The sequence below is a fragment of the Tachypleus tridentatus genome, chromosome 13, assembly GCF_004210375.1.
Source record: "Tachypleus tridentatus isolate NWPU-2018 chromosome 13, ASM421037v1, whole genome shotgun sequence".
NCBI classification, from domain to species: Eukaryota; Metazoa; Arthropoda; class Merostomata; order Xiphosura; family Limulidae; genus Tachypleus; species Tachypleus tridentatus.
Window position 1 is genome coordinate 30,913,614 of NC_134837.1, and position 278,924 is coordinate 31,192,537.

The 278,924-nt window shown below is 33.4% G+C and overlaps 3 protein-coding genes and 1 long non-coding RNA gene across 11 annotated transcripts; 2 read left to right on the top strand and 2 right to left on the bottom strand.

Annotated features, from left to right (window-relative positions):
* The first annotated feature begins 21,352 nt into the window (after positions 1 to 21,352).
* Positions 21,353 to 146,140, top strand: LOC143238345 (semaphorin-1A-like). The gene is given in 22 exon segments (XM_076478497.1): positions 21,353 to 21,769; positions 41,381 to 41,570; positions 85,902 to 85,998; positions 87,181 to 87,226; positions 90,698 to 90,760; positions 91,201 to 91,308; positions 93,054 to 93,141; positions 96,011 to 96,031; positions 103,778 to 103,882; positions 104,693 to 104,781; positions 106,978 to 107,119; positions 107,875 to 107,939; positions 107,941 to 107,954; positions 108,319 to 108,466; positions 111,070 to 111,191; positions 113,914 to 113,996; positions 114,466 to 114,688; positions 115,251 to 115,325; positions 115,574 to 115,638; positions 118,648 to 118,767; positions 126,911 to 127,030; positions 140,964 to 146,140. Coding segments are annotated over 21 exon segments (2,289 nt in total). The 5' UTR covers positions 21,353 to 21,769; positions 41,381 to 41,452; the 3' UTR covers positions 141,341 to 146,140.
* Positions 146,141 to 150,605: 4,465 nt separating this feature from the next.
* On the bottom strand, positions 150,606 to 191,594 carry LOC143238636 (epithelial sodium channel subunit alpha-like). Of its 2 annotated transcripts, XM_076479040.1 has the most exons (12): positions 191,239 to 191,594; positions 180,659 to 180,776; positions 177,898 to 178,082; positions 174,579 to 174,685; positions 173,476 to 173,636; positions 165,586 to 165,696; positions 160,155 to 160,269; positions 159,308 to 159,380; positions 158,811 to 158,877; positions 158,050 to 158,156; positions 157,147 to 157,222; positions 150,606 to 151,975 (listed from the first exon to the last, which is right to left on the bottom strand). In XM_076479040.1, the coding sequence occupies exons 1-12, from the start codon at positions 191,577 to 191,579 to the stop codon at positions 151,838 to 151,840; spliced, it is 1,599 nt and encodes a 532-aa protein (XP_076335155.1). In that variant the 5' UTR covers positions 191,580 to 191,594; the 3' UTR covers positions 150,606 to 151,837. The 2 variants fall into 2 exon arrangements, with proteins under 2 accessions (XP_076335155.1, XP_076335156.1); XM_076479041.1 differs by lacking the exon at positions 165,586 to 165,696.
* A 21,424-nt stretch (positions 191,595 to 213,018) lies between these two features.
* Positions 213,019 to 234,592, top strand: LOC143240689 (DET1- and DDB1-associated protein 1-like). 7 transcript variants are annotated; one of them, XM_076483543.1, is made up of 6 exons: positions 213,019 to 213,192; positions 218,086 to 218,303; positions 228,695 to 228,781; positions 230,785 to 230,836; positions 232,014 to 232,075; positions 232,556 to 234,592. In XM_076483543.1, the coding sequence occupies exons 2-6, from the start codon at positions 218,301 to 218,303 to the stop codon at positions 232,661 to 232,663; spliced, it is 312 nt and encodes a 103-aa protein (XP_076339658.1). In that variant the 5' UTR covers positions 213,019 to 213,192; positions 218,086 to 218,300; the 3' UTR covers positions 232,664 to 234,592. The 7 variants fall into 7 exon arrangements, with proteins under 7 accessions (XP_076339658.1, XP_076339655.1, XP_076339656.1 ...); XM_076483540.1 differs by lacking the exon at positions 213,019 to 213,192 and adding an exon at positions 213,551 to 213,708; XM_076483541.1 differs by lacking the exon at positions 213,019 to 213,192 and adding an exon at positions 213,611 to 213,740.
* A 34,480-nt stretch (positions 234,593 to 269,072) lies between these two features.
* Positions 269,073 to 274,155, bottom strand: LOC143238549 (uncharacterized). Its single transcript, XR_013020636.1, has 3 exons — positions 273,392 to 274,155; positions 272,282 to 272,429; positions 269,073 to 271,201 (listed from the first exon to the last, which is right to left on the bottom strand). It is a non-coding gene; the product is annotated as an uncharacterized LOC143238549 (long non-coding RNA).
* Between the last annotated feature and the right edge of the window lie 4,769 nt (positions 274,156 to 278,924).

Genomic DNA, 278,924 nt, shown 5'->3' on the forward strand with positions numbered 1-278,924 from the left:
TTTGTTTATTCATTCATTTAAAAAATTTGAACTCCTTAGATAAATATTTCTTTTTGCAGACCTTTATACGGTTTGACAAAAATCAAACAAATAGGAAATATAGCAATATCTCTCGCCTCACTTCTCACTCTCTTTTCAAAACAGTATACACTACTTCTGTGTGTTGCTTAATGCGACTTTCTCCAGCATCCAGTAAAAAAGGATTTTCTTCTTGCATTGTCCACGCTACTGTCTGGCTCTCGGTTTCGTCTCGTGTCTCGAGATCTTTCGCTATTGATTTGCTTTTCTTTTTTTCTTTTTTTTAAAGTGAGTATTTGTTGGCTTTGTTTATTTTAGACAGATAAAAGTATCGTTTGAATAGAAGGCATTCATAAAGTTTTCTTGGGTTCAAAATACAACCCGCTGATATGTTTGTGAAATAAAATTTGACCTTTATGAAAGAAAGAAAGAGTTCAATTATTACACAACTTGGTACAAAATTCCTTGTATTTGGTACAATTATAGCTTTTGTTAGAGTTCTTTTTATATCATTTACGGTAAACTGTTTGAAAACTTTGTGTTTAAAATCCACAGCCTTTTAACGAGCGTTTTCCTGGCATAAGTAAAAAGTTGCCATTTGAAATTCACGCCAGTGCAGTCTTTATGAATTACTTGAACCTATTCTGCTACATTTTAGGTGTTTTAAGAATTTTATGAAAATATACTTTTTGCACAACGTTCATAACCTTAAGAGAAGTCTAAGTAATAATTACAGATACATATCACCACTGTGCAAGTTGAATATGGGTACAATATTCGCTAACAGAAACAATTATTAGTGAGAGATTTATTTAAAATCTGTATCTAGCTCAGTAACAAGCTAATCTTAATTTACAAAACTTCTCTCGCAACAAGGATTACAGACATGTTTTAATCTAGCACTTCAAAGGATTACATAGCAAAAAATTCTTAATTTAAACACACGCAAACAAAATATTCCTTGGTTTACATCTTATACTGGCCTGGCATGGACCTGTAGTTAGGGCGTTTTACAAGCAACGCAGGGTCATGGATTCGAATCCCTGTCGCACAAAACATTCTTGTCCTTTCGACTGTGGAGGACATTATAATATGACATTGGTAAAAGAGTAGCCCACGAGTGCGGTGTGTGGAGTTAACTGCTTCTTTACCCCGTGTCTTATCACTTCCAAACGAAGAATGGCTAGCGCAGATAGTCCTCAAGTAACACTGCACGAAACAAAAAGAAATGGAGAAACTCGATTTTCTTTCTTCAAAGACGACCTAATGATTGCACGTGTCAGATTCTACTGAATCGCTTGATCTTGCCCGTTCTTTGCTTTACTAACAATACTACATTTGTCTGCTTGGGTATTAGCTTTACGATATTCTTATACTGTTAGGGTAGAGCGATGGTGGAAATATTTCCAGATGTTACTCGATTATTTTTTTTACAAGCCACCTGTTGGATGAATCTGTAAGCTCCTTACACAGCAAACGTACTTGCACGTGTAAAAGAAAAAAACAGACGTTAGCTCATGAATAATGCAACTTTACCTCAAAATTAAATTAATTTATTATTTTAAAAACCGATTTAATGTAATTAATTATAAGAGTCAATATTTTATATTCTTGGTCTGACAGGACACTGGCGCATTCTAACTTTGACCCTGCATGGCCGGGTGAGTTAAGGCGTTCGACTCGTAATCTGAGGGTCACGGGTTCCCGTTGCATAATGTAACAGTCAATCCCACTATTCGGTGGTAAAAGAGTAGTCCAAGAGTAGGCGGTTGGTGGCGATGACTAGCTGCCTTCCCTTTAGTTTTACACTACTAAATTAGGGACGGCTAGCGCAGATAGCCCTCGAGTAACTTTGCGCGAAATTCAAAACAAACCAAACCCATCAGAAGATATAAATAATAAAACCGTAAAGTAGCTTTCTTGAAAAAAACAACAACAACAAACAACTTGTAATTGTAAAAAAGGAAGTAAAAAATTAAACATTGGTTAAAACAAATGTCTTCCAGTAGTGGTAAGTTTGAATGAAAATTTATAACTCGTAAAATAAATACTTCGATATCTATGACTGGAACAGCACAGATAGCCACTGTGTAATTAATCATTTCGGAAAGGTATTGTTAAAATAACAAAATAGAATTTGGTGATTTTAAGTAGTTTGAGAATTATTAACGACATATTCATTAAACTTGGTATACGTACAAAGCTAAGAAAATCACTAAACATTAATATCAAAGTACGGTGGTCCTTGCATAGATAGCGTATTGTGTAGTTTGCGCTTAACAACAAAATATTTCCTAACGATAAATCAACAAACTAAATAAGACTACCAGGATACCTGTTTTTATATCTCGAGATCTATCTTCTAGTGTACTCCTTTAAAAATACAAAACCGTGACACACTACATACACTAGTGCATTCACTACATGTCTTTAGGACCGAATGTCTGGTGTATTTTTATAAAACCCGATAAACCATAGTGAGGGTAAAAAAGTTTAATGAAGCTTTAATCAAGGGTGCAAAGAAATGAGTTTAATGTCTGGTTACACGTCATCAGAATGCTTTAACATTCATACTCGAAACGTGAAAGGCTTCGAATCGTTTTGAAGCAACGCTGAGGAAAACGCATAAAATAACATATCAAAGAAATGTAGACGTAGTTGTCGTTTATGCAGCATTTTTTAAGTTCGGGATTTTTTCGTTTTAACCAAAACTGAAAAAGCGTTATATTACACAGTAGCTATCACCAGCAATGAACACAAAGGGTTTATTATTGAAACTTTTTTTTTCCACAACTATATGACACTGCGTCAACAAGTGACTTCTATCATATTTTATACAGCGAGAGATGTAACATTATTCAATTTCTTAATGGGCCCGGCATGGCCAAGCGTGTTAAGGCGTGCGACTCGTAATCTGAGGATCGCGGGTTCGCATCCCGGTTGCGCCAAACATGCTCGCCCTTCCAGCCGTAGGGGCGTTATAATGTGATGGTCAATCCCACTATTCGTTGGTAAAAGAGTAGCTCAAGAGTTGGCGGTGGGTGGTGATGACTAGCTGCTTTCCCTCTAGTCTTACACTGCTAAATTAGGGACGGCTAGCACAGATAGCCCTCGAGTAGCTTTGTGCGAAATTCCAAAACAAACAAACAAACAATTTCTTAATACGTGCATTTTCCTTCAGAGTTTATGCATTGAAGCTTCTATGTGGGTTTAAATTACAGTTATTTTTTCCAAGTAACATATTCCGTTTGATTAATTGTATGAAGTTATTTTGTAAAAATTAAAGTCACAACAAAACCGACTCAAATTTATAAGTTAGTAGATTTACTTTCGTACTGTTGTTTTACCTATCTGTTTTGTTTTTAACGATTTTAAACCTGTTTTGAACAAGGTAATATTGTGTTGTTTTTAATTTCGTTAACACTCTATTATTCGTATATACGTTTTTGTGATAACTTGTGTTGTAATTTGAACGATGGTTGGATAATTTTTATAATTATACAAAACAAATCGTGCTACATGGGTTTCTTTTTTGAACAAAGTCACAGAGGACTAATAGCTGTATTTACCGCGGGGAATCGAACCCCTAACTTTAGTATTGTAAAATCCGTAAACTTACAGTTGTCTCACCGGGGTACATTATTGAGGATTGGTATCAAAATCATATTGTCCTGTCAGTTTGTTTGTTTCTGAATTTCGTGCAAACTACACGAGGGCTATCTGCGCTAGCCGTCCCTAATTTAGCAGTGTAAAACTTGAGAAAAGGATGACTATGGCTAAAACGGGTCCGAATTCGAATCGAGAATTACATATTTTCCTACATTTGTGTCACACCACGTGCCGAGAACTACAGAGACTGTAGCCAGCAAAAAAGATATATTTTTTGATAAAATAATTAATATGTAAAAGCTTTCAATCCTAGCTGCCAATAGAATGAAAAACAAAATGTTGAGTAAACTAACGAATATTATTACTGGAAGAAACTTGGTGCCACAAAGGCGAAGTATGTTATAGTCGCGTCCCCAACTTCTGATGATCATATAGCGATGGTAACACAGGACTGGGCGACAAAAGAAGCTTTTCATAAGCTCTTGAAAGATATACTTATACGTTATAGTATCCTTAACGTCTTTCAAACAACTCTAAAAAGGTCGAAATAGTAGCAATTAGCAATCCACTTGGCCTAGATTGTCAGAAACCTACACTGTACTCGAATGCATAAAATAAGTGACAGTATGCAATTCTTCTCCATTTTTCAAACCTTAATGTTTAGTTTGGGACTCTATTTTCTGCACTAATGGAAAGTTCCACAAAATGTGCCTCTCCATCAACCTTAGAGGCACCTTCGCTCCCTACAATTATAAAACAATTACCGGATCTTAGAAATATCTTATTAAATGACTATAAGAGATTAAGGAACAGTTACTGTTGTTGTTATTATATTTTATATCCACATTTCTACTTTGAGAGGGAAGCAAAATCATATTTTAATTATATTTATGTTTGTGTTGCAAAGGGTAAAAAACCATATTTTTTCAGAAACATTTATTCAAAACTGTTGAACGGTCTTTGATCTCACACCAACCAATAGATTATTTCAGATGTGACCGTTTCGGGCTGTTAATTTTAGTTATTGTAAATACTTAGAAAAACTTCATGCTACCCGCTAGTGGTACAGCGGTATGTCTGCGGACTCACGTCACTAAAAACCGGATTTCGATACCACTGTGGGCAGACTAAAATCAACCCCATGCCTTCAGTTTACTGAAATATATCCCCCTCCAGTGGTGGGGTGGGCAGAGTACAGATAGCATATTGTGTTTACCGACATTCAAAACAAACCGTTACTAAATTTTAAAAAGTATCCGAAAGTTTCTTTCTTCTTACTTGATACAAATAGAAGATACTCTTTTTATTACTTGGTACTAATGGAAGATATTATGTTTATTACGTGGTACTTATGGAAGATATTCTTTTATTACTTGGTACTAATGGAAGATATTCTTTTATTACTTGATACTAATTGAAGATATTATTTTTATTACTTGATACTAATAGGAGATAATACTGCAATAAACATGATAATACTTCTGGTCTTACCAGTAACTTTTGCTATTGTCTGTAATAGAACGTATGAACAAAAATATAGTGTAAGAAACGTTAAAAAAGGGTAAAAGTATACTGCCAAATAATTAATCTTACTCATATAAAAGTTAGTGGGGTGCTACCCCTCAGTGGATCAGCGGAAATTTTACACATTTACAAAACTAGCATCTGGGATTCGAATCCTCATGGTGGACAGAGTACAGATAGTCCATTTGTGAAATAACAAACTCTGTTTTTATTTAGTTATGGTTTTTGCTTATCGTTTGGTTTAGTTACATTTAAAACGCTAACTCTCCTTCTGTATAATCATTTGTTTTTTTTAATATTTTGCATAAATTATGAGACCATAATACCTGACACATGTGCTACCATATTCAACTCACATTATTTACTGGCGAAATATTCACCATTGGATAGAATTCAATCAAACAAGTAATAAAAATTCAGCATACTTTCATGAAACGTCGTTTCGGTCTGGTCGTGCTTTATTTTAACACGGTCATTTCTACACAGGCGACACTTTTAGACTATGACACATGGTTTGACTAGTCCTTGCTACCCCCCAAAGGGCTTAAACAGTAAGTACGAGGGATTGTTATGCTAAAGTTCGAGTTTTATTATCCGTTGTGGGCAAAGAACAGATAGCCCATTGTGTAACTTTGCGCTGAATAAACAGAAAACAACCATTTCTTTGATCGAACTAGTCGCTTACTCAAGCAAGAAATCATAGTTCAATATGAAGCATGTCACAGAATCGCCCAGAGAAACAGACACAATCAACTGAGTTCTCATCACTTGAAGCATTGTTTACAAACAACCACATCTCTCGAAGCACAATACGTGTCTATAAATTTATTTTATAATGAAAATATTCCGAGGGCACGTGCAGCTTTGTAGTTCACGACTGAGACAATATAACTACGACACACCAGAGAAAGAAGAAAAAATGTCGGATGTTTAACAGAATCTGTTGATTTAATGAGTACGACTTATACATTTTAGCAATTCGGTGCAGCTAGCAGCTAACTGATTAGAGAAAACGTGTTTGTTCAGTTTTTCTAAACGTAATGTCTAAAGAAACCAGACTAAAACTGTAAAAACTTGATAACGATATTATATAATTATATGTGGAGGTGTGTGTTGAAATAGCAGCTGGTGTTGAAACATTTACATGAGCATGAAACTATGTACTTTTACCATGTATTCAGGACACTTACATATCGCTGCTTATTTTGACTTAAACAGTTGGTTTAATATAGTGCCTTGATTCAAGGATAATTTGTTTTTACCCCGTTTCATCCTCGCTGTGAATCTGGTATCTTCAGAATAAAGTATTTCAGAAATCAGTCACGTTTCGCTAGATGATCTCATTAGCATTACGATGCATATCACTGGTTCTCAGTAACCTGCAAAATCATGTTTCATGTACGATATCACTGTTGTTGAAGTCATATCCACGTGTAACGTGTAACTGGGCCCGGCATGGCCAGGTGGGTTAAGGCGTGCGACTCATAATCTGAGGGTCGCGGGTTCGCATCCCCGTCGCGGAAAAACATGCTCGCCCTTTCAGTCGTGGGGGCGTTATAATGTGACGGTCAATCCCACTATTCGTTGATAAAAGACTAGCCCAAGAGTTGGCGGTGGGTGGTGATGACTAGCTGCCTTCCCTCTAGTCTTACACTGCAAAATTAGGGATGGCTAGCGCAGATAGCCCTCGAGTAGCTTTGCGCGAATTTCAAAAAAAAACAACAAACAAACAAACAAAACAAACTTCTTAATACTTAATATGAAAGGTATCGAATATACTGCTATATTATATATTTTACCAAAAACTTTTTTTATTTGATTTAATAAATATGCACTGAGGGAAAATAAAGATGTCAAATTTACGAATATTTAACCAGTCAGTTTGTCAATAGGCAACTGGATTCAAATAAATGTGTTTTTCTCCTGAGACGTATTTTCGTAACTAACATATATGATTAATTCAAAATTATGTATTCATTAAAATTGTTGTATATTTATCAGTATTATCTCAGCAAGTAATTACCCTAACATTATCATGAAGAACAAGTCCAGACCGGTTTCATTAGAAGTACTGATAACAGAATATTACTGTTACATTTATTTCCACAAATTAAAGTCCTTTGTCTTCGGCCAAGTGTGTTAAGGCGTTCGACTCGTAATCCAAGGGTCGCAGGATCGAATCCCGGTCGCACCAAACATGCTTGCCCTTTCAGCCGTGAGGGTGTTATAATGTGGCTGTCAATCCCACTATTCGTTGATAAAAGAGTTGGCGGTGGGTGGTGATGACTACCTGCCTTCCCTCTAGTCTTACACTGCTAAATTAAAGATGGCTAGCGCAGATAGCCCTCGAGTATCTTTGCGCAAAATTCAAAAACAAACAAACAAATCTTTTTCTTCTTGGGTTACAAGTAACATAAACATAAATTCTAAAGCAGCTGTCATGTCTATAATTGGAATGACTAAAGAAAAAAGAAAGTTTAATATAGAGGGCGTGATTTCGGGTTTTTGACAAAACCCGAAAGGTTGATATAATTCAATACATATTTTTAAAGTTTCATTTATTTTTTTTGCAAATGAATAATTACTTCACTTGTGCAATGTTTCAGCTCCATTCTGGGGAATTTGATAGAGCTTACGACTGGTATTCACTAACGTCATGTCCGTCAATGGCTCTAGGCACGAGTCTGACGCTTTTAGGAATAAAACATAATGTCTGAAGACAAGTTCCAGAGCTTTCTTAACGGTAGAATATTCCCACAACATGAGACTTGAATCGTATTTTTACATCGTGAAGATTAAATTATTGAAGCCTGCTTCGCGCGCGCACACGTCTCATACAGCCCCCTTTTCCCTCACTGTGCAGCCTAGCCGAGCTGCATCATGGTTAACATAATAACATAAAAGCAGACGTGCCGTGCGTACTTTAACAACAGATGGGCGTGGTAAACTTACCTCTGTCTTTCAGTGCTATAGTTGCTATAGCAATCATACAAGCAGATGGATAGAAATATACACAGAATTTCTTTGTAGAACACTGGTACACACACACACACTAATGTGGGCCTAATAAAACGTCTCGTCCTTGTTGTCTATACAGGAATTGATGACTCTCTCTCTTTTTTCCCCTTCTTCATTGTATAATGATTTGGAATCAATAATCACGGCCACAAACTGAATAGGACAACACAAGTCTTAGAAGATCTAGAAAAGGTAAATATGTTCAAGTGAAATTTTGTTATTACGAAGATATTATTCATATATAGTTTTGCTAGCAACATTTACGTAACTGGCTTATCATTTCTCTAACAACAAAGGCTGCTAAGTAAGTAGAACGTTAAGTGAATTCCTTGACAAAGTTGAACAGTGCTGATGAGCGCTGATCTGTATTATTTGTTTAGAATTAAGCACAAAGCTACACAAAGGGCTATCTATACTCTGCCCACCAGAGGTATTGAAACCCAGTTTCTAACGTTGTAAGTCTAAAGAGATCTATATTACCATTCTTGCTGACGGTTAACTAAACTTTGCTGGATCATATTAGTGGTGAATTTATGTAATCTTATGAAAGCATTTTGGTGTCAGGCTTGAAATAGCCTTGTGGTTCGGGGCAGTCGACTCGCAACTTCGAATACTGTCACCGAACGTTGTGGCTTTTTTAGCTGTGAGGGCGTTATATGCTATAGTCAGTCCTACCCTTCGTTGGTAAAAGAGTATATCAGAAGGAAGATAGCTTCAAAATTATGGATGGCTAACACAAATGACCTTTATATAGATATGTGCGAAATTCAACAAACAAACAAACCCTTTGGTGTTTCAGTACATGAAAAAATTGCACTTTTTTGAAAGAAATATACCTGATTTATACACATTTAAAAGGTAAGATTTTTTTTAAATGAAGTAAAATGAACATTTGAAAATAAATAGCATAAAACTATACAATTGGCGCTCTGTTCACCTTGGGGAATCGAACTCCATGTTTTAGAGTTAGATTTTTTTTAAACTTATCGCTAGAAGGTAGAAATAACTAAGTAGTAGTTAATGCTATGACCAAACGAATGTATTAAAACTTCTATCCGTAACAGTCAGAAACAAAAATAGGAGAGGATGTAGACAAAATTTGTGATACAGATTTACCAGTCTGAGAACGAGGCCTATAAAAATATTTTGTTATTATGTATGAACAATATCGCTTATTTGTGCTGTAAAAACGTGTTGTTGTTTTCGTTTGTTTGTTGTATAGCAAAGCCACATTAAGTTATCTGCTGGGTCTATCACAGTAATCGATTTGTTTTGTTTTTGAATTTCGCGCAAAGCTACACGAGGGCTATCTGCACTAGCCGTCCCAAATTTAGAAGTGTAAGACTAGAGGGAAGGCAGCTAGCCATCACCACCCACCGCCAACTCTTGGGTTATTCTTTTACCAACAAAAAGTGGGATTAACCGTAACATTATAACGCCCTCAAGCTGAAAGGGCGAGCATATTTGTTGCGACGAGGACTCGAACTCGCGACCCTCGGATTACGAGTCGAACGCCTTAACCCACCTGGCCATACCGGGCCCGCAGTAATCGAACCCTGTATTTTAGCGTAATAAATCTTCAAACTTACTGCTGAGTTTTAGTTCGAGAAAACACGTTAAAAATAATGTTTTCGTCATATTACTACTTGAGATCCTTTTTATAAATTTTATTTAAAAATAATAAAAAACATGTATTTTTATTTAAAGAACAACTTTAACTTTGGATAATCTTCAAGAAACAATATATATATATTGTTTCTTTGTTTCTTAAGGATGGGATATTAAAGCTATTTCATTCAGGACGGCTTCTACCATAGGACATTAGCCACAACATTCAGTCATTCAGCTCTATAACATCATTCTGATGTTTCCAATGTTAACGTATGTGTACAGAATATGCCAGACAAGTGGTAGATACATACTGACATAGGAATATTAGAGCGACGCTAGTGACGCGAATGCTGTGGACTTAGGAAGCGTAGAACCACGCCTTGCACTTTCAAATAATACCTAGTTTGACCTTTTGTATTTTGACCTCAAATGTAGTTTATTTCCCAGTGCTGCAGCTTTAGTAAATTTACGAGTTACAGGTAATAAAAGCCTGCCTTGGCCAGGTGGTTAGGGTGCTTGACTTGTAAGCTGAGGATCGCGGGTTCGAATCCCCCTGCCACCAAAGACGCCCGCCCTTTCAGCCATGGAGGCATGGCAAAGTGACGGTCAATCCCACTATTCGTTGGTAAAAGAGTAGCACATGAGTTGGCGATGGGTGGTGATCGCTAGCTATCTGCCTTTCTTCTAGTCTTTCACTGCTAAATAGGTCTTGCATAGCTAGGTGGTTAAGGCATTCGACTCGTAATCTGAGGGTAGCGGGTTCGAATCCCTGTCACACCAAACATGCTCGTCCTTTCAGCCGTGGGGGCGTTATCCTGTGACGGTTAGTCTCATTATTCGTTGGTAAAAGAGTAGCCCAAGAGTTGGCGTGGGTGGTGATGACTAGCAGCCTTCCCTCTAGTCTTACACTGCTACATTAGGGACGGCTAGCGCAGATAGTCCTCGTGTAGCTTTTCGTGATATTCAAAAACAACCAACCAAATGACAAAATGTATGCAAGGCTGAGTAAAATAAATTAGTGCACTAAATAACAGGATTGTTTCTGTTATTGAGTATTTACTTTTTTAAGTAAAAAGTGACCAGGAACAAATATCTCTAAACATTATGGCTATGTGACCAGGAAAATATATCTTTAAACATTATAATGATGTGATGCCTAAACTGTCTTCCTTTTGTAAGAGTAAATACATTAATTGGTATTACTAGTTCATTCCAATAATCTAACTAAACTTAATATTGGTCATCATCTTGAACATTCTTTGAGACCATGTTCTCTAGGAACCACACATACAACAAACAAATAAGCCCTCGTTCAATATTGCTTATACCTTACCCTGCAACCGTCGGTTTGCTAATACGTTTTCTATTTGGTTAAACGCAGTCTTGAAGATGAGAAAACGTATTGAACGACATGAGCCGAAACGACATGCTCGAAAGAGTTCCAGATATGCTCGATTCGATTAATATTTGAATACAAAGTGGTCATCCAATATGGACACTAGTCTCTTTCTGAAATAACTCCTTTTTCACAAGATGACCGTCTGGGAAACATTGCTTTCTGTAAATGCAAAGTTAACTACAGAGGCACTAGTATACAATATCACATAAATGGATAAGATTTAATCCCTGTACTGTGAAGCTATCAAATATCGAATACAATGTATATAATATCCAGTCTTGCCATTGAAGCTGATATCGTACTAGATCATGATGGACTCACAGTCTGTACTATCGTGTTCACTTATGTCATCATTGTGGTAGTGCTTCCATGATGGTTTGTGAAGTAAAGACGAATCTTGGACCCATCCATGACAAGGAATGGATGGCGTTCAGTCTTGGACAGTCTAAACCAAGTGATGTTGATACTAATCTTTGACACCAAATCAATAGGTCCCTAAACCAATCTTTGTAGCTATACTGACCGTTTGTGTCCACACAAGAGCTTCGGGTCCATCTTGAAAGTCACAATGCAGCATCTGTGTTCTCTAAAATAAAGACGAGTCCATATGATCAGGAAACGCTCTTGTCTTGGATCTGTTTCTTCACATCTGTCTCAGCTCTATAGGGTGGATTTCAATAGATTCTGAACTAATTGCCAGCGTAAGAAACAACACTTTAGCTCACGACCGAGACAGCAATAGCAACCATTTAATTTATTATTATTGTTTTAGCACACGAAGCAGATATTACAACTCCCGTACTTTTCCACATGATGGTAGAAATTCGAACATAAAAACTACGAGCATATAGCAGTTCATTTAACAAAATATCTCCGTACTGGAAGAATCCGTAAGCGATAAAAAATGGTTACTTCTCGCTTCAAACTAAAACATACTGGTTACCGTACACTTCATAGGTTTGGGGAATAAATCAGTATTGGGTATTTGCTAGTACTGCGACGTAGTGATCACTAGTAACATTTGGAGTAGTGTATTTTACAAACAGTTTCTTCAAGGGGAACTAAATTTCATCAGGGGTACACTAAGATTTATAAGTTTAATTCGGCACGGCATATGAGGAAGGTAAAATGCGTTTCAAAATTTGTCACAGAGGATGTTCGTTATGCTTTCTATCACTCTCCATCAGTACACAAACTCTATCTCAAAATGAAGCTATTCCAACCATCATCTGTTCTGGACAATGTTCACCGATTTTCGTAGTGCTTTCTGCAGACTGTCACGCACTTTATTCAAACCTCTAGTCTCGCATTCTTGGAAAAGAGAGAGAAAGAGAAGGAAGAGAAATTAAATAAAAGTAAGAAAAGTGATTTAGATATCAAAATTCCAAACTTTCTGAAATAAAACTTCAGGTGTGTCTAGGGAAGGCTTGTTTCTCTAATACAAGTATTTTTAAAGATATGTACATATATATAAGCATAGGGTCTTTCAACTTCTTCATGGTAATTTGTAAAAATTAGGCTTCACTATAGAGACAGATATAATAGCGATTGATAAATTTTATTTCTGATAAGTCCATGAGAGATTTCAATTTAAAAAGTCCATGCATTTGCCACAAACCAATGAACAGGAGGCATTTTGCTTTATATGAGAAAGCGTCAGCTGGTCTGGACTTCGGTTGAAAAGTTTATCCGATTATGTCATTTGAATGCGCTGTACAGTGTAAAATAATAACGGTAATAACATTGTTGTCGTAAACACTTCGAGTTAACAAAGCGACAAACTAAAAAACTAAATCTCACATGTCGTTTTTACACTGTCACTCCTGATTTGAAATTATTAATAAAGAGCAACGTTGATGTGTGTGTATTTATTCAGTCTTTATTTTGATTTTACAGAAATATTATTAATTCGTGGTTCTTCTGGAAAGTTTGTTTTTTTTTTAATTCCGTGCAAAGCTACACGCGAGCTATCTTCGATAGCCGTCCCTAATTTAGCAGTGTAAGACTAGAGGGAAGGCAGCTAATCATCACCACCCACCGCCAACTCTTGAGCTACTCCTTTACCAACGAATACTTGGATTGACCGTCACATTATAACACTTTTACGCCTGAAAGGGCGAGCATATCTGGTGTTACGGGGACTCGAACCCGTGACCCTCGCATTACGAGTCGAGTGTATTATTCACTTGACAATGCCGGTCCTTTTTCTGGAACGAATGTTACACAAATTTACAAAGAAGAAGAATCTGTGTTGGCTACAAAAATACAGAAATAATTCGTGCATCAGATTTGACGGTGATCAGTTTTTAAAAAATGATGTTATTCGTAACTTAAGCGAAATTATTCTTTGTTTTATTTCACTTTTTGAGGATGAAAGTTTTCACTATTTTAATTCGTGGTCATTCTAATGTGAAATATTTGTTACGTGCAAAAATGTGCTATTTCTGCAAGTTGAACTATAGGAAGTAACTGTTTTATTTAAGCGCAAAGCTCTACAATGGGACACGTGCTTTGTGTCCACCGCAGAAATCGTTGTAAGTCCGTAACCTTACTGCTGAGCCCACCGGAGGAGAAATGAATGAATTGTCGCCTCCAATAAATCGAATTTATTTACCAACAAGTCTGTTCAACTGTGACTATCAAATTAGGTTGTGTATGTGTGTGCGCGTTCAGTTGTGAATCCCAAATTGTGTCGTGTGTGTGTATATACATATATATATATACGTTTATTCAAATGTGAATCCCAAACTGAGTCGAGTCTATGTCTAATCAGTGATGACGAGAAACCCACTTGTTGAGAAAATTTTTATATGCAAAAACGGCTCGTTTGGGCTGAGAAAACACTTTTACATAGAAGAGCGAACAACGTTTCGACCTTCTATGTAAAAGTGTTTTCTCAGCCCAAACGAGCCGTTTTTGCATATAAATTTTCTCGAGTCTATGTCTGTATATTTTTTTATGTCCATGTTAATGTTTAGAACCTTACTCAGTTAAATAAAAATATATGTATAATATTTTTTTTGATCTAACAACGGCAGAAACGTGAACAACTTTAGTTATCTCTTGCTTCCATAAAATCGTTACCTGTTAAGCCTAAGTCTGCATTGATATCACACCAATTATGCTTTTACATGTTAATTTACTTTTTCTTTGATTTCAGGAAGTTTAAAAAACAAACATGTAACAAAAAAGCGAATATACAATAGCATTAGTAATATCTCAGAAACTCTGAGTTTGTTTCGCTGAACTAAAAAAAAATGTAATAAGACTATGGATATAATTTTAAATATTATATACACATATACGTTTTTTCACTTTTGTTAACTCGGAATATGTACGGTTTGTGGCTTAACTTAAATGCTTTTTTTTTCTGGAGCAGCGAGAACCATTTTTAATTTAAATTTATAGCGGCCTCCTAAACCTAGCGATGTTTTGTGTCTTAAAGAAAACGTTTTCGGGAATATGAAAAGTTGTATTCCAAAATATAACGTTTTAATCCATACAAATTTTGTTTTATGAAAAATAATTTTATTCAATTTTGGACATGATTTGCTAACTAGTTTGAGAAGCGCTAATATAGAATTATTGTTGTTTTTTTTTTTAATTTCGCGCAAAGCTACACGAGGGCTATCTTCGCTAGCCGTCCCCAATTTAGCAGTGTAAGACTAGAGGGAAGGAAGCTAGTCATCACCACCCACCGCCAACTCTTGGACTTCTCTTTTACCAACGAATAGTGAGATTGACCGTCACATTATAACGCCTCCACGGCTGAAAGGACGAGCATGTTTGGTGAGAGGGGGATTCGAACTCGCGAACCCCATATTACGAGTCGAACGCATTAACCCACCTAACCATGCCGTGCCCTAATTTAGAGAAAAGTTATTTTCATCCCTAAACTGTTGGATATTTTACGAAGGAAGTGAGCACTTTGTATGTTAAACCTAAATGAAGTGACAAGAATATCGACGCATGATACCATATCTTTGGTATGATGACACTAAACATTGCCTAACTCGAAGTAACTTATCTATATGTTTATTTTTTCGAGGTATCTGTATATCTATAATCTTCGAATCATGGTCCTCAAAACTATATCATCAGCAGTTGTTGAATTTTTTCGTTCTTTCTTTTTTTATCGCATCCGCCATTGTAAGCTCTGTTTTAACATCTGGAGTAACATATTAGCCAAACGATACGTTACGTCATAAGTGACATCACAACCCCCCTTAGTAACGTATACACTGTCTTGGAGTATAAAAATAACAAACTGTATAGGCCCAACCATAACGTGATGTATTATACGACAAAAATAATTTTCTAAACTTGAGTATACCATAAAATATATTATAATAATTATTATTATTTCATTAAAGACGACAGGTACGTTTAATACCTAATAAAATTAAAACACAGTTACATTCTATGCCTGCAGATATAAGGTAGGGTTATTAAGTCTTCCGCAAGCACAGCGGTAAGTGTGGGGATTTACAACACTAAAATCAGGGGTTCGATTCCCCTCGGTAAACACGACAGAGAGCCCGAAGTGGCTTTGCTATAAGAAAAAAACACACACACACCGTCATTAATACAGATTTAATAATTATATGAGAAAACAGAGAAAAATAGAGAGAAACCATTAGAACTTACCATGTTACAACGTTTATGATACAGCTTTGACTCTCTTAGCTGTTCTAAGGTTAGTAAGGGTGAATTATGCTTTGCATTTTATAAAAATAAAATGAAAAAGAATAACAACTGTAGCTTTGACAGAACCATTGATTTTTTATTCCACAGGAACTTTGAATGGTGTTCTTTTTTATTTTTATTTTTTTGTCCCGCGATGTGATAGCCACAAGTCTACGGGTTCACAGTACTAAAATTCGTGGACTTAGCAGATAACTCGAGGCTTGGCATGGCCAAGCGTGTTAAGGCGTGCGACTCGTAATCTGAGGGTCGCGGGTTCGCATCCCCGTTGCGCCAAACATGCTCGCCCTTTCAGCTGTGGGGGCGTTATAATATGACGGTCAATCCAACTATTCGTTGGTAAAAGAGTAGCCCAAGAGTTGGCGGTGGGTAGTGAAGACTAGCTGTCTTCCCTCTAGTCTTACACTGCTAAATTAGGGACGGCTAGCGCAGATAGCCCTCGTGTAGCTTTGCGCGAAATTCAAAACAAACCAAACCAGAATAAAACGTAAACTGTCAACAAATCAAAGTCAGTTGTTGTATCGGCATTTTGTGTTAATGGTAAGACTATCATTTCTGAACTACCAACCAGAAGGAAGGTAGCTAGCTATGTCACACCCTGCCACCCACCATTGAGTTAAAGAATTGACTGCCACTCTTAAAACGCACCCACGAGCTAACGTGCGTGGAATATTTTACGGTAGTAAAAGAACACAATACGGTCCGTGGCAGTTAGTGAATGAAGCAAATTGTTGGAAGTCTTAATATTAGAGGAACTAATATCGGCATATTCGTTCGTCTTCTGCGACTATCACTCCGTTATCACACGATGTGATTAAAAACATATTTATAAATATTGAAGTATTTTGATTGGGGATTGTTTTGATTATTTTCGACACTATTTTAATTCGGTTCTGTTCTAAATACAACTTATTTCATTTTAAATGCTTCCCCCACCAGGGGCACAAAGGAATGTCTGCAGACTTAAACTGCTAGAATCCAGGTTTTGATAGTCCTTAGAGGCAGAGCACAGATAGCCCGCTTTATGCTTGTCTTGAAACAATTAATCAACCTTTTTGAATAACATTTCCATTTTCGTTCAAACTTTGTGTATTTCCTCCCGGAACTACAAAGAAAAAAAAGCGATTTTATTTAACTGCCTGATAACAGTTACTATACAGGGTAAGGTATGTAACAAAACATTCATACACTCAGATGCATTAAGGTCGATGATTCGGAAGACTTAATAACATTGGAAAAGGACGAATATGGATAAACCTGAGACACCAGAACCATCCAAAAATAGATCTGTAAAAAGTTTTATCTTAGGTATGTTATGTAAAGTGGGACGTTTTGTAACAGGTGAGAATCTACGAAGTCATTGCTCAGCAGCAGAAATCATTAGCATGCCATTAGCAACTACGCAACGTAATCAAGTCACGTGTACATATATTACTTCACAACATATTTGTTAACTGTCGCATGTCTCAAACAGTTTAATGCTGAAGCAAATATTCGTCCTCTTCTCTGCGAAGATATAACAGTTAACTTCGGAGATAGCGTTTAGGGATTTCTATAAAATTGAACTATTGAAATGGACGCTGAGAAATCATCGCTCATTTAATTCTAGATGGATTATTAAAATAAGGAAGGAGTAGTGTGCTTTTGACAGGAAAAACCTTTCAGCAGATTATTTCAAATTGAAAACTGCGTTGGAGGGTTATTGCCAAGGACACGGTCGTCACGTAGAATACGGCCGGACGTGGACTGTAACGAGATGATGAAACTCCAAAATCGTTTTAATATAAAGTTCTGAATTATCTATATGTATGTATATGTATATTTAGATAAAACGAATAATGCAGAGCTTTATTTTTATTAATTAATTGATTTGATGTATTTCCGTTTTTGTTTTGATAACTGCCATGTTTGATTATTATATTACGATGTTTCAGTGATATATTAGTCCTTCTATTCTACCATGCTGCATAACACTACAGCATCTTAAATGATCTTTAACACATACACTTGCACTGTAGGAAGCAATCTTTGAATGGTCATGCCATTTCCACAGCTAAGCAATATAACATACGATGTATGCTAAGCATGCCATTTCTAGAGGGGTCTGGGGGCATGATCCCCACAGTAATTATTCGAAACTTTAGTGCTATGAGGTTGAATCTCAAGCCCTATTAACTACAAAATTCTGCATACACACAATATAAAGTATTGAATTAAAATATGGAAATTTTAATACGTAAGGTGTACCTAAAGATACCCGATTGGCTTTACTGCTTTCTACGGTCTGACTCATCCATTTTAGAATATAGTGCACCTTAACTGACGGAGCATCACTTTCAGTAGTGGTAAGTGGGTGACATCTATTCATGCCACTAATAAATATAACATTTATTTCGGCATTGTTTCTTTAGAAAAAATATCATACTTTTTCAAAAAAACCTTGCAATACAAGAGAACCAAATAAATATCTTGTACAATGTGTCTGAAGTTTGACAGTTAACAGTTCTTGAACTGATTCAACCAGAACAAGAACAAAATCTAAACATTTAAGATGTAGAGCTGGTAAATAATTAACGGGCTACTCAAAACTTTGGTAGCTGTTTAACAATGTGATTGGTTATCAAAAGGACATCACTGCTCTGACTTTTCAGTTTTGTTCTTTATTAAGAGCAAATTTACATAATGCACAATCTGTGCTGTGCAAATAATAGGGAATCGAAAAATATTTTAATATAAGAGCCCACTGACTTACCGGTTAGCCTTTGGGGGTGACATTTTAAATAATTAAAAATCTGTATTATACAAATTTTGGACACATTACGGTGTTCCAAATGTTATCTACTGACATATCTTAACAAAAATGCATTATAATTAGTTTACTATTTTATCATCGTAGTATCTTTCTGTTACTATAGCATTGCTGGTGAAAAATCATTTTATTTTCATTTTATTCAGAATATTTTCTGAGGATTTCAAAAAGCATTAACATCGAACATTGTGAATGTAAAAAAACATTAGTCTAATATATATCTAGCTTCTACAAATACTTCGTTTTGTTCGTTCGTTGCTGAGCAAAGCCTCATCGGGCGTTATGATTTGTCCAACGAGGGGAATCAAAGTCTATATTTTAGCATTGTGATTGAGTAGACTTACCGCTGTCCGATCTTGAAACATTCATAGTTTTATTGACACATAGCATGAATAATAACGTAAGCATATTGTGTAAAATGTGAGCGCTGTTAAGACTCCAAGAACAAAATCATACACTCTGGATTAATAATGACTGCCTATTATTATTATTCGTAATTTACTCACAATTGGCTCGGCATGGCCAAGTGGGTTAAGGTGTTCGACTCGTAATCTAAGGGTCGTGGGTTCGAATCTCCATCGCACCAAACATGCTCGCCCTTTCAGCCGTGGGGGCGTTATAATGTTACGGTCAATCCCACTATTCGTTGGTAAAAGAGTAGCTTAAGAGTTGGCGGTGGGTAGTTATGACTAGGTGCCTTCCCCTAGTCTTACACTGTTAAATTAGGGACGGCTAGCGCAGATAGCCTTCGTGTAGCTTTGCGAGAAATTCAAAACAAGACAAAATACAATTTTCAGAAAATATCGAAACGTAACTAAGAACAATAGCACGTAATACCGTTAGTTATATGTTAAACAAAAGTTTGCATTCTTCCAATTAAAAATCTCTGTCATTTGGCATTCGATACCTCAGGAAAACAAAAGATTCGTTATGAATTTTAAAATGGTCCGGTGTGGCCTTGTTGTTGGTGTGCTGGACTGCAAGTCTAGATATCAAAATAATCTGATGTGCTCTTGATTTTACACATTCCGCATTTCAGATGTGTGCTCATTATAAAAGTTATGGCTATATTTGATACTGAGTTAAGAATAACCGTATGGGTAAGGTGTCGCTTATTGTTCCCCTCACATACACGTACACGAGGCTATGCCTGAATGTTTGAGCCTCTGAACCGGGCATTTCGCCTATGTTTTTATGGTGTTGCTAACGTTAAAAATACCAAAACGATTAAGAACTAGAAAGGTTGTTTTTAGAAGGTTATTACTTTCCAAACATAAGTGGTTGTAGGAATTTTCTAGGAAGAATGACAAATTAGTGTGAAATTGTGAATCAAACAAGGAATTCACTCACATGCATAAGCTGAATTAATAAAGAAAGAATCATGTTTCTCATTTTCCAGTATGTCCCTTGGTGGGATAGTATTAATTCTACGGACGACGCTAAACCTGCGTTCAACTCTTTTTTGTTTTTGTTTTTTTGTTTTTAAATTTCGCACAAAACTACTCGAGGGCTATCTGTGCTAGCCGTCCCTAATTTAGCAGTGTAAGATTAGAGGGAAGGCAGCTAGTCATCACCACCCACCGCCAACTCTTTTACCAACGAATAGTGGGATTGACCGTCACATTATAACATCCCCACGGCTAAAAGGGCGAGCATGTTTGGTGCGACCGGGATGCAAACCCGCGACCCTCAGATTACGAGTCGCACGCCTTAACACGCTTGGTCATGTCGGGCGCGTTCAACTCTCCGCAGTGTACACACCCGATAACTCAATGTGGTTTTGTCTTAAAACAAACAAACAAGCTCAGAAGTAATCTAAATTCTATTTAAAAGTTAATTGTTATGTGTCTATTGAGTATTTAGGGTTTATTTTGTACTAATAAGGTATTATTATCAGTAAGATCAAACACTATTTTATGCCCTCTTTAAGTTTCGTTATTGAAATACCAGTTTAATCAAGTTAAACTAATTGCATTACAGTGTTTCAAATCAAACGAACCAATACTCGTATGAAGTTTCAATGCTGTATTATGGTCACCTTGCAATAAATACGATCTTTTCAGATTGTGTTTGTACCAATGCCATTTAGTCTTGCTGTGCGAAATACTTTATTTAAAGACCCTGGTGATACAGTGGTAACTCTCACGGTTTATAATGCTACGCATCAAGTTTCGATACATGTAGTAGGCAGAGCACAGATAACTTATTGTGTAGTTATGTGTTCAACAACAAACAACTAAAACGTCATTTAATCCATTCAGCGATAGTTGCTGTTTTATAAGGGCATGAAAAATATTAAAATTATATGTCACGATATTTCCACGTAAGACGCATATGTATATTTAAATACTTAGAAATCTTGGTGATGCATTTATCATTGGTTTAGATATTTTTAAAAACAAGTTACAAGAGTATGTAATTTCATATGCTGGCTTGGAAATTAAATATTTTTCTCAAATGTTTAGTTAACTGAAAACAAAAAAGCAACTTCAAGTTAAAACGCAGTTTAGTATAAACGTTCATAGTTCGCTGAAAACGAGACAAAAATAACGCCTATTTTCACCTCAGATATAGAGGGCTCTGTTTTCTGAAAAATCTATTATTTTTGCACTGCGTCAGTCACGTGACAACACCTTTAGCCAATCAACTGACGAACGCATCAAGGAATCAAACTAGGCGTCTGGCAAGTTCAATTTCAAGGAATACAGTGAATTGCAACATGTAGGGAAGTTTGAAATGTCATGTAGGAATATTCTTTTTAGCTTAGCTCTATTCTTGTTGTAAGAAACATTAGCAACATGTACAATTTTGAACTGATATCAAAACAGTATACAAAATACAACTGATTATCTGCTTGGTTCTGGGTAACGTCAACAAAGTGACGCGCTAGTCGCGCGGCATTAGGGGGAGCTTCTGATTTCTGTTCGGGTGCATTATATGAACTTGTACTACGACTAGTAGTAGTGATGGCTACCGCTGTTCTATTTCTGGAAAACTGAAGTTCGCCAGAACAGCTTGTAGGCGAGTGAGGGCTTTCTGGCTAATCAACGGTATCAAAGCCCAAGGCAATTTCAGAGGTGACAACTGAGCTTAGAAATTATAAACATTACGATTTGTTTTATTATAGATGCAGATGAAAAAATTCTAAACATAAATGTTTTGTTGCTGTTACTTAGTGTTATTGTTAGAATTGTAGAGTATAAGGCTGTTTTTAACATAAAGTTAAAAGGGTTGATGTAACTTAAGTTGAAAAATTAAAATTAAGAAAGCGAAACAGCTGTTTTCCAATCATTGATCATTTGTTTGTAAATGGCAGTGTTTTGTAGACAGTGTTCCTAATAATAGGAACTTAAACTTTTAAAAGTAGTAGTGCAACTACTTAATTATTTTGATGAGAAGTTGAGTAGTAATAAAATGCTGTAATAATAATATATTTGATTCTAAACGTCGGGTTTAAGAGTGTTGTCAACAGGCTACTAGTAATTTAGTTTTGAATATTTATTCCCTGGCAATAAATACAATCAGTGGATAAGACAAGCGTTTACAGTCTGTTAGATATGATGGGATAAATCGGTGGTTTTTTAAAAACAATTCTGGAATGATATAAACTTTTAACTTTTAAGGAAGCTAACAGTGAAAATGATGAATTTGTAGAGCTTGCAGGTTGGGGACTATCCTAATTAAACTTGGATTAATTCTGATTAAAAGTTAACAAACGGGATTACATACAAAAGTTGTAATAGTTTTCAAACGAGATCCAAGCTCTTTTCAGTGTTCACTGTTCTTTCTTCCGATGAATAGTAGGGAAGGGTAAGTCAAGAAAACTAATTGATACAAGAGGTTGATAAAGTCATTTAAAGAAAAGTTTTAACTTAATTGTGTCAGGAATACTGCAAAGAATTAATGGTGGGAATAAAATTTAAGTAGGTCACTAGGGCTGAATGCTAGGCTTAATTTAATTTGTAAGGATAAGCAGATTGGCTGGTTGGACTGGTGGGATCAGTTCAGTGGGAGAAAGGAGTTTTTTTTTTTTGAATGGATAGTTTACATTTAAATAGGGTAGGGGCTGACTTGTTTGCAAGGGCAATCAACACAGCTGTAAGGGAAGTTTTAAACTGATGAGGGCCAGGAAAAACTAAATGCAAAACAAACAAGATGTAGAGAAATGTTTAGCATAGGAAATGAGAATGAAGTATTTCTAAGGATAAGTTTAATAGTTGCAATATATCTATTTAATAGTATTGTTGTATGCATGTAACTATTCTGCAGGGTGTGGATGGATCTTCATCAAAATTGGAATGGAGATTCATTAGGTCAGTGTAGGATGTAATACAAATTTTCAGTTTTATGTTCTTTTTACCACTATTTTCCCCCATTTAGATGATTATTCACCAAATTGATATGAAGGTTTGTTGGATTTTCAGGGAGATGCATACAGATTTTCATTTTTGCCCTTTTTTTTTACCTCTATTTTGCTCCCTGTAGATGGATCTTCACCAAATTTGATATGGAAATTTATTGGGTCAATACAGCTTTCATGGGTGTTTTTGTGTTTTATTACATATAAAATGGAAGCAAATTTTCTCTTGAAAAAAGAACTAGATAGAATTTGATTGAGGTGTTCAAGATTGTAAAGGGACGTGATAATGTTGATGCATCATCTTTTCCTATACTTAGTGATGAGACCAGGAACACGAGTATGAAACTTAGAAAGGCAGTAATGTATTTTATGTCAGTGAAAACTACACTTCTATGAACTTGACTGTCTTTTAAAAGTAAAAGATAAGTTTTGGGAATTGTGTATCTGAATATAGTTTTGAGGAATAAATGAGCTTTTTTTTTTGTATTAGACTTGTTAAGTCATTTATGCTACTGTATTCAGTTTTATTGAGGTAACATTATTAATTTCTATTAGGAAGAATTTAAAATATGCATACAAAGCTCTATACCTGAAGAAGGTGGGAAACTTGCAAAGGAAGTGTTTTTATATATAACCAACAATAAAAAGTCTTAAACTGTTTTTAAAGAAAAAGTTATATTTCTTAAGAATTATACATGCACTGATTTGTTTCTTCATAGTATAACAGAAATTACCCTTCTGAATCTGTGTAAAGTGCCATCTCCTATTACTGACAATGGCAACTCAGTCCATAAGTCAGTTTACCTGTTAAGAGAATATATCTGCCTTAACTAAGAACCTAGCCAGCTTTTTTCAAAAATTTAGAAGGAGAATCAGTGATGTTGTGAAAAGTAAAGAGAAAGTTTAAATTCCCTTTCAAGGACATGTGTTTGTGTGATAAGGCAACTTTGAAGGACAATATATTCTTGTACAGTCCCAATGTTATAACAAACCTTTATTTTTTTTTATTGATATTGTAATGGCTAAAGAACTAAGGCTTATAAAAAGTTGGTGATAAGTGATTGTACACAAAATTAAAGTATACCTGGCATATTGAATGATGAAATATGAAGAATATGGATTATAAAAGGGAACAGATTCAAGCATTATGATAAAATACCAAAAATACCAAAAAATGTTTAAAATTTTGTTTTAAATTAGATATAGATAAGCCTATCTAGACCAGTTCCCAAACATGTAACAAAACAAAATTTGTTTAACTTCATCAATTTTTATATGTATGTGCACCAAACAAAAGATATTGGTCATGAGGTCCAGATTACAACTGTTGTATCATATTTCAGTTAACTGAAACAAAAAAAATTATGGATGCAAAGAATTGACTCAAAAAACCCACAAAAACAGTATTATAGTGGGCAGTATAATAGCACAGGTGAACTGTTAAGAATCAATATTATCAAGTAAGAAATCTCATTAAAAAATGTGATAATATACAATTTAGTTAACTAATCATGAATATTACTTTTAAACCAGTATTGTTTTCAAACCCTTGAATATATGCTATCACTCTCCTTTTGGCATGCTTCATTGTAGGAAAAGCTTCAGTTAAACAAAACTCGTGTGTATGAACATATATATACACTACTGGCCATAATTATAAGGCCAATGAACATAAAGAGAAAATATGCATTTTGCATTCTTAGGCTCAACCACTAAACACTTATTTGAGTAGCACTTCGAAAGATGAAAATAAGAACAGGGAAAATAAAAATAAAAAACTAGCTGGTCAAAAGTTTAAGACCATACTAAAACAAGTTCTAAACAGGGTAGGAAATGCCCAACAAGAGGTCTCAGTAGTGAGTTGCACAGCTGTCACTACAAATAACTGCAAACATTTGCTTTGGCATGGTTGATATCAGCATTTGCAGAAGGCTGGCTGTAATGTTATTTCAAGTGGTAAAGATGACTTCATGAAGATCATGCACTGTTTGGAATTGACGTCCATTTCCATAGACTTCCCTTGCCATCCACCCCCAAACACTTTCAATGGAGTTCAGTTTGGGCAAACACGCTGGATGGTCCAAAAGAATCACGTTATTCGTCAGGAAAAAGTCCTTTGTCCTGCAGGCATTGTGGATTGCAGCATTGTCCTGCTGAAAAATCCAGCCATTTCCACACAGGCGAGGGCCTTCAGTCAATAAGTATGCTCTCTCCAACATGCCAATGTAGCCAGCTGCTGTTTGATTCCCCTGTATACCCTGAAGCTTCATTGTTCCATGGCAGGAGAAAGCACCCCTGATCATGATGGAACCTCCTCCACTGTGTCTTGTAGAAAATATCTCAGGTGAGATATCCGTATTGTGCCAGTATTTTTGGAACCTATCTGGACCATCAAGATTAAATTGAATTTCTCATTCTGTATCCCTCAGAGTCTTTGAAGAAATTTGCAACAGTAGTTTTACTTTGCCCAGTCTCACCAGCGATGGCACGTTGAGAGAGACCTTGCTTTTGCAGCTTGAGAATTCTGCCACGTTCAAACTCTGTCAACTTTTTAGCCTTTGCCATGTTTTTACCCAATGTAACACAGATGTTGACAATGCTGATGCTTGAACACAAATGACTAAATTTCGTTATGTGTTTACCGATTAACGATTTATTTCAGTATGGTCTTAAAACTTTTGACCAGATAGATATGATTTAAAACCTCAGCTGCAATTTCCAATTTGTAATAGGTGAATTGAATAGTTCTATTTAAATTTTGTGTTATTTCCATAGTAACAGTTACAGTTATTTAGATCTAAACACACTCATTTAAAATGGTTGAGTAGAGAAGATTTTATGTATGAAATAGGTGGGTTTAGGGACTAAAAACAAATATTAGGTGGTCAAGAATTTACTGGTGTAAAAAATAATTTAGAGAGAATGTTTTGCTTGGAGGAATATTCTTAGTGGTTTTAGTTTTTGTTTATTCATGTGTGTGTGTGTGTGTGATTAAAACTAAAGATATGGAACACAAGTAAAATTACAATTTATTCACAAGCTGATTTAAAAAAATCAGTTATTTATATGAACAGTTTTTTGTAGGACACAAATCAATGTTATTGTAAATGTATCATTTCTTATTTATTGTTATAAGCCCAGTGTGATGATACTAAGAAAGAAAATATAACATTTGGAAGGAGATGAATCACAGATACAAAAGTATTGGTGGATAGGGCTACATTTAGTCTTGGTTTTGTTTTGTGGCTGGTTAATAAAATGTTGATAGCTGGCAGAGTGGCTTTGACAGTCTTGGTGGGTTTCTGTTACATTGTGTCTTAGGTTCATATATTTTAAGAAATATTCTTTCAGGAAGGTAAAGAAAATATTCATGATGTAAAAATGTGTAATACTTGTTATGGGATTAGGGAAATATAGATTAGGCTTAATTCTCATAAGAATGCAATCATCAGTATTGTTAGATTATTTACACTGACTATAATGTTATTTTAAATTTCCTGTGCATTGCTAAGATACCTCGTGTTTTTTACCTTATGATATTATTAATCTGTTTTGAAGAGTTTGTGTTTTAAAAAGTTAGTTTAGACTGAAGTACAAAAAATTTGGTTATACAATAGTTATGGAAACAACCTTTGTTTTAAAAGAAATATTTCTAATCACATGAGTAATCTTAATCAAAAAAGAAAAACAAGGAAACTGGTATGAGTTATTTAAGATTAAGGCCATCATTCATATACTTTAATTGTTGAGTAGCAATTTAAGTATTTGAATTTCATTACACTATTGTGTAATATAAACTCATCACCTCTATTGAGTTATGATGAATATTATTTTATATTGTAAGTGCAAGAAAACGTAAATGATTTTCCATTTCTGATATTACTTAAAAAGGACCAAAATGTAACTATGACCATGGAAAAATTGTACATTTTTGCTGTATGAATATTTGAGTGATTTTAAGGTAGCTTTATAACACATGGACTTTATATCAGTGATGGCAAAATTGATCAGTATCTCATGTTATGTCAAAAATTAGCTTCATCATGAAAACCATGTTAGTATGAATGTAACTTTTGTTTCTTTAATTAGATTATATTTGAAATCCACCATGTTTTTAGTCTTTTAAAATACCTTATGTTGATAAATTACCTTCCTAAAATTGCAAGGAAATATAAAATAGACTAGTAATAAAAATAATTGTTAAAAGCATCATTAAGCTACATTCATACTTCTAACAATATAAACCACAGTGAAAAATATTGTTAACAGTGGTTATACTTATCTGATGAAACTGCATTATAATTTTTTTATAAGAACATGAAGTATATATGATTATCTATACTCATTTCCATATTTATTTTTAGTTTCACATTTAAATAAGTAGTTTGCTGTGATTAGATTAGTTTTTATTTATTTATATTTTAACTTGAATTAAATAACAGACTTGTGTTAGAGCAATATTGCCTCCAAATTCAATTGTTTAAATTTACCTGATAAGTGGAAACTATAAAGAACTAGCGTATAGCTTGTAAAAAATGACAGGGCAAGTACTATCACTCTTCACTCCATAGTATACCCTAACCTCATGTTTTCTAGGTAACTGAAACAAATACTTTTTTCTAAAATCAAGCTTGACCAACAAAGAGACATAAAAGTGCAGTCGAGGCAGTCAAACATTGGTAAATTCCTTTGTGAGCCAACCAACATAATGATCATTCATGCAATGAATTTATGATGTATTCGTAGAATAATTATTGGTAATCATCAGTTATATTAACAGCTTTTAATATATAAAAAGTTAGTGTAATACACTCAAACAACAGCTTTTGTCGTATTGTCATATACCCTAACCTCATGTTTTCTAGGTAACTGAAACAAATACATTTTTCTAAAATCAAGCTTGGCCAACAAAGAGACATAAAAGTGCAGTCGAGGCAGTCAAACATTGGTAAATTCCTTTGTGAGCCAACCAACATAATGATCATTCATGCAATGAATTTATGATGTATTCGTATAATAATTATTGGTAATCATCAGTTATATTAACAGCTTTTAATATATAAAAAGTTAGTGTAATACACTCAAACAACAGCTTTTGTCATATTGCTCAGCAACAAAAGTAGTATCTAATATTATTAGTCTTGGTACTGAAAGTATAAAATAAAATGTATTAACAACATATCTGGAAAAAATATTTATTGAATTTTTAATTTAGAGTCTCCATTGATAAATTTTATGCACATGGCTCAAGGCTAGGTGGTTTTACACTGCACCTTTACTTTAGGCTTATTATATCAACATTCACTACACTTATAAGGTTTCACAGCCTCCTTACACCCTTGTCACCAAAATTATAATGGGCAGACAGTAATCAAACTATTCTCTCTGGATAAGTGCACTTTGTCTTTTACAACTTCTATTTTCTAATATAATAAAGCTAGATCTGTCATTACAAAATTTTACTTTTCTGTATTTTACAAGAGTAGAATAGTACTTGTCATTACCGTTTTCCCTAAAATTTGAAGTACATTTTCATATTTCTAGTGTCAGAAATGATATCTACCTTTCAAAAATCCTTCTTAATAAGTAAATTGTGTTAGATTTGTCATTACAGAATTCTTTATGCCCCTTTACATTAGTTGGTTTTATTAAAGAATGTAAAACAAAGAATGAGGAAGCTGGAAATTGAGAATCTAATCTTTCTCCACCTAACAGATAAAATAATAAAATGAATACAATTCTAGTGAGATTCTTATCTATCGAACTACCAGATGAGATAGTAAAAAACTGAATACAATATTAGTGAGATTCTTATCTCATCACCTACCATATGAAATAATAAAAAACTGATTAGAACTCTAATGAGCTTCTGATCTCTATCCACCTACTGGATAAAATAGCAAACAACAGAATACAACTCTAGTGAAATTCTAATTTCTTTTCTCCTACCAGATAAAATAGCAGAAAACAGAATACAACTCTAATGAAATTCTAATCTCTCCTACCAGGTAAAATAGCAAAATGAATACAATGCTTTAATTCTTTACGCCTACAACACGTTAGATTTATAGATTAAAAAAAAAGAGAAAAGCTATTGTTTTAATTAGAGAATACCCCTGAATTTGTGCTTTGAAGGTTTTACCTTGTAGCCTGTAATTCTGAAAATTACATTTCCATCCTTCCCGTTACATCACACAAACAGATGAGCTATATATACATGATTCATATACTGAATTTTAAATCCTTAAAACATGTTTTCCACAGAAACGATTCAAATTCTTTAACCCTTTGAAAGACTTGTGTATGTATGAACAAATTTTGTCCCGAGTCATAATTTATATTACTTAACGGTGTATGTTATTAATATGAGCTAAGGCACAAGCAATTTTTCCTTTTATTTGTTCTTTGTATGTTTCTTGGATATTATTAGAATGATGTGCAGTTGTTTAGTATATTTAAAGTTTGAGAGCCAGCCCATAAACAATATAAAAAAACAACTTAAATATTGATAGAACAATTTTTTCTCTTTCAGTGTAACCCTTTTTTAGTGTTTGTGCTTTCATCTGAAAATCACAAGAATAATCTTTCTTAATGGTTTCATTGTCTTGAAATGTAAAGTTATCAAATGTTTATATGACACCTTTATTTTTACTTCTATAATTTTGGCAGTTTTTTGTTATTTGTATTCTATGATTTTGGAAATGTTTGTTCTGGGGATCAAGTGATATAGGTCTAAACCAAATTGATTACAATAGTTGATATAACAGAAAGAAGCAGCAATTCTACAGTGGTTACCAAAACCAACTTATGGATTTATCTATACACTTGTAAATTGATCAATATGCTTTGTAAGTTGTGAGCTAGTTATCAAACAGGGATGTTTTTATAAGGTGTTCTTGAACTTGGATATTTGTACTGATACTGTTAAAATTTACTTGTTAGTTAGTGGTCTATTTGTGCAATAACATAAAGGTTAACTACACGTGTACATGCTCCTGTGCAGACTTAGTGTATTAATTATATATTAAAAAAATTACAAGGTTGCAGGACAAGCTGCAATGCAATTCAGACTCTAATATCAAAAATGACCTTGAAATTCTTGTTTTACACTAGTGTTCCAAGATCAACTGGTATCTTAACCAGCTCAGCTGCCAGGCTCAAATCCCGAGTAGATAACTCTTGTCTGTTTTTTACAGGTTAAAGTAATAGCTATGTAAAAAATGTTTATATCAAAGTTTAATTCACATATATAGATAATTTTATGACTGATCACAACTGATCTATATTATAAACCAAGGTAGTGATAGGAATCACCCAGTAATTTCTTAAACATTCTAATAAAACATACTGGATAAAAATAGTCTTATAAAGCAGATTTTTGTCTTGAAACAACACTTAAGAACTTTTACCTTAATGGCTAAAGCTGTTAAAATATTGATAATATCAAAGTTGTTTTTCTTATTGTTAGACATAATTCATCCATTTGTTGTTTTTGTTTTGTAAGCCAACAGAACAAATGAAGAACATTTTATTCGACTGGAGGCAAACCTACTAAGAAAACTCTTGAACAAGATGTACTGCTACTTATATGTTGGTTATTGAAAAAGGAGAGATTTTATCTTTTTTGTAGTAGAACCACAGATTAAAGTTCTGGTCATGTTCATTGTGAATATTTATTGTCTTGATTGTTGTAATACTAGTCCAGTAATTGGCTCTCAGTGTTAGATATTTCAGAATGTGTGAGACAAGATAAAAGTGAAGTTATATCACAAAGAAATACTAAATTGCAGTATTCATAATTTGGTGGTGTGTGTTTGACAGTGTCATGGCTTGCACTGCAATATGTGCAGTTGTGTTTTACTGTGAATAGTTGTCTAGTAGCAGCTGTGTATTGATAACACATGCACAGTTTTTGGTAACTTAAAGGTCATGATCTATTATACACGGAAATGAACCATTGGCTTTAGTTGTACATATGTACTATGCTGCAAAGTGTTATGTGAACACTACACAAGGTGAGTGTAATAGTGCTTTTCCCATTGCCTCATTGTTTGCAGTATACTAGTCAGAAAGGAAGTTAATATATCAAGCTATCCCATAAGTAATGTCCAAAAATTTAATAGAGAAAGTGCATCATCATTTCTGTCTTTGTAGAAGGCTTTAATGACTAAAATATGTAGTAGGATGTGTATAAAAATGTTCAGACAAATAAAAGAAACTAACCCAACTCCACTTTTTCAGATCATTAGTCAAATAAATCCTTATTGAGATGGATGTGTCTGAGGAGCACATGAGGCATATAATGCTTTGAGTTTAAAAAAGGCAACAGTGCAGCAGAAAATACATTAAACATTCAAAGTGTCGAAGGTGGTTTCAGAAGTTCAGATCAGATGACTACAGCTTAAGTGATGCACCATGTTCTGGTCGTCCTGTTGAGTTTAATGATGACTAGATGTTGGCTGATCTTGATGAAGATTGTGCTGTAACAGTTGAAGAACTAGCATAAAAACTTAACCCATTCCACAGTTCACCATCTGCAACAGCTTGGAAAGATGTCAAAACTTGTAAAATGGGTCCCCCATGATTAGAGAAAAGCCACCCTTAGATCAAAAGGGGACATTTGCACTTCTTTGCACTCTCGTGAATGTAACTCACCTTTTTTTAGACAGATTAGTGATTGGAGATGAAAAAGGGACATTATAAAAATGTTAAGTGCTGCAGACAATGGCTCAGTGCAGGTAAACTGGCTAAAGCACAGCCCAAAATGGACCTCCACCCTAGGAAAGTCTTGTTAAGCGTTTGAAGGGATATTGTTGTTATGATCCACTTTGAGTTGCTGCCACTCAATGTAACGATTACATCAGACTTCTATTGTCAACAGTTAGAGTGCTTGAATGTTGCACTGAAAGAAAAGAGCCCTGCTTTGATCAGTTCTAAAGGTATTGTGTTACACCAGGATAATGCGCTGCTACATACAGAAATGATCACATCTGCAAAGATTGAAGAGCTAGACTGGGAAAAACCTCCACATTTTCCTTATTCTCCAGACCTTGCCCAATCTGATTATCATCTGTTCTGAAGTTTGCAGAAGTGCCTTGTTGGAAAAGAGCTTGGAACACACGAAGATGCCAAAACTATCCTCTTTACATTATTTTCCTCCAAACCTCAAGAATTTTATAGAAGTATCATTGAGAAGCTTGTGAAATATTAGCAGAAAGTAATTAATAGTAATGGAATATACGTTATTGATTAAATAACATTTAAAAGCGTTTGAAATCCTTTATCTTTTCATGAACCTAAAATCGGACATTACTTAAGGGATGACCTGATACATTATGTACATTTGCTGCTTTTTTTGTTCAACAGTTTATGCAGCGAGTTGTATATGCCTTCAAAACTGAACTTAAAGCATTGAAAAAGTTCGTAAATTATTTGCTTCACACATTAAATAAATCCAGTAATACAAGTTTAAACGTGAAGTTTTCTGTGTCTTGAAAAGGAAGTCAAAATTAGTAACACTTAAGCAGTATTTATATATTTTATTACTGCAGGTCTTATTTTAAGAAAGAGAGAAATTTTCTAAACATTTCCTGAGTATATTTGCCGTAAAGAAAATGTTGTTTTTTTTCATTTATATATATATATATAAATATATATATATATATAATAAAATGTACGTAAATTGTGTCTTATTTTGGTAAATGCGTAATGAGATAAAGTTAAAATATTTACATGTGTTTTTCAAAACCTGCACTATCATTAAGGTTTACTAGGAGTAAATGACTAATAAAGTTATCGATAAAGGTCAAGTTCTTCCATGGAGTTATTGTATCTCCAGTTATTTCAGTAATTTATTTTTACAGTTCCCTGATGAGGACATAACCTTTCCTGAGTTTTTACATGGTATAGAATCACAGACTGTCTGTTGACGCTTGGTCTTGTTCAGTTTTTTGTTGAATTTTTTTACATAGTTTATGTGGTGTTAAACTAGAAGCTAGACAGCTATATATTTCACAGTGTAAAAATACATTATGCAGTTTTGTGAGAAAAAACGGTTTCACATTTGTGACATGGTTCAAGGTTGAGGTGTTTTTATAAAAGAAAACAGATATGTTCTAAAGAATAATAGTTTAAGAATATTCAGTATTGTCTCTTAAAAATTTCTCGTTCAACTTGGACATATTTGTGCTATGAAAAACGAACACCGACACTTATTACCGAAATAATGTTTTAAATATGTTGACATATACAATGAGTATAACGTGACTGTTCTTATTTGAAGATGTATAGTATAAATTAAGCGTTCACCTTTCTTGTGCTGGCAGATTAACCACGCAGTGCTTCATTCTAGAACTTCCGGTGGTATCCCAACAGGAAACACCTGGACAGTCAGTTTTCTGTCCGTGGTGTGAAGTCTGCCTCCCACCCAACCAAAACCTTGATAATAAAGTGAAAGATGAATGCGATGTGTGCCGTTGTACGAGAGTGTACAACTTAGAAAAACGCACATTTTGTATTTGAATACGTTCTTTAACTTTGCTGATAGCAACGTTCATATTTTGTGATGAGCGAGCACGCACGCATCGAAATATATTTTTCACAAAAAGTACACAATTTTGTTGAGGAAAAAGCTCCTGTTTGTAAAATTTTTGAATATAACGAACTTTTTTTAGTCATTGGCAAACTTTTAAAAATTAACATATTTTAGCGTTCGTTATGTTTTGTTCAATAGTAATTAATTTACACGAGTTTCTGAAAATGGCGACCAAAGTAATGGAAGCAATAAGACGCGAATGTCAGTAAATAAAGGCTGTGAATAAAACTGATCGAGGATTTTTCGTTATTAAAAAATAATTACGTGAACCATCTTTTACATTTGTAGGTCATTATTTGTAATAGTCAAGTCTATGATGTAGGTATTTTGATTCGTTGTACACAAAGAATTGTGCGTAATTTTTAACGAGTTTGCAACTGGTATTTTTACCTAATGGCTGGATATTTCGTATTTATGTATTCTGATTTGTAATTATTTGAACACATTTTATACATGCATGATGTAGCATTTTCGTTATTGTGTGATTCATACCACGCATGATTCATGAGTGATACGAACATTATTATACGTCACACAAAGCACCCATAATCACAGTGCTTTATTTCGTAATCGTTCGAATGGACGATGATGTATTTGGTGGGAAATTATAATAATCATTAGTTGAATATTAGCGTGGCGTTTCTCATAACCTCATTTTACCAGACATACGTAGTTATGCCACTGAACTCGCAATATACAGGTTCGAATCCCCGTTCCATCAGACATGCTTGCCCTTTCAGTCAGGGAGACGTTATAAATAAGTGACGATCAATCTTACTGTTCGTTGGTAGAGTAGAGCAAGAGTTGGCGGTGAGTGGTGATGACTAGTTGCCTTCCCTCTAGTTTTTCGCTGCTAAATTAGCGACAGATAGCCATTGTTTAATGTTTTGCCAATTTTGAAACAAACCAAATCATAACTCTCCTTTTGGATTCCGCTTAGCCGGAGTTGCATTAAAACGAATTAATATATTTTGTAACTTGTAAAGGTTTGGGGAGTTTTGTTTTATTTTACATTGGGTTCAAATAAACCGTACCCAGACAGGTTTTTTCTTAAGGCTTCTATGTATAAAAGTTTCAGCTTTATTCGTAAAAATTGTTTGGAAATTTGAGAAAACGAACACATTTTATTCTGTTATTTTGTATTAAAATTCACGATGACAAGGAAGCCGCTTGAAGTGTGTATATAATCAGAGGTTGGGATTTGCTGTTTTTAACGCAGTCCTTCTTCATGATTTTGTTTATTCATTTAGCTTCATTTGGATGTAGTTATTTAAATAAAATTTATTCAGTGTATGTGAATGGTCGCTGATTATGTCGCACCTTCCATTGCATTGTTGAAACTATATAAAGTTAAATATAATAGCCTTAACTCGATGTCACATTAAATTGAAACTATAATTCAGCCCAGCAAGCTGGTTATAGTAATTATATTGCTGCTAACGAAGTAAAATGTAATAGCAGAAAATAAACATCATATTTTGTTTCGTGTTCGTGTATTTTATTTATGGCTTAAATTTATGGTCGTACATATATATAGGCTGGTTATGACCTACTGTGTATATATTTTAAACTTCCAAATAAATAACATGCTAAGCATGAACTTTGACTTGCATAGGAAATAACTCCTGACCATGGGCTAAATGAACAAAGGCTGGTTGTTATTGGAAAGTGTGCGGAGAAATCGACCAATCACTTTGTTAGTTGACCATGCTACTAACCGACATATAGGTTGAGAGAAGTCGTAAGGTGTTTGTAATTTCCTAGCCCACTGACGTCTTCCTGATTTCCCCCTCTTCATTTCCCTAAAGGTCGACAACGTAAAACTTTTCAAACAACATTAAAGTTGTTAAGTACAACAGATGCTAGGTTACTTTTATATTGATAGTTTAAGTGGATAATTTGACCAGCGTTAGAGATTCTAGAAATCTTCATCAATTTATAGGTAATTCATGTTATGTCGTTATGTTAAACATTTCTAATGTTTGAGTAATTGTACTATTGTATCAGTTTAAATATGCTTTTTGTAGTTTTCTCGAATTTTGTGTCGACCAGTAAGAATTATTAGTGTTGTGGAGGGTGAAAAAAAAATAGTCTGAGAAAGTTACTGTACAGTGTGTGTCTATAAAGTATAAATTTGATATTTATCCTAATTTGTTTTGCAGATAATTTAGTTTTTATATTACTTTGACGGCTGCATACAAGTCAGTTTTATATTTTAAAAATCGTTAGTGGTAAACACGTGTTTTGCAGACATGCGCTTGAACACAGTGTTATGTCTGTTGTGAACCTTCAAATAATAAACCTCAATATAAAATGTTCACTACGTGGTTCTATATTCTTCTTGGAAGAATTTGATGAATAACTTGAAGTTTAATTCCCACGAAGTAATGTTTAGTTTTCTGAATAACATGGAATATATTCCTCACGAATTGATGTTTACAGAAGATGTAACACATGTAACTGATTAAATTTGAAATAAGGAGCAACATTTGAAAAGTATATTTAAATACTGAGGGTCAGGTTTTGCATTAAGTACGTATCTTTCATCGAAAGTTAGTTATTGTTATGTAACATACACTCATAAAGTAAACGATTTCCAAAAACATAACCTTGCAATACTTACAATCATTTGCTTCGTAAGAACAATAAGGAAGTTATATTTCAGGTGTAAAGTTTATACCATGTGTATCTTAGTGTTAACCTGAAGATGACCTATGAAAGTCGAAACATTGTTCTCTGGTTATCAATAAAAGTGTTAATACCCATACCAGCCGTTTTGAGATACAATTTTATTTTAAGTGGGTTTCTCGTCATCAAGAATTACTTACACCATATGCTTAAACTGATGAAATCAGAAGATTGGGTGAATGGATCAAAAAGATCAAGTTCTGACCACTAATTCCTCATTTAATTATCGTAATTCTCGAGGTGTCTTCGTTTAATCCTCAGAATTATCTGTGCTTTTATTTTAAGTTTTGAACTACTTGTAATATCCGCACATTTTTACTGGTAGCATACAGCTGGAGGGAAATGTTTTATTGAGTTTATGTATGTGTATATGTTATTTTTCGTACCAGTAGAGAACCAGTGATAAAATTGCTGGATTGTGCACCCGAGAGTCCACTGGTCGCCCCTCATTAATGCAATAAAAAAAGTTCATTTTCCTCGTTTTGAGGCAGTGGCTTATTAGAATGACAGTCAAATCCCAGTATTCAGTTATGTTTGGCGGTGAATTCTATTTTAAGATTTTTCATGTACACCATTCGATCTATCACTATGAAAATCCAGTTTGTATTGTTACATGTTTAGTAGAGAAATACATGACAATTGTTATGTTTCACGACTGGAATTTTGATTGAATAAGGATATTTGTGATAAATGTTCCATATATCAAAAAATATATAAGTTTTTCGGAACTAAGAATGCTGTTGAGCAACGTAACGCTGCTTGTCTCATTTTGCTTCGGTTTTTGTGCATTAAATTCTTTAAAGTATTTCGAGTTAAAATTATATATTAATCAAATTAAGATTTGTATAGAAATGGAAATTGAAATCCAGTAATTGTCTTCCTTTGTAAATTAATGATGCTTGTATGAAACTTGAATGTAAGTTATGAATAACATGAAGGCTCATGGAAAATCGGCCACGGTAGATTTCGACAAATTTCTGATCTAGAAACCAGCCGACAAACTTGGATCCAGATCCAGTATAGAAAAGTTACAGAATATATTCAATTTGTGCAATTATTAAGATAGTACACTAACTACATCTCGGGTGGATTATTGCAATTAATGAAAGTAAAATAAAATAACTGGTATCGTTAGGCCCAGCAGGTTGCTTCAGAATAGGCTTAATTTACTCATCACTACAATGATAAGCAGAAGCCTCACTGCTTTACTGTTTGTACCAGAAAATGGAGCTATAATTATTTACTTTCACAGCAAAAAGTGCATGCAAACGATTACATGATATCAGCAACCGTTTGATAGTATTGCCTGAACTACCTTTGATCCTGTAAGAGTTTTAAACACGCGCTCTGATTAGTTGAATTGAGAGGAAGAACAACAACAAAATGGCGCGAAATTATTAACGTATTGTTGCAGCTGCAGCGTCTCGTTTCTGGAAAAGGAAAATGGACAGAAATAAACAATATTAAGTGCTGAATTCACTATTAAAATGCTGGAAACAAAGTTCGATTCTGGACTTCTAGAACGCTCGAAAACAGTTTCGTACTTTCAACAGTCCAAAACTGTTCTAGATTCAAGTTTTATTTAGCACATTTCTACTTGCAAATAAAATGGGTAAAAAATACTGGACACCATGATGAACATTTAATCACCATTGCAACCTGGCGCCCGGAATTTAAGGCCTGGTTTTTATTAAGAAAAAGTTACTTAACTAATTGAAAAGTAAGAACAAAAATCCAACTGAAAGTTACTTTTTTGTTCAATATATTTGTTTTGCAATTTAAAAGTTTCCAAACGATAAAACGATTAGAAAGGAGAAAAATCTGTAATTTAGAAATTGATACAGCATCATAAGCACACTTTATTTGTCGGTGGAATAAATTTTCAAGGAATATGTTTTTAATACTTTAATTGCCTGCTTGAAAAAGCCTTTTGTCTATGATATTTTTTTATTCGAATGAGAATAAATGTTGCCTTCGTACAGAATGAAAGGCTCGGAAACTTATTGGATTTTTCGTTCACCGCTGCCTTTCAGATCGATCTGCGGTGCAGCCGGAGTTCTCGACCAACGTACTATTTTACTTGTGATCGTGTTGGTTGGGGCTTGTAAGAAGACTGCAGTTTACCCTCGAGCCGTCCGTAGAGGACAACCTGCTTGCTTTTTATACGGGTGTAGCATGGATGGTGTAATTACTACGAGTGAATGCTTTATCCACATGGCGAGAGCGTGTTGGTGCTGCGGAGAAGGGGGGGAGCTACGCTAGGGGAATAGGGGGTTTCTTTAGTGTGCTTCCAGTCGTCCGATCAAAGCACAAGGCGTCAGCAAACGAATGAGAGAAAAGGTGAATAAGTGGCGCGTGTTAACACGAGGTTGTTGATCTACAGAGTATCTTACGAATTTGACGTGACATTTATCTACTGTTTGGGTGTTTTTCGTACTCTTTCAGCAAATTAACATATAGGTGACTATCATGCAGGGCAGGCCATGACCCCCATCCCCAACCTTTCTTTCTAAAGGAAATTAAATGTCTTTGTGCAGGATTTACAATACAAATTGTTGAAAATCTAGACGTTGAATTGAAATATCTGTGGTAGTAATATTTTTGTTTGTGTAACTATGTCCGTTATTTCGTTATCGATGTAGTTTTATATATCGAGTGACTCTTGATGGAACTTAAGCATGATATAATGTGAACGTTGTGCAGGTATTTACTTTCAGTGATTCCCCCCCCCCCCCAAGTTTGCGAAAAAATGATAAGAAATATTAGGATGTTTGAAGCCTATAGAAACTGTCATATGTAACAAGAAAAAGGCAGTTAGTAACTTTATGCTATATATTGAACATGTAATACGTAAATTTTACTTTGTCTTGTAGGTTTCATACAAAACAATAAAAATAATCTCACTTGTTCTATATATTTCGTATATAACAAGAAAATAATTGTTTTATTCCTTGTTTATAAAATATTGTTACAATTAGAACGTTTTTTCTATTTAGGTCTTTATGATTCTAGATCATTAGAAGATATGCAGTTCTAACTTTTGTAAATAAGTGTTAAATTGGTATTGTACCCTCAACATTAAAGTACATTAAACACTGACATTTCACGAGATGTCCAATTATTATGGAAATAAGTGTCCACAGTGTCTTGTTAAAAGTAAGAAGCATAGAACATGGTATAAAAATCACAAGTCTTTACTGAACATGTTAAGAAACAAGATCCTGTAAAGTTGATAATGACTGCTCTTTCTTCATTCAAACCATGTGGTTTTAATTATTTCAAGATAAATTGTAAGTGTCCAAAAGGCTAGGGTGTTCGAATATTAATCTGAGGGTTGCGGGTTCGAATCCCAGTCACACCAAGCATACTCGCCCTTTCAGCCGTGGGGCCGTTAGAATGTGATGGTCATTTCCACTATTTGTTGATAAAAGTGTAACCCGAGAGTTGGCGGTGAGTGGTGACAATAATCTACCTTCCCTCTAGTATTACACTGCTAAATTAGGGATGGTTAACGCAGATAGCCCTGGTGTAGCTTTGCGCGAAATTAAAAGAAAACAAACGTACAAGGAAGTTTTCAGAATTAAACATGTATACAAAAACGCAAAATCTTTTGACCCAAGTACTTTTGAAAAGTGGACCTTTCTTCATCAGGAGCAAGTAAAGTCCATCTTTTAGAAGTATTCCACTTGTAGAGTCTTGTGTTTTTTGTCTTAAGTTGAATTTTTTAAACCTACATGTTTTCCTATCAACGTAAAGTGCTATATGTAGAGATAGATATAAAGGTATTAAGGAAAATAATATAATCAAAGATAAGTTACTTAATTGATAGGTCGAGATATTTAATGAAGAGAAAATGTGAAAGTTACATGAACATTTTGTTTCATATCCGTAGCTGTGTTCTTTTAATTGTATTTATGTATACTTGATGATAAAGGCTACTTTACAAAATTTACTACAAGTATTTTGTAAAAGTACAAACTTTTCACTACATTTTTAAAGTCAGGATTTCACTACTAAGAAAAGGAATTCCTAGGTTCCTTTATAGGATATCTCTATAGAAGATCTGTTTCAGGGTTTCACTACTAAGAGACAAGGAATTCCTAGGTTCCTTTATAGGATATCTCTATAGAAGATCTGTTTCAGGGTTTCACTACTAAGAGACAAGGAATTCCTAGGTTCCTTTATTGGATATTTCTATAGAAGATCTGTTTCAGGGTTTCACTACTAAGAGACAAGGAATTCCTAGGTTCCTTTATTGGATATTTCTATAGAAGATCTGTTTCAGGGTTTCACTACTAAGAGACAAGGAATTCCTAGGTTTCTTTATAGGATATCTCTATAGAAGATCTGTTTCAGGGTTTCACTACTAAGAGACAAGGAATTCCTAGGTTCCTTTATAGGATATCTCTATAGAAGATCTGTTTCAGGGTTTCACTACTAAGAGACAAGGAATTCCTAGGTTCCTTTATAGGATATCTCTATAGAAGATCTGTTTCAGGGTTTCACTACTAAGGGACAAGGAATTCCTAGGTTCCTTTATAGGATATCTCTATAGAAGATCTGTTTCAGGGTTTCACCACTAAGAGACAAGTAATTTCTAGGCTCCTTTATAGGATATCTCTATAGAAGATCTGTTTCAGGGTTTCACTACTAAGAGACAAGGAATTCCTAGGTTCCTTTATAGGATATCTCTATAGAAGATCTGTTTCAGGGTTTCACCACTAAGAGACAAGTAATTTCTAGGCTCCTTTATAGGATATCTCTATAGAAGATCTGTTTCAGGGTTTCACTACTAAGAGACTAGGAATTCCTAGGTTCCTCTATAGGATATCTCTATAGAAGATCTGTTTCAGAGACGATATTAAAAAATGTGAAATCAGACAAGAAATACCATTGTAAGTGTATAAGTAGTTTAATAGCTTTTAACGCATTTAAAATATAGTTCTACTGTGCAAGATGCAACAACAGTTTCATATCACTGACTGATAACGTGACATATGCGCACGTTATGTTGACTGACTTTTATTGATTAGTTTTCTTTTGCAGGTACTAAACAAATACATTGCAGTGACTGATGTAATGAAGGGTTCTGGTTGAAAGTACTGAACCACCTGAATCATGGTGAACATTCTTGGGCTGTGCACTAGACATCAGCTGTTGCTTTTTTTCCTTTATTTTATTGAATCACGAGGAGCATGGCAAGATGGTGTCAAGCCCAAAGTCATTCCAAAACTCCGTAAGTTTTTCATTTCTGTTCTAGTTTCGATTAAATGCAGTTGCTTTTCATTTGAGTTTCCGTGTTTAGTATGAAGTTGAAATCAATAGCTGTTCTATTCATAGTGACAAATAGAGCGCAGTATTAGTTGACAAAATATAAGTATTTGTTTGTTGTGTATTAAATATATAAATAACAATTACACATTTTTGTGAAGTGAGTTTGTTATTTAAAAAGTGAATTATTTCAAACCATAAGGTTGGAAAATTTTGACAAGGGATAAACCATTAACCTTACATGTGATCCTTGTCTATAATTATATAAAACAACTATTATAAAAGCAAAAACTAAGCTGAGTAATATAATTCCATTGCAAGATTTGTTATTTGAAATTTTTGGATTTCAAAATTTGGAATATTTGCTACATAAAATATCATTGTCACAACTGTTATTGCATAAAACAAGTTTGACATCCATCCATCCATCCTGTTTTGTTGTGTGACTGAGTTAAAGTAGAAATGTTACGGTTATAGTATTAACGAATATGTTTGAGGTATGAACTGGCATTTATTTATTGCTTAGAAGGAAATACTGCTTTTGTTTTGCATGTTTAGTGTTATCTTATGGTTGTTACTTACCTTTTCTTTTAAATTACCTCTGTGCATTTGATAGTTATATTTATTACGGGATTCATGCAAAAGCAACAAGTTAGAACGTTGTTGGAACTAGCAGTTTCTGTAAACTTTCATAATACATTGACACAAACTTAAGATACAAAACAAATATAGTTTGAAGCTTCCCCCACAAAAACGCTTTAAAAGAACAGTACCATGTGAGCCATATTTCTTATATTCTTAGTTCTCGGTATCAACTGATTTATCATTAGCATTGCTGGCCGTGGATTAAAAAAAAAAAAATTATCATAGCTTGTAAAGTATCAGTACATTGTTGATTGTTTTGTGGAACACAATAATTATTGTAGTGAATTAGTAGTAAAATAAATTTATCAAGTTTTACTTTTTCTCAAATTACTATTACTGTTGCTATAGTTTTTTTTTTTTTACTGCCAAGCTACACAATGGGCTATCTACATTTTGTCTAGTGCGGAAAATCAAACTCCGGATTTCAGCGTTGTATAAATCCCAGAAATTACCACTGACCCACAATGGGACTCAGATTGTAATTTTTAAAATGTTTTCTCAGAGAATATGATCTGTGGAAACAAACTTGGCAATCCGACTTCTGCAGACCTCTGTTTCTATGTATCCATAAGGCCACGTATCACTAGCACATCAAGAAATGGCAGTTAGTAGCTATTGTTAAATTCTTAAATGAATGAAATACCTGGATTCACACTGTTCAAGTATGAGAGAAAAGGTTCGACTGAATTTATACTGTTCCGAAACGGTAGAAATATCTACATATGCTGTTACTCAATAAGGGCTTTTTATTATACAGGAGTTTTACCAAAGTTTATACAGTTCAAACCGACGCTACATGTTTTGCGCTTAAGTGCCGTTAACTTGTATATTACAGAATATCGCGCCATCTACTTGCATTTTACCCATTTAACCCTTGTCCCACGGCTTAGCGGTAAGGGAACTCGACTCACAATTTGTCTTTGCAGGATCGAAACCCATCGTCGAACATGCTTACCCTTTTAGCGATTGGCGAGTTGTAATATGACGGTCAACAATTAGCAGTGGACAGTGTTGATTACCACACTTCCATTAAGTGTATCTTAAATTAGGGACGCGCTAACGCAGGTGCCTTTCGATAGGCTTTGGGTGAAATTCAATTAACAGTCTTTTGTCCTCCTTTTTCAATTACGTTTTCATTATTTTTCTTAAGTTAATTATCTCCAGTGATGATTTTGGTACTGCCATTCTGAGATATTGCTTGTATAATTTATGTAGTACCAGTTTTGGATGTTGGAAATATAAGGATCGATTTATCAGGTTATGTGGAATTCAACTAATTTTTATGCATCCATTGAGTTAAGACAATATGAATACGAATTACACGATTTCTCGCTGCGTCATTCATTTCTTTGGAGCCAGTCCCAAATCTGAGGGACTAATAATTGCGTTGTGTTTATTTTTAATATATTGTATCAGTTTGAGTATGATGTGGAGAAGTCAGTCTCAGAGGTGCACTTCTAAAGATTAACAAAGTAACTTGCTGTGAGTTCAAACAAGAAATATCACGACAGAAAAGCTTCCAAACCGGTAGGGTAGACGCCAGGTGCAAGTTGGAAAAGCTAGCTTGATGCGTGCTCTGACTCATCAACCGTGGAGGTAAATGGGCCCAAGGGGAGGAGCTATCAAACCAGGAGGGTCAAGGTGTTATTCTAGCCGGCAATCTTTGTTTTTTTTGTCTCTGCTTCGTTTGTAACAACTATGGTTAGCTTTTTGTACATTTACATGAAACACACGTATGTTCTCAGTTTTCAAACACAATTAAAACAGGACTCGAGCTTCCCAATAAACCTTGGCCAAATGGAACAATTTCACCCACAAGTAATGGTCGAAGTATCACTTTTGTGAAGGGCCTAACAATTGTGGAACAGGCTTTTCTGGAACTTTAAAACGAAAAACAACCGTATAGATTACACAGATATCAAAATAAACTATTTTCCTGCTAAAAATAAAGCTTATGATTCTACAAAAATAAAAGTGAAACACTTTAATTTTCTTTGTATAACATTGAAACGGAGAGAAATATCCCACGTTCAAATAGCTATTTGTTCTAAAATAAAATAGTGGTCAAACAAAGCTCAATTACCGTATTCGTGCTAGAAAACTGAAATAGAATGTTTACGACGTTATTAAACTGGCTGACCGTAAGTTTTTAACTTAATTGAGAAAAAGTGTGTATATATAAAATATAAAACAATTTCATGCCTCTAAACTGTCCTTCCCCCGTGGCACAACGGCATGTTTGCGGACTCACACCGCTAAAAACTGGGTTTCGATACCTGTTGTGGGCAGAGCAGAGATAGCCCAGTTTGTAGCTTTGTGCATAATTCCAAACAATTCATCAATCAACCCCATACTGTTGATGAATGAGCCTTTCGATGTTAGACAAAATGGACCAAAAAATGTCATATCTCATCCTTTCAACCATTTTTATAAAGTGTGGAATATGTTCTAACTTTGTTGACCCAAATGAAGTAAATTACAAACAGAATGATCTTGGTAAATAGTTTCAACACTTTTAAGGTACAAACTCCACAACCTTTCGGACAAAACTTCGCAACATTATTAAAAAAATTACATTCTGTCAGTTGTTCCATCCACTGTTCTCAGAGTTTCTTAAGGTGTAAAATGTTACGTTGTAATTGTGGATATTTCCCACACTTTATAACATCATTAACTTGTAGCTTAAAATTATAAACGCTTCATTGAAAGTTGAATATTGTAGCGGTAAATAGTATAAAATATAAAGATCTTTATCTTCATAAATTCTGAAAATCCGAACAGTGTGCAATAAATTAAAAGACGTGTGCAAGGCTGAGAAAGGTATTGCTCACTTGAGGCATCGTGGGATATGTCTAGAAGTGATTCCTTGCAATTTTTAAGTGTGTGGAGGTGGAGTATCGGATACATTAAGTTTAATTATTGGAGAAATGGGGTTGTTGATTAAGCTTTTAAGTGTTTTATAATTTTAGTAGGCTTGCGCATGTGGCCTAAATCCCGAAGCAATGTATGTGTATGAATGAGATAAAAAGCAAAATAAAAAAAAATTCAACAAGGAGCAATTTAATTAGTTAATATTTTTATTTAACTGACTAACGCCCCTCGGTGTGGATTCCTGTACGTGGTGAGGGGACCTCCCAGGGAAGGTTCTGTTCTATCTGGTTACCTTCTCTGGGATCTAAACATCCACCCACGTGTTTGCCGTGCGTGGCGACCCGTGAAGGGGAGGAGAGGATCCTGGTGGTTGAGGGGTCCAACCCTAACACACCACTTCGGCCTCGAATTCCTGTAGACGGGCAGCCTTTGGGTGGCCCCCCTTGGGTCAATCGGCTGGTCCACTTGGGCTACAGTCAACCAAGTACCACTGTTGGAAGTTCTCAACGGGTGTTGTGGACATTGTGCCTGATGCTGGTGTTTGGGTATAGTGCTCACGAAACCCTGGCGTTGCTGCATTGTCCTTGCGTGATTTTGTAATGCGTCCCCTTGTAGGGCTCCATGGTGGGTAGGGTCAGTGGGTACCGAAATTTTTTCCTTTTTCCTATGGATCCTCTAAAAAATTTAAATAAAATTGTAAAAAACAGTCAATGGGTAAGCGACCACGTCTTGAATACTCAGAACAGCAATCTTCAACATCAGTAACACACGTACCTCATTTTCTTATATTACATTCTCTTTCGGAAAAACCTTTAGGGCGAATGTCTCCTTTTTTTATTCAAAAGGGACTAGAGGGACTTGCTGGCTCTCCAAAATCAGTAAAGAAACTTCGATCTGGTGACATATTGGTTGAAACATCCACATCCCAACACAGTGAACTTCTCTTGAATTCAAAGGCAATTGGGGATATACCTATTGAGGTTACACCCCATGCTACCTTGAATTCTTCACGAGGAGTTATTGTTGAAAGGGATTTGAAGAACGTTCCCGAGTCAGAGATTCTCGCTGGTCTCTCCACTCAAGGAGTTTCTGCAGTGAGGCGCATTTCCACTCACAAAGATGGAGTTACACTGCTAACAAATACCCTCGTTTTAACATTTACTTCACCACGTGCACCTCCCACCATCAAGGCAGGTTATCTCATTTGCAGGGTTCGGCCATACATACCAAACCCTCTTCGATGTTTTCAATGTCAGAGATTTGGCCACTCAAAGACATCTTGTCGTGGTTCCCTGACATGTGCTCGTTGTGGGGGCAACGGACATATGCTGCTGCACTTCATTCCACAACTACAGTGGGAGTGCAGACAGATCTCTCTGTGCCTCCAAGAGAATCGTTTTCAAAACAAATGAAAAGCCTTTTGACCTCCGCGGTTAAAAAGGTTGAATCGACTTCCACACCCATCTCTGTTCCTCCCATACCTTCCAACAAACCTCAAGATCCACGTCCTTCAGTTTCAAATACAGGCATTTCTTCTGATACATCTTTTTCTCCCACCACAAGAGACAAAACAATTATTCGTTCACGTCCTCAGTCACTGGATTCCCCTTCCAATAACAAAAACCGTCCCACCCGACCCAGAGCAGGATCCATGAAGGTTGATAGACCTCCTCCGACTAAAGACAGTAAAGAAAAAAGACGTGGTCGTAAACCGAAGGGTTCTCCAGCCACTTCACCTACCCGTTCTTAAAAATGGCCACCTTGATACAATGGAACTGTCGAGGTTTACGTTCTAATCTGGATGATATCAAAACGCTGATTGCTTCCTACCATCCTGTTTGTCTTTCTTTACAAGAAACATTTCTCAAAACTGCTGATACTGTCTCCATTCGGCAGTTTTCTCTGTACAGAAATGACAGGTTGTGTGATGGTCGAGTACATGGAGGGGTGGCACTGTTGGTTGATCAACACGTGCTCACCCTGTCTTTGTCACTCAACACACCCTTGGAGGCTGTAGCCATCCGTGTTTCCTTGGGTCATACCATCACTGTTTGTTCTCTGTACCTGTCCCCTGGAGAGACATATGATCAATTAGATCTTGATGCTCTCGTTGAACAATTGCCATCTCCATTTCTAATCCTAGGGGATTTTAATGGACATCATCCCCTCTGGGGAAGTGCTATTATTGATGGGAGGGGCCGATCTGTAGAGCGGATGCTCTCTGATCACAATCTTTCTCTTTTCAATACTGGTTCTTCCACTTACTTTCATGCACCTAGTCAGTCCTTTACCGATATTGATCTCTCAGTTTGCTCCCCTTCATTATTCTCCCATTTTTCATGGAGGGTTGACAGTAATCCACTAGGCAGTGATCATTTTCCAATCCTTTTGAGAGAGACTGGCCGTGGTCGATGCCACCCTACCCGCGTACCCCGGTGGAAGCTGGATCAGGCAGACTGGTCCACTTTCACTGCTCTCGCAGAACTTGATCCTGCCATCGTAAATCAGTCATCAATAGACGACTGTGTAGCAGCGGTAACTGACTGTATTACACATGCAGCTGCTCAGTGTATTCCTAAAACCTCGACAGGTTTTCCACGATATCCTCGTCCGTGGTGGAATCCTGCTTGCCACTTAGCACGGAAGGCTCAAAAGCGGGCCTGGGATACTTTTCAACGGGCCCGTGCACATGCTAGGTGGGTAAGACGTCAAAGTCAGAAGGAATCTTGGATTAAGTTCACAACCAGCATATCTTCTACCACCAGTTCCAAGATCATATGGGACAGGATTCGAAAGGTTAATGGACACTACAATTCTATTCCCCTCTCGATCTTACTCTCTGGTGGTCAGGAGGTGACTGATGTTCGGAACATCGCTAACACTCTAGGTGAAAGCTTTTGCCGGGTATCTAGCACTTCTGCTCGTTCCTCCACCTTCCTGGCCATCAAGACTCGGGCAGAGCGATCACCTCTTTCCTTTCGAACTGACTGTTTCTTTGAGTATAATTGTCCCTTTACCCTGGTGGAACTAAAAATGGCCCTTCATCGGTCTGCCAGTACGTCTGTTGGACCTGATGATATTCATTATGACATGCTGCATCATCTATCTCCTGCTTCTCTTGATGTCCTTCTGATTGTTTTCAACCGGATCTGGCAGGAGAATGTTTTTCCTGATGCCTGGCGCCAGGCTATTATTTTACCTTTCTCTAAGCCAGGGAAAGATCCCAAGATTCCTTCAAACTACCGTCCAATTGCTTTGACGAGCTGTCCCTGTAAGACATTAGAAAGGATGGTTAATGCTTGTCTTGTTTGGTTCCTTGACTCAAACAACCTCCTCTCGCCCACCCAGTGTGGGTTCCGTCGACAGCACTCCACCACAGACCACATAATTCGTCTTGAAACATCTATCGGAGAAGGCTTTCTCAACCGCCAACATCTTGTATCAATATTCTTTGACATAGAGAAGGCTTACGACACAACATGGAGGTATGGCGTTTTGCGAGACCTCCATACATATAAGTTACGTGGCCATCTACCCATGTTTATTAAAAAAATTTTAATGGACAGGAGATTCCAAGTTCGTGTGGGTTCGACACTTTCCCGTTCTTTTGTACAGGAACTTAGAGTCCCTCAAGGCTGTGTATTAAGTGTTACACTCTTCAGTATAAAGATAAATGCCATCACTGAACAACTCCCTCTCACTGTTGCGAATGGGCTGTATGTCGACGACTTTCACATCTCATGTCAGTCGTAAAACATGAGATATATTGAGCGGCAACTACAAACCGCCCTCAATTGTGTACGGAAGTGAACTCTGGCAAATGGCTTTAATTTCTCTCTCTCCAAAACTGTATGCATGCACTTTTGCCGTCGACGGGGTATTCACCCTGATCCTGAACTTAATATCGGTGAAGTTTTACTGCCAGTGGTCCCGGAGGCCAAGTTCTTGGGGCTTATCTTTGATCGTAAACTGACCTTTATACCACACTTAAAGCAGCTTCGGGTCAAATGCACAAGAGCACTGAACATCCTCCTTGTTCTCTCTTCTACCAGTTGGGGGGGCAGATCGCTGTTCAATGTTAAAGGTATATCGTGCTCTTATTAGATTGAAACTCGATTATGGATCAATGGTCTATGGCTCTGCCAGATCCTCGGCCTTAAAGATGCTGAACCCCATTCATCACCAAGGACTTCGACTCTGCACTGGGGCTTTCCATACCTCTCCAGTTCAAAGTATATACATTGAATCTCATGAACCTTCTCTACACCTTCGCCGTTTGCAACTATCTTTACAATATACTTCGAAACTCCATTCCTTACCAAAGCATCCCACCTGGAAATGTGTTTTCCTTCCTCGGTGGGCAGTACTTTTTCAGAACAGATGATCTGTCATTGCTCCGTTTGGCCTTCGCATCCGGGCGCAATTGGATGAATTGGGACTGTCCTTGGATAACATTGCAGATTCCACAGGTTGGCCCATCCCACCATGGCTTATTAAAGCCCCCAAATGTGACCTTTCTTTCAGTCACCTAAAAAAGGCAGATACTCCAGATTGGAAGGTACCGTCTTTTATTCAATGAATATCTTTCAAACAATCATTCAGTTCCCATTTATACAGATGGTTCCAAATCAGGTAATTCAGTGGGCTCTGCTATAGTTTGCTATGGGTCAGTAGTTGCGTGCAGAATCCCTTCTACAGCTTCTGTGTTCACTACTGAACTGTATGCCATATCTCTTGCCCTGGATCATATTGCAGCTGAGCAGTACTCCAACTGCACTATTTATACTGATTCGCTTAGTTCTATACTTGCCTTGGAATCGCTACACGTTAGCTCACATCCTATTCTCGCTGATATTCGAAACCGACTGGCCCATTTCTCATTAGCAGCTACTTCAATCCAGTTTTTCTGGATACCAGGCCATGTTGGTATTCGCGGGAACGAACTATGCAGACATGGCAGCTAAATATGTCTGCTTCAGCACCATCACTCCTATGCCTATTCCGTACATGGACTATGGTGTTATCTTCAAGGTTCGGCTCCGTGCCAGCTGGCAGTCCACTTGGAGTGAGCAATGTGACAACAAACTTTTTCAAATCAAACCCAAAATTGGACTTTGGCCATCTAGCTTCCGTAAAGTTCGGAAGGAGGAAGTTGTTCTCACTAGGCTACGCATTGGTCACAGTTTTTTAACTCATTTTCTTTTATCTGGAACTGATGCACCAATGTGTAGTTTGTGTAACACTCAAATCACTATCAGCCACGTTTTACTTTCTTGCCATCGTTACAATTCTCAACGACGGCAATATTTTAAACATATTTTTTCCCAGGGTCAGTCTGTAACATTGGACAGAGTTATTGGTGATGGTGACTCTGTCCACCTTGATAATGTTTTTAATTTTTTAATGGCCATTAATCTTTTTAATCTCATTTAAGTGTTGCATATTTATTCATTACACCTTTTTAATTGTGGTTCCTTTTTTACAGTTTTAATCTCTCTCCTTCAATATGACATTGGACAATGGCCAGAACATTAAATAACTCAACACCAGGACTGGAAAGGCCAACTTCAGGTGACTGACGCTCCTGTTTGAACTATCCGTTTGAATTACTCGTTAGTCGTCCTGGCGAGTTGTTATTATACTTTTGCTGCATATCATTTCACACTTTTACTATTTAACTTTTTAGTACTGGCCATATTGACTCATAACCCGGAACCAGGACTGGAAAGACCAACTTCAGGTGACTGACGGTGGTTTTTTATACTTACCTGTTAGTCTTCCTGGCGGGTTATGATCATTACCATTCTGCTACAGGTAGTTTTTTACAACTTTGTTGACTGGATGTCAACATTGGTTTTTACACCATTTTCTGTTTTAATTGCTGTTTTGTTTTTACCTTCATTTACTTTTACAAATTTTACTCCATTTACTTTATCTTTTTACTGGACATTTGGCTGCTCATTGTTACAATTTTGCTATGTATCTTATAAAACTTCTGTTCTTTTACATTTTGATACTGGTTGCTATGACACATAACCCGGAACCAGGACTGGAAAGACCAACTTTAGGTGACTGACTGTGTTAGTCTTCCTGGCGGGTTATGATCATTACCTTTTTGCTAGAGTAAATACCTTACAACTTATACTCTGCCTTCTATTTTAACATTGTAGACTAGGTGTCAACATTGGTTTTATACTTTTTTGTTTTACCTTCATTTCCATTTATGTCTATTACTACATTTATTTTTTGTTTATTTTTTTTTACATTTTTACCGAATGTCTGGCGCAGATAGCCTCGCTGCTTTGTGCCATAAAACACTAAATCAATCAATCAATCTGAATAACGCTGGGAATATGAATATTTTTCGTGAAATCTGCATTGGCACTTTCGGAAACAGACTCGACTTTCACACTCCAGAAAAATATCGTTCGTACTCTAATCAAACCACTACTGAAGTAGATGTATCTAAACATCTGGATTTGTAACACTGTGAACAGTACGTCTGTCATATCTTTTGGTGTGTCACACTTTATGATTTAAACTTTTTTTTTCTCATGACTTAAAACATACGAATGTATCATAAATCATAAAATATGTCTTATTATATCCATATATTTAAAAAAAAAGTAGTAATCCTGGAAACTAAATATACCACCTTTTTATTTATGTTGAACGAAATTCGAGTTGTATACAAGTAAGCCTTGTATTTGATTTAAACTTGTTACCGTAATTACGATGGAAATGTACATTTCTTGTTTCCTGAAAAACAAATGTTCTATTATTTGAGCTGAATGAAACCTGTGTTTAAAAGGTTACGATGAAGTTACTGTTTGTGGTGCCATTAAAATAAATACATAAACTGTACTGTTTACAATAGTCTAGCGATAAGCGTCAAAAGTTGTTCCAGTACTTGATTGTATTGGGTATTTGAATCTAGTTATAGAAACTGGTTGAGATTGTTAATATATTTGAAATTGAAATTTATTAACCATGTTTCAATTTAGCATGCAATAGACCAATTAATATCCAAGTTATCAAGGATGCAGATGTTCATGTGGTTTATCCAGAGTTATAGATTTAATAACAAAGAAAATGTAAACGATGGACACCCTGCCTCAGGCTTGTCACCTCTTTTTTATATTTAAATGAAGAAAAAAGCTGATAGAGAGTATGATTCGCTTATGTAACGGTGTTTTTGTAATAGTTTGAAACAGAAAAAATGTTTATTAAATTGTAATGTTACATTATTGAAGTGGGTGATGTGTGAGAAAAATATGCCAATGAAAGAGCAGTTGTGAAAATACAATATCAGTATTAGAAAATGTTGGTAAACATATTCTGCTCAAAAATTTTATATTGATAAATACCAAGCTAGTCTACGTGATACTCTGAAGCAAAGTTTTTCAATCTGTGGCCCCCTCACCACTGACAAGTCTACGTGATACTCTATAGCAAAGTTTTTCAATCTGTGGTCTCCTTTCCACTGGTGGTCCGAGAGCTCTCTTCAGGTGGTCCATGGGAAGGTTGTGTAATTATGGAAATCGGCAGCATAGTGTATAGGTCTCACGTGGTTCACTGAGGTAAAAAACAAAAACAATAATTTAGGTTGGTGCGAACATAAAAGTTTGAGACCAACTGTATTGAACGAATTATGGCAGTACTAAATAGATGCCAAGTAGTTAAGATTGCCGGAGGTGTACAACTAAAAAAGTGGTATGGAATAAGTGGTGTCTCTTTTAATGTGCGATCAAGTAAGTACCTGTAAGATTTAGTTGTGACAGAAAGTGGACCACGGAAAAAGCGCATTTCAGTGAGATGTTTTAACACACACAGTCACGTTTCTTAGTTTACCGAGTTCTTGTAGTTGGGGTCTACTAACTCGTTATTAGTTATTAATATGGATTCATTAGTGAAATGATTTATCTCCAGTTAGAGCAACACAATAATAGAATGTGGTTATTTCAAGTATTTAAGCCTAAAAAGCAGCTTTTGCAAGCCTTTTCTTTTACAAAATTTTGTTCGGTAAATTCAACCCAAAGTTTTTATTTGTATTTCAGTTTGTGTTTGATATTTTGCTGTATATCATAAGAAGCAACACAAGTTCATGGTTTAAGGGTGTGACATGAGACAAAGATACTCTACCTCTCCTGCGTTTAGTAGTATCAGTTTTCCAGACAAGAAACTGGATTGTTTAGTAATTTTTAGGTTTTAACCTTTTTTAAATTTTCATATCTGAATCTATATATATATGTGTGTGTGTGTGTGTGTGTGTGAACAATGCTGTCCACAGGACAGGTGAATCATGTTTTTCTATGGAGTTTTAACTTTCCGTTGATTCATACCACAATACAATAAAACGAAAATAATTAGATTTTTATAACTAAAACGTAAAAAAGTCGGGTTTCCAAATCTGCGGTGAACATAGTTACGATAACCCATTATGTAACACTACTCAAACATAATTAAACGTTACAAAATAATGTTAAAGTCCAACTTATTTAACTCCTGTCACTGAATTGTGCTGGTTTCGGAGAAGGTCATTCCTCGTCAGCAACCCTGGACGAGTGTAAACTAAAAGAATGGATGGGTTTGGCGATTTATGGCGAAAAGCAACTAGGCTATCTGCGCCAACTAGGTATGATATAGTGGTGGAGTGTACATTCTATACCTGGTGTTTTGACGTTTGTTTATCTCGCACAGTAATCCTATGCTTATATGCATTCATTTCAACAATATGCAGCATTAGTACTACAAATTATTGTGTTATTCAGCTGGACGAGTTGTTTAAAATACTAAAAAATATACTGGTTTCTGGGAATTGTACCCCCTCATCAGTAACCCTGGATATGGACGAATCGAAATAATAAGACTAGGGTTTGTATAGTGGAGGAGTGTATGTGTAACATTACGCTGTTATAGAGCAAAAATGTGTTATTAATGTTATATTCAGATATTTACTGATATCACACCACGGAGATGAATGTATGACGTACGATGTTTAAGATTATTTTTTGAATTGCCATTGAATCTTTAGGTTACAATTTGAATAAATTCAAACTTATAATATTATGCACTTTCGGAAAATTGATTATTTTTTCCTATTAACGTTATATTACATTTTTGTAACTACTTTGAAAGGTGATTTTAAGTCCGGTATGGTCAAATGGTTAGGGCGCTCGTCTCGCAGTTTGAGGGCCGTGAGTCTGAATTGCCGTTCCACCAAACGTGCTCGCCCTTTCAGCCGTATGGACGTTATAATGTAACAATAAATCCCGCTGTTCGTTGGTAGAAGGGGTAGCCCAAAAGTTAGCGGTGGTGACTAGCTGAGTTCCCTCTAGTCTTACACCGCTAAATTAGGGACGGCTAAAGCAGGTAGCCCTTGTGTATCTTTATGCGAAATTAAAATTAAACCAAGCCTATTGTTTAGACTTGCGTTGAAAAATTACGTCTGAGTGTAGAATTGTATAACAGAATTCATAGCGTACTTATTACAATGTATGTATACGTAAAAACATGTTGCTTGTTTGAAACTGATTATTCCCATTTCTCATTGAAATGTCACCTTTTTTTTTTCCACTTTAAATACCTGTGCAAAGTTAATTTAGTATGTGCTGTATAATAAACAAACTATAGCAGTTTGTGCTTGATAAATAACACTGGTGTTTCGTAGAGGAAGCAACATTGCGATAATAAAAATTTAATACTTTTAGCAGTGACAAAACTAAATGATTTTTCAAAAGTTCTTATCAGCTGGTAAACAGTAATCCCGCAATATCAGTGCACTAAACAGATCACAACAAACTTTTTTGTTCTTAGATTATTTTTAAACTACTGACGTATTTCGTGATAAAAAATAAACATTTACTAATGCTATATTACGTGTTGAGCGCCCATTCGTAAACTCTGGAAATAGATGCCATATGTAATACTTCACTGATAGTTAAACAATGGTTGTAGTCAAATGTATCGATAAAAACGTAAATTACGGGGCTATTTTTGGGCCGAAGATGATATATTTCTTGTTTGTTTTTTTTAATTCGTAACTAGGAATTACATTGAAAATTAAATAATACATATAAACTTGTTATATTGGTTCAGTAAACATGCATTTAATGTATTTCATGACCAAAATACATCAGTGCGTTAGTCATTGACGTACATTAAGTTACAACGAATTTTTGTGCTTAACGGTCGAGATGTTGCAAATGGCATACAGCCGTAAATAATCATAAACATCTGAATTTAAAATTGTGGCCTCCGGGATTATTAGGTATCACAAGATGTGCTTAATTGTACGATGCGTTATTTCCTTGTATTTGCCAGTTCATTCACTATTGAACACATACAAAACATTGTTATATGGTAAGGGTCAAGGAAAAACAACTGTAATATATGACAAACAAGTGTATAGTGAACATTATAATGCATTAGATTTTTCATTTTTTGTGTGTTATTTCAATATGTGATTCTAAATTGGCCAATAGGCAACGTTATTTCTGAAGAGAAAATGTGGTACTAGGCCCAATGTTATCTAAAAAAAAAAGTTGAGGGACTGTATGGAGATAAAAACTTTATTAAGAAGAAAATTACCATGGTTGCTTGAAGAGTAGAGAATTTTTTAGAAGTATTTAGTATTGTAAGTTAAGACTGTCTATTAAGTAATTAATTTGTAACATTAAGCAGTTTTTAGGGTTTCTGAATTAGGCTGTTTCAGTGTTCAGTCTAGTTTCTAAAGAGATTTTCCACGTAAACAAGTTAAAATCAATATTGATGATATTAAAAACGAACCGGAAAGAATTTTGGTTAAAACTCCAGGCTAAGTTTGAAAATAAACCATACTTTCACATAGACAACCTAAAAATTGATACGCTATCTTAAGTCGGAGAAATGAACTAAATAAGTTTGAGAAGGTACTTTTCCTTGTAATAAATCGTTATATTTGTGGGAAATGTTATATTACATGTACTAAATATATTACAGGCCCTACTAAGGAGAAAATGCTTTTTTACTAACTGATTCAGTTGTAATTCACAATGTTATTTACGTGTTATCTTGAATTTGTTCTAAGCAATTATACGTTGGAGAAACAGAACATTTACGTTTGAAAATAGATATACACAAATTTTACATCACAAATACATATAATAGTCTAGTACGCATTTAACGAACCCATGTATTATGGGAAAATATCAAACTTTAGAAGAATCCTTTCTTTCCAAATATTTTTATTTTGGCATTCATGTGAAAAGATTTGTTAATAAAATAACTTTCATAATACAGTTTAAAACATATAGAACTTTACGGTCAAAAAGCGCGGGAAATTTTATATTAAGTAGGTATTGTTTGAGAGGTTCAAGGAATATCGTGAATGATACGAAACATTTATTGTCAGCTTTTATATATTTATGTTTCTATCAGTTTCTTTTAAATTAACAACAGTAAAGACTTTAAATATTGTTAAATTAATTTTTGTTTCATAATAAATATATAAACACTCGTAAACACTTTTGGTTGCCATACATTTAACAAGTTATTTAATACAACTTTGGACTGTTTTTCACTGTAGGAACTTTGTAGAGCAGGTTCTAACAATCATTTTTATTGATGTGACTTTTATTCTAATGAATTTTTGGATACATCTGTTTCTTTTGAGTTAGCAGTGCTTGTAAATTACTCATGAAATGAAATATAAAGTAGGAAGTACATAAATCTCTACCATTTTCAAAGCACATTCGGACGTTCCAGTGTTTGGAAATTTCCGATTTGTTTTGTATTATGTATAGCCTAAAATGTAATTTTTGCTATTTTTACAACAAGAAGGAATCTTGAATAACCGCAGCAGTTGAAATTGTTTTAGGCAGGATATTAGAGCAAATTAAACTTTTTTTTTTAATAGCATAGCAATACCAAATGCGGGGTGCGCTATATCAAATTCGATTTTATTACTCATCAGAATATCTATGAACCTACCCTCAGAATGAAATTCTTTTAGGCAGGATTCAAGTCAGTCTGTGTGTCTGTACGTGGTAAAATACATTAATTAAAAGTGTTTGACTTCCTGAGTTCAAAAGTGTAATTAGATTTCAAACCGGCCAATAGATGACGGAGCTATGGGCTAAAGCTTCATAAAACTTGGAGCCTTTCTGTGAAAAGCTACTTCGCGGCTAAACATAGTCAAATCATGAATGCACTATGAATTGAAAATAACTACAGTAACCAAATTTACTTAATTCACCATTTCAGTTTCACATTAAAAATCGTACAGTTTAGGCGTGTGTGTATGTATGGGGTTTTCCTTGTGTAAAAATTTATTTTACCCTCAAGATTTAACTCGTTTTCGAAGAAATACAACCTTTAATTTAAGGCTGCGCCTAAGTACTCTCTACACCAACTGTTGGTTAAGTTTATTTTATTTAGTAAAAGGATAATAAATACGTCATGAAACTTGCTATCATTTCTTTAGTTCTAAGCTTACAAAATTAAATGCAGTTTGAAAACAGGAAATATGCATCATTAGTAGAAGGGTAGTAGTAGTTCGAGGTGGATATCTGTAGTGCTTTAATATTACACATTCTTCGTAATAAATAATTCGAGTGGGTAGGGTGAATCTCTCTAGTGCATAAATATTATACATTCTACGTCGTGGGTAGGGTAGTAATAGTTCGAGAGGGGTAGGGTGAATCTCTAGTGCATAATTATACATTCTACGTCGTGGGTAAGGTAGTAATAGTTCGAGGAGGGGTGAATCTCTAGTGCATAATTATACATTCTACGTCGTGGGTAAGGTAGTAATAGTTCGAGGAGGGGTGAATCACTCTAGTGCATAAATATTATACATTCTACGTCGTGGGTAAGGTAGTAATAGTTCGAGGAGGGGTGAATCTCTCTGGTGCATTAATATTACATTCCACTTTATTAAGCCGTAGGATTTCAAAATTTGTGTTTGCTTTGTTGTTGCTGTTTGAACTATAAAAATATCCACATACGTAAAGGCCTGTGGTTTCTGACGTGAACCTGTGATTTGCCAGCTTGATCACGTTGTAATAAACCTAGCTAATTTTATTTAATTGTAATTCTGTGTTTGTTGTAGTTCGAATTTCCTCGCACACTAATGAACGTTTCGAACACCTCTTGGTAATGACCATCCTCCCCATTTAATTTTGAACTGTTAAACTTTGAATAACATAGTGAAACGTAGATGAAGGTTTCAGTATATTATAATTATTCGTTCTCTGTGTAAAAATATTCTTACAAAAACCGAGTAGTATGTTATCACACATTCGTTATCAAGTGCTTTGGTAGCATTACAAGACAACACTACTTGTAATGGCACAGGACACGATAGATTAAAATGTGGATGTAAGTGTTAAAGGCCAATATACATTAGAATTGTGTTTCTTCTCGTGATGAAATCGTGTTTATGTGTACGCTTTTGTCTGTATAAACGAGTCACATAAAAATAATAATTGTACGTAGTAAGTTACAGATGGTACGTGACAGTTGTGGCATGTTCGTGAAATTTTGTTTTGAAAGGTTTACGGGATTTTACAGTTAAACATGTTTGGACATAATGTATAATTACGTTGAAATTTCAGTGAATAGTGCAAAAACTCCAAATGAAACGTTCATTTACTTCATATACAATTTTTATGGGTATATAATTACACGATATGAGGTTTTGTTAGCTTAGTATTAAGTTACAGCAGGAAACATTACTTTACACAAGTTTCAGCGAGCAGCACTATGTTTGTTACGCCCGTTGAAAAGAGTGCTTGAAAGCTGCGTAAGCATTCAGACTTTCGGGCCATCTGTCATTGGCACAGCTTCTGCCTAACAGCCAGGATGATGTAGTCGATTATTTTTCTCGTTGCACTGTGTCGAGTGTACTAGTAAGTTCAGCTAGTCTCAGATGTAAGAGACTGACTGTCGCCACCTATGGCGAACGTAGACGAGGATTCATCACACATGGGTCGCCACACGCTACACAAGTATCAGAAAATGCTTTATCATTAAACAGACAAACCTTTCATTAGGATGGATTTATTTCAATAATATTTAACGGTATCGATTCGCTTAACTCTGTAAAAGACGAATCGCTGTGTAACAAACTGTTACTAACCCAAATTATATCACTGCAGGAAGTTATCGGAGTAACTAGAAAACTTTAGTGTGGATAAACAAGTTCAGACAGATTGTTTGGAATCACTAAAATATAAGTAATTATAATAAAATTTGCATTTTAGTAACTAATTTTAAAAATGTTTAAACTGTTATTCAGTTTTTTAATGTATTAATAAATTAATAAGAGTTCTCACTTATCGTTTCAAGAATATTTCAATGAATTTTCAGACTGTATCTTTCAACGATTCCTGATCTTTTATATTTGTGTGCTTTGGTGGTTATTTCTAGAAGCTTTTTTACGGAGCAAAACTTAGAGATATGTATGGTTTGATTAAGATAGCCTAAAAGGCTTGTAAAACGCTGAACAGTAAGCTGATTGCGTATTAAAATGTTTGAAGCTATACACGACTTGTGTAAAATGAAAAAAATGGTTTTAATATTTTAATTTTTAAAAAAACTTTCCATTGTAGAAGAGTGTATAAATTTCTCTCGTCGTTGTACAGTACAGTTTTGCAGAAGGTTAGGTACAAATACAGGTAAAATATTATTTTCTAGCTTTATGTTCGCCTTTTCCACTGTTAACCTAAAGTATTATTTTGACATTATCTTCTTGCTTGTTTATCTTTTCGTATCCATCATTATGTGTCAAAGTAAAACTTGATTGTGGAATGTAAGAATTTTGCTGAAACCAAAATAATTACTTCTGAATAGAAGCAGTTTATAAAATTTTAATATTGTAAGTTGCTTTAATAACACGAGTGTTTTGTCAAAATTGTTTTAAAATCCAGTATTTTAGCAACTATGAACCGTAGCTTTTTAGCATAGCGCGTAAATTTATGTTCTAACTTTGGATACTTAAGTTGAATATAAAGTTATTGTCTAAACCAGTTTTGGATATTTAGATTTGATATAAAGTCATTCTCTAAACCAACTTTGTAACATTATATCAAATCTAAATATCCACACAAAGCCAACTTTGGATATTTAGGTTGAATATTGCTACGTATTAATTTATGTTGTACGGGCCTCCGATGTTTTTACATATGAGTTCAAACAGCTGGAAATTTTAATTTATAAGTTAATAAATGTTAATATGTATTAAATTTATGGTATTTGCCAACAATATTAATACACACAATTTTCTTTCTTAACACATTCATTTTAATATACAAACAACAATACAATTTATAATAACGGTTATTACAAATAATTATTTATATACAAAACCTTTAGAAACTCATAAACAATATTCAGTCTTCTATCTGGTCTGGAACTGAATATTTTATTGACGGTCCAGGTCCACGACGGGTTCATCATACACAAATACCCTTTACTTAACGGTAATGCTAGCTAGCTCTATTCTTGTTTGGCCTAACGGGGTTTACAAACTCGCCTTTTATCGAGGAATATATCTAATTGTCCTCGTAAAAATACCAGTGTCCAAAGTTAATTCTTTGAAGTTTGCAATCTTCGAAATCTGCAAACCTTCACGTTAAAATATCTGTAGTTGTTTTCCAGTTAATAAGCGTTTGTCACTATAAAAGAATCTCGAGTGTAAGAATCAACACTGTACGTTTTACGAAAACACTAGGGTATCTATGAATTTTGTTGAACTTCAGAAAAACTCGCCTAATGAGAATAAAAGTTAGCCATCGTAAGACTCCAAGAAACCCTAACAGAATATTGTTTGGTCGCTACAGTCAGTACACTAGAAGCTTCGGAATCTATAGTACTTGCGCAGTACTCATTTTACAATGCTAAGTTACATTCTAAGCCAACTTGCGATATTTTGGTTGGATATAAAATTACACACTAAGCCAGCAAGAGAAAGTAAGCTCTACAGAATTAAGAGTAATTCATTATCTTATCACAAAAAATAGAATATTGTACAATATTATTTCATGACAATTAGCTACAGTAAGAAAATTGGAGAATAGTTTGTTTTTTCTCTAAAATTGTCAAATAACATTAGTTCCTTTACGCATAATGCAGTTCTTAGTAATTTACTACTAAATTCAATTGTATATTAAATATTTTTAAACTGACGCATTAGTAGTTTATCAAAATCAATGTACTATGAGATACTTTATGCATTGAATTTCCAGTTAATGAAATTAACTGTTAATAAAAGAAAGTGAATGAACTAGCCATTCTAATAAGACCATATCAGACTGCGTTCTAAATGGATTTTTGTGTAACACTCTTTGGATGACAAAAAAGTAGTCATGTTTCTAACTTGGAATTAAGGAGTTAACGAGAGTAATCATTACTGAGGTTTAAAAAGGATTAAGGAGGTAAGCGACTTACAGAAGTGAAAAGGCAAAAGCTCCAATTAAACAAAGGGTGAGATTACAAAATAAAAACGAAGATATACTAACCCGGATATTAAAATAATTTCAGATATCGTTAGTGTCAGATAACGGAAGACGAGAACAAAGATAAGAGTGAAAATAGGTTCTAAACAAGGAATTGTTCCCTCATATACAGCCCTCACGTGATAAGTTTATACACATTAGTTTTATGTTTATGAGGGATATGAAGAGTGAATTTGAAAATTAACATGTGCTATCTCGGTAGGTAAAAATAGCGATACGTTAAAACAGTGAGGCTAATATAGGTGCTCGTATTAAGACTTAATATATTTGACAGAAGAACCAGTTACGAAAATTACAAAGTGATGAAAGAACATAGGGCTAGAGATTTAGCTTGAAAATAAAAACTTGGTTGAATCTGTTGTAAACTATATATAGTTGTATACAGTCGGATGCTGTAAACCACATAAAGTTGTATCTGCGACATACAATTATTTAGACGTACTCATTTTCGTTGCTTCACTTCTCAATCTTAAGTTACATGTTTTTCCCCAGAGACTTTTAGAAAGTTCATTAGAACCAGGTTCTTATTGCTCGATCACGATCCTATAATATTTCAGGAGGTTCATCGAACTTTTTGTCCTTGTATTGGAAAGTAATTAAACAGTCTGTGTTATGTCTTATGTCATCAAAATTTGCCCCCAGAGGTAACTATAAAATAAGTGTTATTCATTCCTCTCACCCAGTTTATTATTTATTATGAACTTTATATTTGTCTTCCTTGTGATAGTGTTAACTGGAAGAAAATTATTGTTGTAACTGAAGATAGAATAATCTAGTTATGACATGTTTTTACAATTTATTATGATTTTTCAAAATTATCTTTGTAGATAAATAATGTTTTTAGTGTGGCCTGTTAATCTTAACCAACGTATCAAGAAAACATGTTAATATATATAAACTTTCGAGAGAGGATTATAGTCTTTGTAACTGTAGCTCATTTTTACCTAACTGTCTTGATATTAACACAAATAGTGGGCCAAGTTTGTAGGAAACTTAGTTCTCTTGATTTAAAAATTGACTTTATAATTATCTTCTTTTTTCTTTTTCTTTTACGCGTGACCCAGTATGGCCAGGTGATTAGGGCGGTCGATTTGTAAACTGAGTCGTGAATTCGACTCCCTATCCTACCAAACACGCTCGTGAGGGCGTTAAAATGATGGTCAGCCCCACTATAGGTTCGTAAAAGAGTAATTCAAGAGTTGGCGATGGCTGATGAGGATGGGCTGTCTTCCATCTAATCTCTCACTGCTAAATAGGAACAGCCAGCTCAGATTGCCCTCTTGTAGCTTTGTGCGAAATTCATAAAATGTTTTACGTGGTATATATACCAAATGTAAATAGTATCGGGTTCACTGTTGAACAGCTTGAATAATGCGATATAACGAATATCGTGGTTGATTCTGAACTTTGTAGAATATTTCAGTCATGTTTCGTTTTTTAAGAGGCACATTTGATAATAGCGTAAAATATGGTTAGGTTTTATTTCCTAAGTTAAATGTTAAAGAACTGCCTTGTATTTTCTAGTCCCCACTTAAGGTATTTTCCCTAATCCGTAACAAAAAATAAAATCTTCGTGGCAAAGCAAGTGTTACATTTTGTGAAGCTAATGAAAGCGAAATATGAGGCAAAGGTAATAACACAAATATGTAGAACACGGCATTGTATATAAATTTATATTTATATAAGATATTCATTTAACACGCGTAACTGTTATAAAATATGCTGTTTGAATAGTTAACCAAGAAATCGTTAACTAATCGTACAGAAATTGCTGTGTTTTGATGGCAGCTTTTGACAAGACAAGTATCCGTATCCTTTTCTTAGGTCGAGTTAGTTACATTACTCCGAAAATTGTTTTGGTGTGATGAAAAATCTCTCCAGATCAAGGCAGATTTAGTTGAGTGCCATTCTTTTCATGCTTTAACTTTAAATTTTTTAAAGAGTAATATCCAACATTTTTATGGTGTTTAGAACTGCGCAGAAATGTTCTTCAACTGTTGGTTGAGGTTTGATCAGTTGTATCTAAGTTTGCCATTGAATGACCTAAGCCTTGAGGTAATGAAAGTTGTTGCAGTAAGAACAAAATATTATTTTTACTATTCCTTCAGCATTCTTGTCTTCATTTTATTGTATTATATATTTGAAGTATTAATATTTCAGTAGGAACCTCATCACGACTGCTTCAGCAATGTTTGCATTTCATGCTAACACATCTTGCAAATCTGACCTAGTACTAGCAGCTGAAACAAAGTTGAATGTGATTTTTGAACATGCATTCTCCCAGTGTGAAGTATATTAACTGGTTTTGTACCATGTGCATCTGTAAAATCTAATCAGTTAAAAGTGTGCATGTGCCGAAATTGTGACCAGAGTAAATTGTGGAGATAAGTTTCCGTGGTTTGCATGCAATTAATGCACAAAAATCGCTCTCCCCATTTTGGAGTCGTAGATGCGTTATAAGAATGATGGTCAAATCTCACTATCCTGCATGAAAAGAGTATCCTGAGAGGTGGCGGTGTGTAGTGTTCACTAGTTGCCTTCATTGAAGGCTATCACTTGAAAATTAGGGACGGCTTGCACTGATTTTCCTTGTGCAACTTTGCACGAAATCTAGTGTACAAAATTAACAGCGACATCTTTTGAATTATTTTCGTAGTAAAATATGTAAATATGTGGGATACATTTTTGAATATTATATTTTGTAGTTTAAAAGCTATATCATGTTATTAAACACAATTGCACTATACACGGAAATAGCCTTTATTCATTTTATTGTAGGTAGAAAAGAACGGTTTGATTTGCTAATTTTTGCCCGAATTAAGAGTTCTCTATACAGTGGGCCTGGCATGTCCAGTTGGGTTAAGGCGTGCGACTCCTTATCTAAAGGTCGCGGGTTTGCTTCTTCGTCGTACCAAATATGCTTGCCTTTTCAACTGTGGGGCGGTTATAATGTGACGGTCAATCCCACTATTTGTTGGTAAAAGAGGTAGCCCAAGAGTCGGCGGTGGGTGGTGATGACTAGTTGCCTTTCCTCTAGTTTTACATTGCTAAATTAGGGACGGCTAGCGCAGATAGCCCTCGAGTAGTCTTGCGCGAAATTCAAAAAACAAACAATTTTAAATGAAGTGAACCATTTTAGTGAGCTTGTTTTTAAACCTTTATTTATTAGTTGTCAACAATAATACGTTTGTCGTTATCATTACTTGTATATATACATATGTACAACACAGCCGCACACTGTGCCCAAAATTATCTTTTCTACTTTAAAATTTAATAATTAAATGACTAAAAATACAACCATACAGTTTTCAGCATTCTGTAATCAAACTCAAACAGTTTTTTGTTTTGTATTGTTTTCGTTTTTTCGCTCCTCTGAGTAGTGTCACCCTAAAAAGTGGCAACCTTGCAGGAAGAGGGTCACTGCCTTCATTTGGCCTACAGAGACCAAGTCAATGACTGTGGTACAGCGTAATTAGACTCCAATACATGAAAGAATTATGGGGGGTATGTTAAAGATACCTTGTATCGCACACCTGTGGCAAAAATAGCTAAACTAGAGATTAGGATAATAGACGCTACCACAACTAACTGGATATGTTGCAGCGAACGTGAACCGAAAAAGAATATCGGTTAGGTGTGCTGAGAGCCACTAATGGTATAGTCAGCCTTTTGACATGTTAATAAAATGTTTCATTTGGGCCACAAAATGTTGCAAACTACATGGCTGTATTCCTTAAGTTATTTAATTATTAAATTTTAAAATGGGAACGATAGTTTTGGGTCATCCTGTATATATTTTTCATGGTGTATATTATTATGTATGTTAGTGCTGTCATACTTTGCACAAACTTGTGATTTGGCGTGATAAACTACAGAGGGTTGGGTACTTTGGATATTAAAAGATTTTGAATGTTAAAAGTCAGCAAGTCACGCGATAATCACAGCCGTTATCAAAGTCGTAGTGGAACAGGATCTATAAGAACTAAATATGTACATTGTTTTTTTTTTGTTTTTTTTTTTTGGGGGGGGTAGTGTGATGCCATTGAAAATTGATCGCTTTTGTGAAGGGTATGTAACAGGTCTTTCTGACGCAAAATATTCGTACACTCAGATCATAAAGTGTGTTCAGATCGAGAATTTAAAATATCCAAGACGGGTATACCCTTGTATTTAAAGGAGTATGGGTCAACTTTGGATTTCAGGACTGCTCAAAAAGAGATTTGCAGCAAGTTATATTATAGCTATGGTTATTAGAATGCACGAAAACAAAGGACAAACTCGTGTAGCTTTGCGCGAAATTTAAAAAAAAAATCTTTCCATATGGCTTAGGAGGAAGAGGTCGAGTGTACCTGACCCTCCTGGATATACACATAAATATACCCAAACACCCGAGACTAGACTAGACTAGACAGACTAGCTCAGGCAACAGTATGCAATATAATTTAGAATGATGTCTAGAAGAGCAACATAAACAAGTTACGTGTACACAAGGAGTTTTCCACGATATACGTGTTCAAGGGTTTCATGATATGAAAAATGAAAGTGGTATTCAAGCTGAGACATGCCCATCACGTTGCCAGACACAGCGACTGGATTTTTTATACGATGAAACTGTTGAAACGGGCACTGGAAAAACTGCCCTCGTACAATAGATCGATTATGAAAAGCCAGCAGTGAGCATTGGTGTTCTTTTTTACACGATAACCGTACAACTGATCTTTTTGCATTTGAAACCACGTAGCAAAGGCTGTTGTCACGATGCACGGTTGCCAGATAGACCATGACCAGACGTTACGACTGTAACCACGTAATGAGATTCAAATCGTTTTGATAAAACTTACCCATACCCCGTATTACCAGTCACGTAACAGTTAATCATTGTAGTTCTGTGTGCATAGGATCGGTCTTCTTGTAACCAGCCTCTTTCATTTTGAATTTCCCCTTATGTTATCTAGGGTATTTCTCATTCAACTATACGTTTTTTAACAGGCTTGATTAATTTTTTGTAATCGATTGTTGCCTCCACCCGAATGAATTTTGTGAATTGCTAAAGTTAGCGATCCTAAATCTGCAATTTGAAATATAAAAAAAACAACCTGTATCATGTTTATTATGAAGTAATTTTCTGGGTTCAAGTTAAGTAATACACGAAGTAGTTTTTCTTAAAAAAATTTAGATCATATCAGTCGTGTAGGATTTAAAAGAAATATTTACAAACGTTATGTGCCAATGTTTAACTGCCTCAGATGTTAAGTAAATAAAATTCGGTTGTTTTACTTTTGGGCGAATAGAACTTAAATGTTACTTACAGAGATCGGAAGAATAGCTCCTCAATCAGTCGTTATTATAAAATTAAAAACTTATCTATAGTTTGTTACTAACTGCTCATACACTCGTAACTGGTCATAAGTGTATTTCTATAAATAACTCTAGTTGACTGCATAAAGTATTTTTCACTCATGGTATATTGTAAGTTTTGGGCGTGGTTCTTCTCTTCCTTCCTACACGGAAGTACAAACTCACGCATACAGAGACTAATTGGTGCATTTGGAAATAATTATTCACAATCTTATTGTAAAAATACAACTAATTTTCGCAGCAGGAAACAAAGTGCGCCAAACAACTACCAAAAACTGAAATTTTATTTTACTTGAAAAAAAGCAAGGATAACAACCCACCTATCATACTAGGTATTTGATTTAACTCTTATTAAAACTACATTAAACTCTGAATTATTATGTACCTTTTGAGAATTAGATTCAGAAGTTTGTTCGTGATCTAGGGCGTTGCCGTTAGCAACCCGAACGATCTGTTAGAGCAGAGCCTAAAGGCAAGCGGAACATGGTAAATTTGGTTTGCACGCAACGTAAAGGTGTCCATATATGTGATTGAAATCCTTTAGAAATAAAGAAAAAATTCTTTCGGTGGTAATAAATTATTAATAGCATCCAACTTTGGCAGCATTACTCCAAAACTTCCATCACTACTAATTGGAAAAGCATTTTTTCGATTATAATATTGAAGTTAACTATTTATTGTTTCGAAGACCCTTGTGTAACTATTTACATTAATTGTAGGAAACGCAGTGTAAATTGTTTTTCAACTACTGTGAAGAGTCCACAAATTGTATTTGGACTGTTTACATCACTGTTACTACCTACATGTGGTTAAAATATTCTATAATTTTGAAAACTAAAACCGGGTATTACGTAATAAATATAGGTAAAAATTCAAGAACGTTTATATTGATGACTAACTCCTAAGACGGTCCAGTAGGCTAGCTTATCAAGTTGCAGGTCGAAATTTCCACCTTTCAGTTCCCAATACTACTAAGCTTGTTCAGTTTAGGTTGTGTTATAAGAGTAACTTGGTTCAAAGACGTCCAGATTCCTTTTTGGTGATGGGTACTGCTAATTGTCTACCTTATACCCGTATAAGTTCAAAATAAGGAATGGCTACCCCCGAACTCGAAGGGTTTCTAACCTGACTGTTTAGCCCATGTGCCACATAGGACACTTTTCAATTAAAAGTACCAATATCAATTCTTAGAAAATAATACATTTTTATTTGGTGCAGTAAGTGCTTATTTATTTATTTGCATGCAATAGAGTGAATTATTTATGAACACTTCACAAAACAGATTTTTACAAAGGAAGCTGTTTATGCAGAATCTGTTACCTGAATTTTTTTTTGTACGTGGATGTGACAGAGATGGAAGTCGGCGTAGGTGACCATTTTCAGTTTGCTTACATACAAACTGGAAGACTAATTCATATACTTTACTTTTCGTAGCTGTTTGGACATTTTCCACTTTCTTTGTCAATATTTGGACCTTCTATTTTCCAAAAACAGTAACAAAAAATCACCTTTAGTGATTTTAGTACACGTACTTTTGGCATTAGGCGTCTTTAAAAATATCACTTCTGGCTGATGATACGTTATTTGTAACAGACGTTCCTATTTATGTTGGCAATTTCCTTCAAACATATAACTGTTGGTAGGTGTAAACAAAGGGAAGGCTGTACGAATGCGCCAATAAAGAACTGGTAGTCAGTTTATCAGGTACAACGTACTTCAACGTAACATGAGTAAGTGGATAGTGCGCTCCACTTGCAATCTAAGGGTCGCGGATTCGAATCTCCGTCCCACGAACATGTTCGCTCTTTAAGCCATGGGGGCGTTATAATGTGTGAGTGAATCCTACTATTCTTTAGTAAAAGAGTAGCTCAAGAGCTGGTGGTGGGTGGTGGTGATTAACTGCCTTCTATCTAGCCTAACACTGCTAAATTAGGGACGGCTAGCACAGATAGCCCTCTGCAGCTTCACGCGAAATTCGAATGAAATCAAGCCCTTTGTTTAGATTTGCGTTAAAACATTACATCCCGAAAAACAATAACTTGAGTATAGAATTATGCAACTAGATTTACTGCTTTATACGAAATTCACAAAACAAACGCATGTGGTGCAGAAGTGTGCTTATCCCAGAGGGATGAGTGATTTTCTTTTCTTGTTGACTCCTTACATTACAATTTCAATTTTATAGTTTTGTAATATTATCTTATACAACGTTTCAGGAATTTCACTTTATTCTCCATGAACAATCTTGTGATGAAGCTGTGGAAGTCTTAGTGAGAATTTGATCACCATCATTCCATCAGAAGTTAGTGGTTTTGTAATAGGAAAATGACAGTTTGATGCGTTTAATGGTCTTAGTCAGCGTGCTCGAACTGTCATTTCGAGGATTCGTGGCTCACGTCCCGTTGCCTCTAAAACACTTTCGCATTTTGATATCGTAGTTGCTTTAAGAACAATCATCAAATCCTGTTCTTTGGCGAAACAAGAGTAGCCTAACCAAACAGTTGGCGATGGGCGTTGTTGTCGTCTTTCTAAAATTAAGAACGGCTGCGAGAAGATAGCCTTTTGTGTAGTTTTGCGCTGACGACTCGTAAATGTATCTGATTTCCTTCCAGATTTCAACGTTATTGGAATGTACCTTTTGTGTTGGACGCGTATATTCAAAAGGAAAATACAGCTTATTTTGTTCAAATTATCCACGAACAGTGGAGTTGTTCTTAAACCTTAGTGAGGTGAGTGTTGTGGCTATGACATTTCCTCTTTCATCGTATTGTTCTCCACTGAATTAAACTTTCCAGAAATGACTTAGAAGGTCAAGGTTTAAGGAGATCAACGTTAATGTTTGCTTCGTTGTTGTAACGTTTACATATTTGATTTTGTAAGTATTGCTATTTTATTATGGTAGCTGGTTATAAGTAAAGGTTAAAACACATTGTAGCACAGGGATAAATGTCATGTGGAGTTCATATACATTTTTGTAAGTTACGAAATGTTACCACTATTTGTGTTTAGAGACTCAAATGACCTTAAAATCAATGGTTATTAGCAGTTTCATATACTTTTCTTGGCACTATGGTTTTTTTTAAAGGTCAGTCGTTTTTTACTTATTGAATTTGTTCAGGTTAGGTTACGTTACGTTACAGATTTTACATACACATGTGAAACTAAAGCATGTTTCCGTTTCAGTTTTTTTGTCAAACAAAGCAATTCCCTCGTGGAAGGGAGATAAACTTGCCACTCTGTTATCCGTAAAGAGATGTCAATTTTATTTGTGTTATTTTTACTGACGCACATTTGTTAAGATGCTATTGGATAAAAATATACGAAGTAGAGTGATAAATAGTAATTCAGTGTTTTGCCTGTTATGTATTTATCCGTCGTATTTTGTGAAGTATTGTGTTGAAAATGATTGTTTTAACACTTGAAATAAGCGACTTTAGCACCAACATTTTTTTCTTCAATTTCTTTAATAAATCCTTGAACAATTTGTATATAGCTTTGTATTGTCAGTTAAGGTTTGTGTTTTAGTGGAACACCTTATAAAGTTATAAGAAGTTATAAAGCGAAATTGTTGGGAATCCAGTTAGTAAAATAAAGTTGACATTATAAGGTCGTGTATTTCTTCTATTAAAATGACTTTATACACCAATATTCTTAACAAAAACTATTATTCATGTTTGTATTAATAACATCTATATAGTTACTTCTTTGGCCAGGAACCTCATACCAATGTCCCAGTATAGTAAACCATGATATATTGGTATTTTATTACTTTTCATTTCTATCCTGTAATAAAAGCAAATTAATAATAGTTAATAAAAACCGGTTTTTCGTCAGTCTTCTGTTATTTGTTGGAAACAGAATTAAGAATTGCACTTTCCGTTCTCTTATGTATTATTCGTGTTTAAAATTTTATATCCATCACAAAATTAAAATATTACTATTACCCTCAAATTTTGCTATTCTGTACACCAGAGTTTCTGATAATTTCCAAAGTAAAAACTAAATTTGAAACTTTGTTGAATGGACGGCAACTGCCTGTTGTGGAGACACAAGTGTAGGGGACGACGTTTCGAAAGTCTTCCTCCTTTCGTCCATTGCCGTCCATTCTACGAAGTTTCATCATGAATACTCTGCCTAAACAATCTATCAAAGGATTAATTGTATTTGAGTTACGAGTATCCATGGTTACGGAAGGAATCATTCTATTATATTTTTATTTATACACTATAAGGAACAGGCTAAGAAAAAAAACTTTATACCAGTGTCATAGATCAAGTGGTGTTATCAGATATATTGGTGGCACCCCCCCCCCGTTGATATTTTCGACAGTTGTAGTTTTTAAATATTTTCTATAAACGTTTGTACTACTATCTGAAATATTGTAATTGTTACGTTATATGTGGAATTTTTTCTGAAATGCTGCGCTATGAAAGTGGATTAATCTTGTATCTGGAAAATAAGCCAATAATTAATGGTAAATAATTCATAGAAGTAAACATGTTTGCTCACTACAAATGAGCAAACCAAGGATCAGGTTACAACTGTAGAGATCATCGATCAGTATTTCTTAAGGTTGCATGCCAATCAAATATACTTTAAAATCTTTAACACAAAAGTAAACAAAGTACAAATGTCGAGGTCCTTTGACTGAGAATAAAAGTAACCGTAAATCGTTGTAATGTCAAGTATACATTTATAACAAGAAGAGCCATCGCATCAAAAGTTAACACTGGTATTTATGACACTGTAAGCTGTGTTTACGTGTGTTTACTCAAAATTTTCTTATTTTAAAATTACTAAATAGAGTAATTTTACTCTACAACAATATAATTGTTGTATTATTTAAAATAAATTTTCTTATTTTAAAATTTTGTTATTGTTCTATCTGGGCATATGATTGAGTCTTGTGGGAGCAGTAATTCAATATTTTGTTATTGTTCTGCCTTTGGATTTCATTGAGTCTTGTGGGAGAAGTATTTCAATATTTTGTTGTTATTCTATCTGGGCATGTGATTGTGTCTTGTGGGAGTAGTAATTCAGTATTTTGTTATTGTTCTGCCTTTGGATGTCATTGTGTCTTGTGGGAGTAGTAATTCAGTATTTTGTTATTGTTCTGCCTTTGGATGTCATTGTGTCTTGTGGGAGCAGTATTTTAATATTTTGTTATTGTTCTGCCTTTGGATGCCATTGAGTCTTGTAGGAGAAGTAATTCAATATTTTGTTATTGTTCTGCCTTTGGATCTCATTGAGTCTCGTGGGAACAGTATTTCAGTATTTTGTTATTCTGTCTATAGATATGATTGAGTCTCAGGGGAGCAGTATTTCAATACTTTACTATTGTTCTATCTGTAGATGTGAGCTAGTCCTCGATTTTCGTCATTAATTTTTTCTGCACATTTCCTATTTTGCTGTAATGGTTATTGAAAGAAAGGCTTCATCAGATCAAATATTCTGTTGGAGGCAATAGGTATGTGATGATAATGACTTTGTTGACATAAAACTAAATAATGAGAACTCGTAATTTAAGTAATGTTACCAGTCAACGTACATTTTTCACATTATGTTGTGAAAATGTATTGCTTTCGTACAAAAGACCTATTCAATGCTCTATAGTTGTTTAAAAACGTCGGTGAAGTATATACTTGACATTCAGTTAAGCTGGTGTATTTCGTTTTTATCTAAGTCAAATGTGGAGCTGTATACAGTTCTACACAGTTAGGTCTTTATTTTCTAAGAAAGAGGCACAAGTCATATATACGTCATTTCAAGTTGGAATAATTAGAATCGTTGAGTGGTGCAAAAGCTCTGATGAAACGTGGCACTTAAAGAACAAAGTCGCCACATAAGATTACTGCTTTGTTTCGGTTTGTTGTTGAAGATACTAATAGAATTATTGAAGAAAGAAAGTAATGTATATTTTTTGCACACGCAGAAATAATTTTGAATAAGTAAATACGTTTCATTGGAAAGAAATACTGTAAAAATGTTGTATAGCATTTTGTCAATTTCTAATTACAGTGATAATGGTAGAAACACAAAAATGTAATTGATGAACACAGAATTTTATAAAAACTGGTTTGTGTAATGTTAAGAGTGAATTAACACTATGAAATGCGTATGTGAATGAACGTATTGTCGCTTTTGCGTAACTAACACGATCGTGTTGCTCCACTAAAGCAATGATTTACTGGCTAATTTGAGCCACGTATCCTGGTTTCTTGAATCGGTTGGACTACGTGACCTTCCTGCCCTAGTAGTTTTTTTCAAGGTTCACTGTCCCTCACTTCATTAGTTTACTTAGGAGAGACTTGATACATTCTGATCACGTAACGTGGAGTGGATTTTATTGGTCAAGTTGTACTATTTGGTGACCGAGCAAGTTTCTTATAGTACCCTATTTTCTTCTCTTGTAAAAAATAAAAAAAAATGTTTTATATGGAAATACGATTATATAAGACAGAAATTGATATAGAACACCAGTTAATTAATGACCATTTTTTCCCCGTAGGTTTTTCTTATTCTCGAGAAGTCATTGACAAATACTCTTACGCCTTGTTTCCTTGTGGTAGAAAATATAAACAAACCCTTTTGCAGATCAAACTTCTATAGTGGCGTAGCCAGCTTTACCATTCGGGGGTGCAGAAAATTGTAGGAAGGACAGCATATTAAAAGGCTGGAATTAATCTACATTTTTATTAAACGGTCATTAAAACAAGACAGATGTAATAGTGTTTCTAGAAGTTTTATTTTTGTAAATTTAATTATATAAAACGAGTTTATTACATATAAAAGCTGAACATTATGTGATCATTGTCTAGATTATATCAGGGGAGGCTGCTACGCCTCTGAACTGTTACTGTATTACTGGGCTATGCTTTTTTTTTTTTTAAAGTTTAAGGAAAGATTAAGAATATTACAAAATGAAGGAAAGGTACCGAAGAAGAGTTACGAAATGTTCTTATGTTTTGTTTTTTGTTCTTACGTGTGTGATACTTTTAAAATCCAAGCACATTCCTTATTATGCAGTGGACAGTTACTGAACTACCTGTTATATGGTCGTTGCGTTTCGCTGGTGTTTTCTAGTGAATTGTTGAGTTTATTCAAGAGTGAATCACTTAAAAATCATGCTTTGAGAGACCAAACAGTGACACGTTAAATCATCTTGAAATGTAATCTTAACTTCAATAAGTTTATTGTGTGTTAGCTCAAGACCTATCTGTCAGTCGCTGCAGAATTACCATCCATTTCTTTCATGTTCATCAGTAGTTACACACAATTAAGTCTATTTCGTAGTAGAAAGAAATACAAACTTTATTCGTTCGTTTTAACACCTTTTTGATTGAACATTTAATAAGTCTTAATATCATCATAGTATACATATTTTGAACATTAAATTTCCTCTTACACACGAGCAGTTCACGTTCACATTGCCCAACTAATCATGGCCGATTCATTTGACCTAAAGGTTGCAGGTTTCATAAAACTTTCTCACAGGTGAAACCCTTCGTGACGCAAGTGTGGAAATTAATATGACAGGCCTTTTCCCTAGTACCTCTGAAATCAAAGGTTTGGCAGTTACTACTATGATAAATTGTCACATCCTTGGTTGCCATATTTCCAAGTCCCAATTCTGTTCAAACACGAAAACTTGGATATCCCAAAGTTTTTAAAATTTTTCTATAGTACATTTAACTTGTTATAGATCTTATTAAACAGTGTTGTGCATCAGTTTAAATATATTTTTAATTGAGTATGTAAAGGTAAATAAATTGCAGCTCACTACGTAATGTATAATTTTCTCAAAGTACAATAATACGTGCGTTGTGTACTGTTGTTGCTGTACGTATATGTAATTTTTATTCAATAACATATTAAAGTATATTCAGTTATGTAATAATGTAGTTGCTGATCTAACAGAAATCAGTACGCATGAAGTTGGCGAAATACCATCGCCATTAAATCATTGGTGTAACTTGTAACCGCAACGTAAAACAGAATAATAAACAACTAAAACGTGATACCTTTGGACTGAAAAAAAATTGAAAGATGTGAAGTTACAGGTTTGTGCGAATGTAAAACCCAGTCAGAAATGTATATTACTCTCTGCCAGAAGCCTTCAGTTTACACATTAAAATCTCCCCGACAGGCGAGTGAAACTTAAAAAAAAAAAAGGGGGGGGACGATTACTGGTCGTCACATGCGTCATTCTGAAACGCCCGCCTTTATCGACAGTTATTTCTAAAGGCACGAAACTGTTAACTGGAAAGTCTGCTTTTGAGGTGTATATTTATTGCACTTTCACAAGGGCCCCAGAAGTGTTCTGTTTCAAGTGTAAATAAACCCAAAATTAAGAGTTATAAATAACTCTCTTTCTTGCTTTTGAAGTTCATATGTCATGCTATATTGTAGCTTAGTATGCATAATTCTCGTGATTCATGGCATGCGCACGTTTTACTGACGTTACGACAGTACAAATTGTAACTATTGTTATCCTTGTGACGTCATTTTAGTATATACTGACTGACAGCACACTACTATATTGTAATATGAGTGGTTAAACACAGGTGACTCTTTTCGGGGGGATCAAGTTATTCTGTATCGACGCTTAAAATCTAAAATGAAATATAAACAAATATACATATGATCCTGTGAAATTGCCAATATAACGTTGAGTTAAATAAAACTTAATTTCAGTTTATTTGCTTTATTTCATTCACGCCCAAATAGTCGTTTATAAAAGGCATGTCTATGTAGCTCCCAGAACATTGTGTTTGCAGCCCAGCAGGCTTGATGAGTCGTGGTATTGGCGTCACTGTAATTAGCAAATATATTGTGGATTACATAACATTTTTTTCCTTTTCGTACACTCATGGACTCGTAGAATTTCGTAAACAAAACAGTTAAAATGTGCATTTTATTTAAGGGCACGAGACTCGTAATCCGAGGGTCGCTGGTTCGAATCCCCGTCACACCAAGCATGTTCGCCCTTTCAGGTGTATGGGCGTTAAAAGGTGACGGGTAATTCCACTATTCGTAGGAAAAAGAGTAGCCCAAGAGTTGGCGGTGATGACTAACTGCCTTTCCTCTTTGTCTTACACTGCTAAATTAGGGACAGCTAGCTTGATTTGGGTGCCACCTACATGCTGTCTCCTAACCTTGATCTGCCTCTGTTTTGTAGATAATAAAGGGTGTTACTTAGCAACATCAAAACTGAATTACGACATAAAATGGTCTTGGATTAAATAACCTTAACCTTACCCAGCTCTTAATTCCACTAGCTATTCTACAAATTAGAAGAACACTACTTACCAGATGGCAATACGTTTTGAGACATTTTACAAATTTTTGAAAATAATTTCTGGATTACATTACCTATACTGTCAAATTAAATCATATATTGGAGAAGAAATTTATATTGTGGTGAATGTTTAGGATGTATAATTCCTTTACTGAACAAGTGTATTCAGGTTGGATTTTTCATAATGGCAGGTTTCTTAGTTTCATTGCCAGTTTATAATGTTAATAACTATGCGTGAGGTACCAGTTTTATTTGCAATAAGTAACAAATAGTTGAAGCTGACTTGAGATTACTAGAGCTAACTAAAGTTTAAAAAAGTTAAAAAAATACTTCAGGACCCCGGACAAACGAGTGAAGTCGTTCGACTCGTAATCTGAGGGTCGCGGGTTTGAATCCCCTTCGCACCAAACATGCTCGCCCTTTCAGCCATGAGGGCGTTATAAGAGTAGCCCAAGAGTTGGCGGTGGGTAGTGATGAATAGCTGCCTTCCCTTTAGTCTTACACTCCTAAATCAGAGACGGCTAGCACAGATATCCCTCGTGTAACTTTGCGCGAAATTCAAAACAAAACAAACCTTTATTGGTAAGCTACTGGCGGATGTACAGTACTTCTGTATCTTGTACTGTTTGTTGTATTTTATGTATTATTACAACGAAGAGTAATGTGTGGTTGGGACCAAACGTCAGAGAGCGGATAGGCGTATTCTGTTTATGTAATCTTGACTTTTTAAAAATTTGTATGTAAATATATGTTAATCCTTACATTTTAAATACATTTTAGAATTGAATAACTTTCCTGATTCACATCTCACCAAAATAATCAGGTAGTTTTATGAGAATTACACTCAAATGAGGGAGGGTAATTACTGTTTTAGAGCATGTTTAGCAAAATCTAATGTATTGGTTTAGTTTATTTCGAATATTCACGCAAACCATCCCTAATTTTGGGCTGCTAAACTAGAGGAAAGGGAAAGTAACGAATTGAGAAACACGTGAAGACGGCATGAGGTGTTTTACTACCATCTTGGCAATTTCGTATAAAAGTCATTATGATGAAATGTACACGTTAAACGTATGTAGGAGCGTTGAGTATTTTAACGTAGTTTACGATTTCCATCGAGACGTTTCGTCGCGCCATCTGTGTTAAATCTTTGACAAAAAATGTAAGGGTTAGACTGAAGAAGAGATTAATCCCATCAGGGTAATGCTGTTGTATTGGCGTTATATTGGATCAAAGATCTGATCCATCAACATGTGAAAAAATGCCTTCTGTTTCCAACATCTTTTCTGTTACGTAATTGGCAAAGCCAGAGACGTGTAGTACGAATAAGAAACGTATTTTGATAAAGATATATCTTTTCATACGTTACCTAGGGTTATGTTATTATAACAATTTCAGCAGAATTAGTTGCACGATCGCCCGTGTAATTGGTATTATGCTAATATATGTTTGTTAAAAATACGCAGGTCGATGTGTTGATTGTTGAAACTACTGTTTATGTAAACTCCGCCAAACATCTTATTATATAAAGCACAAAATGTCTGTTGTCTGATTACCACTAGATCGCTGGGCCAATCTCAACCGAACTTTGTAGGATGATAGATTGGAACAAGAGGCATGTTATTGGGCTTCATCACCTTCTGCAACTTCATTGTTGCTGTTATTGAGCGTTTTTTAGTTTGATGCAAGTTTACTGCATTCTGTAATACAACGTACATTGTGGCAGAGGACACACAAACGTCTTGTATACCTCATCGAGTGCGCTAGCACTCTCTATGGGGGAATTCAGTGAAAAAAATGGACGCCATTATTGCAATAATACATAAACTCAGCTGAAAGTTTCTGCTCCAACAGCCACCATAAAACTTATACGAAGAGCTGTTTCTTGAGCTATACTCCCTTCCCACTTTGACCCATGACGTTTCAACTTTGGCTTATAAGAAACTTCTGCGACCAATGACTGTCAATTAATTTTTAGGTGAAACACCATGGAATGACATTAAAAACTAGGTATTGAAAGCGGGTAACAGAAAACACCCCTACCACTGTTACTTTGGCAAGTACTTCTTCCTGCAAAGTCATCTTGACAATTGTTCAGTGTATATCATGCTTAAATTATATACATATGGAGTTCTTAAAGCCTATACAAAATTGTTGGTGAGCAGTTATGAATACCGTAATGTTATAAATAAATTGTGTGAATGTTAGGATTTGTGCGTTATTTATCACGCTATCCATTCCCACTTTTTAAAGTTTGAAACGTGGATAAAGGACGCGTACCCTCAGCTTGCAATATAAATAGATACCTTGTATCACACAAAACTTGTGCTAAAATTATTTGAAACTCACAGTTTCAAGTAACATCAGGCGACCTCTTTCGATACTAAAAACTACCACCCATTGGAGCTAAATATGTTTATATAATAGTAGGATGGGAGAATTGATCATCTAATTATTTTGAATTTATAAGCTATTTTCCCAGGAAAGGATTTCGAAGACTGTCAAGGTTTACAGTTAACTTGAGCACTTAATGTCAACTATCCTACGTCGGGTCGCGGGTGGCATGATGGTCAGCATGCTTGGGTGTATATCTGAAAATACAAGGTTCGAACCGCTGCTTGTCAATATAATTGTTCCGAACCTTCAGCTCTGGAGACGTTATGACGGCATATCCCATTACTCCATTCAAGAGCGGCTTCTTACTGGCCTCCCTCAGTTTTAATTAGGGGTGGCTCTGTACGAGTCCCAAGTGACCGTTTAGCCCACGTGTCGCATAAATTGTCGTTGAAAAAATCCTCCACCTTCATATGTAATTTTAATTACAGACAACGGGTTTTCCTATTCTTTATACAGAGAAATTCAAGAATAAAAACAAATTGAGATTTGATTTTCATGTAAAACGTCTCCAAATATAAGTTGATGTACAAGAAACTTGCATTGTAGTTGTTTAATTTATGGTATTCTAAGATGCACTGAGTAATCAGGTACATTTCGCAGAATAACCAGAAGGTCGACATAAAATGTTTTCAGGAGTAAATCTGTATTCTCTGATTTTGAATATAATTGTGAAAGAAAGTGGCTGGATGCTGTGTAACAAATGTGGCTATTTAGTTTTTCATCGAACAGTCGAAAACAACGAGTTTTACAGAAGACTGTGCTTTTACTGAGAGTTTGAAAGCTCTTAGAATTATCTGCCGGAAGTGTGTAGAACTGCTCAGAACTGATAACAGTGATTCATTATTTACTCGGAATATGTAATAGTAATCTTTCCCAGAGCTTGTGCACTACCACGTCATTGTTGGTCATTCCCATTGAAAAAGAATGGAGGTCGTATCATCAAGAAACACGTGACTCAGTGGCAAAAATTAGTGTATACTTTCACATTGTATTGTCTTTCGAGCACATGGTATACCTAGGTGAATCACCCTCTTCATTGGGTAACTGGTATGAGAGGAAATTAGAATACTTCGTCTAACGGTCTGTATTAAAATCACATAACATATGTACGAAAAAGTTTGAAAATATTCAAGTTAAAGGAATGGATAAAAACTTTGTTACAAAGTAATTTTGTAATTTTTTTGCTTTAAAGTTGTCGACAGTCGATTTTTAATGGACATTGTAAATGGTTGAATTTTCTCTATGGTAAAAATTTTAATAAATGTTATTCACGTTGAATACGCCAGAAATCTGTTACGTAACAGAGCAGGGTGACTTTTTATTTGGGTTGCGTGAGTGCTGGTTATAACTGGGAGCTTGCACTTTACCAAGTCCTCACATTACGGGGTTTGGAGATAAATAGATTAGGAATTTCAAGTCATTGCCGTATAACTCCACTTCCTCTTTTTTTGATGGTCTGCTAAATAGTATTTGCTTCAACTAATACTTTGTTATCTGACATGACAGGCTTACGTCTTTCAGGCTAAACATTGGTATTCGTCATGAAACTTAAGACGAGTTTGTAATGACAATGAACAGTAAAGTTCTGTGATTTTATGGTTTCAACGTGATAAACTTATCAGATAAAATTAATTTATTTTCGTGACAGTAACACTTGTTTTAAAATAAACTGTTTAAACTTAGAATTGGATAATTTTTATACTGTCAACGAGTTCTCGACGAACAGAAAACTTAGTTCGAGTGAGATCTGAACGTATTATTTCAGTAACTGAATCAGGTCTGAGGTCCAAAAACAATTATACTAGTGTCACGTATTTCTCGCCTTGGTAAATCCTAGATAGTACGCAGTAAAATTTTTGGTCTTCAAAATTGGTTTATTTTGCACACTGATGTCGAAGGTGCTCCGCATGTGATTGTATAAAGTTCTCTTGTAAGGATGAGGGTGTGTGCACGTTTTGTGCTTCTTATTTGTATGTGTAAAAACGAATTAGCTTCGATAAGTTATATCAAATGGTAATCATGATATGCCTTTTCGTTAGGTCAAAACATCGGTTGTTAATTGTACTTCGATATACTGAATGTGCTGAAACATTTTAGACGAAACAGCATAAAATTGTTTATCCGCTCTTTACAACCTAGATTCGTTAGAAATAACTAACCCTAGCAGGTTGGTTTGAATCTCTCGTGGTAATTTTTTTTCGCTTTGATTAAGCTGTTGAACCTCTAAGTTTTAAGTATTGATCAAATTCGCTCCTTGATGTTAGTTTTTATAATTTATTTTTGGTACATAATAATGCTAAAATAATTCAGACGGGAGCCTGAAATATTAGGGCTAACATATCTGAACTAGCAGGAGTAAAGTACTGAATCGAGTTATATAACTTTTTCTCATTTCCATAGTTTATAATTTGAGTACTACACGTGAACTTTGGCCTTTGGAAAAATAGATGCAAAATAATGAGTCAAATATGTATTTTAAGAATCTCAAAATCAATGAAAGTATACGGTTCAGGGGATCGCAGAATTTTCCATTATAAAAACTCCGACCTTTGTTTATATTCACTGTTAAATTGTATTTTTCATTTTCTTATATGGTGGAAAGGAATTTAGATTAACTTACAGTTTCTGGGATTATTTTAGAAACTTTAGTGCGTGATTGCTAGATTACTTAATAAACAAAATGTGAATACGCGTATGAAAACAAACTGATCGACGCTGAGAGGTAGTGCAATTTGCTTTTAAGTGATTTGATAGTAAAGTTGCTTTGAAAGCAGAGAAAACTTTAGCTCTAAATGTTGCTACATATTACACAGTAGTAAATAATTTAAAATGGTGCACCAACTATGTTTGAATGTATAACAACTATTTAAGAAAACGCTATGTATTATATTTCCAAAGCTATCTCGGAAGTTAAACAAAGATAGTTGGTGCCCTAAGGGCATCCTGCTTCTTGTTCGTCTCCCCCATACGTTTTACAATAAATGTGTGGAAGTATCGATTATTCAGTTGGCGCCAGAGAATTTCTGCCCTCAGCCGTCTGACTGATAAACATTTATTACACTACACACAAATCTGAAGTAACATTTTTCATAATCAAACAGTCCTACTTTTCCTAAGTAGATATTTATTCGCCTTACTTGAGAACAGTTGTAGATGTGTTTATGTATCATTGATGTAAAGAGCAATAAAAGAAAAAAAAATTACAATCAGAACTCTCAACTTGTGTTTTTTTTTTTTTTTGAAGAGCAGTGTTTTGTGATTGGTCTTCTCTTGAAGTGGGCGTGGTTTCAATAATCACACATGTGAGGCTACTTTTTGGTTATTGTACGTTGATATGAATGTCAAGAAGTCGAAACAGCTACTTGGCTTAATATGGTTGGACTCATTATTCAATAGGGAAATCCTTAAAACTATAATCACAGTATTTAAAATTTATTGATTTTTGATTTCACACAAAATAGAAATATGAAGGTAAAAGTTAAGCACTCACTAAAATAAAACAGCAGTGGATATAACATTATAACACTTGATTATTAAATGTGAAAGCATAACCAAAAGACGTGTGTGTGTGTGCATACTTACAGTTTGTGGTTAATACCTTTCGAATTTATTTGTTTCAAAATGTTCTTAAATTTTCAGTATGTTTTCAATATGATAGTATTGGTTAAAATTCAAAAACTATTTTGATCTACAGGCTGTATTGCATTTTCAGATTAACTGATATTCTTCGTCAATCCACGTGATTATTTTAACGTTTATTCTCTAAATATCACTGAACAAGGTTGGTAAACAGTTTCTGAAAATATGGTAAACCAATCCGACGAGTTTTAGTCCATCTGTTATATTGAACGTTTACCAAATTAATTTAATTTTCATTAGACGTGAAATACGAAACAATGAAATACTTTTTCACCCTAAAGGAATTATTTTATCTACGAATTTTAAGTTTTTTTTTTTTCTCTGAATGATTAAAAACAAAGTGCTATCAGTAATTTGTAAGTAAAAAAAAAAAGGAAAATAAGAACTTGTGTGCAATTATTAGAAACACGTAAGACTGGCCTGTTTAATTAAATGTTTCATTTTATATTCAGGAGCTTATCTTAGTTTTAGTTTTTCTTGCTAATCAAGTGAAAAGGTATACAAGGAAATATTGTTTTGTAATTAAGCAAATTGCAAGAGCGATTTGTCTGCTGTATTACTTGCTTGATTAAGTGCAGTACACTGGTATTCGTTTGTTTTTAGTTCCTTATGAGCTTTTAAGTATATTCTAGTTTGCATATAAATAGGAACAAGTGTTAGTGTCTGATGTTTTAATCAACGTAGACATGCAAATTGGCATCTTAAGCTCGGGATACTTTCCATTGTTACTTAATTGTGAAATGCGTAGCAAGAAGTAAAAAAACAAGTTTGGAAGGTTGAGTTTTTTTATACGTTACCCGATAGTTTAATTTCGGTGTCAGTTGAGGGTTGTATGCTCCTGATACGTCCACGTTTTGCTTTTTAAGTATATAATTTTTTTTCAATTGATGAAACTGCTTGAATAGGGCCACTTGATTTTGCCTTTAATAAAAGTCGAAACCTGTATTTCCTCGTGTTTTATATAAATGTCCTCAGTTCGAACGTTATTCGTGGTATTTAGCTTGCTTCCACTTCAATAGAGCACAATTAAACACACTCATTGCATGGGCACTGCCACGTGAACTTGGAATTGTTTTGTTCCACCACGGAAGTTTTCCAACATAATATATCAGATAAGTAATATTAATACACGTCTTTTGTTTTTTTATTGAGTATTTGGAAATAACTTAGCAGCATGAGAACTATATTTGTCAGTCGGGTTACCGAAATAATTAACATCTCTCAAATGTGAAGTGACGTATTTTTTATTGAAGTTTGCTCCAAAGTTATATTCATGATAAAACATTCTTGAATCACCACACATTAAAATGTTCAGCGCTTTATAATGCCTGACGATGAATTTTGTCAGGTATCGTGAGGACTGTAGATATAGCTCTGTGTAGTGTGTGAGTGAGGACTGTAGATACAGCTCTGAATAGTGTGGAAGGGAACAAAATGGCGTGGGAAAGTTTATTTATTTACTCGATGTCAGAAAAGCAAAATTAAAAATCATTATTTTATATGTTGTAATTTGAGGACGTTTTATACAGATGCGTATGTTTACAAAGAGAATATATGCATGCTTCTGCCGTTATTTCATAGGGTGAACGACGGAACATTTCAGAGGTGGTTTGCGACTTGTTTTTTAACTTGCTGCCAATTTGCGCCCTAGATGATAGTTGCAGCTTGTGTTTGCTGTTCATCTTCTACAATTATAAACTTGCTGATTGCAGACAGATCACATTCATTAAGCTCTTAACCTTATAATTCTGCGTGGTAAACATTAATTCTAAGATTGAATGTCGTTATATCTTGTTTGTTTTATATCAGAAACGACTTTAAGATAATTTTTTTTATTTAAATAAACAATTTAAGTACTCAAAGTGCGAACTCACCTCCTTTTAAGAACACGCACTTTTTAATGGTTCCTTTTCTTACATCTGCTTGACTGTACGATTAATTATTTTCGTTAAAAATGTTATTTACTGTATATGTGTAAAACTGAAAAGCTAACAAAGATCCTTGTTATTAGCTGTCTTCGTACTGGAATTATGTTAGCATGAACTCTCTTCAAGCGAAAGTGAATAGGGATGATACATTGAAACTAGACTAATAGATTTGCATATGTATTGAAAACTGTGTAATCGCCTAAGGCTGCGTCATGTGATTTTCTTCTTTCAGTAACACAATCCCTTTGATTTCTCGTCATCGTGGTGACGAACCTCAACTCGTTAATCTTGCAGATGGAGATTTTCTCCAGGCATGTTTTTAGATTTTTTTTTTTCCCCAAAGTATTGATTTATGAGTACAAATGAAGTGAAATCATGTCGTATTTTGTATCTAGCTTTATTACAGCTATATATGGCTGTGTTATTGAGTATATGTGTAAAATGCCTGAGAAACAGGTATTTTTAGTTTAAGTGTTAATAAAAAACAAAACAAAAAAAAACACACACTTCCAAATCTAGGATAGTGATAGCTATGTGAAAGATACCCACTGTAATTACTAACAAATTTCTCAGTGTCATTCATAAGTGTATTAATTTTTATATTCTAGTATATTAACACAAATCAAATGTGGTGGTACAGTTGAGAATTAACTAGACATTTTGATGAAGTAAGGTCATGCAGTATGACAGTTGTGAAAATTGTCCCTTGGGGGGGAGGGGAGTAATGATGGAGGAATGTAACACCTAAAGTGTCATATGCCAGTTTTATGTATTTTTAAATGAAATAAAATATTTATAACTTAGTTATTTTGGTTGGTGTATTTTTAACAGTGTAAACAGTCAAAATCACTAGGGATATATTTCAGTTCAATATGCAAACTTGGTAGACAATCTAAAAGTAGTCTACATAAAAGTGTATATTTGAAATTCAGAATGTCATTGTTAATATATCAATGCATGCAAAATATATGTAAATGAAAAGAGACCAGGTTCTTATTCAGAGTTGTTTTTGTGTGTACATTTTGAGATCATATATTTAATACCATATATAAAAACAGGATGAACAATAGAATGAATGTTAATAATTTTGATAAACTAACTCAAACAAGTGCTCAGTTAGTATCCAAGGTAGCATATAATTGTAAATTACTTTTACAGTTCAGATTACTCACTGTTATTGCTAGTACATCTGTATACTAAAACATTATAATTGAGTGTATTCATTCAGTTCAGTGTAAGGTTTGAAAAGTAGATTTTTAAAGGAAAAACACATTCATATACTAATATAGGCCAGGCATATTTATACTTGTGGGTTGTAAAACACAGTAAGTTATTCTTAGCTGTGTCATGGTACCAGTACATCCTTATACATTATCTGATTTTGGATTTATACACATAAAAAAATCATGAGTGTGTCTGCTTTGTTTCAGTTTTATTAATGGGATGAACTAACTGTATAAAATTAACATCTTACAATCAAAACATTTGTCAGTAACTGTCTGAATTTTAAGATATATTTCTTACAACCAAAAATCATTATAATGAATTAAAATTATTTGTGATGAGTTAAATATGTTTTGAGATCATAAAATATGCAATTTAGAATATTAATACCACCATGCAAAATCTTCCTGGCTAAAGAAAAAAAAAATTATTTATTTCAGAGGAGCATAAAGTTGACAGATTTCCAGGGAATCAAACGCACAGTGACCATTTCAAGTTGTTGGAGAGGGATGGTAACTATCTTCTGGTGGGAGCAAAGTAAGTTCAATGTAACATTTTATGACATCAAACAGTATTTGTTGGGAAATGAGAAATTTGTTTACAAAATAAATCAGTATGAGAATGTTAAGAAGTAAAAGTAGTTGAGACAAATTTAAAGAATTTGTGAAAAATAAATTTATTTATTGTATCACATGGGCTTGCAAGATTTACAAATGAAAGAAAATTTTAAAAGACTAAATTATTCTTTTAAAAGGGATTTCCAAAGTCAGTTAAGTTTTCTGTTTAGATATGGTGGGTGCAAAGCAGCCTTTCTGAAACCGTAGTGTAATTTGATATGAAAGTATAAGCTTCAGTTTCCCAGCAAAAAGAAATAAATATATCACTTTAATGCTGTTCTAAGTACTTTTAATTTAAGTCTAATATGGTCATACCAAAGTATTTGTTTCCACAAGGGATTCAAAGATGTTTTAAACATGTAAGATTCTCATGTTTTTAAGTTTTATAGGTCTATTCTTCTATCTCAAGTATTGCTGTTGGTTTCAAGAAATAAAATTATCAATTGTTTACTGTACATTACCTGTACTTTTATCATTATTGATGAAAACCAAAAAACTTTATTTAAAATTTTGTGAAACAAAATATGGTTTGTATCAGTGTCATTAATTTTTCATGGGATTCATATGTGACACAACTTTTCATCAAACCTCATATGTGACACAACTTTTCATCAAACCTCATATGTGACACAACTTTTCATCAAACCTCACATTTTAAAAAAAATTTTTGATTAAATATAGCTCTAATTTTGTATTGTAGTTACATATACTGAATTTCTTGCTTTACATTGCTGACCTGTATTTTTGGTTGTTTTCAACTTTCTTGCTTTTTCCTCTTGTTTATTGATAGTCATTTAATAAAGTATGTTTACAGTATGCAGTTAAACCAATTGGTTATCTTGAATTTATATTATACATTTAATTTTATTCATCATCAGAAACTTCTTTGTTCTCAGATGAGTAATATAAGGACAGAAACCATAATGCCCTTCATTGATTAATGGCATTTTCCTACATTATTATTTCCTCTTTACAACAAAGGGGACATTTAGGCATAGATGATGCAATATTACAAAGTTCCTTAATCATTTGCTAGAACTTGAAGTCAATCAAAGTTACTATGATAGATTGTTTCATAATAAATGTTTGTCTCTGTCTTTAGAAACATCGTATATAACATCAGCTTAGCAACCTTACAAGAAAAAAAGGTAAGACACATTTTAAGATTCCTTTCACAAAAAAAGTTAAATGTAGGACTGCAGTTAACTAACTAGATTAGCAGTAAGACGTGTAGAAATTAGTTCTGAAGTTTGGTAGTTATGCCGAAATGTATTAGAAAATGTGAAAAATTAATCATCTTTTCATTAGCATAAGATTCTAGTGTATTACAATTAAGTTAGTTGAACATAGACATAGTTAATCTTTTTTAGGAAGTTCTTAAAAATATTAATGAAACTGTAGAGTGCCTTTAACATGGTGTGATTATCACACTATCTTCGTATATCGTTTCCAAGAAAATAAAGTTCTTAAACTGGGCTATAAATATTTAAACTATAAATATGTTTAATAAACTATTCTTGGTTGGATATCATGTTTAGTGACATTTTTCAGGAACCATATGTTTATAAAAAGTTTAAATATGGCAAAAACTGTGTTCAAATATCAACAAATGTTCCTAAGTATTAAGAATATACTTATTATAATTGAATTAAATGACATACTTTAACAGCATAAAAAAAAGTTATAGCATTTTATGTAATGGCTCAAAGCATTCAGTACTTCCATACAGTAGGTGATGGCTTTCCTCATAAAAATAATTAAAGTGAGTTTTATATAATGCTGTAGGCATAAAAATATTAAATCTTTTGGGGATAACAAATGGGGGTTTCAGTTACAGTAATTTTGCGTGATTTGTAAAGAAAGCACTTATGTTTATTGGCTGAAAGGTTTATGATTGTTTAATGACTTTTTGTTCAGAATTTGTGAATCATGAATTCTTGTGAAATTATTTCAATTGCTATCATCTTTTATAGGCCACATCATTTCAAAATAACAAAAAAATCAAGTGTAATATAGATATACAGATACATTGAATTATTAACTTTATTCATAGAATGGGTATTGCATCTGTTGGAGCTAGTCTTAAAATATTTTAAAAGTTTGAATCTGATGGATTTTGTGAAATATTAAATTTGTGATCTACGTTTCTTTACGGGATTAACTAGGAGCACATTAATGTATATGTTGGTCTTACTAAACAGAAATAAAATAACACTTTTCTGTATTTGTGTTTTATTCACTTATCTTTTAATGGAATGACAAGAGCACAGTTGAAATCTACATCTCTTTAGTAGTATAGCTCAAATGAGCTTGTGTTGAAATCCAGCATGTGGATAGACACTCTTGGATTTAAATACAGGTGCTATCTGGTGGTCATAAATAACTATTTTTTACAGCTGTTAAATTTTATCTTTGAAATTATTTTGCACTTACTCTACTTATGAGAAGTATTGTGTAATGGGTTTCAGGAAATCATTCATTCATTCGCTTTTTTGTGTGATTTGTTATGAATTGTAATCCTAATTCCATAACAATGCTGTGTGCAATGCATTGCAGTTCCATACATGTTCATATATTGTACTTATCCAAGAGAGCAGTACTTTATCCACTGGGCAGCTATGAGACAGAGTAATAATAACAAGGGTAGTGCATTGACCTACACTGAAAAAATCATGCTTTTGTTAGTTAGCACAATTTAGTATAGCATAAGCTAGTTGAACAGCAACATTAATTTGTAATATTTTAAATAGTATATTTAATTTTGTGCAGTTGATGTTTGTACGGCACTGTGTATATGTGGGCATATGTGCATTTAATGAATGAGTTTGTATTCTTCTCAATTCTTGCTCATATTTGGCATTTGCATCTAAAAGAACAAATACCATCAGTATTGAAACGTTTGAATCGTATATGACAGTTGGGGCACTATAGTTTGCATAATCCTTTAATTTATCCCACAGCTGTTTCTGGAAATGTGTGTGTTAATAAACATTCTTTTTCAGATTCAATTTTACCTGTACATAAATAAGTTTTGTATAATTTACATGGCACCTTCCCACTCTGAGTTATTTCATAATTAGCTAGATAATAGAATCCTTGTTTGAATATATTTAATAACTGAAAGAAATTATCTTAATTGATGTTGTTGCTTCCATGCCACTTTCATACTGATAAAACAGTAAACTTACAATTCCATTAATATTATTTTATCAGACTGTGTTCAGTGGTAATGGTTTTCAAAACCATTACTAACAAATGAAATAAGCTAGAGCTAATTTTCAGTGTTATCAGTTTAATGAGTTTCCTTTTATAAATTCCTACAAATAATGTAATGGATAGGAAAAATTATTAGAAGTTTGTATAGAGTAAAAAATACTTATATTAAGTGTAGTGATAGATATCTCAAACATTCTTGTGCTCACTTGAGTTTAAGGAATTTGAATGCTAGTTATGAATTTTAAAAATTTTTGGGTTATAAGTGTAAATCTTGGGTATTTAAGTTAAATATTAAATGTTGGGATTATTTATTATTAAAAGTAGTTGTATCATATGTTTTATACACATATCTGAAATCTATGATTATGATCTGAAAGCAGATGGCCAATACAGAAATAGAAGAAATGGATTCCATTTTATAGTCTATGGACAGAACAGACTTATCAGTGCTGCAAAAATTAATTTTTAAAAAGGTTTTGCTGACCTTCCATTCTGTTTATTCAAATAAAATCTAACTGATTTTTCCAATGAAATGTAATTTTTTAAAGAAAAGTTTACTAAAAACATCTTAATTTCTTAAAGGTCATTAGCCTAGAATTGTTGCCTCATTTATAATGTACTACATGGTAGAAACAAAAACAAGGGATAATTTTTATTGCAATATTGATGTGGTATGTTTGTTTTCTTTAATTAAAGCAAGTTTATATTAAATGAAGTACACAGTTTTAGAAAATGAAAACATCAACTTCTGATAAAAACAAGCCATGTAAATAGGTGAGAACTAAAATCAACCTCGTAATGAAAGTATATAAATATATGCACTCTTCTTACTTCTAGAATTTGCTAAGAATGCATTGTTTCAACATTTGAATTCCCTAACTATTAGCAGTATTATTGGCCATATTTCCAAAAAATGTATCGTGAAGCTTAGCTAACTTATAAGGTTCAGGTTAATTCTAAATTCATATAATAAGCTAACAATGCAATCTAATCTTTATTATAAACATCAAGTGATAAAAAGAAACTCCAAAGTATTACAAAATAGATATATTAAACATTCTAAACAATACACTTAATGAAAATTAACATTAAAGATAGAATGGAGCACTTAATGTTTTTTCTTATGGAAGATTAGCTGTTAGAATTATAGTATTTTTTTACCCAACTTTATTTTTGTAAATTTTTGTTGTTTGCTCCCCTTAGTAATTTTGAAGTGTATTCTGACATAACTCATATATGGTATGTCAGTATTCTGAGGTTTAAATTAGGCACAAAAACTTTTCCATACAAAGAGTGTATGTTTTTTACAAGGCACTTTGTTTCTTAGTTTGAATGCAGTGTGCTATCAAAAGTAGTTGCACTTTGTGACAAATGTGTTCATTTTCGTTCCTTCTGTGTTTTAGCGGCTTGAGTGGTACTCATCTGATGAGGATATCCATACGTGCAGAGTGAAAGGAAAGTCAGAGGTACAAATCAAGTTTTAATGTCAATTTTAAAGAAAGCCTCAAAGATGGAAAAAAGTAAAATTCTTATCTTAGCAAAGTAATAAAGAGAAGTCTCTGGCAGGAAAGAACTTGAAAGATTATTTTAATATAACTATAAAGGAAATTGGATGTAATAACCATACAAATGGAACATTATTTTTACAGAAAAGTAAAATAAGATCATCCTGAGATATATAATGGATACAATTTGTAGGCTAGTTTTAACATCAGGAATTCTCAATACTGATTTTAAACCAATGTTTCTTTTAGCCTTTAATATAGTACTTATATTTTAGGAATTGTAGTTTAGTGCTTACTAAATAAAGCAAATTTGTGTTTCAATCTTCATTTTTCTTTTTCTTTACTGCATTTCATATAGGGTTGTAGCTATATTACAATAAATCTCAATTATACAATTCCAGGAGGAATGTCAAAATTACATTAGAGTTCTTGCCTTGAAGTCCAATAATGTGCTTTTTGTATGTGGGACAAATGCATACAAACCAGTTTGTCGAGATTACAATCAAACAGTAAGTGTTTTTTTTAATTTTTTAATAGAAAGATATTTTTCCAAAAGCAGTGTCATATTGTTTTGGGATTTGATTTTGAAAAATTCACTGCTTAAGGTATTAGTAACAGTGACAAAAAATGTAGCCTATCAAGAAACAATTATAATAATAATTTTTCTGGATGGACATTTGAAAATAACTTTAATGCATCAGCTGAGTCTTGCAATAATATACTACACTATTATCACTGCCATGTTCAGGCTAAATGATATTTTCTGTCATCAAACAAAATTTTGGTACACTGTTTATTTGTACACTTATTCATTTTTTACCTCTGAGAAAAAAGTAAAACTTGTTCCATTTTTTAAGTTTTCAAGACACTAAAGGCATTATGTGAAACCACTATTTCACAATTTTACATTTTCATTTTGTAAAAGTTTTTTTTTTTAATATTATATCTTGGCAAATTGCTGAGGAATGCATGTACTGTTGATGTTTTCATGATGCCATTAGTAGTACTCTAATAATGTAGTAGGTATGGTGTCTCTCGTTAACCAAAGAAAAACAACTTCAAGTAAACTGTAGAATGTTGTTTTTAATACTTTTTGTTTTGAAAGAAGTGGTTTTGTGAAAATCTTTTTTAAAGTTAGGTGCATACTTCTAATCTAGTGAACTTGCCTCTTTTTTTGCCTAGTGTTATAATTGCCACTAGCTACTAAAATATGTTAAGGTCAAGATACTGAGTTATTCCACACTGTTTAGTAGATGACAAATCATTAATATCTTTTTCTAAACTTCTTGAAAACCTACAATGTATATAATGAAAGTTTTATCTTCTGAGATTTGTAAGGAATTTTTGTTTTAACTTGAAGCAAATAATTATTGAAATAAAAAAGGTACAAAGTTCCCAACTGAGTGGTTAAACTTTTAATTGTTCAATATAAATGTTGAATGATGACCAGCATATAAAGGTAAGGTTTGTCGTAGCACAAGATCACCAGTACTAATTATTATCATGTTTTGTAACCTTTGTAACCATGCATTATAATAGCCAATTAGGTTTTATCATATGTGTTGGCATTTGTTTTGATGTTGTCATTAGGATAGTCTTGAGAGGACTATGTGATAAGAGAGCCAGGATTTGAAGTGGGCATTTTTTCAGAAATGCGAATGTACTATCCATTCATCTTGGGGCAAAAAGACCTAATTAGAAATAAGTAACAAAAAACTTATTCTTTAGATTGTAGTATAAAACATAACTGGCACTAGTGTTCGTATGCTAACCATGACATCGAGTGATATTCAATCGCAAAGAACCTTGCCAGAAATATATTAACAATTACTTTTTCCATTGGATCATTTTAACAACTTAGCAACAAGTTTGGAAAGATAGAGAGAATAAAAGTATTAGTTTTCATATTGTAAAGAAAGAAAAAACCAAAAATGAATTTTGGTTAAGAAAAAATTAAAGTATTTTTGTAATTAAGCATTTCTTTCTTGAAAGTATAGTTCTTGTTTGTATATTAAACAAAATTAAACATTTTCATTTGTCCCTTTTTGGAATATAGTTACAGGTAGCAGATATAGTGAGTGCTAAACATAATTGCTAGTTCTTGTTAAACATTTGATGGGTTGAAGCTAAATGTATTGTTAAACCTTTAATTTAGCTTGAGAACAGGTCTGGATTTTGTTTTCAAATTTAAAGTACCTATGTATTACAGTTTATGACTATAGAATATTAAAACAGTTTTTAAAATATTCTTAAGGAGAATGAGTACAAATATGGAGAGGACCAGACAGGAGAGGGACTATGCCCATATGACCCAAACCACAACAGTACAGCAGTTTTTGCAGGTATAATAATTTTTTTGTTGCTAATTTTGTTTTAATTATATTCATTATTTTTAGTCACTGAAAAGGTGATTAAACAAATAAGAGGTTTCTTTTGTTTCAGGCTTTTATTGTAATTTCGTACATATCTAATTTGTGGGTTTCAGTTTTGTCATCATTCAGTTTGGTAATCAAAAAAAGTCAAAAACTACCATTATGAAAGGAGTAACTGGTCATATTCAGACTAGAAAAGACTTAATATAGGTTTTTCAAAGTGTTTTTGGCAAATATGCAATTATGGAGTATTGATATTTTTGCTGTTTTTGAAATATATTTATCATTTTATGAACTTAAGAAATTGTTAGCTCAGCTAAACACAGGCCTACTGCTAATATGTATGACTGGATGGCTAAATGAAATGTTACACATTTAACATGTTGTGTTATTTAAATGGTGATTTTTAGTATTATTTATGCTAAACCAGTGCTAATAAAGCAATGGTTTCATTTGTTGGAGTACAAGAAAAATTCTTTTGTGGATATTTATTGCAGAAAGAACTCAAAATTAGCTTCAAAAATTGGATTAAGTTCTCATTAAAAACAACAGTTTACTTACGTTTTCTAAAGTTTGTGTGTAATGTAAAAGTGTTATGTAATGATATAAAAAACCAAACACTTAAAGTAGTTTTCAAGTATTCATTATGGACATTTAAAAAAAAATTGTTTTTGCCATTTTATTTTGGTGAAAAGTAAACTTATAACTAAATGTTCTAGTTCAATTATTTATTTTAGGGATTAGAGCTGGGGAGTTTGTGGAATTTGCTTCTCAAATAATCAGTGTCGTTAACTTGTGTTAAACTAATCAGTTATTACTTCTGCTACTGAAGGTTAGAGATTGTTTTAACATTGTGTGTGCATGTAGTTTTGTGTGAGTGTTTATCAGCAGGATTTCTTAAATGCTTGAATGGATCTAGAAAAAGTTGGTATGCATTTGGATTATGACCAAACTTGGAAGGGATTAGTTTCTTTAGAGGATCAAAGTCACGAAGAAAAACAAACCTGTATGTTAGCATAGGGACTAATTTTTCACACTAGTTTTACTTTATAACTCCACCAAAAGTGATCAGATTTTGATGAAATCGGTGGATGTATGTAGAATATTATTCCTCATTACCTGGTGATTGTTGATAATGAACATTCAGACATATTTTTCATATTTTTGAATGGCTGAATGTTATTAACATTGTATGTTGGAGGTATGTGCTTTACTGAATGCCCCTACAGTTTTTATATGAGAATTGAGTAGCTGGAACAGTTGAGAGTAATAATAATTAGAAACACTAATTTCAATTAGTTGATTATTTTAATGACGTTAATCTACTTAATTTTAATTTTGATAAATTGATTATTGTACGTGACATTAATTGATGTACGCAATGATCATGGATAATTAATTACCTTGAATAATTAGGTTAAGCACACAACTCTATTAGAGATTTCATTATATTTTTTATGGAGTGAATTGTATAGTTTTAATGGAAGTCAGTTGCCGTACTTGAGTATAAGAAAATTGTTGCAACATAGATGTGTTATTGAGATGAATAGTGTGTTTTAGAGAATGTATGATGAAAGGTTATTTTCTATACTAGTATTCAAAGAAATGCTAGTAGGGCTAGCATTATGAACCATACGTTATTATTTTGAAAATATTTGCTAGAAAACAATTGGAAAAATTACAGGTTTTTGCCAGTCTTTGTTTTTAATATATGAAAATATAAAAGTAAGAGAATGATATGACCAACAACTTTTCATTTCTGTGTTAGAATTTGGAAGTTAACTAATAACTTGCTTTGTAAGAAAATATTTCAAAGCCTCTGTTACCTTTTGTAAGTTTATATAGCTTAATATAATATTGTCTTACATTATAGATATATTTTTTATTTTTACACATTTAGATTTGTTTGCTATAACTTTTCTCAAGGGCCATGTTCAAAGCTTTAAGCTTGTAAAATTCAGACATGTAATTTAGTTTTATATCAGAATTGAAAATAAATTAAAAAATATATTTAAACTGGCAAAATATTTTGAGAAAACCTGTACTTTACCAACCCTGTTTTTGCTTCCTGTGTTAGTAAAAGAAATTGATTGCTGTATCGTTTTTGTTTTTTTATATTCATACACTTTTTGGTGTTATAAAATTTTACAAATATTTACTATGCCTGGTTGTAAGGTTAAATATGAATTATATTTGTGGCATTGTATACAAGCTTGCATGGTTACTAGCAAGTTACAGATGCTTAAGCTGACATAAATGTTGAAAAAGTAAAATGAAATTGTTAAAGTGGTGTGAACAATCGTGATTGTGAAAATAACTGAGGAATACAAATTGAAACCCACAAGTTATATACATATTTTCTGTTAGACTGTATACAATGTAGTGTGAATATTTTGTTTGTGTCAATCAAGTCTTTTTCTAAAATGCAAAAGAATTTTTAAAGATCGTGCTTCTGTGTGCTATACATATAATAACTTTTGTTTCAAATTATATTTTTGAGGAAAAACAGAATATAGTGTTCATGTGTGGTATTTTTTAAATGAAAATTAAATATATAATTTCATTGTTTAATTGTAAATTTATGTATCTTCCAGCTGTAATATTCTGTTGATATATGTGTATATTTTTAATATATATATTTATAGGTATGGGTTAAATAATTTTTACTGTTGTATTTTTATGAACTAAATTCTTTTTTGCATAACATAATTTCTGTCATGCGATTTGTTTTAAATTTAAACAATTTTTAAGAAAATCTTTAAAGCTTTGAACATGGCCATATTTACAATAGATTTTTAGTGACTGGTTGCTTTATTTTGTTACTGCTTCTGGGAACAAGGACCTGTTAACCACAGGACAGGTAGTGTCAGACATTGTCAGCTTGTTACACAGTTAAAGGCACCTCTATGTTGAGTTGAAGTTGTAGCTCAACATCTGCATGTTGTGTTTTGGGAAATCACTTGGAGCATGGTTGTAGACTTGGACAGAAGTGTTTTATTGGTCTGTGTGGTAGCATGCTTCCATGGAGACTGTTTTCTACTGTGGTTTGTTTGTTTTGTCATGTTTCTTGGGCACACTTCTGCTGCACCATTGCACTCTTCTAACCATGCACACACACACACACACTTTCTCTCTCTCTCGTGTTCTACTTGTGATGATGACTTTTGCCTGTGGTTTGTGCTTGTCTTCGTCTGAGTGGTGATCTACTGAATAAATTGAAAGATATTGTATGCACTAACAAGTCTGTTTTTAAGAAATGAGACTGTTAATGTAGAATTCTCACACATAAGAAAATAAATCATTTATTTCTTCTTACATTGAAGTAGTTTTATTTCTTGAACAAATTTCTTTCATACTGACATAGTTGACAGTGTGAAAAATGAAGATATAGTCATATAATTTTAACTTGTATGACTAAGGTCTACAAACACAAGAATTAAGTGGTGTGAACATTTTTGACAGTAATTTCAGTAAAGTTGTTGTTTGACAAAATTATTTGGAGAATTTTAAATCTAACAGCTTGTGCTGCTGTGGAAGTTTCTAGGCTTAATTTTTACTGATACATATTACGATGTCTGTTCAAAAAATATGTGGACTGTTTGAATTGCGAGGCTCCAGTTGGTTTCAGGGGAATCCACTTGGTGTCGCTAGGTTCGCACAGATCAGCTGATTACGACGCCATTTCCCGATTGCAGATATCTTCATTTGTGTATTAGCTACGCGGTTTTAAGTGAAGTGCGATTTTTTCGTTTGGCGGATTTCAGAATGAATGACCTGAAGGAGCAACGACTTGCTGTGAAATTTTGTGTTAAACTTGGAAAATCTGCAACTGAAACTTTTGCTATGCTTAACACGGCTTACGGTGATGTTGCTATGAAGCGTACGGCATGTTTCAAGTTGCATGAACATTTTAAGGATGGTCGACAGTCCATTGAAGATGATGAGCGTCCTGGACGTCCTTCCACGTCAACTGATGACCCACACGTCGACAAAATCAACACCCTGGTGCGGGCAAATCGACTTCTGACTGTCAGGGAGCTTGCTGAAGAGTGTGGGATATCAGTTGGATCTTGTTACAAGATTTTGACCGAAAAATTGAAGATGCCCCGCGTTACTACGAAATTTGTGCCACGTCTGATGACGGATGAACAAACAGCCCATCGTGTCCAGGTTTGTCAGGAACTGCTTGATCGTTCAGAAGAAGATGAAAACTTCTTGTCAAGGATCATAACAGGTGATGAATCATGGGTTTATGGTTATGACATTGAAACGAAGGTCCAATCGTCCCAGTGGATGGGTGAAACATCCCCTAGACCCAAAAAAGCTCGCCAAGTTCGATCCAAGGTCAAGGTGATGCTGACAGTTTTCTTCAATGCTAAGGGTGTTGTTCATCACGAGTACCTCCCCGAAAGCTCCACAGTGAACCAGACTTATTACATTGAAGTTCTGAAACGTCTGAGGGACGCCATCCGTCACAAAAGGCCAGAAATGTGGAGGAGTGGTGACTGGTTTTTCCATCACGACAACGCTCCAGCCCATTCAGCCCTCAGAACTCGTGAGTTTTTGGCCAAACATTCAATCACTGTTCTTCCCCACCCCCCCTACTCACCTGGCCTTGCTTTTTGCGATTTTTTCTTGTTCCTCAAACTAAAAAGACCCTTGAAAGGAAGAAGATTTGAGATGATTCCCGAGATTAAGGCAAATGCGATGAAGGAGCTGGAGGACATTACAAAAGAAGCGTACCAGGGCTGTTTCAACAAGTGGAAACATCATTGGGATAAGTGTGTGCGTTGGGGAGGAGAGTACTTTGAAGGGATCCCAGACCTGTAACTTCTAAATAAAGTACATTTTGTTTTATGACGTCAGTCCGCATATTTTTTGAACAGACCTCGTATCTTGAATTTTGATAGAAATTAAAATATTAGTGTTGGAAAGAAAAATATCTTATTGTTATGTTCAGCACTTGCTTTTTGCTACTGATATTATAAAAAGTAGTGTATTGATCAAATGGGAGTAATGCCTTTGGTATATGTATTGTACAAATTACTCATCCAGTACAAGAAAACTATTATTAATATACTTAGTATGCAACATGCAACGCTACTTGCATAAATTTAAAGCCTTAAGCTTGGCTTACCGTTTATGAATTTACTGACTCTTCCATGTATCTGGAACAAAAATTTGTTGAATTTGATAAATCACTTGCAAGAATGCTTATACAAGTATTAGACCAAAAGTAGAATGATTGGAGAGTTTGGTAAGCCATATGTAGCATTGCTTACTCATATTGTGATACCTAAAGTAATGTAACTGAATGGCAAGTAGTTAGTAAGAATTCTCACTCAGATATAAAGCTAAGAGTAGTAGTGTAGGTTTAAGGGTAAAAAAAAGGCCTGTGTTGTATGATTTTTGAGAAAAGTGAAGATATGAAGGGATTTTACAACAAGCTACATACTCATTAGACATGTCTGATGTACAGAAAGATATGTTTATTGTTCCTTATATATTTTATTCATGTACATGAAGTTAAAAACTTAATACTTTATCCAATTGATAATTCATGGGAGAAAGCACATAATACAAAATACCTCATTCATAAAAGGTATGTGTGTAATACCCAGAATTGTGCTGGCTTATCTTCATCACTGACCAAAAGCAATGTACCTTATTAGTTCATTTAAATACTTCCAACAATTTGTACTCCAGTTTTGAATCAAGATTAATATCATTGATGGGTTGAGTAAATAACATGCAACATCTCTCACCCAAATGTTAAACCAAAAATAACTTGCAACAGTGCTCAATGTTATATTAAGTTAAAAATAAAGTTCATGTGTTGTACATTGTTTATGGCAAAAGGAGCAGTTATTAAATTAATATTTCTCAGTCAGAGAATTGTAAACACTTATGAATGTTTGTTTACAAAATATACCATGAACCACAATAGCAGTTCATAATAAGGATGGCAAGGAATTACATAAAATCCAAATAGAATGTTTAAGGGAAAAACAAAACCAAACCCTATCCCTTTTGCTACAGGTTTGCGTATGGTCTTGGGGTCAAAGGGCATGCTGTTTTGTTTGCTTAATAACATAAAATTTTAAATGTCAATAAGTGTCAAGTTGTAGATTATAATTCAGATATTAATATTATCCACTCCATAGTTTCTTAACTTAAAAGTAAGGTTTTAGAAAAATTCCTACACACTGATTTTTCTGTGTCAGAGAAATATGTTGTATGTCATATTGGTTCAAGTTAGATTGTTGTGATGTCCAAATACAAAGTGTAGTTTCTTATGAATATGATACACAAATTACCAATAATAACAAGATAGAATATACATAGTGGAAAACGATATAGAAAAGAAGTGATTCTTTATATTACTAATAGAATCACAGGCAGGCACACACAGAACATAAATCTGTGCACATGCATGTCTGTGTGTGATCACCATAGCTCCAGGAAAAAAGAACCTAGAAACTTGTGAATTTGCACTCATAGTTAGTGGACCCAGAGGGTGTGCAACTGGGTATTACTTATTCTCATGCATGCTCATCTTTTTAATAAAGCAAATTAGCAGAAATTCACATTGAAAAGAAGTGGTTTTTATATAACAATTTCTGACACATAAAAAAGCTAGTGCATTGTAGTAACAACATACTCCAACAATGGCTTTTAAGTTGAGTTTATGGGTTATACTTTTATGCTAAAATGGGTTTAGAGAATACTCATGCTGATGTAGTCTTCTAGAATATATCAATCTTGCAACTTAAGCAAAGTCAGATACTTTAGCCAGCATAAAATAAGAACATCCTCTCTCTCTTTCTCAATGATAAATTAATATATTTATTGAATCAGTTGAGATTGTCCTGCCCACCTTAATTAAAAAAAAAAAAAAATTCTCATGTTCATTTCACCCAGCAATGTGTGCTTAATCAGTCAAAAGCTCAGAATGTCTTCCTAGTGGATTTCTCAGCCTCTGAAAAGTATTTTCATAGAAAACTTTCTTTTCATGGTAGATTTGAAATGGTAATAGAAGATATTAGTGAGGTTGAAAGTTATTTTTAGACCAAAATACACCTTAGTTACTAAGCTTGATAAATTATAGTAGAATTCTCTGGTATTGATACTTGTATGGTTTTTAGTTATTTGAAAGTGTGTATATAAAACCTAAAAAAGTTTCATTTCAAATTCTTTGTGTGAAAAATTTGATGAGGCTTAGCAAGCTATGGCAAGCAGCAAATGAGTACAAAGTTTTATCCAGAAGGGATAATTGTTTGCTGTACTTTTTATTTATTGTTCTGTGCTTTAAGATAAGTATGTTTAAGAACTTGTTGCATATAGTAATGCATATACATATACAATGTATTATAACTGAAATATGACTATTTTACAAAATACTAGTCTATTAAAATACAGCCGAGATGGGGTTTTTGTAAAGAATGAAGGTCAGTTTTATATTATTGGATAAGGTAACATGAGTGCACCCGCAATGCATCATTGTAACTTTTGTGAAGTTAGCTAGGTGTAGGCTGAAAGGTCAATATAATAAAAATAATAAATATATATAAACGTATAATTTTATGAGATTTAAGCTATTTAGTCTAAACATTTATGTTCTCGTGATAATTTGTAGTTGTCCTAGAAGAAATAGATGTAGTTTGTATTTTTTAATTTTTCATGGTGGTTTACAAGATCAGTGAATCTGACTGAACTGTTAGAAATTTGTTTGTGAAAATAACAGATAATATATAGTTTTTTCTTAAGAAATGTTTGATAACTATCTGATCATTATAATGTTTTTCCCATGTGAAATATGAACATTTTCTGATGCATTAAAGTATTTTTAATCTTAAAAATGAAACTTACTTTGCATATTATCTATTCAATGTGTGAAAAGAAAAAGGCATGAGAAAAACATTGCTTAACCAATCTTAAGATTTGAGAAAAAAAATGGTTTGATGTTTTACATATGAAAGCCTTGTAATATTCACTGATATTCTACCAAATGTCATGAACATACACTTACTAATTTAAATGAAAATTATAAAAAGTGCAAAGTTGCTATGAGTTTGATACCAAAGAGTAGGTTTTTGCTGAAAAAGTTAACATCTTACATCTTGAGAACTAGTCAGATCAGTTAGTCAGCAGCTACAGTAAATCATGAAGAACTGCATCAGTTAGCTACTAATTATTTTTATAATTATTTCAACACATACAAGTACTACCATATTAAGTAATCCTTTGCCCATAGTTGAGCATAAAAAAGCCAGAGAAGGGCATTTAAAAACCTGCAAGTAGGAATCATAAAAAATCAAGCAAGCTCTGAAGATATTGTTTAATCTAAGTACAAATCCCTATTTTGACTCAATCAAAAGTAATTCTAGCCAAATAAGGTTTTGTAGTTTAATTACTGTCTACAGTATCTTCAGCAATGTTTGCTTGACTTTTTTTTTCATCCATATTTACCTATTTTTAAGTTCTCAATTTTTTGTTTCTGATGTATTTATTTTGCATGTTAAATTTCCTGAAATGTTTATTTTTGTGAGGATCAAAAATACAAAATGCCTGTTAAATTGCATTCCAGTTATACTTTAAATATAATAGAGGTATAATGTGATGCATAACAACTTTGTTCTTTTATAATTGATAGAAACCAAATAGTATTTTCATACCAAGTGCAGCTACATATGCTGCATTAGTTATATGAAGAAAAAGTGGTTTTGTTTGTGTAGTTGAGGGTAAAGTAACTCTATTAACTAATTTTATACTCAATTTAGCTGTTCTTTAGATAAAAGTTATGCAAGTTCATGATTAATGAAAAGTTATCTTGGGATATGAAAGCTGTCTCCCTTATATATGTAATTGTAAAAAAATACAAAAATGCTCTTAAAAACTGCTAAATGCAAAATCTAAAACTGAAAATTTGTATGTACTCCTCCTGCATGGATCTAATGAAACCCCATACCAAAATTGGTGAAAATCCGTTCACACCATGCAAAGTAGTTACAGACAGTACTGTTATATTTATGTACATACCAGTAGTGACAAAGCATGCATTTGCCAACTTGGAAATTATCAGGTACTGAAATGAAATATTAAATAGACAAACAATTGTTAGTCTGTTATGATGAGCAAGCACTGTTTTCAGAATTTATTTATTATCCTGAACTTGTACCAGTTTTGAACCTTGATTATAGCAATTTCAGTTTTAAAATACCATCCTACAAACTAGTAGTTCCAAACTATGAGTAACACTGTAAGTCCTTAAATTTGCTAACATTTTAAATAAAATTATTTGATTAATTTAAGTTCAAGAGCCCTATATTATTACTACTATAGCTTTATTAAACTATTGGGATGGAAGCCAAGATCTTACAATAACATACATACTTTTATCATATAGCAGAAAATAAAATTGCACTATTGATCTGTAAATTTACATGGAATCTATGTATTCTGACATTGTTTAAAGTAGTAACTTTTTATTTTGATAGGAATTGGTTATCAGAATTTAAATGGTAAATACAATGCAGCAGTCCACAGGAAACCACAACTGCATAGATAATTTTGTACACCTTGTTCAGAATAACTGCAAGTTTATAAAGTAAATTTTCACTTAAATCCATGCAGCCATTAGGAATGATTATTTGTTATTTTTGTACTGGAACACATGTTCATTTACATAAATGTTTTATAGCAACCACTTAAACATTTGTAAAACATTTTAATTTTAATATTTATTTCCCTTGTAATATATTTAAGGTGACAGTGTGCTTTGGATGAATGTGTAGCTGCTTTTATGAAATAGTAAATATTAAAGTGAAAGTAATTATACTGTTTTGTGTGTATGTTGTACATGTTTAAGAAAATGAATATTTTTAAGAATTAGTTGCTAATGTAAAGAAGAAATAATTTAAATTTTGATTATTTTTTTCCTGCATGTTCAAGTTGACTAAATTTTGCATTAGTCACTAGAATTCTTTGCCTCACAATACTGTTTTCTAGTACAAAACTGTTTTTGGTCTGAATAAAGTTTTTATTTCTTTGTTGTTTCCTATAAAAATTTGCATGTTAAACAACTATCCTGAATTTAGTTTTGAATATTTCTGAGAAGTTTAATCAATAGTTTTAGGAAAGTTGGATGTTGCAAATAATGTTTTATATATTAATATTATTGTATATATTGTAATGAAATATGAGGTGAAATTTATGTCTGAGGTATTTCTTTTTTTTTTTTTGTCTTACCTATTAAGTATAGTGCTGAACATAGCAATGAGAAAAAATTTTGAACATGTAATGTTGATCAAATAATTGTTACTAAAAATTAAATATGCAGTCATGTAAATAACTGAAAAGATGTGCACAGGCTATTATTAAAATGACTACATAGTTGTTAAAAAGTAGACATTTTAAGTTCTGTATTGAGTTTTGTGTTTATGTAAAAGATACGTTTTAAAGATCTCAGGAATCTCTTAATCATGAAATAACACACAGTAACTTACATCTAACAACACAAATGCAGAAAGAAAAACATGACTGTGTGATATGAGTGCATGTGGAATAATAATACTTTGGAATGGAGCTATTTTATTTCTCTCTGTAGATGGAGACCTTTATGTGGCTACCGTTGCCCAGTTCTCTGGGGCCGATCCTCTAATATATAGGAAACCTCTACGGACAGAACAGTTCAACTTGAAACATCTAAACTGTAAGTGGGATCACTTCATCTGTTATTATTTATAACTTTTTTATCTGTAACATCTCAGTACATCATGTATAGTTATATTTTAGAACTAACATTGAACCACTGAATGTGTGTTGCATAGTTCTTGATGAAACTGGTTGTAATCAGCTCTGAACTAAGTCATGCTTGCCATGTTCAGGTTGTAGCTAATTAAGTAATAGTGAACAATCTTGATTCTCCCTCATTAAGTCAGAAATGTCATGAAATTTATTGTAATTTGTTACACTAGTTAGGTTTTCATTTTAATAATGTGGAAAATTTCAGTGTGTTTCCCAAGTACTGTCTTATAATGGATAAAACCAATTATATGAGGATATAATGATAAAATTACACGCATGCAAGCACACACACACACACACACACACACACACACAACTTTGTAGTAATGGTATTGAACAATTAATCCATATCTAGCCCTACAACTTTAGTAGGTATTGATATGTTAAATTCATATCAAAAAGATATTCATTGAAAGACAGCATGTTAAAACTATGTTATTCAATGAGTCACTAGTTTCTTTGGTTTATCAGGCAAGTGAAATTAGATACTTGTGCAGCATTGTTACCCATTTTAGTTCACAGTGTGCATAATTATTGTAACAGACTTTGTAAACTTGTGTGTATTAAAGTGCAATATTGTTGTAAAACATCTTTATCATAATGAAGTCCTGAAAGAAACATGGATATAATTGAATTTAAAAACATTAAGGTTGTATTTTGAAACAGTTAGGATTGTATTTCATAATGTATGTTTGTTTCATCCATTTTTATGTAGCTCCAAACTTCGTTAGCTCTCTTCACCATGAAGATTATGTGTACTTCTTCTTCAGAGAAACAGCAGTAGAATATATCAACTGTGGCAAAGTTAGATTTTTTTTCTTCTTGATCCGTATTGTAAATGGGTTAAAGTTTAATGGCACGTTAGTTAATAGCTAACTATGGAAACTATCCCATAATATATCAGTACATGTTAGAAAGGTATTTTTGATATTGCAGATTTGTTTTCAATGTAAGAATTTCTTTTGGAACACAACCTTCCTTTTTACTAGTAAATGTTGTCAATCCTGATAGTGTATTACATGTTCCATCTATATTAATTAAGGGGTCAATGTGCTTATGGACATTGTTAATGTCTACTAAAGATTGTAGATTTTGCATTATACATGATTCAACACTTCAAATATGTGTTAAATTTAGTGCTGAAAAAGTTATTTTTCATTTATTTCTGCTAATACTTATTAGATTTTGTTACGTTTAATCATGTTGCTTTAACATTTTCAATTATTTATGTATGTATGTATGTATGTATGTATGTTAGAACGGCAAGCCTTAGAACACTGATATAAGGAAATACATAAGTCAGATGTATGGGTGATATATTTGGAACTTGGAATGACTTTGATCAGTTTATTTGTTTTTTGCTTATTTCCTCAATAGCTTCCACACTACTGTAAAATTCACTCTTAGGCAGTCCAAGTTCAAAATATATTGTTATTCTGTAATGTGTAAATTATCCTAAAAGATGGCAAATTTGTAATGGAGATAAATCATAAGTCTAGTGAGAAACCAGTGTTTTTTACATTACCAGTTGGATCACACACTACACATTAAATAAGCAACCGTTATTGGAGAACTAAACTATATCATTAAGACTTTTACAACTGATGAAGATGAAACCAAAGTATACAAGAACTGGCCCGACATGGCCAGGTAGGTTAAGGTGTTTGACTCCTAATCTGAGGGTCACAGGTTCGAATTCTTATCACACCAAACATGGTTGCCCTTTCAGCCATGGGGGTGTTTATAATGTGAATGTCAATCTCAGTATTCATTGGTAAAAAAGTAGCCCAAGAGTTGGCAGTATGTGGTGATGACTAGCTGCCTTCCCTCTAGTCTTACACTGATAAATTAGAGATGGCTAGCACAGATAACCCTCATGTAGCTTTGCCTGAAATAAAAAAAAACAAAAAACACAAGAACTTGTAAATAAATTAAAGATAAATGGATATTCACAAAGATTTATTGATAAGACTTTAGAAAGTATGAAAATGCAGTCTTTGGTGGTAATGCCCCTGAATTGTTACCTGTAAGAAAAAAGTAATTTCACACAAATTTTTTTATACTATGTATTAGTCCTAAGATTTCAACTACTGTTAGACAAGGATGCATAAATTTAGGTTTTGACACCAAGAGTTAGGGAAACCAGGTAGAACTTTGAAAAGTACATTAATAAGATCAACCTTTAAGTCCAAAGCATGAAATAAACCTGAAAACAAATGTACAGGTTATAAATTAGGTTTAAGAGGCCACTGTAACCACAAGAATATAGGGTACAGTTTGGTGTGTAAACTTGGTGGTTCTGTGTACTTCCATGAAACAGAGAAAACTATTAGGGATAGAAATAATGAACACTTTCAAGCTCTATACATATTAGACAGTAAATCTTGTTAACAAACAAAGTACAGTTGGTATCAGTTGTCCCATAACAGCAGATATTTTTAGTCACTGCAATAACTTTTTAGATAGAAAATACAAAAGTCCTATTAATTTTAGAGAATAATTCATAGTCAAACAACAACAAAAAAAATCTGTGGAGTTTTTAACTTCAGCTGTTTGTATTTAATTGGTGTAATAACATGTTGCTTTAAGTAGTATAATCTTATCTGTTTGCATGTACTTTAAATTTATTTATCCATTCTTGGTAAAGTAAATCTTACTTCACAGATTTCCATTATGTTTCAGTCTTTTCTATAAACCTAAATCGTTTGGTAATTGTCTTGTTTGCCCCGATATAGCCATAATGCCAGAATGTTGAATTAATTAAAAGTTTTTTTGTTTTTTTTTGAGTAATAGGTCATGTTTTATTTCATTTGTAAACAACTTTTTATTTACTATTATGCAGCTAATATCAGTAGCATCATGCAATTAAATTTAACAATAAAATCTTATATAAATTCTCTAACTTGTGTGAATGACTTCTCATTAGAGTTTGGTACAGGAATAACAAAGAGAGTCAGAGTAAGCAGCATGATCTATTTATTACATGTTAATATTTTCCAGACTGTCTACTCTCGGGTTGCCCGAGTATGCACAAAAGATAAAGGAGGCCCACATAAATATCGAAATCGGTGGACATCCTTTTTGAAGGCCAGGCTTAACTGTTCAGTTTCTGGAGAATTTCCTTTTTACTTTAATGAAATTCGTAAGTAGTACTTAATATTAGAATGTAAAAAGAAAACAAACAGGAATAGTCAGTGCTATTCTAAAATTTTTGTGAAAAAAACAGAACAAAATGTCTAGTTAGTGAGCTATTATATTTGTTACAGTTTATTAAGTTAGATTGTTAGGTAGTAAATAATTTACTGACAAACAGTTTCTGATAAATATTTACTTAATTATAAATTATTTTAAACTTGTGTACTTTATTCTATGATAAAGTAATTTTTTTTTAATTTATATTTGTATCTGCTGAGTTGTTCTCTATCTTGTAATTTGAGACTATTTATTATTCATAAATATTTATTAAATAAAATTATTTTATAAATATTCTTCACCAGCATTTTTCATTTATGTTTTGTCTAATTCCAATTTCAAATGTGCATCATTTTTACTACTTGATAATTAGTTCTTAATCTTTACCAATTTGTTATTAGAACATTTTTTTTATTTATTTAAGAATACTTGTTATGCATAACCTCATAGCAATATACTGCCAAAAAAGGTATTAAAATTATAAACTGTGTGTGTATACATTCATAATGAAATTGAGACAAGTAAAAAACTGAATTTTATGCATGTGCTGTGGAGAAAGGTACACACGTTCATTTTCATGTTTGCAGTTTAATATTAAAATATTTCAAATGATGTAAATTTGAAACTCTTAGTGTGGAACTTTGTAAGTTAACAATAGTTATTTATTATGATAGAAGAGGAATAAGCTTCCTCCTTTTTGTTTAGAATCAACAAGTAACATTATTGAAGGCATCTATCGTGGAAGAAAATCAGAAATAATATACGGAGTTTTTTACAACTCCTGTGTAAGTAATCTTGATTTAGTTGTGTTTCACACCCTTTTACCATTATGTGATGTAATGTTTCACTCTTAACTCTTCTTGTTTTGTTAATATACCAATTTTCCACTTGCATGTTAAGATCAACACTGGCCAAAACCCTTTCAAAAGCTACCAGTGTAAATAAAAGTAGTTCCACTAGTGATAAGATATAATTTTTAGTGAGTTTTATTTTCTGTAATTTAAAGAAACAACAAAAAAACTACAAATTTGACCCTTGAAACTGGTGTTATGTATAATGACAAAATAAAATTGGGTTAAGGCTAAAGACATTTTGTTTTATATTCATGTTTTGAAACTTGACATCACTGCTTTGGTGTTGTTTCTACAGGAACAGTATCAGTGGCTCAGCAGTATGTGCTTTTTCTATAAAACAAATTTTGGAAACTTTTGACGGATCATTTAAATGGCAGGAGGATATCAATTCCAATTGGCTGCCATTTCCAAACTCAAAAGTTCCCGAACCTCGTCCAGGCCAGGTAAAGTTATGATTTTTTAAAATGTTAATTTTATTTATAAACAACAAGAATAATAATTATAATAATTTGAAGTTGTTTCTTTTATTGGTCATAGGGATTTATTTAAGGAGTAACTAACAGAAAAATCAATCAAAATACTTATGTAATTGAATGTAATAGCTGTTAGTTTTGTTTAAAGCTATTAATAGATTTTGATTACTTTTGTACTTCTATAATGTCATGCTTTCTATAACATTCTTCTGATAAGATATTTAAGTACATAAAGCTTGGAAACATTGGTGGTATTATTGAAGATATTTGTTTTGGATAATATTTAATAGAATAATTAAAATCTTATAAACATTTCATTTTATATATCTTTTGATTTACAGAAAAACATCTGTTGCATAATTAGTTTTCAGAAAACTTCTAAGAATTTTTCTATCTTGTTTATAACTGTGCAGAGTTCACGATATTCATGTTCAACTTGATGTGTTATCTTAAAATAGAAACACAAAGATTGGTTGATGCTAGAATCACTAGAGGAGTATGTTTGTGGTCGATAGAGAATATCAAAGTATGATTTTTATGCTGCAAGCAATTAGTGATAGAAAGACTTGTGTGTTTTGCCTGTCAGCAGACAGTTGGTTTCAGTGTATAGTTATTAATTCAGAGATGCCAACCATTATGATTTGAGCGTAATCATTATAATTTTGGTGTATACGTTACGACTATATGCTCATACAGACAAATATTATGACTTGTTGCAACTCCCAAATTATTATATATTATATAGGCCTATACAATAAAGTGATAAATTGTTCCCCCAGGGCTTGAAAGGGGTGAAAAGAAAATTTCTAATGAGATACAAATAAATTTTGATAATAAATAAAAGACATAGTCCAAATGGCTACTTGTGATAATCATGTTTGTGCTTGAAATAATAAAAAATATTTGTATCTGTGACCCGACATCTACCAATAATTTGAGTACGGTGCTTCTCCATACTGGGTACGTGGGGGAATCCATAGTTATGTCATCAGTGCTTGTCAGCCAATCAGCGCTCACATAGATGGGTATTTCTTGTATTATAAGCGGCATAGAAACACCAATTCGATTGTTTACAAGATGGAAAAAAAGAGTCCTTGTTCACCAAATTGTCTTGTTTCTGGCATACCTAAAAGGACTGAAACTGTGAAAGGGCTCTGTCTACAATCATTATGCTCAGTCATTTGAAATAGTTGGCATATCTGTTAATTACCTCTTATCAACTATAAGATGACTCTATATCAGATAAAAATAGCAACTTTAAAATTAGTGATAGGAAAACTGACAAGAAGAATATAATTTCATAAATCAGCACACAAAGAAACCAAAACTTAATGATTATAGTATATTGAATGCTAATGGCCATTCAGGTTGCCCTAACTCCTTGTACGAAGTCAACAATGCAAAATGATTTTTGTAAATGTAAAAATTAAAAATAGTTAATCATGTCAACGTTATGATCAGTGATGTTACACTAATGTTTATAGGATTTCTCAATTCTTACAAAACACAAAAAGATATGAAAATTTAAATATAAAATCTTTACTGTCAGAATATATTTCAAGACATTAATTTACTGTAGTTTACTTAATATTTTTGGAAAATGACATTGAAAATGCATTAATTTTTCCATTATGTAAATTTAAAAATAATTTTGAATGCATTGTTTTGTAGGAAAACTATTTTCCTACTATAAGTCTTTGCAACCAGGCTGTTAACTGAAAGGTTGTGTTGGTAATTTCTTGTTGAAAGCAGTGAACTTGTCTTGCCATGTTATGGCAGGTACTTAAGACACTACACCTTATGTCTCCTTGTTGTTTGCTGTTTCTGAATTACAAGTTATCTGTTTATAGTATATTAAGAGCAGTTACTCAAATGGCTAAGTGGGTATAAAATTGCTTTCTGTTTTTTAATAATATCAAACAATGAACAGTCACAACTTAATTGCATACCCTTCTAAAAATGTCTGTTAACAATAGGTAATTTACAGTATTTGCAGAAGTGCATATTTAACAATGTAAACTGATCAAAGGCACAAAAATGGCTAAAGTAGCAGGAAAAAATGTTCCTTGCATTGTATTGTATAAAGCATCGTAAATTGTTATTCAACTATTTAACATAATAATCAATTAATGTTGTGTATATCTTTGAAGTTAAACCAATTTCTTTATAACTATATAAGTACATTCCTGTGTATGGGAAAAAAAGACATGTTTTGACATCTTCAAAACAAATATGAAGCCCAGTTGACTACTGAATAATTCACAAGATCAAATTAGCAACATAAGTGCTACATATTTTTCAAACCATATATAAATATGGATTCATTAGGGCAAGTAAGAGAATTCAACACATTATTTCATAATAACAATTTTATTTTTTTACAGGTATTACTATATTAACAGTTTTTCAGGTAAAGGCATTTTTTTCTGCAGGAATTAATTTTGTCAGCTGTATGCTAATTAATGATTTAAGCTAATAAAGAAAAACTGAATTAGTTAATCTGAAATACATTTATCATATTTTTGTCAGAAAGCCTGTCATAGCATTAATTATATTATCTGTTGTTATTTTAGTGTGTGAATGACTCCAGAACGTTACCAGAAATGACACTGAATTTCATCAAAGATCACACTTTGATGGATAGGGCAGTTCCTTCTTTCTGGAATCAACCTTTGATTCTTCATACTGGCTTTGGGTTAGTAAAATACTTTCTCTTACTCATGAAGATTTAAACCTCTAATGTTTTTTAGTGCTACCACTATGTTTAAGATATTTTTCTGACAGCTGGCACATTCACAAATATTTATATGGTTCAGCCAGATATAACTTATAATGGAAAGTTTTATTCCGATATCTAGAACTTGCATGTGCATCACTTGTTCTCTGAATCTTGTTCACAAGGGAACTGAACAAGTTAGGTGAAGTTAAATAAAATACAGTTTAACTGTCATGATAGATGAAAAGATTAATATAATGGATTAAATAAACCCTGATCCAGCAAGTTCAGGTGGTTAGGGTATTCAACTTGCAATCTGATGGTTGTGGGTTCGAATCCCTGTCACATCAAACATGCTCACCCTTTCAACTATGGGGAAATTATAATATTATGGCTAATCTCACTGTTCATTGGTAAAAGTGTAGCCCAAGAGCTGGTGGTGAATGGTGATGTATAGCTGCCTTCCCTCAAGTCTTGCACTGCTAAATTAGGGATGGCTAGTGCAGATAGATAGTCTTTGTGTAGTTTGGTGTGAAATTCAAAAACAAACAATAAATAAACCATGTTTCTTACTTAAGATTTAAGAATATATTGTGTGTGTGTGTGTGTGTGTGTTGCAGGGACATAGATTTTTTACACCCAACAAGGGGAGGGGGATTTTTGCAACCACTTATGTGGACTGTTCAATTTGCAAGTTGGTAATCTCTGATTACGTGAACCTGGAATCTGTAAACATGCAGTGACAGAGTAATCTTGTTGCCACGATACTTGCATGTATACTTAGGCCTACTGACTGATACTTACAAACTATCACTTAGATTGAAAAGCTTAGAAGCATACCTATATTAAAGATGTACATTTCGATCACTGAAAAAGCCTACATCTAGGCCTAATTATGTAATTTGATTGGTAAGAACACGAGAATCACAAGAACAAACACACAATTTGTAGGCCTGTGATGCAATAAAACAATTCAACAGACCAAACTGTTGGGGTGGATAATTGTATGCACCATACCCCCCACCTAAAATGAAGGAGAGATGTATATTCCTCATCCCCCCAGGATCTACGTCCCTGGTTTGTTGTACATACATACATACATACAGTAAGGAAATCTGTAGGAAATTGTGATTTGTAATTTTTGAAATATATTGATTCTCTTCCCAAAATGTTTTATATATCAACCAGAGATTATTAGTTATATGTGATACACAAAGTTCATTATTCTTTTAACGAGTTGAGATAATGTTTGAAATGTTTGACACAACTTCTCCTGAAGTTTTTGTTATAGAAGCCAAAAGGTTTAACAACAGATTAATATTACATATTTTGTTATTTTTGTCATGAAATATTGATTTGCTGTTTATTGGTTTAGATACAGAAATATTTAAATTGACACAAGTTCATTAAGAGTTTGAAGTCAAGAGAGATTATTACTTGTTTCTTTAATTGTAAACATAACCTCTCATTGTTTAGTGTTTTAATCAACTAACTTGAGACAACTTGTTACCAAAATATTGTTTTATTGGTGGTGATATGGAAAAATTGATGTAATCATAAGTAATATAACAAGTAATTGGAGTTTAGTAGTACTTTTAATTTCAAGTTAGAGAAAAAATAAATCACCCATGCTTGTAGATTTTTCAAAATTATTTGATTTATAGACAGGACTTGCTGTAGTCATTAACATAATACTATAATAGAAGATTTGAGAATACAGAAGATAGTCCAGTGTGGCTTTGCTTTAAGAAAACATAATCAGTTTTGTATTGGGTAGAAATTCTACTGTATGTTAATTTAATTAATGTTTTGTTACATTAATTTTGATTCAGAAACAGCAAAAGTGAGTTTCAAGGTGAAGTTCTACTCTTGAGATTTGGCCAAATAAGGTTATAATTTGCTTGTAGATTTAACAGTACTTTGTCTGCATCTGGTGCTAAATAGAAATAATTGATATTGATTCTGAAGTGGTTTACAAGATGATACAAGATTGATTCATTTTACAGTTTAAGTTCCATGAATTTGTAATATTATTATGTAAACAATTCATATTTAAAACTTGCTATTCCAGCTGATGTAATTTTTTTCCTATTGTAACAAATGTATTTTGATGTTTTGAATCATATGCTGACTTAACAGTTTGTTGATGACATCTGCAAGATGGATAAAAGAAAAGCAGTCATCTTAATGTATTATTTCTCTTAAGATCATAATTCACATGTTTTCTGCTGTTATACTGGAAAATAAAGGCTTTTATTTAACAGCAATTTTAATACAAATTTATTAGTTATAACTGAAGATTTTTCAAAACTTGCATAACCTCTATGTACACTTTTTAAGATGTAATTTTTTTGTTCAAAATTAAAAGTATTGAATAAGTACATGTCTTAAAGTGTACTACATTATTTTCAGAACTTAGGTAAGTGTTTGTTTAAAAATAAGTATGCAGTGGAGAGAAAATTAAAACTTATTTTATACAGTTAGTAACTGTAAGGGCCCCATTTTGTATATGGTCCCATGTTGTTCCTTTTTGTTGTTACAATTATGTAGAAAGAGTGCTTTCTAAATCAGAAGTTGCAAAAGATAATAATTTTGGCTACATGTTGTTTTTTAAATTAAGATTACAATTTTGTATTTTCTTCCCACTTTTTCTTTTGCATATGTTTAGGGAAGATATTTAAAATCAAATATTTGTTTCTAGGTATCGATACACTTATATAACCGTGGATCCACAGATTGAGACTGTTGATGGCAATAGGTATGATGTACTTTTCATAGGAACAGGTAAGGACCAAAAATTGATCGGTTTTAGCATGTAAGATTATTTTAAGTTTACTCTTTGTGAAAGTATTTTGTGTTATTTACATAGTAAGAATGAATGTGGGAAAGGTTCAAATATCCCTTGTGGTTTGCTTGCTTAATTATATAAGACAGTATTAGATTTGAACACCTGAATGTATTAAGAATAAATATTAATGATAGTGGTCATTATAGGAGAAAATAACTTGGATTCTCTAGAATAAAATGTATGAATGCACTAGATATAAAAATGAAAATTGTGACTGTCAGGACAGCTTATGGAAATCATGGAATAAATAATACAATTTTCAAGGCAGTTCAAGAGAAATACAAAATTTTTTATGTATAGTGATATTTAGAAAAGCATTTATATGCATTATTTTTCTAGTACTTTTTAGCGATAACACGAACTAAAATAAACAGCTTACAAAGTATGTAATTTGAAATGTTTCAGACAATGGAAAAGTAATCAAGGTTGTTAATGCTGCCAGTTCATCAAGTGATGGTGAGGTGGTTCCAGTAATTGTTGAAGAGGTTACTGTGTTCCAGAATGGAGCTCCTATCACCAGTTTGTTGGTATATAACTCTGCTTTCCAGTTCAAACTGGTTGTTGTTTCTCAAGATGAAATATATTCCATTCCACTACATGACTGTGAACGCTACGCAAGCACATGCAGGTTAGCTAACTCCTTGTCGTTTAACCTGTGAACTAGTATTTTATAATGGTGACCTGAAATGTGAGGGGAAGGTTATTATTGCTTTGTATTGGGACTTTTTTCTTTTCTCTGAGGTTTGTTTCAGTACTTTAGATTGATTTACATATTTATAAAATGATTGAGAAATATCATATAAATAGAATTATTTATGGTATTTAAAAAAGTTTTCATCATTTGTGACTTAATATTGTAGTGTTTACCTATCCTTTTTTATTATCACAATGCCTCAGTTTAAATGTTACTGCTGGTGAATAAGATGAAACTATTTTCTAATCATGAAGATGAGACTTCAGTTGAAGCATGACAGATTGAGTTTTTAATTTCAGTATTTGATGCAAATTGCCTTTAGTTAAATTACTAGGTCCACGGAATGAGAATAAAATAATATTTAAATAAATAAAAGTGTTAATAAGGTTTCTTCAATCACCATCACTTGTGAATTACTAGCTATTTTTTTTGTATATTTTGCAGTTAATAAGTTTCAGTATTAGCTAACTATAAAAGTGAGGTTTGTGTCTTTCAGTGATTGTGTAGGCTTACAGGATCCATACTGTGCATGGGATGAGAGTCGTCAGCGTTGTACCAACGCGGGACCAAGGTTGGTGCTTGTCTAATATAGTAGATTATAGTTTAGTCATTTGAGTCAGTTGATATAAAACTTGTAAGTTTATAATATGAAAATAATGTAGAAAGTTTGATGACATACTTTTTTTTGAGTGTTTGTTACTTAAACAAAATATATAAAGACTTTCTACTAAGCTATAGTTGGTTAGAATATCAACAGGAGAGAAATTGAGCTTTGTCCACCAATAAACATGATTAATCTTTTTTTCTTCTTTTTTATAGGGGATGGGTTAGAGGAAAATTTGTACAGAATGTATCTCATGGTTGGGATGAAAAGTGCCCTGAGAGTAAGACCTAAACATTTTTTAATTTTGTAAAGTTTTGTTGTGTATGTTGAAGAATATTTCAGTAATAATAGTTTTTAATGCTCTAATACTTTTTAAGATAAGTTTTTAAATGGAAATGAATCAGTTCTCCATTTGCTTGAATAATTGACAAATTTTTTGTTAAATTTTAAAATGTTAAATATACTTTAATAAGAAACTTGATACAAGAAGAAAAAAAAATTGATTGAACATTCTTAGTTATTGAAATATCTGGTAGTGTAATAAAGACATGTTTATAGAAATCATAAGTATGTTCTGTGGTAAAAATAGTTGTATGAATATTAGACAGCTGGAGTCATCAAGTTAATTATATAAAATCCATTGTTAAATATCTAGAAATTAGTTTCAAAAATTCATGATGCGTCAGTGGAGGGCAAGAAAGTATGAAAAGTTTCAGGTGCTCATTCCTGAAAATAATTCAAGAATTGTTTCATCAAGAAAAGTAATGTATAAGTGAAGTAACATACTTAAGGAAGCTAATTTCAGATGTATGTGCATTTCTTTTAAAATGTTAATACCCATGGTGTTAGAAACTTTAATTCATTTCCTGTAATTTTTTAGAGTGAAATGAATATGATTTTGGATGTAATGATATATAGAACTTCTAAAACTTTGCAAATAATAAAGTGACATGAACTGTAAAATTAAAAATATCATACAACCTTGTGCAGTAATGCTAAAAGTTAATAATTTTGCTTATTAAGAATTTATTGAACTATATATTTGATGACATTATTAAGCCCAAATGTAATATGTTGTAGATTGATTTAAATTTTCTTATGATAATGAAAAATTGTGTCATAAAGAAATATCTTTCCTTCCCTTGGGGGTGCTTCTCAATATTATATGTAAACACTACAATCAGCACCAGTTGCTTAAGGCTTAAGCTGTTATATATCAATATTAATTTTTACACTCCTTGAAGTTGGATACCATGTTAACATGGTTTTTTTTCAGTAGGTAGAAAGAATTACTGAGGACATATGTCTCTAAAAAGAAGGAATGCAATTGAACAAAATATGAAATAAACAGCAATGACTATATTGATTTAACAACTATTTGAAAATAAAATATAGATTTTAAAATATTTAATAAACAAATACTGTAACATAAATCAATACATTTATTAAAAAGAAAGACAAGCTTGAGGAGAGCAGATGGAATCAAACCTTTGATTCAGCCATAAATTACATGTAATAATAAATTTTCAATAAATGGGAGAGCAAAATACAATTATTGTAATATTAAGAGTTGCAAATATGATTCATTTTATTTAAGTTAAAAAAAAAACGAATTAAGCATATGTTATGTATATGTATTTCTTATACATTTAGCTTTTTATTGTATAGAAAAATATTATAAAGGCATTCTCAAGGGTCAGTTAGGTATAAATAACTTGCAGTTGTTATATAGACTCCATAATGTGCTATGGCAAATGTTCAATTGGGATAGAAAATACTGAATCAGCAAAAATTCTGATTCACAATAATACATATCTGGCAGTCTTCACATTGGAACATTAGTTTATAGATGGGTAATTTGCTACCATGATGATTGTATTTTCCTATACTTGTAACAAGTGAAGTGGCATACATTTACTATCCATTTGTATGGTGAAGGCACGCCTGAAGTATCCGTGTGCTTGATTCTTGAGACGTGATTTTGTTCATATTTTTCACAACTGTGCTTCATGCTGTTGTGTTAGTATGAAATCGTAAAAAGGATCTTCATGACTAAGCATCCATAACTTTAAAAAGTAACTTACTCCTGTATTATTGTACATGAAGATGTCTATCACATTGAATGAAAGGTAGTTCAAAAATGTCTTTCAACAACATGAAAAAACAAAGTTTGGTCTCTTGTAAGAATATTCATTTAATTCAATGTAATCTTTTAATAAACTCAATTAATCAGTTAGCAACTTCCACAAGTGTCTCAGATTGATATGACATTATGTAGGTTGTGTCTAATGCTATAAAATACAAGGGTATGTAGTATTTGTCAGGAAAAGGTTTTTTGCACAGTGCTATGGTAAAATTATCCGTTTTGATTAAAAATCGTAATTAAATTATCTAGATTAAATACTTTAATGTTATAAATATATTGCACGTTTTTGATATGTGCTCATTTGGGATTACTGACTTATGACAGCATAGATTAACATTTTGAAATGCTTCAACAGACCTCTTGCAAGTCTTATTGAAATTATTAATGCAAAAGGGTATAAGGAAAAAAATTGATTTTATATATCACATTATTGTATCTACAAGTTCTACCAAGATTTTCCTCTAACTGTGCTTATGAGTAACACCTGTAAGTTACTCCCCCAATTTGACAAACTTATTTTAGCTTTCACGTGCCCTGACCTCTGTTTTATTTCCCCTAGCAATCAGAAGGCAACTGTAAAATCGAGTCCCGATACAGTATATCACTGATTGTGAATGTGGTATTGCATGAGAATTTTCAAAGAAATGTTTTCTTACAAACTTTAAAGCGTATCCAAGATTAATTATGTATCTTTCAGATGGGCAACTAAAAAAAATAATTTAATTGCACGTGTTGAGGGTTCTTAATTTTAGACACTACCAAGATTATGTTGGGGTCTAAGTTGTGACAAACATTTCTGAAAGACTGATTCAAAAGTCTTATAGCATATTTAAATCAAACCATATGTTTTAAATATTCTAAAAATGAATGGAATATAGGTACTATGGGCAGACATCTGAAGGTTAATTCCTTTCCCATCTTGCAGTGATTGATAGGAAGGAATTTGATTTAATCTTTTTGTTCCATCACACACTTGAATGGTTGGTGAACGTCAGTTCTTTTGTTTTTATAATCATTTAAAATGTATAGTCGTGTGCTGTAAGCTGTAACTCGTGAAAGAATTTTCTTTTCTCATGTTTTTTGTTCATCCATCTTTTGTTGGATTCTCATTAAGTTAATACTTTTTTTTTTTTTTTCCTACAGCAGAGTTAGGGACTGAAACAACCCCTACTACCACCAGTGCCCCTACATGTCCTCCTTGTCCCTTAGAATGCACCTGTCCTTCAACAGAGGGGGCAAGGGATGTTACTGAGCATGAACCTGGTCAGTTTGTGTTCCCAGCTTCATTTGGGATAACAGACATGTAGCAAAACTAATCTCTTAGTTATGTACATGATAGTGAAGTAAATTATGCTTTAAGAACTGCTTCACCTGTCATCTGTTTCTATAGTTGCTTACTAATTCTCACTACAATGTGGTATAACATCTTTCTTGGCTTATCTTTTTATACTCTTTCTGTTTTTACTTGGGGTTCTTTGCTTTTCAATACTAATACAGATGCTAGATGAAGAAACAAAATGTATTTTTTCATTGCTTGTATAAATCCGCCCATATGATACCAGCCTAAGTAAAGCACGTGCACAGGAAGTTCACAAATTCCACTGTTGCATATTAATCAAGTCCCATTTCTGCATTAAAAGTACCAGTGAAAACAAAAAATAAATAAAAAATAAACTGTGCCATTTCTCTTTCACAAAATACTATGAGATTATTTTTTAGAAATGTATTAAAATATATTGAAGAATCCTCCAACTATACAAATTCTTATTAAATTAAACTTAAAGATCATAGTTTACATTTGAAGTAAATAATCTCAGCTTTGGCAGTATTATTACTTTGATGCTTATTCACCTTGTTTGACTAAGAGTAGTTACATAAGTAAAAGGTGTAGCTGACTGGTGGGTTGCTCTCCATTTGGCTAGCTGTTGTTAATTAGGGATAGCTGTGTCTGAGTCTTAGGTGATTTATTTAGACACTACAATTCATGTGTCATGCAAGGGTGTTATTCAAGTTGAAAGTAAGGGCTAAGTCTATAATACACTAGTTTGAAATAAGTACAGAAACTGAACCAGGCAAACTTCTGATATTGACTTTGAATACCAATTTTAAGGAAATTAACTTTCTAATGATATTATTAGAATGCTACAGCTATTATAATTATGTTCAAATGATTATTCACAAGTAGATAGAATACATTTATTGTCTATTAAATTAAGATTTTGTAGTTTAATCAACAGGAATGCTGGCAATTGTTTCATATTTATCGACTGTTGAGTAGGGATGCTTCTTTTTATTATGATAAAGGTGTTAACACACTTTTGTTTGTTAGTAACAATACAAGAAGACATCTAACTGATGTTAAAAAGTTAGATCTGCCTGTTAAAAATAATTCAAAAGCCAGGAAATGCTTTAAAATGTTAGTGAGTTTCATCTGCATATATTTTAAGATACAAGTACAAAAACAGACCTCACTGATCAAGAGCACAACCTGGAACACTGTAATAATAAACATCACGTAAATAAAGTATGTTTTGAATATGAAGGAATTACTATATCAGAAAGACAAGCTGTGAATTCCACTAAATTTTATGGGATTGATATAACATTGATAGATAATTGTGCTAGCATTTTAGAAAAAACAAGTTAACTATACACAGACTACTTAGTGAGTCAAAAGTAATTTACAACTGAAGTGCTTAAAAAAAAATTCTAGATAGAAAATATATAGGAGCAGCACTAATACAGAAACTTAAACTCAGTCAATCAGGATGAAGGATGTCTTGTTTAATACTTTGTTTTCATTTCATGATAGAATCAAATATTTTGTCAACTTTAATGGATTATATTATTTTTGTATAGTGTTGTTGTATATAACTTTCGTCTTGCTGTTGGTGAAGTCCGTGCTTCAGGCAAGCATATAACATGTGTCTAACTAATTTTTTTTAAAACTTTATCCTTAATGCTATATCACTTTTGAGCTGTGCCAGGTGACTTGTTGTACTGATATTAATGATTGGCACAATCCTCAAAGTTTAGTTATTGAGGTGGAAGTACATGTAGATATTTAAAAACTTTTATCTTAATTTGTGTTGTTCAAATAGATAATAAAATGCATAATGTCAAATGGAAGGTTTGCTTATCAAAATAAAGTACTCCAAACTGTGTCTACTTGGCACATTCTTCCTTCCAGTGAACAGAAACAGTTAGCTCAGAATTTCATATTTTTACAATAATTGAAATGTTATTAAACAAACATCTTATTCTAGTTGTGTAAAAGAAATCACACTTTCACTACAAAGTACTCTTCAAAAGTATAGCAAAAACATTGGTAGTTAAAATGATCATGAGAGGTAACCTTGTTAAGATTTGATGGTTTATTACTACATGTCATTTCTCTGCAGTTTATTTGCTTAGCAGTATCTTTATCTCTTGCTTTTGGTCACCTTGTTGTTACACTTTTTCTCTTGGTGATTTGGACTTAATTAACTTGCTAATTTAAGCCACTTTGCATTAATTGTGCTATATATTTATATCTATCCAGATTGTAAAAGGGATAATCCTTCTTCATCAGTTTCATGATTGTATCATAAATTGGCATTGTGGTATCACATGGCTAGGTGCGAGTTGTTCCACTTGGTTTTGGTACAAGCTGTGAAGTGTGCAGTAATTATCCCCCAGATACCAAGACAGATACAAATGGCTTACATTTTTGAATAATTGATAAACCCACATGTGAGAAGTTTTGAATTATAATTAGCCATTGCTGTTTCCAAAATTGAAACCTTGTTAAAAGCCAATCTTGTTACAACAATGTTTTAGTTAATAAAACTAAAATTGTGTTACATCTGTTACAAACTTCTATAGGACTACAATTTTTTTCAGTTGAACGTTGAATTGCTTCGTTTCCTTTGTTATATCATCAACAAGTGTATACTTTAAAAAAAAAAAGTATTCAGTTAATAGCATACTTTAGGCCATGAAATCAAATACATTTTTCTTAGGGTTTAGTTGTACAGGCTGTCAGTTTCATTGTTTATATTTTTTACAGTACGAACATGTTCTGTTTGAATAGTTTACCAAAGGTCAGTATTAGTAGCCACGTGCGTCTGCTTTATAATATTTGGCTTCATACATGATATGAGACTTTGGATATTGTTACACGTGTCCTTGATATGCACTCCTGTTATACACTTGATAATTATTTTTGGTCCATCCATTCAGCTTACCTTCTTTGATTAAGTAATATTAAACACGTAGCCCCCCCGCTAGTACAGCGGTAAGTCTATGGATTTACAACGCTAAAATCGGGTTAGATTCCCCTCGGTGGGCTTCGCAGATAGCCCGATGTGGCTTTGGTGAAAAAAAAATACACACACACACATTAAACATGTATTATTGCAGTGTATTATGTTGTGGGTTTTTATGTTCTATCTTGGCTAATCATGTACTTGTTTACATGTGCTACACTTCTTATTTTAGTTTTTCTTGTGGCATCAGTAAGTCAGTGTGGTCAACTTAATTTTTAGTTTCACCCTAAAGTACATAATGTTCTTTGGTTGGAAACTATATTATTTAATTATTCATATTTTTTATCACTTATTATAACTAGGCTTGCAGTATTAAACACAGTAATCTTGGTTATTAGTCAGTATTTATGTTGGGGATTGATTACATTAGTTTTTCAGTGTTTAAAGAGTTTTTCATATTTTCACTGTTTATCTCATTTAACTTGTGCAGTTTTAATACTTTCATTTTATTTGTTAAATTTGTATGTTTCTGTACAACTTAGCATTTTGTTTTAAACTCTGTATTTGGTTATATGTAATCTTCAGTATTTACACTTTTTTGGTATCAGTTATTGAGTGAATTGATTCATGGTTTCTCTTTGATAATTGTATATAAAACACATTAGCATTTACTTATGTTACATGACATGATTTAGGCTTAACTAATACTGGTATTTTCATTGTCAGCCAATAGGTAAGGGTTTCTCACACTTGTTTCCCCTCCCAAAGTACACTGAAACAGTAACATTTTATTTTACTTGTGGGAAAGTGGGAACAAATTCCCACTGATACCTGAAAAGTAGACAGGGGTAAAAAAATATTTTTTTATTGTACTTTTACGAGGTGATTGCAATGGAATTGTCATTCTAATGTAATGTATTTTTTTGCAGCTGGCTCAATACACACAATTTGAAAAAAGCTACAATAACTAATGAAGTAAACAGAATGTTTCAAAGCTTTAAAGTGGTTAATCTGACAATGAACATACCTACTTTTTAAGAGCATGATATATTTTTTGATTTCAGAAAACATAAATTTTGTTATTTTTGCATACTGCTAAGTAAGTTAATGTAAATAATGCATAAATGTTTGATATTTACCTTTCTTAATACCACATTCTTACAGCAATTCGTTAGTTCTGTTATCAAATAAAGTTGAGCTGGTTTCTGGGTTAAGTTTTATGCAACAACTTTACAATTGAATCTTTACTTAATAGACTATGGAAGACCATGTGTATAAGTTGTAGGGTACTGAAGAACAAATAATTTGTTCTTCAACCTACAGGTTGCAGGAAGTACGTCTGTTTATATATTTTTTTATTTTAAAAAAAGTTTAAAATAGCTTAATGTTTGTGAAAACTCCTTGAGACCTTTTCTTTTGGGGAGAAATAGGGAAATATATTCTAATTAGTTATTTAAAAAGCTACATGCATATTGTCCATTATAGGTTCATGCTTAGTTTATGATTCAGCTCCTGCACCTTGAAAGTGTAGTTCTATATTGAACACAATATATTGTCCTTTGTGGGAGTATATACACTGCTGGTCAAAATCTTAAGGCCAATGAACATAAAGAAAAAATATACATTTTGCATTGCTAGACTCAACCACTTGTTTGAGTAGAGTTTTGAAAGATGAAAATAAGAAAAGGGAAAATAAAAAAAACCTTTTATCATTTAATAGGGAAAATGTGAACACTACGAAATTAGTCTAAATACTAGCTGGTCAAAAGTTTAAGACCTATACCATAAAGAAGTCCTAAACAGGGTAGGAAATGCCCAATCAGAAGTCTCAGTAGTGAGTTGCACGATCATCGTTGCGAATAACTGCAAACATTTGCTTTGGCATGGTTGATATAAGCATTTGCAGAAGGCTGGCTGGAATGTTATTCCAACTGGTGAAAATGGCTTCATGAAGATCATGCACTGTTTGGAATTGACATCTATTTCTATAGACATCTCTTGCCATCCACCCCCAAACATTTTCAATGGGGTTTGGTTTGGGCAAACATGCTGGATGGTCCAAAAGAATCACGTTATTTGCCATGAAAAAGTCCTTTGTTTTACAGGCATTGTGGGTTGCAGCATTGTCCTGCTGAAAGATCCAGTCATTTCCACACAAGCAACGGCCTTCAGTCAATAAGGATGCTCTCTTGAACGTGCCAGTGTAGCCAGCTGCTGTTTACACTCCTGTATAACCTGAAGTTCTATTGTTCCATGGAAGGAGAAAGCACCCTAGATCACGATGGAACCTCCTCCACTGTGTCATGTAGAAAGTGTCTCTGGTGGGATATCCTTATCATGCCAGTGACGTTGGAAGCCATCTGGACCATCCAGGTTAAATTTTTTCTCATCAGAGAACAAAACCTTCATCCACTTTTCTACGTCTCATGTTTGGTGCTTCTCAGCAAAATTTAACTGAGCTGTCTCGTGGTGTGGAAGGAGGCATGACCTTTGAAGACTTTTACTGTTTTTAAAGCCTTTCTCTCATAGATGCCGACTTATTGTTCTTGAGCTGCGTTCTACATCTGTAAGTGCCTTAATTTGGTTTGCCAATTTGCTGGTGTCTTGCCAGACAACCCGACAAATCCTCCTGCTCAATGCCGGCAAAATTTCTTGGACTGACCACTTGAAATTCTCGTTCCTTATCCCTCAGGGTCTTTTAAGATATTTGCAACAGCAGTTTTACTACACCCAGTCTCATCAGGGATGGCACATTAAGAGAGATTTTACTTTTGCAGCTCAGCAATTCTGCCACGTTCAAAGTCTGTCAACTTTTTAGCCTTTGCCATATTTTTACCCAATGTAACACAGGAGATATCAGTAGGAGATGTTGACAACGCTAATGCTTGAACACAAATGACTAAATTTCATTACATGTTTTTTGATTAACGCTTCATTTCAGTATGGTCTTAAACTAATTTCATAGTATTCACATTTTCCCTATTAAATGCTAAAAGGTTTTTTTTTATTTTCCCTTTTCTTATTTTCATTTTTCGAAGCTCTACTCAAATAAGTGGTTGAGTCTAACAATGCAAAATGCATATTTTTTCTTTATGTTCATTGGCCTTAAGATTTTGGCCAGCAGTGTATATAGTAAATGTTTTGTTAGGAAAACAATGGTAGAAAACATTTGGTGGCCCCAATATGTCCAATCATTGATCTTCACTTTAATCAAAGTTGACACTGGGAATACCTTCCTTGTATTGGTTTTATAGGACTGCTGGATTGAATAAAAAAGTAACAAGTAATATTAATATTTATAATAAAATTCACATTAACTGCAGATGTTTTTTATTCACTTTTTGCTAACTTTGCCCACTGCAGATTCAAAATCTGAGACATGCAAAAATAGCATGTTGGATCAATTTTATGTCCTCTGTGAGTCAATACCTAAGAGGCCTTTCATTATTATTATAATTCATGAGTTGAGCTGGACAGTGACAGACAAAAGGCTCTCTGAAACACAATCTAGGGCAGTTAATTATTGGTAGTGAAAATAGATGTGGTATACTATTTTTACATGCCTCTGATTTTGAATCCACAATGGATGAAAAAAAAAGAGAATTTATTTAAGACGAACTCTGCAGTCAACAAGTCATACACAATTTTATCACAAGTTTTAGGCTTATTGGTTTCTAATACCTCATCATCTTTCTATTTAAAATGTAGTAATTAATTTTCTTTTTGTTTTTTTTAATGTAATTTCTTTGATGTGACACTTTATAAAACTATTTTTTTAACATTTAAAGACATTCCAAAATGTTTTAACTATTAGCAACATCTATTCAATGAAATGTATCATTTAAAAGACTGAATATGTTAGGGTTTTTAGGACCAAGTGTTAAGACAAGGATTGGTGGTAGTGGTGGTTATGGCAACTTCCCTAACAATGACTGTATCTTGCTCTTCTAATCATACTTTTATTCCTCTAGCTTGGTAAAAGTTTTCTGAATTAAATACCTAACTTTCTTTCTTACTGTAACCACTTTATCTTCTGTTGATAGTATCACTTACTCTAGGTAGAACAAAATAGAATTGTAGCCAAGTATCAAATGGTTTTATTTTAGACATAAAATTTTGTAACATCTAATAGAAGTTACAGCATTGTGTTTTTGTGTATTGTATTTGCTAGTGTTGCTTAACTTAGTTGACATTAGCAAAACAACACATTTATCACCTTGATAAGTTTGTATAATTTAGACTTTGTTTCTTGTAATTATAATTATTCAGAGTATTGCATGCAAGTCACAGAAAAGGAACTTGTATAAAACATTTCCTGATGTTTTTATAGATAATTGTATGCTGCAATTACATGATATTTTGTTTATTATGTTTAACATTCAGTAAACATTAAACTTCTTAGCCTAAAACAGTTTTTAAACAATTTTAAATTATCTTTAAGTTTCAAAGTTTTTGTATGATCTTTGACTTTTTTGACAGAATATGGTTCGGTTGTTTAGAAAATTTTACAAATATGTTTAATTACATTTAAGAATGAAGAAAGTCAACACTTAAAGAAAAGGCTAAGTGAAGTTAATATTAGTTATTAACTATCTATAAGAGTAAAAAGGTTTAATTTACTTTGCTTTACACAAGTTACTGCATTGCTAAACATTTGTAAAATTCATTTGTAAACTCAGACTGAGAGGGAGTAACTTGTTAGACCAAATAAATAGAGAATGAAGAATTATGTTTAATTCTTTAGGAGGTGAAAATGACTAATGGGCTACATGATTAATTTCACACTTTACCTAATATTTATTCCAGTATGATAATGTTGTAAAGCAGCAGATGTTTCATTCATGTGTTTTTCAGTTATAAATTGTTACTTTATTTTTATGTTGTGTTGAACAAGTGATAATGATACTTAGTAACTTATGTCACTAAAAATATTGATTTACAAGGTATTCCAGCTTTTCATATACTGCTAATATTTGCATCTGTAGGTGAATTTCATGTAGGGCAAAGATTATTTAATTGACATCTTTGTTAAAGACAAAGTATGGTTAAACTGTGTAGCATTGTTTCAAAGATTTACCATACTGTAAGTCTTATAATGTTGCTTTCCTCAAACTATTCCCACGTTGTTGCTTCGATTAATTTGGTTAAATCTGCTTTAGAACGTCCTCCCAGCTCTGACAGTTCTCCTGGTGGTTCATATTCACATCATCAGGCTAGTCGACATGATGGTGATAAAGAAGATGTAGTGTCTACTGTTGGCAGTCAACTCAGTGATAATGGTAAGCCCCATTCCTCTGTAGCAGTGGCCGACTAACTTGAATTAACTTTTTCACTGCCCTCTTGTAACACATGCATTTTCTCAACTGCTGCTGCTACTCACACAAAATCTGTTATTTCTGTTACAACATGCATGCTCAAAGATTTCTAAGCCTATCTAATGAAGACACAGTAGGAACCTTTGAGATCTGTCAACCAAATCCAAAAGGTTACTCATGTAAGGTGTGATTCTAACAATCTGTTTGTTTCTTGTCATATCTATTTAGTCATTCATGTGACCAATGTGCTATAAACAGTTTTTAGATCCAACTTTTGGTACATATGTGTGAGTGTGGATCTATATACATTTATAAATCTCTCTCTCTCTCTGTCTCTGTCTATCATTATATATTATATATAATTTTTCATGTTGAAGTCATTTAAATACTTAAGCAGTATTAAATCTTTTAAAAAATTTTGCACATAAACTCTTAACTAATGGTTAGGCAACAACTTTGCTTATGTCTGTATCTTTATTTTATATAACAATAATTCTTACTAATATGTTTGTTGTGCGTATTCTTAATAGATTTACAGCTGATATATTATTGTTTTGGTCATAATATCTTTGCTCACTTTCTCATTAGAGGCACAGTTTTTGTATCTTAAAATGAACAAATTTGCAGGAGAACCAGTATAATTTATTATGCTTATGGAAACTCCATAACCACATTGTGATTATTTGAAAGCAAATAATTAAAGATAGGTTTCTGATGTAGGACTGAAAGATCAGAAATGTACAATCTATATAAGAAAGAAAGATCTATGGAAAATAGATTAAGAGAAATAAAATAATTCTAGCTTTTAAAAGATCTATATATATATATATATATATATATTTTTGTTAGCCATAGTCATAAAGTTTGGAAATTGTAAAACACAAATGTTGTATTATTAATACCATCAAATTAAAAGTTCTTAAAACTTTTAAGTAAGCAATGGACATATAAGGATCACAGTTGTATTTCATAAGTATACAGCTTCTACTGGTGCAGATGGGAAGTTTGAGTATTACTACTGTTCAAAATTATAATTGGAGAGGGGGTGAATTAAAAAGATATTAAGTGGATTTTATTACTTTATGTAAAGATGATAATAACATTTATATTAAAATTGTAAAACTGAAATGTCAGTTATAAATCTATACAAAGGTAATCTGAGGGAAAGTCAAGCAGAATTTTTAAAAACAATGTAATGTACAACATATTAGACTTAAATAATATAAATTATTTTGTATTTACTAATACTCTAATTCCAGAACCACTTTAATGCAATGTAACTAGCAGCATATTATTTCACATTTTTATTAGCTTCAAGTCACTCTCACATCTACATTTTGTATTATTTGCTTTTTAGTACATTGAAAAATTTAACTATTTTGATGTGTGGATTATATTGAGTACAGTGTACGATGTACAAATTATAGAGGCTAGATATTATGATATGAACTCTGAAAGCAACTTAAATTTCAAATGCACTATGTAGGATGTAAACAGTACTCTTAACAAATATGTTTATGCATGTTTTACACCCATGTTAAACCTAATGGAATGAAAGTGGGATATTTGTTTAAATATGTAATTATACACATCCTGTGATCAGTTCTTCCAACAAAACTAAGTAGCACAATTATTGTAACTACATACATCTTACTAGTTCATCCAAAAAAATAACAAAGCAACTAAATTGTTGTTACACTGGCTCTTTCTCTTAGCCAGTCAGTTTAAATCATTTTAAATAAGCAGAAAATGAAATTAAGCTGTTGATGTGTTTTGAAGGTTTAACCAACAATGCCACTTTTTCAGTCTGAAAAAGAACAATATTCTGTTGCCATTAATATAACTGTTAAGGACTGGTATTTTGTTGCTATTGTTACAGACGTTGAAGAGCAGTGTTCTGTTGCTATTGTTACAGCTGTTGAAGAGCAGTGTTCTGTTGCTATTGTTACAGCTGTTGAAGAGCAGTGTTCTGTTGCTATTGTTACAGCTGTTGAAGAGCAGTGTTCTGTTGCTATTGGTACAGCTGTTGAAGAGCAGTGTTCTGTTGCTATTGGTACAGCTGTTGAAGAGCAGTGTTCTGTTGCTATTGGTACAGCTGTTGAAGGGCAGTGTTCTGTTGCTATTTGAAGGGCAGTGTTCAGCTGTATGGTACAGCTGTTGAAGAGCAGTGTTCTGTTGCTATTGGTACAGCTGTTGAAGGGCAGTGTTCTGTTGCTATTGGTACAGCTGTTGAAGGGCAGTGTTCTGTTGCTATTGGTACAGCTGTTGAAGGGCAGTGTTCTGTTGCTATTGGTACAGCTGTTGAAGGGCAGTGTTCTGTTGCTATTGGTACAGCTGTTTAAGGGCAGTGTTCTGTTGCTATTAGATTCCCAGTTTACTGCTGAAGTTCACCTTTCAAAAGTGCTTGAATTAAGATTTTTTTTATTAATTTCTTTTGCTATTAGTACAACTGGAAGCAGATGGATATCAACAGCAACAAAAAATTCTGGAATTGTTTTCTGTTTCCATAATATTTGATATGAAATATTAGGAAGCAATGCTAAGAGACTTTACCCTACTTCTGGAAGTAATGAATAAAAGTATTTCTTGATCTACAGAATCTTTACAAGTTTCAAAAATACATGGCAAAAATATTCTCAAGTAAATTTTTGTTCATTACAGTTGTTTGCTGACATGGATGACATTTATAGTATTGCTTTAGGCTTACCAATCAGTGTTATTCAAAGTGTAGTTTTAGATATTTCATGATGTATTTATATAAATTCTGACTAAAGCAAAGCATTTGTACATAAAGCAAACTGCCACTAACATTTGAAGTGTAAGCAGTCAAGTCTTGCAACTGTAAAAACAAATAGTGACAAATAAAACAACTGTGCATATCTTTTGATGCCTTTGAAAAATAATATTTGGTTAGGGATTCTGATATTCTTAATTTATTATATCCAAGTGTCTCATTTATTAATGGTCAAGTAACCTTGACTTGATACTGTCTCATTTAAAGTTACTGTTTGTCTGAAATAGTAAAGTGTTTTAACACCAAGCTTGTTCATAACTATAGAGTCCAGTATGGCCAGATTGTTAGGGCATTCACCTTGTAATATGAGGGTTGTGGGTTTGAATTTCATGCTTCCCCTTCCAGCCTTAGGGGCATTATAATATTATTGTCAATCCCATTATTCATTGGTAAAAGAGTAGCCCAAGAGTTGATGGTGGGTGATGATAACTAGCTGCCTTTCTTCTAGTCTTACATCGTTAAATTAGAGACACCTAGTGCAAATAGCCCTTGTGTAGTTATGTGCAAAATTCAAAACAGACAAATAATTTATAACTTTTTATTTTCCGTGCATTCTGGGGTGAAATTGATTTGAATCAAACTGCACTCCTTCTATTAAACTGTCATCATACTTGCATAAATTCCCTTTAATGTTTGAATTTAAACATGTTATTCACTTTCTTTTAATTTTCTGTTATGAATTTTGCTTTTTTTCTCTCTCTCTTTATCCATAAATACTAATTAATTGTATTTTTTTTCTGTAAATGAGCAGTTACAGTGTCACATAACTTTTATAGTTTTCATAAAAGAAGGTTCCTGAAACAGATTGAGTAAAATCACATTACTTGAATAGACAGATTAATGGATGTATGGCAAACTCTAGATGCACAAATTTCAAAAAACGACTACCTTTATGAAGTAAAATGCACACTGTTTTATTAACCTATTTTCTCATAATTCAGTCAGTAATAGCATATCTTAGTACTGTGTAAATTATTCTTATGTACGAGGCTTCAAAATTGTCATACTGTAATGCTCGTAATGTAATAAATATTGATGAATGGAATAACTCCAAATAATAGATGAAACTGTTCTTGTATATTATTCTTTTATTCATATAAATAGTAATTGTTATGTGCTGTTGCTTGAGTTACTCATAAATGGTTCCCTGATTTATAACAGTATTCACAGGTATGAATATTGTTATCTTAGTGTTTAGTTTGTCAGGTCACAATTTACTTATTAGTGTTAATCCATAGTTAAAAATACAAGGTCTATTAAACTTGTGGACCTTTTGAAGTATCTCTAGTCATGAAATATCTTTCTTTCATAATGGTTTTCTTGGTTACTGTTCTGCTTGCTTGAAATGAAATTGAAAGAAATCTAACTCACAAACAGTAAATGAACTGTTTCTTTTTGAATATTTTTTTATAAATATGTTATTTTTCAATAACCTTAAATTCAAACTTATGGAGCATCAGTTTCAGTCACTGAGACACGTGTTTATTTATTACAAAATTGGAAGGTGTGTAGAATACAAACTTCTCTTTCCTTTTGTTCACTTGATTGAACTTTTGGGTTGATGTGACTCTCCCTAGAGAACCCAGTGGATGTATACAAGTTAATACCATAAAATATTCACAGTCCTTAATTATTTGGTTATTCATGGTCACTATACATAGGAATATTCAACAGTATCATGAACTTCATGGTAAAGCATTTAAAAAAAAATGGTCAGTTTGACTGAACTTGCTTTCAAAGCATGATAAAGGTATGCTAGAATTCACCTCTTTAAAAAAAATGTAAAACAACTTTATATCAAATGTGGCTACATGTGCACAGAAACCACCTGAGTATTTTATGATGCAATTTCTTCATGAACACTGGCACTTGCAGAGGAACTGCCCATCTTTCCATAAAATGAATATTGCATTTTATTTGATGTTAGAAACTAAAATCTTAATAATTGTTCACAGAATTTTGGGTGTGATGAGAACTTTCATTTTGTGTAGAAGTTTGAGCTAAATATAGTCTGGCAGTTAAGTGATTTAACTGTGATTGTGTTGTGTCAAAGAAGAATGATTGTGGATATGTTGAGCATAGGATTTACCTGTAGAACATTTGCATGTCTAAATGTTCATTAACGCTTTCATGTCAGGCCCTGTATAATATAAACAAGTTCCTATACACATTTGTGCATGTTAAGTATTTATATTATAACTTGTGATGCAGTGTCTGCCCCTTCACAAAATTTGGTAAACTTTTAGTGAATATTACAATTGATTTGTATACAAAAAATCAGATATTTTGAATAAGTATTTTTATTAAAGATTTGTTTGTGAAATTATCGAGTCTGTTTTGTTACTAGTCCATTTGCAAAGTGATTTTCATGCTGTGATTAAAAAAAAATTATTCATCCCAAGAATATCAAATATTATTTTATGTAGTCTCTTTAATCTCCTAAATACATTTTAAATATTTGTTTTCAGTAAGACTTCATATTATGTTATTTTCTATATCCTGACTATGTGGAGTCTGTCAATTTGACTGACCCTGTACCCACCATAAAAAAATTAGGTAATGTAAATTATACTTTTCTCATTCTAGAATGACTACAGATTATAACATGAAAATACAAATGTTTAGTTTAAATAACTTAAGTTTTCATAACATTATGTATTCATTATATTGACTTTCCAATTATGCCTGGATAGCATTACACAATTTTCATTCACATGGTGCACATGCACCCATGTTATCATATCCAGTAATATAAAAATGATTTTCAGTCTTTTCAAACTGACACTGTGTTATCTGTGTATTAGTGGACAAGTGATGTTTTGTAGTAGTCACATTTCCGTTATTATATATGTATATAGATTATTATTATTTTCTTAAATATATATAGAGCAATAAATAAAGAAGTAAAGCAAACAATTTTCTTCTCACAATGACCTTTGAACTTGGTTGCTGCTTGATGTAAGTTACTAAGCATTTTAAAATTTTGGATGTGGAAAGTATGAAACAAATTTTTTTAGGTTATACACACATACAATTGAATAAGCAAACAATCATACTTGCTGTGCAATGTCATAAAATTCCACTATAATTTATCAAACTTAGTAACTAAGCTGTGTTTAGGTTTGTGTGTGCGTGCGTGTGTAAAAAAATCAAGTAAGTGGACATAGGATACAACCTACTTATTTGAAAGAATGAAGCCTTTTAACAGATTAATATGGCTGAGAAAACCACTAGGGGGACATTCCAAACCATTGATTGGTTATTCATATGTCATATTATAGAAAGTGAATATTAGGGATTGTTTTTAAAAATGGAAAGTGCTGAATGGGGATGCTGTTTTTGATTCAGTATGTAAGTCATAACTGAGCAAATGAAGAGATATGAGGTTTTTATATTATATTCCAGCTTGTCAATATTGGTAATTTTAGTCCTTATTTCATATAAAGCTATAGACTTAGTATTTTGACATCACAGACATTTACGTTGAATAAGCACTGTATTCAACATACCAAGTGACTCGTAAAAATCAATATTTAGGTGTGTTCTTTTATTACTTACTTTTAAATTAAGAAGTCAACTAGTGTAATATACTAAAATTTGATTTATGATCTATAATTTGATACCAAACTTATTGACATTAAATTCATTAAATAGTAGTTCAATAAAATTTTGAATGCAAGTTAGCAAACCCGATGACAAGGTCCTTGACTTGTAATCCTTCATGATAGAGTTAACATGAAGACATCTTCAAATACATTTCATGGTTATTAGTCATTTGTCCAGTATTTTATGTGAGCAATCTGTTATCATTTACTATACAACACACAAGAATCGATCACACTTGATTTCTAAGTAACAGTATCAGCACTGGACTTGTTTGTTAGAAACTAGATCTCAACATTATAGAACATGTAAGATTATTTAGAAGGGTTAATTCAAAATGTATGACTATATAGTTTCTTGTTGACTTTAAGCAACCATGTTTTGAAACAAAAGGAGACCAAATGCACTAGAGAAACCACTTTAAGAACATAGTTGAAAGAATGCCTCACAGAATATTTATTTTCAAATGGCATAATTTACCTATTTATTTTTTGTATTTATACAGTTATTTATTTTTTGCCCTTTTTCTTGTTTTTGTTTGTTGCTGGTGAATGGAAACCATTTGTAGGACACCCTGAAGTAAATAATAGGGAAAACAGATTAAATGATTTAAATGAAATTGAACCATTAAAAATAATACTTAATATTTATTATTTATTTAGTTATATTCCAAGTAACCCATAGTTATCAGTTTAATTTTTTTCTGAGTTAATGTATCCATTTGTTTTGCACAAACTTTATCTCTAAATTTTCTTGTGTAAAAGCTCCTTCTGTCCATAATAAGTTTTTCTTTTGTCACTTCAAATTCTAAGTTTCTGGTTGTTTAATTTTTGGACTTATGTATGGAATACATTGTTAGTTTTTATATATATTATAGATTTATTGTTTGAACTGAATTTTAAGAGCATGAAAAATTATGTATTTATAGACATGAAATTTAGAATTATTTTTTATGGTTTTTGTAACATATTGCTTTTATTATATTTTTATCATTTCTTAATAGTTGAGCATTATCTTTCATAAAATCTTACTTCAGTGTGTGTAAAGATGTGGAACTGTTATTGCTGCTTTACTTGTGTATTTGTATCCTGTGTGTGAGAGAGTTATATAATGTGACTTGCATGTTTCCCAAAGAGAGAAAGTCCTCATGACGTTCAGTTCACACACCAATATAAAAAAAATAATTTGCACATTAACACTTTTTTCATGCATATTACATAAAAGTATTAAAAAAAGCAAGTGTACTTAACCAAAAAAGCATTGTATGGTATGCATTTAGTCAGTGTTTTTCCCTTTGGTTTGTTTTTAGAGCTCACTTTTAGGCTTCAACTTGATGACACATGTGCCTTTGTAGCCTTTTTTGCTTCCATGTTTTATTATTTTTTGTTCTTTCTTAACTTTCTTTTAACCTAGTTTTTTTTTCTCTTTAGGTTTTTATCTTTTATTCTGCATTCTTTCTTTGTTTTTTCAATACCCCATTCAATAGATCTTTAAGTACAACACCTTCTCTCTGGTTTTTCATGTATGACTTTTAAGAGTTCTTTCCTTTGGCTAGTGATCTTTATGTATCATTTCCAATTCTTCATGAGTAGAACACTTCTTTGTTTTCACATGTAAACTATGCTTACTTTTCTTTCTTAGTGTTTTGTTGATATAAATGAACACTTTCAATTGTTTGACTGGGATATTGTGCAAGGATAACAAGTTAATCTACTTTTCACAGTGAATGTAAACTTAGCTGGTGTGGCCACCATTTGAGGAGTGGAGCTTATCATTGTTATTGGTGTAAATCACAATTCAAGAAACCCGATGGGTCAAGCATTTTACAGAGGGAAGAACCCCTCCATTGGAAGTGCTTGGGCTGTTTGGTTTCTTTAAATTTGATTTATCTACTTTTGTTTAATCTACATGTTTTCTAAATATATGAGTGTAATTTGGTGATATTATAAACTATAGCTAGGTGATTTAACTATTTTTGACATATCAGTTCTGAATAAAAACCTTTGATATGTTGACTGGGTTAATTAATCTTCAGTGTAATGACAGCATTAGCTGCTTTTTCTTAACCTTAAATTCTGTTGACCTTTTGGCAGTGTATTTGCTAACCCAAATAAGAGGCAGTAGAGGTTAAAGGTTATTATTGGATTAGTGTGATTTCTGTAATATATTTCACAAGTAATGCATGTTTCACAGTACTGAAGAAGTGATAATCTATATAAATGTTGCACTTACATGTTTTTGTGTTTGAGAAGGTAGTAATTAGCTTCACACAGAAAATGTTTTCCTTCAAACATTTATTTTAATGGTAAAAGTACATTGTATTTTAAATATTCAGTCAATCAGGATTTTTGTTTTGACATTAGCTTAACATTGAGTTGTAATAACTTATAAAGGAAAGTAGAACCTTCGTATCTTCCCAAACCAGTGTTGCACAATTGTTTAGCTATTTTTCAGTAGACTAATTTCTATATTTTAAATTATTCAGTTAGTATACTTCCTTGAAGTTTTGCTATTCTACCTAATAAAGTTGCACACTTTTTGTACAACATTTAAAGGTATAATGCTTGACTTTGTAAAACTACCTTTATATAAGAACAAAAAAAGTGGAAAAACTTGTACCATGCAAAATGGCTAGTGTTAAATGGATGTTTTAGTGCTTGCAATGATTTGGACTGGTAAATTTAAACTTTACTGGAACAGTTTAAAACTTAAAATCACCACAGAAAGAGAGCCCCAGCCCCATAACATCATGAATATTAAAACATCTACATAGTATTAGCCATTTTTGTTTTAGGTTTCACTCTACTACAGAGGATTCAGTAGCCATGTTTATTTAAGTTCTGCATTTTGTATTTAAATTGTCATGTAATTGTAGTGTACCTTGTAACCTTCCTTATTTTTTTTTAGTGTTGTACTCTTTAATCCTCATATTGTCTCTGTTGTATCTTTTAATTTCTTATGCTGTCATAACGTTGTACTCTGCAGACTATCACATGGTTGCCGTGTTGCATCTGCTAAACTTCCATAATGCCATAGTGCTTTAAAACATATACAAACATCAAGTGTTATACTTTTAAAATTCATTATTTTCAAAGATAACCCATCTTTGTATTGTATTGTAAATTTCAGATTTTTGTAATATGTTTTATTTCAGTGCTTCACCATATAAACTTACTCATTGTTTTAATATAATATACTATAATCTTCACATGGTTTCAGTTGCATGTCCTCTGTAGTTCACAAATTTTTGATAAAAAAGTGTGTATAAAAATACAAACTTCTAGTGCAAAAACCTTTATAGAATTTTACAGTGTAGGTATTGTAGACCACATAGTTCTGTAAATAGGCTGTATTACATTTACTTGCAATCCTTTGGTACTTCAATGTATTTAGTTTCACAGTATTAATATGTAAAAATACATACATGTGTGTATGTTTAAAAATCTTTTAATACTGTAACTAGTATACAAATGTGTATATTTTTAGTGTTTTTTTATGTAGCTATACACGTTTTTTGCTATTTTTAATAGTTTTCTTATTTCAAATCTACAAAAATTAGTGTTCTGTATTTTGTAGTTCCAATTACTTTTATTCTTGGTTAATTTTGCAGAGTGCTGTAACGTATTGTACTGGATCTGGCATGCTGATGATTATCTTTGAGTGCTGTGTTGTTGTTTGTTTCTAGATGATGGTTGTTCTTATAACTCTTATGTAGGATCATGTAATCCTACCAAGAGTTGACACCGAGAGCACTGAAAGTGCTTGAAAGTAGATATTATGGTTTCATAGTGTTACACTATATAGTTCTTTCTATGATAATTGCATCTTCTACTCATTGTAACTCCACGTGATGTGTTCTGTAACAATGTTTATTCACCTCCAATACATGTTTACCAGCTACATTAGCACCATATAACCTCTGTTCTATTTTACTGAGTGTCTTTGTTTTTCAGTTTAAACCTTATGTATTTTAAATCCTGTACCATATCTTAACACCACAAAGGTTCATTACCCAAGCTGTATGTTGTATTAGTGTTGTAGATTGTATGTGCTTGTTTCTACAGGTTTTCTGTCTGGTATATGTTGCAGTATTATGCAGTATAGACACAAGGTGCTGTATTTTCATAGACTGATATTCATTTTCATTTTGTAACACTTGAGGTCAGCAGTATATGAAATTTTCAATTCATAAATCATTAGATTTTGTTAGTATTTTAGTCTTGCTTCTTTTAACAAAGTTTCAATGGTATGATGTGTATAGCAAAATAAAAGTCTCACTGATATGTAATAAAGAGCTCAGAAAACTTCAGTGAGAACTCTTATAATACCATAGTCCTAGGGATGTTCTACATAGTTCCACAAACCATCATACATGCACCACATTGGTTTGAAAAAGTTTCAGAAGTGTACAACATTCACGTTTCACAAAGCTTCATTAATGAAACATGTTTAGCTACACTAAGTTTCATACAGTTTCAGTTGATGATGGCATATAGGTTCACATAGTTTATATGATGTTCACATACAGCTTTGCCGAGTGTATGTGGTGTTGGCAGACAGCTTCACGTAGTTTTAGGGATGTTAACATATAAATTCACACAACCTCAGTGATTTTGGGGTACAGTTCCACACAGTTGCTGTAGTGTTGACACATAGCTTTGCATAGTTTTACAGTGTTGGAAGATAGCTACATGCAGTTTTAGGGGTGCTAACATATAAAATTTCAGTGACTCTGGGGTACAGTTTCACACTGCTTTAGTGGTGCTACCCATATAATTCCATAGTTTTTACTGCTTGACACTGTTGTGGTTCAGATCCATCACTTAAGGCTTGTGTTTTTGACCACAGCAAGCTGTTCAGAGAACGGTTGTGAGTTTTTGTTGGTTTTTTTTCAATTACAAATTTCTTTATCTCATAGCTTCACCTCTTGATCATTTTTGAGATCTAATTACAGCTGAAGCTATTGAAGATTCCTTCCTGTTTAAGAAAGCATAATAAATGCTTGAGTAATTTTGTGATTAACATTTTGTACATTATGAACTATAATTACTGTAGCATATGAAGAGCTACAGTTAGTTTTAAACCATTTTGAGTACCTGTGCAAACTGTCGAAGCTGTTTTTTGGTATTTGAACGTACATAGTAAATACTTGCAAAGTTGTTATTGAACTTGCAGATTTTGTTCTTAAGCTTAACTTTAGAATTGCAACCTTTCTATTCTCAAACTTTTTTTTAACAGCATGCCATTTAAATTTGCTTCTCTTTAGCTCTATGGTTACAAACCTATAAATCTACAGCTATGTAAGGATTTGAATATTTTAAGAAGATTTCTCGTAAAGTTTCAGATTGTACCCTCTAAAAATCAAATGATTGTAACATACTGTTCCACAGTGTTAAGACTGTAGTTTTCATGTTATAAAATAACAACTTTAAATCTCACTGTATGTTTACAAAAACAAATGTTATTGTATTGTAAATTAAATTTTGTCATCTTTAAGAAAACAATATATGAGAGTCAACTGTTATTTTTTATACTCAGTGTAAGGATTGTATTTATTCAAACACACAGAAATTCAGAATTTGGTCGTACATATTACAAACACCTATAGACTGAAATGACAGTTATCTTTGGAAAACTTTGTTTATATTTTTCATCTGTAATACTTGAATCCATTTACCATGTGGATTTAAAATAGCATGCAAGTTTTGTTTCAACAAAATGTGTAGAGTAATCAAAAGCGGCTAAAAGAACTAATCTGTGATACCATACCAGAACGATACCTTAATGTTACATAACATCTAAAAAATTGTTTTTAAATTGAGTAGATAGAATTAACTGCAAACTGAATATTACAAATGTAAAATAATTCTTAATATTTACACCAGAACAGCACCAATAACAAGAATAATGTGTTAATGTTGAAACATGTGGCAGGATAATGTTAGCTAAAGATGTTAGTTCTTTAGAATGCAGTTTATCTACCTGCAACCAGGTGGTACTGTAATATCAAAATATAGTGGGTATTTTTGTATCATGGGCTGTTCATTAGAAACTAACATTTTGCAACATATATCACAAAAAGTGACTTAAAACATATTTACTTATATCTAACTCATATGATAGAAGTGTATATTGTGCAATACTGTCATTTTTATTGTCTGTATATACTACAGTGTTTCACCAATGAAAACATTCTGACTTTATTAAAGAAGTTTAAAGTGACATTTGTGGTTCACAAATAATAATTTTAAAAACTTTTTTCATGAGTGACAGAAGAGTGTGTGTGTGTGTGTGCATATAATATAGACACACACACACACACACACACACACACATTACATTATTAAATAGAAGTGTAGTTTTAATAATGACTTGTTTTCACCATCAGTGGTTGTTAGGTAAGAAACAGTTATTACTTGCTGTCAAATACGTGATATTTATTTAGCTGACTTTGTAGACTTTCAGGTCTACTGAATAAATGGTGTCAGCTTCATGCAGTAAAATTTAAAATGATTACGAAATCTGAATTGTGTATTCCTTCAAACAACTTCTAAAGTCAACACCTGGCAGCTGGATAATACTTCTTTATATACATGTATTGGCTGGAAAAATTCAAAACTCTCCTGTTTACTGTTCAAACCAGTAACACTTTAATGATACATGGAAAATGTTTAACTGACATAGAATGGACCTTCTGATACTGCTGGGAATACTTAAGCATCGTAATGGATTGAGTGAGTTCAGTAATGCTTCAATTTTATCCTAGTAGTGATGGCTGTTTCCAGAATGGTGATGCTTCCATGCATCCATCTTGATGGTCATATGCGTTTCTTCCTTGGTCGCAATATCCTCCATATTTCTATCCCATTGAGAATCTGAGATGTGCTGGAACATATTGTGTAGAAGTATTATAGCCCATACCATCAATTCTCAGAAAATTGGAGGAATGCAATAAAGTGGATTTGTATGCTTTCTAGTAGTATCCTTCATAATCGATGCTTCAGTGTGATTGAGCTTTCATTGGAACATATGGTAATGCAACATAGTATTAAAGAAAGGTGCTTAATTGTTTTTACCAGTGTGTGCAAATAAATAAAATTCTTTCCCTTTGGTTAATATTGTCAAAATCAAGTTGTTTAACCTACCAAATAGACATTGAAAATAAACCCACCATGAGTAATTAGCAGTATGTTAGCAGAAGAGTAAGAAAAATTCTTACCACAATATTCTCTTAAGTAAGATTTTTAAAAACAGCATTAAGTATTTTCATAAATTGTTTCTAGGTACAGCAGCATTGATTAATTTAGTCCATAAACTGCCTGGTAAACAAATTTATAACATTTTAGTAGAGGAAAGGAAAAACTGGAAAGTTTTTATGGTAGGATGAAATTGGTAATTTTGTTAGGGGGCGAATGAAAAATGATGTAGTAATTAAACACCTGTCTATTACATTGCTAAAATAATGATGTATGTTATTAATATTACTAACATCTTTTGCAGGGGCACTGGCTGGAGCATCTACTGGTTATATGGATATGTATAGTGCTGAGACATTGGCTATTGCAGTTACAACTAGTATCGTCACCTCACTGGTTGTCGGCTTCATTAGCGGTTACATCTTCAGTCGAAGATGTAGAAACGAAGAAGTGGACTCCCCATATGATGATGGCCACTACCTGGATCAGCACCACAGAGGTGGACCCTTATGTCAGGAACCCACTCATTTGAATCATGGAGAGGGTTTCCTTTCTCCTGGAACAAACAATAAACCCATCAACTTGGTCCTTAATGTTCCACCAAAAAATGGGAATGGAAAGAATGCTAACAGTTCTGCAGACAATAAACCAGCACAGAAAGTGAAGAAAATTTATCTGTAAAGCCAATTTTCATATGTACAGTGAAACATTCCATTTGTTGGTTTCTGCTTTATCTAAGACAACATAATTGTGTCCTTGTGATTTATCATGTCTGATCAAAAGATATGCTCTATGATGGTACATCAGAAACTGAGTCTTTTTGTCAGAGCATCAGGGCTTGTGACCAAGAGTTTAACATGTTCTGATAAGAAGACTTCTTGCTGTACTAAAGGCAATTCTGTGTTTTTCAAGAAATGGATATCTGTAACAGAACTGAAGTTCAGAAGAACAGGACATTTACCTTAAACTTGGACAAGCGAACTTATGTATGTGCTGCCTTTGAAGTTGGTTATGACTGATAAATCACCCCTGCTATTTGCTTATGTCTGTGCTAAGTACATTCTGTTATGCTTAGCATTTATCATCTGATTAGTCTTTGTAATTATGTAGAAAATGTCCATGAGATTTTGAATTGTACATCTTTGTGCATACAATGCATGACTGTTGAGGTCTTTCCATTCACCTGGTTATTACGTAGTATCATAATTTAACAAGCAAGCTAGTTACAGAGAGTAGAAACCTAAGAAGTAAAACTTCTAGTAATAAAACAAAATTCAGAGCTGATATGAATACCAGTAAAGATAAAGAAAATGTGTAATGCATCAGAAGGTAAATGGTCTAGTGCTGTCTATGCACAGAGCAGTATACATTATTTGACAGTCTGTAACTTTTTTTCACATGAAGCTCTTTGGAGTAAACAATTCCACAGTCTTCTTGAAAAAAAATGTGATTTTTGCCTGATAGATAACTAAAGTGTATTGAAAATATACTTTTGAGTAATTTCACACTTTTTAACATTCATAAAAAATAAAGATTATGAGTAGCTCATAACACTTGCTGAGCAACGAAGTTTATGTATATATTGTGTTGACGAAGATCTTACTACAAGTTCACTACATGTGGTAATTAGTAGTGGACCTTTCAAACAGTTATCACAATAGGACTGCTGGTTACAAAACATTTAGATTGGTAAAGCCCTGTTTGTTAGTTTGTCGATGGTAAAGAGGCTACAACTCTAGAAAAAATAGTTTTCAGTTTTGTGTGTCAGTCAACATAAGTTTTATTTGGTTCTGGTGCTCCAGAATATCCTTTATATTTTCAAAGAAAACTTACACAGGTTTTGGAAGTCTCATTATTACCAAATGTATATAGCTATCTGTGCTGGTTTGAATTCTATTCATGAAAAAGTTCACCTTTCAAGGAGACTGCGGTTATTCGTAATGTTACCAATCCCTGCATTCCCAGCAAAGAGATTTCATGCAAGCTTGTATTGTTGTAATTTTGTGTTCTTTCTCTCTCATTTTTGTTTTGTGTAAATCATGTTGTAAAATTAATTTTTTACAATATTTATTATCTTGTTTAAGAACTCTTTCAAGGCATGAAACAAAACAAATGTGTAATTACTCACTAAAATGTCTGACTATAATTAACTTTGCCTTTTAACTATAAGAAAGTGTAGTAGGTGCTTAACTCAATAGAAACATGGTATTATAGAGTTACAAATACACAGTAAGGTTACAATATTGTAGATTTTTAAGATACATGATAGGGTAATGGTATTCTGAGATTTAAAACTACATTTTAAATATTTTAAGAGTTAAAACTACATTTTAAATATTTTAAGAGTTAAAATCACTCAATAGGGTCACAGTACTGTAGCATTAAAACAACACTAAGGTCACAGTATTTTAGAGGTGAAATTATATGGTAGGGTTACAGTATTGTGTTAAAACAACATGATGAAGTCATTCACCAAATTTGACTATCCACTGATATTGAGATATGTGAGAAAATTGGTCTGATTTTTGCATAACTCTCTTACAGACATTAGTTTGGCTGGTCTGTAGTCGCCATGCAGAATTTTCAACTCCCATAAGGCCATTATTCACAGATGATGGTGTGAATTTTCGGGTGTATCTCTGTTCCCGTCCATTCCACACCACCTGCAATTCTCATGTTCTAATACATAATAGTTTTGGGATGATTGAGAATGCTAATAATGCTGTTGTCACAGCTTTGCTTGATATGTAACTAACTATTCTGTAATTGGCTTGTTCATCTCTTAGTAACATAGGTATAGTTTTGATTGCTTTTTGTTTTTGTACAGTAAAAACATAAAATCTGTAATCTGAAACGTTTACTATCCACTTAAAACAATGATTTAGTATTCATATACTAGAAACGTTGTTACTACTTGGTAGCAGCATTTTTCTTTTCATTTTTATCTTTCATCAAGCTTTATCTGAAGTTTTTTATTTTTGTTACTGTTTTAATTACTTGTACAGTTATAAATTTATGTTGTTTTATGTTTGTGGGTGTATCTATACATTCACTCTTGTACCAAAGATGGCTTATTTGTTGTGCTTGTCATGTTGCCTCATAAAATTTAAGTTGCTTACTAGGAAAATTTTTGTTCAATATATTATTCCATGGAATCAACAGAAGAAATGTTAGGGAAACAGGTGGGTGTTGCATGAAAGTACTAAATAAATGTTTCCACTTCAACGGGTGTTTGCTTAGCGTACTGGTAAGCTTGTTGATTTTTTAGATTCAACTTTTCATGGAGAATAAGTTATGTTTTGTTGGCATACTTCATAATCTGATAGAAAAACAGTTGGCATTTCTGTTTAGGGTTAGGACTTGGCAAGCTACTTGTGTTGGAGGAATATGAACTGTTATTTAGTCTGAAGTTGTTAAGAATTGGATTAATGAAAAAACACGTTTTAAATAACTTTAAAAAATATTTATGCAAACTTTTTCTAAATGTTTTTTAAATGTTAATGGGTTGGTTTATTTAAACAAAGTTTTTGTTCTGTTTTTATAGCTGGTTAGAAAATTATCAATTAAGCTGGCAGCTTAACCTGTCTTCTGTGTAGCACAAACTTTCCATTGTTTTAGGGATGTTTGCTTCCACAAACTTCCGTTTATGGTTGCATCATCCAAACTCATAAACTCCTGTAGACCACTGGTTGAAGAAATGGAAAAACAAACAACCAAAAAAAAAAAACCTTCATATTCAAAAGAAAATAAAGTTTTGTAATAGCATTTTAAACTTACCAACTTATACTGAATCAGTACCATTGTCTTTTAGCTCTTTTGAAGGATGTTAATGAGACTTGTGTGAAAGGTATTCCTGTTTTTAAGTTATTGAAATGCACTTTGAAGATGGAATAATAGATTATCCCAGTTAGTGGCTTATATTGCCACTTTTCTATAACATCTTACGCCATCTGAATTATACTCTTTTTTTTTTTTGTGTGTGTGTGTGTATATAGGCCCCTTATGAACTTGGTAATGCCTGGGTTATTTATATTCAGACAGGTTTGAAGTACCAAGCATGAGAGAAGGTAGTTCTTTAAGGGTTCATGGGCTCACTTATTGTCCTCCTCCGATAAGATGTAAACTGTAGTATTTTTAAAGCACTATATACGATAAAAAGTTGTTTCGCTGGGTCAGTTAAAAAAGTAAGGGCTCTGTAGGCCCACCGTGGTCTTTATCCGGTTCTAATAACAATCTCAACTGATCCTTCTCTTAATGCCCTTGTTATGCATTATGAATTTTTAGATTCACTTTGCTGGTTTATCTACACCAAAATCAAGGTTTTTAAGCGATAGTTTGTAACAGAGAAAGTTGGTTCAGTGGTACTGATATGTAAATTAACCAGTATGATTATTAGATACAACAACAACGTGAAAGCCGTCCAAGACCAGACTTTCTATACTATCACAATTGTTAGTGACACTTTTAAAACTACACGAGTAGCTGTTACTTAAAACTAACGTTCTTGTCAGTTTAGTTACGAGTACAAGAGTACAGAAACTGGAGAATCAAATCATTTTTACCCCGGCTGTGTCAAAACCTAAATCGTTTTGTAAAACCTTAGACAACCAATAGCATTCACGCCTTGCAAGTAGAAATAACAGCCCTCTTTCACTGTCACATCGGCATTATTAAAACATAAATTGGTACCTTCACCGGTTTTTCGAAAGAGAACATGTAAACAGTCGCACGCAAGTTTACCAAATACATCACGAGTGAGGAACGTGTTGAACTTCAGTTTCAAATTCGGTGTACATAAGTAGAGAACATGTGTCCGTTGTTTTTCACGTACTCGTCTTCAGAGGTCTGTTGTGGGAGCTTCTAATTACCAGCTACAGAATTCGAAGTATTAAAGGTTGAAGAACGATGTTTACCCGTGATGCTCAGTCGCATTGTTATGCTCTATTTCTTACAACAAGATGTATGTATATTCTGGCATGGTTTAGTGAAATTATTGTAATGTTGGACTTGTACATGTGGTATAGTACGTAGGCTTAACGCATACATATTTAGGTCAGTCGAAACTAGCCTAAGAAACTATTAATGTTGAATGGTTCGTGGAAATTTTTAACAGCAGTTGGCGACATTTGCTTTTCAATGTGAAGTCACATCGCAGTACTAACTGATTTACATGAATATCTTTTCGACATTAGGCTTATTGTAACACGTCCTACGAGGACTGATTTTTTTAAAAAAGTGATACGTTAACCGTATTCCTTTACTATTAATACGTAAATTATACAAATATTATCGTGAATATCCAGTATTGACAGTCATTCTTTAATGTGAATTTAATTTCGAAAACGTATTATAGTTTGTTTGCTCTACCTCGAATTTCTAAAATATTTGTTAAATTAGAAAGTAAGTGTTCCGCATTGTAAAGCTTTGTATAACATTATTTGCTGTAAATCCGCTTTGGCCTGAAATAAAAAATTAAATCCATTTTTGTCATTTTTTTTTTATCATAAACTGATCTTTACTAAAGGTTATACTTAAGATGTGAACAGTTTGTTTGCACTGTTTCTTAAAGTGGTTTCGTTATTTTTCAATATATTTTACGAAATACGTCTAATTTTAATTTATTAAAAAGAACTTTCTTCAGCGCGTGAGAGCTCGAACAACTGCTATAACCTAAAATATATTTTGAATGATTGGTAAATAATTCGTCAAATGTCTTTGATTTGTCTAAATCGGAATATAGCAATACTAATAATAAACAAAGTATTTACTGAATGACATATAGCGGTAGCACAAAGTGTTTGTAACCTCAATCGTTTATCGATTTTTTAGTGGTTTCTAATCGTGAATTGCTTTTCCTGTTTAAGGTAATACAACTAAAAGTATTTTTAAACTTTGTTATACTCTCATCATTCTGGTGAAGGTGAGCATGTCTTTTGGTACCATTAACATAAAATGAAGATTAGAAGTTGATAATGATTCAGAAGCTTTCAACCATCTTTCGGAATTATCTGTTTTCGCGAAAAACCAGAATCATTGATATCTCGATACATCACCTGTTGAAGTCCTTAAGCGGATTCTGGCTTATTTACGTCTTGGTAGCTGATATCCACTTCCAATGAAGGATCGTTGTATTAGATTGACTCCGCAATTCTTTAAAGGTTGTAAGTTAGGATGGAAGTTATGGTACCATTGTCATCAAACTGGGAACGACAAATAATGGAAAAAATAGTTTCAAATACAACACGGGTCATCGGACTTTTTTTTTTTTTTTTAAGTGCGATTAGCCTTAGTGGTACTGATAGATCACAACATGCTCAAAAAATACCGTTAAAAAGGTATTGAGATTATCACAAATTAGACTGATCGTGCAGGCTGCTCACGTGTAGCTTTGGACAAAATTCACGAAGATACAAAGCCTACTTTTAAACTGACAGGCTAAAAAAAAAGGAACTGACTGGTTAACAGCACATACCGCCAACTCTTGTGCTGCTTTAAAAATGAGATTTCAGTCACTCTTATAACCAAGGGATGGAGCATGATTTTGTGGTAATGGGAAGTGCTCTGTGTAACCTTGGAGTCAACATTAACTACCGCTGTGTTACACCTGGTCCAGATTAAATGATTAAAGCACAAATTGAGAGAGAAAACAAAGAAGACCAGGGATAATGTTAATCATGGGATATTAAAATAATATACGAGCAACGAAAATAGTTTTGAGATGAAGTTTAATCCATTTGATGCTGGAAGAACGTGTTAAACTGTAGGTACAAAAAGTCCAAGTGACAGCTAGTCTTGTTTTCTTGTTCAAACAACTGGCAAATCTTTTAGGAGATAGGTACTGTTCTGCCTTCCCTTTTTCTGGTCAGTAGTTCATATCTGAAGATGGTTATTACTTGAATCCTAAAGGTCTTTAACTTGGTCATTTATCGCATTTGTCAATTCACGTTTAAAATTTTATTTCAATTCATTTATTCTGAAGCCTCAATTAGGCAACGTAATAGTCATACCGCCAGGTGGCCAATCAGTCTTGTAAATGAGGCGTTCGTTCGTATGTGAGTTCGTACCCAGACATGTCCTTCCACACGTGAATCGAGCGTGGCCTAATGGTTAGCGCGCTGTCTTGTAGATTCGAGGTTCCGCAGCTCGTGCCGCGTTACCGAAAGACAGAAAGATGAGTGCGTTGTAAGAAGAACAGTGAAATCCCACTATTTGATTTGAGTAGTCCGTGAGTTGACCAGCTGTCTTCTCCTCAAATCTATCACTTTAAAATTACGAGTTTCATCGTGGGATAGCGGTAAATACGGACTCGTAGTGAAAACACTAAAACAAAGTAGGTAAATGTGGCTTTTCTGTAGAAAACAAACAGAATTATAGATGGCTAAAGCAATAACTGAACCTCGAAATGCAACACTACAACAATCAGTATGTGTCGCCCTCGATTTATTGGAACTTTGTGAGCTATACGAATCCAATTCCACTTTTCTCCTATAACACTTCCTATTTTGATTGCCCCAAGTGACACAGTGATATGTCTACGTATTCACACCGCTATAAACCGGGTTTAGATATGTGGGTTATATTCGTTACAGTGGATAGAGTACAGATAACAAACTGTGTAGCCTTGCGTGTAAAATCAAATCTGAGAATAGAATGCTTAAAATGGTTGGCTCTTAATTGTATTTGTCACTAGCGAAAGTACCCGACTTCGCTGGGTTTATTAGGTTGGCATATTCTAAACGATAGTACGTGTATTCTAAATAAATTTTTACATAAAAGTATAACTTATATGCATTTGTTAATAAGAACATTATTGAGAAGCCATGGTTGGAACGCATTGTTACCAAAATGCACTGGTTTCTCTTTATAATAGAAGTTGTTATATAAGGAGCAGCAGCTTTTCTCTAAGTTTTCGCTAGTTTGCCTCAATAAAACAATTCAGATATGCTTGCCCATACACGCACTTGCGTGTCTGTCTGTGATTTCTATCTGTAGTATAAAGAACCACTTAACTTTATGTAGTTTTTCGCTTGCTTTCCTCATCAAAAGGCCCGGCATGGCCAAGAGTGTTAAGGCGTGCGAATCGTAATCTGCGGGTCGTGGGTTCGCATCCCTGTGTTGCCAAACATGCTCGCCCTTTCAGCCGTGGGGGCGTTATAATGTGACGGTCAATCCCACTATTCGTTGGTAAAAGAGTAGCCCAAGAGTTGGCGGTGGGTGGTGATGACTAGCTGCCTTCCCTCTAGTCTTACACTGCTAAATTAGGGGCGGCTAGCACAGATAGCCCTCGAGTAGCTTTGTGTGAAATTCAAAAAAACAAAAACAAATCCTCATCAAAAAGATGCGCCTGCGCATGTTGATAAGGTAAGTAATACCCAGATATATTTCCTCAGGATCCACTTAATATGGGCGCAAAATTTCACTTTTCGCTTGGAGTTCTGTACATGCATGTCTGCCTGTATGTAATTTTTTATTTGTAATGCGGAGAACGCATTTTTATGTGGTTTTTGATCCACTTAATATTGGTGCAAAATTTTCAAGTTTCTTGATTGTTGGAGCCATTGCAATCACACTTCTTTTCTATTTGATTTTTTGCTAAGTTGATTAATACAAAAAATACACACGCGCATGTGCATAGATAAATAATAACATGCAGGTGTACACCCTCAGGATCTACATAGTATGGATACAAAATTTCATGTTTCTAGGTTCTTCTTGAATTATGGCAATCACACACACAGACGCGCATATGCGTGTCTGTCAATGTTCTCTATTTGTAATATAAAGAACCACTTATTTTCTGTGTTTTTTGCTAGCTTGCTTCAGTAAAAGGAAGTGCACGCACGTGAATAAGATAAGTTATACCAGGTGCACACACTCATGGTCCACTTTATATGGCTGCAATGTTTTAGGTTTCTAGGTTCTTTCCTTTTGGAGTTATGGTGTGACACACACACACAGATAGAGATGAATAGAAACGCCCTTTTATAATAATATATTATTCTAGGAATAATTGTTTGAACAAAGAAAATGTATAATAAAAATGTCTTGCAATTGTTTTATTAAATTAAGAATAAATAATTTCGAATAAAAACAATTTTGCTTTAAAATTAAATATATAAATGTTTCAATGAGGAAACACAGCTATCTTTATATGGTCTAATCTTGAAATCTTAGTGTCTTTGTCAAAATAAAAAGGTTACACTTTTAAAAGTAATATTCACTTTTATTTCTTTGAAATCTTTCTAATAATAATCAGCGATTGTATGAATAAATTTTAAACTTGCTGGAAAAGGTTCAAAACTTCACCATTAAGAATTATCAAACTTTTGTTCAATATACTTATCAGAAACCGATGACTTGTATTCATTTTTTGTGTCTCAAACAAAGACGATGAATATATATAACTGTAAAGAAGAAAACGAATTTTACATTCCATATAAGTATAACAGTTGTTGGTCCTAGTTGTTATTAGGCACAAAGTCACACAAAGGGCTATCTGTTCTCTGCCCACAACACAACGGTTATTGAAACCCGGTTTCTAGCTGTGCAAGTCCGTACACATACAGCGGTGCCACTGGGGAATCCACATGAATGTAAAATAGTTTTTCCTTAAACGTGTATATTAACCCTTAAGAAGCCGCAAAAGCGAAACTTTGGTTTAAATAAAAATGTATTTTTATATTTATCTCGAGTGTAAGGGTCATTTTTTCTTAACTTTTTCAAAATGAATATATAACGTTTTTTTCTACATTTATAGGTTTCTTTGTGAAATTTCAGCACGAAAAGCTTTCAACTCTTTTAAATACTACATTTCTGTATAACTATTCAGTACATTCAGTTTGATGTCAATCTCGCGTTCAGTGACAATTTTGTACGCAGAAGAGTCGCACATTCTTCTGGAGTGATTTCATAATAACACTTTGACGCCTTAGAATTTCTTTCTATATGCTTTATTTGTGAATAACCAAAAATACACATTTTTATTAGCGGCTATAATTGTATTCTGCTACTTCGAAATTAACTTGTATGTTACAAACTGATAGAGTTTCTGTAAGTTAAATGTAAGTCCAGAAGAGGTACTCACATGATAAAGAGAAAATAGCAATCTTTAAATGAAAGGTAAATAAGGGTAAAGAGAAATTCTTTGAATGTTGGTCCAATCCTCAGTGCCAAGAGAATTGTTGGAATATTAATATGACAATATCCTGTATGTAAGTTAGCAAACTCAGTACAAGTTTAAAGGTAACAGAGAGTGTTGATCAAAATATTTGCGTAGAAGATGACAGGATAAGTGAGTTGATTTTTATTTGAAAGAGGACCTGAAGTTAATTCAAACGTTAACTATATATCTTTCTCCTTAGAAATCTCCAGTTTGTTTAAATAATTAACCACATCAGTTTCACTTTTGTCACTAATGTATTCTTTAAAAACTAATAAAAATGAGAGATTTTTCAATTTTAAAAGTTCGAAATCTACCAAGAACGATGTTTACACACTCCAAAAAGTGAACACACAAGAAACACATTGTTTAGCACTGAGAGATTTAAACCAAACTTACTTAGCTGTTTTCTTGTCAACTTCAAGTTGTTCCATAATATGTGATGTCACTAATATGGGTGAAACATTACAGGTTCGACCTTCTGAAGTCGTGAGTTGAGAGGGGAAGAGCACCATGTTTTTGTCAAATTTTGGGTTTAGTTTGTGTCTAAAGTTACTTTTTGTTTATTTTTTATAATTAAAACGTGATTTGTATATTTCGTACTGGTAGGAAAGAAATTCTTCCCAAATCTACCGAATTACATCATCATACCAAAAAATTAAGACATTGGTTCAAATTAACCATATTTGGTTAAACGGTGATTTTACGATTAAAAATCAGTTTGTTAGATTGTTTCACAGCAAGATTTCTTACAAAACAAATGTTTTCTGAGTGTCTTTTGTATTGTGAATTTGCTAATATGAGTCCATAAACAACCGGCCAATAATCAAACAAATGTGTTTATAGCTTCAGGCATGACATAAATACGATTTGAAACTATGTATGATTCTATCTTGCAGTGAAGCATGAATAAAAACCACAGTCAACAACGTCTTACAGTTACTTACGTTTCAGACAAAATACGTATGTTCATAAATTGAAACTATTCCTCAAGAGAGAGAAAGAAAAAGAAAGAAGTTTTAAACATTTTTACGCTTTTGCATACAAAGAAAATGAACCAAAAGCGCTACCGTCTCCAAGCATTCAAACAAAGCGACGAGGGAAATTCCAAGCCAGAGACCCATTTGACCACCTAGTTGTCCGAAAAGCTCGGAGTCCTGGGAGAAAAACGAACATTAAACAATTTTAGTAATTATTATGCAAAATATCAACATTTCAAGAAATAGTTACAGTTTTGTGACTATAGAACAACCGACAACATTGCTACGAAAAGTGGCATTTTATTTAGACTAGCAAACGTAATTTATTTTTTTTATCCAAGAATAAAAGTAAGGGTTAAGTGACCGGAAGAAGTATATTTATACCATCATAAGTGTATTAAACTGCCCGCCATGGTTGGGTGGTTAAGGCACTCGACTCCTAAACCCGCGATGGGTTCGAATGCCCGTCACACCAAACATACTCGTTCTTTTAGCTGTCGGGGCGTTATAATGTGACGGTCAGTCCCACTACTCGTTAGTAAAAGAGTAGCCCAAAAGTTGGTGGTGGGTGGTGATGGCTAGCTACTTTCCTTCTAATTTTACACTACTAAATTAGAGACGGCTAGCGTAGATAGCCCTTGTGTAGCTTTGCGCGAAATTCAAACCAAAATATATTAGAGAATACAAATTAAAAAAGTTGCCCTCCTTCTAGTAAACCCTAAAATATTTTTTTTATATGCCAAAAATATTTTTGTTTGTAACATGTGCTAAATTAAGTCTTTTAACTCAAATAAAATACACGTATATATAAATATTGGTATCTGGACCTTTTATTTTCAGTCACTTGACTGCCGGCAAATAATTATATCTATAAAACAAAACCTTCCTAGTACATTACATGAGTTTATTCTAAAAATAAAATAAAAAAATACAGTGAACAACTTTATTCTGAAAAATTTAAACAATAACTAATAGTGCGTTTGTACAAGTAATTTTGTTCTTAAAACAAAACAGTGAAATAATAAAACTTCATTAAAAGTAAAGCAAAATAATAAAGCAACTGAACAATTTGCTGTCAAAAAATAAAATAAAACGTTATTATTTTTGTTTGAAAGGGTAAAACATTTTTATAAAGTTGTTTTATGCTTAAGGTTTTTTAATGGTTGATTTTATAATATTCCTATGATATAGGGCCCGGCATGGCCAGGTGGGTTAAGGCGTTCGACTCGTAATGTGAGGGTCGCGGGTTTGAATCCCGGTCGCACCAAACATGCTCGCCCTTTCAACCGTGGGAGCGTTATAATGTGACGGTAAATCCCACTATTCGTTGTCAAAAGAGTAGCCCAAGAGTTGGCAGTGGGTGGTGATGACTAGCTGCCTTCCCTCTAGTCTTACACTGCTAAACTAGGGACGGCTTGCACAGATAGCTTTGTGCGTAATTCAAAAAAACAAACAAAACAAACCTATAATACAATTTTTATACATGCAGAAAACTTTAAAAAGGAAATAATTAACTGCTGCATCCCTCTGCCGGTAGTAAAATATGCCAGCAGGCATTTATTACAGCAGTAAAATGTCATAGAACCTAAAATATCGCATCTAAAAAGCTACACTTGGTGATTAAAATACTTGAAACCTCCTCCCTTGGATATCGGAAAAATTACTTCCCCATTGGAAATTGTTCCCCAATAAAACTGCTCCCCAAAATTTAAAATATTTTATTTATAACCACTTTACACTAATCCAGCTAACTCGCAATGTTTCTACAACTTTGCTGAATAGTTGTGCAGTGGTAAAATCCACAACGTCATGTTGTGACAACGTTGTGGCAAATGTTAGACGTTAATAATGAATACATATACATATATTACTAATGAAATGAATAAGTTAAAAAAATTCTAACAAAATTTGCATGTTTCAAACTACTGAACAAAATTATTTGATGTATTTTTTATGTTTTATGATTTTAAAATTTTACAAAGGAGAGAAACGTTTTCACAACTTTGCGGTAATGATCTATGCATAACCTGTTGTGAAACACAAATTGTAGCGTAAGTTACATGTTTATACTTTTTACTGTTCTGGAATATGTTATTTCAATTATTTTATGCAAGATAAATATATCATTTTTTTTTTATATGACTGTTGTAATTAATTACGTTGTTATAACGTTCTTCACGTGCAAATAATCAAATTAAGAAATACGCAAGGGACTTCATTACTTACAAATCACTATATTTATTCGTACAACTCAAGATATGTCGCTATTGTTTGTATATTATGTTAATATTTTAACGTAACTACTTATAACACAGTTGTTTTTATATTTTCGAAATTTCTAGGTACTTGACTGGCTGTTTGGAATTAAGCACAAAGTTACCCAATAGATTATATGTGCTTTGCCTACTACGGGTTTCAAAAGCCATACCGAGGTGCCATTGGAAGGCTTATAGAAACTTAGAACATACTGTAGTTTTAAATTAGGTGCATGTATATACATAGTGTTGTTATTTTTTTAAAAAGAGGCGTTCATGTACTCATAATTTTATGTTTATTCTACAAAATGATGTTGAAATAAGTATATTAAATTGTCTTTTTTATGTGGGGAGACAATTTTCTTAGGTTCACTCACATATATGTAAGCATGTCTCCTTTTTATTCACGGAGGGCAATGCTTATAATTCTTATTAAACCCTACATAACCATGGCAATGAACTATAAACCGCTAATATTTAAACCGAAACCAAGAGTTTCACTCATGAAACAACTGTTCACTTAGACATTAACCTGTTCAGTGCCGTAAGACGACATAACTCGTCCAAGCCGAACGGTAACACAGTGCCACGGATGAGTTAATTCGTTCTCAATAATACCTAACTTCAACACTAGATGTCAGCACCATACATGCATTTGACCTACTCACAAATTGTTTCACTTTCGATTCAGAATGGCGTCACGAAAAAGTTACAAAATGAAGAAGAAGCATTAGAGTTGTATTTTGAACTTGGTTCGGAGTTGCCGTAGCAGCTGAAATACTTGGAAGTCTACAGGTTAAAGAAGAATAACCATCAAAACAAACATAAAATACTCATAACATGTTTTTGGCATGAAAACATCATAAACACATTTTTGAAGTAATTCAAGGAATAAGATGAAGCAAAATAATTAAACGTTGTATTAATTTTTAAATACTTAGAAGGTCGGATGTGGCCTAATGGTTGGTGCGCCGTGGCTGCGAATCTAAATATTCATTATTTGCGACCTGTTGTTCCAAAAACGCGCTTTGCACTTTCTTACGTTATAAGAAAGGTAGTCAGATTCTTTATTCTATCAGTTCTAGATACATGTGTCTGTGTGTTTTCTTATAGCAAGGCTACATCAGGCTATCTGCTGAGTCTACTGAAAGGAATCTGACCTTCGTAGACTTATCGCTGTACCAGCGGGGGACAGTTGTAAGTAGTCAAAGAGTAAGTGGTTGACTTAGTTATACTACCTTCAATTTATCAGTTCAAAATTAGGGGCGGTTATACACAAATAGTCCATGTGTATCTTTGCGCATGATTCTAAGATCTGGTGTGACTTAGTTGTTAACGTGCCAAACAGTGCATCTAAGTATCCATGATTCGCGTCTTGTTGCCACAAAATCGTCCTCCGTACTTCGGGGCTGTGAGTGCTCCATAAAAGTGACAGTCATATCCCACTATTCCATTAGAGCAGTCCAAAATTTTCCAGCGGTTACTGCTACCATGTTGTTGTGTATATTCTAATAGTTTCTAATAGAAAAGAAAGAAGTATATTTCGACCGAAAGCATAATTGAATATATTTAATTTGTGTCTAACGAATGACATGAACTTTAAATGTTTGTCTGTTTCAAACGCTATAAAACACAATATACATATATATCTTCTCCTCTTGAGGAGAATTAGCTACGGTACGTAGAAATATGTGGTTATTCGATTTCTGAACACAAAACTGAGATTCAGAGTCCGTAATATGCCATGCGTAATAAATATTAAGGTTAGTCTTGGTTGCTGTTAAGCGCAAAACTACACAGTGGGATATATGCGATTTTCCCGCTGCAGGTATCAAAATCGACTTTTATTGTTGTAAGCCCTCAGACTTACAGTCTCCCGTTGGTAGAGCGGTAAGTCTTCGGATTTACAATGGTAAAATCAAGGGTTCGATTCCCCTCGGTGGACTCAACAGATAGCGCAATGTGGTTTTGCTATAAGAAAATACACATACACTCAGACTTACAGCTGAGCTATTGAGGAATGTGTTAATAAACTAATCCTTGGTCAAACATTTCTAAACAGAAAACATCTCTTGTCATTCAAATGGAATGGTAGCCTATATATACCCTACTGCTGATACTCTGTATAGAACATAAAACAGTCTGACAGATACTCGTGGAAACTGATGTTATTTGTAGTAAAAAATCCACTACACCTTCTTCCCTACCCTAAAGTTCTCAGTTGCCAGGTTGCTACAAAATTAAGGTTTGACATAAATGTACCGTTCGTGTTTGTACTATATATAGCTTGAACATTTTCCATGAGTTTGAAAGAGGAATTATTCTTTCCGAAACTTTATTAAGCAAGCTAAGTCTACGTTTGTGACCTGTGCATATGTAGTGGTGAGCCCCCTATACTTACATTGTTTCTTACCTACAAAACTATCAGTTCAACACTTTAAAAATAAACTACCTCTGATGTTTTGGATAAACCTCAACTATATATGTAGAATACATTGTTATTTTTCATGCATTAGAAATAGATTATACTAGTTAATGTGTTTTAATGCGTGCAGTATAATTTAATTTATTATGGTGATTGGTGCTTTATTAGGGCCCCTGCATTTACATACACATGCATTTGTAGAACATCTCATTTAGTTCATGTGCCAATTAGAGTAATGATGCCAGATGATGGTATGTGTCATATATATCCTCTCATGGTTGGCCCCGCAAGAGAATGAAAAGAGGTAAAATCTATTGGACTTTCAAAGGGGTGTGATAGTCGATGCCTATTTAAAATCATTTACTTGACTGAGGAATTGCACTTCACCCTCTTTTCTACGGAGGGCTGAAAAAAGTATGGACTTAACAGTGAGCATTAATATAATATTAAGGATATTAATACATGTATTAACTTTATCAGAAATTTATAGCGGCTGCCAGATAAAATACAACCAGTTATATTTATGTAAGCATATAATTATTATTAGTACTTTTTTACACTCTGTTTTTTTGTTCTTTTAAAGGATAATTACCCTGGGACTTCTACTGAAAATCAACTTTCACCAGATTTAAGAGCTAGAATCTGTCTTGAATGTAAAATATGGTTACCTGGTAAACTGGCACTTGTTTGTACAACACGTGTTCCAAGGTATGGAAGTAGACCTTGACTTTAGCTTTCGACGTCCTGTAATTAAACGACATGTACGTATATATAATAAAATAATCTTCACTGTCCAATTCTTGTAAAAAGATAAAATAACGACTTAAAATATTCTATTTTCTGTTTTAATGACTAAGAAGTGACTGCCGTATTTCCCTATTTGTAGGGTCGCAGGTTCGAATCCCCGTCACACCAAACATGCTCGCCCTTTCAGCCGTGGGGTCGTAATAATGTGCGGTCAATCCCACTATTCGTTGGTAAAAGAGTAGCCCAAGGGCTGGCGGTGGGTGGTGATGATTAGCTGCCTTCCCTCTAGTCTTACACTGCTGGGCCTGGCATGGCCTAGCGCGTTAAGGCGTGCGCTTCGTAATCTGAGGGTCGCGGGTTCGCGCCTGAGTCGCGACAAACATGCTCGCCCTCCCAGCCGTGGGGGCGTTATATTGTGATGGTCAATCCCACTATTCGTTGGTAAAAGAGTGGTGGTGGTGGTTGGTGGTGGGTGGTGATGAGTAGCTGCCTTCCCTCTAGTCTTACACTGCTAAATTAGGGACGGCTAGCACAGATAGCCCTCGAGTAGCTTTGTGCGAAATTCCAAAACAAACAAACAAACTTACACTGCTAAATTATAGATGACTAATGCAGATAGATAGACGTCGTGTAGCTTTGCGCGAAATTCAAAACAATCCAAATCAATCAATCACGTCTAACAGAAGATTGGGGAAGTTTAAAGAACAGGTTAGCTCCGCTACCAAGATAAAAAAGCCGCATAGCTAGATAAAATATTATTTTAAAATCACAGCTATTTAAGCTAGCGCAGATAATTCTGTTTATAAAAGGACATTCCAAAATACCTGAGTTTCTGGAAAGTTGATATTCCACCACTCTCTCTTGGCGAAGGTAATGGAGGGAGTTGTGAGGCAGGCACGGACCTTCTTTGTCTGTAGGTTTCTTTACGCACCTATATGAACACCATGAAATCAGTGTGTGGTTGCCAGTTGTCAAAATATTACAAAAATAAACAGCAAACGTAAGAAATGACTATCTTTAAATCATGACATTCCGTTTTACAAACATTGTTACACAATGGACTGTGCTCTGACCACCGCAGGTATCGAAACTAGGTTTTTAGTGTTTTATAAGCCTTGAGATATGTCGCTCAGCTACTGAGAGACAGTTAAATATGGAATAAATAATTCTGGGTTCTAGAGACATGAGTAAAAATACTACTAATCTACGAAATAAAGAAACAAATAAATTAATAATTCAAGTTAGTTAAGATTTTATAGTCTCTATCATAAGTTTTGAAGGTAACAATGTATTCCTTTTTGTTGACTGTTGATTTCTATAATATTATTATTTTTTAAAATTCACTATCAATTGATTTTGTACTTGAAAAACAGTATTGTAGTAATATTAATAACCGATTATCTGTCTTATATCTACCATAAACCAAAAACATTTTTGAATGTTAAAAATTACACCTTACTATTGGTACGTTTAAGTTTAAAAATCAGTTCTTAATTATATGTATCTTCATATCAAATACCGTAATCTTCATTGCTAACACTACTTAAAGTGGGGTTGAACTCTAGAAATAAATGTGGTTACTTACGAGATAATTTTGTTCCAACGGTGATGGCCACCATGCACTCGAAGTTGATACGTCATAATACGTTTTACTGCAAAATCAGTAACATCATTGAATTTTTTCCTTTTTCTAAGAGCATACCGTATTCATTTAACCTATCAGAGCAGAAGAAAAGTCGAGTAGGTCGACTTTCTTGAATTGAGGAGGGTGAAAGTGTATGAGAACATATAAGTAGCTATTAGATATTTAACGCATCGTTACTACCAACATTTTATGAAGTAAAAGATAACCACAAAAAAGTGTTCACAAATTTAACTGCACAAATTCCAAATAAAATTCACAAGTAACCAATGTCTACAGTTGTAATATTTTCTCTTTCGTTAATCGCGAGAAAACACCAAACATATTTAGAACAATTATCATTCTTCCTAAACTTAAGATTGTGTTTGTTTGTAGAGTAAACAACTAACTTAGAGAACTAACGATGTGCCTTAGTTACGTACAAGTTCAGAAAGTCTTACCGACATGGAAGTGGACAATCACATGGGAGGTCGTTAGTCTTAAAGTAATTTAAGACTTCATCCAGACAACAAACTGCAAGAAATAGTTGGTAATATGTTAAACCTCACCTGAAGTTATATTCAATTATCTCAGTGACAGAAAATAATTAAAATTAAATGTAAGATAAAAATACATATGTTATAATTTAGATTAAGTTGATTCTAAATTAATCGATATTTTTTATAACACGTCTATAGGGATCCTCACGGTGGACACAATGCGGAGAGTTGGATTACAGTTTTCCACAGAAAGAAACAAAACATTTCAAGGACAACAAAGGATGATATTCAGTTAGAACTGACTTAGACACCTTTGCTAGATTACTAAAGAGTAAGAGCGTTGTAGAAGTAATATTAGCTCAAAGCTACACTGTATCCCTCACGAGTATCGAAACCCTTAAATTTACCGCTGGAACACTGGAGAATAAATAATAATTAAAAAAAGGCGATACGCAATAATTATTAATAATAAGATAGAAATAGGTGTAATTGATGCCACCCAATTGCCTCTTGCACTAGTGGCCTAGAATTAGGGATGGCGTAAAAGTACCTTGCCTCCGCACTAATAAACGTGCTGTGATGGGATTCCCAACTGGAGGGAGGAACGCCTTAAATTTACAAGATGTTTATATTTGTTTTTGAGGAAGCTGTTTCAATACCTGCAAGCTAAAGTTACACGTGTGATAATTTCGTAATAATAATATGTTTTGGTTCTATAACGTCGAATAAAATAAAATAAGTTTGAGAAGCAGAAAGTGGCGTATTTAAGGTCTACTAAACAACTAAGATTATCTTCTGGTGTATTTACCTTGACTGCGGTTTGACAAATCACAGGATTCCGAAAGGGGGTCAACAGAGAGAAAAGGATCTGTACACCCACATCTGCGAAGACTCTCCAAATGAAGACATTTTTTAATACATGACTGTAATAAACCACAAAAAAAAAAACATGAATTTTAATAAACTAAGGTGTTCTAAATTATATTTATTACCTTAATACATCGTAATAACAGTAACTCGTCTATCATTCCCTGGTCCTTCGTAATGTTTAGATTACATTACTATAAACCAAGACAAAAACATTAACTAAATATATAAATGAGATTACAATGTCACAAGGCGCATTTCTTCCCGAATTTCAGGATATTAAAGAAATGATATATTTTTGGTATTTCATATACATTTAATTTGCAACTACTTACAAGTCTAGTCACAACTTCAAAAACGCATATATTTAGATTTTTTTTAGAACTAGTTTTCTATCAACAGACGTCCAAAGGAAGAGATATGAATAAGTTAAATTTTTAAAACAATGTCCTATAAACGTCTGGACAACATTCTTCTGTGTAAATACGATGGCTAAAGACAACATCTGTTCCTGCAGCTGTGGCATACAAAATCTTTAAATAGGTTGTAAAATTTAAAGCAAAAGGTGTCTCCATACGTTTCTACAGTAATCAGTTAACATAAGTGATCATTGAATATATACTTTATATGTTTCACAAGTTTGTTTTCTGATGTTCTATACGCTGGAAATTCAACACATTCCACAATCGAAAGTGAAACATCAACATTAAAGTATGAGTTAAAGAGACTTTGCGTAAAGCTACACGAGGGCTATCTGCGCTAGCCGTCCCTAATTTAGCAATGTAAGACTAGAGAGAAGGCAGCTAATTATCACCACCCACTGCCAACTCTTCGGCTAATCTTTCACCAATAAATAGTATGATTGGCCATAATAAGACTCCCACGGCTAAAAGGGCGAGCTTGTTTGGCGTGACGGGGATTTGAACACTCGACATTCAAATTGCGAGTCAAGTTCCTTAACTACCTAGCTATGCCGGGTCAAAACGTGTTCAAACTGTCAGTTTTAGAGTTCATTGTGCACGTTCCGTTGCCGAACGAAACGCTCTCCGCACATTGTAGACGTGGTTGAGCTATAAGAGTTGGTGCTGGATGTTGCTGACTAGCTTTCTTCCCTCTTATCCCATGTGTCCAGAATTAGGGACGACAATGTGCAGATAACCCTTGTGTAGTCCTGCGCAAAAATGATGAAGAACGAAACAAACCAAACAGAGCCAGGCCCGGCATGGCCAGGTGGGTTAAGGCGTTCGACTCGTAATATGAGGGTTTCGGGTTCGAATCCCCGTCGCACCAAACATGTTCATCCTTTAAGCCGTGGGGGTGTTATAATATGATGGTCAATCCCACTATTTGTTGGTAAAAGAGTAGCCCAAGAGATGGCTGTGGGTGGTGATGACTGGCTACCTTCCCTCTAGTCTTACACTTAAATTAGAGACGGTTAGCGCAGATAGCCCTCATGTATCTTTGCGCGAAATTCATAATACAAACAAACAGTTGTATCCTTAATAATATTCATATCAATTATTTTATTCATTAGAAGTTAAAAAAGTCAGCTTAAGTTGTGTATTGATGTAATAAGCCAGTTTATTTTATTAAAATATATTCTATTTTTCCTCCTCCTCCCCTCTAATTGTTATTTGTGAAGAAGGACATTTTTTCTTATGATCTTATTTCATGATTCTTTACCATCCAGATCCTTGGTTTGTTGCACACAAAATGAAAAAGTCGTTAGTAATATTTTGGGTTAAGCCTCAGAGTAATAGTAGAATACTCTGACAAAAACCTTTAAGACACGTTTAATAAATTGCAGGGCTCCTATGGAAACGCTTTCATCATTTATGAATAAACATTTCATACGTACGTTACACTAAAATGCTAACAATTAGACATTTGGGAAACAGATATATAATGACTGAAAAAAAATCTTTAATTTTAAATTATGTTCTAACAAAGGTGATATGCTCGTTATAATGCGCACTAGACTTGAAAGATCATTATCCAGTCTAGGGTGCGTCAAAAAACAAAAAGTTGTGACACTCAGTCGCTCGCTTATAATTTGATTCCATTCAATGAAAAAAATATGCTAGCGTAAAAATCAATCCAATACATTAATATTTAGGGGGGTTGCGCAATGCGCACAAAATAACAACGTGCTTCCGGAACCAAACGAAAAGTTGGCAATAGTGAAAGGCTAGCTTCGGCTTTAGACAGAACCCAGATCAGTGACCGAAAAGCCGCGCAAATTTTGCTTTCTTTTGCAGCTCATATTGGACATAATATCGAGGATCTTGCCATTAGCCCAAGTTCCATAAGGAGGAAACGAATTACTAACCGTACTCTTCTAGCAGCTGAATTGAAGGAAAGTTTTTCTCCAAACGTTCCTTTGACATTACATTGGGATGGTAAGCTGATGCCTGACTTGGTTGGCAGAGAGAAGATCGAACGTTTGGCAATTTTAGTTTCAGGTGAAGGTGTAGAGAAGATTCTTTCAGTGCCCAAGATTGATAGTGGGGATGCAAATTCAGTAGCTTCTGAGATCGGATCAGTTTTAGTAGAATGGAATGTAAAGACAGAATTAAATCGCTTTGCTTTGACACCACGGCGACCAATACAGGATCCAAATCTGGCGTCTGTCTGAGGATTGAAATGTTACTTGAACGTGAGCTCTTGCACTTTGCCTGTAGACATCACATTTTGGAGATTCTTCTGAGCTCTGTATTCTCTACTCTCGTGATAGAGACATCAAAATGTCCAGATATTACTTTGTTTTTAAACTTTAAAGATTGTTGGCCTAAAATTAATAAAACTAAGTACATAACAGCAGTAGAAGCAATGCCACTCCGAATACAGCCTTGGAAGGATGATATTATTCAATTTTGTCAGAATCTCCTTCAATCTCATCAACCACGGGACGATTATAAAGAGCTCTTGGAATTAGCTGTCATTTTTCTTGGATCTCTTCCACACGGACGTTCTTCAGTTTCTTTCCGTACTTCTGGTGCTGTACATCGTGCACGATGGATGGCTCGAGCAATATATTCTCTAAAAATTTGGATGTTCCAAGAGGAGTTTGGTAGACTGCAACCACAGCCTGCTTCATCTCGTGTTTCATTTGACGCACATTTCTGCAGCAAACTTGGCGATTTCTGTGTCTTTATAACTAAACATTACTTCCTCTCATGGTTTACAGCTAAGGATGCTTCCGTGGCAGCTCGAAGTGACCTTACACTACTCAAGGAACTTGCATTGCATGAAAATCATATGATTAAGGAATTGGTACAAAGGCAATGAATCAGCATTTATGGTATTTATCTGAGGTTGCAGTTAGGCTTGCACTCTTTGATGACGGTGTAACGAATAGCGACAAACTCAAGATGGTCTCAAATATGAATACCGTGAAAGGATCTCCTAGGACAATTCCACGTTTAACAGTTGATGCTGCAAGCAATGCTGTTTCCAGAAAACTTACAATTTTTTTTACCTCGGCAACGAAGAAAATTTTCTACCATCTGGATATTAGTAGCGCATTTTTATCATTACCACCGAAAGAGTGGAGCGCCTCCGAAGAGTACAAACAAGGAAAGGACAGAGTAAAGAAACCTTTTGTGACAAATGACGCAGCTGAAAGAGGAGTAGCTTTAATTCAACAGCTACATGATTTAATTTTACAAATTTACATCAAAGGGCCGCACCAAGAACGAAGATCAATTTCAGTATATGATTCAGGTGGCAGAAGAACATCGGCGAACATAATGCGAAGGGGGCACGCAAGATAAAACTTCAATGAAATAAATTTTTCTTTCAAGTTTTATGTTTTGCTAATTGTATAATCAATAAATATTAAATAATTTCTTTAAATAATTTAATTACCATTAACAATGTAATGTAGGGTAAATTTAAGGAAAATAGTGAACTTTGCGAGGGATGCGCGACCCCTAAATACTTCGCGATTGAAATGAAACTTTGACTATGTTCTTTTCTTATGCAGTGGCCTGGCATGGCCAAGCGCGTAAGGCGCGCGACTCGTAATCCGAGGGTCGCGGGTTCGCGCCCGCGTCGCGCTAAACATGCTCGCCCTCCCAGCCGTGGGGGTGTATAATGTTACGGTCAATCCCACTATTCGTTGGTAAAAGAGTAGCCCAAGCATTGGCGGTGGGTGGTGATGAGTAGCTGCCTTCCCTCTAGTCTTACACTGCTAAATTAGGAACAACTAGCGCAGATAGCCCTCGAGTAGCTTTGCGCGAAATTCCAAAAAAACAAACAAAAAAAACAAACTCATGCAGTGGCACAACTGAGCAAAAAAATTGGGACATTTTAATTTTTATCCTTCATCCGCTGACGCATCCTACTATTCACGTGCCAGTTATTATATATAATTTGTGAGTATAAAGAAACCAACTGAATGGTTTAACTGAACAAAAATGAAGACGTATTAAAACGCGCAGATGGTTATGTAATCTAATATACTAAATTTTAATTATCAAAATATAGAAGATAGAAAGTAAAAACTTCGATCAATGGTTCTGTTCATCCAATTTCAGTTTTTAGATTCACAATAACGTTTAGATAAATAGCTAGAGAGACAAAAACATAAACGAATAATTATATAAAGCTATTTCTTCCAGCTTTATTTCTAGCATTTTTCTCAAATAAAATCTACATAATTTCTTTATGGGCACGTTCTAGTAGTTCATTTTGCATATATTTCGATAAAAGTATCGGCCTATGAAACATGAGTTAAATTCAAAGTTTCCCTATTTCCGTAAAGTGTTTAATGAAAACATCTAAGAGGCTTAGTTTGAAGTTAGTTGACAGAAACGCCACAACATGCGGTTGTTTTACCTTGAGAAATGTTTAACGTAACTTTTAATGAAAGAAAAGATGACTTTAATATCCATGGAAACCGTGAACACATACTGTGACAATATTCTGCAAGTTTTACAACTCATCAATTTGTTACCAGGATGACATCACTGTCTGACATAATGTTATACTCAATTAACTATACAAACGGAAAGAACCAATGGCGATTAATCTTTCTGATTTTTACTAGAGAGCATTAATTAATAAGAAATTCTCCCAGTGTGACGTAAACTCATACCCAATTATTCCTTATATGTTACTTTTATGACCACCCCCATATAATTACTTGAGAGTGTGAAATGTATTTTTTTTTTTTTTCTCGTATGGTGGTCGCTGCAAAAATGTCACTTCTATTTTCATTTTTATTTTGTAACAGCAAACACTGTAATTTGGTGGAACTGCCTTTTTTCACCAGGGGAATCAAATTAATATCCATTAAAAATGTGAATTCACTAAATATTTGTACATATGAAAAATAAACTATAAAATATATTGGTATTAACAAAACTTACTTCTTGACTACCTGAGGTGAACTTGATGTTTGGTAGGTCACTCTTGTGTGACTTCTTCCCATAACTATGGCAATTGTCATTGAAAGGTGAGGGTAGCCTCGTAATAGTGGTCTAGTAGGAACAACAAGCACGTATTTTATTGGTTGTTTGTATTTTTATAGAAATGGTGATATAAAATTATATAACCAATAAACGAAAATTCTTACTTAACAGTTTTGTATTCAAAAAGTTTTATAGTAAGTGGACTCGAACACAAATATGTCGAGACCATTGTTATTTTTGCATTACACGTCTTATCTACGTTAGAAACAACACTCTGTTTGCAAGAAAACAATTTGATCTTACAATACAAGTGATGGCGCTTTTGTGTATGCATAATAAATATTTCTCATGATTACGCGTCTACCACACATACACACAAAACATTTATCTTTTATATGTTCGTGTCATCAAAGCTCTGTTATGGGAAACAGGAAGGTCGTCTTAATACCGTGAATAGAGACAGAATTTTTGTTTCCTACTTGGGTTATGATCGTATAGTTAGTTACCGAACACCACTTGGGTAATGATCGTATAGTTAGTTACCGAACACCACTTGGGTAATGATCGTATAGTTAGTTACCGAACACCACTTGGGTTATTACCGAACACCACTTGGGTAATGATCGATTACCGAACACCACTTGGGTTATCGTATAGTTAGTTACCGAACACCACTTGGGTAATGATCGTATAGTTAGTTACCGAACACCACTTGGGTAATGATCGTATAGTTAGTTACCGAACACCACTTGGGTAATGATCGTATAGTTAGTTACCGAACACCACTTGGGTAATGATCGTATAGTTAGTTACCGAACACCACTTGGGTAATGATCGTATAGTTAGTTACCGAACACCACTTGGGTAATGATCGTATAGTTAGTTACCGAACACCACTTGGGTAATGATCGTATAGTTAGTTACCGAACACCACTTGGGTAATGATCGTATAGTTAGTTACCGAACACCACTTGGGTAATGATCGTATAGTTAGTTACCGAACACCACTTGGGTAATGATCGTATAGTTAGTTACCGAACACCACTTGGGTAATGATCGTATAGTTAGTTACCGAACACCACTCGTATAGTTAGTTACCGAACACCACTTGGGTAATGATCGTATAGTTAGTTACCGAACACCACTTGGGTAATGATCGTATAGTTAGTTACCGAACACCACTTGGGTAATGATCGTATAGTTAGTTACCGAACACCACTTGGGTAATGATCGTATAGTTAGTTACCGAACACCACTTGGGTAATGATCGTATAGTTAGTTACCGAACACCACTTGGGTAATGATCGTATAGTTAATTACCGAACATAAGCAGTTTCAAAGTGTGCTTGAAACATACAACAAGCGTGACAATAAATTGCGTGCTATAAACATGCAATTAACGTTCACTACCTGTACCAATGGACAGAAAAAAATCACGAAAAGCAAAACGCATGTAAATAATTCAGGTTTTGCATATCACAACTGTAGCCACTTGTAGACTTTATAATCACTCGAGTTTGGCATTGCATGAATAATAACGTTTTAAATAAGATGAAGACAACGTGACATCTTTGAATGTGGTACCAGAACAATTTAAAGATTATATTATTGTAATCATTCTGCTCTGTCGCACTATGGAAACGTCACTTGACTACTTGCAACTAGCCAATTCTGGATTCTGGGAACATTTAATTGTCAAAGTGGGTTAAACACTCTGTTTGATTTCACGTTATCTGTTATGAAACAACGTGTAAACATAGTGTTTACTATGCACTCCCAAAATAAAATAAAAAAAACAATATAAAAATATCATTAAGGAAGTGGTTATGTACCAGTTTAAATATATATATCTTTGAGTTTTGTGTTATTAGTGTAAAAGGTGATTTCATATCATAAAATGCATACGCCAGAATATGAAACTTCACTATTTTACTCCAACTTGGTCGAAAGTTATCTGATTACCAAAACTACGAGGGATTGGGAGATACTTTAAGCGCACTAGGGATTGGGAGATACTTTAAGCGCACTAGGAATTGGGAGATACTTTAAGCGCACTAGGAATCGGGAGATACTTTAAGCGCACTAAATTTGTTGTTGTTTTCAATTAAGCACAAAGCTACTCAATGGGCTATCTGTCCTCTGCTCACTACGAATATCGAAATCCGGATTTTAGCGTTGTAAGTCCGCAGACACACCGCTGAGCCACTAGGGGGCGCGCACTAAATATATAGCCACTTGTAGATTTCCAAGAAATGTTTAACAAAGCTTTAAGTTATAAATATTACATCTAACCTTCCTGAGTTGTTAACATGCGTTAAACAGGTATGTACACCCATGTAATGTGTCTATTTTGTCTGCAGTCCTTGTTGCGTATTAGGAATGACAACGTAATAATATTACGTCATTTGATAAAATCTAGAACATTATATCTAATCTAAAACATTTATATCCTCTACAAGCGATCTACTTGTTAATACCTATATATTGCCATAGATAATTTATCACCTAATTTTCTACAAAAACAAACCACATACGGCTATTAAAACGTATAACAGATGTGGATATCTTCCAACGCCGATACTTCATTAATATTGACGATCAAGTACGATATAACTTAGAACCTAACGGTATTAATACGTCGCACATTGGAGTCTCTGCGAAATGAAATAAATTTATGGACGCTGCGCTTGTTGTTTTGTTTTACACGTAACAGTAGAATTTTTAGCAATTTCTGGTTTACTTGCAATAAACCATGAATGGTTCCGAACTGTTATTGATAAATCAATAGAAATTGCCTGCAATTTAGTTGAGAATAATTATTGTGTGTCTCTTGTGATTCTTAACAGAATCGTATATTACTTGTTTCATTTTTGTATTTTTACAGATAAATATAATGTATGTTTTTATATTCTTCGATTACTCAACTTCATTGTCTCGGATACGCCCTTATGATAACGTTATTTTAACATTCACATTTAGTTTGCCTTTTTCTCTATCCGCAATCGCGTTATTCTAATTCTTTATAAATTATATTTTTAGTGGAAAGCTGTAAGAAAACTGTCTGTTCATTGTCGACTATGACTGGCTAAACCATATGACGTCATTTTTTTAATATTGGAAATATATCTATTCATAATCAACTTTGGTTGGCTGAAACAAATCACCTCAATTATAGAACACAAAAACATTTATTCCGCCAGCTATCGTATCCACTCGCAGATTAACAGCAAAATGGATATTTGTAGTACTCAACTTTGATGTAATAAACAGCAATGAAAAGTCAGTGGTGTCGTATCTTAGTGCATTGTAAAGGGATAAGTACCGTATTATTATACAACGTACAGACCGGGTAAACGCCACACTGTTAAATTCTAGCTCAGAAAAAAATATTATTTTCACTCATTACGAGGCAATTAAATACATTTCAGAAGGTTGTGGTTGTTTGTTGGCATCTACATACTCCCAACCAGTTCATTATAATACAATATAGTGTTTAAACAGTATGGTTCACACGAGAGTATCAACATGTAAATACATGTTTAATAAAGATGCACCAGGAATGGAAACAAAACCTAAATATTTTGTCCGGGAGTGTCTTTGTTTTCATAAGAGAGCTATAGAATAGTTTCACGTCCATAAGATAATGAGAATCGCAACACTATCTTATAGAAATGTAGACAACTTATTACTTGATCGAATCCATTTCAGAAAGTTATATATAGCGTTGAGTTAACACATGGTCTCAACTGGATTTTCTATGTTCCTGACCTGCCATAGCCTGATGGTTAGAGCACCACTCAACTCGTAACCTACGGATTTCGGGTTCAGACCACATCATTGAATATGCTAGCTCTTTCAGTCGTGGGAGCATTATAATGTGATGGTCGATACCACTTTTCTTTGGTGAAAGAGTAGCCTAGTAGTTAGCGGTGGGCAGTGTTAACTAGCAGTCTAGTTTACTAATTCAAAATTAAGAACGTCTAGCACAGATAAACCTCGTGTAGTTTAGTTCGAAATAAAAACGATAAAAAAAAAATCTTGATGAAGCTTGGTAGAATGAACGGTAACTGCCTGTTATAGAGACACAAGTGTAGAAGACGACGTTTCGAAAGTCTTCCACCCTCAGTCTTCAGATCAGGCAGAAGTTTCATCAGAAATACTCTGCCTAAACAAGCTGTCAAACAAAGCAATCTTATTTTCCGACTCAGAACTGAAGAGAAAATTAAACATTTTGTACGAAATGAAATGTTTTTGACAGGCGGGCGAGATGTGTCATATTTCCATACCACTTTACTACAGTGACGTTGTTAGTAAAAATGTCATCTTGGTAACTTTACTTCTACAATATTTTAGTGTGTTTTTCTTTTAAATATTTCCAGATTCACTTCATTTGCAACAGTTTATTCTTTAGTACTGGAAGTCTTAAAACGTTTCTTCTGAGAACAAAAACAATCATTTATTATCTCTTCGTTTCTATGGTATTGTTAGAGTGGAAATTAGTGAAAGGTGTTGTTCACGTACTGCTATCCAACTTTCTCATAAGAATACAGAGTGGTCATTTTGCAATTTGTATTTGATTGGTTAAAAATCAAAGAAGTGTTACTTCTTTGTTCTTTGATTGGGTACAGACGTTTCTTTGTTTGTTTTGAATTTCGCGCCAATCTACACGAGAGCTATCTGTGCCAGCAACCCCTAATTTAGCGGTGTAAGACCACTCAACGTCAACTCTTGGCTACTCTTTTACCAACAAATAGTAAGGTTGAGCGTCACATTATAACGTACTAACGGCTGAAATGGTGAGCATGTTTGGTTGGAGTCAAGCGTCCTAACAGGCTGGTCACGCCAGACCAGGGTACATCTATACATATTTCAATCTTATTATTTGTACCAGTGTTGTCCTGGTCATCACAGAAGTTAGCTTCGGTAGAAGATATGCTTACTCACGTCTTCGTGAAAAAGTCAAATTTCATCAAATGTTGGATTCAAGTGGTTCTATAAACGTAACCGATCATAAAAATGTCGTAAACAAACAATATTATTTCAAATTCAACTGTGTTAGTTTGTGCATCTTAAACGTTACCTTAAATTGAATGATTGAACGTTACCTATGATGATTTTGTCTTTATTTTTCAAACACCAGTGGAACACTGCATCAATATCTTACGGTTATTCTGATTACTGCAGCTGAGACTTATCCACATTTGATTTGAGAATATGACAGTAGCAGATATTTCTTATTTATTTATTGGCCCAGCATGACCACGTGGTTAGGGGCTTTCGACTTGTAATCTGATCGTTGCGGGTTTGAATCCTCGTCCTATCAAACATGCTCGACCTTTCAGTTGTGGGGACTTTGTAATGTAATCCCACTATTCGTGGGTAAAAGAATAGTTCAAGATTTAGCGGTGGGTGGTGATGACTAGCTGCCTTCCCTATAGTTTTACACTGCTACATTAGGGACGAATAGTGCAGATAGCCCTCCTGTGGCTTTGCGTGTAACTCAAAACACAATTTTTAATTTTGTTAAAAATTCACCATTTCTTCACTATGTAAAGCCTATGTTAACATATAAATTTTATCGAACCTATATAATTCAATCACTTTACCACGAGTTATATGAAAAAATAGTTTTAATGGGACTGGCATGGTTTGGAAATAGTGACGATTAATTTGTAAGTCTCCGATCGCAGGTTCAAATCCCATCACCGAGCATGCTCTTTTTGTCAGCCTTGAAGGCGTTGATCTGTGAAAGTCAACCACACCATTCAATTAAAGTAGCCTAAAGGTTGGCAGAAGGTGATTTTGACTAAGTTGCATTATCTCTAGTCTTTCACTTCTCAACTGGGGACGACTAGCGCAAATATCCCTGGAATGGCTTTGGGCGAAATTCAACAAACAAAATAATTACAATGTCAAACGTTATTTTGATAAGGCAAATTGCCCCCACTGGCATAGCGTTAAGTCTGCGTACTCACACCGCTAGAAACCTGGTTTCAATAGCCCATTGTGTAGCTTTGTGCTTAATTCTAAACAAACATACAGCAAATTTTAAGCTCTTTTAGAAATAACAGTTCGTTCGTTTACAGGCTGTAACCCAACAAAGAATTCAGTGCATTCTAATAATTAGAGGCTTAATTTGCGTGGAATATTACAACTGGTTTTATGGCATTAAGTGTGGAATATTAAAACTGGTTTATGGCATTAAGTGTGGAATATTAAAACTGGTTTATGGCATTAAGTGTGGAATATTAAAACTAGTTTATGGCATTAAGTATTTTTAGTCGTGTTTTTAAAATGGTGCTGTCTTCAATCATTGACTTATAAATTAGCTCTTATCTACGTAGGTAGTTTATTTCTGATAATAAGTTTTGGGTAATTAAATAAATTAATTGCTAAATAAATTTTAGATAAACACTAATAATCTAGTAAAACAGTCATACCGCTTGATATCATTTTAGTAAAACAGTCATACCGCTTGATATCATTTTCGTAAAACAGTCATACCGCTTGATATCATTTTAGTAAAACAGTCATACCGCTTGATATCATTTTCGTAAAACAGTCATACCGCTTGATATCATTCTAGTAAAACAGTCATACCGCTTGATATCATTTTCGTAAAACAGTCATACCAGTTGATATTATTCTAGAAAAATCGTCATACCGCTTGATATCATTCTAGTAAAACAGTCATACCGCTTGATATCATTTTCGTAAAACAGTCATACCAGTTGATATTATTCTAGTAAAATCGTCATACCGCTTGATATCATTCTAGTAAAACAGTCATACCGCTTGATATCATTCTAGTAAAACAGTCATATCAGTTGATATTATTCTAGTAAAACAGTCATACCGCTTGATATCATTCTAGTAAAACAGTCATACCGCTTGATATCATTTTCGTAAAACAGTCATACCAGTTGATATTATTCTAGTAAAACAGTCATACCGCTTGATATCATTCTAGTAAAACAGTCATACCGCTTGATATCATTCTAGTAAAACAGTCATATCAGTTGATATTATTCTAGTAAAACAGTCATACCGCTTGATATCATTCTAGTAAAACAGTGATATCAGTTGATATTATTCTAGTAAAACAGTCATACCGCTTGATATCATTTTCGTAAAACAGTCATACCGCTTGATATCATTCTAGTAAAACAGTCATACCGCTTGATATCATTCTAGTAAAACAGTCATACCGCTTGATATCATTCTAGTAAAACAGTCATATCAGTTGATATTATTCTAATAAAACAGTCATACCGCTTGATATCATTCTAGTAAAACAGTCATACCGCTTGATATCATTCTAGTAAAATAGTCACACCGCTTGATATCATTCTAGTAAAACAGTCATACCAGTTGATATTAATCTAGTAAAACAGTCATACCGCTTGATATCATTCTAGTAAAATAGTCACACCGCTTGATATCATTCTAGTAAAACAGTCATACCAGTTGATATTAATCTAGTAAAACAGTCATACCGCTTGATATCATTTTCGTAAAACAGTCATACCAGTTGATATTATTCTAGTGAAACAGTCATACCGCTTGATATCATTTTCGTAAAACAGTCATACCAGTTGATATTATTCTAGTAAAACAGTCATACCGCTTGATATCATTTTCGTAAAACAGTCATACCAGTTGATATTATTCTAGTAAAACAGTCATACCGCTTGATATCATTTTCGTAAAACAGTCATACCAGTTGATATTATTTTAGTAAAACAGTCATACCGCTTGATATCATTACAGAGAAGAAAAAAAAGCTTCAAATTATTATAAAAGGTTTTTAATGAAATACTTAACGCGAACTCGTACGTATGTACTGACTTGTTTAAGAGCAAAAGAACTCTCGAAACCAGGGCTGATGTCATAGCCATCTTCCTCGGGGTTTGCTGGCGTTTGTGGAGGATGGATAACCACACGAAAGCCCAGACTTGGTGACAACACGGTGTACTCGTCAACCTCGAGATCCAGTTCTAGACTCAAACCTAGTGATAAAAAAAACCGCCATTTCTTCAGCTTGGCTTTTACTTTATTAACTGAATGATATGTAGCAGTAAATGTGAAATTGTTTTAACAAATAGCAGGAGAAGCAGCCAGAAAGATGAACAGACATAAAACGTCCATTATCTGATATACATTTAGAGAATACGTGCGCAAACGTCTCTTTGTTGAGCAACCATTTCTGAGCAGGGACTTTCTTGTGTCACCCACAGCATCCCGTATAATCTAGTTGTGTATACTATATATACTGTTCATGTCATTGCCCTGTATTAATCATTATTACACTACGGTACATAATAGTAGTGATATTTCTAGGGCACTTTCCTAGACGTCTTTATATCTAACTTTATACTTTCGGATACAATTTATCTGCTTCTATAGTCACAGTAGCGCTCCAACCCCTGGGAGCATGCGCAGTACTATTTTAGAGGTGTGAATGCACTTATGTTTGTAAAGAAGGTCCTTGAAGTTCCTTTGGAAAATGTTTGATTCAGTGTTTGATGACAAAAGTGACTGTTTTTAGTTTAGCTTTAAATAAATAACTTTTGTCTTGTTTTATGTGCTGTTTAACGTTTCCTTTCGGATGGACCCGGCATGGCGAAGTGTGTTAAGGCGTCCGACTCATAATCCGAGGGTAATGGGTTCGAATCCCGGTCGCACCAAACTTGCTCGCACTTTCAGCCGTAGAGGGGTTATATTGTGATGGTTAATCCCACTATTCGTTGGTAAAAGAGTGGTGGTGGTTGGTGATGACTAGCTGCCTTCCCTCTAGTCTTACACTGCTAAATTAGGGACGGCTAGCACAGATAGCCCTCGAGTAGCTTTGTGCGAAATTCGAAAGAAACCAAATCAAATCGTGAACATGAAATTCATTAAACGATGAAAAATAACAACTTAGAAATAGTATTAAACATATCAATACGTACCGCTGTTGGGCCCTATAGACTGTGTCATTAGGGGTTCATCAGAGTCGTTTTGATAGTTGAAAGTGTAGCAGTTTCCATAATGAAAAGTAAGGAAGCGACTGAAGTTACTGTTGAGAAAAAACATCAAATTTCAAAATTTGCATCCTATATATATGTATCTACACATCAATTAAACCTTCGAATACGTAATTAAGTCGAAAACCGGTGGAGCTTAATTTAATTAATGTATCATACACGTGATGAATTCTAGAACAGAGAAGAATAACTGATGCAGAAAGTCCCTTATAGACGTGTGTGATCTGTGGGATAGTTAAATTACCCCCCTCGTACCACATACATCATGAGATTAATAGATACATCTACTCAGCAGTGCACCAGACATGCATTAATGATCAAATTATCAATTATATAAAAGTAATAATCAAACAAGCGGCATTTTTTGAAACGTTGTGTGCATTATGCAAACAGACACATGCTAATATAAACATAACATAAGTACACCCTAATAAGTACACACATTATGTGATAACTATCCTCTATTTTGTGATATTGTACATATTGTACATAGATCAAGTTCTAATATGAATACATTAATATTAGCACTGAATTATATAACTGCATATCAACATTGAGCGTCCACCACACACACTGTAACAGTTGTTAATGTGTTAACAGTTAACCATAAACACACTATAACAATTGTTAATGTGTTAACAATTAATCCCCACTGTAACAGTTGTTTATGTGTTAAAAATTAACCCCACATACTGTAACAGTTGTAAATAGATTAACATTTAACCATACGCACACTGTAGTATTTGTTAATGTGTTAATAATTAACCACACACATACTGTAACTCATGATAATGTGTTACTAATTAACCATACACACAGTTTAACAGTTGTTAATAGCTTAACACTTAACCATGCACACACTCTAACAGTTGTTAATGTATTGACAATTAACCCCCACACACTATAACACGTGTTATGAATTAACCATACCCACACTGTAACACTTGTTAATGTGTTAACAGTTAACCCCAATACACTCTAACAGTTATTAATGGGTTATCAGTGTGATATTTCTTTAAATATTTCACGTGCTCCATTACTCTCCAGTCTTATAACAACAATAGCTGTCCATTACTCTCCAGTCTTATACCAACAATAGCTGTCCATTACTCCCCAGTCTTATACCAACAATAGCTGTCCATTACTCTCCAGTCTTATACCAACAATAGCTGTCCATTGCTCTTCAGTCTTATACCAACAATAGCTGTCCATTACTCTCCAGTCTTATACCAACAATAGCTGTCCATTACTCTCCAGTCTTATACCAACAATAGCTGTCCATTACTCCCCAGTCTTATACCAACAATAGCTGTCCATTACTCTCCAGTCTTATACCAACAATAGCTGTCCATTACTCTTCAGTCTTATACCAACAATAGCTGTCCATTACTCTCCAGTCTTATACCAACAATAGTTGTGCTTTATATATCAATAAACGTCAATAATTATGAAACAAACAATGACAAATGCGAGACATCATACAAATATTCTAATATATATATCACATACTTCATAGAAATAATTAGCCTGACTTTTATTTTCATCATAAATATTAATATGCCTATAATGTCCTACACATAAACAGCTAATATACCAATTATCACTAACAACACAACAGCATTTGTCAAATATGTAATAACATGACAAATATTATACAAAATCATTATAGCATTTGTCTGAATGAAAATTATTATACAAAAGATTGCTGGGCATACTTTCAAGCTCCTTTAGTTATTTACAGTACAATGACATTTCTTCTTTAAGACAACGACTAGATTTCTTTTGGATTTTCGAAGACTGTTTTTTACAGACAGAGACAGCTCACTTACAATTTCCCTACGTCCTTAAAGCCATAAAGCTCCAACCAATCAACCAACAATTTATGATTTCAAAACATTTAAACCATCAAGCAAAGCTCGATCATTTCGTCACTATTATTTCTAACACAGACCATCCATACAATACTAAATAATAATAATATCTATATAAATATAATAGTGTTATCTGTTGTACTCTTTATTTCTAACACATAACATCCACACAATACTAAACAATAATAATATCTATATAAATATAATAGTGTTATCTGTTGTACTCTTACTTCTGGTACCCTCACTCCCTCACACATAATATTAAATAATAATGTATACAACAAAAGATTGTGAAGTCAAAGTTTAATACAAATCACCAGCTTTTACCATTTCATATAATGTAGTTGAGAAATTTAAGCTCCACTTGGAAAAAGAATAATATTCTCGGATCTAAACAAAAACATCAAATTTTCAACTTGAAAGTGTAACAACCACTGAAACAAAAGTGCAAGCCCATTTTAAAAGTATTGTACGGAAGTTCGAGTCTCTGAGGCTTAGGAATATATTGTAATTTCTCACTCATCTCATTTTGTTGTGTACGAATCGAACTGCATCGTGTAGGATATTTATTATAAGAGAATTAAATGTCTTTCCCATTAACTTTAAGAGGCATATTATGAACAATAAGACGCCATAGTAAAATAACTAATTTTTAAGAAATTATAGCAATCATTGAAATCATATCCAATTATACTCTATTAAGCTTACTTTATAAGTTTGATTAATTAGAAGCATATCATTACCGGAATATCTATATTTCTTTCATATCTCTGACTTAAGATAATTCCGTGTCCCACTTACACATACCTGACATGGCCACGTGGTTAAAGCACTCAACTCGCCGTCACACCAAACACGCTCAACCTTTGAGCCGTAGAGACGTTATAACATTACGACCAATACCACTGTTTACTGGTAAAAGAGTTGTCCTAATAGCATATTTGTTTGTTTTTGAATTTCGCGCACAGCTACACGAGGGCTGTCTGCGCTAGCCGACCCTAACTTTGCGATGTAAGTTTAGAGCAAGTCATCATCACTTACCTCCAACTCTTGGGCTATTCTTTTACCAACGAATAGTGGGATTGACCGTATTATTATAACGCCCCTATGGGTGAAAGGACGAGCATGTTTGGTGCGATAGGGATTCGAACCAGCGACTCTCACCTTACGAGTCTCGCGCCCTAACTACCTCGTCATGCCGGGCGTCCCAAAGTTTCATTAATGAAAAATATTATTAGGCTTATCGTTAAAACCGTAAACACTTAAAACATTTATTCAAATAATCAATTATTTTATTACTTCTTTTTAATTATTTGAGGAATTTAAAGAAAGGAAAAAGTCACATGGAGTTTTTTTTAATGAATGTAACCCACCTCGTGCTACACTGTTCTCCGTTAAAAGTACTTTCACGCACAAGTTTTTCCAAAGAATGTCCCAGCTGTTCCCGCATGGTGGCGTTCATAGCTGCGAAGTGAGTTAAGAAGTTAAGCTGTTCTAGCTGTCGGGCGCTGAGCTTTTGTTCTCGGAATTCGTCGCACGAGGCGTATTTGTTTCGTCCCTATTGGGGAAACCAAATATAAAAATATTTATGTAGTTTAATACATTCATTCGCAAGAAATAATGATCGTTTAACCAGTAATGCCTTTCAGTTACTGATTTTCTTAAGCTTATTAAAGATGATCCAGGAATAGTAAATCCGGTCCAGTCTGTCCACTTTCGGATATCTGTTGCAGGGCTATTGACTAATCCGTTCTGTCAGAATTTTAAAGTACTGTCGAGTGTCGAAAAGGATCATTCATCTTTATTTATTTTGAGAAAGACAAACAGACATTTTGTATTTTAATATTAGTACATAAGCGTAGTTTTATTGGTAAGTATAGAAGCGTTATAAAAGTCACATCAAAACTATAATGGATTCTTTTGTCTTACAAAAAACGTGATATCACTACATGAAAACACGAGGCTTTTCAGAGTGTAACCGTTAAAGACTTTTCTAAATCAAAACTTTTAAGTTAGAATACGATTTCAGTTTCAACAAAACATTAATTATGACTGAGTATCAAACTCTAAGCAGATGGTAAAGATTCAATTCTTAGATTTTAAAATTGTTTAGAATTTTCTTACAATGCTAAACAAGGGTCATCTGCATTAGCCGTTCCTATTTTGAACTGGTAAACTAGAGAAAAGAAAGGTAATTAACAGTACCCACCGCCAACTACTGGGCTACTCGAATGGACTCTTAAATATACAGGCTTGCATGCAAACTACTTGGCCATGCCTGGTTTAGTTTAAATACTTTCGAATACGTTAAGTTATTGTGTGTATTCGAAGCCGCTGGGATCTACATGATCAAAATTTAAAAAAACACACCAAAAACATAAAACTATTTCAGAAATATAATTTTTAAATATATTAACAACAAAAATGTTTATTATGACTTTCAATATTAATTTACACAACTTTTTTCACATTAGTTAGTTTGTGTGTGTTTGTTGATAAGCGTGAAGTTATACAATGGGCTATCCGTTCTTTGCCCATTACAGTTATCGAAATTCATTTTACAGCGTGTTAAGTCCACAGACTTACCGCTGAAGCACAGAGTTCAGTCATATTTGTAGTTGTTTTTTTTTTTTTTCAGGAATATTCCTACCAAAAGACAAACACACGATTTAAAGAAAAACAACCTGGGTTTAGAAATTCTGATAGATTTGTTCTACTTTGCACTAAAAATGTGTTTCACCTGTCAAGATAAAATTTATGAACAAATAGATGGCCTAAGCATTGGTAGCCTTCTGTCAAGTCACGTGGATTATTTGAATCGTTCCATACCCTCCCATGCACGGGCTTTGATACGTCGACGATGTACTTTGTGGACTTGTAGAGAACAACCATCAACAATCATTTTTACAACATGTAAGCAGCATTTACTCTAATATCAGATTCATTCATGAAGGAAAAAATGAAAACTATGTTTTATATTATATGAATATAACAATGGTAAGAAACTCCAACTGTTTTAACACAAAAATGTTCCTTAAACCTGGTAATTATACAATTATATAAAGTGGGAGTCGGCCCACTTAACAATAAACTGGCACCTTTTCATGTGAGTAGCAATCAGCCACGTGAAATTATACATTTATGAACAAATACTAAACACATTGTCACTAAAACTTTATAGCAAAGTATGAAAACAAACTCAATAACGAAAAAATGAAGAGAAATAAAACAAAATTTACTAACTTAAACACACTAATAGGTGTCTTACCATATCATGGCTATATAACCAAAACCATCGTAAACATGTGGAAACAAGTATAAAAAAATACACATGTAATATATAAATATTAAAGTTAATGTTATTCCATAAACCGAGCACTAAAATCAAAGTTCATCTAAATAAATTATTCTGGGAACTCCAGCAATAGAAGTATCAACAAGTATCTATGTGATAATACTGTATAGACGAAACGGAACACAACATTGGGTTTGGTTTGTTTTTAATTTTGCGCAAAGCTACACAAGGGCTATCTGTGCTAGCCGTCCCTAATTTAGCAGTGTAAGACTAGAGGGAAGGCAGTTAATCATCACCTCCCACCGCCAACTCTTGGGCTACTCTTTCATCAACGAATAGTAGGATTGACCGTCACGTTATAACGCCCCCACGAGTTGGGTTCAAACCAACGATCCTCAGATTAAGAGTCAAGTGCCTTAACCACCTTGCCATGCCGGGCCCGCAACATTGGGATCAAAGAACATAACAATTCCCCCTTCCCCTCCCGTCACATATTTACGAATACAGAACAACGAATCAACATCCAGTTAAGATTAACAGTTTGAAAGTATTATATCATGAGAACAATATTAACAGAAAAACAAACAAAAGAAGCATTAATGATTTGTGAACTAAATCTAAATCAAATCACAGGTACCACCCTATATGTCTTCTAAACGTATACAAAATGTTGGCGCAATATTTCACACGATAGACAACATTTATCTGATGATAGCCACACGAATGGTCAAAATGTTGTAATGAAGTTAAATAAACAACGACCAATTCACTGAAAAGCTGTATCTCTAGACTTTTATTTATTAAAGATAGAATATCCTTTCAAATATTTTAGAACTCACGGAGAGAGCTGTTGGTCCTGACGACACTGGCTTCTCTGGAGCAAAGAGACGTTGGCATATTGTCAATGATATCTTTAGTTCTTCACATAAGGAGATGTTCAAACTATTCCTTCGGACCCTAAAATTATATGACAAAATGGTTTGTTTAATCAGTTGATGCAATCTATTGAAACAACCGTCTGCTATTACGTTAGAAGAGTATGATCTGTTATTTACTAACATGTATGATGTTTTATCACAGTAAGACTAATAAAATTTTCAATTATGTTGCTCCTTACAAGATATGCTGTTTACTTAGGTAAAAAATACATTTCTAATTCGACAGTTATAGAGGTTCTATGTTTATCACGTCCTTCATCCAACACTTATAGAGGTTTTATGTTTCTCAACTCAATCTCAAAGCCATGCTTTTAGTGCTTGACTTGGTAAAGCCTTGCGCTATCATTTCCAAAGGACATCCTCAACTTAACAAGCAGATAAATGTTTTCTATATAGTACCTGACATGCCTTTCTAAGTCCTTCTCACCTCTCTGATACTTATACGTCTAACACTAAAATAAGTCAGAAGAACTGTAATATATAGAATTCGAAATATCCCTATCATCATTGCTTCATTTATAAGTAATTCAATTCTACAACTATATGATGATGCACTTATGGGATGACCTGATATATAGGTCATTGGTGAAATTCAGATCTTTCTCAGAGTATTTTTTGTGACTTGATATAAAATGAAAACTAAAATTAAAGATTTTCGTTAATTAAAATAGTCACCTGTTTTCAGACGTTGAATCTTAAACATTTACTAGAATGTATTACACATTTTGATTTGCATTTATACTTTCAGTCTGCACGATTCGATAAGCTGACACGTAGTTTCCACAAACTGGACTTTACTGATGAAAAAATGCACTTTCATATTTCAGTATCTTTCGTAACGTCAGAGATGACGTATTATCTTTTTTTTACTGTCTTTGATAGTATTTTAACAATAATAATAAATGTTATTACTGAAAGAAAAATATTTTAATTTGTTTGTTTGTTTTGTTTTTGAATTTCGCGCAAAGCTACTCGAAGCTATCTGTGCTAGCCGTCCCTAATTTAGCAGTGTAAGACTAGAGGGAAGGCAGCTAATCATCACCACCCACCGCCAATGCTTGGGCTACTCTTTTACCAACGAATAGTGGGATTAACCGTAACATTATAATGCCCCCACGGCTAAAAGGGCGCGCATGTTTGGTGCGACGAGGATCCGAACCCGCGACCCTCAAATTACTAGTCGAACCCTTTAACCCACCTGGCCATATTAAGCAGTGGATTATTTGTGCTGTGAATTCGCAGGGATTGAGCTCTGAGTTTTAGTATTATAAGCCTTCATAGGAAACATGAAACTTTCTTTATCAAGAAATGAAATCCTAAAATTAATACACATAATGTTATTATTCTACACGCCATATACTTATGCTAGTATGTTTTTTCGTACTTACCTACTCTTCATTTCTATTGTATTATTGCTTAAAGACGTAATTTATTTCAGATATTGTAACCCGTGATAATCTGAACTATTATATGGTTTTATTCAAAGCTTACTAGCTAAACCTAGTGAACGAAATTGTGTCTTTTAAAGAAGCTTTAAACGTCTTTGCTTCTTTATCTGTTTACAAATAAACAATTCAGTTTTGTTTCTTTTTTGAATTTCGCGCAAAGCTACTCGAAGCTATCTGTGCTAGCCGTCCCTAATTTAGCAGTGTAAGACTAGAGGGAAGGCAGCTAATCATCACCACCCACCGCCAATGCTTGGGCTACTCTTTTACCAACGAATAGTGGGATTAACCGTAACATTATAATGCCCCCACGGCTAAAAGGGCGCGCATGTTTGGTGCGACGAGGATCCGAACCCGCGACCCTCAAATTACTAGTCGAACCCTTTAACCCACCTGGCCATATTAAGCAGTGGATTATTTGTGCTGTGAATTCGCAGGGATTGAGCTCTGAGTTTTAGTATTATAAGCCTTCATAGGAAACATGAAACTTTCTTTATCAAGAAATGAAATCCTAAAATTAATACACATAATGTTATTATTCTACACGCCATATACTTATGCTAGTATGTTTTTTCGTACTTACCTACTCTTCATTTCTATTGTATTATTGCTTAAAGACGTAATTTATTTCAGATATTGTAACCCGTGATAATCTGAACTATTATATGGTTTTATTCAAAGCTTACTAGCTAAACCTAGTGAACGAAATTGTGTCTTTTAAAGAAGCTTTAAACGTCTTTGCTTCTTTATCTGTTTACAAATAAACAATTCAGTTTTGTTTCTTTTTTGAATTTCGCGCAAAGCTACTCGAAGCTATCTGTGCTAGCCGTCCCTAATTTAGCAGTGTAAGACTAGAGGGAAGGCAGCTAGTCATCACCACCCACCGCCAACTCTTGGGCTACTCTTTTACCTACGAATAGTGGGATTGATCGTCACATTATAACGCCTCCACGGCTGAAAAGGCGAGCATGTTTGGTAAGCCTTAACACGCTTGGCCATGCTGGGCCCAAATTCAGTTTTACAAGTTATTCATTGTTTAACATTTGTTTCGCTGGAATTTTGTAGCTTAAGATACATTATATGTGGTTTTAATTGTTAAGTTTTTATATAGTAAATGTTTTTTTTTAACTTTTTATCAAAATCCCTCTAGTATTTGCTGCAAATTTTGAATTATAATAGGATATTATAATTTAAGATACTTTATATGTGCATTTATTTAAGTTTTGCGCCTACGACTTAATTTTGTAGGAGAAAATGTTCGATTTTTATTCACGTGTTTTAAAATTCAGTTGGATCTTTAAGATAAAAGTAAATCACCGCTTGCCCTAAACCTTAAAAATTCAAAATTTTAGGAAAGCAATAAGGATTTAGTATTGTGATCTCCACAAGATAGAATGTAATTTGTTTCTAAAACAACAATAGACACGTTTTTACAATACTCACGTATTAAGGATTACACCTGTCAGATTTATTTCCGTGAATCTAATAATAGTATAATTTTACTACATGTTAAAACACACACGACATGCCTATTTAAAAACAAATGTAGAGAAAAAATATATACAGTCCCATATGTTACATTCCGGATCCAAAGTACATTGTAGAATGAAAGTTTACACACAGCCCCATACAGTACATTCTAGAACGAAAGTTTACATATAACCCCATATAGTACATTCTAGAACGAAAGATGATACTTGTATTTTTTGCACGAGCGATGGTAACTTAGTCACTATTGATTTGTATATTGTACATCTAAACCTTGTTCATACGTTTTTATTATTATACCTCTGACATAATCAAAATCCCTAATCCATGATTTGACAAAAGTCTGTGTTTGTATATCCTCTTATAACTGGCGAATCGCTGTATCGATTGTCATCAAACCTGAGATTTGAACATATGATTTAACCAGATAGTTTTGTCAAAATAGGAATCATGGTGATTGAACATTCGAAATCTGACATAAAGAAATTTACGAAATCCACAAGGTATAATACACAAACACAAATATGTTTTCTAACATCCACACACAAACACAAACATGTTTTCTTACATCTATAACAGCTGAACTGTTGAGAAATAACAGCAGTCTCCGTCGTTGTTTGTTTATCTGCAAAATTACACGATTTGCTACATTTACTGTGCCTAACACGCGTATCGAAAGCCGATTTCTAGTACTGTAAGTCCGCAGACGAACCGCTGTGCCACTGGCTAGTTCTTGTGAGTATTAAATATCTAGTTTTAAACATTGAATTTATTCAAGTTAATAACTATTGAAGTTAACATTTCTTTGTCCTTATCAAAAGTAGAATTAATAGATGGGTGAAAGTAAAAGAGAAATGTAAAAAGAATTACATCACAGCTGATCGTCGGGTGATCACTAATCAAATTGTGTTTTATAATACATTCTACAACAACTAAGGAAGTGAGATAAGATTTGTTGTTCCAATAAACATTACCTAAAGTTAATACCAGTGCAAGTGTATTTGAAACCTTGGATTAAGTGGCAAAAACTCCAGTGTCTTTCAAGGGCTTTAAATATTTACTTTGTAAAGTTCCTAATATACCGTTCGTTATTTTTACTAAGAATAACTGCTGTTAAGTTTCACACATTCTTTTGGCGAACTGGTGGAACAAAAATATAAACTCACCCATTTAAATCATTAAACCGCTTGTTTTGAATTTCGTGCAAAGCTACTCGAGGACTATCTGCGCTAGCCGTCCCTAATTTAGCAGTGTAAAACTAGAGGGAAAGCATCACCACCCACCGCCAACTCTTGGGCTACTCTTTTATCAACGAATAATGGGATTAACCGTCACATTATAACACCCCCACGGCTGAAAGGGCGAGCATGTTTGGTGCGACCGGGATTCGAACCCGCGACCCTCAGATTACGAGTCGAACGCCTTAACACACTTTGCCATGCCGGGCCTCATTAAACCGACCGATACTGGTTGGATAATGTTCCCTGACTGTGAATACTAAGCTTATGATTAAAATAACATCATTCAATGTAAACACAGGTAGCTCAGAAGAGTGCATGTGTGTGTTTGCTTATAGTAAAGCCACACGGGGATATCTGCTGTGTTCATCGAAGGGAATCAAACCCCTAATTTTGGCGTTGTAAATCCATAGACTTACCGCTGTTCCAGCAGGAGACAGCTCCGAAGAATTGCTATGTTATTCATATATATGTTGCTGCCACGTTTGAAGCGTAAACAAAATATCTTTAAATTTAGTAAGAACAACATTTACTTAGAATGAAATCTTTTAGGAAAGAATGAACTTCCTATTGGTTGGTTTCCAACAAAAATTCACGCGATAAATGATAAAAACCACACTAACTTACTGGCACCTTTCCAACCAACGAAGAATTGGTTTGATTTCACATTCCTCTCACCAGTGGTTCAGCTGCAAGCTTAAGGGCTTTTAACGCCAAAAATCTTATATTGACACCTGGGGTGGGCGTACCACACGTATTCCATTGCGTAGATGCAGCTTTGGGCTTAATAACAGCCAAAAATACTTAAACGGCTATATAGAATACATTTAATAGAAGCAAGTATAAGAAACTAAACAGTTTCGTCATGATTATTAACTCATTATAACAGAAAGGAGTTACTGCTACTAAAACCAAAAGTTCGGTAGAAAGAAAAACAATAATAAATATTAAATATAAAGAGTGAAAGAACAAAATTAAACAACACACACAAGGAAGTTAAAGCAGAAGTTACTAAACTTTGTGTCGTACAACTCAAGTTAAGGGGGTTAGGGTGTCGTCAGTGGAAAAAAATAAATACATTGAAAATTATTAAACTAAAGGTTATAAGTAATTACATTTTTATTTTATTCAGCTGTTATACTAGCATCTAAATATACACAAAGTTTTCCCTGAGACATGAATAGTTACTGTATTTGTAAAATGCATCCAACAGGTGCGTGTGAAGAGACAATGGATTGAAATTGGAGTGCATTGGAAGTGGATTATTGTGTGCCAATAAAACATAAGATCTGTTTGTAGTTTGGCACAAAGCTACACTGTAAGCTACCTGTGGTCTGCCCATCACAAGTATCCAAAGGCAGTTTCTAGCGTTGTTAGTCCGCTAACAAACCACGCACCAGTGGGGTCAAAACTTTTTAAGACTAGCTAGGTACCTTATTTGCCAGTTCTTGTGAACGACAGCGAAGTTTACTCATAAGATAAAATAATAATAAACAAACATTATTAAAACAAAATAAATAATGCTGTGTTATTAATTCTCACCTACAAATTCGATTAGTAAATGATGTCAGTAAAATTAAAAATAATTACTGTTTGCTTGTTTAATTTGTTTCGTACTCTAGAAATTTTTGTTCACTAAAAAACTGATGACACACACACACACACACACACACACATATATATATATATATAGAGAGAGAGAGAGAGAGATAGCCTAGACCCTGCTGAATCTGCCCTATCTCAGCCGGTATTATCAACCATGATATTGGACGAATAGCATCGTGTGTCCTTGATGTAGTAAATGTAGGGTGGTTAACACGTTATAAAACATTCCCCTTTACTTTTAATCGTGGATTATTATAATTATATAACGTTGGGTTTTCGAGAGTTCATTAAGATGGCATTTCCCAGAAAATCAGCATTGTCTCCTACTATAATTAAAGAAAATGATTTTGTTTGTCCTGTAACTGCTCCGAGGAGTTTGTATGAAATATGGTTTAATCAACTACGAATGATTCAGGATACGCGAATACGTTACTTTTATTTTAAGCTGAATGTACTTCATAGCATCATTAGTTATGTTTTTATTTCGCGCAAAGTTGCACGAGGACTATATGCACTAGCCGTCCCTAACTTAGCAATGTAAGTCTAGAGGGGAGGTAGCAAGTCATCACCATCCACCGCCAATTCTTGGGCAACTCTTTTACTAACGAATAGTGAGATCGACCGTTACATTATAACGCCCCCACGGTTGAAAAGCAGAGCATGTTAGTTCGAGTCCGTGACTCTAAGATTATGAATCGAGCGTCTTAACCACCTGGCCATGACGGGTCCAAAATACAGACCAGAAAATGTGTGTATTTTGTTTGGGGGGAGATCACTAAGAAAACTGATGGGATTTCTTTATTACGTGGAGTATACATAGAATCTATGTGCTTTCAATTATTATTGGCATACTTAGGATAAAAAACAGAAACGGTGTTTATATATTCATAACTGGTAAAACCCTGGTTCTACAATTACATTTCTTTTGTAAATCCTGCCAATCATTTGAGAGATTTTTTTCCTTTCGCGCATTGTTTATACTAATTTTCAAGACAGATGCACTTATGTGAGATGTTTAAAAGTCGCGTGTTACTTACCGCTTTTCGTAAAAAAATTAAATTAGAAAATAAAATGTTGCTTAAGGAACCCAGCCCAACGGACACGACTTGTTTTATTGTTATGCATTTTCAATCTTAGTGTTGCCACGGTGTACTTCATAGAAAAACAAAAACTTTCAAAAAATCTCTCACCGTACATGACATGAGTACACCTACTGTGTATTAAAAACACATTCAATCTGAATGCGACTCAAAAGAAGATTTTTATTAGCAAGGTAAAGTCCATACATACATATACATAACTGTTTTTCAGGAAGTAAACAACAGTAGATTTTGCGTGACGTTCACCCGTTGTAACCCTGTGGTGCAAATCCATTTAAATGTTATGAGTGACATCAGTATGCAACACTTATTTTAATATACCAGTCATATTCAGTTATAAAAGGTGTAATGAATCATTCTAATGTCACCAAACTAAAGTGAAGTGTACTGTTTAAGAAACAGGCTGAAAAATAATACGAATTCTATCGTAAATCCCATAAAGTTAGCATTATAACCTATAATCTATAAAGATTAAGTTCCTGACTCCTATAGGAAAAATAACATATTTTGACTAAATTACTTTCATCAGTTTGTTTGTTTTTTGAATTTCGCGCAAAACTACTTAAGGGCTATCTGCGCTAGCCATACCTAATTTAGCAGTGTTCAAGGCTAATTCTTAGGTCCCTTGGTTTTTTGGTTTACATCAATGACAAAGATGAAGAAATGGTCAGTAAATTACTTAACCTTGCTGATGATATTAAGATCTTGGATGTTGCTGGCTAAGAGGAGGGCATGGCTACTTTACAAAAGGATTTAGATAATTTAGTGAGTTGGGTGAATAAATGCCGCATGAGTTTTAATTATAGTAAATGCAAGATAATGCATGTGAGTTATCATAATTTGAATTATAAATATAATTTCGATGGTAATAACTTTAATAGTGTCACGAAATATTAAAATCTTGGTGTAATGGTTGATCAGTCTCATAGGCCATCTAAGTAGTATGTGCAAATAGGACTTCAGGTTGTATCTATAGGAATACTGAATACAAGTTTAAAGAGGCTATAATCTCGTTGTATAGAACACTGTTTAGACCACATCTGGAGTATTGTGTTCAGTCTTGGGTTCCTTACCTTAGGAATTATCGAATTGTGGGAAAGAGTTCAGAAGAGGGTTCTAAAATGGAACCTGGGATGGAAGGGTTGTCATATTAAGGGAGGTTATGATCCTCAAAATTGTTTTCTCCTGGAAAAGGAAAAGTTACAGAGGATCTGGTTGAAGTGATTAATATTGTAAAAGGAATTGATAATTTGATGGATCGACATTTTTCATACTTAACAGTGAGAATTGTAGAACAAGAGAACATAAATGTAGATTTAGACAAGGTAGAAACCGTCTACAGCTAAAACAATTTTATTTTTCAAATAGAATGGTTGGCCTATATAATGGGTTGCCTTCAGATGTTGTGTGTGATCCCACTACTACAGCGGTAAGACTACAGATTTACAACACTAAAATATATTACAGACTACCTGAATCAATACATGTCAAAATAATTAAAATACGTATGTTTTAAGCCATCAAAATCAACACATCATTATATTTAAACAATATTATTTAGCCAAGCAAAATCAATATATGCCTAATTGCTTCAAATATATGTTTTAGGCCACCAGAATTGACAAAAATAAAATACTTAAATCATCAAAATCAACACATGTAAAATAATAAATGACTTATTTCGATCAACACAAGTGTTACACTGTAAAATATATACTCAAAATAATTTTAGCAAATTTATATACTTTCAAACGATAAAAACTTTCGACCAAAATCGTCAGAAGTCTCATCTGGTAAATCAGTGAAACATTTTGCACAAAGCTTTTCAACTGTTATTTACACTAACCGCTCGTAATTTACCAGTAATAGATTAGAGAGAAGTAAACTCGTCAAACACCATCCACCGCCAACCCTTGGAACCTTTTATACCGTTAAAAAGTAGTATTGACCGTGAATTATAACGCTCCCACGGCTGAAAAGGCGAGATATTCGGCGAAAGAGGTTCGAGCCCGCCATTAAATTGGATTAATTTTGATAAGTACAATCACCCATAAAAAGTTTTATTTGCATAACATTAACAATAAGCCCATACGGTGACTCAGAGGTAATTTTGAGAGCTTATGCCGCTTAAAATCAGCCATTGATACTTGCTGTGGGCAGAGCACAAATAGGCCCCACATGGCCAGGTGGTTAATGAACTCGACTCGTAATCTGAGGATCGCGGGTTCGAATCCTCGTCACACCTTTCACCGTTGGGGCGTTATAATATGACGGTAAATCTCACTATTCGTTGGTAAAAGAGTAGCCCAAGCGTTGGCGGTGGGTGATGATAACTAGCTGCTTTCCCTCTAGTCTTACACTGCTAAATTATGAATGGCTAGCGCAGATAGCCCTCGTGTAGCTTTGCACGAAATTCACAATAAACCATCTTTGGAATAGCTTAACACGACCAATTTTTAAAATAATTATTTCTGTGTTGTTGTTGTTGTTAAGTGCAAAGCTAATTAGTGGACTATCTGTGCTCTGGTTTGGTTTATTTGGAATTTGTTCCGATTTTCTGTTATGAGGAATACTATGGTCATAATGAGCTATTATCAGTTCATAATGACGGAAGAATTCCTCGGGATGTTGCAGTCGTAACAACAAACGCAGATTTTTTTAGGCAATAAGAACATTCTGAAACCCATTATCCATGTTTGGTCTCCTATCACACAAACCTCCATTATGGTAATATGTGCGTTCGCAAAGAGGCGATGTTGTGTTGATAAAATTTTGAAGTCCGTCTAGAAAGGCCAGGTGGGTTAAAGCATTCGATTCGTAATCTGAGGATCGCGGGTTCGAATCCCTATCACGTCAAACAATCTTGCATTTTCAGCCGTGAGGACATTATAAGTGATGGTCAATCCCACTATTCGTTGATAAAAGAATAGCTCAAGAGTTGGCCCTGGATGCTGATTACTAGCTGCCTTCCCTTTAGTCTTACACTACTAAATTAAGGATGACTAGTACAGAGAACCCTCGTGTAGTTTCGCGCAAAATTCAAAAACAAACAAACGAACCGTGTAGAAAAGTCAGTTGGGAGACTTCATTTTACCTGATAATCTCTGTCTATTATATCTAGAAAGAGAAGGAATAAATGACTTGATGACGTATATGTTTATAAATTTTCTAACTTGTTAATTAATACGTCTGAGCAGTTTATAAAATCTGTTGTGCTATAGTTTACAAAAACCCTTTTTTCTCCAAGTTTTCATATCTTCTTAAACACGCTGACAAATCTAAACAAGAAACAAAGATATTCACAATCCTTGCGTTACTCATACTAGTCTCCCAGTAGTACAGCGGCATGTCTGCGGACTTAAAACTTTAAAATCCCGTAGGTTTCGATACCCGTAGTGGACAGAGTACAAATGGTTCATTATATAGCTTTTGCCTACCTTCAAAGTAAACAGATTGGTATTGATTTTCCTTTTTTGATTTTCCTTTTTTACGTGTAGGACTGTTGCATCGCTTTTCTATATGGTTTTACAATTTGTAATGAAAGACAACGGAGGAAAACCTAAAACTCATTTGAAACATACAGAATAAAAATAGCCTATAGTTACCTATTGAGATTACATATGGTTAATGAAGGAAAAGGCAGTGTCCAGTTATTCTCGACGTCTAAAGTAACCACTACTGGATAAGTGTAGTACACTTTTAGAAATTGATAACTCTCATAGATGCAGCCGAAAAGCCCTAGCACGAGGACCAGAACCCAGACACTTTGTCTGAGAACACTCGAAGCGCTAGCGATGTGAGACACTCCATTCACGTTGGAACGTTCGAGAAGGCTTTTGAAGAATTCCCTTAACGGGACGTTCGGGTCTTCCTTAACCATGGTAGGTAGCTGGTCTGACTGCAGCTGTTCTGGAACTACAGTTCTGGGCTTGCTGTTATGAATCATAGAGCATCGAAATAACCCTGCGTGCACTGGAAACTCCGAGCTTCTCTCGTGTTTTACCGTGACGTCATTCCTTCTGGTGTCAACGTCTAGCAGTTTCCATTTTGTAATACTTCATTTCGCGTTTCTTTTTTCTTTGTTATCTGTTAATATTTGTGAAAACGCTGTGTTTGTGTCCTTTGAATTTGTTTAAATTTTTTATAAATAGTTTAGGTAAAAAACGCACATTAAATTAAGAAGAACTATTAAAACTATTCTTATGTGTCATTGTACCAGTGATGCACATGTACCAGGAATTATCCGAGAGGAAAGCAAGAGTTGTGTTTTTAGATAGAAGGCATAACGCGGAGAATCGAACCCCAGATTTGAGTTTTATAAGTCTAAAGTTCATTGTTGAGGTAGCGAAGGACTCAGGTCGAAAGTGATTAAATATAATTTAATAGACGTATTACTTGAATGAGAAAGTAAAACAGAAAACAAAAATAAACCAATGTAATCGAAGACGTATTGTATTATTGGTCTTTTTTCCAGTTGCCCTCCCCTAGAGGCTCAGCTGTAAGTTTGCATGCTTACGACGCTAAAAATCGGGTTTCGGTTTGCTTGTTTTAAATTTCGCGCATATCTACACGAGCAGTATTTGCGCTAGTCCCTAATTTTGCAATAAAAGACTAGAGAGAAGGCTGTTAGTCATCAACACACACCGCCAATTTGTGGGATACTTTTTTTTACCAACGATGGTTGGATTGAACGTTATATTGTAGCAACCTTACAGCTGAAAGAGCGAGCATATTTGGTCGGGACTCGAGCCAGCGACCCTCAGATTGCGAGTAAAGCATCCTAATTGCTTAGCCGCGTTGGACCATCGAATTTCGATAGCCGATTGTCTCGCTATTCACTTAACAACAATGAAATCTTTATCCAAATAAATTCCACTATTCGTTAGTAACTAGTATACCCTCAGAGTTGGGGGTTTGGGGGTTGGTGATGTTGACTATTTGCCTTTCCTGTAGGCAATTATTTCAAAATTAAGCAAATCCTACTTCTGTAGAACCTGTTAATTCTGTTGTTGGAACCAATAAATGCAGTAACAGGGAATCTCATATAAAAATAAAAATGAAGAGGATAGACATTGAGTAAGGTTTGAGTAAATTATGAGATGAAAATACTGAAGTGTAGTATCTTAGGGCTAAGTGAAATTAGATTGATTGGTTAAAGGACTTTGATGATTGAAGGCTGTAAATATTTAGGAGGAGATAAACATCACACTTCGGCTAGAGAAAGAATATTTAAGCAACTATTTGCAAAGTTTCTAGTTTATTTCAGTCTGTATAATGTTTGTCAAATTTCGTTCAAAACCTTTAAGTTAGACATCATCCAAAGTTGTACACCTACATCTGACAGTGAAGAAGAGGAATGTAAGAGTTTTTATCAATATTTTAGTTATATAGGCAGTGAAATCAGAAATATCTTATGGTAATGAATGACTTTACTTCAAAGATAGGTAAAAGTAGGAACAGCGTACAAGTTTTGGACCACGTGGACTTAGATAACGGAACCCTAGAGGAGATAGATTAGTACAGTTTTGTGAAGAGGAAAATTTAGGGTTAAGCAATACTTGGTTTAAGCATCAATCTAGATATTTTTATTCTTTGAGGTCACATCAAAGTGGTTGAAGAATTGTAAGAGATCAGACAGACAACATTTTTGTCAAATAACGTTTCAGAACTTCTATTACAATAATTAAAGCTAATTTAGCAGCAGACTGTAAAGTTATTTACAATCCACTGATCAAACAAAACTAAAACAGAAAAAGCTGAAAAAAAGGCCTTACACAAAGCAGAAAGGACTGAGAACAATTAATCTATAAACCAAAAACAACAAAATCTGACCAGAAGCTTTACATTAGAGAATAAAATACATTTAATAGTACTGTAGTATGAAGTCATAGAATATGTTTTCTACTTTCTTATTTTAGAATAGGGATTTTTTTATCATTCTGGTTATGTGTGGTTTTCATATCGCACGTTTTAAAGAAAATCATTGAAATGATTTCGATTTAAATTTTTACTTTCATTTATCCCTTGGAGATTACATCTGGTTGTCTGTGGGAGATACAAATGTAAAGTTACACATTATACACGAAGGTCGACAGCAGCGTTCTTCTAGGGTAGGTCAAGTAACTTTTAGAAGTTACATCTTCCACTAAGTTTGAATAGGAATGGCCAGTCACATAGGTAACGTCAATCGTTTCGGTAATGTGTGGCAGTTAATTAATAAGAGATTTAATCAGTCTAACGTCATCTTCAGCGAGTCGGTCAGCTTAGAAATAAGTCTTGAGAGTGAATGACCAGCCGGATCAGTCCAATGTCCTTCTTTCAGAATGGTAGATTACACACAATGCTGCAATGTGTTACAAGAATAAAGCTTGTTTCATTGTATATATACACACTGTATTCAGTTTATGTATTTTTTTTGTGTGTCAACTCAGTCACTTCAGGGAAATTCCAAATTACTTTACAATTTATCTTGTTAACTTTCTTCCCTATATATAGTAGAATTATCTCATCTGTTCTTATGTGAAACTAGATTTAACTGAAAATCATAGTAATAATAAGCGAAAAACCTGAAAACAAAAGTGAAGAGGACCAGTGGGTTACAATCAAAAAGAAGTCATAGGAAGCAGTAAAGAAAGAGAACTCAGAGAATATTGCGTGGAAGAGAAGATTAAAGAGGTTAAAAATTTGAATTCATGATGAGATTCTAAAAAAGTCGAGAAAAGAAAGAGCTATTAAGAGGGGAAGAAATATAGAGAAGTATATATATGTATAATATGTTAGTTTGTTTTTGAATTTCGCACAAAACTACAAGAGGGCTATCTGCGTTAGCCGTCTCTAATTTAGTAGTGTAAAACTAGAGGCAGCTAGTCATCACCACCCACCGCCATCTCTTGGAGTACTCACCAACGAATAGTGGGATTGACCGTCACATTATAACGCCCCCACGGCTAAAAAAAAAGCGAGTATGTTTGGTGTGACGGGGATTCGAACCCACGACCCTCAGATTACGAGTCGAACACCTTAACTCATCTGGCCATGCCGGGCCCATTTTATACGTTAGAAAGCAAAGGATGGATATTTTAATGAAAAATGCAAGATCTCACATAACACGAAAGAATAAATCAGCTGAATAGAAAATATGTTCTATATTCCAATAAATGCATTAAAATTAAATACAACTAGACACTTTTTGAAACTGAGGATCGAAGGAGTGTGTAAGATAATTGTATAATGATTTCAGAGAAGAGGGATTAGCTCTAAAATTTGGCCCCCGTTGGGACAGCAGTGAGTCTACGGACTTACAACGATAAAATCAAAGTTTCGATTCCATTTGGTGTACACAGCAGATAGCCCGATGTGGCTTTGCTATATGAAAACACACACACAGCTCCAGAATTGGTAGAACTAACCAACGGTATCCCAGAAATCCTGGAAAGGAAAACAGAGGAAAACAATTTGAAAAACCGGAAGAATGATAGCGGAGATTTTAGTTTAATATTAGAAGAAGAAATAGATTTACGAGATTAAATATTAAAATATTTAAACTCGGTTTATAGATGAGGGATAATGTCCACTGTCTTTAAAAGGACTGTTTTTTGTGCCAGTCATTCGAGACTGTTGTGGAATTTTACGCTAAAGAATAAGTTAAGAAACAACTCCCTGGAGTTAAAACGTGGATCTGTTTGCTGAAACAAAGCGACATTTGGGATTAATTAAAATGCGGTGTTATATAGATGAGTTCTATGAACCTATAATTTAAAGTAAAAACGACTGTATTATAATATGTCAACCACATTATGTTCAGTACAGACGACGCCTTTCGCCTCACACCAGAGCTTATCAAGATAGTTGAGATACGATAAACATAGTCCCATTTGTTTGTTGTTAAGCACAAAGCTACGTAATGAGTTTTTGTGATGGATGTAGGGTGTGTTTCCTTGTAGTACAGCCACATCGGGCTATCTGTTGAGTCCACCGAGGGAATCGAACACCTGATTTTAGCGTTGTAAATTCGTAGACTTACCACTTTACAGGCGGGGGATATTTGTGATGGGCTCACTACGGGTATCCAATAATAATGTAGCATTATAAATGTTTATAATGTAGCATTATAAACCTACAGACTTACCTGCTGAGGGGCAGTAGTGGTTGAGACAATATTTTATATTATCAAAGTGACATGCATAAGAACTGTTATGTTGTACACTAGATTAAGTTTATAAAATGTAATTTTGATTTGTTTTTCAAATAAAATTCGATAATAACAAAATAGAAAACAAACCGAACTATCAAAATATATTTCGAAGACCTTTGGTAGTTTGGTAGTTTGAATATTTTAGACATGCATTAACACGGAAATGGCATTGCTTATTTTTAAATTAAGAAGTTGGCCCAGCATGACCAGGTGGTTAAGGTACTCGACTACTAATATGAAGGTTGCGGGTTGGAATCCCGATCACATCAGACATGCTCGCTCTTTCAGTTTTGGGTAAGTTATAATGTGACGGTCAATCCTATTATTCGTTGGTAAAAGAGTAGCCCAAGAGTTGTCGGTGGGTGGTGATGACTAGCTGCCTTCCCTCCAGTCTTACACTGCTACATTAGGGACAGCTAGCGCAGATAGCCCTCGAGTAGCTTTGCGCGAAATTAAAAACAAACCAAACTTAAGAAGTGAACAAATTTCTATGAATGTAAAAACATCTTCATAACATAGCAGAAACGAAACGACCCCCAATGGCTTAAAAGTAAGTCTGAGGGCTCGCACTCTTAAAAATATGCGTAGTGGGTGCAAAATAGAAGCCCACTGTAATGCTTTAAACTTAACAACAACAACAAAAACACACAATAAATTAGGTTTCTTTAATTCGTCTTATTTATCTTAAGTTACGAAACCCTAAGCTTTTAGTCATTACAATATCATAATATTCATGAACTCTATGTTATTGTAGTAATAAATCGTAAGACGAATGAAATAACTTGTATAGCAAATTAGTTATAGAATAACCTCACTGATATAGCGTAGCTCTATTTGGTGGTTTATTCAGAGTTTATTTTAAAATTAATAAAAATATTTAATGGTAGAAAGAATACAGTAGAATAATATAAAGGCTAGGCTGGGCGTAGCCGTATGCTTCTCGGACTGTGAATCCGAGAATTCATGGATTTCGACCCGCTGTGATTGTGCTATAATAATAATTATATTCAGTGAGGCCAAACAAGAGTAGCCTGTTCATTGACAGTGCACGCTACTGACTAACTGCCTTCTCTTTAACCCTTAGATATAACATATGGATGGTTATGTACTGGTAACCTTTGTGCAATTTTGCACAAAATTCCAAATCAAATAGTATAAAGATTATGGTTGATAATCCTCTTTTTTTTTTTTTTTTAAATGAGGAACAGAATTAAATCAGTGATTGAACACAGTCTCTTGAAGGAGCTGGTACAACCTAATGTCGAAAATATATGTTCAGACAGAATCTCAGCATCACTGTATTGAGTTTTCCATTTGTTTTCTAATCGTAGAATGAGTTTTATTTTTAATAAATAAAACATTTTAAATAAACTGTGTTTTAAAGCGTGCCAGTGGGACGCTTTAATTTAGAACCTTGTAAGCAGGATGGCTAGAGTATCTCTCTATCATACGTATAAGTTTCTATATCCAGTGCACTATTATTTTGATGAGTAAATGAAAACTTTGGAGACAAAGTAAGGTGATAGTCCTACATAGTTCCATCAAAAGTAAGGTGATAGTCCTACATAGTTCCATCAAAATAAAAATAGACACACCTCTACTAGTTTCATTAAACCAATAATTATCAAGGATGTCAGTGGTGGTAAATAGCTTACGTCTTCTTTCTTCAATGACCACATGTTCTGTTCTCGTGTTTCGTTGCTACCTTAATTGGTGCTCCAACAGCAGACACATCATCCAGCTTTCAAACTATTTTAAAAGTTCTTGTTGAACCTAATTATAAAAGATGTTTGTTCCCGCATAGAAATATATCGATCCAATCTCTTGCTGTGCGTGAGTACCTGACAAAACGCAGTAACGAACATTTTTAATTCTGAGGACACGTTAAAGGTGGACATCAGTCAATAATGCTCATTAAAAGCCTTGTTGGTGATTGATACTTGTTCTGGGGATGTCTTTGTACGACATTTTATGGGAACGGTGAAACGCGACCAAGTCTACCCTCAGGTTTTATGGCTGTTGTGCAATATAACATAAACTATACGTTTATAAACACACGCTCAATGATGTCCTGCAGTCTTAATCTGTCTCTTGGCTTTAGCTGTAAAAGAGTTATGGTAAACCTACTGGGTTAAGCTAAATGTTAAATCGGCAACCATTTATCTCCTGGTACTTATCGATATTAAGACACACACGTCAAACATTGAAAAAAGCGCACCTCTTATAAACTCACCCCCAAGCAATATCTGTTTTGTATTCACTTCCTTATACTAAATGCTTTGATTGGTAAAGTAGGTGCGAGACTGTTGATGGAAATGAGTCATTTACCACCATGTGTTATAAATCTACAATAATAAGCTATATAACCTGTTGCCATAGTGATAAACATGTATATTTATATTTATATATATAACTTAATTTCCTGCTTGCCCCAGATCCGCACATAATCACTTTACTATGTGATAGCTTTCTGGCGACGTTATGCCTGATTATTCGGCAAAAAAATTCATGATCATCGAACCTTCAATAGGTAATATATTTCAATAAACTTTACTTTTATATGACAACCTCTGTTATTTGGATCACTGCAGCAACAAACAGTGATCTTTATCATGCCGTACATTTAGCTTTTGTAATTTTTTGATGGATACAATTTTTTCTCGGAAAACCAGGCTTTCTCTTTGTTAGATTTTGTACGAAGCTACACAAGGGCGTATATGATAATCATCCTTAATTTTAAAATGACAGATGAGAAGGACAGCAGAAGGTCAACACCGCCCATCTCCAAATTCTCTTATCAGTGGGATTTTATCAGCCACTCTTATAATATTGACCACGACTCCCCAAAGAACGGAGAGCGATCATTTTTCGCAGAATGAGACCTGAACCATGGGCACTCAGCTGTTGGACAGCGCTTGATCCATCTGACGTTGTATGGAAACAACCATTCTTGGAAAAGAACTAAAATACCTGCACTCCAATGAAAGGTCCAGGATCTCCTGGTGATTCAAATTGACCAAAATGTATAGATCTAGCTCCGTCATTATCCCCTCTATTTACTCCGGGAGGTAGAGGGCTGTACCCGAAAACAAGCCATCTTAGAACACCTGCGCGGGGTACTTGAGCTCAAAGAACCATGTTTGTTTCTGCTAGTTTGTGACTGTGGGTATGAACACAGTTCGAGGTTCCGAACTGGACTTGGAAAGTAGAATTAGATTTGAGTTCAGCAGTGCTCATAGATACCATCATCAGTCCCTCTGGGGCAGCGGTAAGTCTTCAGATTTACACCACTAAAATCAGGGGTTCAATTCCCCTCGGTGAACACAGCATAAAGCCCGATGTGGCTTTAATATAAGAAAACACACACACACACACACACACACACCATCATCATCATGCCTGGTTAACCTTCCGGACGAAGGTTAGCAGTTTTTAGTATGAAACAAGCTCAGTACCTCTTTGTTTTTATCTGTTTTAAGTCTTGAATGATTTATTTTAAAAAAAAAAATCATTCAGAATAAATCATTCAAATCCTTTGACGAAGAAAAGGTTCACGTTTTTATGGAAAAAGATCTTTTACTGTACCTTGGCTTTGAGACCAATAGCTTAACGAGTTCGATCTCATCCCTCATTGCTTCCAAGTCTACGTAAGACAAATATAAACGTTCTATTGTGTGGTGCGCACTTAATGTGCATATTTTATCAGTAAAAGTTCTTTATTGTGGAACCTCAGTAGTTAATAAAGCTCCTACCTTTTATTTTAATCATTTTTATTTTTAACCTACATTAAGATATACTTGTATGTTTTGAAGTCAGAACAACACTTGATGCTTTGTAGCATTTAGACATGCTCTAAACTGTATTCACTTCTCTATTTAACACCTTCTGGTCAAGGATATGAAGGTGAAGAACTAATTACCACCTTGACAGAAGTCTCAGCCATCTTTGTAGAGAAATATTTTCATGACTAAGAGGAGCACCAATAAATGTTGAGACATCCTTCAATACACCAATCAAAAATCATACAAACTTCATAGGCCCGAATAATAAAAAAACACAATAGTCATTCATTAAACATGTGTAAAAAAAAGTGTGTTTTTCTCTCGAAATGGCATTTAAGACATACGAGTATATACATTCAAAAAGGCCTATTGTTTAACAGCCTAACGAATAAGGATCGAAAGAGCGCATCCTAGGAGATCAATAAAAAAATTGCACTTTATTTTAATGGATAATCAGATAAATACAGATAACCTTTGACGTACTATTTGACTTGGTTTGCAAGTAAAGTTTTCAAAATCGTGTTAAAAATTAGCAGCTTTTAAGTCATAATGTAGCAAAAGCCATTTTAATATGTTATGTAATTATTCACGTAAATGCAATAAAAGAGAAAAATAAAACGACAATAGAACGTAGTCGTTCGTTTCTTTGTATTGATAAATGCATGTTTTTCAACTTTAGGATAAATGTTGTGAATGTTAGCTCACGCACTGTTTAACTGAGAGAAATTAAACTGCAAATGGCAAAATATACATTCGAAGTTGAATGAAACCACCAACCACCCTTAAAAATAAATACAATTTGTAGATTTATTTGTAATTATACACAAAGCTACACAATAGGCTATCTGAGCTCCTACAATCATAGGTATCCAAACCCGGTTTCTAGTGTTATAAGTCCGCAGACATACCCCTGTGCCACTGGAGAAAGGCTCTTTAAGACACAAGACATGTCTTAAAATATTCAACTGTCTGAATATAAGACAACGGAGTCTCAAGTTAAGCGTTGGTGCTTTAACTTTAAATGTTAAAAAAAATTCGTCAAAACAAATGTGTGGAATTCTTCAGCTTAAAACACGAAAGATGTTTTGAAGTAAAATATAGTTTTCAAGTAAGCACGAAATCATGGTTTATTTTGTGTCTTAAATTAAGTAATTTCACTTTATAGCATATTGTAAAAAAAAAAGAATTCGTCAATTCTTTTACAGACTTCTGCGTAATAAACAATAAAGCTAAAAAACAAGCAAAGACGGAAGTTTTCTAGCATTCAAATAAATGAAAAACCGATTCCTTACATTCGAATATATGAATGCTGAACGCAAGAGTCATTTGCTGGTTATACAAGACCTCAAACTGTTTCTCAAGATATTTTTCTAAGAGATGAGAAATAATAATATTGCTCAAAACCAAACTATTTAGCTTAATTAATACAAAATATTTTAGCCTATGTCCTTCTGTTGTCTGGAAATAAAAGAAGACAGAAATTAACTTTAATAACAGGTTATTGTATGTTGTATTTAACATATGTGAAATTGTGAAACCAGCAACTGACTTCCAATACTTTTTTAATGATAAAAATCTATGTATTTTTTCCATAAACTAAGTAATGTCGAATATTATAAAACATCCATTTACTACCAGGAATTGTCGTCTTTTTTTTACAACACTTACGGATTTAATAATAATAATAATAATAATAATAATAATAATAAGTATTATTCAAACAAATTATAATATTTTGGCAGATAATATTTCAAGCTCGTATTTCGCCTACACCTTTTTTTTACATATTTCTTTACGAATTCAATGCAGCAGTTCCAAACCGACGTTTCACAGAAAGATTTTAATCGGTCCGCATAATTCTTAAATTATATCCTTTGAAGTATAGTTTTATAATGTAATTTAAACACACTTTAAGAAGTTAATATTGTACGAAGCAGGCTGTGAAATTTTGTGATCAGAACTAGCTGGTCTTCAATTGGAAAAAAGTTGGTGGTAACTAATTTAACTTTAGCAGGGCCATCGAGAGCCATCATGGATCCCAAAGAACAATTAGCACGTGCTCTCTCTTAAATAGATTTTTAGAATAACGTCTTAAATTGATAAAGAGTTAAAGAAGCAGTTTGGCGAATAAACTACATTATACCATTCCAGAAGTAGACACTGGTTTCATAATTATTGGAATTTAGCCAGCAAAAAAAATGTATTTCCGGCAATTTAGCGCCGTCTCCGTCATTATTTGCTTGGTCATCATGGCGAACAGGAAACAACTGTCCAGTGATTTAAAAAACTGAATTATTGTAAAATACAAGTCTCGTGTGTCTCTTTCCGGTATTGCTACACAATTTAATGTGCTAAAATCTACTGTTTAAAGCATAATTGCCAAGTTTAAGCTTACAGGATCAACTACTAACATCCATCGTTCCGGACGTCCCACCAAAATTCCAGAGAGAACCAAGAGGAAGGTTCTCAGAGAAGTTAGAAGGAACCCTCGTTTAACACGTAATGATATACAGAAACTGATTAGAAAACTGGGGTTGAAGTAAGCACCTCTACAGTTACGAACATGCTACGCTCTTCTGTGTTCAAAGCATGCTGTCCTCGTAGAACTCCATATGTAAAGCCTGTTCATTTTGAAGCACAATTGAGGTATGCAAGAAAGCATGTAGCTAAACCCTTTACCTATTGGAAGAATATTCTTTGGTCAGACGAGACTAAAATTAGGTTTTTCGGCCACAATGATGTTCGCTATATTTTCTGTAAGAAGGGGAAACGAAATCTTCCAAAGAACACCGGCCTTACAGTTAAAGACGGAGGTGGCTCGATTATGCTATAAAATTCCTTCAACTCTTCTGGTGTAGGCAGCCTTCACCGCGTTAACGGAATCATGAAAAAGAAGAGTACGTTGATATATTAGGCACTTATATCAAGAATGATGCTCGGAACTTGCGGATTGGGCGTCGTTGGATCTTCCAGCACGACAATGACCCTAAGCACACATCGAAATATATGCAATCCTGGTTGCAGATGAACCATATAAGCGTTCTGGAGTGGCCATCGCAGTCATCCGATCTCAACTCAATTGTAAACGTTTGGAATGAGTTGAAGACCAGGGTTCATCAGCGTCATCCAAAAAACTTGCAATAGTTGGAGGCCTTCTGTAAAGAAGAATGGAAGAAAATACCAGTCGAGTACTGTCAAACGATCATGGAGGGCTATGAGGAGAGGCTGCGCCAAGTAATTCACCTGAAAGGCTACACAACTGACCATTAAAGTAGATGCACGAACGCTTTCTGTCCCTCCTATGTTTTGTTATTTGTTTATAAACATTTTATTTGTCGTTCAATTTACATAAAAATTTATTTAGGTGTGTGTTAGTATAATATTGATAATATACTATACTTTCATTATCTAATCGTGATACTTTTAAGTTATATGGAAAAATTACTCATGACGCAGGGGTACGAACACTTTCTGTCGTAACTGTATACACACATTTTTTCCACTCTAACTGGCCCTCTGGTGGACAGTGAGCTCTGGGGAAATATCCACGGCCACTCCGCCTTCTCGGTGGGCATGAATATTAAAAAGGGTTTGAGGATGTTTAAAATAAGTCAGCTTTTATAAGAGTTGAATAAAAAACGAAAAATTTTCAAAAGCTTCCAGAAGAAAGAAGATGGCAGATACAGAAATTGCTGTAAAAATCAAGATTATCGCTACTGTTGTAAATAGTAAGGTATCGACATCACTCCTGTAGTAAACGTGTACAATACTCAAGGTAAATAACCACAAGATATCCTTGAATCTCTTTCTGTCATAGTACTGTTTCTGTATATAAACTCAACAATGCATATTTTTGAATCTTAACAGTTTCGGAAATAGTACTTATTTGATTACTGTAATTTAACTATAATGATAATTGGATTAAATAAATTATTTAGCTCTCTAAAAAAATACTATTGTATATTATTTTGATTTTACTGGCGATAGATCATCACGGAGAACTGCTAAAATTAAGGATTCAGTCCCTGCTGTGTAACTTTTTAAATAAACAAGTTGGAGAACCCGTCCCCTTGACGGAAGTTATATAAATTCATGATTAATGAAAGGTTATCTTAGGACGTAAAATATTTTTTTCCTTTTATATAGGACTGTAAAAAAACGCATATTTCAGTTAAGATCATGTAAATCGTTTCATTTTTAAGTAAGAAATGTCGTCATCCACATTAAATTCAAATAAAAATTAAAAATCCCAAAAAACGCAATAATAGAGAGTCTTCAACCTGCGTTTATAAAGTGCCGCTATTTTTTTTATAAATAGTATAAAGTGACAGGAAGAGTTTTAAAAAAGAATTAATGTCCAAACTGACGTTATATTCTGCAAGTATGCCTTAAAAACAAAAACTGCAGTGTGTGTGGAGTAAAGATTATTATTTGTTATTTTGAATTTTGCGCAAAGCTACTTGAGGGCTATCTGCGCTAGCCGTCTCTAATTTAGCAGTGTAAGACTGGAGGGAAGGCAGCTAGTCATCACCACCAACCACCAACTCTTGGGCCACTATTTTACCAACGAATAATGGGATTGACCGTCACATTGTAACGCCCCCACGGGTGAAAGGGCGAGCATGTTTGGTGCGAGCGGGATTCGAACCCGCGACCCTCAGATTACGAGTCGAACGCCTTAACGCACTTGGCCATGCCGGGCCATATGGAGCAGAGAACAAAGCAGAAAAACAAAAACAAATACTCCATGAGAAAATGAGATACACAAAATAATTCAATTATTTCTTTATTATTTTTAAGTTTCTAAATTTAGAATCCTTCATTATTTACATGGTCTTAGTGTCTTTTCCAAATTAGCGAAACATGGATATGATTAATTATGCTTGCCATAAGACATCAGTATTAGATCTATTGTATCTTTAACATTGTATTATTTATATAATTGTATCTTTAACACTGTATTCTTTATGTAATTGTATCTTTAACACTGTATTCTTTATCTAACTTCTTAGGGAGTTTTAAGAATTAGAAGAATACATAATAATAATAATAATAGCATTCCAACCACACTTTACTTATTACTGGTAATTCAGAGCTGATCACGTCGGCTAGGTCACAACAAACACCTTATCTTTTTTACTGAAATCCCAGCATATTAAGCTCATGTTGATTCCATTAAGTAACAGAATTGGTTGAGACAAAAAATCGGGAAGAAATTTAGGTTGATAAAAGTTTCAGCCTTGTTGACATTCGTGTAACATTAAGATTCTCAATCAGTACGATATATTTCAAACATAACAAGTGATCCAAAAACTCATGTTTAATAGTAGACAGAGGATAGTCATTCTCCAAAATATTTGAGCCTTTATTTATAACATACACTGCTGGCTAAAATTTTGAGGCTAATGAACATGAGGAAAAATATGCATTTTGCGTTCTTAGACTCAACCACTTATTTGAGTGGAGCTTCGAAATATGAAAAAAAGAAAAGGGAAAATAAAAGTTAAAAACATTTTTAGCATTTAATAGGGAAAATGAGAACACTGTGAAATTAGCTTAAATACTAGCCGATCAAAAGTTTAAGACCATACCAAAAAGAAGTCCTAAACAGGGTTGGAAATGCCCAACAAGAGGTCTCAGTAGTGAGTTGCACGGCTGTCATTGCGAATGACTGCAAACATTCGCTTTGGCATGGTCGATATAAGCGTTTGCAGAAGGCTAGCTGTAATGTTATTCCAAGTGGTAAAGATGGCTTCACGAAGATCACGCACTGTTTGGAATTGACGTCCATTTCTATAGACTTTCCTTGCAATCCACCCCCAAACATTTTCAATGGGGTTCAGTTCGGCAGAACACGCTGGATGGTTCAAAAGAATCACGTTATTTGCCATGAAAAGTTCTTTGTTCTGTAGGCATTGTGGAGTGTAATGTTGTCCTACTGAAAGATCCAGTCATTTCCACACAAGCGGGGCCTTCAGTCAATAAGGATGCTCTCTCGAACATGCCAGTGTAGCCAGCTGCTGTTTGATGCCCCTGTATAACATGAAGCTCCATTGTTCCATGGAAGGAGAAAGCACCCCAGATCATGATGGAACATCCTCCACTGTGTCGTATAGAAACTTTCTCTGGTGGGATATCCTTATCGAACCAGTAACGTTGGAAGCCACCTGGACCATTCAGGTTAAATTTTTTCTCATCAAAAAACAAAACCTTCGTCCACTTTTCTACGTCCCATGTTTGGTGCTTCTCAGCAAAGTTTAACCGAGCTGTTTCCTGGTGTGGAAGGAAGCGTGGTCTTTGAAGACGTTTACGAATTTTAAAGCCTTTATCTCGAAGATGCCGTCTTATTGTTCTTGAGCTGCATTCTGCGTCAGTAAGGGCCTTAATCTGGTTCGACGATCAGCTAGTGTATTGCTGGACAATCCGTCGAATCCTCCTGCTCAACGCCAGCGAAACTTTCTTGGGCCGACCACTTGAAATTGTCGTTCCGTACACCTCAGGGTCTTTTAAGAAATTTGTAACAGCAGTTATACTGTGCCCAATCTCACCAGCGATGGCATGTTGAGAGAGACGTTGCTTTTGCAGCTCGACAATTCTGTTACGTTTAAACTCTGTCACCATTTTAGCCTTTGCCATGTTTTTACCCAATGTAACACAGGAGATGTCAGTGGGAGATGTTGATAACACTGATGTTTGAACAAATGACTAAATTTCATTACGTGTGTACCGATTAACGCTTCGTTTCAGTATGGGTTTAAACTTTTGACCAGCTAGAATTTAGGCTAATTTCATAGTGTTCACATTTTCCCTATTAAATGCTAATAATGTTTTTCATTTATAATTTCCCTTTTCTTATTTTCATCTTTCGAAGCTCTACTCAAATAAGTGGTTGAGTCTAAGAACGCAAAATGCATATTTTTTTCTTTATGTTCATTGGCCTTAAGGTTTTGGCCAGCAATGTGTGTCTTGAATTCCTGTTTGCAAATTTTGTTTTAAATAAATATCTCAGTACATTTTTGCGAGGCTTGTACCATTTAGAAGTCTTAATTTATATATTTATACAGCATATTATTGAACTTTAAATCGCTAATAAAAACAACTTCGTAGGAACTTTTATTCGCACAAAAAATAATATCATTCTTGATTTTATTTTTACCTTAAGTGTCAAAAATACCTTTAAGAATTTATTGAAAAGTATGATTTTGTACTAGTTTTAAGATATTTAAATTAATATATTAGAACTGTTGAACAATTTACTTGTGAAATTAAGATATTATATTTTGGTAAACAGTAAAATATTTTCTTAGCTTTTGATAACTACAAGTGATGTTTATGTTTCTTATAGTAGCGGCATCTATTAGGAATAGTCACTACTACACGTTTTATATATATAATTTAAAACCGGGTTTTAACGATAAACTGGTATTGGATATATTTAAATAACGACAGCGTTAATTTATGTCATTTGTATACTGATTTGTATATTTGTATCTTATAATAAGTCTAAGATTGTGTACAGACAAAAAGAACAATTATTTTCGCTAAAAAATTTCTTTAAATATTGTTGTATGGAACGTATCTCTATAAGCAAAAAATATTGGCGTGAATATAAACGTAAATACATGAGAGAATCCGAATTTCGAACTATAAATATTGCTTGAATAAGCGGGTAAGTTAATCAATAGTCACTTATTGTGGTATAGCGGGAGAAATTATAACCAAATAATATTCTATTTGAGTAAAAGTGCAATCTTTAAAGATGAGGTAAGGTATAGCTGTAACATAGTATTAGTGCCTGGTTAACTAATAAGTTCCTAGTGCGCGTGTGTCTATATTTATATATATAATTCTAAAAGTATGAAGATAATTAATTAATATATTGTTGTTAGACGTTAAAACACTAAGGTGGCAATGTAAATATTTTGAAACATGCGAATGTTCTTAGAAATACAATTTAAGTTTCTGACAAGAATTATATAACGAAAAATGTAAATAGAAAACACATAAAAAGTATTTTAAGATTCTAAAACGAAATGGAATATTTTTAATAGTTTAAACTGAAGGGTGATCCATGTCTACATTGTTCTTAGGATTGGTTTGGTTTGAATTTCGCACAAAGCTACTCGAGGACTAACTGCGCTAGCCGTGTCTAATTTAGAAGTGTAAGACTAGAGGGAAAGCAGCTAGTCATCACCACTCACCACCAACCACCACTTGGGCTACTCTTTTACCAACGAATAGCAGGATTGATCGTAACATTATAACGCCTCCACGGCTGAAAGGGCAAGCATGTTTGGTGTGACAAGAATTCGAAACCGCGACCCTCGAATAACGAGTCCAGTGTTTTAACCACCTGCGCATGCCGGGCCTGTTCTTAGGAAGAATGTACTTAAAAAAAAGCTAATGAAAATAACTGCTCTTCCCTCTCTATCTTTTAGAAATCTTCTGAAAAAGTTATAGGTGAGCTTTTTTTTTTCTCTCTCTATAGGTATGAACCATACGGGTTCACTGTTGTTAGTAGTGGACGAATGAAGGTGTGTAAATAACTAGAAACAATGAATTCTCCAGAAAAGATCTTCTGTTTTAGAGTTCTCGCACAAACATACATAAACGCCTATTTACTTCAGTTTTGAAGTGATAGAACAGCACCTACCACTACCTTTTAGACTATTGTTGTTTGACTGAATGGTTGGACTTGACAGTCCCTCGTTTGTTTGTTTGTGGTTACGCACAAAGCTTCACAATGGTCTATTTGTGCTCTGTCCACCATAAGTATCGAAACTCGGTTTCTAGTGTTGAAAGTCCGCAAACATACAGCTGTGCCATTGGGGGATATAGCAACTCGTACAGCACAATAACAGCTCCAATGTTTACAACAACGGTCGAAAAATACGAACTCTGAAATTTACAGTCTAAGTGCGCGAATCTATGCTACGCCAGGATCTATACAGAAAAGAATGATCTGTGATTTCTGATATAACTTAATACATGTAATTTTATATACTGATTTTTTCACAGAAATTAAGACTTCTTTGAAGAGATCTCGTTAAATTTTGGATTTGTGTTGTTTGTTATAAAAACTGTGGACGTACTAAATTCTCAGCTGTTTATTCATTTTGTATATCTAGAAAGTTTGAAAAACTCAGTAAGAAAGACAAGTGTTTTAGTTTAAAATTAACTGAAGGTAATTCATAGAAACTCTTGTTGCTGTAATACCGATTTTGTTATTTACAATCGAGTGTGATTAACTGCAGGTTAAAGCAGCTAGAACTTTCTAGTAAACTTGAATATTTCTTACTTCACTGAGTAGCTGATTCTCTATTTTTCATTTTTTAGCTATAACACAATTGCTGTATTATATATTGAAACTTATGTCTTAAAATTCAAAGATAAGTTTAAAAGTATAAGATTGAGAGAAAATTGGGTTTCAACAAATTATTTTACTTATTCTGCTGTTTTTAAAAGTGATATAAATCTTGTTATTCTTTGATAGCATGTTTTCTGTTTTTATTGCACTTGTATGAAATTAAAGGAAAACAAACACCAAAGTTTATTGATATGAAATTTATCACATTTTTCAATAACTTGTAAACATTTTACCGTATTATCAGGTTAGTTTTTAACATAGAAAAAACAAACTCCTGCAAGAATCTAGAAATGAAACTATAGTCTCCCCTGAGCCACCAAGGAATTAGGAAGTCCTAGATTATTTCAAAAATCTATGAAACAAAAACTATACAGGTCTCAAATATCGCATTATCTCGTATAAGATTCATTCTTAATAAAAGTGAAAAATATAAATATTCAATAATAAAACCACAAACAGGCAATTTTGTTTTATATTATCTATTTGCAATTTTGCTAAATCTTCTCATGTAAGTCTAATTTAGTTTCATTGTAGCGAATATAGGATTAAATCGATTAAATCGCTAGTCAAATAAACAAAATAGGTTATAAACAATATAATGAATTAAAATAGTATTTGAATGCAACCTTTATAATTTTTCCTGATCCTCTAATTCATGGTGTGGTTAACTAGTGTATTCTTTATACTAAACAGGAAGTAAACATTTTGCAAAAGAAACAGTTCAGCTCAAATAAAACCGTGATTATAACGGCATTTTTGCACATAATAATTTTTCACATGCAATGAAAATCTTCTTAAAGCAAAATATTACGTTGGTGCATTGGAATCTTAACTTTAAAATTAAAGAAAATTCTAAAGTAATTTATCACGTGCCATGGAACTGTATTTATCATTATTTTAGAACAATTAATAGTGGAAAATAATAGATAGAATGTAAGCATAATCTGAGCAGAGTTTCTATTTGACCACCAGACCATGAAATATAACATTCAATATATTGTACTAAGTTCATAATATAAGGCTTTTTAATACGATTATTATACTCTATAAAATATTCAACCAAAGTATATTTTATGTGTTAGTAAATAAAGAGATTGAGTTGCATTATTAGATATTATTAAGCGCTTAAAAATATTTGATTTTCACGAAATTGTTCTCCAAACTTAACGTTCGATTATTACATATAGAAAAAACTACAACAACACCTTTTGAGCAAGATTCTCATTATTATGTACTTTTTTAACGTATTTCAGAATCTTACCATTTCTTACTATTCACTGGTGATTTATCAAAGGGTTCTAGCAACTTTTCAACCAAGATCCAGCCCAACAGATGCAAGCATTTTTCATCGTCATGTCCATCTCACTTTTCCATACCATTATTCTTTATTTTATCTTTACTACATAGGGTTTTATGTTACCACTTTGATCTCAAGTTTAAAACAATGATTTTCTTAATTAACTATGACTGTCCTTCTTGTTTTATAATATCGGGATCCACATTTCATAATTCAAACTCCACTAATGCCAACTCTTGATACCACTATGTAACACAAATTTTGTTCCTAGATAGTATGTGTTATTTCTTAATTGCTGATGATGTAAAAGTACAGAAAATGACCATTATTCCCTTCAAACTTTGCTTTTGTGATCTGGATAATGAAATTTAGAAATTAACGTAATTTGTATGTAAAAACGGGCAAATTTCCATACTCTCATTTACATTAGGTCTGAATAAAACAACATATGAATCAAGGTTTACATGTATTTATACTAAAGTTATACAAAAATGAACAAAAATGTTCAAATGTGAGTAGTTTTCGAGATTTGCAATTGTAATGTAAATCACTTTCACGTATCAGCCCCCAAATGTAGTCTCCTATCATGTTTAAAGGTACTTGAAGGCTGCATACTCCTTATCAAGAACTGTGACAAATTGTTTCATAAGACCCAATTTTATTTGCAATGGTGGGAACAACACCTTCTGGAAGTCAACTAGTGGCTCACACTTGACATTGTGCCTCCCCACAGAGAAATCGATCCGTTGTGGTTAGTGCTTCCTGTTGTAGTGCGCTGCGGTGTCCCTGCTGTCCCAAAGGCAAAGATAACAGAGAAACTTGGTAAAGCTTCCTCGGAGACCCATCAGGAATGCCACCATTTTGAAATCTCTGATAACCTCTCAGCCATACTCATTATACTTCAAGGCTTCTAGCAAGGTCTTGATGCTGATGTATTCCTCTTTGAGATGCCCCAAATAAGCCAGCAGAAGAGACAAATACTTATTTTTGTTGTGAGTAGCACAGCTTTGAGGCTTCTGGATGAGTTATCAATGAAAAGGCACCACTCGTTCGGGTTACAGGCAATTCCAGTTGCGTCGCACAGACTGGATACATTGTGACAGAAGCAGAGCCCACCTTGATGAGTGAAGAAGCTTGAAAAATGTCAGTGACGCTTTCTCTGACTTGCGACTTACACACTTTCATCTACCATATCCCACTCCTTGAGCCTACATGTCAAAAGCTCGGCATTCGACTTTGTTAGACCAAGATCTCTTATCAAGTCATTGAGGTCTCTTTGGTTGGGGTAATATGGATTTCACTCACCAGCTGCACTTCTGAAATTGTAAGCTGGATCTTCAACGTCTACCTCCTCTTCTTATTTGCTGCTCTCTTCTGAGGATGGCTGCTTTCTCTCTGGCAGGGTGGGCACAGGGAGCTCAGGGCAGTGTAACACTGGGGCAATGGATGATGGAAGGTCCAGACACATGATAGCAGATGCATTCTTGCCAGCCCGACGTTTGGAAGGGTCCACCATGCAGAAGTAGCAATTGCTTGAGTGGTCAGTGGGTTTACACCAAATTCTTGGAATAGCGAACTTCATGGCTGTCTTTTCCCCTCTGTACTATCCTGCAAAAGAGCAAAAAAAAATTATTATCATGAAGAAATTATTTCACCTACAACTAATGTGTAAGAGGTTCATGCAAAATATTTTATATGTGATATTTTTTTCTATATTATTTGAAATTAAAAAAAGATGTTTAAATTTTAAAAGGTTTAAAATTTGTATAATATAAAATCTTACTATTCAAGCAAGCAAAAATTGTCCGTCTTACCTTCTAGAGTTTTTTTTTTGCAGTGCTTGCAGGTAAAACGAGGTGCCCAGGGTTTGTTTTGATCTCCGACAGACATGCCGAAATATGCCTTATAGGCTTCACACATTTTAGCAGATGCTGTCACAGAGTACTTTTTCGCTATTGTCTTGATAAATTGGCCACATATATAGCAGAATGCGTCTGGAGAATTCTTGCAGTTTCTTGATGCCATCTCTGATCAAATCAGATAGGTCTGTGTGTTCCTTAGGTAGCTAAAACTAAGCTGATGTGGTGAGTGGTGAGCCTCTGTATATATATTACTATGGAAAGTTCTAGGAAATTCTAAAAGGTTGTTGAAAATTATCGTAAGTTCTACAACATTCTTGAAAATTCTCGTAAGTTCGAGAAAATTCTCTATCAGCTACTCAGCACTGAATCTACCTGGAATGTTCTGGAAAATGGATAAATTTGAAAATTTCATTACCCAGGTCAAAAAGCAAAGTTTGAAGAGAAAAATAGGTCTTTTCTATTTACTTTAGGCATAAGCAATTGGGAAATAACACCTTCTGCTTAGGAACAAGAAAAAATAAAAATTTTGTTGCATGGCGTTATTAATCTAAAAATGATAAATTATTTCTTATCAGTTTCCATTTCTTTTATAAGAAAACATATCACATTAACCTCACATTGGACTTCTTTTTACGTATTTATGTGATTTATTCCACTGGAATTGTTACTCCCATTTATGATAGCATTGAAATGGCTCAATGAAGCAATTTTACGTGACAAATAAAAATAATTTCCAAAACCTAGAAAATGAAATAGAAAATGCTTCACACACCATTTATACCACCTTTAGTGTTTTCTTAATTATATACGAATTAAAAAAATATATCCGTTAGTAAAACAAATATTATAAATCTTATCACAGTGTTTATCTATGATTTAATAGTAATAGAGATGTCTATCGCTTAACTTTGGGCTTTTGCAATAATAATGTTAATAATTGGAACTAAACGAAAAGAGCTAATACTTTAAAAAACACTTCAGTTACAAATTAAGTTATGCGTTAAAGTTTCAAGTGTTAAAACCCGCATAATTTAAAACCTTTCTGAATTTTGCATTTGTGAGTATTCAGGGATTGTGGCCTAAATCCTCTCATTTTCTTACTAATGCAAGAATATGTATGTGTTCTCCCATGTTTCCTTTTAAGTACTGCTCAATTTCGTCAATTCACACCAAACTTACCAAAGTAAAATATGGAATGTTTATTAATGAATGTAATTTATTTTTGTTTAAGAAATATCTACGACGTTGTTATTTTAACTATTAAGAACATGTTTAATATACGTGGTTCGCAACTTAAAGATTTTCCGTTGGTCAAACACATTTTGTCAATTTCAACTTTGGAATCCTTGTATAATGCCGAAATAACCAACTTTCTTTTTTGGTTCAGTTTAACATTGATTTTACAGTTATATTGTATATGTACTTTCCGGTGTTTTCATTATTGCTACTTTTGTATATATACGTTCATTCCATAATTAAAGTGCATGAAATGTACATCTGGTGACGTCGTGACTATAGTATCTAGTGTTCTTATTTTGGGAAATGTAACTGTGTGGTGAATTTTCGACAGGAGGTAAACGTGTACGAGAAAACTAAGTGTTCGAGGTTTTAATATTTAGAATATTTATGCGCAAGTTTTGTATGTAATGTATATTAATTTGTACTAAAGTAACAAGAAAAATAGGTTAGGGCTTTAGATTTGTAAATTAAAATAAAATTGAGTATTATCAAATTTGTCGTACTTTTATTTTTGTAAGTATTGTGATGAAAAATTGTACTGAGTGTGTTGTGGGCCCTAAGCTTTAACTTGGCCAAATTAGGGTAGATGCTTTACAAATTAGAACCATGTCTGTATGTATAACTAACTAACCATCTCAGCCGTTCTGAGAGAACATAACTAACTACGTTCTGTGATTTTTTGTTAATTGTTATTTAATTGTACACGTTGTAATTTGTCCACATCTTTCAAGTCTAATCATGTTAACAACAAAATCGTATTATTCATTTAGGTTTGACTGAGCTTTTGAATTTACTAATTACATGTTTTAATGATTTTTGAGTACTCTTTATAACTCTGATTCGTATATTTATTTCGTAAGTTAGGTTAAATTATTCAGTTATTAATATTAGACTTAAACATTTATCTTAGGCCTACCTATATTCTATTGTGTAATAACTACTTACAATTTATATTGACGATTTTGTTGAGCAAGAACGTATAACTTACTGCCTTATTGTGTGAACAGTTTAGTTTACTATTTAGTACTATAACTGTATTAAGTATTTTGATATCGCGCCTGTCCTCAGAAAACATTAATTAAAGTTGAACATTTTTTGCTATTCTAAGACAATGCACTTGAGATTGGATATAAATATTTTTTTCTGATAGTTATTACAAGTTTTGTATTGTATTCCATTTAGTTGGCTCATGTAATAAACTTCCTGGTAGCATTATAAACATTACTTGTGGAGTTATACTGAAAAAGAAGGATTATGAATAGGACTGAAATTGCATAAGTAAAATTTACAAGTGAAAGAAGCCAGTTTAGACAAGTTGAAAGCATACTACAACTACCATTACAGTGCATAAGCAGGGCCTTTTATAAGTAGTTTATAGAGAAGCTTACTTTATTTTTGTTCCTTATTTATCATTTTTAGAAATTTGCAATAAAAAGGTGTGTAAAGAGATACAGTATTAGGTGTATGTTTTTAAAGGCTTAGTGAAAAAGCTGTTTAAGAGATTTCAGTCTTTAGTGACAGCCTATGAAACTGAGCTTATTAAGTATAACTTTGTATATGAACATGGTTTACTTCTAGCTATTAATAAACGAAATATTTACTCAGGTATTTGTTTTTGCCAAATATCTTGTTAGAAACTTTTTGAAAACTCTGTCAAGGGTTCTTCCACCTTTAATTCTTAACCATTAAATGACTGCCTGCAACATTCCTGCTGGTTAAGGATTAAATAAGTTTTTTTTAAAAACCTGTTTTTATTTGAAATATTTTCAGTACTATTAAAGGTTCTTTCTGTTAATATTCCCTAATTTACAACATCGTGATAAAGTATGCCATATACTTGTAGAATCATCAATATATCCAGTCAGTAAATTTAAATTAATTTTAGACTTTGAAGATAGGTGCATGTGTCAGTGTTTATCTTGTATTTCTCTATTATCAGTGTAATGTTGTTATTGTTAGTCTAATAATTGCAATTCAAAGGATTACTTTTTGACATTTATGTTTTCCTATATTTATTACCTAAAACTTCTAGTCTGAACTTGCTTTTATGTATATATTTGTTTCTGGACTATGTAAGTAAACATATTGGTAGAAGCAGCTGTAGGTTTAATGTTTTAGAACACATCAGTCTTGCTATTTGATATTGACCTAAATTGGTGGACAAAGCACAGATAACCCAGTGTGTAGTTTTGAGGTTAATTACAGTTATTTCACTAAATATAGTTTAAGCAACTCCAATATGTCAGATATGCTATACTTTCCTACCTGTATAAAGCAGTCCATGACATTTTGGTATTTGTTATGTACAAAAATGGCTTTGAGTGTTGAAGTTGATTGTGTTAGTATGTGCAAATTACCAGTTTCAATACTATAAAGTTATTTAATTGGGATATCTAAATTTTTGAAAGGACTTCTTGTTCGAGAGGAACATCAGTCATGCAAGAATGAAGAAAAGGGTTTATTGTAGTTGAAACCTTCTGTTGAATGTATAGCCATGGTTAAGAAAATCCTCAGAAAAACAGGACTTTTAGTTCTGCTTATAATACTTTCTGATTTGTAAACAAGAAAGTTTTTGTAACCATTTAAAAATGTTGGAAAATCTCACATAATTGTAACTATTGCAACTTACTAAAAGGAAGGATATCAAGGTATTGGAAATAGAATTGAAAAAGTAACTTGATTAATCAGTATTAGTAATCTATGAACATTGTTTACATAAATTGTTGTTGCATAGAAAAAATCAAAACTGAGGAACACCTTAAATAATAGTTAATTTTCACTATTTTGATTAAATGAACCATTCAGTGGTCAAAGTTCTGATAAACTTAAATATTTTATTGTTACAAATTAATCAGCTAGTTAGAATTACTCTTTTGGGGCATCATTGAAATTTCAATTATTCAAACTGTCCTTTAATCAAGACATTGTCATTATTATTTTTGAATAATTTAAATTTCCTTATCTAAAGTTGTGTCATAGCTCTTGAAAATAATCAACTAATTGTAATTAGTGTTTCCAGATGTTAATGTTTTTTTTTATTATTTCAGCTACTTAAGTTATTAAAATATTGCTGTTTTGTTTGTTATGCACAAAGCTACACAATGGGCTGTCTGTGCTCTTTTTACTACAGCTATTGAAACCTGATTTTTAAGACTAAGTTTTTATATTTTGTGTGAGAATAATCAGTAAGTTGAATTTAACCTGTAAATGTACAAGATGATTAATTAATTAGTAAATTCTGCTAATTCTTCAGTTCTAACTGAAAATAATACAAGTAAAATGACACAGTCACTAAACCTTTTGCATCAGTTAAAAATGTTTTGCACATAGTCAACAAGCGTTTGTTGTATTAGAAGTATTTCAGACATTTCACTTGTTCGTGAGTACAGTTTGTTTTTCAGTTATAAACTGAATATTGTGCTTGATAATTTAACTTGTGTTGTAATTTTGAATTCATGAGAAAATTTATTGATATTAGAATGTGAAGGGATGCTTAAATTGGTTTATTGATAGATAGAATATGAAGGGTTATTTGAAGTCAGTTTATTGATGTATATATAAGAATGTGAAAGGTTATATTGAAGTTGGTTTAGAAAATTAAATAAATCCTTTTGTAGAAGTGATATAGGGCTAATAGTCTACTGTGAAATTTTCCCCTTTCTATATTCCTGTACAACACTATGTAACACTTAAACATACATCACAAGTACAATTTTGTACAAACATGCTACATTAAATATGTTGCATATACATTAGCACAGAGCAGTGATATCTTTGTATACATTTTTACTCTGTACTGCCATAGTTTACTTACAGTAGGTAAACACAACACACTAATGATTGCAGTTGCCACAGGTGTTATCTTTCCCGTTGTTCAAATGCTCAGTATATACAATAAAGTCTTTTTTTGTCATTTTGTATTTTCAAACACATACATGTGTAGGTATGTGTGTGTGTATCTACACGTATACAAGGTTCTGTACAGTTTATTCATGTTCAGTGTATGTACACACACACACACACACACACACACACACACACACATTTTTATTCTCATATCTATGTATATAGATATACCTTCATTTTCCAGTTCAAAACATCGGCTAACTGTGACATTGTATAAAGTACTATTTATATAGGTACTTCTACAAAATCTGTCTACATAAATTATAATCAGGGCATGAAAAGAAAATAGATACTAAGCATCTACAATGTAAGTTTAATGATTTCTTTCCTGTGAGAAGTTTGAGATGTAAATTTTAATAATTCACTAATAAGTTACTTTTTAACATTCAGCATTATGTAAATATGTGAAACCATTATAAGCTTACAACTTGTGAGCTTTTAACACCAGAAAATTGCTGAAGTAATATATAACATTTTTATTGCTTAAACATGTATTTAGTTAACCTAGTTGTCAGTATTATGTATTTGAGTAACTTACAAAGTGTTTGAAAAACTACATCTACTGCAGTTTCTTTTTAATACTTTGTGTTAATCATAGTAGTTTTACAGAGTTTTGCATGCTCCATCTTTGAGTTTGAGAATGATATAGTGAGTTTATTGAATTTGTGTTTAAAATTTGTATATTGTGTGTATTACAATAGTTGAAACTATTTCTATTTTGACGAAATGTACAGTAAATCATGAAATGACATTCATTTAAGTATCTTGTGTATTTAGTTAATTTTTTTAAATATTTTTTTTACAGGCCTGTGTGTAATTTTCAGGAACTTAAGCCACTCTTCCACAGTCCTTATACTTACTAGTATCCAGTTGGATTTTTTGTGGGGTGCAAAAACTTTCAAGCGAGCATGTAAATGAAGTGATATGTGACAATAACTACTGGCACCTTAACAAACAAACTCTAGCTTTCCTATTGACAAAGCAGTACATTGTTTTCAGTTATACTTCTTTTCTCCAAAAATGGTAGGTCTGTTTGTCTTTGAATAGAATGTAAAAATAACTGATTTTGTGAATAATGCATATTAAAAGTTAATTAACTTGGCTATTGTTCAAAACAAATGTAAGACTGTTAGAGTGTAAAATACTTGGAGGATCTTTTCATGTTTATTAGACCCAAAATATTTTGTCATTGTTAATTTCAGCTTTGTATATTTCACAAATAGTTTTAAAATTTCAAGTTATGATTTAAGAACTTTCAAACAAATTGAATCTTTACCCAAATTGTGACTTAGTAAAAAGACCAAATAAAGATATTTTAAAATGTATTAAATAAATAAGACTGTCAAAATATTGTTACTTATCAGATGTTGATAAGCTTAAAACTAGAAAAGTCCATGTCCCTATGACTTTTAAATTTCCATGGTATAGTTATTTTTATTTCAAATAATTAATTTGTATTTAGATAGTTACATCTTTTGTTATTTTTATGAATGTATATAAATGGTTGATTATAATCTCCACCCTGCAGTGTGGATTCCTGTATGTGGTGAGAGGACCTTCCAAAAAAGGTTCTGTTCTTTCAGTTCACCTCCTCTGGAAACTAAACATCCACCCATGTGTTTGCTGTGCATAATGACCCATGAAAGGGAGGAGAGGATCCTGATGGTTAAAGGGTCCAACTCTAACACACCATTTTGACCTTGAATTCCTGTAGATAGACAACCTTGAGATGGCCTCCCTTAGTTCAGTCACATGGTTCACTTGGGCTAGGGTCAACCAAGTACCAGTGTTGGATGTTCTCAACCAGTGTTGTTGAAATTGTATCTGATGATGGCGTTTGGTTACAGTGCTCATGAAACCCTGGCTTTGCTGCAATGTTCTTGTTTGGCACTGTAGTGCATCCCCTTGTTAGGGTTCCATGGTGGGTGGAATTTGTAGGCACTGAAATATTCTTTCTTTATTATAGATCTCCAAAATAAAATTTAAATAAGACAGTGAAAAAACAGTACACAGGTAGATGACCACATCTTGATTCTGAGCAGTAATCTTCAACATCTGTAACACCTGTACCTCATTTTCTTATCCTACATTCTCTTTCAGACAAACCTTTAGGGAAAATGTCTCCATTTTAGTTTAGAAGAGACTAGATGGACTTGCTGGCTCTCCAAAGTCAGTCAAAAAGCTTTGCTCAGGTGACATATTGATAAAAACATTTACTCCTGAACACAGTGAATTCCTTTTATATGGCTATATCCATTGAGGTTACTCCCCATGCTACTTTAAATTCGTTATGAGGAGTTATTGTTGAGAGAAATTTGAAGAACATCCCCGAGTCGGAGATCCTTGCTAGTTTCTCCATCCAAGGAGTTTCTGCAGTGGGGCATATCTCTGCTCGTAAAGATGGAATTATGATGCCGACCAGTGTCTTCATTTTGACATTTACATCACCATGTCCACATGCCACATCAAGGCAAGTTATTTTAATTGCAAAGTACGATCATATATTCCAAACCCTTTCAGATGTTTCCAGTGTCAGCTGTTTGGTCACTTGAAGACATCATGCCATTGTTCCTTAACGTGTGCAGGCAATTCCAAGTCTGTGCTCTTTCCTACATGAACTTGGAATCCTTCGGAGCTGTGTTTTCAATGTCATATTCTTCAGTATAAAGATTAATGCCATCACTGAACAACTTACTCTTACCGTTGCAAACAGACTCTATGCTGACGACTTCGACATCTCATGTCAGTCGTTTAACATGGAGGTTTATTAAGCGGCAGCTACAGACTGTCCTCAATCATTTACTGAAGTGGACCACAGCAAACGGTTTTAATTTTTCTCTCTCTAAAACTGTTTGCATGCATTTTTGTCACTAGCAGGATATTCACTTTGATCCTGAACTGTGTGTCTGTGAAGTTGTGCTTCCTGAGCCAAAGTTCTTGGGGCTTATCTTTAACTGTAAGCTTACCTATATATCACACATCAAGCAAATATGAATCAAATGTACAAGAGCATTGAACATTCTTCACATCCTCTCTTCCACCACTTTGGGAGCAGATTGATGTTCTGTGCTAAAGATATATCGTTCTCTTGTTCGATTAAAACTAGACAGTGCTGGATCCTGTTCATCATCAGGGGCTTTGGCTCTACATGGGAGCTTTCCGAGCTTTCCCAGTCCATAGCTTGTACACAGTCTCATAAACCTCCTCTACACCTCTGCTGTTTGCAGTTATCTTTACCATATGCTTGAAAACTTTGATTCTTATGGCAGCATCCCACCTGGGAATGTATTTTCCTTCCTTTGTGGGCCATGCTTTTTCATTACAGATGATCTGTGGCATTGTTCCTTTTGGCCTTTGTGTCCAAGCACAGTTGGATGAATTGGGTCTGTCCTTCGATAACATTGCTGTATCCACTGATCAGCTTATCCAACTATGGCTTATTACAATCCCCAAATGTGATATTTCTTTAAATCATCTGAGAAAAGTAGATACTTCCAGTTGAAAGCACCATCTTTTATTTACTGAATATCTTTTGAACCATCCCTCCATTCCCATTTATATGGATGGTTTGAAATCAGGTGACTGTGGGCTCTGCCATGGTGTGTTGTGATTCGGTGGTTGTGCACAGTATCCCCTCTGCACTTTCTGTGTTCACTGCCAAACTGTATGCCATTTCTCTTGCTGTGGACCATGCACAAGCTAAGCAATACTCAAATTACACTAGTTATTCTGATTCAAGATCAGTCGGCTAGTTCATTTGGGCCAGGGTCCATTGAGTGCCAGTGTAGGATGTTCTCTAGGGGTGTAGTGGACATCATGTCTGATACTGGTGTTCTGATATAGTGCTCACAAAACCCTGGTGTCATTGCAGTGACCTTATATGGCACTGTAGAGTGACACCTTGTAGGGATCCATGGTGGGTGGGGTCACTGGGCACCAAAATATTCTTTTTTCATTATGGATACCCCTGAAGTTAAACAATAAACAAGCATGACAACATAGAAAAAAATTCGACTACTGGCAAACGACCACACATTGATGACTCTGTGTGGTCAAACTCACAACTTGAATCTGTCCCTGAATTTTTAATTATACATTCTCTAACTGAAAAACCCTTAGGATAGATGTCCCCATTTTTATTCAGAAGAGTTTGGTTGGGTTTGCTCGCTCTCATAAATTGGTAAAAGAAGTTAGAGACTGGGAACATTTTAGTGGAAACATCATCACAATGTTCCAAACTCCTGTTAAAATCAAAGGCCATTGGGGATATACCCATTGAGGTTACTCCTCATTCTACTTTGAATTCTTCTGATAGAGACTTAGACCATTCCTGAGTCAGAGATCCTTGCAGGTTTCACCAGCCGAGATGTTACAGCTGTGCGCTGAACTTTTACTTGTAAAGAGAGGATTATAAAGCCGACAAATGTTCTAATATTAACATTTATAACATCACGTCCTCTTACCACAATCAAGGCAGGATATCTGAATTGTAATGTACAGCCTTATATTTCTAACCCTGTTAGATGTTTTCATTGTCAATGATTTGGTCATTCAAAAACATCTTTCTGTGGTTCCTTGACATGTGCCTGTTGTGCTGGTAAAGACCATGATGCTTTTGAATGCCAACTAGAACTGCATTGTGTTAACTGTAATGGTCCACATCCTTCCCATTTTACTTCTTACCCTAAATGGGTGGAAAAGAAAGAAGTACAATGTCTCAAGAGAATTCACAATATTACTTACCAAGAGGCTTGGAAATTACTATTCCCACTTTCATCTCAGACTAATGCTGCTGTAATCCGTTCCACTGCTACATTAAGAGTCCAGACAGACCTTCCTGTGCCTCCTATAGAATCCTTAATAGCGCATCTTAATCTAGTACCCTCCAAAACCAACAGAGTTAACAAATCAGTATCTACTTTTATCTTTATCCCTATCGCATCTTCCAGTTGTTGTCCAACTTCACCTTGTTCAAGCCCAAGTGTTTTCATGGGGTCTTCCTCTCTTGACACCCCAAAAATTAAACCATTCATTCACACCCTCAGTCACTGGAACATATGCCTACAAACACTGACCTGCTTTCTCGATCCAGTGCAGGATTACTAGAGAGTGTCAGACCCACATCCAGCAGAAAAGAAAAACACGGTCGCAAGCAGAGGGTCACTTTGCCATATTCTCCTCCTAAATAAATAAAAATGGCCACACTTATCCAATGGAACTGTCATTTTCAATCAAATGTGAGTTACATCAAAGATTTGATCGACTTTTATCATCCCAAATGTCTTTCTTTGGAGGAAACATTTTTAAAACCTACTAATACAGTCACAATTTGACAATACTCCTTATACCGAAATGACAGGTCATGTGTAGGACAAGGACATGGGGGGAGTAGCACTGCTGATTGAGCAGCATGTGCCCACCCAATCTTGTCATTGAATATGTCCTTGGAAGCTGTAGCCATCTGTATCTCCTTGGGTTGTACCATCACTGTTTGCTCTCTTTACCCCTGGAAAAATTATAATCAATTTGACCTTGATGCTCTCATTGTGCAACTGCCAACCCCTATTTAATTTTTGGGGATCTTAATGGGTAAAATCTCCTGGGGAAGTTCTAGTATTGATGTGAGGGGTTGTGATATAGAGCATATGCTCTTGAATTACAACCTGTCTCTCTTCAATACTGGCTCTTACACTTATTTTCATGCACCCAGTCAGTCATTTACTGCTATAGATCTTTCTGTCTGCTCCCCTTTGCTTTCACTTGCTTTTCTAGGGAGTTTGACATCAATCCATGGGGTAGTGATCATTTCCTATCATATTAAGAGAGATTTGCTGTGGTCAGTGCCACCTGACTTGTGTGCCTTAGTGGAAGTTGGACAAGGCCAAATGGCCCTCTTTCACTGCTCTCTTGAAACTTGATCCTACCATCTTATGTAAATCATTGATAGATGATTGTGTAGCAGCAGTAAGTAACTGTTTTGTCCAAGCAGCTGCTCAGTGCATCCCCAAAACCTCAACATTTTTCCTACAGCATCCCTGCCCTTGGTGGAATTCTGCTTGTTATATAACATGAAAAGCTCGTAAATATGCTTGGGATAAATTTCATAGATATCCCACACTTTCAAACCACATTGCATTTCAGCAAGCATGTACTTGGAGAATTAGATGTCAAAGCCAGAAGGAATCTTGGATTAAATACACTTCAGCATTTCTTCAACCACCAATATCCAATGGCCATGAAGTTGCTGATGCTCAGAGCATTGCCAACATTCTTGGTGAATGTTTCTCTCATGTATCTAGCTCTTCAAACTCATCCGCTTCTTTCTTAGCTATTAAAACATGAGTTGAACATCTGCCTCTTTCCTTTTCAACTGATCATCCCTATGACTACAATTGCCTTCTTACATTGGTGAAACTTAAACTTGCACTTCATTGGTCTCGTAATACATCAGTTGGACCTGATGATATACATTATGAGATGCTATGCCACCTTTCTCCTGCCTCTCTTACTATTCTCCTGGCTGTCTTTAACCATATATGGCAGGAGAATGTCTTTCCTGATCCTTGGTGCCAAGTTATTGTACTCCCTATTCTTAAGCCTGGGAAGGATCCAAAGATTCCTTTGAATTACCGTCCAATTGCTTTGATAAGTTGTCTCGGTAAGATCTTAGAGAGGATGATTAATGCTCATCTTGTTTGGTTCCTTGAATCAAACAAACTTAATTTGCCTGAGCATCAACTAGAGAAGCCTTTTTGAAGTGACATCTTTCTATTTTTTTTTATTTAGAGAAAGCTTATGACACAAGATGGAGATATGGCATCTTGTGAGACTTTCACTTGTACAGATTGCATGGCAAGTTGCCACTTTTTATTAAGCATTTTTTAATAAACTGTTGATTCCAGGTCTGTATGGGCTTAACATTTTCCTAATTTTCCCACACACATCGAGTTTCTCAGGGCTGTGTTCTGAGTGTCACACTTTTTATTATAAAGATTAATGTCATCAGTGAACAGCTACCCCTATACTTGCAATTGGTTTTTTCGTTGATGACTTTCACATCTTATGTCAGTCATTAAACATGAGGTTTATTGAGCAGCAGCTACAAACTGCAATCAGTCATATACTTAAGTGGACCACAGCAAATGGTTTTCATCTTTCTCTCCCTAAAACTGTTTGTGTACATTTCTGCTGCCAATGGGGGATATTCATTCAGATCAAGAACTTTATATTGATGATGATGTACTCCCTGTTGTCCCTGAGGCAAAGTTCTTAGGTCTTATATTTGACTGTAAATTAAACGTTGTTTTACTAATCAAGCAACTTTGTGTCAAATGTATAAGAGCACTGATCATCCTTCTTGTCCTCTCTTCCACCTTTTGGGGAATGGATCGATACTCCATGTCTAAAATTTATCGTGCCCTTATTCGATCCAAACTTGTTTATGGTTGTGCCAGAACCTCAGCACTGAAACTGTTGGATTCTATCCACCATCAGGGGCTTTGGCTTTGCACTGGGGCTTTTCATACTCCTCCAGTCCAAAGTTTGTATGTGGAGTCCCAGAAACCCCCTCTGTATATTTGCCATTTGCAACTGTCTTTTATGTATGCTTCCAAACTTTGCTCTTTACCACAGCAACCAACCTGGGGTTGTGTTTTCCATCCTCAGTGGGCTACAATTTTTTTATAATGGAAAATCTGCCATTGTTCCTTTTAGCCTACATATCCAGGCTCAATCAGAAAAATTGGATCTATCTTTGAGTAGCATAGCAGTATCCACAGATCGGCCTCTTCTATCATGGCTAATTACTATCCTCAACTGTGACCTATCTTTTAGTCATCTGAGAGAGGTAGATACTCTTGATTGGAAATATTGCTCTTTATTTGCTGAACATCTTTCAAAGGACTCCTCCATTCCAATATATACAGATGGTTCAAAATCAGGTGACTCTGTAGACTTTGCCATGGTTTGTTACAGTTTGGTTGTAGCACACAGAATCCCCTCTACAGTTTCTGTGTTCACTGCCAAATTCTATGCCATTTGTCTTGCCCTGAATCATATTGAAACTATGCAATATACAAATTTTATGATCTGTTCTGATTCACTCAGCTGTCTATTGGCCCTGACATAATTCCATGTTAGTTACCACCCTATACTTATCATCATTGAAAACAAACTGGCTAATCTCTCTCTGTCATCAATCTCTGTCCAGTGTTATGGACACTAGGTCATGTTGGTGTTTGTGGGTATGAGCTAGCTGACAGAGTAGGAAATTCCATCTGCTCTGGCTCTATCACCACTGTCTCTGTTCCATACATGGACTGTGGTCCAGTTATTAAAACCCAACTGTACCTGGAGTGAGTAACAAAATAATAAGCATTTTCAAATCAAGCCTTTTTTAGCTCTTTGGCCATCTTGTTTCTGTAAAGATCGAAGGGAGGAAGTTGTTTTGGCTAGACTACACATTGGTCAGTTTTTTAACTCACCACTTCCTTTGGTACTGATGCACCATCGTCTGGTGTGTGTGGCACTCAGGTCACAATCATACATGTTTTATTATCATGCTGTTGTTACAACGAAGAATGATGATGCCATTTTAAACATCTGTAAGGTATGTTTGCCCTTAATATTAGCCAGTGTCGTAGGTGATACTGCCCACCTCACTCGTGTGTTTACGTTTTTAAGAGCCATTAGTCTTTTTAACTTAAGGTTTTTATTGGACTATATTGTTCAGGCATGATTTATTTTACAAACTTTTATTTTGACCTGAACCCAGGACTAGAAAGACCAACTTCAGGTGACTGATAGCAAGTTTGAACTTAATGCTTTAGTCTTCCTGGCAGGTCTTAATTTTACATATTTTATGTATTTTTGCCTTAATTTCCATATACCATTATAGTATACTACATCTTGTTTGGCACAGATAGCCTAGTAGCTTTTTGCCACTAAACATGAAATTCCTATCTGCAGTTATGACAGAAAGTGTTCGTACCCCTGCGTCCCAAGTAGGTTTTTGCTCATAACTTAAAAATTGTATCACGATTAGGATAATAGACGTATCGTATATTATAAATATTATACTGACACACATTACATAATTTTTTATGTAAATTAAACAACAAATAAACTGTTTATAAACAACTAACCAAAAATAGGAGCAGAAAGTGTTTGTACATTTCAGAACGTGTGAAAAAACTGATATTCCTGTAAAAATTTTTAGTTTGGCGAATAAACTACATTATACTATTTCAGAACTATACACTGGGTTCATAATTATTGAATATTAGCCAGCAAAAAATGTGCTTCCGGCAATTTAATGCCGTCTCTGTCATCATCTTCTTGGTCATGATGGCGAACTGGAAACAACTGTCCAGTGATTTAAAATGAATTATTGTAAAACACAAGTCTCATGTGTCTCTTTCTGGTATTGATACACAACTTAACATGCTAAAATCTACTGTTTAAAGCATAACTGCCAAGTTTAAGCTCACAGGATTAACTGTTAACCTCCCTCATTTCGAACGCCCCACCAAAATTCCAGAGAGAACAAAGAAGATTCTCAGAGAAGTTAGAAGGAACCCTCGTTTAGCACGTAATGACATACAGAAACTGGGGTTGAAGTAAGCACCTCTACAGTTACGAACATGTTACGCTCTTCTGGGTTCAAAGCATGCCATACTCGTAGAACTCCATACTTAAAGCCTGTTTATTTAGAAGCACGATTGAGGTATGCAAGAAAGCATTTAGATAAACCCTTTACATATTGGAAGAGTATTCTTTGGTCAGACGAGAGTAAAATCGAGCTTTTCAGCCACAATGTTGTTCGCAATATTTTTCATTAGAAGGGGGAATGAAATCTTCCAAAGAACACCATCCCTACAGTTAAACATGGAGGTAGCTCGATCATGCTATGAGCTTCCTTCAGCTCTTCTGGTGTAAGTGGCCTTCACCGCGTCAATGGAATCATGAAAAAAAAAGTACGTTTATATATTAGGCACTTATATCAAGAATGTTGCTCTGAACTTGAGGCTTGGGCGTCGTTGGATCTTCCAGCATGACAATGACCCTAAGCGCACATCGAAATATGTGCAATCCTGGTTGCAGAGGAACCATATAAGTGTTCTGGAGTGGCCATTCCAGTTACCTGATCTTAACCCAATTGAAAACATTTAGGTATGAATTGAAGACCAGGGTTCATCAGCGTCATCTGAAAAACTTGCAAGAGTTGGAGACCTTCTGTGAAGAAGAATGGAAGAAAATACCAGTCGAGTACTGTCAAACGGTCATGGAGGGCTATGAGGAGAGATTGATGCACGAACGCTTTCTGCCCCTCCTATGTTTTGTTATTTGTTTATAAACAGTTTATTTGTCCTTCAGTTTACATAAAAATTTATGTAGATGTGTGTTAGTATAATATTTATAATATACTGTATTTTAATTACCCCAATCGTGATACTTTTAACATTTATGAGGAAAAAACTACTCATGACGCAGGGGTACGAACACTTTCTATCGTAACTGTACCTACCTACGACTTAATGACAGCACCATTTTAAACATGTTTTCTTCCAAGGTTTATTCCTAACATTGGACATTATCATTGGTGATAGTGACACTGTCCACCTTACAAATGTTTTTCTTTTAGCCTTTGATGTTTGAACTTGCCCATTAGTCATCTTGGTGAGTTATAATAATTAAAATTGTGCTGCAGAAAGTCTAAAAACTCACATTGCTTTACTTTCTCTCATTGTTTTGCTTTACCTTGATTCTTTTTTTGTGAATTTTAATGATTTTATTTTACTTTTAAATTTGGTTTACCAGTTGTTTGGCACAGATAACCTATTTGCTTTGTGCAATAAAACACCAAGCAACCAACTATAATCACCAATGTTTAATTGATACATACTGACAAAGCTAAATGTATGACCCTCTTACCCTAAATAGTGGTTGGAGAACCATTGTGTAAAGTTTTATATATTATTTCAAGTTATACCTTCTTTTGGCTAATAACTAAGTTTTTGTCATGTGAATAGTCATTTTTACATCTTTGAACATTTCTGAACTATAATTTTGCATAGTAAACTTATCTTTGTAGGCTATCCAGTTATACATTATTCTAGCATACAAGTTATTTCTTCTTTCACGTGTATTGTAATCAGAGACGTGTCTTGTCTTAAAACATTTTTTCTTGCAAGGTAAGAATTGTATATGTAAACTATATCATTTAGATAAATAATAAGCATCATCTCCTAATCAAACTGTTTCTTATGTAAGAAAGTGTACTTTTTTTTATATGTATATTCACCTTTCTATTCTCTCCCTGTGAAATAGTGCTTGTGGTGGCATTATTAAGTGGTTGGATTTTCATGTTGTAATAAATGTTTCCAACATGATTTTTACTATTTTCTTCTCCACAGTCTATAGCAGAATTCCTGAAAGAGCTGCCTTCTCATAATGAAAGCAACTTTACAAAGTTTCAAGCTGACACGACATCGAAGACCACTGTAAGTTATTCCTCCTTCTCAGTGTTTGTTCAGTTACATTAACTCTTTAGTCATTTGAATATTGTGCCAAGAGAAATATTACTGGTACCATCTCCAGAAGTTATGCTTGTTGAAAAACAATTTACAATTATTGGAATATAAACAGTGTAAATTACACAGACTTACAGAATTAATTGTGATATATTAATTAACTTGTGTATAGTTCTTAGTTGCACTGTGTACTGTGTAATTTACTAAATCTAATTAGTAATTTTTATAAGTTTGTTATTGTGATTTTTTCACTAATAATAGTGCATACTAAAAATGACAGTAATACAACAATGTATATTGCATTATTGAAATGCAAAACTAAAGTGTTAGTATGGCATGAACATGCCTCATGTTGACTCTAGCCCTACAATATTCATCATTTATTACTAAAATGTAGAACAAAAACATGGTATAATTTCTGGCAACAATCTCGGGAAAAATATTTGTTTTCTTTTCGTTGGTTACCAGTTTCCTGTTTTACGAATCTTGTTATTTTAGGCATATTGCTTTAAAAATGAGAAGTTGTACATTATACTAATTTACTATTATACACTGAAAAAATGCTAAAAGTTGAGTGTTTGTCTCTTTCTATGCATATATAGAATATTAATACTGATAAGGTTAAGTAAATTAAAACCCAGGGTACATTTCATATTCCACAGGATAGCTTGTACCCTGGGGCCCTTTCAATTAGTGCAGCATTTATTTTTTATTTTTGTTCAGCTTGTTTTTGGTTATAACAAACTAATATATAATTTTTTCTAGTTAAATTTTTACTGTATCACATGATTATTTTGAATGGATACCATAGGCACATCAAATTTCAATAATAGTATTTGGTGTATGCACAATATTCCTTTTTGTTTTTATTCACAGCTTTCAATTTTATCTGGGTTCTGCATTTAGTAGACTTGATATTTGCAAAGTAGAACAATAGTTTGCACAAACTGAAATTTTAATTAAAGTCTCAGTTCATTGAGACCTTCATATTGTGATGTTAATAAATCTTGTGACCTACATTAATTCCATACAATGTTTAGGGGAAGGCCTTTGTTTTTGAGGTGTTTTTTTATTAGTTAAATAAATTAATCATAAAATTAAGTAGTTAAAGCACAGAGATGTCAAGAAGTTTACTTTATCGTAGTTTCTTTTCTTTTTTCATATTTATTTTCCTATTTACAACTGTTTCTTTTACTTTTCATATTTATTTTTCTTTTCTTTCTAACTTTTTTACCATCTCCCTTCTTTTTTAAGACCCATATTTTCTGAATTATTCCCACACCTTTTGGAAACTTATTCTAAAAACGTTACCCCTGAATTTAATTTTTAACTTTGTCCCCCCTCCCTCTCTGAAAATGACACAATATTAAAGTCTTTTGTGAAAATGTGAAATACATATAAAGGAATGAAGTGTGATTTGTTTTATGAATGATAGTCATCAACATTTAAGACTTGTATGATCTTATTGGTAGGTGGGATATTGTTAAAAGATTGGAAATTTCATGTATTTTGAAACATACTTTAATACTTATCAGCATATTAGAAATGTAAATTACATTTAGTGTATACACATGTATAACAGCTCAAAGAAAGAACCATTTTGCATCAACCATATTCTGTTTGGATATCTTGCTTTGACATTCTGATATGTGCTTACAAGAGTAAAAAAAAACAAAAAAACATATCAGTTGAGTATGACTAACTTAAAATCTTCCATACCATGTGGTATGGAAGTATTGAATTTTTAATACATCGTCAGTGACTTAGCAAAGAATACTAGTTCGATATGTTATTTAGAACCAAGTTTCAACTTATTTTACCTCATTTTTCATTCATTCTCAGGTAATTGTAATTATTACAAACTGTCATAATTTTTTTGAAGGGTATAATTACATATAGCCATTTAAACATTTTTCAACATTGTAGAATTTTAAGTTTTGTTTTGTGTGTGTATACACATTTTTTGTCTTCAGGTAAAAAGACCAGCAGTGTATCTGCCCACAAAGGACCATCCATCTGAACAAAGTAAAGTTTTGTTTTATTGTAAATATTTAGAAATAGTAAATAATATGTGATAAAACATCAATGACTTGTCAGCAGAGAGAATATGGACCTGAATGGTAATACTTAAACAGATTTAGTTTGAAAGCTTAAATCAACTTATTAATAAGGACCAAAAATATACTCAGTTTAGTAAGATATTTCACTACATTCCTTAAGCCTAAAACACGTCCTTGCTTCTTTATCAAAAATTATTACTTAAATATATTAATGCATTCATTTTATTATTTATGTGATTTGTGTAGATAAATCTATTTATTCCTAGAGGATTAGAGAAATCCTAAAGAGAGGTTCACATACATTTAAAATGTACTTGACAGATTTTTCTTTGTTGTTTCATATATCCAGATGGTGCTCAGTTTCATCCTAGGTTTTGTACAATCATAATAAATTGTATTTAGACAGGAACTAATATGGTGATATAAAGTGGTAAAAAGAGAAGTATTTTAAATATAGTACCATGTTTTTATTTCAAGATGACTGGTATGGTATTAAAACATTTATTAAAATAAAGAACAACATTTTGACCTTCTTAGGTCATCTTCAGGTTAACAAAGGTAGTTTGCAAACTCCTTCACTTAAATAAATGTTATAGAAATTATTTTTCCTCAGTCTTGATGGGTTTTTTTTCCCAACACTAATTAGGTGGTTTTTAACCATAACATTAACCCTTAAACAGTAGCAATGTTGCAGGTAGCATCATCGGTTGTTGATGGCTGCTGTTTAAGAGTTAGTATCTACTAACTGTTGTGCATGATTTGAGGTGTTAATTTTTTATGCAAAGAGTTTCTACTTCCTTTTTATTATTAGCATTATTACTGGATGGCATGCATTTGTGATAGTAACCCATCCCTATTTATCTCACATGTGTTTATAATATTCCAAGCTATATGTACTATTGAAGGTTTGACATACCTTCCTCTCAAACTTAATGACAGCTTTAACTATCTTGTGAATGTTTTTTTTTAACAAATAAATACGCATGCTTAAACTTTAAAACACTTATTTTTAGTTTCCATACTCACTGATAGGAATCAGATATGTAAATATTTAGTAAGCTGTACTGATATCAAGTAGCATGATAATTTGTAAGAAGTATGCAGGGAATTGTACAAGAACTGTTTTATTTTATTTGTTACAGTCATAACAACAGAGAAGACAAATATTCTCTTACGATACTTACATCAGCAATGGGATAGAAAAGTAAGTAAATATAAATCAAACACAAACACCCAATTTGTAATTTTCTTCCTTAGGGTATTTGAAATCTCAGTTATAAGCTCTCCTCAGCAGAGAGTTAACACACGTTTTTCTGTGTTGTATGCATATGTAAGGAAGTATCTAATTTTGTTTGCACTGTAAGTGCTACAGTAATAGCAGAGCATAACTTGCTTCAATTCTAAGAACTGGAGAATTTTTATCACATCCAGTTTGATGAATTATGCAAGTTTCTTTTGTGGTAACAATCTGCATTTTTGTTGATGTTATTGTTAACCATTTAATTTAGTGGTTTGTTGTCCGATATAGACCATGTTTGATTTCATAAGAAAATGTGAGTGAGATATGGTAATGCATTGTGGTATAGTTTTTGTGTGTCTACTGATCTGATGCTTAAGAATTAGTCTTCAAGGCACACAGTCAACAGTCAAAGCTTTGTCATAACTTTATTTTTCTTTAAATTAGAATTCAACAAAAAAACGAGATTCTAGCCATACAGGAAGCGGAACTGAAGACGAAAATACTTCTCGTAAAAGGCTCCGCACCGATGGTGCTAGTAATAGTCCATCTTAATGTTGTTTAGTGCAAGGGGTTGATATAAAAATGGTCTGTATAAAGTAAAACTATCAAGTGCTAGCAATGGAATATCAACTGAATCTATTTTACTTTTTTCTTTTCATTATAATAATAATAATAAGACAAAACTTCAAATGAATGTAGCAGTGTCTTACATCTGGTGTTTTAACTATCGAGATTAGAGATTTTTTTTTCATCCTAACTTATCTTGTATGCTATTGGAGGAATGGTATCTTTTAAAAAATTCTTTGTATTTATGTATTTCACTGTTTACCTATTAAACTGACTGAAGTACCACTTTAAAACAGTTCATCAAAATAAATAAAATATAACTAATGATAGACATGTTGAACACACTTGTGACAAGTTGTTTCACAAAAAATAAGTTATTGACTATTTTACACTATTTTAATTGATACTATTGTTAAACAGTGAATTTTACCAAGTATTCAACTATAATTTAGAATAGATAACACATCAAATTAAAGATTCTTAAAGATATTGATGAAATTAAGAGAAGTTGGTTTCATACTCTCATTTTTTTTTCTAATGATACTAGTATTTTACTGGCAAATTATTGGCTTGTTTTTATATAGTGAACAAGTTTTGTGTGTGGCTAGCTTCTCACAGTGAGCATAGTTTGTACATTGTAATGTTCCACTAGCTTTTTAAAATTACAGTTTGTATATTGAAGAAAATTTGAATAAGTTTTACTAAAAGAATATATTATGTTGCTTGTATGAGAACTGTTAAAAGAAAAGGAAACCAGAAATAAGAAAGAATCATAAATTGCTTATTGTTTTATGAAAATAGCACTGCTTATATTTGTAATTTTTGTGTTGAAAATTATTCAGTATTGTAGTTTTACTATATAGCATTAAGACAACAAATGTAACAGTGAACTTTGTTAAAATAGAGCAAAAATTGTTTGACAGGTTAGGAGTTGTTGATTAAAAAATAAGATTCAATGAATGTGAATACATGTTGTTAGAATCATTTTCACATGTCCAACATATTCATAAGAACAAGTTTTTGTTACTGAAAAATTATATAACTTGAACCAAGCAGTTTCTCTACAGATACACGTGACTTTTGCCTTTAACAGCATGTATGAATGTTGCAGTTGGTTAACTGAGTTGTTTAAATGTTAAAATAATTGGTAGCTGTGACTTGAGATACAGCAATTGTTGGGGTACCATGACATTCCCAAAATGGTACAACTATCTGTTAAAATAGAATTTTCCTTTAAAAACGAAATGTAAAGAGAACATCCCAATATGCAAAATCATTTCATTGAATACCTTCCATATCTATCACGTTTTTTTGTTCTGTTGAATATTTTTGGTATCATATATGACTGTGTATCATGATTTTGCATGTTGCTTTTTTATTACATTGGTTATGATTTATCAACTATGTATTAGTCTTTTTTTCTCTCATATAAAAACGTATGAATAATGTGCAGTTATTCACTACATGTATTATATGTTTAACTACCAGGGATACAACAGTAATGTAAAAATGTGTAGCTTTCACTTATGGAATATAATTTTTGACACATTTGATATTGTACCTGTTGTATGTTTTTAGTTGTCTTTTCATAATAGGTTCCTCTCTTCTTGTTTTTTTTAAGGGAAAAGTAAACGGATTTACACTTTAATAAAAGAAAGTTTAGAATGCCACGTAAACATGCACCTCCCCAACAACACACATTTTCCAATGTGAAGGGTTGTCTCGAATAAAATATTTTTTGTTTTATGGCTTAAACTTTTGGAAGTCATATCATTAAATACTATTGTGAAAAAATACTTTTGAGACCATAAAAAAATATTAAACCAAATTTATATAACAAAAAAAGGTTTGACAAATAAAATTGTTGCAGTGTTCAAAATCAGTATAACTTAATATTAAAAAAAATATTTGAAATGAGTTGACTCTAAAGTTGCATACATTACTCCAATACCTTCAAGCTAAAAAAGCAATAATAATATTTAAAAGTAAAGTGCCTTAATTGAGAATCGAGAGATTTGATTATCTGCTTATTCCTATAAGGCACAAAAAAAGCCCCAATACATAAGCTTGAATACTGATAGAAATATTTGCAAAGGTACTAAAAACCACTCGCATACATTTGCTAATTTTGTTATATAAATATCAAAGAAAGGTTAAAGGCCTACTAAAAAGAGTATTACATTATTTATAGTTAGAACATTTTGTATATGAGTTATTTATGAAAGCAATTTACTAATAATGTTAATTTTGAAAAACTGCCATAAACTATTTTAATAGTTAGCATAAGGTACATACAGGTACACCACTGATTTTCTGGCACCCTTGGTTACAGATCCTTATTGGACCACAATAATAATTCAATAATACACCTCTGGCCCACTTATTATTCCTATTCCATGTCTTTAAAGCTTCATGGACTGATAGAAATGTAAATAAAACAAAAATGTGAATTTAATGATTAGTGAAATACATTAGGACAGGTATAAATGAAGAAAGTTTATTAATTACTGTAATTACAAAGAATGTTGTAGTAGTACCATTCACAAACTGGCAAATTTTAGAATTTTACTGGAGTTGTGGAGCTAATCATGAAGGTCTAGAAGTTGAGGGCTGTCAGAATTGCTGTTTGTTTCATCATGGATTTGTGATGTTGCAGGGAGATCATCTGGGGTGCTTGAAATTGAAACCACAGAATTATTGGATGTAGGCCTATTGCTCTTACACATTCTTCTTGGCTGTGTTTTTAAACATCTCATCCAAGTAAAGTTGTTTTATGTGCTTTGATATTTCCCTGTATCATTTTTCATAAAACAAATGAGTCATTAGCTCTTGTTCTGTTACAAAGGTATGTTGCTTTAACCTGCTGATTAATTCATCTGTTAACTTGTCCAGAGTAAAGTCTTTCAGCTACTTCTGTTTATCTTCATCACTTCCATTGTTTTTTATTAGGATTAAGAACAATATTCATAACTTCGGAGTCAGTTTATTGATAAACAACAGGTGTTTCTTTGTCAACATTTATCTACTCAGCCAGACTTTCTTCACTAAGCTTACTTGCTATACCCTTGGCAGCAGATCCTGTAAAACTTTTTGTACACTCAAGTAACTCATGAACAACTTCCTTAACCTTTGACACATTAAATCCTGTAATGTAAGTAGCTTGTCCTAAAATAGTGCATGCCACATGCAGTGCTATCTGTGGCCACTCGGTGAACCAGTCTTGTGGTCACGGGAATTTTAAGTGTTTTCATAATTTTGTCCAGATTAAAGGATGTGCCTGAAAATCAGTGGTATACCTGTTTAACATTCAAACAGTATCAATAAATACATTTAAAGGCCTGGCACTAACTTGCTGGGTTTAAAGATTGAATTGTAGGTTATGTGTACTAAAATAAAGCCAGGAGTTTTGAGAATCCATAAGTCCTATTACAATGCATAAAGTTTTATTACCAACTTGTACACCAGACTTTCAAGCTACTTTCCTTCATAATTTTTTAGATGTGGTGGTATATGTATTACTCAAATAACCACATATGCTGGTGTTAGTGTGTTTATGATAGAAATTCAATGATATGCTAATTTTACTACAGTTTATTCTAGATGCTTAGAGCAGTGACATTTGTCTGCATAACGTGCATGTTCTATCACTTCACATACTAAGTTCTGATGATGTGATGTTTTTCAGTATCCTTAGAATATTTGGTTTGGCTGGTACGTTTGAAAACTGTAGGGGATGAATCCAAAGTTTGAAATGCTGTAAGCCATCAAGCTTCCAACCGAGTCACATCATCAAAATTAGTTGAAAGATTATAATTTTCAACAAATAAAAACTTTTGATGATGTTGTAAAATTAATATATCAGACTATCAAACCTAGGTTCATCTGATTGGATTAAGTTTTTAAGTGTGAGATAAATATCATGAAAATTTTTAGTATTTTTGCCATAACCTGTAACATCACTGCATTTAGTTTTTCTTTCTTCTATCTACATACTAGCTTAGCAACAAGTCTGAGGGTTTATAATGCTGAAAATTAGGTTTTGATACCTGCTATGGCAGAACATAGCCAACCTGTTGTTCAGGTTTGTGCTTAGCAACAAATAAACAAAAGCATTAGTTTCACTGGAACTACGTCAGTGAGAAATGGAAATGTACACTGCTGCACAGATGCTGTTTAATATATTTTTAAATATAACTTCCTGTGTGTAAATGTTGTGGGTATAAATAAAATAATCATATTAGAAATTATTTTTCTGATTTTATTATTTCTATTATAAATTACTTTAGCTTTTCCAATAATTTTTTAAAGGTTAAAAAAAGTAGCAGCTAGAAAAAAAAAAACGTATTAAATAATTTTACAGATTATACATTATTTTATGATAATTATTATGATTACCAGAATTTCAGAGATTAACATATATACTGCTCAAAAGAATTAAAGGAACAAGTATGTTTTCTTATATAATTTATCTCAGTGTTCCAAATGTGATGTCAATTTTATTTTTTTAGGTGATTTATCTCACTTCACTTCCATCTGTATCCATTTTTTAATGTGTGATGAATGGTAAAACATGGACAAATAAAAGTTTTAAAAATGACCAATATCACCAAAACTGATATCCTATATGAAATAATACTTTAAACAGTTTATGTGCATTTATTCAAGAAATGTTTGAAACATTCAATGTCTAGTGTGACTTCCATGGGCTGTGACGCACTCCTGACACCAATTTGGCACACTTTGAATCAGTCTATCGATGTTATCTTGGGATATGGCAGCCCACTCATCTACCAGGACTTGTCAGAGTTTCTGTACATTCTGAGGAAGGTGCTGGCATTCACTAACATGCCTTGACAACATATCCCAACAATGGTCAATTGGATTTAATTCTGGAGATCTGGCAGGCCACTCAAAAGTCTCTATTCTTTCCTCATCAAGGAAGTCTATACACAGTCTGGTGATGTGGGCTCATGTTAACCTGCATGAGAATGAACCCCTTGCCAACAGCACAGGCAAAAGGCCTCACAATGGGTTCCAGAATTTTGTCTCTGTATCGTCGTCTGTTCAGAGCACCCCTGTCAAGTATGAGTAAGTCCGTACAGCCACCCAAGCATGCGCCTGCTCAGACCATTACAGAGCCTCCTCCATGAGCATTGATTTGCAAAATGTTACTAGCAGAAAATTGCTCTCCTTGGCATTTCCATACTCTCGCACATCCATCATCACAAGACATAGTGAACCTGCTGTCGTCTGTCCACAGCACGGTGGCCCATTGACAAAGTTCCCAGTCCAGGTGCTGACGAGCAAATTCTAAACTGGCTGCACAGTGTCATGCTGTCACAATAATGCCCTAAGGCATCCTTTGTGCAAGCAATTGCATACTGTTTGGGTCGACACACAGGTTTCAGTGGAATGCTGAAGGTCATTTTGTAGTGACTGAGGCATAGATAACACTGCACAACAGTTTTTTTGAAATGTTTTGCTTCCTGAAAAGATTTTGCTGATTGTGACAGGTACCTGATGGGTATGCACAAATATAGTTTTGGTTTTGCTTCATCACATAGGAACTCTGAGAAATAGACAGTTAACTGTTTACTGGCAATAACGTATTTAATTGTGTTTATGTTTCTAATACACTATTAAGTTCAACGTAATTAAAAGTGATTTGCTCCTGATTTTCGTTTGTATTCAGTGACCAGTGCATCACATTGCAGTGTCCAACAGTAGTCAGTAAGCATTGACAGATTACAGTTGCCCTGATATCATTTTTCTATTGTAGCAAAACTGAAGATTTCGGTGAAACGGTAAGTGATGGGCAAATTTGGATGTGATTTTCGTGATCAGCAGCCAAAAATCTATAAGGAACACCCAACAATGTTCAAGAAGCAAAAAATTTTGTTGTGCAGTGTAACCTGTCCTCTCTGGCTGTTGTGTAGCAATGCTGGCCTTGACCTGGTCTCCTGCCATAAGAGTTCATCTCCTGGCAGTATCACCAAAGTTGATTGATGATGCTTGGTGACACACCAACGTGCTGTGCCACCTTCCTTTCGGCCAGGCCATCCTTCATCATCTGGACCACCCTGGCCACCTCGTTCTCTGTCAGATGGTGCCTGACTGCTTGGGTACACAAGTTGAAGGTACACACTGATAAAAGAAGCTGCAAAAAATCCATGTTTTTTGGTTTTTTTTAGAATTAATGAGGAATGCATGGTTTCACATAACAGCCTTATACAGGGTAACTTGAGTTGTGTTCTCCTTGAGTGAGGTTTCATCCGAGTTGCTTCAAACTTCACTTGCAAGCTTAAAAAATATACTTGTAGACAAACGGATATGTTTTTCATACATAAATTTAGTTATGACAAAAATATATTGAAGTATGTACTTATTCCTTTAATTATTTTGAGCAGTATATTTTTTTAAAGTTACTTGAATGTTAAAGAAATTAAGTATATAGGAACACTCAAATATGTACAGTAATCTGTAATTTAGTGGAGTAGCAAGGATGAATTACCAAATATTATCCAGTAAAACATGTAACCACAGTGGATTTTATTACATTTGGAAACAATTTTATGTGGTATCTCCACATTAGCTTGGTTATAAGTCACGAGGCTTATGACACTAAAATTCTAGTTTTGATACCAATGTTTGGCAAAGTACAGATAGCCCATTAGGTAACTTTATGCTTAACCAACAACAAAAAGTTTAATTTTTTTTTCAATTACTGTTTGTTAAAGAAAAGCATACACTTGCATCTGTCTTTTAGACTGATATTTAAAGCTAAAAACTGAAACTTGTACACCAGAATTTAACATGATAACATGCTTATAGAATCTGAATATTTAACAAGGAGTATATTATGGATTTTTTTTGATTTTTTTTTATACAAACAAAGAGGTGAAAAAGCTGTTTTATTATATCTAAAATGGTCTATGTACTACTAGAATTAAAAACAGTTGTCAAATACAATACCTTTATATTCTGAAAGATGATGATCTTACATACATAGTTTTAGCCATGACATAGCAGCTGCAAGTTTTCTTTGTTTATTTATTCAGGTACAAATGTCTAGTTCACATCTCCATCATTTCTTGACTGATTTAATAAAGATCATGCTGTATGCTTTTAATGTGTGCCATGAATAAATTACACTGTCTGAATAAATGCTATAAAAAGTAATGTGAATACTCAATAAGTTTGTGAAATATAATTAGAATCTTATGAGAACTGTCAATATAGACAGCAACCAATATGGTGCTAGAATGTGGTGAAAAGATGAGTATCTTAAATACAATACTTTGTTTATGATTATTTCTACTTTAGGTTAATTACTGCAATAACTTTGAAAAGGTAATAAGAAAACGTTAAATTGTAACTGACAAGATAAGATGTGTTTGCCAGTGGGTAGGTTTTAACAAAACATCTTAAAATCTAGAAAACTGGTTTACCAACATACTTTAAACAGTTGCAAAGTTAAAACAAGATCTCTGTTATACCTTACAGATGTAAATTACTTGTAGTAATTAAGAAATATATTTGTCAAAAACTGTGTAATTATTTTACAGTTTTCTAGGTCTTAAAAGAATAATAAGTGGTCTAAACAGGCTAAATCTGTTTGAAATAGCACTGATCTTTAATACCTAGTAATTCAAATCTTCTCTACTGTGCAGTTCAAATTTTGTGTAAATAACAAAGTTTGAATCTTTTTCACACTAAACTTCAAATGATGTTATAGTATTTTTGGAAAAAAGGTATGATTTATAGCTAAATTTAATAAGCTGTAAGTTCTACTAACCGGTTTAGAAAAACATGTTTGGACACACTTTATCTAGGAGTGTTAATCTTTAATATGAAAACAATATATTAGTAACATTTTAAATACGGTACTGGGAAAAAAGAATAAAACTGGATTCTTGACAATGCTCACTAGGTTTACCTGCAAATGCCAAGTAAACATTGTGATTAAAAGTTTTACTAAGTACAACTGATTAAATCTTGTGTGACTTTTAAAAACACAGTTCTTTCTGAGATTTAATATAATGGATTCTTACCTATTTGTATTTTGTTGATACTGAGTCTGCAACCTCCAGGAGAGCAGTAGTTGAAAAGTTCAACATTTTCATTATTTCCAATAACAGAGAAATATAAACATGAACTTATGTATGAAATAAAAATTATCAGTTCAGAATAACCATTATGTGATTATGAGTACGGCTTCTTGAAATACCACCCAAAATAAGTTCAGTCTGTCGCAGATTGAGTGGTTAATGTGATTACTTGTTTGTTAGATCATGGTTATGGCCTAGTATCAGAAAGAGAAAATCATACTTAGTGTTCATTGTTTGAAATAGATGATTATCACTGTTTTGTGAAAAACATATTAATACTCAAAATATTTTTTGTATAAGGTAAAAACAAAACAACACAAACAGTTCTTTATTTTAAAATCTAAGTGTACTGGTCATACATAATATTAAACGTTTATTGGTGAAAAAGTTAAACATGCACTAAAAAAACTACTTTTACATTTCAAAAACACTTGTCAACTTTAGATGTTTAATGGAAGATGAACATTCAGAAGAAAATTTTAAATCAAAAATTTGTGTACATTAACTTCTAGCCAAATAATTGTCACACAATTCTGTAACTTATTGAAATATGTATATATAGTTAATTCAGAAAGCAAGCTAACATCATTGTAACTCCACAGGCCTAAATATCCCACTTAATGTTATACAATACAGTGTGGAACTTTTCAGTTAGAAAGAGTAAACATTTTGTATATGTAAAAATGGCTCATTTGGGTTGAGAAAATTTTTTACGTAGAGGAGTGAACAACGTTACGACCTTCTTCATTCATCTTCAGGTCAAAACATTGTTCACTCCTCTACATAAAAATTTTCTCAACCCAAACAAGCCATTTTTACATATATATTTCTCTACAAGTGGGGTTTCTCGACATCACTAAAAATTTTGCTTCCTGGTGTAAATTAAAGTGGCAATATTAGGTTGTTTTTCTTAATGGGGAAATAAATATCACTTTCGTGCCAGTGGCTGCAATTCCGTTTTCTTTTTCTTGTGCCATACAGCAACATTCCATGTCAGATGCTTGTTCACGATGACTAAACTATTAGAGATTCATCTGCAGAGAGAATAGTATTCACCCATTGTATTGATGTGCATGCAAAGGTAGAACTGTGTGTTTTGGGCAGTATAAAAGCTGTCTAAATTACTGCATCTGGACAGGTTATTTCCTTTAAGATAGTACATTTGAAATCCATGCACCCTGCTATAAAACTATCTTGTGTTAGAAACTGATGTGTATTTGGAATATGAATATCACCAAACATCACTTTATACTGAATTCTTGAGTTATCTCTCGGTAGTTTCAATAGATTGAGATATAATTGCTTTTTCTGTTGATGTTTTTATTTGATACCAGTAAAAGTTCTTTTCCCTGCTGTGACCACTAGCCTGTTCAGTTGAAACACTTCATCCTAGTTTTGCACTTTGAGGTCAAGTGTGTGATTTAGTTAGTGAAAGTCTTCTGGTAGAGAGATGTTGCTATTTTTTTTGTATATGGTGACATACTCTTTCAGTCAGAATCCCTCTCACTTTGCCACATATCATCGTACAGAATTTATTCCACTCCTACAGAAAAGTGTGAATACCTTCTGCCTTATGAGTTTGTCTTTTAATTGAGTTGTATTTGTTTGTTCTATTTTACACAAACAAACTATTTATCCAAGTCTAAAGCAGTGACTGCAGTTGCTAAAGTAACAAGTTATCTTTTTCTTGTAGCAGAAGCCCAAGTCAACTATTTCAATATGACTTGCTGCTGAATCTGCTACACATAACTCTGATTCATTTCCACAGATGGTGCATTACTATATCAAAATAAGTTAAAGAACTACATAGAACTTGGACTACTTCTTAATAAGGTTGTGTTCTCTGGGTGAATATCCTACTGTCACAATAAATGGTGCTGCTTATAAATCACAAACTGTTACATGAAAATATATTTTATTGTAAAACTTCGTGAACAAACTATATTCCTTTTCCAGTCAGCATTAAATCTCCCTACAAACACAGTTATAAAATATAAATCCCCCTTTTCTCATAAAAGACTTGTATTTGAAAACAGGGTTTCTAAGCACTCATCATAGGAGAATAACAACAAACTTGTAGGCTGTCTGGGAAAAATAAAGATTAGCTATGGTCAAGAATATACTCAAACTGACAATCTGAAATGATGGTAAAATATACGAGTAAAGAAAATAAAAGTATTTCATCTTCTTTTACATAAACATGTTTTTACTATGCAAACAAAGGTCTGAGTATAGCCACATATTTGTTTTGAAGGAGTAACTTGTAGTTCACCCCTAGGGTGGATTAATCTGCAAATACCAAATTTGTTCACTTCACATAAACTTACTCAACGTCTTTATTATTCATCTCTTCCAAAATTTCTGTTACATAAAACTGTACATTTTACTGCAGTTATACATAAATGCTAGAGCACAGAAAAGTTTAGGGCAGTGGTTTCTAAACAGTGTGTCATGGCAAGTTGTTAAAGATGTCATAAAAGTTTCATGAAATGAAAAATAATTAAGAACATAAAAATAACTACAAAAAAAATATTGTACATGACAGTAGGGGAGCCACACAAATGAAGGCAAGTGGGTTAGGGTGTTGTCAGTGAAAAAAATTTAAGAACCATTGGCTTAAGCTATTGAATACCTGCTCAGAATAGAGATACTGTGACCCAAACTTTACAGTTATATTTAATGTTGGCAAGCCTCTGAACTTACCTCACTGTTGATTGCAGTCTATCATTAATAAATTTATTTAAAAAATTAATAGCTGAAACTGTCAACACTTTTTAGAATTACATAATTAAGGAAACACATATTTCATTTACCTGACAATGCTTTTATGGGCAAAACATTGGTAGTAACCGATAAAATTATATTTAGAAAGCAATTGTTTTGGTTTTGTGAAAGAAAGTTATGATTACCATATATTCAAAGTTCTTAAATTACTAAACAAGGGAGCACATCTGGCAACACAATGGGAAAAGACAAATCACCAGAAACACATTCTTGCATACCACACTTCAATTTAAAAAAAAAAATTCAAAGTCTTAGTATATTGACAGAGTGTTCAAAAACTCAGAATGACACTTGATAACTTCTATCACATAAATAAAGTTCAATGAGATTTTCTAAAAAAGAGGGCACATAAATTATATGCAGATGCTTCTCCCAAACCTCTTTTAAAAAGTTGTGGTATGTAGATGCATACCTAGTATTTTTCCTAGTCAGTAAAATGGATATTTCAAGTTCACCATGGATTTTCAAGATTTTTCACACATACGCATTTCTAGCCATGCATTTGATTTTAACAACAGAAAGTTGGGCATAGAAGAATTTATTTTCATTATATTTACTTATTGTTCTGAACCATTCATCTATGAGTATCACATGTGCTTTCACATCAGAAAGATTACTGTAAAACAGAATATGTCACATAAATGTGAACAGTGATCTTTTCCAATTGTGAGTCAGGTGGTAGCTGGAGAACATAGTCTCTCTTTTATATTTAAACGATCAGTAATGTTGTGGGTAGCAAGTAATCTTGTTTATAAGTGTGGGCTTATAACAGAAATACATAGACTTTTGCAAAAATCTTCAGATCTACTGTAGAACCAATTGTCTCCTGTGCACTTGTCACTTTGATAACATGACAATAAAGACTGCTTTTAAGTTTAGTTATATCATGATGTGTCTTTTCCTTGCTTCAATGCAGAAGCCAGAATTGAGATTTACTCCACAAAACATTTTGTGAATGAGCTTCTTGTTATTTACAGATACTTCCTGGAAAGTGTACCTGAGAATATCACAAGATTAACCTGTATATGTTTTCTAAAATCAATAAGAAATAACGAATGTAAAAGACGAAGTATAGTTTACAATATCCGTGGTGAAAATTCATTTTGAAAGTCTTATGTTATACAGTGAGATACAGCTCTGCTGAAGATGTATTAAGAACAGTATAATAAATCATGGTGTTCTGGTGGATAATACAGATGAGTCAATGAGAAACAGTATAATACAGTGCTTCAGGGTAAAGCATTAGTTGTATAGTTCCATTTATAAATTGAAAAATACATTATCAAATTCTATTTCCAGCATAACTAACAGACAATACTGAAACAAAACATGCCCTGCATTCAGAATGATATTAATAAGCTATTAGAAAAGAGCTTATTATTGTAAATGTATCTCAGGACAGCTGGTATGGGTATTACCATTTTATTGATAAGCAGAGAACATTCTGACCTTCCTAGGTCATCTTATTAACCTGAAGATGACCTACAAAGGTTAAAACATCGTTCTCTGCTTATCAATAAAAGTGGTAATACCCATACCAGCTGTTCTGAGATACATTTTTATTTCAAGTGAGGTTCTCATCATCAAGATCTTACTATTCTTTAAAAATCAAACTTGTTAGACAATAAAGAAATGTTATTATTCTCTCCAAAGAACTAAATGTGTCAGACAGTTTTTCCCCACTTTACCATTATTAAATCTAATTTTTAAACAGATAACACTCTAATGAAAGACACCAAAGTAATCAAATGTCACCTGATAGTGTTGTGGTATGTTCCTCTACTGTACATTTCATATTTGCAAAAGGTTTTGACATTTACAAAATGTTAATTTGGAAAATGCTCTTTCTGCCATTACAACTGAAAGTGTTATGTTATGCAGCAGGGTTCAGTCACAAATATTATTCATTATTTCATTGGTTAGCTGTATTGTTTCCTAATTTCACCTTGTGAGACTGTTAACTCGTCACGTGAAACAAAGATATACTCCTGACAACTTTGCTAATTTTTTGGACCTTGCCATGAGGTCTCATCTTCATTTCCTGTATCCTTCAGTCTGCTGATTTCCTTTTAAGTCACTAGTTTACTTTCATATATAATTCATTTTCTTTTATGTAAATACTATTAATGTATTTATTTCACTTTTAACTTCATAAACACAACCAACCACCTAAAATGTGACTCTTCTGCTTTCTCAAATAAACAATTTTTATTTTTGCTTACATTTCACACTGAGTCTTGTCTCTTTCTTACTATCTGCAACAAATTTCTACACCTTTTCTTCCACAAAAATCTCTTCATTTTGATTTTTCCTAATCTCTTAATTTTATATTTGGTTAATATGCCATGACTAGTAAATGTGTATGGTATATCAAGGATATTTTATGTCATGTATACGAACCAGTTTGTTTATAGTTAATATTTTAAAGTGAAATATAATCTATATATTTGGTTCAATTATAAAAGTGTCAACCACACAACTCTTACCTTCTTAATTTCTTTTCCTCCCACTTTCTTGAACCTGCCCATCTTAAGTATAACAACTTTCAGATATATGCATATAAATATTTGTTATACTTGTTTATTTGTGTTTGTTTGTTTTTTCTTTGTTGTCTGTGTGCATTCTCTGAATAATGTTTCCAGAATCTGTGTTTTGCAGATTATATGCAGGACATCTTTGCACCAGAATACTAAAGGAATAAACTCTTTACATAACTAGTGAAACTTTAGCTTTCATTTGCAGCTAGTAGTTAAATATTTATTTTGTTCTAGTTCTGCATATATCTGAAGATGAAGTTCGGTGTTTCAGAGAACAAACTTTCCAGAGAAACTACAAAAACTAATTTCACAAATATTAGTAGACTTGATACTCAAACAGATAATACTATTGTATAGCGCTTACATGGGTGCATTAGAAACATTCAATGTTTTACTTCTTTACTTTCCTATTATACATTGATAGTAACAGGAAATTGTTATTTATTAAGCATTCTTAAAACATACAGAGGACTACTACACCACTTGTAACAAATTTAGTGTATTGTATATTATCCTAGAAAAACTTAGGAAAAAAAACAATAACTAATGTCATTTAACGTTTCTAGTTAGACCAATTTTACAAAGAAACCATTATTTTCAAGTTTTTCTTTTCATGTAATACATATGTTTGTGTTTTATCTTATAGCAAAACCACACTGGGCTATCTGCTGTGTCTACTGAGAGGAATTGAACCCTTAATTTTAGTGTTGTAAATCTGTAGGCTTACAGCTGTCATAGTGGGAAACTCTTCTCATATAAACAGGAAAAATATGAATTATTCATTAAAATATAGAAATTTAGTGAAAAATGTTGTATACAGTGACATGAACTACTATGTTTTGATGGAATAATAACAAGAAGAAACAATGGTCACCCACTGGTCTTCTCTTCCACAGCATCTTCATCTATTGAAGGTTCATCTTCACTGAAATCATAATATCTAAGCTCATTACTTATCATTATACTTAAGATGAAATGTAATGATACATTAATACAAATATTTATCTGAAAGTAATTAAGGATTTGAATAGCCACTATTTTTTTTATCTTAAACCTAATAGTTTAATTAATTCATAGTAAAAATTTTTATCAGTAGAAAAGTTTTACTGATTTTAAAAAACAAAATTCAGGTAATTTGTTATTGTTTGGCATTTACTGAAGGAAAGCAAGTAGGTTATCCACACCAAACAGGTAAAAAATTAAAATTATTAAAATATGTAAAAAGGAATCAAGTTAAAACAAAACAAAGGCCAATTTTTGAATTTAAAACTTAAATAGGATTAAGAAGGCTAATAGCCCTTAAAAATTTAAAAACACAATTGAGATGGGCAGTGTCACCATCATCATTGATACTGTCCAATGTCAGTGGTGAATCCATGGTAAAAATGGTGCCATTGATCACAGTTGTAATGATGGCACAACAGTAAAATGTAAGCTATTGTGATTGAAGTGTCACACAGATCACACACTGGTGCATCAGTCCAATGTAACAAAACAATGAGTTAAAAAACTATGACCAATGTGTAGCCTAGTAAGGACGACTTCCGATCATTATGGAAGCAAAACAGCCAAAGAGCAATAAGTGGTTTGATCTGGAAAAAAACTTGTCATCACATTGCTCACTACAAGTTGATTGCCATTTGACATGGAACTGAGCCTTGAATGCAGGACCATAGTCCAAGTATGGTACTGGCATTGTCGTGATAGCATCAGAGTAGACGGACTTAGCTGTGTTGTCAGCAAGCTAGTTCCTGTGAATACCAACGTGGCTCGGTATCCAGAAGAACTGGATAGAAATAAAAAAAATGATAAAAAAATGGGCCAGTTGGTTTTGGATATCAAAAGAATAGGGGAGAACTAAAGTAAAGCAATTCCAGGGCCAGAAGAAAGCTAGGCAAGTCAGTATAAATACTACAATTCATGTACTGCATAGCATCTACATAATCCAAGACAAGAGAAATGGCATACAATTCAACAGTGAACACAGAAACTGTAGAGGGGATCCTGTGTGCAACCACTACACCACAATATACCATGGCATAGCCCACAGAGTTATCTGATTTCAAACCATCTTTCCATTCCCATTTATACTGATCCAATTTATATCCCATTTATATTTATCCAATCATGGATAGGTTAACCAGGGGAGACAGCAACATCATCCAAGGTCAAACCCAATTCAGCCAGCTGCATTTGGATACAGTGGTAGACCATCTATTCTGAAAAAGAATGGCCCACTGAGAAAGGAAAACACAACCCCAGGTGGAATGTTGTGGTAAGGATCAAAGTTTTGTAGTGTACAGTAAAGACAGCTGCAAACAGCAGAGGTGTAAAAGAGGTCCATGAGACTCAGTGTATAAACAAGCCCCTGATGGTGAATGGTGTTCAACATCTTCAAGGCTAAGGTCCTGGCAGAGCCATAGACCAGAGACCCATAGTCCAGTTTCAATTGAATGAGGACATGACAGATTTTTAGCATTGAACATTGATCTGCTCCCCAAGAGGTGAAAGACAGGTATATGAAGGATGTTCAGTGCCCTTGTACACTTGGCATGTAGCTAGCTGCCTGATGTGTGGAATGGAGTCAGATTACAGTAAAATATAAACCCCAAGAACTTTACCTTAGGAACCACAGGCAGCACAACTTCTCCAAGATGGAGCTTAGGATCAGGATGAATACCCTGTTGGTGGAAGAAGTGCATGTAAATGGTTTTAGAGAGAGAGAAGGTAAAACTGTTTGCTGTGGTACACTTCAGTAAACAATTGAGGGCAGTCTGTAGCTGCTGCTCAATAAACCTCATGCTTGACAACTGACACAAGATGTGGAAGTCATCAACACAGAGTCGATTTGCAGCTGTAGAAGAGAGTTGTCCAATTATAGCATTAATCTTTATGATGAAAAGTGTGACACTCAGGACATAGCTTTGAGGGATTCCAAGTTCCTGTGGGAAAGTATCAAACTCACATAGACTTGGAATCACTGGTCCTTTAAAAAATGTTTAATAAAAAGGGACAAATGGCCACATAACCCATATGAGTGGAGGTCTCACAGAATGCTGTACCTCCTTGTTGTATTATCAGTCTTCTCAAGATAAAAAATACATAAACAAGATGTTACTTAAGAAAGGCTTTCCTGATTGATATTTCAAGACAAATCAGGTGGTCCATGGTGAAGCAAGGGTGCCACTTGAGTGGCAAAGACAGGGAGGGCACATGCTGATTGACCAGCAGTGCCACCTCTTCATGCACTCATCCATCACATAACCTGTCATTTCTGTACAAAGAAAACTGCTGAAAGTGATTGCATCAGCAGCTTTCAGAAATGTTTCTTGAAAGGAGAGATTCACAGGAAGATAAGAATCAATCAAATTGTTAATGTTAGCTGTATTCAAATGGAAATTTTAACAGTTCCATTGTATCAATGTGGCCATGTTATTTAGATGGAGAACCTTTGGATTTATGACCACATAGTTTATTTTTATTAGAAGGAGGTCTTTTGACCTCCTAAGATTCTGCACTGGATCGAGTGGGCATGTCTCTGTCAGTAGATGTAGAATCCAGTGACTGAGGTCGAGAATGAATAATCGTTAGACATCTTGGGACCACAGAAGATGGGCCTGAGCATATGCCAGAAGCCAAGGCCAAAGGATGTGGATTCAAGGAGTCACTGGAAGAATTAATGGATTCAGAAATTGAAGTAGACATTTATATATGTAAAAATGGCTGATATAAGTTGAGAGCATCTTTATGTAGAGTAGCAAACAACGTTTTGAACTTCTTTGGTCATCGTCAGATTCACAAAAAAAAAAAAAAATTCTCAGCCCATACCAGCCATTTTTACATATATTTTTTCTCTACAAGTATTTTCTCATCATCACGTGAAGTAGACATTGACTCGTCTACTCTCTTGACCAAGGAGGGCAAAAAACTCTTTACATAGTTGGAGAATGACTGTTGGAGGCATGGAAAAATCTGTCTGTACTCCCATTGTAGTAGTGGAACAGAGTGCAGCAGCATATGTATGAGGTAGTAACTTCCTTGTCTTTGGATATGAAATATTGTTTAGTTTTTAAGCATTACACCTCTTTCTCTTCCACTCATTTAGGGCAGGATTGAAAGTATGATGGGTGTGAACCACTACAGTTAACACAATGTAGTTCCAGTTCACAATTTTAGACCTTGTGGTCTTTGCCACCACAAAGAGCACTCTCTAAAGATTCACAACAAGAGATCTTTGAATGTCTGAACTGCTGGCACTGGAAACATCACAGAGGATTGTGAATATGTGGCCATACCTTAGAATTTAAGTATCCTGCCTTGATAGCAGCAGGTAAACATGGCAATGTAAACTTCAAAATAAGTACTTTTGTAAACAGAAGAGCAAGAGTTAATGAAACAGAAAATTAGGAAATGAAAAAGAATATATGAAAAAATGGTTGTCTAAAAATGTAAAAATGATCATTCAAAATTTCTTTAAAAAATAAAAAGGGTAAAGAAAACATTAGAATGGGATTACAGCCTTGATGGATGAGAAAAGCTCAAACGTAATGGTTATAATATTTCTGGATGACTAAATTCTACCTTTTTTCAATTAACATTAAGGAAGCTTTAAGCAATATTTCCCATCATGAACACTGCTAGATAAAAAGAAGATCAAATAACAACATCATATTAATTATTAATTTGCTAAGAAAACATTTTAAAGTTTAAAAAACGATATGGCTACTGTTCCAGAATAATATTCCCCAAGTGTTTTGAATGATGTTAAGGATTGGATATGAACAATTTGCTATTATTCTTTGTAAGTCCTTGAATAGTGGACAGGTTCTGGAGGACTAGAAGTTAGCAATACTACCCCTCTTTTCAAGAGAAATAGTAAAAATCATCCTGGGAATTATAGGTGTATTGGCCTTAAACCAGTGGTGAGAAAATTGGTAAAAGTTGCTTTCAAAGTTTAAAACTTTGTAAGATATCAGCATGGTTTTGCAAGGAAAAATCTTGTATCACTAATCTTTAAGAATTATTTCAATAGGTCATTGTTTAAGTAGATGAGGGTAAGGACATGGATTTGGCATATCTGGATTCTCAAAAAGTTTCTGAAAAGGTGCCATATAAGTGCATGTTAAAAATGATGTCTATAGATGTGGAAGGTAAATTAACTAGATGGAAGAACAGGCTAAGTTTAGGATCTTTGCTCTTTTCTATTTACAACAATGAATGAATGGTAAATAAATTACTTGGGTGTTGTTGGCTGTGAAAAGGATGCTGATGCTTTACAAACAGTCCCCAAATGAAACAGCAATATGTATATGGACTTGGAATGCTAAAACCAAGGGTTTGATTATCCACAGTTGACACAATGTGGATTTGTTTTAGAACAAACAAGCTTTACAAAAACTTAAGTCATTTGCTCTGTTGGGTAAATAAGCATCAGAAGGCTTTTGATTAAAATAAATACAAGATAATGCATATGGGTTATCTTAATTTGAATTTAAGTATGATTTTGATGTAAATAACCTTAACAGTGTTATGAAAGAAATGGATTTTGGTGTTCCATTTTGATTAGGCATCCAAAAACATGCACGTAGTGTACTGTTGCTAGTAGTATGAAAAGTAGGATATTTTGTTTTCTGAATTTCGCACAAAGCTACTCGAGGGCTATCTGCGCTAGCCATCCCTAATTTAGCAGTGTAAGACTAGATGGAAGGCAGCTAGTCATCACCACCCACCAACTCTTGGGCTACTCTTTACCAACGAATAGTGGGATTGACGTCACATTATAACGGCCCCACGGCTGGGAGGGCGAGCATGTTTGGCGCGACTTCGGGGCGAGGTTGTATCAACAGAAGTTCTGAATACAAGTCTAAAGAGGTTATAATTTCATTGTATAGTTCACTGATTAGACCACATTTGGAGTATTGCATTCAAATCTAAGGCTCCTTAACTTAAGAATGATATTGAATTGTCAGAAAAGGTTCAAAAGAGGACTACTAGAATGATACCTTGGATGAAAAGGTTGTCATCAAGAACAGTTTAAAATCTCTGAAACTGTTTTTTCAAGAGAAACGTTAGAGAAACTCTAACTGAGATGTATAACATTATTAAGGGAAGTGACAACATCAATGCAACATTTTTTTTCTTTACTTAATACTGAGAATGTTAATAATAGAGAACACAAATATAAATTTTAGAAGAACAGAATTTATCTTCAGCTAAGTCAGTTTTAGTTTTCTGGCAGGATTGATGACCTTTGTAATGTGATGTGGTGATAGAAGTAAATTCAAGGAAGTTTAAGGAAAGGTTTGATAAGTATTTGAATGACCTGTTTGTTTGTTTGGATGTCTGTAAATCCAGAGACATACCATTGAAAGGCTATTTGAATGATAAGAGTTAACTCTGATTATACACATTAATACATAGTTCATTTTAGTAGATGGAGCAGCCTCAATGAATCAAGAGATCCCCCATTGTTCTTAGGTGTTATATCTTAATTCGTATGTTCTTTTAATACTAATACAAAATTGTGGGAAACAAAAAAGATAGTCTTGCCACGAGCTCTTGTGTCAATGTTAAAAATGGGTGAGTTAATATTATTTTGCAAAATATGCTAAAAATAAAAAAATAAAAGAAAATAACTGTTGTTAAAAACTTAAAAAACAGTAAAATTTTAACAAGAATAAAAAACAAAAAATGACTAATTCTGTCTTACACACTTTATTGCTGCATTTCATCATCTGTTCATTTCTTCTTTTGAAATTTTGTTTGTGAAGAAGAAGAAATATATAGACCACTTTTTGATACGAGCTCCTGAATTTCTGTTTGACACTCTTCTACCAGTGAAGACTTCACTAAACACTGTTCTACTTCTTGAACTAGTTCTGTTCTGATAGTCTGGAAGATGTTTGCTATAATAAAATGTTAGAAAGAGCTTTATAGTCAATGCTACTTACATGTAATAATGTGGTATGCAAATACAAAATGCTATACATTTTTCACCTTCTTATTAAAGAATAATTCTAAAATAATTTCATTCATCCCAGATCTGTGAAGTTTTCATATAATGCATGGTAATCATTAAGTTGATACTGTTGCTTTGTGGTGTTTGAATAAAGACTGCTTCATTGTATATTGCAAATCAAGTCCAGTCCATTTATATCTTTACACATATTCTGTTAGTTTCAATGAAACTTAGTGTTACATCAGAAAATATCTTGCCAAACTTCCTGTTACACAGCACATTTACATAATTTGCTTTTTTTTTTTTGTTTCAACTGAAACTACCACAATAAGCTTCATACATTTGTCATGTTTCTTTTTGAAATATACTAAATAAGCAATATTACTCAAAATTTTATTCTAATATATGTCATTTGTATGTACTTACAAGTCTAATAACAGATTTTAATATTATGAAAGTACATAACTACAAGCCATACTGTAATAGTAAGGTTGTTTTTTAATTGCTTTTCCCTTCAAGGTTAGTGTTAATTCCATTATTTTAATTAGTTTTCTAGTTAACATATATAGTCTAAATTGCTCATTTCTCTTTTACTCTTGTAATTTTGTTCTGTCAGCTTTGCCCTAAACCTTTTGCTAGAACTAAGAGTAATAAATGGAGATTATTTGTGACTTACTGGTATTCATACAAAATAGTTTACTTCTATGTAGATAACTGTTTTCTCCTTTAATCCAGTGTTCCTACCATTCTTTTCATTACTTACATCTTAAAATCTGCAAGTTTGTGACATGTGACAAGACTATCATTTGTGTTGGACTATGGCTGTGATAATTACACTAGCTATTTTGAAAAATATAGTAATAACTCCTGTAATTTCTAGTACACATTAATATCTGTTAATTAATGTGAGTTAAGGAAATAAATTAGTTATGAAGAAATTTCACATAAGTTCTGACAGATATTAAGTACAAATATCACAGCTCTGAAATGATACAAAATATATGTGAAGAGTGAAAACCAATAAACGTTCCCAAAAAGTAATATAAAGAGGCACAAAATCTTCATTCTTTTACAAAGTGGACTTCATTTTGAATAGTTACATATCATGTAAGTAGTAATTAAAAATATGGTAATCAAATTACATTATATTCGCCTAATTCCCTCTCACAGCACCTGGAACCTTAGGGGGTAATTTTATTATTTTCTTAAGCCCTGAGACCTACTTTCTCTGCATTACAATATAAATTTAATATGTACTCTGGCAATTAAAGGGAAGTTAGTTACTTTAGTAAGGTGCAAAATAATTAATCATTGCAATCTTGTTCAGTTTAAAAATGCTGATTTAAAAAATAAGAACAATTTTAACTCATAGTAATAGCCTAGAGCTGAGACTACTGATTCTTCTTGATGTTCCAGAATTTCCATAAAACTGTGGTATAAGCTAGCAGTTACCCTCCCAGGTTGTTGTTACATAGAAAGAAACTTTCTTATACACTACAAATATGCAAGTCTAAACCTTCTATTTAGAACAACCATTTTTCATGTCACAAAGAGTAAAATTACTTCACAAATATTTCTTTACGGATATTTCTAATGATGCAATATCCACTCATTGTCTCATTGCACTGTTTACTAGTGTATACAAAACAAAAAACTAATAATTGAACAGTGAACCAAACTATCAAACTTTTACACTTCCAAGCAACAACATCTACAACTTTATATATGATATAAAAAATAAGATACTATATTAAAGAAAATGGATCATGTTTTTTGTTTGTTTTCAATTTTGTACAAAGCTACACAAGGGCTATCTGCACTAGCCATCCCTAATTCACCAGTGAAAGACTAGATGGAAGGCAGTTAGTCACCACCACCCACCACTCACTCTATGATGAGAAGGCAGAATGAAAGCTTCAAAGGATATGCAGTGATGTGCAATTTAATAATACTTTAGAAGAGAAAACAGTTGATTGAAATACCAAAACTTAATCATCACATCCAACATATTTTAAGCTTTCCCAATAAGCAATACATACATAAATAACACTCAATTCATACCTAGGGCCCCCCACAAGTACAGCGGTATGTCTTTGGATTTACAACGTTAAAAACAGGTGTTCGATTACCCTCAGTGGGCTCAGCAGATAACCCGATGTGGCTTTGCTATAAGAAAACACACACACACATACCTAGAATTCCAAAAAATATGCTCCTAAAGATGAAAGATCCTATTAATATCAAACTGATGATGTAGATCAGTGAAAACCATGAACCAATTAGAAAGTAAATGTCATTAAAAAGTTTTAACCATTGATCCATTGTGAAAAGCTGGAACAAAGTGGCAGCAGCTTGTGGTAGATTTCTGTGAATATTGAAACGCATATAATTATGATGTTATTTATTTTTAAAACTTTTAAAAAAATTGTAGATGCTACCTTATAAACCATTACTAATATTAGCTACTGCAACTTCCAAATTATAACTACCACTTTTCAATTTCAAAAGTGACACTCAAGGATAACCTGCAAAGTAACATTAGGATTGGTTCTAAATTTCATTTTTAAAATCTCAAATTGGAGATAAACAGTACCAATGAATCACTAATGTAATTACTAATTACATCAAGTTGTCCTTGGACATTCAACATTTGAGATTAAAGAGGTTCCTCTTGTAATTCCTTAACCTTTATCCCAGATAATATATTAGCCATATTTATGCCCAACTACTCTTTAAAAATAATTCTAAAGGAGTCTTAAGGTATTTGAGGTTTGTTTCTACATGCAAAACCTAATTTCTTAATAATAGTTTAATTTAGAAAAACAGTGTTGAAATTTAAGATAAACCATGTTACTGTACACCATGTTTGGAATATATCATATATGTAAATAATGGTGTATACAGACAAATAATGTTTCAACAAAACTGTTATCTATGTGATAAAATACATGAAGTTAAACCAGCCCAATAATTTTAACCAAAATGTAAATTCATATGTTTTTAAGGTGAATATGGAAATTTTACAGACCTGTGTTCTATGCACTAGACAAGAGGTAACTGCAATTATTTCTTTAAATGAAATGTAATTATAATTATTTCTTAATGTTTGCCATTACATGGATACAAAAACTGCAAATAGTCCATGTATAAACAATGTGATGTCAGATCATAGATTTCTAAAGTGCATAATATTTAAATTTGTTTTTTTTATTATTTTGCACAAAGCTACACAAGGGCTATCTGCCATAGCCATACCTAATTTAGCAGTTAAAGACTAGAGGGAAGGCAGTTAGTCGTCACCACCCACTGACAACTCTTGAGTTACTTTAAATGAAGTGCTCAAAGAACTCAATTACAGCTTTCTTTGAAATACACAAGACTGCATATTATTTGTATTATTTTCAAAAGTACTCACATTCTGACTAAGAGGAAAAAAAAAAGACAATTCTGTTCAAATTTTCTATAAATAAACACGTTTTAGGAGGTAAAACAGAAAATTTTTTTTCGGTAATTCTGAACCTTCATAGGAAAATAAAGAGTAACTATTCATTAAAAAAATCTGTATCTGAACCAACAAGTGATATGTAAAAATTAAAACTTTAACTGGAAGACATATAGTAAGATCATCTGCCAGTAACTAAGTTTCTGGTTCTTTTATTTAATCATATTTATTTACAAAATATTGAATATTTCGGATCTTTTGAAATAAAATTTTCCAGAAAATTAGTAGCAGCTTTTCAATGAATTGTAGCTATAATATCAATGATAATTTAGCATCTTTATTCATAGTAACCATATTCATTGTGCACAATGTGATAACACACTTAGAAGGAGTTTATGATTGTTAAACATTAGCCTAAAAAATTCTTTACTGGTTTATATTTGAAACAATTGGCATAGATAAAGATCTTAATTCTATGCCAATGTATTTACATAAACATTAGTTTTTACATCTTTTTCTTTACTAAGGAATATAAAAATCCTATGAATATTCAATGAATCATAGTTAAAATATTATTTCTGATTTCTGAAGCAACTTACTTTACTTGAAATCTTGTTCACTATCCACTCTTTCAACATTAATATTGGAATACTTCTCAAACATAATAACTCCAACTATGGCATAGATGTACATAATTGTGAGAAGCATCAGAGCAATGAATATTATTTCCTGTTTGAAAATAATTACACTGATATTACAAACAGGAGTTTTAAGTTTCCTTAAAATACTCAGAAAATAACAATTTAACAGTTTATTTGTAGATATTATTTATAAATGTACCTAGTTTAATAATCTAATACTATAAAACACAGTGTGTGAGTCTCTGTCTGTCTGTCTCTCAGTTATACACTGACATTATAGTGACTTATTTTGTAGTTTAAGTAGTTTGGCTTGCTATCAATTAGAAAATTAAAAGATTTATTTTGACTAAAATATACACAAAATTGCACCTTTTTTCACAACCTGAAAATAAATATTTGTTCAATCATCAAATTATACCAAAAAACACTTTCCAATTTCAGAAAATGACCTTCCTGGTCAACAAAATTGAACTTGCAACACAATTTAGATTTAACACCCATTTGCCTAATGTTGGTGAATTCCTGTCAAAGCTGGTGTTTAATCATAAACAGCTTTATATAGCTTTAAGCATAACTCAAAGTCAAGGATACTTGAAGATGTTAACTGATAATCACAAAAATCAAGGAACACTCATGGGAACTTCTATAATCACAAGAAATGTTGTACTTAAGAAGATTCTTAAATACAAATTACTTTTTGTTCAAAATTTATCCACCATCCACAATCCATCTATGTATTTCCTTCTCCAGTCAGTTTGATGTACAAACTAAATATGATGCAATCTCTTAGTTTACCATAACAAAATCTCAGTCAGAAAACATCATGCATCTAAAAAGACCTCAGTAAAGTAAAAAGTGATATTCATGTGGAGCATAATATACTTTGGTCCATCAAATAAGTTGCATATTGTACTTGCATAATAGGCTGATAGTGGATTCTGTTTTACAACCAATGCAGAGAACATTGATTTGTAAGGTGATATCCTAAAAATTTAGAAACCTAATGTTGATTACTTCCTCAATGGTTAGTCATGATAAAAACGACAGTATTTAAAATTATTCCCTTTATTCTTCTGAAGAAGAATAGTCTACTGTTCAAAGCCACTCAAGATTTTGAGTAATTTTTCAAAATAATTGCATGTTTTATGTGTGGTCCCATATGCTGATCTTTAATCAGAATTTAGTTTTTTTCAATATACTTCTGTTTTACTATACAACATATGTAATTAATATTTAAAGATATTTTTAGCTCTTCTTTACACAGCTGATACCTCATCTCGTAATTTGTTATTTCAATAATGTTTTTTAAAGACTTAGTTGATGATTAATGCATAATATACTTAGAAGTTTGGGTATACAATATTCCAGGAGGGTTCAAACTTAAAGGTACACACACTATAAATGTCATAAGTTTGCATGATTTGGTTGTTTATGTGTTTTCAACATGAAATAAGGAAATAGATCTAGAAAAAAGTTCAGCAGAATATTTAAACATGTTTTGATTCACCTGGATTACCTCTTCTCATTCCAAGTCAAGGATCTCACTGATTATTAAATGATGGATGATACAGAACATAAAGACCAAGGACACATTTACATGAGACTATCACCACAAAAGCAAACCTAATGAGTTTGAAAAACATTCTATAAAAATAGAAGAAACACTTGTTTTAAGAAGCCAAGGAAGAATGAGAAACTTGTTAGTACATAGGAGACTATATTATACAGAAATTTAAAATAACAACATAATGTCTACAGAAAACAAAGTCACGTGCTCTTCTGAAAGATGAATGAGGTATTCAAAAAATTTTATGTTATAATGAATCATTGCAAAAACAGTCTACTGCAGCATAATAAATGAGCCAAGAAAAAATGTTTGCCACAGCACCACAACAGTCTACTAAAGCACACTAAAAGGCAAAGTAAAATGTCCACCACAATGCCAAAAACGTCTACTGAAGCATGCTAAAAGGACAAAGTAAAATGTTTGCTATAGTGCCATTGTCTACTGCAGCATATTAAAAGGGAAAAGTAAAATGTTTACCATAGTGCTAAAATAGTCTATTGTAACATACCAACAGGCAAAGTATAATGTTTGAAGTGGAATCCTAATTTACTAAGAGCAATCGATACTGATATGACAATATGTCGATGAGGCCTCTGCAGCAAACAGTAGCAATACAGTATTTAATTGTTTGAGGTTGTATCTACCTTCTGTGCTCTCTTAGGAGTTCAGTATGCATTACATTTTGATTCAATTTGCATACCCTTAACTTTCTTTCTGAAGGTTAGAAAAGTTTACAAAAATCAAATATACGTACTAGGTGGTAGCTGTACCCTTCTTTTGAACGTTTATATAGAAATACAAAGGTAATAATTATTACTTTACATGTAAGGATTCATTTTTGTCTATAAGAGATTTAGGGGGTCTCTTGTACTGTATAAAGTGAGATAGATAATTCTAAAGAAAAGGGTCAGCATTTTGAATATGGCTACTCAACAAGAAAATCATCATTCATTTCCTCATCACATATCTAATTATCTTTCATCTGGACCCATCAAACACTCGCTATATACAATGTGTAATAGTTAACATCTTCCTTTTCTATAAACATATTTCTAATAGGTACTCATCTCTTCACACAGAAAGCCATCTTCCCCATGCATCTGCATTTAGAGATTTGCATGCCACTTGTCTTTAAACAACTCCCACAAAATATCATGAGTTTTCTCATGAATTACTATGCATAAAGAGCCCTCCACCAATAAGTCCTGTGAACTAGTGTTTTGTACTCATGAAATTTTATTCTTGAGCAAGGAAGTACATCTAAAGTGCACCAAAAGTGGGGAGGAAATACATTTTTAGGTAGAAAAAATGTTAGACCTGATGGCAAGGATTCCATAGAGGCACACCTGTGGAAAATCCCATCTCATCTCCTCCAGAGTACAATCTTCACCCAGAACGGAAAGAGCAAACAAGCCCCATGTGTCATGGGTATGGGTTGAATAAGAACATGGCTTTCTGGCAGCTTGCACAGAAAAGGTTGGAAAGCCAATATGTGTAGAGTGATAAGTGTTCATTCAGACTGTATCTAGTGCACACCTCAACTATACTGCTACACTCTTTGGCTGAAACCAGTTTGGTAGGAGTACACAAAATGCAAGCCACAGTTGTATGATGTTGGTGCATGTTTGTCTCAATTATACCAACAGACACTTGGACCAACGTTAGCTGCATGAGAAAGGCAAAAAGTACATGTGATTAAGTGTGTGATATCAAGATTGCATGCCTTGACTCAACTGGACAGTCCACTGTTGCATGAGAAGGAGGGAGACATGATTTGTTAGTATGTGTGCACTTCAAGGAGGGAATGTATGTACAGTATGTTCATCTTGACTCTACTAAACAGACATGACCACAAGAGGAGAGCACATATCTCAGAAAGTGCTTTTCTCAACTTCAGAAGAAATGCACAGTTTTGTCATATGCTTACCTCAACTCTACTGAATAGATGCAGGCTGCAGGAGGAGAGCACAGTATCATATAAAGTGCTTCTAGCATGTTGTTTTTATGATTATATATAGGGTGACCTATGCTACACTAATAATGTCATCACTTCTCCACTGATTGGCACCAATTATTGTAGCATCAGCAGTTAGGTCCCAATCAGTATGGATTCTCCATGTCCCAACACCCCAAATGTTAGGAACTGGTCAGTTGTAATGACTTCCCCGTGATCCACTCGAAAAAAAAGGGGGAGGAATTTACGGTAGGAAGACTAGGAGAAAATGCTTGGATACCCATCAGTTCTGTTTAGCTGGAAAGATCTTTTACTGGAAGCAGTGTAACAGGTAAAAAAGTAACCCTGTTTTGAAAAGCCAGAAACCATGAGCCACCTCCCTGATGCTGGCTTTCTGCCAGTCAGAATATACCACAAAAGGTACTTTAAGTAGTCTTTTAGAATGCTCCATCTCAACAGTGGGCATATCTACAGCAAGGAAGATTAGTATAGGTGATTCCCATGATCTTTTCTGATATAGGATTTTGAGAATTAAGTGTACTCTTGAAGGCACCACCAGCCACCTGGTGGGATCCCATAAGCAAATGTTATAAACCAAAGGAAAATGTACTAACCTGTCTAAAAACAATAAGTTGTTTGTAGAGTGGAAAATGGAAGCAAGCAACAATCATCAGGAGACAAGACAACCAGACAGTAAACAGACTGGATAACAAAGTGAAATGAGGTAGTCCACATGCTAGCTTGAAAGATCTTATTCAATGACTGTCAGAAATGAGTCTTGAGAGATTGAGAGAAGTGACAAATATGATGGAAGTGTGGACCATCTGCAAGCAACACCACCTTATGAAGAGTAGACCAAACATTGAAAATGATGGACTGTATCAATAAGGGTAGAAAGAAAGAAATTCCTTGGAATGTAAAATTAAAGACAGAAACCCTAAATATGAGAGGTATGAGCTAAGTAGCAGTAAATGACATGAACAGGGTACAAAAGCCTATCCAGATTTGAACAACCATAAAAGAGTGAAATAGAAGGAAGGGAAAAGAAGAGAAGGAAAGGTCACTTACTTAGCAGCTGAAGACTTAGGGAGGAAGGGTGATGGATGAAAATTCAGTCAAGTTAAAAATACCTCCAAACTTCAAAGCAAAAAAGGGGGCCAAGCAAATGATTCATAGAAGGAACGAAAGAAATTGAAATTGGGTTAGGAGAGTATTCTTATCTAATAATTCACAGGAACAAAGGCCCAAATAAGTAGACAGTGGTAGAAATAGAATGGCCAGAGTGGAGAAGTGAAGGTATCAAGAATCACCTGCGTAATTCTCTGGGACAAAGCAGAGTACCTCAGACATGTGCTGTAGAGAAGAGTGTAATGAAGTGTATAAACAAAATGCAAGCAAAGACAGTAGTATTGAGCACTGGAGGGTAAAACTTAGTAGTCCATCCCAACAAACAAGGGCAATCCCAAGTGTGAGAATCAAGAAAAGGGATACAGAATGACTAAAATCAAGGAAATATGAGTCAGATAAGTTGGAAGGATAAAACTTCAAGTTGCAAAAATATAAACTGTCCAAAAATGTAAAATAAAATGAGTTAGGGTTAAAACGTAGGGAAAAAGATGAAGAATATGACAAGGGAAAGAAAGCAAATGGAGTATGCCCGAAAATCTAAGTCATGAGAATACAAGAAAGTTTAAACTTTCACTTGAACAGTGAGAGGAGTTCTCCAAGCCCAACCAGATGAAGGAAGAATCAAATTCATCCTACTTGTTGTACCTACAAATGAGAGGAAGGAATGTCTTGAGAAGGGACTGGAGTTTGGAGTTGAAGTTCCTAGCTGCATAAGAAAATTCACTACCCTATTCATAATGGTCACCACATCATCTCCAAAGAATGTGCTTACACAAGTTATACATGACTGTTACATAATAACATACGTGAGGAAATTACTCACTCACACAAGTAGATGCTACTTTAACTAATGTATCCATAATTTAAGGAAAAAATGACAGAGATTAAATTCCCTAAACATTGCAAATCTCATTATGTTGACAAAAAAACATATATGTTTAGTACTAAGGAAATGAAATTAAAATTCACAAGTACAAAAGAATGGAGAAAGTTATTGAGCAGAGAGGTTATGCAGCCCTCTTATTAGTGAGGAGACACACAGTGTAAAATGAAGAGGATGGCTAATGATAATTGTATATCAAAAAAGATTTCTGAACCACAAGATCCTAATAATTGATATTTACATAAGCAGAGACAACTCTTATCAGTTGATCATGATGAAATGAAGAAACTGATGTGGGTACTTCTCAAAAGTAACTTGAGCAGGATAAGATAATGTTATGAAGGGCTTGAATTAGAAGTTATCACTGCTAAAGAAAGTGAACAAGGGAATTACATTACAACTGGTTAAGGTATTTATAGTATTCTTTCTCAAAACAAATTTTATTATTTATCAAACCTAGCATATGTCAATTAAAGATGGATAAAACACGAAAAATCAGTGACAACTCCAATGAGACAAAAAAGTGAAAAATAAATATTTCACTTCAAATTTAGATAAAATAGGACAAATAAACAAACACCCAGTAATTCTATCAGTTAAGAATGAGTATGTATTATTATATCTTGTTCTTTTTTCAGAAACAGAAAATTAAAAAGAAACAAAACAACCAAAGTAAATTCTTGGTCTAACAAAATAAATAATATTTGAAACTTTATTTAATTCAAGAAATTCATGAAATATATAGATAAAATAAATTATGTTTACACTAAAAGCAATGACAGAAAGAGCAGTTCATTCCACTGTCACACTTATGCAGGTCTCCATCCTACAGTACATGTAACACAAGTAAAAACTATTTATTTGGTGGAATAGTGTCTCATGAGTTACTGCTATTTGATGACAGAATTCAATACATTTTATTACAGATTGATACACAGAAGTAGCATAGAGAACATCAGTCTGGTCTGAAATCAAAGTAAGCATTTAAAATTGGTTTCATGAGTTACCTTAAAAAGTTGGAATTCTCTGCACTATAGTAGTTTTTATTTTAAAGCAAATATATATTATAGTACTGTAACAAATAATGCATAAATATACACGTATGAATATAGACACCAAGTGAGATACAAACTAAATTGTATACATTATTCAATAACTTTTTCCTTATTCTACAAACAATTTGTTACACTAGTTTAAGCCTTATGTATAAATTCATGTATCCAAATTATTTCTCACAACTAAAACCATAAAAAATCTTATTTCTGTTACTCACCTTGCTGATATTTTAATGCTACTAAAATATGAATATAAACAAATAATTATTGAATTTTGTCATTTATTTTCAATAAATTTAATATTCAAGGTAAAATTTAATTAACCCTACTTTAAAGGTTTTTGTGATGGCAAAAGTGATAAGTCGAACCTGCTCCACATACATCACGACTTTCAAGACACGAACAACCCGAAACACTTGCATGATTTCAGTAAATTTCTGAATAGGAGAGTATTTCTTATTTTCTAATACCAGAAGCATTATTTCTGAAATAAATGTCTATAAAAAGAACAAGAAGAAATGAAACAAACATTTTAAGGTTAAATATTTACTGCATAAATTCTACTGAGTACCTAACTAAGTTAAACAATCTTCCATTTCTATATAGAGACATCTCCATTTGTTTTACTGCACAATTCAAACTTTATAAATATATATTCTACAACAAGCTTACATATTATAGCAACAAACAGTGTTCTAGATAGCTGGTGTATCCACTTAAAATATTGATAAGTTTCTTTAAAAAATACAGGTGACTTTTATTTTACACATTTCAGTTAAAAATGTACTACTAACAATATCCTGTAATATGGATTGGCATGTAACTGGTTGCATGCTAGCAAAATAGCTATTTCTCTACATATATGCTTGCATTGTGTTTAAAAATAAAGCAAACCACAACCTGAAGTGTAATAGTGCATCAAACTATTGATAGACTGGAATTATAAATGTCCTAATAACAATGAATCAATGGTAAATTTTAGAACTGTTAACAGTCACTCACAGTACTCTCAACTATGAGGACTTTTAATATTTTGCAAATTTTACTATATTACCAATTTTGTTTGTTTCACTTAAGCCATTTTTTGATAATTTCCCTTTGTTTTAAACTGGTTTTACAATATCTACCTACCTGTAAGCCATCACTCATATCTGCTATTAGCAGTGTTGCTCATGCAACAGATCAAGTCCCTACCAGAGAAATATGGATACTACAATTCCAAATTTACTTCATATAAGACGACAATCTTCTGTTAAACATGAAAACGATTTTGTATACAAAATTGTGAATTTCACAATATGAATAACTTACATTCATTTTAATTTTAAAGTTTTCATACCTTATAGTACACATAAGCTTATGTAAGTTGGAGTTGCTATCATGGTAGGTCAGATAGCTGGTGTAGGTGTGTAAATAAAGACAGCTTATTACCGTAAATTATTTTTACTTTTGAAATAAGGTAAATATCAATAGAATGCAAAAACTAAATCTTTTATTTTTTTCATTACTAATCATATACATGTATTAATTATAGATAGTGATTAGTTTCATCAGTTAGTGATCTCTTCTGTGTGCATGCATCCTAGAAATATATATTGCTAAATGTTCTTTAGTAACTAGAAAACAAAATATACTGCCAAATACGACACAATTGTGAAATTGACAGCATCCTACTATAATTTATTAGTCATAAAATTATGTAAATATTATACTGATAAAGAATTCTAAAAACCTTCCAGTATGACAAAACAGGTGATATTTTTGGTTCAATTAAGTGTAGGCAAAAATGTTCTTACTGAATATTTTACTAATACATACTTTATTTTGTAAAAAATGTGAGGTTATCAAAAATGGATCTTGTCCTTCAACTTTATCTACAGAAATGAATTTATTTAAACTACACTTACAGTAAAAGTCCCAAAAAATCAAAGATATTCCAACCATTCTTCCAGAAAGTTCTGAATCCTTTTAACCACTTCAGAATAATTTCAACAAAAAATAATAAAAGACAAATGCAGTCAAAACCGTTTAATATTTCGCAGAACCACTGCACACTTGCATGAATGTTTTTTTCTAATTCTGGTCACGCAGAATAGGAAATATCAATAACATTACAAAAGCTTTTGTAAACAAACTTATAGATTTTTAAAAATGAATAATAAAGTTTCACCTTGGTTTAAAATTTGTTTTAAAATATTTATTGAATTTCCCTCTTTACAAAAAATGTAAAATTATATATTTTTTCAGACAAATGAAACATGTATAAAAAATGCAAATGTAAATCAGAAGCAAGTAGAGTTTTAATATTTAATTGTTTTGAAAATGTTTCCTTAAATTATCTTGCAACAACAGATACCATAATATTAATATTATAATTATTATTATAACAAAACTACAAAAACGTTAGAACATGATCTACTCTAATGTTCAGGTGCTTATCTAATATTAATATTTGGTTCAATATAATTCATAACAACATATGCCTTTACAAAGCTCTGGGAGAGTGTTTAAATTGAGTATTTCTCACTTAAGATCTAGGTCACAATCAATCCTGAAGAATAATCCAGTTAATTTCCAGATGGAAAAAAATAATTTTAGAGGATATGTCAAAAAAGAATATACTGAAATATTTAGCACAGAAGAGTAGGAGCTTGTGGATAAACAAAAAAATAAAGACTGGTTACAAAAAGTGAGAGACAGGGAAACTACTTTGCTTAGAAAATTAAATTTTCAAACATTAAGTCATTTAACATAATATACACAAATTATAGAGCATAAAATATGAGTGTAACATGGATTTTTAGAAAATGTTCTTCTTTAATTAGTAATATAAGTGTTTGTTTGTAATTAAGCACAAAGCTACACAATGGATTATCCGTACTATGCCCACCATGAGTAATGAAACCTAGATTGTAGTGTTGTAAGTTTGCTGACATACTGCTGTACCACTGAAAGGCTAGTAGTATAAGAAATTATGAAGGAATTGTCTATGCACACTGCTAACAAAACTTTACAGAAGCTACAGGAAACATGAGAGAACCTGAAAGGCAGCTGAAAATTATCTGAAATCATTGCAAATACATCGCTGTCTTATACAGAAATCAAATTTTTATTTATCTCTTCCTTGCCATACAAGAGTATTTGGCATCCCCATAACTTCTGTTCCCAGGGGCAACAACATTACCATTAGTAAGACTCTTCAAAATTGAATTCTACTGTGATTCTGTAAAGTAAAATGATATCTTTGCAACCTTTTCATCCAGTGATGGGCCACATAATAACACACTTGAGATTGCTATGATTGTGGCACTTTGTTAAAGTGAAAAATACCTTTTTTTTTATCCTCCATGTGACACAAGTCACATATTTGTTGACAGAAGAAAAAACTGGTGTGGAAATTTATGTCAAGACAACACATGAGAAAACATGTGAGGGAACTTATTTTTAATGCAACTGATGATGATAATGAAAGAGGAAATGATAATTCTGATGAATACCTTGAGAGTTCAGTTGCAGACAACAAATCCAAGGAAATATTATGAGGACTCTGAAGAAACCTAAGATAACAAACGTAAAAATTTAATGCTTTTAGTTGTAATGAGCTTGGTGATCACTGAGGCAGATGATGGGGGTCCAGAAATAATTGAAATGTTATTGGGTGTAAAAACTGGCCTGATCAAAGTAGTACATTGTGTATACAAGCTGTATCACAACTGCTAACAAAGGAATATCACATGTACATTGGGACAGAATAGATCGGGCTGAAAATGAAAGTGACTCAAGTACTGAAGGTGACAAAAATATACTGGTGGTACAACAAAAAAGAATGTATGACAGTATTAATGAAGCAGATAGTTTTGCAAAACATTATAATCACTCTCAAGATAACAGTGAAGTTAAAATTCATTCAGGTGAAAATTCAGAAAAAAAGTGAAACTAATAATCTAAAAAGTATTGAAGAGGTACTGGGTAAGGCCAGAAAAAATGATATATCAGTAGAAAATGGCAGAAATGAGACAAGAATATATCCTAGCTTTTCAAGCAAATTTAGACATTCAAGTAGGCATAACAAATACACTAAACCCACATTGTTTGTTTTTTTTTCAAATATGTTAAATGCTAGCCAGTACTGTACAAACAATCCCACCAAATTTGTAGCATAACAATCCAATAAATCAGATAAAACTGCACACATTTCATAGGTTAACATTCTTTACAGAACTGATAAAAAAACCTATACATTCAGAAAACTGGTCAATATCATCTATAGTGATGTTGTGGTATGTGTACCATGTGTTTCTATCTTCTTATAATAATGTGACATTTATTTTGAATTTATTTTTTGTTCTAAATATCTGCAGGTTTCATATAATACATAGTTGAAGAAAAAACAAAAAACATCAAGTTGACCTTGTCTCAAGTTACCTTTGTTATTCTTAAAAGAAATTACTGCTGTTATTGTCAAGGAAGAAAAGTTTAATATGATACATAAGGATATTGACAAGTGTCCTTCATTGATTAAATAGGTGACATCTAGAGGTTACAGTTCAAAAATTTTGTAATAAGGATGACAAGTCACAAAGATAACTCATGCTGATTTAGGTATATGTAAAATTTATTTCAAATTAAGAAACATTGCATTTGGTTAATCTGGTGTGAAACATGATTTGAAGTGTCAGCCTGAAACTTTGTTTTCTGTTTTGTTTTGGGAGATTATTAAAAAATAAAGTGAGATAACATTTGTTAAAACAGGCAAGGTAGTTGGATAAATAATTCAGTTTAAGGAAATTTACAGAAAGCTACTCATAGATTATTTGCACCAGCCATTCCTAGTTTTGAGGTAGTGAACTAGAGAGATGACAGCTAGTTAACACCACTCACTCTCAACTTGTGGGCAACTATAACTGGATACTGGGATTTGATTATCATTCTTAAAATGCATCCGCAGCTCCAAAGTATGAAGTACAATTTTTTGTGTGGCAATGGGATACAAAGCATGTAATCTCAGATCTACAGTCAAACACATCAACTATCATTCATATTTGTAAATTTGCAAAAGTGAACTCACTACTTAAGGTTTTGACATCTTGTTTTGCTTGAAAGACTTGTATGTGGTAACTTGACTTAACATACTGAACCACAATTAACAAAGAATTAGGGAGGAGTTGCTATTAGCGTAATTACCTGCTGCATTCTCTTTATTTACAGATACTGAAAATGAAGGCTACTCAGATTGCTCTATTTTTAATTATTTTACTTTATATGCATTTTTGATTTCTCAGATATTTGATATATCTACATAAATAGAAAACTCACAGAAAGGTATCTTGTATTTGATTTTATTTGCTTTTTTTTTCATGAGGACAGGCCCACAAACTACTGAGGACCCTGGCCCCTCTAGCATTTGCCAGGAATGCCAGATGGCCAGTCTTGACTGTGCAAGGTACAACTTCAAAAAATTGAATTTATAATCCAAGATATCCAGAACCAGAATTTTTTACATATCTAATTTATTATAATGCAAAAAAATGTCACTGTCCTTAGGAAACTTATGATATGATATGTTTGTCTACTTTACTGATATGGTCAGCTGTGTCTTCAATAAAACAACAGTTAATGGTATCCACAATAATCCAACTATTTTACTGTATAACATGCCTTCTTTTATGTCAGTTCTCTCATTTTTTTTTCAGCACCTTGACAAAAGTAAACATAACACTAATTTAAAATGAGTTTTTATAAAGTAATCATTCACTAACAAACAGACTAATTCTTCTTATTTCTCAGTATACATGAGTACTTCATGAATTTACAAACCTTGTTGTTACAAAGAAGTGGCACTCATTATTCTTCCAATCTAAACAACTTTCATTCAACATTGGTGAAGATCTACCTGTTAGTTGGGACATGATTAGTAACAGATCTTAACACTACTTTTTAACCTCATACATACTGGCTGAAAGTACCGTGTGACACAAATGCAGACAGTTTTACCTGAAAAAGCAAAAGTGACACACTGATTCATAGTTGAATACTGTTGTATGCACAAGACTTCTGTCAAATATTAAAAGTAGAACAATATCACTTTTTGCTTTGATTAAAAAACAGCCAAATAAGAGAATTAAACTAATATTACAATGATATAGCAAAATCTGGTTTTATAAGAGGCTGTACTTTGTATATGAAAATATCATTTAGAAGCAAAGGTAAACCCTTTCTAAGTCAGTTATCTTTTTTTCATTTTAAAAGAAACAAGAAAGGCTCCATTAATTTGAAAAACTTTTTAACTTTTTTGCTAATGCACAGTTTACTTGCCTGACTGATGACCAATTGAAACTGAATCTATCAAAATTGCTGCAACCATTATATTTTGGAACAAAGAACCTACATAAGCAAAAAAAAAAACTAAATTTAGAAAGAAGCCATAATTTATGCACAGTGAACGAGTTTTATGAATATTATATATACTACTAACAAAATAAGTCTGAAAAAAGTAAGAGAGTTTCACCATTTCATCAGGTTTGATTAAACATGCCCATAAATATTTTTCCATTATACAAAACTAAATAATGTAGTTGAAGATGATGAATTCATAAAGCTATTTTGTCATTTTACTTCTTTATAGTCATTTGGATTACATTATAAAAAGAATGTAAATTTCAAACTGAAAACTTGTATGTTAAAAGCTTTAGACAAAACATGCTTCTAAAAAGCAAATATTCTTGGAACACTTTGGTTTCTTTTGCTTGAGAAGAATCCCATATTGGAACAACAGAGAATTATGTAACTGAAACCATTATCAGTCTTGCACTGTTTTATACTATCATGCTTTGAACATTACATATATACTCTTCAAAAAAAGAAATGCAAAAGGCAAAATATGATACAAACTGTTAACAAGTTTATTCTGGGTAGTTCTGTATGACATGTGTGAAACTTTGCACATTCACTGCTGAACATCCAAAGTCTGCCAAAGCGAAGTCCACGCTCACTAGTTGAAGTTTAACGTCACTCAACGTCAATAATGAGTATGCCCCCCGTGAGCATCAATAACTGCTTGGAATCTCCTGCCCATGGAAGCGATGAGATGACCAATCACATCCTGTGGAATGGCTGTCCACTCAGCCTGCAAAGCTGCTGCAAGCTGAGGTAGAGTCTACGGTTGAGGTTGTCGCCGTCGCAGACGTTGGTCCAACTCATCCCAAAGATGTTTGATGGGGTTTAAATCTGGTGACCTGGAGGGCCAGGGAAGAAGGTTGATGTTGTGGTGTCTCAAGAAGACAGTGGTGAGTCGGGCTGTGTGAGGACGGGCGTTGTCATGTTGAAAAACGTAGTTGACGCTCACCATGATGGGTTGCACATGGGGCCTAAGAATCTCGTCAACGTATCGTTGAGCCGTAAGATTCCCTCAGATGTGCAAAAGGTCTGTTCTGGCATTGTAGGCGATGGCAGCCCACATCATGACGCTGCCATTAATGGAAACAGTTAAGAGTTAGAGAAAGCATTATAATATATTCTACATTAAGTCTGTGAAAAAACTTTCAGGTTACTTATAAAACGATGTATTAATTCAGTAGTAGGAACAAAGCAACAACTCCTTAAGAAGTTTTCTCATAATCTATACATAAGGAAAAAAACATGAAGACTTCAGTAACAGTTTCAATGGAAGTAGATGTTCATAATTAAAACTATTAATTTCTATTACTATGATCTAAAATACCTAATAATATATTTCTTATTAAATAAGAAAAAAATGTCATAATTAACTGCTATATTTCTATAAAATAGTGCATATATTATAATTTTTATTCTATACATATTTATGAGAAACATTACAAAACTCTCTTCAACTCTTTACACAAAGGAAAATGGCACAGTACGCAAAGTTTTAAGAACAGAAACACTAAAAAAATATTTTAATCTAATTGCTTGTTAAGCTAATTAAACCTCGTTTTGACTAAGATTTTATTACAGTTCCTTTCAGTTAAAGACCTGAAATGTATGATTTAGAACATGTTTTAATTTATTTGACTCTTTAAGATAGTTTTAAGATCTTATTACAATTGAATCATTTAATTGAACAGTACTGTAATAAAACCTAAGTTAAAAATAATATAGCTCAATTCAAGAGGTAAAATAGGTTTAAAGGTTTTCACTTAAAAATAAAATGGTCAAGCATTTAATGAATGGTTGGACAACATAGGACATTTAATCACTGTCCTCATTCTTCTGTTCTTTAAAAATTAATGACAAAAATACAGTGAATTTTCATTAAAAGAAGGAGGGCTAAAGGTTACACACCATTTCAGAAACAGTGTAAGGTTGAAAGTTCTCAATACTTCATCTTGTATTGAATGAATTAAATTATCTGGATTGATTATGTTATTTTGAAATAAAGCTATCAAGGCTGGCCTTTGTAAAGATATGTTTAAAGATTTACTGTTAGATTAATCTTATTTACCTGTTACTTGCAAGAAGAAAACACCAGTTCATGGAAGTGATAAAAGGAATAGTTTGACTATATAAATATACTATATTGTACATACCATTTAATTCACTGTGAGAAATTTTTGTAATTTTTTCTTCATGCCCTTTTTCCATATATGCTGTTAGATATGGAAATTCTTCCAAAAGTTTGACACGAAATAAGAAAGCAGTTGAAGAAATATGTTCTTGCTCCATTTGTAACTAATCCTGAATAAGAATAAATCTTTTTAAGTAAATGTTTATTTCTAGATAAAATTGTAAAAGTATTTACAAAATTAACTTTAAAATATCTTACATCTATATAAAACATTTTTTGAGATAATCTTTTGTTTTATCCCAAAATATTCCTCAAATAAAAAGGCATGGGAGATTTATTCAATAATAACTTTATTTGAAATCATATAATATTGAGTTCTATATAGCATTATTGGACAAAAAGGAACCTTTTGGTTTGTTTAAATTGTCCTATCCCCTAAATTAAACTTAAAAAATAACTCAGTTAATCTTTATCATTCAAATACTTATGAAACTTCCCATTAAACACAAATTAACTGCATCTGCCACATACAAGGGCAACCTTTATCAAAAGCCAGCCACCCTGTTAGAAAATAGAACTTTGTACCTCAAGCTAAAATTGATATTTGTGTCCCCTAGTCTTACCATTCTCTTTATCAAAAAAACAAAACAAAAGGTGACCCACCAACACTACCAGTTCTCTTAACAATATTAAACACCTCAACTAGATTTCTTTTGTTTAGCAAGAAAACACAAGTTCAGATGGCTTAATGTCTCCTCCTATGATAACCTTTTCATCCTAGGTATCATCCTCTTAGCTTTCCTCTGAACCCCTTCCCATAATCAATGTCCTTTCTGAGGTGGAAAGTCCATCTAAGATTAAATTCAATACTCCAGATGTGGCCTAACCAATGCTGTTATAACCTCTTTAGGCTTATATTCAATAGTTTAGTAAATTAAACCTAAACTCCTACTTAGTAATAATATATTGTTTGAATGGCTTAACAAATTATCACCCAGAACAACTGGTTCGTTTTTCCCATAACACTTTTAAGATTATTCTCAGCAAAATTATACTCACAATTCAAATTGTTATATTCCACATACATTATTTTGCATTTACTATAATTAAAAGTCATCTAACATTTACTCACCCAACTCAAAAAATGATATAAATCCTTTTGTAAAGCAGTAGCATCCTCCTCACAACTAACAACATGAAATTTTTTAATGTCATCAGAGCATTTAAATATATTTACCATTCTTTTCATCTATATTACTGATATCAATCAACAGCAAAGATCTTAAAGCTAAGCCATGAGGTATCCCACTTATATTCTTGCATCAGTGTGTATGAATTCCACATAATAAAACTGTTAAACATTTGTATCCAATTAAGTTGCCAAGGTTTATTAATTTTACAAATCCAATAAAATCTAAAATTTATAAACTAGGTTTATCCAATAGCGTTTTCTTTCACAATTTCGGTCTTATAACGATTCTTGCACAGACGTAAAAAAAATCACATGGCCTAGTTTATTTACTCCGCCACATTGGACGTCAAACGTCATTTATTTTAAGAGAAAAATGGCAAATCTGTTTTCAAATATTTAATTATCTGATGCTGTAAGTCAACCAGAAAGTGCTTATAATGAAAAACATAGCAAGAAACTGAATAACCATAGCGTTTCGGAACCCCATCTTTTCCTACAAACGATGTTTACAGTGTTACAGACACAGATCGTTACTGATTTCGAGACTGTAATGTTTGGCATTCACTATGAAAGCGTTCTCTGCTGGTACAGCGGTAAGTCTATAGATTTACAACGCCAAAATCAGGGGTTCGATTTCCCTCGATGGACACAGCAAATGACCTAATGTTACTCTGATACAAGAAAAACACACTATGAAGGCGTTGAATGCAACACAAAGTTTTGTGCCGTTACGTGCAAGACCTCTATAGGGTTATTTTCACTATTTGTTTATTTTTGAATTTCACGCAAAGTCATATGAGGGTTATCTGCGCTAGCTGTCCCTAATTTTGCAGTGTAAGGCTAGAGGGAAGACACCTAGTCATCACCCCCTTCCGCCAACTCTTGGGTTACTCTTTTACCAACTAATAGTGGGATTGATCGTCACATTATAAAGCCCTCACGGCTGAAAGGGCGAGCATGTTTGATGTGACAGCGATTCGAACCCGCGACCCTAGGATTACGAGTCAAACGCCTTAACCACCTGGCCATGCAGGGCTTATTTTCATTATTTCCTAGCTCAGTGTAACTTTAAAATTTTTACATAGTTACATACGATCTGGCAAGAGTTAACACTAAATTACTAATAAAATACAGGTATTTACGAACAGAAATTGCACAATACATAAAAAACTAAGAAATAAAAACGTGCATAGTTTTATCTATTAGTTTCATCATATCGAAAAAAAATAAATTTAAATTTACACGAAACAGACTGGTTCGTTTTGTCCCTCGGCGGTACAGTGGTAAGTCTATGGATTTACAATGCTAAAATCAGGGGTTCAATTCCCCTCAGTGGACTCAGCAGCTAGCCCGATGTGGCTTTGATATAAGAAAACACACACACCTGTTCATTTTATTAGCTCAAAGTTACAACATGGCTATCTGCGATTTGTCCATGTCGAACCTCGAATTTCATTTATGTAAGTCCGTTAACTTACCGCTAATTCACCATGGGACTACATGAAATATAAATTGCTATATATAATATACAAGCGTGACATGTCTGAAATTAAACTTACCTTTATATTGTACTAATTTTAAGTTCAAATAGGTAACGTTTGCATGCACGGCTAGAAATCCATTTTTTTTTTTTTCACAGCCATTAACAAACACTTTATTCAATTAAAAAAGATTCCTGTGCTGTTATATACTTTTATTGTCTGTGGATACGTTCAGTTATTTTGAATGAAAATAGAAGCTATATTTTAAAGACAACACATGCTAGAAAAAGTAAACGCGTTTGAAATTGCAAACGTTTTTGTTACGCCAAAAATACAAAATACTGATAGTTTTATAATATAGCCTTGCCACATCACAGAAAAAGACGCTATATGGTTTCTACTCCAGATAGTACTTCTTACGGTTTTCAATCTATTTAAAATAGTTGGATGCCTTTTGCAAACTCATACGAAATCTGATAGTCCAACTTTTAATCAAAGTTTATTATTAAACGTTAAAATTTACTTATTTGTAATTATTTTTATTAATTCTTTAGATTTTTGTAATGAACAAATTTTGATAACAAGTTCAGAAAATTACATTGCATATCTCAAACAACCATATCAAAATAAAAATATGTTATTAAGCACAAAGCTACATAATGGGTTATCTGTTCTCTGCCTGCCACCGGTATCATAACCTCGTTATCAGCAGTTTAAGTAAGGAGATACACCACTATGCTCCTGGGAAACTGACTGCCTGTTGTGGAAATTCAAGTACAGAAGACAACGTTTCAAAATTATTGTGTCAGTTACGTGTTATAATTTATATCGGACGAGCCTCCAATTTATTATGTTATGTATTACAATTTCGTGTAGCCAGAAATTTTAAATTCAGAAGTTAATTAAATGTCAATATGTATCATATTTATGATATTTGACAAGACTGATATACAAAATTTTCTTTCTTAACACAAATACATTTTAATATACAAATAACGGTTATTACCAATAATTATTGTAAATAATGGTTTACATCCAAGAGTTTTACAAACTGTACTGAGTCTTTTATCTGGTCTAGAGCTGAATATTTTATCGACGGTCCAGGTCTACGACGAGCAAATTAATTCTGGATTGATAGTTACACCTCGCTTAAGCTAGTTAGCTATCTTTTCTTTGCTGGCCTCACGCCACTTACAAGCTTACTCTTTACCAAAAAGGATAGATATCTAATGTCCTCGTAGTAATACTAAAGTCTGAAGTTAATCCACTGAAGTTTGTAATGTTTGAAGTCTATAAACGTTCCTGGTCAAATCTTGTACCTTTCCGATTAATAAGCGTTAACCACGTAGAAAATATTAAATATATTAAATAGCTGCGCCAAACTATATAAGCATTTTTTTTTTTTCACATTACAAACCAGGAGATTCAGACCGAATCTTCCTGCATACGTGCATGTATTTAGGTTTTTTGTTTTTTTTATTATATGGTGAAAATAATACAAACTCCAGTTCAAGTGACGAAAGAGTTTATTTCCTTATTAAAATTTGATATAGACTATGCTCACTTTAAAGCAAGATCTAGGTTACAATAAATCCTGAAGAATAATCCAGTTAATTTCCAGATGGAAAAAAATAATTTTAGAGGATATGTCAAAAAAGAATATACTGAAATATTTAGCACAGAAGAGCTTGTGGATAAGCAAAAAAAAATAAAGACTGGTTACAAAAAGTGAGAGACAGGGAAACTACTTTGGTTAGAAAATTAAATTTTCAAACATTAAGTCATTTAACATAATATACACAAATTCTAGAGCATAAAATATGAGTGTAACATGGATTTTTAGAAAATGTTCTTCTTTAATTAGTAATATAAGTGTTTGTTTGTAATTAAGCACAAAGCTACACAATAGATTATCCGTACTATGCCCACCATGAGTAATGAAACCTAGATTGTAGTGTTGTAAGTTTGCTGACACACCGCTGTACCACTGAAAGGCTAGTAGTATAAGAAATTATGAAGGAATTGTCTATGCACACTGCTAACAAAACTTTACAGAAGCTACAGGAAACATGAGAGAACCTGAAAGGCAGCTGAAAATTATCTGAAATCATTGCAAATACATTGCTGTCTTATAAAGAAATCAAATTTTTATTTGATCACTTCCTTGCCATACAAGAGTATTTGGCATCCCCATAACTTCTGTTCCCAGGGGCAACAACATTACCATTAGTAAGACTCTTCAAAATTGAATTCTACTGTGATTCTGTAAAGTAAAATGATATCTTTGTTACCTTTTCATCCAGTGATGGGCCACATGAGCTTGGTATTATCTCATAATAATACACTTGAGATTGCTATGATTGTGGCACTTTGTTAAAGTGAAAAATACCTTTTTTTTTATCCTCCATGTGACAAAAGTCACATATTTGTTGACAGAAGAAAAAACTGGTGTGGAAATTTATGTCAAGACAACACATGAGAAAACATGTGAGGGAACTTATTTTTAATGCAACTGATGATGATAATGAAAGAGGAAATGTTAATTCTGATGAATACCTTGAGAGTTCAGTTGCAGACAACAAATCCAAGGAAATATTATGAGAAGAGGACTCTGAAGAAACCTAAGATAACAAACGTAAAAAATTAATGCTTTTAGTTGTAATGAGCTTGGTGATCACTGAGGCAGATGATGGGAGTCCAGAACTAATTGAAATGTTATTGGGTGTAAAAACTGGCCTGATCAAAGTAGTACATTGTGTATACAAGCTGTATCACAACTGCTAACAAAGGAATATCACATGTACATTGGGACAGAATAGATCGGGCTGAAAATGAAAGTGACTCAAGTACTGAAGGTGACAAAAATATACTGGTGGTACAACAAAAAAGAATGTATGACAGTATTAATGAAGCAGATAGTCTTGCAAAACATTATAATCACTCTCAAGATAACAGTGAAGTTAAAATTCATTCAGGTGAAAATTCAGAAAAAAAGTGAAACTAATAATCTAAAAAGTATTGAAGAGGTATTGGGTAAGGCCAGGAGTAATGATATATCAGTAGAAAATGGCAGAAATGAGACAAGAATATATCTTAGCTTTTTAAGCAAATTTAGACATTCAAGTAGGCATAACAAATACACTAAACCCACATTGTTTGTTTTTTTTCAAATATGTTAAATGCTAGCCAGTACTGTACAAACAATCCCACCAAGTTTGTAGCATAACAATCCAATAAATCAGACAAAACTGCACACATTTCATAGGTTAACATTCTTTACAGAACTGATAAAAAAAACCTATACATTCAGAAAACTGGTCAATATCATCTATAGTGATGTTGCGGTATGTGTACCATGTGTTTCTATCTTCTTATAATAATGTGACATTTATTTTGAATTTATTTTTTGTTCTAAATATGTGCAGGTTTCATATAATACATAGTTGAAGAAAAACCAAAAAACATTAAGTTGACCTTGTCTCAAGTTACCTTTGTTATTCTTAAAAGAAATTACTGCTGTTATTGTCAAGGAAGAAAAGTTTAATATGATACATAAGGATATTGACAAGTGTCCTTCATTGATTAAATAGGTGACATCTAGAGGTTACAGTTCAAAAATTTTGTAATAAGGATGACAAGTCACAAAGATAACTCATGCTGATTTAGGTATATGTAAAATTTATTTCAAATTAAGAAACATTGCATTTGGTTAATCTGGTGTGAAACATGATTTGAAGTGTCAGCCTGAAACTTTGTTTTCTGTTTTGTTTTGGGAGATTATTAAAAAATAAAGTGAGATAACATTTGTTAAAACAGGCAAGGTAGTTGGATAAATAATTCAGTTTAAGGAAATTTACAGAAAGCTACTCATAGATTATTTGCACCAGCCATTCCTAGTTTTGAGGTAGTGAACTAGAGAGATGACAGCTAGTTAACACCACTCACTCTCAACTTGTGGGCAACTATAACTGGATACTGGGATTTGATTATCA

What these genes read in the sequence shown, in the direction of transcription:
- LOC143240689 (XM_076483543.1), top strand. An exon ending in ACACGACATCGAAGACCACT is followed by an intron (nt 228,782 to 230,784) that starts GTAAGTTATTCC and finishes TTTTGTCTTCAG; the next exon opens with GTAAAAAGACCAGCAGTGTA. An exon ending in GGACCATCCATCTGAACAAA is followed by an intron (nt 230,837 to 232,013) that starts GTAAAGTTTTGT and finishes TATTTGTTACAG; the next exon opens with TCATAACAACAGAGAAGACA.
- LOC143238636 (XM_076479040.1), bottom strand. Translation starts at nt 191,579, where the DNA reads ATGATTCATAACAGCAAGCCCAGAACTGTAGTTCCAGAACAGCTGCAG. An exon ending in GGAGAACAGTGTAGCACGAG is followed by an intron (nt 174,686 to 177,897) that starts GTGGGTTACATT and finishes TTTTCTCAACAG; the next exon opens with TAACTTCAGTCGCTTCCTTA. An exon ending in AACAAGTGCCAGTTTACCAG is followed by an intron (nt 151,976 to 157,146) that starts GTAACCATATTT and finishes TTTTTCTCCCAG; the next exon opens with GACTCCGAGCTTTTCGGACA.